General features: G+C 40.9%; 6 protein-coding genes and 2 non-coding genes across 8 annotated transcripts in view; 4 read left to right on the top strand and 4 right to left on the bottom strand.

The window, feature by feature from the left end:
- The first annotated feature begins 25,939 nt into the window (after positions 1-25,939).
- On the top strand, positions 25,940-30,146 carry SFR1 (SWI5 dependent homologous recombination repair protein 1). Its single transcript, XM_049790423.1, has 2 exons — positions 25,940-26,380; positions 29,910-30,146. The coding sequence occupies exons 1-2, from the start codon at positions 25,940-25,942 to the stop codon at positions 30,099-30,101; spliced, it is 633 nt and encodes a 210-aa protein (XP_049646380.1). The 3' UTR covers positions 30,102-30,146.
- A 2,715-nt stretch (positions 30,147-32,861) lies between these two features.
- Positions 32,862-152,099, bottom strand: CFAP43 (cilia and flagella associated protein 43). Its single transcript, XM_049790424.1, has 39 exons — positions 151,968-152,099; positions 149,560-149,813; positions 146,831-146,927; positions 140,154-140,321; positions 137,257-137,407; positions 128,356-128,501; positions 125,508-125,524; positions 123,390-123,454; positions 121,055-121,186; positions 116,299-116,415; positions 115,107-115,187; positions 112,726-112,874; positions 106,845-106,948; positions 103,417-103,554; positions 98,892-99,064; positions 97,437-97,586; positions 94,410-94,540; positions 87,763-87,898; positions 82,824-82,925; positions 82,600-82,677; positions 81,938-82,063; positions 71,464-71,568; positions 69,985-70,101; positions 68,414-68,644; positions 66,208-66,414; positions 64,855-64,944; positions 64,520-64,591; positions 63,698-63,823; positions 54,489-54,608; positions 51,291-51,398; positions 49,632-49,718; positions 48,773-48,861; positions 46,058-46,271; positions 44,463-44,575; positions 43,332-43,491; positions 41,906-42,070; positions 37,482-37,562; positions 35,552-35,705; positions 32,862-33,028 (listed from the first exon to the last, which is right to left on the bottom strand). The coding sequence occupies exons 1-39, from the start codon at positions 152,030-152,032 to the stop codon at positions 32,862-32,864; spliced, it is 4,986 nt and encodes a 1,661-aa protein (XP_049646381.1). The 5' UTR covers positions 152,033-152,099.
- A 9,198-nt stretch (positions 152,100-161,297) lies between these two features.
- GSTO1 (glutathione S-transferase omega 1) lies at positions 161,298-174,834 on the top strand. Its single transcript, XM_049764342.1, has 6 exons — positions 161,298-161,490; positions 161,619-161,727; positions 166,578-166,800; positions 169,464-169,562; positions 172,985-173,091; positions 174,338-174,834. Exons 1-6 carry the CDS (start codon positions 161,457-161,459, stop codon positions 174,489-174,491), a joined length of 726 nt encoding a protein of 241 aa, XP_049620299.1. The 5' UTR covers positions 161,298-161,456; the 3' UTR covers positions 174,492-174,834.
- LOC125995309 (U6 spliceosomal RNA) lies at positions 172,587-172,693 on the bottom strand. The gene has a single exon (XR_007490854.1). It is a non-coding gene; the product is annotated as a U6 spliceosomal RNA (small nuclear RNA).
- A 15,034-nt stretch (positions 174,835-189,868) lies between the features above and the next one.
- On the top strand, positions 189,869-210,015 carry LOC126033443 (glutathione S-transferase omega-2-like). The gene is made up of 5 exons (XM_049790425.1): positions 189,869-190,056; positions 192,103-192,325; positions 193,416-193,517; positions 209,364-209,470; positions 209,856-210,015. The coding sequence occupies exons 1-5, from the start codon at positions 189,998-190,000 to the stop codon at positions 210,013-210,015; spliced, it is 651 nt and encodes a 216-aa protein (XP_049646382.1). The 5' UTR covers positions 189,869-189,997.
- Positions 210,016-220,480: 10,465 nt separating this feature from the next.
- On the bottom strand, positions 220,481-244,412 carry ITPRIP (inositol 1,4,5-trisphosphate receptor interacting protein). Its single transcript, XM_049790871.1, has 2 exons — positions 244,390-244,412; positions 220,481-222,263 (listed from the first exon to the last, which is right to left on the bottom strand). Exon 2 carries the CDS (start codon positions 222,248-222,250, stop codon positions 220,592-220,594), a length of 1,659 nt encoding a protein of 552 aa, XP_049646828.1. The 5' UTR covers positions 222,251-222,263; positions 244,390-244,412; the 3' UTR covers positions 220,481-220,591.
- Positions 244,413-272,838: 28,426 nt separating this feature from the next.
- Positions 272,839-288,358, top strand: part of CFAP58 (cilia and flagella associated protein 58) — a 131,633-nt gene continuing 116,113 nt past the window's right edge. The window contains exons 1-5 of the mRNA XM_049790426.1: positions 272,839-272,991; positions 278,626-278,907; positions 281,413-281,561; positions 284,718-284,874; positions 285,683-285,877. Coding sequence (XP_049646383.1) covers positions 272,839-272,991; positions 278,626-278,907; positions 281,413-281,561; positions 284,718-284,874; positions 285,683-285,877 — 936 coding nt within the window. The remainder of the gene's footprint in view (positions 272,992-278,625; positions 278,908-281,412; positions 281,562-284,717; positions 284,875-285,682; positions 285,878-288,358) is intronic.
- On the bottom strand, positions 279,996-280,100 carry LOC125995391 (U6 spliceosomal RNA). Its single transcript, XR_007490927.1, has one exon. It is a non-coding gene; the product is annotated as a U6 spliceosomal RNA (small nuclear RNA).

Here is a 288,358-nt window from a genome sequence, read left to right on the forward strand (position 1 = left end):
GTGAATATTTGTGCAATCTCTTCATCGTGTCCACTTTCTTCCACCAATTTCCTCATTTATCTCTCTCTGTCTCTACATGGAGCACTTTTTAATATGCATATTTTTTGCTCTATGGTTTCAGTACTGCTGCTGATGGGGTTTTCTACATAAAACTTTCCCAGCCTTCAGCACCACCTCCTCTGCTGGGTTGAGCACTTCCTTCTCCATAGGTGTCCCTAAGTGCCTTGCAGCATTATCCACAATAGCCAAAATCTGAAAACAACCCAAGTGTCCAAGAATAGATTACTAGATAAAGAAACAATGGAATATTATTCAGCTGCACAGATATTTTTTTCCTTTAAGGGGATAAAAAGGCGGCAAATTTGTAACTTTCCGGTTTCCATTTTTGGTTTGTCTGGATTAACAGGAGCATTGGAGAAGAAACTGAAAAAGCTAAACCTGAACACAATCAGCTGATGAGATTTGTTTAGGGTTAGGAGAGAGAGAGAGACACAAATGAGCAATTAGTGAAAGACAGGAAAGTTCTATGTAATGCACAAACAAATGGGACTGAAAGTAGGGTAGGGTGGGAAAGAATTTCTATAGTAGCAAGAACTGACAAGTTGACAGTTCAAAGATATATATATATTTTTTTTTTTTTGGTTTTTGGGCCATACCCGGCGGTGCTCAGGGGTTACTCCTGGCTGTCTGCTCAGAAATAGCTCCTGGCAGGCACGGGGGACCATATGGGACACCGGGATTCGAACCAACCACCTTTGGTCCTGGATCGGCTGCTTGCAAGGCAAACACCGCTGTGCTATCTCTCCGGGCCCAGTTCAAAGATATTTGATCCCAAAAGCTGGGGAGTAATTTTAAAGTAGAAGCAGATATTATCAGCCCTCATGAGGCAGAACTCCCCAGCCATAATGCCCTGGTGCTCCAGGGGTATTTCATTGCTCATCCGACCCCCAGTTTATTAGCTTTATTAATGTTGTCAATCAACCTGAAACACCTTTGACTTTGTTCTGGGACTGAGAAAAGCATGTGTGAAAAATTCCAATACATTATTTGCTATTTTGTAAAATTAGCATAGTAATCAATCTGATTTTTAAATAAGATTAAAAATGTCAATTTTCGGGGCCAGGCGGTGGCGCTAGAGGTAAGGTGCCTGCCTTACCTGCGCTATCCTTGGACGGACCGAGGTTCGATCCCCCGGCATCCCATATGGTCCCCCAAGCCAGGAGCGACTTCTGAGCACATAGCCAGGAGTAACCCCTGAGCATCACCGGGTGTGGCCCCCCAAAAAAAACCAAAAAAAAAAATGTTGATTTTCTTGAACCTGAGCTTGAAAGGGAAGTCTTACATGTAGTAACAGAAATGTCTTCTTTATAAGAGATGGAGACTGTTCTTCCCCAGGGAGAGAAGTGTCCAGTTACAGAAAGAGGACACAGATTAGAAAAGCAAACCTACCATGGACAAAACAGTCTGGAACTATCTGACATCAGCAAATCTTCAAAGAACAACCCCCAATTCAATGTCTAGGGGACCCTGCTAAGTGGTCCCCTATATGAGATTGAACACCTGCCAGAGAGATTGGATAAAGGGAACTCTGCGTGTGCATGCGTGTGTGTGTGTGCGCGCGCGCGCGTGCATGCACGTGCACGTGTGTAGGAACTACAGACAGCAAGGCTGCCAGGCTGGTGCTCAGTGCTTATGGGACACCAGAGATTTTATCTTATGATCATAATTTTTTTTTTTGTTTTTTGGGCCACACCCGGTGATGCTCAGGGGTTATTCCTGGCTCTGCACTCAGAAATTGCTCCTGGCAGGCTCGGGGGACCATATGGGATGCTGGGAATTGAACCTGGGTCCATCCTGGGTCAGCCATGTGCAAGGCAAACACCCTACCACTGTACTATCTCTCTGGCTCATTAAGATCAGATTCTGCATGATTGTAAGACTGGCACTCTAAGTCACTGCAGCTGCTGCTCTATTCCTCAGGTTCCAAATGAGAACTTGGGAATATAGAGACTATACCAAGTGGTTTGCTGAGGGAAGGGTTTGGCCCGCTCCTGATGATACTTGATGCTCATCTGAAGGACAAGTGGTTAGGGATATATGGTACTGGGGATTACACTTACGGCCTTGCATATGCTGTCCAGAACCCCCAAAATGAGAATTGTATCCTTTTGCTGACTAGTAAACACAAGGCCTTGAGTGTAGCCGGTGTTCAGTAAAGGTCCCTCTTTTCAAGTTTCTGATTCTTGCTCCCAACTTCTGCTCCTTCTTAGAAGGTGATGTAGCCACTGCAGCCTCAGCACATTTAAAGCCGAGCCTATTAACTCTTTCTGCTCCCATCCCTCTATTTATTACAGACCTCATCTGTATCAGCCTCCCTGTTAATATTCAGGAAATATTTTTCCAAAGTGGAAGGAAAAGAACAGAAATGAAATATAAGGGATAAAAAGAGTAAAAAAAGGAAGGCAGACTGTGATTGATCACTAAACCACAGGACTTGTCATCAAGTATGTATGAAGTCCTGAATTTGGTCCGTGGAACTGAAAAAAAAAAAAAGAGCAAAGAAATGGGGCTGAAGCCATAGCACAGTGGTAGGACGTTTCCCTTGCATGCGCAGCAGACCCAGGATGGACCTAGGTTTGATCCCCGGCATCCCATATGGTCCCCTAAGCTAGGAGGGATTTCTGAACACATAGCCAGGAGTAACCCCTGAGCATCACCAGGTGTGCTCCCCCCCCCCAAAAAAAAGGAGAGAAGCAAGCATGAAGGTGCCAAAGAAGAGAAGAGATCTATGTGTGGATCAGAGGGTAGCAGCCATCACAGAGACCAGATTCTCCAAATTAGTGGTGGTCTCTTGCCTCCAGAGTCTTCACTGAAAGTAGCTGGAACATGTTTCCAAATTCTCCACTTCCCTTGCAATATTTCTTAATTGTTTCCAATTTGGGTTAGAAACACAGCATTTAGTGCATGTGATGAGAGAAGCGACTTAGGGCTAAGTTTCCACCTTTCTAGCTATCCCTGCACAGCTGGACTGTTTTTTAGTTGTTCTGGGAAATCAGACAAAATTTAAAAATGATGCTGTCTTTTTTCCTAGCCCCAAAGTTCTTGAGCTGAGGTTCTGAAGTAAAAGCTAGTGCAGGGGTGGGGTGGGGTGGGATGGGTGGAGGGGAAATGTCTTTGCTTTGCTAATGGGGAATGGTTCCCTCTTTTGCCTTTGGTAGGTAAAGAGACAAGATCTTTCTTGTTTTTCTTTTGGTCCTGAAGTTTTACAGTCTTGTAACTCTTTGTATGTTTTCTTTTGGGATTCTGTTGCCAGCTTATTTGGTCAGATGCTCTAATCTCTATGAGTGGTGACATGTCATAACTGTAACCCCAAGACATTTTCAGGTCAAGACAAGATGCAGGCACTCCTTGATTGTATTTGTGGGAGGTACTTGAGCCTACAGGGAAATATATGTAAGCAAGATTCCATCTCTGGAAGGCTTGGGGCAATCATGCTGACATCTGGGAGTTTTGAAGGGTGCTTAGATTTATAAAGAGAGCATTTTCCAGAAAAGGTAGTTTTTTTCAATACTTGTTCCAAAAAGATACTTCAAGGACCCCTGTGATTTTTTTTAAACCACCTGCTATTTCTAAAGCAGCTGCCTTCACATGCCAAGTATTTGGCTATATATCCCAGATTCCTGGTATCCTGTGGGAGCTTATTGTAACCCAAGGAAGCATTTTACTGAAATATGATACTCTGCTACTGTGCACACAAAGTGGACTGTGAAATCTAACACCAGAAGGGCCCTTCCAACAGAAACTCTAGGTCCAGAACTTGAAAAAGATTCTTTTTTCTTTTTTTGCAATTTTATTTATTTATTTATTTATTTATTTATTTATTTATTTATTTATTTATTTATTTATTTATTTATTCTTTTTTTTTAACACCCCCCCCCCTTCACCAGTGCAAATTCCCACTACCCTTGTCTCCATCTTCCTCTTTCCCCACCCCCTGCCTGTATTTGAGACAGGCAACATTGTTATCAACATTGTCATGGGAGTACTTAGTGTAGTCATTTCTCTAACTGCATTCACCACTCTTTGTGGCAAGCTTCAATTCATCAGCTGGTCCTTCCAGCCCTCATCTCTATTGTCTCTGGGCATTATTACAATGTCTTTTCTTTTCTTTTTTACACCCCCCCCCCCCATTTATTCCAGAATCTCATGTTTCATGGCATAGAGTTTCTCCAAGTAGTCTCTGATTACCCTTTGGATCTCTTTATTATCTGTAGTGATCTCCCCTTTTCATTTCTAATTTGGTTTATTAAGTTTTTTGTTCCCACTTTGTGAGTTTTTCTGGTGGTTTATCAACCTTGTTTATTTTTTTTAAAGAACCAACTTTTGCTTTGGTTGATTTTTGGGGTTGTTTTTTGGGTTTCCACTTCATTTTTCTGCTCTAAGCCTTGTTATTTTCTTCTGCCTACTTATTTTGGGTTCATTTTGTTGATTGTTTTCTAATTTTATAAGCTGTGTCATTGAGCTGTTTTGTAGGCCTCTTCTTCCTGATGTGTGTTTGCAACTTTGATTTTGAGTCTGTTTGTTCTGACTATTCAGATTTGTTTCTTGTAAGCAGCAGAATGTTGGATTCAGCTTTTTGATCCATTTTGCTACTCTGTGTCTCTTAACTGGTGAATTTGGCCCATTAACGTTGAGAAAGATAACTATCATGGGATTTAGAGCCAGCTTTGTATATAGAAGTTTGGTGTGTTGTTAGGCCCATCTTGTCTTAAAACAGACCCTTCAGTTTATCTTGTAAGACTGGTTTTGAGTCAGTAAAGTTTCTGAGCTGCTGTTTATCCATAAAGCTATATATAGTTCCTTCAAACATGAAAGTGAGTCTGGCTGGGTACAGTATTCTAGGCAAAGCATTCATTTTGTTGAGTTTTGTCACTATATCCCACCATTGCCTTCTGGCTTTGAGGGTTTCTTGTGACAGGTCTGCTATAAATCTTAAGGATGCTCCTTTGAATGTAATTTCCCTTGTTGATCTTGCTGCTTTCAGTATTCTATCCCTATATGTGGTATTTCATCATTGTGACTAGGATGTTTCTTGGGGTGCTTTTCTTTGGTTCTCTTTTAGCTGGTATTCTTTGGGTATGCAGGATTTGGTTGCATGCAGTCTTTAGCTCTGGGAGTTTCTATGTAATGATGTCCTTAACTGTTGATTCTTCCTGGGAATTTTCTTCCTGGGACTCCAATGATTCCTATGTTGTTTCTGTTGAGTTTATCAAAGACTTCTATTTTTGTTTGTTCACATTCTTTAAGAATTTTTTCCACATTTTCCATCCTCCATATTTCTACTCTAAACTGCTTATCTGAGGGGCTAACTAGGTGGTTGGTATTTTTCAGGTAATCAGAGCTGCCATCTTCATTCTCTATACATGACATTGTCTTGTTTTGTTTCCCCATTGCCACTCTTGTAGTGTGGTTTTTACTACATGTGGTGGTGGGGTTCATGGGCTAGAAGATGCACTTATTGGGTGAACACAACTTATGAGGTGTTGGGCCTGAAGAGATTATGTTTACTGTTGTCTTCTTGGCTGCCTCATGCAGGAAAAACCTTTTTCTATGATTTTAAAAGCAGTACTTGCACTGATAGAACCAAATAGTTTATACAATGCAGACTTTCTTCTAAGTTTCTAATGAAAATAGTTGTTGAAAACACAAGTCAGGATGTAGCTTCTTCCTGTCAAGCAGCTAGGAAACAGTAGGAATTAGGGTGTAGGATATCCCAGTACAATTCAAAGGCTGTTCTGAACAAACAACGGAGGTTATTTACCATATGCAAAATATGTAGCTGAAATCCTCCCACATCTTTACACAAAGCAATTGAGTTCAGAGGCAAGAATCATTTTCATGTCAAAGGAAGAACATATTCAATGTTTACTTGCTATTTTGTTTTGCTCATTTGCTCATCCCCTCCCTATATAAAGTGGCTTGTGACCTTGGCAGAAGTCATCTCCTCTGGGAGCTGGCCCTAACAGGTCAATAAAGGCTTATGGCTGGTGGAATAAAGTTTAGTTTTGCTTTACTTCAATTGTGTGGTCTCATCTTTCGACTCCAGACCCTAACATTTCTATAATCTCATTGTTTTAATAGTCACCATGAAGAAAAAAATTGATCAAATCCAGGTACCAGTCTAATTCTTTCTAAATTATTGATTTAATAAACTTGGCATTAGAATGAGTGTCATATTAGTGGTCATTTCTATGCAATTTGGCTTAAAGTGTTGGTTGACCCAGCCTAATTCGTGGCATTTTAGAGCTGCCTGTGATGTTATTCTGGACTTTGGATTTCATCAATTTTACTTAGGACTTGTGTTTATATGACAAGTTTTTGGGTTCTTTTTTTTTTTTTTTAACACACTGTATTGTCCCTACTTTTTCTTCTTCCAATATTTGTCCCCACTTCCCAGTTTGCGGTTCTTCCCTCATGACTAAGTAGATGCATTTTAATCCAATGCTCATAATTTAATTAAAGATCCAATGGAGTTCACTCTTTGAACAAAACACAGTCATCAAGTTTCCTTTTAGTGCTGAATCCAGCTTAGAAGCTGCCACTACCTGCTTTTGGTGAAGTCTGGCAGGTGAGACAGTGGCCTACCATCCTGTCATACTCTTAATCATTTCCGAGTAGCTTCCCTTGAAAAATGAAGAGGGAGGAGTAGAGAAGAAATCTTCAGGGCAGACCCTCAGGTGGGGTATCATTCATATTCACATAGTCAGTTGCTTTGATGATGACTCTGCAGGAGAAAGAACTTACCATCCTGTTCAAGGTCTCATGTTGATTCAGGATGTGACTCAACCATCCAGTGTGGAGGCTGAGGCAGAACGGTCCATGGCAAGTCCTCCCTGGAAAATTATAATAGAATCTTTCAGTAGATTGTTTACACAGCTTTATTCCTACAAAAGACAGATGAAAGGAAAGCTATCCCTGACTGAGGCCTGAGAAGTAAATGATCATGTCAAGAATTTGGACTTAAAGTCACAAAGTTTATTTGTGCAGTAGGGCAAGAAATGGGATATCACCAGTACTTCAGAAAATTCATCTTTTAGGAACTTTTGATTCACTGAGTTTATTGTGTCAGTTTATGAAATAGAATCTTATATATGGTACCCTATTTTCCAGCGTATAAGATGACTTTTGAAACAAACAAAAAAAGTCAACCGAAAATCGGGGATCGTCTTATAAGCCGAGTATATCCCGAAAAATGTTTCAATATGCCGCTAAACGAAAATTGTCTGAATATTGCCACAAAACGAATTTTCCAACTCGATCCTGCACCAATCACTGCAAGGCTGCTCGGACCACCTCTCTAACTCAGCCAATCCAAGCAGGCTTTTTATGCATGCAAATTAGACAATGTTCTGGACCCGAATCTACACTGTCAAAAGCCTGTTCAGATCGGCCAGAGTCAGAGAGGAAGTCTATTACAGTATAACCTTTGAACCTTTGCTTGATGTGATTGGCTCACTGTGGTACAAACAGTTGCAGCACAGGAACGTTCTGTCTGATACAGCGAATATAGACCTAAACCTATGTTTTAACTGCAAATTAGGGGGTCGTCTTATACGCCCAGTCGTCTTATATGCTGGAAAATACGGTAATTTTTTGGATTTGACTGCTTTTGTTCAATATTACATTTAAGAAATTAATTTATGGGGCTGGAATGATAGCGTAGAGGTAGGGCATTTTGCTTTGCACGCACTGACTAAGGACAGACTACGATTGGATCCCTTGGCATTCCATACGGTCCCCCAAGCCAGGAGCGGTTTCTGAGTGCATAACCAGGAGTAACCCCTGAGCATCACAGGGTGTGGCCCAAAATTAAAAATATATATATTTTTTGACAATAATTAGCCTTTATTGCTAAAGAGTTTACAGTTGTATAAATGTAGCCATTTACATATTATCTCTTGATATCACTTGAACTGTTTTTAATTTTTACTACTATTCTACATTCGTATACATGTCTTTTGGCAAATACGTACACATATTTCTTGCTTGAGCTATACTAGGGTTGCATTTTCTGGACAGTGGGGTATCTATAGCCCATTGTGACTTTAATTGAAATATCTCTATTTAGGGCTTCACACACACACACACACACACACACACACACACACACACACACACACACACACAGCAAATGTTTCACTACTGAATTATGTCCCCAGTGCAGGATAGATCATTTTCATGTATTTATTAACTATTTTGATACTGTCTTTTGAGAAGTGCCAGTTCAGCTTTCATGAAATTGTCTTTACCTTATTTCCTTTATCAAATATATATGTACATTATACAAATGTATTATGAATACTTTCTCCAAGTCTGGCATCCATCCATTTCAACTTTTAAATGCTTTTAATAAATGAACTCAGGTTTTCCTTTAAAAGGTATCTTAATTTTTATATTGTAATAAACTTTCATTTTCTTGGGGTTTTTTTTTTTTTTTTGGTTTTCCGGACCACACCCTTTTGATGCTCAGGGGTTACTCCTGGCTAAGTGCTCAGAAATTGCCCCTGTCTTGGGAGGACCATATGGGACGCCGGGGGATGGAACCACGGTCCTTCCTTGGCTAGCGCTTGCAAGGCAGACACCTTACCTCTAGTGCCACCTCGCCGGCCCCTAAACTTTCATTTTCTAAGATCATGAAAATGATCTATCCTGCACTGTGGACATAATTCAGTAGTGAAACATTTGCTCTGTGTGTGTGTGTGTGTGTGTGTGAAGCCCTAAATTTGATAATCAAAATCCCACACAAGCACTCTACCCTATAAATCTCCTAATATTTTTTTAAAATTTTTTTAGGGCCAGACTCAGCAGTGCTTTAGAGGCACTAACATGGTGCTCAAAGGTGACTTCCACATGCAAAGCATAAGCCCAGTTGTTTGTGCCATTTCCCTTGCCCTTATATTATTTGTTTGTTTTTAGTCTTTTACATTTGAATCTAAATCCTCAAAAACTTATTTTTAAAAATGATTTGAGGTAAAGGTATATCTACTTAATAGATCTACTACTTAATAATAATGCCATCTTAATAATAATGCCATCTACTTAATAGCTCCATTTTTTCATTTTATTTAAACACTTGTGATTACAGTTGCTCATGCTTGAGTTTCAGTCTTATACCACCCTTTATGCATGAACATTTTCTGTCATCAATATCTCCAATTTTCCTCCCACCTTCCCTACTGCCTGTCTCTTAGAAGGAACCCTCATCTCTCTCCTCCATTTTTTTTTTTTTTTTGTGGTTTTTGGGTCACACCCAGCAGTGCTCAGGGGTTACTCCTGGCTCCATGCTCAGAAATTGCTCCTGGCAGGCACAGGGGACCATATGGGACACTGGGATTCGAACCGATGACCTCTTGCATGAAAGGCAAACGCTTTACCTCCATGCTATCTCTCCAGCCCCTCTCCTCCATTTTTTTCTTTTAGAAACTGGTTTGTACTGTTGATGAAGGGTACTATGCATATAATTTATATCTTCTCAACAGTCATTGTTATTGTCCAACAATTACTGTCCAGAATAATTGCACCATTTATTAAATAGAAAATTCTGTCTCCCATTTCTTCATAGCACCATCTTTATTATAAAGCAAGGCTGCATTGCACCATGGACATGCGTTTGCACTCTGTTCCACTGGTATTCATCTGTTGTTGCACCAATTTCACACTACATAGATTTCAATACAGCTACTAGATTAAGTCATTTCTCTCTGTTATTCTTTTTCAACATATTTTGTCAGTTCATTTGCCTTTGTATTTCCAAGTAAACTTTAGAATTTATCCAACACACACCTGCCAATTAATTGAATTAGTATTAACTTTATTAATTACCTTTCTATCAAACAGTATCATCTTATTATTATTGTGAATTAAGTTGATTATAAAATACTAAGTCAATCTTGCACTCTTGTAATAAAATTCAGTTTGGTCATTTTTCTTAGACATTTCATGATTTGAAATTTGGTTTATTTTAAAATAAAAACATTAGATTCTAATGCTTTATAGTTAAAGTTAATAGAGATAGAAAATATTTATGGAACTAAGGATTTATGTGTTTTACTTAGCAATATCAGGGCTCAACATGAAAGAGTTTTCCAGGAAATTTTTCCAAATAATTCTGAATTCTACTAACTTAAAATAAAGCTAATCAACAAGTTTTTCTTATAAATCTAATTGTGGTCTAAATGTAGAAACTTTAGAAAAAAGAGCTGCTTTTCCTAATTTTTGTAGCACTTCAGATTTACCTCACAGCAATAAAACTAATTCCTGATTAGGCATTATAAGAAGGCAAATAATTGGATTTGGAGAAATAATAGGTCCTAAGTTGAAGCATTACTCACATAAAAACATTCATGTAGGCCTTAATCAGTCTGAGGTCACACCTGAAAAAGTATAGACTCAAGTCTCAAAAGTCCATGCCATGTTTTCTGGGCCATTATATTTGTGTCTGAACAGTGAGATTTCCAAATGTTTTTCTCTAGTGCCTCAGGATAAGCACAGAAGATTTACTGAGTAAATGTGGAAGAAGTAATAGATAGCTATCTCATAAACTGAGGGTTGTTCAAGGCTACTCAATAGATTTGCTTCCTGCAGTTTTCAGAAATCACCCATGCCAGTCAACGGCTAGATATGTGCTAGACTTGCCTATTTATCCTGAACAACGTAGACGGTTTACTCAGAGCCTCAGGATTTCTGAGAGGAAGATGAGTCAAGATGTAATCATTTGTGCTTTCCAAAGTTTGAATAACAACCTTATTCAATCATATATTGTGAATAACTCTTCTTTCTCTTCTCGAGGATGATGGGTATTGAACATAGTCTGATGCAGAAAAATATTCCCCTATACTTTCTAATTCTTTTTACTCTTATATCTCTTCACATACAGTGATTCTAGAAATAAAGATGTCATCATTTATTCAAAATATATACCATAAATAACAAAAATGTTTAGCAAACACATTTTTAAATTGTGGTAGTTCTTTATGGTTATACTTATTGGCATTTACACCCCTACAAAAGCAAATAATTAATTTGAAAAGATATTTGCACACATATGCTCATTGCCATGCTTAGTACAATTCAATGAGAAATGAATGGATGAAGAAGTTGTGGTACTCAGTGGCATACGATACTGCTGTAAAGAATAATGAAATCATAAAATTTGGAATATCTTGGATAGAACTATAGGACATTATGCTAGTGCAATAAACCAATGGTAAAAAAAATAAATACTGGATCATCTTACTCAGTTGTGGAATACAAAGGCCAAAGAAGAGGTGAGAGGCAATAGACAATACCATACAATGAACAAAACTTTGCTTTGGATTATAATTCATGTAACAAGAAGTAGGTAGAGAGAGAAAAATGAAGATCAGTCCAGAACAGTAGTAGAGATTACCAGTCTCACAGCTAAAAACTGGGCACTCTAAGGAGGAGATGTAGGTCAAGTCCTCAGTCCTGCTCACAAACCCCACAACTACCACCATGCCAATTGACCCAGTTTCACTGCTTTACCACTGATTTCTCCAGAGACATCTAACTAACTAAAACACCACGTCTGCTGGTATTTGGGCTGAGAACACTAGGGTCTTCTCAGAGTGAGTATGGGAAGCCCCTTTCTCCTCACCACCTGCCCTTCTGTACTTTCAGAAGCCCTGGCAGCCATAGACATGCCCCTCTGCCACCTCCAGGTCAGTCACAGAACCCGAAATGTCTGGACCTCAACACCTCTACATTTTTTAATGCTAATACCACAGTAAGAACACACTAAATTGAATGTCAAAAGATAGAAGAAACCTAAGGTGTAAAAACAAAACCAATAATACAGTATTATCAACCAGCAACAAACAGCTTAGTATTAGCTTCAGAAAATAACTTGATGACCCCATAATGAGATATAACAATTTTCAAAATTTTATTTTTGCTCAAGTTTTATTAAAATAATCCATTTAGTTGTAAATAATCAATATAAAGTAAATTGTTTTGTGTATGCCAAGTGGACAGACTGGGGGTGGGTGGGAATCTAGGCACAGTAGTGGAAAGAAGGTTACACGAGTGGTGGAATTGGTATTAAAGCATGGAATCCCTGAAAGAAATGTATTACAAGTAACCATGTAAACCACAGTGTTTAAATAAAGTAATAAAATGTAAACAAACAAAAGAACAGTGATGAAAGGTTCTTGGCACTTTGGTGATGGTAGTATACAGTAGTTTTATATATCAGTACTATAAACATTACCATAACCGTACTACCTTAACTATAATTTTAAAAATTTGGAAAAAGGAAACATTTTTAAAAGACAGCATAAGAAAAATTTTAGTCTTTATTGTAAACTATAGTTTAAATAACACATTTTTTACATGAAGCCTTTTCTTGATCTAAACTTCTTGAAATTTCTTCACTTTCTCAGAATCCTGACCACTTACTTTACTGTCAGAACTCCCCTAAATATGGACTATATGGGAATATGGATTTCAAGGATCCAGATGCCATTTGAGATTGGGATGACAATCTCATAACATTTTCGGTAAAAAAGTGTCTCATATTTTGAACAGCATGCTTTGGGGGACATAAGGCTGTGTGCTTCTTGGCAGAAGAAGCAAGCAAGATATTAAGAAGAACATGGAACCTGCTAATTCATGGGGCAGGAAGACTTGTACACAGGGTGTGTTCTGAAAAATGACCTGAAAGCAAGCTGGGAAAAAATGTCACAGCAATGTAGGGTGGAGTCTTCTGGACTTTGTCCAGACAAGGGTTGGGAATCCCTGAAAGATCTATAAATCTTGGGAAAGATGGTGCTGGCAGCAATGTAGAGAACAGGATGGGCATGAGAAATGGGATGGATCCAAGGTTAATATCAGAAGCAGTCAGAGTGGGGTGGGACCTGTGGGGCATCTGACCTGGGCTTTGGAAGATAATATGATGTTTATAAAATACGAGGTGAGACATTTGTTGGGCTGTGAAAGAGACTGGGGCATCATCTGTGCCTTGCTTTGTATTTTTACATCTCACGTATGAGTGAGCTCATTGTATGCCTTTTTTTTTTTAATTTTTATTTGCCTTAGTCTGGACCCCTCCAGTTCCATCCATGGTAAAAATAATAAGCATTTTTTCAGCATTTTAAATAAAATTTAGTTTTTTTCCTATATTACCCCATGAAGAATCACATTTCTTGAACTTTTCTACAGACTGTATAGGCATTGCTATTCTTTCCTAATATGTATTTATTTCTGGCTACACTATCCATTTGTCATCCTGAGGCTGAAGTTATGCGTTGATGTCCATGAACCTGACCGCCTTTCTTCTCTAGTTACACAGACTGCAAATTATACTACCTCTCACCAAGGATTGTGTAAGGGGCAGAAAGGATAGACCTGTTAAGCTCAGCTCTCTATGGAAAAAAAGCAACTCCAAAGGCCCCTTGAAATAGCTCGTTAGCATCAATCAGAAAGGTAACACAGGGGGCTGGAGAGATAGCACAGTGGTAGGGCTTTTGCCTTGCATGCAACTGACCCTGGAAGGACCCGGTTCGATTCCTGGCATTCCATATGGTCCCCCAGCCTGCCAGGGGTGATTTCTGAGTACAGAGCCAGGAGCATCCCCAGGCACTGCAGGGTGTGGTCCAAAAATAAAAAATAAATAAATAAATAAAGTTTTTTAAAAAAAGAAAGAGAACACAGCTGTCACACTTATTTTAACGAGGGGGAATATGGTTTCACCCCACTCAATGACAGAATAGCAATTGAGAAATAATAACATGTACAGCAGGAAGTTTTTAGATGAGGTCTGAGGCTGTATTTTCCCTCCAAGTAGCATTTAATATTTTTTTCATGCCAAAGAAAAGTCTTCCTTGATTTTTTTTCTGAGATGGCAGTAAAAGATGCAAAAATGCTATCATCTTAGCCATTTTTAAGTTAAGTGTAATGTCCCATAGCATTAAGTTTACTTTGTGCTGTGCTATTCATCTATTCACTGCAATGTTATCCTTTCCCAGAACTTTTTATTGCTCCAAACTGAAACTGTACTCATTTTAAAAATTCTCTCTCTTGCCCCTTTCGCCCAACTATTACCACTATTCCAATCCAATCGTTACTTCTATGAGCTTGACTTCTCTATGTACATTGAGAAGTAGTGAATTCATGTAATGTTTGTCGTTTTGTGCCTGATTTATTTCACTTAGCATGGTGTGTTAAGGTTTACTCTTAGCTCACCCTGATTGGCTATAGATTATATAATGCTCCTCTGTAGGATATACCACTTGTTTATTCATTTATATGTTGATAAACAGTTGGTTTTCTACCTTTTGATCATTGTGAATATATTGGTATAAACACAAGTGTACAAAATCCATGCAAATTTCTGCTTCAATTCTTTGGTGGGGAGGAATACCAGAAAGTACAATTACTGGATTTAGAAAGAGTGTGTGTGTGTGTGTGTGTGTGTGTGTGTGTGTGTGTGTGTGTGTGTGTGTGAGAGAGAGAGAGAGAGAGAGAGAGAGAGAGAGAGAGAAAGAGAGAGAGAGAGAAAGAGAGAGAGAGAGAGAGAGAGAGAGAGAGAGAGAGAGAGAGAGAGAGAGAGAGTGTAGGGGGAAAATCCCATCTCCTATTCTCTTTGTCTTTCACATTATGAACACACTCGTAACCCTTCTGAGATTTTTGGTCTTTTAATGTGTGGGCATTTCCCCATGCCATGATATTTTGTCATACTAGCTGCAAACCCTGAAGTTTGACTCAAATGTGATAACATTCACCTTGAGATAAGCATCCCAATCCATAGATTAAGACCTTGATTCCATGAAACTGCTCACTGATTCATGGCAGTCACTAGTAGTAGGTTCCCAAATTACCTCCAGGTTGTTCAATTTGGTTACAAACAAGAAGTTTCTATCATTTTTCCTCTTGGATTCAATTATTTGCTAGAACAATTACAAGAGTTCATCAAAATATTTATGCCTACCATTTATTAAAGATTATTTGAAACAGATAAATGAAGAGATACTAAGGGGAAATCTGGAAGGGTCCAGAGTTTGGAGGGATTTTATCCCAAGGGGGATGGGGTGTATCACCCTCTTAATTTGAAATGTGTTCACTAACCTGAGATTTCTCCAAATTCCTATGAGAGGCCTGATTAATTATTACTACAGATTTTCTTCCTTCTCTAGAGATGTGGAGGGTGGGGATAAGAGGTGTGAAGCTAAAAATTCCAAGTTTCTAATCATGGGTTGGCTTTGCAAGTGACTAACCTTTATCTCTGAGTCATGGAACCAACCCCTTAGAAAAGCTCAGTAGAAAAGAAGACAGATAATATCATGGCCTGAGTGCAAGGTAAGCACTCTGTCCACCATATTATCATTCTGACCCTACCACAATTTCTTTAAAATACACTCATCTGTAGTTGGGCATTTGAGTTGTTAGTAGAACTGTAAGCCAGGAATTTCAATAAATTTTTTAATAAAAAATAGGATTTTGCCTAAGGAGCTTGTAACTGCTTTCTCCAAAACTCACTCTTCTTTCTTTATGTTCAAAAAGTCATTTTGCTTGTATTCACCGTGCTTACTTATATTTTGATCTTTGTTTAAGGGATGAATCAGTGCATTGGCAGTATCACAAATTGGTAGTAGTGAAAATGCTCCTATGGGGAACAAGCCTTCTTCCCCTTCTTTAGACTGCTACCCTAGCATCCTTTTGCTCTCACTTTGTTTATGGCTTCACGTTGTGTTTGGGATTAAGTAACTGAATTTGAAAAAGTCAGAAAGAATGTCAGTTGTTTGTGGCAGGTCAGTAAACAACTTGGTAAAACAACCAGCAGGTACACAGGTGCCATAACCAAAGAGTGCAACTCCCTAAAGCACTGCAACCAGTGTGTGTACACAACCAGAGGTGTGAGTGATCCCAGTTCATTACAATAAAACAATAAAAAAGGAAGAAAAGGGGTAGATGTTGAAAAGAATTTTAAAAATATATTTATCTATTTGTTTGTTTTTGGTCCATACCTCGGGTTACTCATGGCACTGCATTCAGAAATCACTCCTGTCAGGCTCAGGGGACCATATGAGATACCAGGGATCAAACCTATGTCAGCTGTGTGAAAAGCAAACACCCTACCAGCTATACTACTGCTCTGCCCCTCCCCCCAGATTCACTCTTATCCTCACTATGTTCTTATATCGTCCGAATGAATAAAGGGGAGAGGGTTGTAAGCATCAACGTGTCACTTGTAATCACCAAAACTTGTATTTTAAGCAAAAAAAAAATCCAAATGATTTCCCCTAATTTAAACTTACAACCCATGATTATCTTGCTTAGTACAGATTTAAACAACCTCACCTTCATGATTTGTGACCACAGTCCATTTCATTCGCCATTTATCTTATTCAGCAACAAAAATCCACAAAGAAAGGGTTTAGGAACACAAAAAACTCAAACCAGGAAGGACTGTGGCTTTCCACCTCTACTAATTTAAAATTTCAGTTACAAGGGTTATAGTGGTAGCACAGCGGTAGGTCGTTTGCCTTACATGCAATCGACCTGGGACGGACCTAGGTTCGATTCCCAGCATCCCATATGGTCCCCTGTGCCTGCCAGGAGCGATTTCTGAGCACAGATCCAGGAGTAACTCCTGAGCTCCTCTGGGTGTGACCAAAAAAATTTTTTTTCAGCTACTGTGAAGTATGACTTATTACTTTATAAGACGTAAACCTGGCTGTTATGATATTCTATCAGCTCAAAGATACCGCATAATGTTAAGTTTGCATTTTTATTAATCCTACATTCTTTAATTTCCACAATAAGTATATTCAATTGTATCAAAAGGTCTTAAAACATGCAAAGTATGCCTTTTACATAATGGAAGAAATTATGACTTTTTCATAATTTAATTTAAATAAAATGTAGCTAGGAATCATGGTGTTTGATATGGTATTTGACTTTAAATTTCAAATTTTAAGTAAATGTTAAACTATGTATGATAATGTCAGTTATTTCCAGGAGTGATCCTTACATGCAAAATAAGGAGCAAACCAAGAGCACCATGAGATGTGACCCTAAAACAATTAAACAAAAAGACTTCATGATCTGATATCCTTGAGCAAATCCCTGTCTAATTTTGATGAAGTACATAATAGGTAGTATGCTTGCCTTGTACATTGCTGACCCAGTTTCCATCCCAAGCACCATGTATTGTCTCCTGAGCACAGAGCCAGGAGTAAGTTGGAGTATGAATGTATGGAGTAAGTATGGAAAAAAAAATCCAACTATGTACACTGATATAAAAAAAAAAGTACTTAGAACTAGGCCAATGGAAACTTAAAATGGAATATAAAAATGGTAGTAGCTGTGGGAGTGGTTTCAGGTGCATTAGTAGTATTAAACAAAAGGACAGAACTAAATATACATACTAAAGACAATAACAATGAAATCAAGAGAACCAAATTTTAACAATCTAAACTTAAAATTGTCCTGTTATACTGGCATGCTGAAAAAGCAGGGGAGTGGTATGGGATGCACTTGGGGAACAATGGTGGAGAAAAGATGACACTGGTGATGGGATTGGCCCTGATATATTGTATGTCTGACACCCAACTGTGAAGGACTTTGAAGTCACAATGATTTTAATAAAATTAAAATTAAAAAAGAGATAACTTCAGTTATGAATGTATTGGTTTAGGAAACCTTCTCATAATGCTATCCCAAGCAATTACTCTAGTAACAGCTGTTTCCAGTCACCTTCTAGGTGATGAGTTTGTAAGGGTTATCTTGAAAGATGCTAATTAGTATGCAAATGTTTAATTTTAGCTTTGTAAGTATGCTCCTTGGGCCACATAATTCTTACCTGTAGTCTTCCAAATCTGTAATGTAATTTTCACTTCTCAAAATCATGTCATTTCAAGTCTGGTTCACTGCAGTTACTATTTGCTTTCATTACATTGATTTTCCTGAAGTAAAATTTCTTCCTGAGATAATTTGGGGGGGCTTTATCTCATTCTATTCTCTATTATCTTGGTTGAGGAGAACTATAAGTCTTCATCTTTCCTTTTCTTTCCTCCTTCTCCCCCACACTCTCTTGTTCTTTTTCCTTGTTCTCCCTCCTAGAGATTGAACCCAGGAACTCACACATGCAAGGCAAATGTTTCACTACTAAACCACATCCAGCCCTTCAGTTTTTCAAATCACAGAAATGGAAAACCTAACAAACAAGACTATATTGGTGGTAAAACTGGCTAATTGCCTCATCAGGAAAAATAATGAAAATCGTCAATATTGCTGTAGAAAATGATTAGAGTGAAACAAAGTCAGCTCTACATATATTCTAAAACTAAGGAAAACAGTTTGTAATAAAAATAATATGTACTAGTGAAACTTCTGAAAAAAGAGGAAAATCTTGCCAAAGATTCTAACTCATTCCTTTCAGTGCAGCTTAATTGCACAAGCTTTATGCTAATTATTGTTATATTAAAGATTTGGCAGCTTTACAAAAATCTTAAACGTGTATATGCAGGTTCAAAATAACCTATTTCAATGGTCCAGAATCAGTCTAGGAAGGTGTTTTGGATAATGCCAAACTGTAGTAAAGCTTTAAAAACAACTATGGCCAACTTATCATTTATAATTTTATAGGATTTTGCTTAACAAATGTGGCTATGATTATTTGACTTCCTCCAAATCCAAAACATGTGCTCTTTGGTATTGTGGGATACGATGTAATGAATGACAAATTTTGAAAAAATCTAAGAAAACCATCCTTGCTGGCGAGTTCTATTCCTGTATTTGTTATGCATTCTACTCATAGAAGCTCTTCAGCAACAGAGGTTGGTTTTTCAATATCTAGCATGACTAGGCATAGATTCACAAGTTAAAACAGAACATAAGAGAGATAGTAAACAGTGCAATGGAAAGAAACTAACCCATTACTTCCACAAATTAGGTATTGGGAAATAAGTAAACATCTTTTGATTAAAAAAATTAAGTGCTTTATAGTCCCTGTAAGAAAAGGACCATTTGACTCAATATGTCACTTACATTAAGTGAACAATAATTGAAATAAATGATTCAGGAACTTGATAGTTTTTATTACAATAGAATAGTATTGGGGCCGGTGAGGTGGCGCTAGAGGTAAGGTGTCTGCCTTGTAAGAGTTAGCCAAGGAAGGACCGTGGTTAGATCCCCCAGCGTCCCATATGTTCCCGCCAAGCCAGAGGCAATTTCTGAGCACTTAGCCAGGAGTAACCCCTGAGCATCAAATGGGTGTGCCCCCCCCCCAAAACAAAACAAAACAAAACAAAAAGAATAGTATTAAAGTAAAATTTGGGATGGTGGAATTGCTGTGAAGTCTGAGTTAAAGATGTATATTAGTCAAAGGAATGTATTATCTGTCTTAATCTTTTGTTAAAACATTTAAAGTAGCAGGATGAAATTTTGAAGGCTACTGATAAGGTAGACTGTAGCTGGATTCTTTGCTAGTTTTCCAAGGGGAAGATATTTTCACTATTAAAATATCTTGCCTATTGAGAGACACTTGGATCATCATTAAGATTCATGCATTATTTTTTTGATCTAAAATTTAGACAGAGTGCAAAGGACATGGGCACAAGGCACAATCTTGTAGTAGGGAGGAGAGGATCAGGAAGAGATACCTTCTCTTCTGCCATTTTTTGATCATGCTTCTCTAATGGGTCTTTCATGAATATTCAGACTATTCAATGAATAATCAGAGTCAAGAGCTCAGCATTTAATGGGTTTGAAAATATAAGGCTTGTTTTCGCTTTCCTTGGGGGGGTGGCAAACTCAGTTGTGCTCAGGGTTTATTGCTGGTTCTGAGTCCAGGGATCATTTGTGGTGGAAACTGTGGATCGATCATAAGTGTTGCTGGGCATTGAACCAGCTCCATGCTTACACACTTTACTATCTCTCTGGCCCTACATCTACACTGTCTCTGAGAGTGATGGAGAAGGAATTACATATAAATCTAGTTCTTAGATTCTGAACTGGGATATAAACCTGCTTATTAATTCATAGATTTTCCCTAATTCACAGATTTGCTCAAGGATTGGACAACAGAATTAATTCATAGATTTGCTGAAGAATGAGAGAGTAGAAGGAATAACTATGTCCTAGAACATGGTAGGATGGTATTCAACTCTATTGGCGCCATTTGACTTCCTATCTAAAACAATCACCAAGAAACATTTTATCAACTGGGATGGGCAGTATCCAGAATGCCTGTGGTCCCCTCCTGCAATTCTTGGCCACTGGGCTGACATGACAGTTCATGACAGGCTGAGAATGTCTTGCTGCTCAATCTCCACTGCTGGGGATTATCCAGGCCACTCAGGGGTGCTCAGGGGCTTCAGGGTTGTTCCTCGTAAATCTTGGGAACCAAGTTGCTGCTAGGGATTCAACCTGAGTCAGGCATATATGCTACTTCCCAGTCCCAAGAAAGAACATTTTATACTTCTGAGACTGAAATAATAATGAGAGGAAAAAGTAGAACACTGAGTTCACTTATTTGCTAACACTTCAAATAGATTTCTATACTGTAAATTATCCTGGGGGTTGTTATCTTCAGGTGGTTAAAGATGATTATAAGATATTATGTTGCTTAAGGATTTGCTGACATCTAATGTCTTTTATTTGTCTTTTTTGAGTTAATAAAAGATGAGAAGGGTGTGATCTTGAATAACACCTTTTTTTCCATTACCTTTCCATAATAAACTCTTCCACAATCCCTCCCCCATCAAAAACATATGCTTCCCTCCTTCACCGTTATTAATCTAACTTGAATCATTCTATTCTTCTCTAAAGAAACACACCCAGTAAAAACAGTGAATCATAAACTTGCTTCTCTAGTCTCTACTGGACTTGACAAAATGCCAGATCTGATATAACAGAAGAGCAGGAGTTTATGACAGAATAAGCTCTTTAGGATCCTTTGCAGTCTGTTACCCTTAATATTAGTTATCAGATTACTTTTCTAGTTATCTAGTGGTAGATAGGGTTTTTATCATGACACAGACCTTTCTCATATCTCTGTGCTCCAAGTCAGTGCTTCTCAACTTTTTTCTGACTATAGTCCTCTTCTGACCTGTTACCTTTCAGTGGCCCACCATCCTACCAGTTGGCTCCCCTGGTAGTGTGCCATGACACCCCACACATACATTTATATGATAATCAGGAGTCATATGGTCCACAGTTGAGAAATATTACTTTAAGTAATCATCCTATGTAGCTAATAGTTAAGTCAAGGACTCTCTTATCTCTATATTAAAAACATTTTCTTCCTTAAATTGGTTTAAAGGTATTAAACAATTTATGCATAACGATTACCCTTTGATAAAGTCTTTTATACCTCTATAACTGAATTAACTATACATTTTAGAATACTATAAAAGATGTTTAAGTAATAATGCCATTCATTTGCCAAGGGAAATTTGAGATGACAGCACCAAAACACATTCTTAACCATGATGAGACTTAACAAGATGAAACTTGAATTTATGGTAACTTGAAACAAGTTTTAACTTATATACAGATGTCTTAAGATACTGAAAGTCAGCTAAGAGAATTTAGTAATTTTTTGATGTTATAAATCTATACTAAATTTTATTGTACTTATCCTAATAGATGCTATACATTTAATAATGTTTTGTATAATTCCTCACCCACACAGTTTTTATGGGAACTTCTCATAGGTGCTCATACCAGGGTCCATTCTCAATGATACTTAGCCAACTGATCCAGTTTTTCAGTGCTAAGAGCAGAACATATGGTACTGCTCAGGCTCTGTGATGCCCAGGAGTATCATGTCCACTCAGGCAGTGCCCCAGGGCATCCCCAGGTCCATACTATATGTAGAGGGGAATTAAAACCAGGTAGGAAGCAAGGCAAGTGCCCTAACTCCTCTACTATTTCTCAGCACCTGAGTGTTTAATCTGGCTTTAAAAAATGTATATTTTAATTGTTTAAAAGAATTCCCAAGGGTTTTAGATATTTCTACATAATAAAATGATTTTGTTAACTCAAAAATGTAAACAGAATAGAGAGATATCACAGTGGGTAGGGTGTTTGCCTTGCACGTGGCCAACCCAAGTTCAGTCCCAGAGCCTGTAAGGCAGGATTTCTGAGCCATAGCCAGGAGTAACCCTGAGTGCTACCAGGTGTAGGCCAAAAACAAACAAAAACAGAATTTAATAATCCTGAAATGATTTTTAAGAGTCTAAACATAAAAGCTGGAAAAATACTTTTAAGTTTGGCATTCAGGGAGTACAGAATAGTGCTGGCAAATCATATTCTTCCCATTCTAGTACCACGGTAGCTATACCTGAGCACCATCTCTGGAGTAGCTCCTGAATTTTGGTGTAGTTCCCCCAACATTCTAAAAATGTTGAAGCCAAGATTAAAAATAATAAATCTACTAAAATGAAATGTTAAAGTGTAACTTTAAGTATGTAAAAATATTCACTATCTTTAAAAAATTTTATTATCTCATAAAACATTTTAGCTCTATGCCATCATCCTACCAACAATAAACACAGACAAGAACAAAGAGCATTTTGCCACACCCAGATGATAATAAAGAGGCAAACAACAGCAACTGGATGCTGAAGAAATTTAATGACAAAAGAAAACGCCTGCCTTAGGCTGCTATTAATGACTATTTTCATTAAATTCCATTGCTCAAATTATTACCTATGCATGGCAGACTTTTGGCTCTCTCAGACAGTATTTTTCTCTGTATTTCATTTTTCACATAAAACAAACAAGTCCTCTGTGAGATATACCACTCCATATAGGTTAATAAACAGAGTTAAGGTGCCTCAACAGGTAAAAATTTTCTAGGTTTTATTTAAAAATAACATCTATAGAGGATATAGCTCAGATTTCTTACTCTAGTGTGTGGAAGGTATGTTTTCCACTTTGATATTTGACAAAAATAAAACACAAACATATATATGTGACAATCACTGAATTCTATTAACACATGAAAGTTAGATGCTGGTGAGCCAATAAAAGGTCAGGACCCAAAATCCACTCAGTGGTAGAGCACTTTTCTTGGTACCTGAGACTCTGGGTTCTCCACAACACCTAGTCCACAGTCCCACCCCAATATCAAGACCCTGAGCACCTACTGGGTATGGTGGCTTCCTAAATCAAAACCCCCAAGAGCAAAACACAAGGTTTTTGTTTTTTTTTTTTAAAAAAAAAACTATTTAGAAAAACGAGTTTTTCTGAATATTCTGTAGTTCACTGAAAATCTGGCACAATCTCCCATTTTAATATACCAGTTTACATAATAAGCAAGTCAGAACACTTTCAAGACAAGATGGTGTTTTCCTTTAGGCGGCCAACAAAATCACAGCTCTAAGCTTAGCGTGTAATGATAAAAGGATTTTGGAGCAGCTGATTTCAGAGAATTTTAAAAGCAACCCAACCTTTACGCCCCAAGGTAGGAAGGATCTGCAGCCACTTAATATGCAAGGACAAATCATCCTTCCCTTTTCAGGGTGAGTAACCAGATCCAGCAGGAGTAAAGGAAGAAATCAATGTACTGATGTCGATCTGTACATGGTTAACATCCCTATCACAAAAATCATGGGGCTCTGTAATTTTACAAATTCCCTATGCTTTATGTATTTGTATGTGTGAGGACAGATTGGAGTGAAATACATAGTATAGGTAGAGATCCTCTATTTACTGCTACATTTGGTTCAAACGGTATCTCAGATCTTTATAGAGAAAAAAATCTCTTCTTTTGGAGGTGGGTAAGTGAATGAAAGAAATGAATTCCTTTGAACCCCATAATGTTGAGGATAGTCCCAAAGAGGAATAAACCAATCAACTGTTTCCAGGAAGTTTTAGTATTGTTCTCTCCATCGTTCCATTGAGTTCTTCAATGCTCAGATGCTTAGGAAGAAATTATCATCCCCATTTTACAGACAAGGAAACACCACCCCGAGAAGATGTCAAAGGAAGGCAATAACGGGCAGGATTATTAATAAAGGACGTCGGTGATGAGACCCTATCCCTTATATCCCGAGTCGCAGCATTAAGCGGGCCTCGAGTCTCCATTTCACCCGACGGCTCCTTCGGGCTCTTCCGGGCCCCGACAATCCCGCTGGCAGGTGACTCAAACATGACTCAAACTGTCCGAGCCTCCATTAGGGTTGCCACCCAAGGCCCCTCCACGGTTGCCTGGCAACAGCACTTCTCGGCACAGGGCACAGAGGCTCCTTTGAGAGGACGGTCGGCAGCGCTTTCGGGACGGACGACACAGCTTTGGCGTGACTGAGGCCCATTTCCAGCAACAGTAAACTGAAGCAAATTCTGAAGATGAGGTGTGTCCAGCCTGACGACGAGGCTAGGGCTTGAGAGGGAAAAGCTCCCTAGTACATAAAACCAGCAGCATCTCAGAAGCGGCCTAAAGAACACGCCCCCCGCACCACAAGTTACAGTGACTCAGTCACGACCACACCCACCGGCCTGCAAACGGGCAGCCTGAGACTCCGACGCAGGCGCTCTGTGCACTGGAACCTGGCGCGTCCTCCCATTGGCCAATCGCGCTCCCATTGGCCAATCCCATTGGCCGTCGTCAAGCTTTTGGCCCCACCTCCTTGCGTCCTCTCTGCCAGTCTTCCGGGAGCAGCCGCTCGCGCCTGCGCAGTACGGCCGAGTTTATTCCAACCAATCACGCGCCGGGCTTGGGAGGCGGGGCCTCGTTGCGCGCGCTTTCTGCCTTTCGGGCCTAGCGGAGCCTGTTGTTGTTCGCGCGGCTCGCGTCTACCCGGGTCTCCCGAGGGCGTCTGGTCGCGTTCTATTTCTCTGGTCAGGGACCCTTTCAGGCCTTCTTCTGGGGCGTCATGTGGGCTTTCGGCCTTGGAGGGAGGATGGGCGAACTCCCTGTTTCCTCCCGCGAAAGTGGGTCCCTTTGTGGGCCGACTCACTCCTCTCCTTTTCTGGGAGGGACTCTTAGCTCTTTGCCACCGAATGGCCTGGCCGCCCTCCGTGTTTCTAATTCCTGAGGCAATAACAGCTTCTAGGGATTTTGTTTTCTTTGGACGAGTCTGATGATACCTGATAAATTTATCTAACATACTGCTTTTTATTATTAGGAATTTTTTTTTATTATTCGAATCCGATGGATTCGAATTCCCACCTCGTCACTGCCCCAATTTTAAGGGGGTTCTGATTGGTTCAAGTCAAATGGGGAGTCTTGTTTCAGTGAAAAAGAAACAGCAGGAAATGCAGGCTGATTCCCGGGACGGAGCTGGCCGTGGGGTTTTTTGGTTTTGTTTTGCCCTAACTTTTCTCCTCAGTTTGAGGTGTAACTCTGTGTGGGCCAAGTTGTTTCTCATGCGATGGTTTTTGTATTTTAGAGCTAAGCTTGGGGTTCCTGTTGGAGATGGAAAACCCGCCCGCCTCTACTGGGGTTTTCCCCTGCACACCGCCGTCCTCCACCAGTTGCCAAGTATGAGAACTCAGTTCCTTCAATGTGTCTTGAATGTTAGGCAGCCGCCATGCGAGGCCTGAAAGTTGCCCCTTGCTCATGTGTGGCAGGAATAACTAAATATATTAAGTTTCACTCATATGTCTCCACACCCCATCCTCAATTCTCATCTTGGATCAGTGCTTTTCCTTTGATTTTTTTGATGATCAGATGCAAAAGAAGGGAACAGTGGTCTTAATGTCTTTGGTGGCTGGTTCTTAAGTCGGACCTGTGAGCCTCAGAGAAAAGGGGTTTGCTATTACTGGGACTAATTTCTCAGCCCTCTTCTTGGCAGGATGTATTTTGCTATAAGTAATAAAGGAAGGGAGCAGGATTGCTAGAGATATGAGGAGATGGCCACCTAGTGGTGTCTGCCAGTGAAACGTTGGGTTTTATTCAGTATTTATTAACATGATGCTTCCTCTATCAGTAAAGTGCGTTTTCCTATTCTCTGCCATTTTCCAGCGTGTGCCTGAAACATTGAGAGAACGGTTACAAAAAACAAGGTCTTCCTTCAGTTCCTCTTACAGCGTGGTTAAACGTCTTCGAGTGGATGCTGAGGAGGAGCCAAACTTTACTGAAAAACCGGCAGAGGAGAGCCTTTCAGAATGTGAACACATAGACGGTGAATTGGCAAAAGGGCCTTGTTTGAAAGATAGTTCTGAGTGTATCACTGTATGTGACTCTAAATCACTTTACAGTGGACAGTGTAGAGATCTCCAGAACGACGATGTGATCGACCATCTCTCTAAACAAGGATTAAATGAAGAAAAAGCAAATTTGGTGAAACAGATTCAGGAGAAAGAAGAACTTCTTCGGAGACTAAAATTAGTCAAAATGTATAGATCAAAGGTGAGAAGAATTTCATGAGCATTACAACTTTGAATGTTTAGGAAAATAGGAAAGTAATTTTAAATATAGTTTATTTTAGTGTAATAATCAGTAAACCAAGCATCCTAAAACTTAATTTTCAGCAGCTTCAGCTCAGTTTATATATGTCATAGAATTATTAGAGTAGAAGCGTCCTCTAAACCAGTATGTTTTTTTTTTTTTTTTTTTTTTTTACCACACTAAACAGTGCTTAGGATTTATTCCTAGCTTTGCACTGTGAAGTGCTGGCAGATGAAACCTAAACCAGGCAATTGATCTGCCCACAGCACTTGTCCCACATACCAGCCCATAGACTGGCAGTGAGAACCAAAGCAAGAGATCAGAGGTTTTCAACCTTTCTACGAATGAATTGACAGTGGTTCAAAACCACTACTTTAAAACCAGATATTTTTAAAAATAAATTTTCTCATTAAATTACTGTAAGATACAGTTACAAAGTTGTTCATGATAGCATTTTAGATGTACAGTGTCCAGCACCCATTCCTTCATCAGTGCACATTTCTCACCACCAATGTCTTCAGTTTCCTTCCTGCGCTCCCCACCCGTCTCTATGGCAGACATTTTTTCTTCTCTCTCTTTTTTCTTTTAGGTACTGAGGTTTGCAATATTGTTACTGAAGGGGCATCATGCATATCACTTTACTTTCTTTTTTTTTTTTTTTTTTTTTTTTTTTGGTTTTTGGGTCACACCTGGCAGTGCTCAGGGGTTATTCCTGGCTCCAGGCTCAGAAATTGCTCCTGGCAGGCACAGGGGACCATATGGGGCGCCGGGATTCGAACCGATGACCTCCTGCATGAAAGGCAAACGCCTTACCTCCATGCTATCTCTCCGGCCCTCACTTTACTTTCTTTCAACAACCAGTTCTTGTCCAGCAATCTCTTCCAACTGTCATTGTAATAGTGGTTCCTCCTCTGCCCTAACAGCACTCCTTCATACAAATTCGCTCTTTGTCAGTTTGTAGCAAGCTTCCTCTCTTCAAGCTTACTACCACTGCCAGTCCTGGTTCTCATTTCTATTGTTCTTGGGCATTGCTATATATATTTTAATATTCCACAAATGTTCCACAAATGAGTGTGGTCATTCTATGCTTTTCCTCTTCCTCTGACTCATTTCAATCAACGTAATACTTCCCATATCAATTCATGTATAAGCAAATTTCATTACTTCATTTTTTTCTAACAGCTGCACAGTATTTCATTGAGTAAATGCACCATAGTTTCTTTATCCATTCATCTGTTCTCAGACACTTGGGTTGTTTCAATTTTCTGACTATTGTGAATACTGCTGCAAAGAACATAGGAGTGCAGATGCCTTTTCACATTGTTTTTGGTACCCTAGGGTAAATTCAGATATTGTATTGCTGGGAAATATTGTGTGAAATGGTGGGTTTGTGTTCCACAATTCCCAGAGAGGGAGAGGATCCCCATACCCCCAATCTGGGTAGGACAAGAGACCAGGTCCAGCAGCAATTCCGACACAGAAAATAATCTACACATGGTTGGGAAGGAATGGTAGGCCAGAAACTCACACCACAAGCTTTTCACCCACAAGCCAATCACTCCACCACATGGAACAATGGAACAATGAGCCAAGATGGCAGCTTCCCCTCCAGACCTCCAAAGCAGCCTTTGCTGGGAAAAACAAAACCCACCCTCAAAGGGGAAGGGAAAAAGCCAGATGAGGCTAATGGGAAACATTTTTAACATGTAAAGGAACCAATTGAGAGACATCTAATTATAAGGCAATATGAGAACTAATCCAAAGGCCTCTACCAACAATACCAAAGAGCTCTGTTTCTAGTTTTTTGAGGAATGTGCATATTGTTTTCCAAAAAGGTTGGACCAGTTGGTATTTCCACCAGCAGTGAATAAGAGTCCCTTTCCCCATGCATCTGCAACAGTACTGGTGGTTCTTTTTGAACTGTGCCATCTCTGAAAAACAGCAAATATTATTTGTAAAATTCCTAGTTCTCATTTAATATTGGAACTTTTCCCTCGTTTCTAGCCTGTATCAGTATTAGAAGTATGAAATACATTAGATGATAAGTATAATGAGAATGGAAGTGACAATGGATGAATAAAAGAAATAAAGGTGCACAGTGAATATAGTAAAAGCTTTTTTTTTTTAGTAATGATCTTGTGTAGCTTCATCTTACTCAACATTTCTAGGCATTTTTTTGAGAAAACATTTCAGATTTAATATATATTATATATTTATATATATTTAATATATATCATAATATATATTAAATATTTTATATATATACTGTGGAAGTAAGCACAAATTTCAAGCAAGATGGGTTGAATGAACTAAACTTGGGCACTAGGAAGAAGATAGACATTACTTAAGTAGATTGTCCATATATATTTACTTTCTTTTCCCTAGCAATACGGAATAGTGTATCTTATTTGCTCTTTTGAATTCTTAGGATTTTCTGAACTATAACTAGTTTTATGAGTTAGTGAATGTGAAAAATATTTTAATTGAAATGCTGTCTTTAAAATACAGCTGTATTGGGGCCAGAGAGATAGCATGGAGGTAAGGTGTTTGCCTTTCATGCAGGAGGTCATTGGTTCGAATCCCGGCGCCCCCTATGGTCCCCCGTGCCTGCCAGGAGCAATTTCTGAGCCTGGAGCCAGGAATAACCCCTGAGCACTGCCGGGTGTGACCCAAAAACCAAAAAAAAAAAAAAAAAACAGCTGTATTACAGATAACTAGATTTTATTTTTAACTACCCTCTTCATTTCTGTTGTGGTCACACCCATTGATGATTAGGGGCTACCATGCTGGATGCTTGGGGTTGTTTCTGATGGTGTGTGTGGTGCTGGGAATTGAACTGGGATTCATGCAAAATATGCATGTCACTTTTTTTTTTTTTTTTTTTGGTTTTTGGGTCACACCCGGCGGTGCTCAGGGGCCACTCCTGGCTGTCTGCTCAGAAATAGCTCCTGGCAGGCACGGGGGACCATATGGGACACCGGGATTCGAACCAACCACCTTTGGTCCTAGATTGGCTGCTTGCAGGGCAAACGCCGCTGTGCTATCTCTCCGGGCCCGCATGTCACTTCTTTGGGTCATTTCCTGGCTCCCCAAATAGATTTTCTTAATTTTCTTTTTTTTTTTCTCTTTGTTTTGATGGTGATGAGGAATAGTCCCAACAGGAACCTACTGGCATTCCCTGGCCATGCTCACCCAACTGTGCAGGGTGGCTCATGCTATGGCCTGAGGATGTAGTTTTGCTCTGGCATTCGTCCAGACCACTAGTCTATCTACTTGGCCTCTGAAAAGTGAATTTTTTAAAACCAGTATTGTTTCTCCACAAAATTTTTAACATTCTACTTTTTTATAGCTAAAGTATCATTCATGCCTATACTCTTTAAACTTAAGCATTGGCTGAATAAACAACATTTAATGCATATGTTAAAATAGGAGGATGTTTGCTAGTTACTGACATATATTTCTGTTTTTTTTTTTTTTGTTGTTGTTTCAGAATGACCTGTCTCAGTTACAATTGTTAATAAAGAAGTGGAGAGGCTGTAGCCAGCGCTTGCTTTATGAGTTGCAGTCAGCTATGTCTGAGGAGAACAAGAAACTAAGTCTTACTCAGTTGATAGACCACTATGGGCTAGATGATAAGTTGTTACACTATAATAGAAGTGAAGAAGAATTTATTGATGTTTAATTTATTTTCTCTCCAGAATATCTTTGCTAATGACACCTTAGTTAAAAGTTTTTTTTTTTTAATTTTTTTCTTCGGTTTTTGGGCCACACCTGATGACACTCAGGGGCTACTCCTGGCTATGTGCTCAGAAATCACTCCTGGCTTGGGGGACCATATGGGACACTGGGGATTGAACTGCGGTCAGTTCTAGGTTAGCACTAGCGTGTGCAAGGCATACGCTCTACCGCTTGTGCTGCTCCAGCCCCTAGTTAAAAGATTTACATATTTTAAACGACATCTTGGTAAACCTGCATTATACAGGTACTTATATGTATACAAATATTTGTATATCCATATATATATAATACACAAAGATCTAAAATTAAGATTTAGTATTGAATACATTTGCAGAATAAAACTAGACAGTAAAGTGAAAAAATATAAATCACGTTTAGAAATAATTTGGATGATTCTAAAACTAAGTTTTAGTCTTTTGTTGTGAAAAGTTTTGTTTTAAATGTTAAAAAGTCTGGTGATTGGGCCCAGAGAGATAGCACAGCGGTGTTTGCCTTGCAAGCAGCAGATCCAGGACCAAAGGTAGTTGGTTCGAATCCCGGTGTCCCATATGGTCCCCCATGCCTGCCAGGAGCTATTTCTGAACAGACAGCCAGGAGTAACCCCTGAGCACTGCCGGGTGTGGCCCAAAAACCAAAAAAAAAAAGTTTGGTGATTGTATGTCTAAACCTAACCGATCTAAAATGCCCATCTCTCAAATTTATGATTCATTTCCATGTAGTACCATCAGTTTCCATCTTACTGACCTAGCAGGTAATTAAATTCATGTTCAAATGGTATTTGCTCCTGTTTCTTCATATGTGTTATTTGTTTTTATTTATTAAGATGACTATTATGAGGGAGTGTTTGGCCCGCACTTGCACACTTTCACACATGCTCAGGAACTGCTCTGCTAGCTCTACACACTCAAGGGCCACTTCTGGTGGTGCTCCAACAATCACATGTCGTTCTAGGGATTGATCCAGGGTTGGCTTGTGCAAAACATGTTTCTTAGCCTCTGCATTTTCTCCAGTTCTGAAATGGACAGCTTTTGGGGTAGGGGGTCCACACCTGGTAGTGCTCAGGGATTACTCCTGGCTCTGTGCTCAGAACTATTCCTGGCAGGCTCGGGGGACCATATGGGATACCAGAGTAAAGAACCCAGGTCAGATGTGTGCAAGGCAAATGCCCTACCCACTATGCTACTGTTCTGTTTCCTGAAATGGCCATTTCTTATAAACCACATCCTTGTCTTGTACTTCAAGACATCGTGAAATTCAAAGTCTTTTACATTCATCTGCCTTTCTAGATTTATCTGTAAAATATGGGGTTTTTTTTTGGGGGGGGGGGTTGGGTCACACCCGGCAGCACTTGGGTTACTTCTGGCTCTACGCTCAGAACTCACTCCTGGCAGGCTCGGGGGACCATATGGGATGCCAGGATTCGAACCACCATCCTTTTGCATGCAAGGCAAATGCCCTATCTCCATGCTATCTCTCCGGCCCCTGAAAACATATTTTACTGGAGTTGGAGAGATAGTATGCAGGTAAAGCATTTGACTTGCATGCAAAAGGACCATATGGTCCCCCGAGCCTGCCAGGAGCGATTTCTGAGCGTAGAGACAGGAGTAATCCCTGAACGCTGCCAGGTGTGACCCAAAAACAACAACAACAAAATATGTTTTTATATTAAGAAAACATGTTTTTATATATACATATATATGTTGTAAATAAAGTTAAAATTTTTTTTTTACTGCAGTCACAATTACTCTGCTGCCAGAATCCTACTCTTACTGCACTGGGATTTTGACTATCATGTATATCATCCTGGTTATAGATAGTGACCCAAGCTGGCCCAGTTCCTGAAAATAAGAAATTAGGTTCAGGAAAAAGTTTATTCCTCCTCTTCCCCCATCTTCCCCTCTTCTTTCCCACTTTCTTGCAAATGTGGAAGCAGAATAACTGTTACTAAAGATGGCTTATAATGAAAGATGTTGAATGAAATATATATATTTACTACTATAAGTCACAACACGAAATAAAACTGTTTGCCAAATTCTATTCGTAGGGAAAAATATTAGGTTCTATTACAAAATTGAAAATATAGACTATAATATACTTAGGTTAAATAAAATGTGTTGTAATAAAAAATGAGTTAATGCTTGGTAAAAATTATTTACTTTGTGGTCATTGTTAGAATTGGGAATAATCGTAAAACATTCTGACAACTCGGAGCCGGAGCGATAGCATAGGAGTAGGGTGTTTGCGTTGCATGTGGCTGACCCAGGACAGACCTTGGTTCGATCCCTGGGGTCCCATATGGTCCCCCAAGCCAGGAGCGACTTCTGAGCACAGAGCCAGAAGTGTCAGCAGGTGTGGCACCAAAACCAAAACCAAACAAAACATGACAACTTTTATGATAATAAAATCAGAAATGTCTGTAATATATGTTTTTTGCCTTTAAGACTTCTGTAGAAATTAAGACTGAATAAAATTTGTCTTTTAAGATATTCTGATTATAATCTTCATTCTTGAATATAAATTCATAATATGCATTTATTCATGTAGGGCATTATGACAAAATAAAATAATTTGCTAATAGAATATGCAACTAAGAGGAGACTAAATTTCATAAAAGAAAGTCACAAATTTTATGAAAGAAAAATTATTTTAATCAAGTGAAATTATTCTTTAAATGATTAATTCAGACTTGTGTTTCCCATCAGCATTACATTTGCAAAAGTGCAGGAAATGTTCTCAGTCTTAATCTTTCAACTTCAGCTTGTAGTACTGAAATCTGTTCAGCCTGTTCTTTTGAAATATGTGTTAACTTTTGTTGTAGAATCATGTTTTCATACCGCTCTTTTGCAATCTTTTCAAATGTCAGAGTAGCCCCTGTTCCAAAATAAAGATGAAAGTAATCAGTGGATTATTGTTTATACTTTGAAATGCAGAAATAAACATCTAGAATCCATTAAACATAAGAAAAAATGCTGGTAGTTTTATAACAACTGTAAAAAATTTTAGGAATATTGGGGCCAGAGAGATAGCATGGAGGCAGGCAGGCCTGCAGAAGGATGGTGGTTTGAATTGCGGCATCCCATATGGTCCCCCGAACCTGCCAGGAGCGATTTCTGAGCATAGAGCCAGGAGTAATCCCTGAGCGCTGGCAGATGTGACACACACACACACACACACACACACACACACACACACACACACACACACACACACACACACACACACACAAAATTTAGGAATACTAAGTACTTGTAAAAAACCCTCCTAAGACTGATGGATTAAAAATATCTTACCCATTGCAGGTTTGGCAGGCCCACGCCATGCCGGAGGCCTGCTTGGCCAGGCCTAGGGGGGGTGCGGGACTTGGGTAACCCCAGCACCCCTCTGCCGCCTTGCTCCAGATCTCCAGGGCTTCCCCGGGCCACACGCCTGGGCAAGCCGGTGAGTTGGGTCCCTTGGTGGAGCTTGAAGGTACCCTAGGCCTTCCCCCACTATCCATGCGGCTCCTTAGGGAGGGTCTGGGTGGGGCTCTGAACTTCTGGTCTCCCAGCTTCTTAAAGGATCTCTCCTTCCTGGGAGCCGGGAGTCTAGCAGGAGGAGGTTTGGCTGGCACTGGTAATCTCTGTCCAGTCTACATTTTCAAAATCGATAGACCCCGTGCGCACAAGAAACATTAATAGTACTCTCACAAGAAACATTAATAGTACTCACTATCATTGAATTATGTTTTTATGTATGCAGAATGTCCATTTTGTACTCTGCCCTTTTGCATACCCCTTCATAAGTTCATATTTCTCTTTAACTTCTTTATCTCCTATCATCATTACTCCTTTTTTACCCTTTCTAACTTAAATACTGTTGAGTCCTAATTCACAGACCAAAGTGGTGCCCTAGAGTTAACACCCACCCAATTATTTTAAAAGGCATAAAAATGACGCATATCTTTTCAACATTTTATGGGTGTTTTCTTTGACGGCTATAACTTTTGCTAAATACTTTCTTATACAGTGATGATCCCCCCCCCCATGTTTTTTATCTTCTCTTTGTGAACTGCTCAATATGGAATTTGGTGGGAAAGAATCCCTCAGTTTAATACTTATGTTTGAACCAAGTCATGGGTCTTGTTGGAAATGTTCTTATGCCCCCATATATCTGATAGCACCACGTGGCTTTATTACTTGTTTGCGTAGGCACACTATCATGGGAAATTACTATACATACCAATAAGTTCTTATCTAATAGAAATGGGAACACACAAATCTTGTAGTGCAATGAGACCTTACACCCTGAACATTGACATAAAGACCTGGCACAGGCCTCAGAAGAATGGGCATTCTCCATTTACCCCTTGATCTACAGAAGACATTTACAAAACATCCAAGGTTGTATATAACATCACTCGGAGGCATTCCTGTACCAGGGACGACCCTACAGCTGCTCTGACATCGATCTACTCAAAAGAGACATCCCTTAACACTGAGAAGACAACAAGAACAATGACCTGCTTACTGGACAGGGCTTGCTGTATTGCCCCTTTATGGTGAGGTTTGTCTATAACATCACCTGGAAGCAATCCTCTACCACGGAAGACCCTACCACTGCTCAGACATCGTCCTGCTCAAAAGAGACTTCCCTTAACACTGAGAAGACTTAACAACAACAACCTGCTTACAGGACAGGGCTTCCTGCATTCCCCTTTCATGGTGAGGTGAAACGAGAAGGCACTCCACATCATGACTTCAATGTAGGACATGCAGATTCCAGAATCTTTAATACAGAAACATGAGACCAACAACAGAGACTGTGTGATAAGTGTGTTGGCGCTACGGACAATGTCTTGGAGCGAACGATAACTTTCCTGAGGCCTAGAGCTGGTCTTATGCCAGGAAACTTCAGGGGTAGGATCTCTTTGTATTTAGGCCAAGGCTATTCCTTTCCATGCCTCTCATATTTTGGTGGGCCTATGCAAACAACAATTGCCACTCTAACACCGTTTTTACTGTGCTCCTTTGACTCTAATCCTTAAAACACACCCACTTAAAATTTGAGGTTAACTTAAGCTAATATGCATGTACATAGAAATGTAAAAAATACTATGCCTCTAATGTTTAAGGAGTTATGTAAGTTTGATGGCTTTAGATTGCCTTGTGTGCTGTTAAGAAATATTATAATGTGCTATAATCTGGGGACTTGAGGGACAAAGTAATTGCACATGGATTGTTTTATTTATCTTAACTTTCTTTGGTGAAAGTTCAAAGTTAAGATAACAGCAAGGGGACTTCTTCTGATAATTATGTTATGGGTGATTGTCCTTCCACTGTAACTTTACCTTATCCTCTTTCTTTGCATCTTTTGTTCTCATAATTCATAATAAAAATTATAAAAAAAATATCTTACCCATTGCATTACAGATGTCTTTTCTCTCTGAAACAGCCACCAACTCTTCTCGTAAATTGCAGCTTAGTTGATAATTTGCTATGTCTTTTTGATTGCTGAAATTTCCCAGTTTCTTAAGAATTTTTTTGCAATTCTCCACATTCTTTTTGTGGGTCTAAAATGTTTGTTTCCATGATACCCCACAAAAACAGTTAAAATGGTTTTAGATATTATTTTTTAAAATTATACTTACTATTATTAAGATAATTGTATTGCTAGTGCCTATCATAATACTGACACTTTAACTGAGACTTAAATTATTTGTTGAAGGATAAAATGGTATAATAATTACTCCTTATCTCAGAGGAGATGAATTCCAGAACTCCCAATAGATGTCTAAAATAATAGATAGCACTGAACCATATATCCACATATGTATATGTATACTATATTGACCCTACATACACACCTGTGATTAAAATTTAAGTTTTATGAGGCATAGAAATAACAAAGTAGAACAGATATTACAGTGTATTCTAATAAAAGTCATGAATGTGATCTCAAAATAATATAAACGTTTTTGGACTGCGATTGACTAACAAATTGTGGAGTACAAGGCAAGCTAGTGTATATTTATGCCACATTTTAGGGGGAAAATTTTGAATATTCTTAGAAATTAAAGAAGATGCTGGAATAGCTCAAAGGGCTAGGGTAGATTCATAGTATGGCATATTTTCTAGAGTACTGCTGGGGGTAGCCCTAGACCAATGTTGGACATGGCTCAAACTGCATTCTTCAAAAGAATAAATGTTAGAAAATTTTGAGGTGGGTGAGCTACACCCAGCAGTGCATAAGGCTTCTGACTCTACACCAGGGGTCTCAAACTTGCGGTCCGCGGGCCGTTTGCGGCCCTCTGTACAACATTTTGTGGCCTGCGGCCGGCCTTCAAATATCGCAGTATTCGCGATTATTCGCTTACCGAATAATCGCAATAAAAATTGCATTAGTAAGAAAAAATCGCATTAAACATTCGCATACCCCGAGCAGTTCCGTTCGGGGTATGCAAATGTTTAATGAGATTTTTTGCAATTTTTTTCTTACTAATGCGATTTTTATTGCGAATAATCGGTATGCGAAATCCCTTATGCGGCCCTGCCTCACCCCGACTTTGCCTCCTGCTGCCCCCAGGTAAATTGAGTTTGAGACCCCTGCTCTTCACTAAGGGATCATTTCTGGCAGTATTTAGGGATGTGAGTAGCCACAGCCTGAACTAGGATTAGACATATGCAAGACAAATGTCCTACCAGCTTATATTATTGCTCTGGCTCCAAATAAAATTTTTATTTCCAAAACTCGCAAAGCCTGGGAATACTTTTAATTCCATTTTATGTGTAATATGCAATAAAAATTGAGCATCAAACAAATATGAGAAAAAGGCTTTCAAATGAAAAGGAAACTAACAATTTGATTACATAAATCATAACCTGAAGTGAAATAGAAAATTAACACTTATATATTCTAAGATAATTGAAGTAATTGATCATTAAAAGAAACATTTGATGGTGGGAGTGATAACACAGCGGTAGTGCATTTGCCTAGCATGCAGCCGACCTGGGACGAACCCAGGATTGATCCCTGGCATCTAATATGGTTCCTGAGCCTGCCAGGAATGATTTCTAAATGCAGAGCCAGGAGTAACCCCTGAGCACCGCCAGTTGTTGCCCCCAAACCAAAACAAACAGAAAAAAAACAAAACAAGCAAAACCGCACAAATAAACATTTGAGTCTGTCTGTGACTACAAATACACTCAGGGACCTCAAATCACATTTTGTGAATCAATAAGGAATAAAGATTTTGTTAGGTATCTGACTTCATGATTTGAAATGCTAGTGTCTGTTCAAATGATTCACAATTGGTGGAATTACAATGATCAATATCTGCTGAACCTACCTTATCTAAGGCATTAATGGTTTGCTCCATTATTCCAATCTGATAGGCAATCAGTGACTCATAGTTTGGTTCATTTAGGTACTTTGAGAGAACAAAATACATGCTAGGTTAGCTTTCTCTTTCAATATGTAACTATTAAATTTATCATTTTTTAAAAAATCAAAAGTACATTTTATTTAATTTTGTGTCAGAATGTTTACTTATCGTTATCCATTGGATACATTCATGCAAACTAATAATTTCATATATCTGAGTTTATTTTCTCATTCATTCAACTCACCAAATATTTACTTAAATATTAAAAATATTTTAACGCTTGAATTAAGCATCCTTGTTAAAAATCGAGGGAGATACTATGACAAAGGATAACCTAACTTTCAAGAGAAGAGAACGTGTAGATATGATTAGTAGCCTAAAAAATTTGAGGGAGATACTAAGATAAAGGAAAACCTAACTTTCAAGAGAAGAGTATGTGTGGCCATGATTAGTAGCCTACAGCTGAGACTTAAAAAAAAAAGATTTGCATGAAAAATGCAATGGTTTTAAGTGGGAGTTGTCTCAAACACTCTTTGCCCCAAAGTATAGAAATTGAGTGGAGGAGGAGAAACAAATATGAAATAATGGAGGCCAGGGGCCAAGAGGTCTCAGGTGCATTGGTGGTGTTAAGAAAGGACAGAAGTAAATTAAATATTCAAGCCAAAGTTGTCAACAATAAATCATGAGACCCAAACTTTGAAATCAAAACTTAAAATGGGCCTGCTTTGCTGGAAGACTGGGGGCAGGGTGGTGACATAGGATGCACTCTGGGAACATTGGTGGAGGGAGGTTGACACGGGTGGTGGAACTGGTCCTGATACATTGTATGTCTGAAACACAACTATGAAGAATGTTTAAATATTTAAAAAATATCTTTTTGGAATGGTTTAATAATTTTTTTTAAAAGAAGAACAGGCAAGAGTCAATTTTAACAGAGGCACCAAGGTAGAATCCAAGCACATAGTAATCAGTTATGTTTGAGAGTACTAATGTCTGAACTAGAATACTGGAAATGAGATGAACGTGGTTGACAGTAAGAAGGGGCAGTTTAAAAAAAAAAAAAAAAAAGAAGGGGCAGTTTAAAATGTATGGGCATTTTAAATAGTAAATAGTCCAGATTCACAGCTTCACAGCTTCACAACTAATCTTGAAAGAAAAACCAAGCTGATGAAATTCCCGGGTCTTTGGACTGAAAACTCTGGTCTTCTTGGAAAGGAGATGGACATCCCCTCAGCAGCTATACCAAACATCCCAAAGCTCTATCATGTAAATGACACAGCTTCACAGGAATCTTAGAAGAGACATCAAACTGATGAAAGTGTCTGTACACTGACTGGTCTTTGGGCTGAGAATTCTAGGGCCTACTTGGGTGTGGGGAGGACTGAGAATCATCCTGGTTCTACAAATCTGGAACTCCTGGAGTGCACAGCCACATATTTGAGTGCACAATATTTCAGATTCCACAATACTGAGAGCCCAGTAGCAACACAGCAAATTAGATGAGAAAATAGCTCAGAAGTCAATTAAGCTCAATAAGCAAAAACAACAATATTGAAGATTCACAATTTGAAGCTCACCACAAAGAATGGTGAAAGCTGTTAGGGAAATAACTACACTAACAACTAGCATGACAATATTAACGAATGAGAGAAGTAGAATGCCTGTCTCCAATACAGGGGTGAAGGGGGCATTGGTGGTGGGAATGTTTCACTGGTAAAGGAGGTATTCTGTTTATGACTGAAAACCAATTACAATCGTGCTTGTAGTCATGGTGCTTAAAAAAGATTTAAAAAAAAAAGAAGAGAAGAAAAAAGAAGAGTGAGAAAAAAGACGATGAGAAGGAGGAGGAGGCTAGGGATCTGGTTCAATTTATAGAGCAGATGACGTATAAGTGTCAATGCCTACATTTTATCCCAGATGATCATGTATTCATGCCCTAATATTCTCATAACATGTATGAATTTGTGTATATCTATATGTATAATAGTATGTGATATACTTATTCATGCTCACATCTAATAAAGCAACTGTAAAAAAATAAAAGAAAAGAAGGTAAAATATTTCCTGGAAATAAAGGACATGATAATTGGGAAAGGTTTTGAAAATCACTTTTCTGGAGGATAAAACTATACTATTGAGTGGACCATGAAGAACTGAACACTACAAATGCAAACTGTTGGATGAATAAGAATGTATATAGACATGATTAGATATCACTAGCTTGAAATATGTTTAAAATCATAAAGACTTCTGGGGGGGTGGAGATATAGCATGGAGGTAAGGCATTTGCCTTGCATGCAGAAGGTTGGTGGTTCAAATCCCAGCATCCCAAATGGTCCCTTGAGCCTGCCAGGAGCGATTTCTGAGCATAGAGCCAGGAGTAACCCCTGATCGCTGCTGGGTATGACCCAAAAAACAAAAACAAATCATAAAGACTTCTAATTATGAACGAATGAAGTTAAAGGTCTGTAGGCATAAGGGTGAGATTATGAGACCATCAACAGGGCAAGGCTTTCCTGTGATAACACCCGGATTAACTTTTATGTTGCAAAACTCCAGAAAAACTCCACTTGGAAACACTATGTAAAAATTCCTCTTGAAAGCTATCCTAGGCTTACTCTTTCCCAAGAAACTCTCATCACCACTGGTGGTGTCTAGTCCAGCCTTTCTGGAAGACAATATGGAGATTCCTCAAAAATCTGGAAATTGAGCTCTCATATGATACAGCTATACCACTCCTAGAGATATACCCCAGGAACACAAAAACACAATACAAAAATGCCCTCTACACACCTATGTTCATTGCAGCTCTATTTACAATAGTCAGAATCTGGAAACAATCCAGATGCCCAACAACAGATGAGCGGCTAAAGAAACTGTGGTACATATACCCAAAGGAATACTATGTAGCTGTCAGGAAAAATGAAGTTATGAAATTTTCCTAGACATGAATGGACATGGAAACTATTATGCTGAATGAAATAAGTCAGACAGACACAAAATAGTTTCACTCATCTGTGGGATTTAAGAAAAATATATGATAGTATGGTAATAATACCCAGCAACAATAGAGATGAGGTTTGAAAGGGCCAACCCATGATATGGAGCTTAGCACAAAGATTGGTGAGCACAGAAAAATAACTACAGCAACAACTATCATGATAATGGTAATGAGTGAGAGAAATAGAACGTCTATCTCAAAGACAGGTGGCGGGGAGGAGGGAAATAGAGGGCATTGGTGGTGGGAAGGTTGCACTGGTGAAGCGGGGTTTACTTTTTTATGACTGAAACCCAACTACAAAATGTTTGTAATCATGTTTTTAAATAAATATATTAATTTTTATAAAAGAAAGTAAAGAAAGAAAGAATAGACAGAGGGAAGAAGGAAATGAATATATTAATTTTTATAAAAGAAAGTAAAGAAAGAATAGACAGAGGGAAGAAGGAAATGAAGCAAAGGAAGTGTGGGAGGGAGGGAAGAGGGAAAGAGGGAAGAATGAAAGAAAGGAAGAAAGAAGAAAGAAAGAAAGAAAGAAAGAAAGAAAGAAAGAAAGAAAGAAAGAAAGAAAGAAAGAGAAAGAAAGAAAAGAAAGGAGGGAAGGAAAGAAGAAAAGGATGGAAAGAAGAAAGGGATGGAAAAGGAAAGAAGGAAGACATGAAAGAAGGAAGGAAAAATGAGAGGAAGGGAGGGATGGAAGGAGGAAAGTAATGAAGGGTTGAAGAAAGGGAGAAAAGAAAGGGAGGGAGGGAGGGAGAGAGGGAAGGACAAAGAAGAGAGAGGGAGGGAGAAAGAAAGGGGGAAGGACAGAGAGAGAGATGGAAGGAAGAAAGAAAAATTGGAGGAAGGGAGTGAGAAAGGATTGAAAGAAAGAGGGAAAGAAGGACAGAATAGGAAGAAATAAAGGGAGAGAGGGAGGAAGGAAGAAAGAAAAAGGGAGAAAGATATGGAAAAAATACAAGCCCACATCTCCCTTGAGCATGAATCTCACTTGCTTACTCTATGTTTCTCTGCTCCCTTATTTCCACTCTGGAGAATCCTGTGCTCTCTCTTAAACATATATTTCCCCCTCTTTTTCTCCTCTCACATATTTCTAAGCAAGTTTCATTTAATAAAAAAAACAATTGGGCCCGGAGAGATAGCCTTGCAAGCAGCCAATCCAGGACAAAAGGTGGTTGGTTCGAATCCCGGTGTCCCATATGGTCCCCGTGCCTGCCAGGAGCTATTTCTGAGCAGACAGCCAGGAGTAATCCCTGAGCAACGCCAGGTGTGGCCCAAAAACCAATAAATAAATAAATAAATAAATAAATAAATAAATAAATAAATAAAATTAAAAAACAACCTTGCTTCACTGGAAGAAAAATAAAAAGTATGTGTCAGAAGAACTTACTCTTTGACGCTCTCTTGAAAAAAATAGCATCTGAATATCCCAAGCCTTCTGATTTAGATCTTTTATTTCCATCTCCATTTTCTTGTGTTCCCACTCAATCTGAAATATTCCTTTGTGAAAGTCTTTACTTTCCATCATGCTAGCAACTTTCTTCTGTCCTTGTGTCTATAAAAAGATATTTTACAATACTAGCATAGTATAACTTCATTCAGAATATGAAATATTTGAAGCAGAATGATATTCTAAGAAGCCACTAGAAAAACAGTCGTATTTAGGGATGTAGTGAAAAGGGAATTCATTACATTAGTAGTATTATCACCTGGTTTAGCCTATGGAAAATAGAATGAAAACTTCTCGAAATGTTAAAATAGAATCTCCTTATGACCCAGCAGTACTATTCCTTGTGGCTAGTTCAAGACCACAAATTTTTTTTTGAAAAATATATGCACACCTAGATTAGAGATGTCATATCAAGATCTTTTGCACTTCACTTAAATTGCCTATGTGAAGTCCAGAAATATTTGCATGTACCTAGTTGCTAATAGTAAAAGCTACTATGTCTCTAAAATAAATGCATGAAATAGACTTACATTAGATCACAGTATGTTATAAAATCAAGATGTAAACCCAAGAGTAAACTCATCAAAAAGTAAAATCTCTTAGCAATGAAAATAAGTATCTAAATGTGTTGAATGCAGCTAAACTAGCACCTAAAGGGAAATTCACAACAATACATGTTTATACTAGAAAAGAAACAAGGTATGAAAATCACTTATCTAAACATTTAAGATTACCATCAGGTAAGTAGTAAACTGAAAGTACAAAATTATGGCAAAATAATTAGCATGAGCATCTAATCTCACAATGCTAAACTTCGTGCTTTGGGTATTTTATCTAATTTTAAAAATACCCAAATCTGGAGCCAGAGCAATAGCACAGCAGTAGGGCCTTTGCCTTGCAAGTAGCTGACACAGGACAGATTCCCTGCATCCCAGATGGCTCCCCAAGCCAGGAGCTATTTCTGAGCTCATAGCCAGGAGTAATTCCTGAGTGTCACCAGGTGTGCCCCCTCCCCCCCAAAAAAGAACACCCAAATCTTAGGATGGACACATTTGGAAAGTTCTTTGTGTGATTTTTAATCTGTTTGTTTCTTAGCCACACTCGGAAGTGCTCAGGCATACTCCTGACTCTGCTCAGAAATTACTCCTGCCAGTTCTGGGGACCATATGGAATGTGGAGATTGAACCCTGGTGAGCCATGTGCAAGAAAAACATGCCCTACCCATTGTACTATTTCTCTGGCCCCTCTTTGTGTGATTTTAATGTGTGGTCAGTTAGGAACCACTGATTGAACCAAATGTGAATTATTATGGATATAGAATTGTGAAAATATTGGCAGATGTTTATTTTTCCTTAGAAACAATTACCCGAATCACAGAATTCAAGTCTTCAATTATATGCTTGTTGATGAGAATTGCATCAGAATATTCCATAAGAAATTGAAAATTCTCCAGTTCTACTTGCCCTTGCTTAAGGAGAATTTGGATCGTCAAATTCAACTGGTGTTTTACCTTTTCTTCTTGCAATCTAAATTGAAAATACTTCAGAGTGAGTAGTAGCAATGTATTTACATTTCCAATTTTACCTATTATTTTAGACTATAATAACCAAGCTTAATATTCATTAAGTGTAATAAAAGCATGCTAGAAATTAATGCAAAAAATAGTGTTGCAATGATGAGCTTTCATAAGTTCCCTTAGAGCTACTTTTAATTATCATACAATTGGAATTGCAATTGAGCTGTGAAAAAAATAGCAGGCATATAAATAAATATACTAATATGTTTTTACTTTTTGATTAAGAAAAATGTTAATAATTTTATTATAAAAAAGAAAAATAAAGAAAATAGAGATACAACTAAATAACTGTTCATGCTCTGAACTTATTAGTTTCTGGTAACATAAAAAATGTTTTAATATGTATATTACTTATCAGATTTTTTTTAGGTAATTCAATTTCTTCTATCAACCCAGATTACAAGGTGATATTTTGGGGGAAAATTGATCATGGTGGCAGTAAATATGCCCCAATGTAGAATAATAATTTAAAATGACAGCACCCCAATCACTCAGGAAAAAATATGAGCTTCTCTAAAGAAATAAAAGGCCATTAACTTCTTAAGTATCTATATGTCTTAGATATCTGCTTAATTTTCCATGAGTTTTCTTATATGTAGTCTGAGTCCCAATGTCAAACTCTTGGTATTTTTATATGGAAGGAGAGAGAAATAAATCACTAAGATTTCCCTCAACCATGTCCTCAACAATATTAGGAACAGTAGATCATGTGAGAAGTTCCACTCTAAAATACAGCCAGAAGTTTAAAAATGCACTTTTTCAAAGGGAAGGTACAAAATCCAAGGAGACAGTTAAGTCTATGCAAAAATGTGAAACTGAAAATGGGGGGCTCTGCACTCCCTCCAATCCATGAGAGCAAGACAGAAAGAACCTGTGGCTAAGAATTGAACTAAAAGCAAAGGAATGAAAAGTTCATATTACAGGATGAGTTCATGGTAGACTTTTTCAATTTCCTGTTGCACCTTCTCATCTTCTTCAGTTCTCTTCCGGAGGAAAGCTGTTATTTCCACTAAGCCAGCTGCTTTTTGCTTTACCTGAATTAAGCAACCAACAAACATCTCAGAGCACTGGAATCTTTAGAAATAAAAACAAACTAAGTTTAGAAACATACATCTTTTAATTGTGGAGAAATCCATAACAAGTGCTCTTTCTAAAAGCATAATAAGAAAACCCAATCTTTGCCATCATGTAATGTGAGATTCTAAAATTTGCACAGTATATACCATACATAATTTGAAAAAGTCAGATTTGCATCTTGCTGAACAATCCAATATGCAATCCTGTAGAATTTTCTAATATCTTATTTTAAAATAGATTCTTTAAATTTTGTTATCGAAGATTCAAGGATTAAATTAGGACTAGTGAGATGATATAATGGCTGATTTATGTGCTTTGGATGGGAGAGGCCTACCTTTGTCCCCCCAGAGTTTCATGATCCTCTGACCACTCTGAATGACTCCAAGCATCAAGCAAGGAGTAACCCCAGGAAACTGCTGTATATGACCAGAGAGTATTATTGGCCATACAATCATAAATACTCAATTTTAGTGAAAAGAAGCTAGCTAGATTCACATAGCACAAAATTTAGGAAGTCTGGAGGAGAGGAAACAGGGATAGACAAGATGTAATAGGAAGGATTCCAATTAAATGCATGGACAATTTCTTGCCACATTAAAATAATTGTAGCAAAACAAAATTGCATCTGATAAAACAATTTTTATCTTAAAAAAAGAAATAAAAAGAAGCAGTTATACATAGCAGACCTGTCCAAAAAAAAATAAAATGTAAACCACAAATGTTCTTAAATTTAAAAACTTTAATAGTTACATTATGAAATGAAATATGAAATAAAATAGATAAAATTAATTTATAAGTAAATTTTAATACAATATAAAACATCATAGTCCAAAGTGAGAAAAATATTGAGACTTTTTCAACTCACATCACATAATTTCTTCTAAATGTGTTGTCTTTTATCCTTGCAGTGTTCTCAGTCAGAAACAGACACATTTAAGTAAATAAGTGCACAAATGGTCACTATATTGAACACGAGACTTTAAACTTAAGTTTATCCATTTACTCTTATACTTATCTCCCAATAGCACCAAGGTTAATATTTTATTTCAGCATCACAAATATTAATATTTCTTACTTCTATCCTAGCAGGAAAATCTGAAAAATTAGTTTTGAAAACAGTGACCAGTGACCCCTGAGCGCTGCTGGGTGTGACTCAAAAACCAAAAAATTAGGGGGGGCTGGAGAGATAGCATGGAGGTAAGGCGTTTGCCTTACATGCAGAAAGACGGTGGTTCAAATCCCAGCATCTCATATGGTCCCCGAACCTGCCAGGAGTGATTTCTGAGTGTAGACCAGGAGTAACCCCTGAGCGCTGCCGGGTGTGACCCAAAAACAAAAGAAAAAAAAAAAAGAAAAGAAAGAAAAAGAAAAAGAAAACAGTGACCATTGTAAAGTCTACTTGGTACTAATACACTAAATGAAGTAAAATAAATGTTTACTTTCTGTTCATTTTCCACTTTTGCTCGTCTGATGACACAGAAATGTGACCAGACCATGGGTTCCAAACCTTCTGGCATATTATTAAAATTGTCCAACTCATCCATAGCTTTCATTAATAAAGCAAAGGTATCCTGAGTCGATTTTCCAGTTCCTGATCGATCGTCAAAAGGATTATTAGTAATTATTTCTTGCTGTGGTTTCAGTTTGTGAATCCTGTATTAAAAAACAAAAACAAAAACAAATCCAACCAACCTGTCAACTTCTCATATTCTCTCACGCACAATCAATAATAATAATAATAATAATAATAATAAAACCTAGATTTTTTACAGTTAGGACAGAAAATGGATGACCATGACAATGAGAGTTGGGAAATTATCAATCTGGACAAGAACTGGGTGCTGAAAGGAGGTAGAGTGATATGCATGTTGCACTTCCAGTAACAGTATTGCAAACCATGAGGCCTAAAAGCAAATAAGGAGAAGCAGCAGCAGAGTGTTTGCCATAGAAGCAGGTTAGGGGTGGGGAGTAAAAGGAAGGAAACTGGAGAAATTGGTGGTGGGAAATAAACATTGGTGAAGGGAGGGGTATTGGAACATTGCATCATTGAAACTCAATGATCAACTTTTTAAATCCATCTCACAGTGGTTCAATTAAAAACAAACAAACAAACAAACAAAGGTCCTTTGACATTGGATGACATTTCCTTTAATACAAAGGAACTGGAAGATAGATTATTCCAATTTTGATATTTTCCCATATTCTCTAGCTTCCTAGACTTAAAATGGCTGGACTATAGTCATCTCTAATTGCTGGCACTGGTAGTATTAGCTCTACTTAAAATATATGTCTCACATATTTTAAGCAGGGAAGTTAATAAAAGCTCAAGAAAAGTGAAACTCTTCCTTGGTTCTGTACCACACCTGCAATGCTGGTATCACCTTTGAAGGAAAGTAGCTGGGATGTATGTGTTCAGATACATTTTTAATGAGAGAAGTCCCTGTGTCTACTTGCATAAATGGACTAGTTTTGTTACTGGGAAGGGAAGAGGAGGGGAAAAATTTGGGCCAGGCACTGGTTAGCAAATGTTTTGCAACCAACTTAAAGCTACTCCTGCTATTCTTTTTCTCTATATAAAGAACGTTAAATTTGGAGGGTAATCTTAGTTGGAGATTCTACGTCTGAGAGATGGTAGAGTAAGGATTAAAATGAATTTGGTTTGCCAAGAAACCATGTGACTTTCTCACTGTTCTTCCTTAGTAGGCGGAAGTCTTTCATGCTGTTTTTAGTCTGCAAGGGAAAAGCATGCACTTGGTTTATTAGAATTTGTTCTTTTAAAGCAGTGGAAACCAAGATATGCAGCATATTCTATGTTGAACTGCTCCCCCAATGTTGGTGCAAACCGTGAAAGGTGAGAGAACAAGTGTGTATCTCAGACATCAACAAGCCTATGAACTTATGACAGAAAACTGTGGCAATTGCTAACTATTTGGAAATCAGCAAAATGTAATTTCAATGCTTTCAATCTTTTTTTAAGTGTATATTATATAACTCTTGGCAACGGAGATTTTTTTTTTAAATCTATAATATAATCACATCAGATGTTCTGAGGAAATCTGTGATTAAATATGTTTTGAAAACATGTCTCACATTTGAAGATATAAAGATAAGACAAATTCGAGAGATTTTAATTTTTCTTCCATAAAGCAAACTTTAAGGATCTAGAGGGACAGTAGAACAGGTAAGGCACTTGACCCAGTTCAATCCCCAGCATCCCATAGGGTCCCCAGAGCCATCTAAAAGTAATCCTTGGGTGCAGAGCCAGGAGTAAGCTCTGAAATCAGCTGGGTGTAACCCAAAAATAACAACAAGGCCCTCAAAAAAAAAAAAACCAACAACAACAAAGTAAACTTTAACTTATTTTAGCCCAGTATTGGCCCAACTGTTTTTTCCTGAAAGCCTTTCCAGTTAATTCCAAAATAGTGCAAGGGACTCATATTTGCCATAGCACATCTTGAGAAAAAGGTGTGTGGAACTAGGTGGGCCTTCCATCACACAAGAGAAACCTGTCATCACACAAGAGAAACCTGTCATAAATAGCAAAATTTTTTTAAAATAGGATCTTTTTAGCTCTTTTTGTTTGACTTTTGTTTTTAGGGGGGTGTCACACCAGCTATGCTCAGGGGTTATATCTGGTTCTGCATTCAAAAATTACTCCTGGTGCTGTCCCGGGGACCATATGGGATGCTTTCAAGACAAGTACTATACCTACTTTACCCAATGATAATTTATTTTTAAAGAATGAAATTCTTTTTTTTTTCATAGCTTATATTAAGCAATGTGAAATCACTATGAAAAATACTGAGTTAGAATTAAGACACTTAAACACTTTTACCTAAAAGATGTTGCTCTATTCCCACTCTAATTGGAATAAAAAGCTAAAATCTAATACCACTACTCTTTATTTACAATCAGAAGGGCTGGAACAATAGTATAGAAAGTAGGGCATTTGCCTTGCACACAGTCAACCTGGGTTCAATCTCCAGTATCTTATATGGCCTGTTCCCACTCACTCCACCCATCTCAAAGCACCACATGGAGTAATTCCTGAGTGCAGAGACAAGAGTTAATCCCTGAGCATCCTGGGTCATGGCCACAAACTAAACAAAAATATCAGAAACATGATAACAAAATAGAGACAAAACAAAACAAACCTTGGTCTTCGTTTAAAAAGTTTGTAGAGTATTTCCACATGATGACTGGAAACGTCAGAAAATTCCTTTTTAAAGCTGCGGTCCAGAACCTAAAGACAAATATGGCATTGTTGGGTTTATAATTTTGTTCATAAACTTCTTGTATGTTGTCCTGTTCTTCAAAATATGGCATATGTTTGTAACACTTTGAGTTTGCAAATCAACAAAAACTTGATTTATAAAGTAAACTTGTTAAGGGGGACCATTTCTGTGCAAGCATTTCTTGAAGATTTAAGGTTGAATCAGAAGCATCTCAGTGGATTAAAAGTGTTATCTCATTTAAGAGGGGTTCACAATGGGGGCTGGAGAGATAGTACAGAAGGTAAGGTATAGTCTGTACATGGCAGACCTAGGTGTAATCTCTGGGACCCCATGGTAACTGAATCATATCAGGAGTAAATCTGAGTGTAGAGCCAAGAGTAAGCCCTAAGCACTCACAAGTGTGAGTGTGGCTCACAAGTGAAAACAACAAAAATGTAAACCATTTAAAATAAAATATTCTCAAAACAAAATTGACCTAGAACATAGTTAGGGTGCTGAAATCTATTCCATTTAATTCTGCCCCATTGCTTTATGTTTTCTCTAAACTATTCTTGGTGATAGTTTTCTAAATTTTTATGACTAAGTTAAATTTCAAAATGTTTCTTGATTTGAAATTTTTATTAGCAAAAATTTATTTCACAGTGATTTAATCAATTTAATCAATAACAGAGTTATAAAGAGTATAAAAACTCTGAGGAAATTAAAATATGTATCTCCCCTGAATCCGAGTAGCAGTAACTCTATGACTTTAGTGAGTGGGTAAATTAATGACTCTCACTTTGTCTTCTGCCACTAAGTTGTCATATTGCTCCTTGTACACATCAAGTTCTTCTTTAGCTTTCAGGACAGCCTCTGAAGTCTGGCTCTAGAACAACAGCAAGAATAGTCAATTGAAGTTGAAGAATGTTCAGGCTAAAAAAAATAAATATTGGGGATGCTAAAAATAAAAAAGAACAAGGCATTTCCTAGTACAAAATTATCAGTGATATATCAAGCTACAGATAATAGCACTTATATAAGGAAGTTAACCATTTGTACCCTTTGAAAGACCAAGCTTTCATTCAGTCACCTCTTGCTAAGCTCTGTCTTGTTGTGTAAGAGGCTATGATTCATGCAGGGCGGTGATTTCCATATAACATGACTTTCTTGCAGGATAGTGTGTATGATAAAATTATGCAGGCTTGAGAGATACTTGGACCTGGGTTCTGAGATACTGAATATATAAAGATAATGGCCAGACCTATAAAAATCACTTCTGTCACATCCATTCCAGGACCCAGCCAGAAAGTTCAACCACTTTCTCTAGCAATTCACCCAAATTGTCAGGATTTGGTCTCTAAGTTTTCAATAGGACTAACCAGGAAAAGGAAGTATGTTCCACAAGCCAATCCTCTAGATTGCTCAGTTTCTGATTAGCTTGTCTTCAGCTTCTCTGTGCCAGTAGCTTCCAGTCAGGGTATACCTAAAGAATCCTTTAATCTCACTGTGAAAACTTTAAACCAATACTTCCTATCCCACCAGCCTCCTGGGGCCCAACAATCATCAGCAATGGCCCAGAGTTCCTTACTACATTATTCTCTGAGTAGTGTGTTTTGTTTGTTTTCACTGATGGCCTTAATTTATTTCTACAACCCAATTCCTGCAGTCTTATATGCTGCTGGGTGACTTTGGTATGTTATCAGTATCTCTGAGGGGGTCTCATCTGAATGAGATCCAGTTCCCCACAGTAGGGCTAATAAGAGAAGGATTATATTTTGAAGGTGCTTTGTACATGTTATTTAACAAACTTTGTCCCCAAAGATAAAAAGTCTGTGCCATATATAATACTTTAAATCAATCATGCATAAATTTTATTAATATTACCAAGATAGTATCCTTTGACATTTATTATTATGGTCTCTTTGATGAAACAAGTCTATTCAAGCTCCCAATTATTAGATTCTTCTCCTAATGACATATAAGTTACAGCTTTTTTATTTTCCTATAATAAAACCCAATACTTACATGTTTAGTGAAATTTAGAGTGCCAAATGGTCCAGAAAGAGCAACATTTGAGGAGGGGCTTGAAAACAGCCTTAAAGGTTGTATATTTTTTTTAAGGTCTGGCAGCTAGTTAAAGGTTAGGTAAAGCAGGTTCTTTTAACTACAAAGTTTATATGGCTTTAATTTATAAACTGTCATATAAATGTTTCATGGTTCTTTTGAAAAAATGGGTTCAGAGGCAGAATCACAGTTAGCTTTAGTAACAAATTGAAGTGGGTGCTTTCACCCGACTCTGGAGCAAAGTCCCAGAGAAGGCACAAGAGGTACACAGAATTGATCGGGGATGTGCGAGGATGCGTCAGAATGGGGTATGTAAGTGAGTTTCTGTTGTACAAGGAGCATGTCTGTCAGATAGTCAGACACACTTATACTCACTCTCATGTACTATACCTACTTTCTCCTCTTGCTTCCTTAAAAGATAATTATTTAAATATTCTTCTCTGGAGTACATTTCTTCATTCAGCATTAAGGAAAAAAGTAGGTTATTTATTTTCAATTCCTCCTGTAGAAATATTTTTAAAAAGGTGAAATCAATAGAAGAAAGAATTTTCTGTTGCGGATTATAAACTTGGAAAGTATATGAAACTCATCAGGCAAATTTATGACATGCAAGTGAAATTTCTTTGAAGAAAAATAAAATATAAACTTTCTTAATAACTACTTAATTTACCTTTTTATCTTTTCGTTTTAAGATATATAGTAAAACAAACAGATGTACAGTTTAATGAATTATGATAAAGGTAAACATCCTTGTCATTGCCACCCAATTCAAGAAATAAAACTTCCTTTCTGCTGGAACCCCTTTGTCAACATTTTGATCTCCTCCAAATAATCATTGTCGTGACTTCTATGGTGGTCACTTCTGTTTCTTTATAGTTTTATTATCTAAATTTTTAAAATTCAAGTTACACTATAGTGCCTAGAAACATTATATTTAGTGTGTTCCTAGATACGATAATCTACCTTGTATAAAAATTACTTAATTTTAAAAGTCTTTCATAATCCACAAGTCCCCTTTTAGTTTTATTTTTTACAAATACATGTAATATATGTAGTTTCATCAAATCTGGGCTTTACTAGCTACATACTTATGGTATTGTTTACTGGGGCCATTCATACTATAAATTTACTGAAAATTTAGTAAAAGAAGGATCAGCAATCTAATCAAACAGATCATTATTGATTCCTTTGGCAAGACCCTAGATGATGAGACATCAGGAGACATGCATGGTTTGGTTCTCTTTCTCTTTCTGATATTAACAGCTATAGTTATTCAATGCCCAAGTTCATGAATCTACTGAGTCTTATAGAATGGTGATCTTCTATATGAATATTTTTTAGAGTGTTTTATTTTGTGTTTTTTTTTTTTTTTTGGTTTCTGGGTCACACCCAGCAGTGCTCAGGGGTTACTCCTGGCTCTATGCTCAGAAATCGCTCCTGGCAGGCAGGGAGGACCATATGGGATGCCAGGATTTGAACCACCATCTTTCTGCATGCAAGACAAATGCCTTACCTCCATGCTCTTTCTGTCCCCAAATATTTTTATTTATTAATTGGAATTATCTTGTATGGCAAGTGTCTCATCTGCCATTTGACTGTCTAGTAGTACAATTAGCATAGGAGAGCTGAATAAACTCTGATTTATCAATTTTTAGATTTTGAAATTATCATCTGTAGCTGGCTCTTGAGTTATTTTGAATATGACTACTTGTTAGTTTCTTCCTCATCTCCAAGGTATTCCAAATATGTCTTTCAAAAATAATAGCTTGATTAGGGTGTATTTCACAGTCTCTACAATTCACTCCTTTAAAGTATTTTAATCAGTCATTTTTTCTTTTACTATCTTTGTAGGGTTGTGCAACCATGAGCATAAATACTTTTCAAATATTTCATCATTGTGATCAGATAAATCACTTAGCAATCATTTTCCATTCTGTCCCACAATTCCAGAGGCCTCCCACTTCTTCCTGAGGAAGTCACTAATCAACTTCTTATTTGCCCACTCTGAACTCTTCATTTAATGGAATTATATTATGTAAGGCTTTGGGTGTCTGGCTTCTTTAACTGGGATATTTTCAAGATCCATCCAAGTTACAGCTGGTAGCAATTCTTTTTATTGCTGAACAGTATTTCATCATATGGATAAACCATACTTTTTGATCTATTTATAGTTGCTGGATATCTTAAATATTTCTACTCTGGGTCATTATGACTAATGCAGCAGTTTTATGTATTCCTTGGATAATTTACTTTTAATATTTCCCCCATCCAACTACCTTCTCTCTGTCCTTCTGTCCTCTCTCTTCCCCCCCTCTCAATCTCTCCCTCTCTCACTCTCTCTCTCTCTCTTCCTTTTCCCTCTCTTTCTCTCTTCCTCCCTCCCCACCCTCCTACCAAGCCATTAAAATTTTAAGACTTGGCGGTGACTCCCTTGGAGCAGTTGGTTCTAGAAATCCAGCTCCTGTTCTTTGTCTCTATCTCTAAAAACTGATCCTGGGTTCCCTTTGTTTCTAGTCTCTGAGTGTTTCACCATTTCTTGCTCCTTCCCCTAACCCTTCTATCGCCTCAGTGAAAAAACCCTCATTATTGGAGCCAGAGATAGCACAGTGGTAAGACATTTGCCTTGCATGAGGTGGACCCAGGTTCAATCCCAAGCATCCCCTATGGTCACCCAAGTCAGATTTCTGAGTGCAGAGAGTGCAGAGCCAGAAGTAACCCCCTGAGGGCTGCTGCACCCCTGCACAAAGAAACCCTCATTAACTTCTCTTTAGCCTGCAGTTACAGACAACTTCCTGGAGATTTTCCTTTCATCTTACTTTGGCTGACTCTTCTTGCTTTGGCCAGACACATCTGCCAATAAGTCTTTCACATACAATTTTAATACACTGTCTTTCTCAAAATAGCCTGATTATCTTTTTATACTCAAAAGAAAGTTGAGCCAACCACAGAAAACAAATAGAAATAATTTCTACACTTCGAATTGAAAGGCTTTATTCTGAAGTCTTCATATATTTTAGTTACTGTGTACTTCATTCAAGTCCTTATTATTGATTCAGATTGTGCCAGATTTTCCAAATGATCTTTCGGGAAATATGGACTATTCATTCCTTTAATACAAAGTTTGAATCAAACCCCTTACTAGTTGTTGGAGATATAGGAATGAACCAGATCAATTCAGTCCCTATTTTCTTGGAATTGGTAGTCCTATAATGTCAAATAGTAAACTCACATAAATTCAAATTCATTTGCAGAAAGTAATAGATAGTCAAAGAGCAAAGGACATACTTGGAAGAGTAAAGTTAATTCTAGAGCCCAGGGAGATGAGAGTGAAGGACAGCAGGTATCAGTGTTGAAGGAGAACACAGGTGAGTTCCAGGCAGTGAAGAAAGGAGAGTTGCAAGTGAGGGGGCAGAGTGAAAGATGAGACTGAACAAGAACCCTGGGTTGGGGTTTACGGAACTGATGTCAGTAAGGTGAGGAAGTCAGGTGAGGAAGATCCTCACCTGCAGAGCAATTAGAAGTCATTGGAGACCATAACAAATCATATGAATGTATTTTACCCAGTTGAAAAATGTCATAAAAATGTATTTACCTGGTTGACAACCATCTCTGCTTTCACTCTCCTATCAAAGAGCCTTTTCAAACTTTCATCAAAATTCTGTGTGCTTTCTTGAATAGAGTTCTGAAGTTTCTTCAGTTCTGCTTCTAGAGACTGAAAAAAAAATCAGCCATAAAATTGGAGAAACATCAACTTCTCTGGGTTCTATTTGCATTTTACACAAGGAAGGAGCGGGCAAGCAGGCCTTTGGAGGTTCTGGACCCTTCCTTCCTTACAGAGATACCTTTCTGGGATCTAATTAGGCGAGTTTGTGCTTAAGATTTTGTTAAAAAGGCAGTTATAAAGTCATTGACTGTGACTAATAATACATTGGCAGAATTAGATCTAGTTAAACAAACCACAGCACATTTTTCTAGAAAGCTCTGATTCTAAGACATCAATTTTTAATTAGTTTTCTTTCCTTTTCTGTTTCCTTTCTCCCCTCTCCCTTGACTCTCTTTTGTGATGTAAAGGAGGTCTCCCACTCCCAGCTGTGCTCAGGGCTTATTCCTGGCTCTGGGCTCAAAGATCATTCCTGGAAGGCTCTGAGGACCATATGCAATATTGGGGATCGAACCCAAGTCAGACATGTACAAGGCAAACACTCTACCTACTGTACTATCATGCTGGTTCTCTCTAGTCTCTTTTTCTCAATATTTGTGCATAAGTTGGACTTGAAAATATGCCAGGTGTTTTGTAGATCACTCAATTTAGTCCTATTTGATGTCTTTGAATTTCTTATACATTACTGGCATGTCAGATCATGTCATATCCTTCCAGTTTTACCACACCAGGAGACCAAATGCTGCTTTGTTCCCTTGTTATTTGTTAACCGGGAACAAAACTTGCTTGAGAGATTGTTTTCCTGTTTCTCCATTGCAGCATTAGGATTTTTCTATTTTTAACTGTGAGAATATATTCTGAGACTATATCCTTGTTTCTTATCAATCAATTCACCAATTTTAGTGCTGGTAGTGAATTCTTCCTTGAATTAGGTATTACTTAGATGGTAAAAAAAAATGTTACTTTAAATTTACTTTCTAAAACTTTTTCCATATTGGTTAATAAATTAAGTTTGACCTTGGGAAGATGATGGGAAGAGTTTAGCAAAAAGCATGCAGGTATTGACTATGAGAAGAAGCACCATGCAATTAAATGAGGAAATACATATAACAGAGCAGATCTCAGATGAGAGGACTTCCTGCAACTTTTGCTTTTGAAGTAAAATTTGGGAGCACGGCCCCTAGAATGACCCATTCTAGGAGCTGAACAGTGAGTGATAAATGAGTTGTAAGTCGTGAAGTCATGACAAGAACAGAGTCAGTAGGTCTGGGGAGATAGTATAGATGGAAGGGTGTTTGCCTGGCATGCAGAGCATTCTGTTGGTCCCCTGAGCCAACTAAAGAGATCCCTGAGGAAAAAGTCAGGATTATCTGATCACCCTGAGGTGTGGCCTAAAAACACAAAAAGTGACTAAGTCTGATCTGGTTGCATGAATGGGAATTAGGAAGCTGCAGAGAATAAAAATAAATGTGTGGAACTTGAACCAAATTATATTAATCATTGTTTATGTGAAATGAAATATGCTTTCCACCAATAAGCAATGTAGTGGTGGGAAATATGCACTGGTGAAGATATGGATGTTAGACATTGTATGGCTAAAATTCAATCATAAACAACTTTTGTAACTATCTCATGGTGATTCAATTAAAATTTATTATTAAAATTAAAATACTAACATTTTAACAAATTTTAAAATGAAGCAATGTAGAATATGTACACAAACCCTATGTGAACTGCACTTGGGTCTTGATTCATTTTGGCAATAGTCAGGCCACATCCACATTCATAAATAAATACAAAAATAATTGTGTTCTCTCTCATGTTTCCCCAGTGCTGCCTGTTTCTTGGTTTGAATTCTGTAACATTTTTTTTTGGGTCACACCCAGTGGTGCTCAGGGGTTACTCCTGGCTGTCTGCTCAGAAATAGCTCCTGGCAGGCACGGGGGACCATATGGGACACCGGGATTCGAACCAACCACCTTTGGTTCTGGATCGGCTGCCTGCAAGGCAAACGCCGCTTTGCTATCTCTCCGGGCCCTGAATTCTGTAACATTTTTAATTAAAAAATCATAATCTTGGTGGCCGGAGAGATAGCATGGAGGTAAAGCGTTTGCCTTGCATGCAGAAGGATGATGGTTCCAATCCCAGCATCCCATATGGTCCCCCAAGCCTGCCAGGGGCAATTTCTGAGTGTAGAGCCAGGAGTACCCCTCAGCGCTGCCAGGTGTGACCCAAAAAAAAAATCATAATCTATAGTAGTAGTAAAGTCTTTGTTAGAAATAGCAGTGCTATACTATCAGACCCAGCACCAGATTATCTAGATCCTTCCACCTTTTCCCCAAGGACCCTCCAAACTGGTAGTCTCAATTCATAGTTCTGTTGACTGTAGTGCACGATTTTTGAGTCCAGTTTCTTTTTTTTTCTGCATAAGAGCAAGATCATCTAACATTTATCTTTTTTTTTTTTTGATTCAGTTCACTTAGTAGGACACATTCTAATTTCATCCACATTGCAGCAAATGTCAAAACTTCAACATTTCTCTTAGCTGAGTAGTATCCGTGGAGTCCATGGAGTATAGTTTCTTTATTTACTCATTTGTTGGGCAGTTTCAAAATTTTTAATATTATAAATAATGCTTTATTCGTGGAGCAGGTACTCTAAAACTGGGATCATAGGGTCAGATGAAAGCTCTATTCTTAAATTTTTTGAGGCCTTTAAACTATTTTCTCAAGAGGCTGCAGCATACAATAGTCTCACCAGCAGTGAATGAGAGTTCCTTTATCACCACATCCCTGCCAGCACTTACCATTTTTTCAGTAATATCTTTATTTAAACACCATGATTACAAACATGATTGTAGTTAGGTTTGAGACATAAAAAGAACACCCCCCCCCCACTTCAACAGTGCAACTTCCCACCACCAACTATTTTGGATTCAGACGGTCAAAGGGTCAGCTTGCTAGGTCAGATTACCTGAATGTCTCCAACCCACCCTTATTTCATAGATTTCAGATTTCCAAGGCTTTCAAGTCTGCAAGACATTTTATTTTTCATAACTTCAGTGTTCTGTGGTAATAATAATCATGCCGGTTGTTGATTCATTGTTAGAGCTGAAGAGGCAGCACTAGGGCCACTCCACAGAGCTCAAAGACTTCAGAGTCACACTTGGAGGTTCTTGGGGGGGGTCTTAAAACCTATACCTGGCAGTGTTGGTGGATGCCAGACAGTTCCAGAGATCAACTGGACTTCTATTCATACACCCCTGCCTCTGCACTATCTCCCTGGTCCCCAAAGACACCTTTTAATTTGTTCTTCAGTTGACCCACTTTTTACTGCAGGACTATAAGACCTTCTTATTTTTTTCATTTGTCTATTCTTCCTTCTGTAACCTAATCATTCTTTCAACATAAGCTGATGCCACCTTCTGAAGGAAGTCTTCCTGGGCTCTTGTCCCATGCTTTGTGCAGAGTCTTAGAAGCAAAGCTCAGGGCAGAATTCTTCCTGTGTTGGTGGCTATGGAGGTCATGCTCTGACCACTGTCAGAGGAAGCCTAGGACTTGGCAGTCACGTGATCCCATATGATGCAGCCTTGGCTTGATTCTCAGGAGTGTGATTGTGTCTAATGACTAGAGAGTCTTTACTGAGATGTTCAGTTTTAGGCCTAGGAGATTACTGCTGGAGTCCCCAGGCAATCCCTGGCTGTCCTGGTAGAAAAAGTAGTATAATCCTGTAGGTGTCTGGACAGGACAATGAGTCCTAGTAGTGAAAAAATGTGAAAAATAAATTGTAAAAAGGATCTGGTGGGCATCCATATCCCTGATCTGAGTCAGAGCCTATGTTTCCTGTCATCTGAAACATACCCTCCTTGATTTATTACGTTTTAGCTAAACAATTGTTGTACAAACATTTTGTCACATAGACATCCTCGTACCAGACTGTGAGCACTGGGAAGGGAAGGATTATGTCAGTCTACTTCCATATTTTTGTATGGGACATGGTGCCCATACATACTGAGAAAGATATGCTACTTTCTCCTAAGAATTAAAGGAAAACTAAATTTTCCCACAAAGTGTCTTCAGTATGTGGTGAATTGAGAAGTAAGGGAGAGGAAAGGAGTGGAGACCAAGTCCAAAGCATGTATGGACTCGGTGGATTCAGAACATTAACCTGGATAACAGAAAACAAACAGTTTGCTATGGTAACAAATATTGTTTGAGTTGACCAAACTCCAAGCACGAGAGCAAGATTTTACGGTTCCATCCTTGAAGTCCTAACCCTGGGTGGAGTACCTGGCACATAGCAGGTGCCAATATATTACCCTCCCTCAACTTCCTGCCTAATCTCACCTGGATGGTGAAATCCTCCTACAGCTGGGTGGGGTCTGTGGTTGGTAATTAAGGATTGCCTGGGGAGAAGAGGAGAGGCAGATGCAGCAAGGGGAGAGAGATGAGACAGGATGGATGCAGAGGAGCAGGAAAAGAGGCTGTTTATCTTAGAGGCCATGTGAAAAAACCACATAGCGATTAGGGCCTTGTAATAAAGCTGAATGTCTTCTGAAACTTTATCTGACTGCTGTGGACCATTTCTTCACTGTAAACCTGCTTCTACAGACATGAGGGCCGAAGGGACTGCAGGTGCTGGACCAGGCTGAGAAAGGCCTCACCATCCATCCACACTACTAGGACTCATTAATAATTAATACACCAATAAATTAAGTCACTCATTTGGGAAATATTTACTGAGTGCTTACAATATGCTAACTATGATTCTCAAATTTTGGAATATTCCCTAAAATCTAGTAGAGGAGGTGGTGGGTTCTGACTGTACAAATGAAGAGGAAGTAGGCCAGAAAGAGATGATTAAAGATAGACTATATATCCCCTGGAGAGCAAAAAAGCAGGGGGAGGATCAATCAGGGTTGGGTGGAAAGGAAGTTTGCTCTACTCCACCAGTGAAATAGAGAAATAACTCTTCCATTCCTCAGTATCTACGAGCCATCAATATTTTGGCTTCTAAATATCAATTCCTAGGAAAGGGAATCAGGGATTCTTAGAAACCAACACTGATTTCAGGAGCCCAGAACATCTGGTGCTAGAGAGAAAGTGCTCAAACCCAAGGGGAACATGTTAAATGGGCGTAGACCAACAGCTCGAAGGAACTCTGAGCACTGAGTATCAAATGCATAGAACAGTAATGGATTTAAATATCAAGATTTTAAAAAAAGTGGGCTAAGTAGGAAAGAGGGAAAGCTCTTTAATGTTGATGGTGATGATGGAAGTCATGTTTTAGGGGTCATCCATACTCAGCAGTAGACTCATCTGACTTACTCTTGGTGATGTTCTGGGCACCATTTATGATGCAAGTGATTGAACATGGGTCAAAGAAGCATGCAAAGCATTCACTCATCGAGCTCAGCCTGTTGAGATATCACCCTAACCACAGCTCTTCTTTAGGGATGAATAGCAACTGATAAAATGTGGAAAGAATGAGAGAAACTAGAGACAATTTGCTCTCACCATAAAAGAAACTGTTTCAGGTTATGGGTTATAGATGGGTGTTAAAAGGCTAAAAACAGAAAGTCACATGGAGCCCAAATATCACTCCTCAGACCACAATGCAGAACCCTGAGAACATCTCCTTCACAGCAATCATCAGTTTTGGTGATAATAATTATAATCACATAGATAGAATCAACAAATATGAAGTTAGGGCCGAAGAGATAGCACAGTGATAGAGTGTTTGCCTTGCACGCAGCTGATCTGAACAGTGGTTCAAATCCCTGCATCCCATATGGTCCCCCCCAACAAGCCTGCCAGGAGCGATTTCTAAGCACAAAGCCAGGAGTAACTCCTGAGTGCTGCCTGGTGTGACCCAAAAACCAACCAACCAACCAAATAATAAAATCAATTGATATCAAGTGAGTACTGGTGTCATGTACTTAAAGACTCAGTCAGACATATGCAGCATTGTTGTCAAAAATTTTCCATTTGGGGCTGGAGCGGTGGTGCAAGTTGTAAGGTATCTGCCTTGTCCTCACTAGCCTAGCTAGAATGGACTTTGGTTCAATCCCCCAGTGTCCCATATGGTCCCCCAAGCCAGGAGTGATTTCTGAGCACCTAGCCAGAAGTAGTCCCTGAACATCACCAGGTGTACCCCCCCCCATTTTTTCTATCGGAAGCTAATTCTAAGCAAACAGATCCAAGCTGAGAGATATTCCAAAGAATAACAGCCTGGGGGAAAACTGTTGGTGGCATGTAACTTATCAAAGCCTTTGAGCTCTCATAGATTGGTGAAAACTAAGTGCAGCTGATTTGCTTTTGATTAATGGCAGGCTATTAAGTACATTACTTAGGCAACAGGGAACTCTAAATATAAACTGTGGATTAAATAGTGGCATTATGCCAACATTAAACTGTATATAAAGATTTAATTGTTTTATGTTTGTTTTTGGGCCACACCTGGAGGTTCTCAGTAGTTATTCCTGGTTTTGTACTTAGGAATTACTATTGGTGGACTCAGGAGACCATATGGAATACCAGGGATTGAACCGAGTCTGTGGCATGCTAGGTAAATGCCTATTCTTAAGGAATTTATGCTGTTGTGTTTGATGACACCACACTGCTCAATGTAGTGCAATAATTCTGGAAAAAAAAGATAAGGTGGCAACATTAAAATATTTGAGTCTATGTATATGGGTATAAGGCAATGGCATAAGATTGTAGGTATGCACTAGTCTCGTAATGTGTCTGCATGTATGAGTATTTCTAAAATAAAAACTGGTGGAAAAGGAGTCTAGCATTAGGGAAAGTTTAATCTGAAGTAAGAGTTAGAATCAAGGTATAATAAAGTTGGAGTTGCCATGAAGCTGCCAGCATTGAAGCTGGCGAAGGGCAAATGAATTCTTTTTGCTTTCAAATATGCCTGGATGTTCTATGCTACGTAGGTTTAAAATATATTAAAGTAAGCTAGATACAGTGAACTCTTTTTGAAATTTTTGAAAGTTCTTTGAAGATTTTAAACAAGATGAAGAATAAAGTGAGCTCAAAGGAATTTTGCTTTTCTTTGTATTTTGAAATAAATTTAGGTGAATCCAAATGTCCCAAGAATAGTGGAAAGAAATAAATAATCCATTCAAGGCAGTCTTTTTCTTTTCTTTTGTGTGATATGAGGAAAGTAAAACATGCATGAGATTATAGCAGATTCTGCAGATGAGGTTTTTGAGGAGAAAAAGGGGACTGTGGGTTTTGTGCAGGAAGGTGGTAGATGCAAGGCAAAGAGCCAGGGAAACTCCTTCTCTTCCAGAAAATTTATTCTCTTGGGAAAAAAAGGCAAATGCTCATTGAGTGGGGGTAGGGATATGTGGTTAAGTGTTGGGGTCTTGGGGATGAAAAGAAAATGCATGGACATGCTGCTCGCTGTCTCCTGACCATGTGAGTAGAGTCTTGTAAGAAACTAACTGGGTGTGGGTTTGTTAAAAACTTTTTAGGAGGGGCCGGTGAGGTGGCATTAGAGGTAAGGTGTCTGCCTTGCAAGCGCTAGCCAAGGAAGGACCTCGGTTAGATCCCCAGCTGTCTCATATGGTCCCCCCAAGCCAGGGGCAATTTCTGAGCGCTTAGCCAGAAGTAACCCCCGAGCATCAAACGGGTGTGGCCCAAAAAACCAAAAAAAAAAACAAAAAAATCTTTTTAGGAGACTCTCGAGTTCTTCCCTTTCTTCAAAGACAAAATCTGAACCTGCGTGTTTAATATAATTCTCCAGGGAATGGGCACTGAGCTAAGAGGAAACAAACTTGCATCTCTGAGTACCTTTAGGGACTCTTTAAGATCAAGACCCTTGTTTTTAGAACAAAACCAGTCAGGATTTCTATCTTTTGTCCACTGTATGGCACAGGTGAGGTTAAGGTAGAGTATTGGTTCTAATTAAAGGTGTGGTTTCACCAGGTGATGGAGATTAAGGACCAAGGAGGCATGGATTTAGGTTGTGGACTCTTTTACACATTTTACAGAAGAAGACCATGGAGTAAGAGCAATATTATATGTATCTAGTTTACCTTCCTTTATCACATCTTTTCTGATTTCTAGACTGTTGTTCATTTTGGCTTCTTTGACAAGCACAAAGCTAAAGAAACTGTAAGGGCCCAAGAGAGAACTCAGGGAATAAAAACAGCACAGGTCAACAATAGGTTCAAGGAGGTGTTTCATGAAATATGGCCTATAAAGCTGACAACTTCTCCTGACTAAAATGATGGTATGGTTTTACTTTCTTTGCAGAGGAATAAATAATATTTATTTGGTGGCATTCCATCATCTTTTACATCTCTTAAAATTTCAAGCAATTTGAATGTGTGAATATTTCTTTGAAATGGAAGGAATAAAAGTAGTAGAACTGTCATAGTAGAACAAAAACCTTGGATTGAAACTAGACGTCATTTTAATGCTGTATTGTCTCATCTTTTTCTCTCAGATCCTTTCCTGGATATGAGAATAAATCAAGTAAAATAGTGATGAACTCAAATGAATAAAGACAATGTAGAGCAGTATTTTGAACATACATACCTTAATGGTTATGCATTAAACACTTAAAGAACAAATCAAGGACCAACCAAATGACTTATGACAACGTGAAATATTGAAGTAAGAACTTCAAAAATTAATATGTTTTTGTTCTTGTTTTAACACCTTAGAAGCTGGAGACATAATATAGCAGGTCTGGTGCTTGATTCTGGCAGCCCATATAATCTGCTGGAGTTATCCCTGCTAGGAGTAATCCCTGAGACTACCAGGTGTGACCCAACAACCAACAACCAAAAATAAGGGAAAACATAATACATTTTATATTACCTCATTCATTTCCCTGAATTCTCATAAGAATTGAAGCTGAGAAACCGAAGTGATAGCATGTGGCCAACCTGGAATGGACCTGGGTTCAATGTCCGGCATCCATATGGTCCCCCGAGCCTGTCAGGAGTGACCTTAGAGTGAAGAACCAGGAGTAACCCCAGAACACTGCTGGGCGTGGCCCAAAAACAAACAAAACAAAAAAAAGAATTGAAGCTGAAACTATTCTATGCTACTAAGGATGCTGAAAAAATTAATTGAAAAACTGTATTAGTTAGGTTATATTCTTTTTTTCTCTTCTACCTTTCTGTACTTATCTCTTTCTTCATTTAACTCCTTGACTTTTTTCTCATAGTCTTTGAATTGTTTTCTTTCCTCTTCAGACCATAAAACATCAGGTTTCACCATAAAATCAGGTTGCGGAATCACCTGAATGATATAAAGGAAAGTACACAGATATTCTAGTCCAGACATAAATGTAGCAGTACAGTAAAAGTTCAGAGTTATCATTATGGTTTTGTTAAAACCTTTTAAATGGCAATAGCTACTGTGGGTCGGGCATGTGACTCAGAGATAGAGTACATTCCTTGCCTATGTGAGGCCTGGGTTTGATTCCTGGTACTAACACACACACACACACACACACACACACACACACACACACACACACACACACACTATTAATATAATGACTTGATACTTTGACCATATAATATATTTTTTAAAATGTTCTATGTACCTTATATGATGGTGGGTGGTTGAGGATTTCCCCAGACTCCTAGGTGCCAGGACCTTTCCAGATAGAATTAGCCTCAGCCCTGGGGCACCAGTGTTAGGACTCAAGGAGCCAGTATTGCCTGTGTAGCTGGAGAATTAGTAACAGCATTTTGAACAGGTCAAAGCAACCAGGTGGTGACTTGATGTGTACCTGAGTTTGTCCTTCATCAGATAGGAAAGCAAGCCTGGTTTTTCAGATTTCTTTGCAGTTCAGTATGGTGGGACATGTCTAAAGGACTGGAACCTATAGCTACAGAATTTATAACACTAGAGTTCACACGGACACAAAAAGGTATCAATGAAGCAGGACTCTCTCTTGCTCTTCCCTGAGGAAGCAAAAACCCTCACCATTCGCAGAATGTCCTCCTTCTTCATCTCCAGGACACCTCCCATCATGTCCATGAGTGCTTGGCGTCTGGTCTCCAGGACCTAGGGAAGAGCAAGGATCAGAGAGGCAGTGGATACTTTCTAGTGGTCCCAAGGGTTCTCTCCACCCATGTGACAATAGGCTACAACTGCATATAGGTGAAGGAGGGTCCTAGGGGTCATCTAATGGCAGCATAAGCCTTGTCTCCTTGTGTTTCCTTCATGAACTACACACACAGGGCACTTTTTCCAGAGGTGGAATATATAACTTTAAAGGCCAAGAGGTACTTGGGGACAGTTGAGGCAAACTCCCACACCGTATTCTGAAGCAGTAGCTCTGCTTCATGGACTGCAGACAATTCTGCTCTGGCTCGTTGCCATGGGCTAATGTGCTTTTGCGCTGAGATCTGCAAAGAGAGTAAATATGGTTTTCTGCTGTTATTCTCACAAAATTCTTAAGTACTTTCCCCTTCCACACACCATGAGACTATATTAAGGTGATTCGAAGTGTCTCCTGCTGTTGTTTTTTAACAGAAACCTTAGACCCTTTGCTATTACTTTCAAGCAATGCTATTTTCTTTTGCCCCCAAGTAATAAATGGGTTCAGGTGAGCATGTCCTCCAATGGGGAGAGGACACATGTGGTATCACTAGAAAGCATAAGCTACCATTGAGTCACATCCACTTAGTGGATGGTCCTCTGAGTATTTTTAAGCATTCTTGCACTTCTCAGAAATGAAATATAGTTATATATTTTTTTCTTTAAACAGTGACTTGTAACCAACTGCCTCTGTGCCAAACACCTTTCTTTTTTTTTTTTTGGTTTTTGGGCCACACCCATTTGACGTTCAGGGGTTACTCCTGGCTATGCGCTCAGAAATCTCTCCTGGCTTGAGGGGACCATATGGGACGCTGGGGGATTGAACCGAGGTCCATCCTGTGCTAGCGCTTGTAAGACACCTTACCTCTAGCACCACCTTCCTGGCCTCAAGCCAAGCACCTTTCTTAGGAGCTGGCGTCTTTTCTCTATAATCCATATTGAGACAAAATCATAATGAACTAGAATAGATCCTGGTGAGCCTCTATCAGCCTGGCTGATCTCCACAGGGAGATGGAGTGTGGCCCAGGGCTTAAAATGGGTTGAGGAATAACTCCCTGGAAAATCTGAAATTGGAACTAACAGTTCTAGTTCAGGTCAGCTGCTAGTTTAAATGTAGGAGATGCAAAGTAGAAGCTGCTAGAGGAAGAACTTCAGTAAAAAGGCAGGTAAGAGAGACCTATAGACTCCTCAAAGTCTCTGTTCTTTGGATCCTGCATCTTTCTAGGATTGATGTCCATTTTTTTCACTATGTTTCATGGTGTTTATGAAGAAAATCTTCATTATTTCTGAGACTACAAAAATGTTCCTGTCACTTAAATTGGAGAATGCTGCTACCTAATGCTTCTTCTTCCAGTAGGGTCAAAAGATGATAAGTGTTTAGAGGGTGGAGCAATCTCTAGCACCCCATAAAGTCCCCCCAAGTCTGTCAGAGTGATCCCTGAACACAGCCAGGAAATAGCCCTGAGTACAGTCGGGAGTGGCCCAAAACCAAACCAAATCTAACCAAGATGAATGATTAGACAATCAAGAGAAAATGTCTCAAGGGAAAGGATGACACAGGTAACCATTACCTCACTACTGTCCACAACAAGGATTCTCTCTGGCTTCTCAGTATCATCAAAAGTGGGTGTCCAGACTGCTTCATCCAGTTCCAGATCAAGAATAATTTCTTGAATCCTTACATTTCTTTCCTTCACTCGTATAATTTCAAGCTCCTTTTGTGTAAATGCAGCATTAAACTCTTTGTTGAAAGCAGATTTTACATTGTAAATGATATCCTGAAACAGCAAGATGTTACTGAAACCACACCATGTAGCTTTACTACATGTAGCTTTACTGTGGGTAACATGATCCCGCAGTTCCACTTGCACTACAAAACCATTTCACAAACGACCGATAATTAAATCTTTCTAAAATGTGCCTTATGAAACTTTTGATTTCAGTAATCTATGATAGCTTCCTGAACATGGCTAGGATTGAGGCAGAAACATACTAATGCTATCACTTTAAATATAACTTGTAACTCTACGTGCAGGAATATTGATAAATGCGCTTTGAAGCTGAAAATGGGTTACTTTATTATTTCAATTATTATTATTATTATTTCAATTCTTTCGTGTGTGCTTTTTAAAAGTGCATCATAAATTCTTTGAAAATATCTGTGACTTCATAACTTGAACTTTCTAGTCCCGCCTCCCAAGTGGAGGGGGCAGTAATGGAGGCACCAAGACCAAACAGCTATAAGACCACTAAGTAATAAACTAGACACAGAAGGGACCACGCATTCTAGCAGCACCTGGGGGGGGGGGGAGAGTGGAGGATATGGGAGACAGGATGGTAGCGGTTGTGGGAGGACAATTCGGAGGTGGGAATTCCCCTGATTCAATGTAGATATGTACCTCAAATATTACTGTGAACGATAGATATATAAGCCACTATAATTAAAATAAAAATTATATTAAAAAAAGAAAATATCTGTGAGTTAAGTTTGGAAATGTGTTTTCTTTTAAGCAATACGGTGAAGAATATAGTAAAAAAAAAATGACACATGCAAGTTTTTTTGAGAGTCTCCCAGAAAAATACAGACTTCTTTTGGATGGGTTGGTTATGCTGAGACAGGAAGAGGGTTCAAGCTGCCTAAGCTTATGAGGAATTACTAAGATGGCAATGGCTTCATGAGGGTTTTCCTCACCTCTACTACTGAGTAGAATAACATGTTAACTTGAAGTACCTCTTATTTTCCCACCAGAGTTCAATCTACTTATCCAATTGAACAGGAAACTATTAAAACTAGGTAGAAAACGGTTATGCTGCTAACACTAGAATTTGGTGGAGGGGGCTAATACTATATTCTCTTTAGAAAAGTGCCTTCATAAAGCAATATGAAGGAGAGACCATGAGGGCGCGAGTCAGTAGAACCTAACCAATAAAGGATGACTAAACTGTTCTGAGTGTAAATGCACAGGAGTTTCAGGGATTGAATGAGAAAAGAAAACAATTTCAACAAAGGGCAAAGGAATATGGCAGAAGGCTACAACTGCAGCTGCAGATATGGCTGAAAGGTTTGCAGGGACAAGGTGCTGGAATTTGACAAGGATCAATAGTGGGGGATGCAGAAAACGGTAACACAGCAGGAAGGGTGTTGTTTGCCTTGCACATGGCGGATCTAGATTTGATCCCCAACATCCCATATGGTCCCCTGAACACTGCTGGGTGTTGACACTGTGCCCCCCAAACAGAATGACCAACACTGAATTTCCAACCATCTGTATTGACATAATCTTAGTCATTGAACTTCCATAAAGTTCAGGAGGCATATACAGATGTGTCCTAAGACTGACTGGCTTGATGGGAAGAAAAGAGAAGCACTTTGTTCCTGAGGAATGTCACATTTTATTCCTGAAATATGGAATTTAGGGAGGAAGTTGTTTTTTCCCCAGCTTAAAGAGGTAGGTATCTTTTTCTAAATTGTTGAGAAGAAACCAAAGATTGCTTTAATCTTTGAATTTACTCAAAATTTAGATAGATGAATAGAATAAGATGACAGCTAATTTAAATGTTTTTTTGAAAATTTAGTTATCTTAAAACACAGTTTAAATAAATGATTTCTTGTTTATAAGCTGTTTTAAGAAAATGGATATTATTTCCCTATGTATTTTAAGACAGATGTTATTTAACTGGCATGAGATTTTAATTTGAGCCTTTACAAGACATTTCATGAGGAGTGGGAGGTGGATTAGGAGGTTTTTTTTTTTAGAAGATTAAAAATCTCCTCACCTTTAGTAAGATTATTTGACTAATTTTTTCCTCTCTGCCATGAAGTTCCAACTGACTTGATAGCAGAGAGACATCTACTCCAAAATCAGTACACATACTGCCAAGTAGATAATTGGGCAAGTTCTGATCTCTTTTTTTAAATTTTTCTTCATCTTCTTCTTCATCCTCCTCTTCATGATGCTTTTTTACCAAGATAACTGAACTCTGGGCTTCTATAATTTCTTTCCGTACCTAAATATAGAAAAAGATGACATTAAAGAAATTTTTTTATTTTATAATCACCTTAGGACATTAAATTGTCTTGTCAATGAGTGATTTAAAAGTGATAGATCCCAAGGAAAAAAAATACAACTTACTGAACTTAGAAACAAATTACTGTAGTAGAATGCCTGTCTCGAATACAGGTAGGGGATGGGAAGGGGGAATGGGGTAATGTTGCACTGGTGAAGGAGGGTGTTCTGGTTATGACTGTAACCCAAATATGATCATGTTACTTAAATAAAAAATATATTTAATAAAAAAAACTAAAAAAAAAAAGTGATAGATCCTGAAACTGCTACAGAAGAGAACATTGAAAACTGATCAATTGTGGCTAAATCAGAGTCCAAAATTCTTCTAGATAGTATATATTTATATTTTTATATCAGAATGACAGAATATTTAGGTGCATTAAATATTTGAGACTTTAAGAAATTAACATATTTTGAGACTTTCTTAGTACTTTAAGCATTAAAAATAAACGGTACCTTCTCTTCATAATTAAGAAAGAAGTATATTCATCATTATTGGCAGTTTAAGAAGAATTAAGTACACTTTCATTTTATGTTTCAGAAAAAAAGATATAAAATTCTGGACCAAAAAATGACCCTAAAGGGTCAGTATTTTTTTAGTAGTTTGGTAGAAATTACTATTTTAAGGGAAAAACAACTAGGTCTTTTTCAAGTTTATGTTCTCCCTCTGCATTTTGTAATTGTGGAAAACATCTTGTTTCCTCTTAAACATGTAGCTCTCTTTTTCTCTATCATCACATCTCTCTAATTTATTTCAACAAAATTATTTTGCTTCAATAAAATTTTTTGGGATCATTTTAGGAGTATAATAATTCTACCAAATGTATTCTATTTCATCCTTGATAAATAATCCTAACAACATTAAATGAAAACAAGGACAAGAACAACCCCTGCATCTCATTTTTCCAAATACACCTTCATACCAGAAGGCTGCAAGCACTGTACAGAGTATAAGTTTCTTGATTTAGTAGTTGGTAATAGGCTCCTAAATCCATTATAGTATGTTCTGCAAATTAACAAAGAATGAAAAATGACAAATATCCAAACTTAATTAAATTGTATTCCAACTCAAATCCATATGGAGGCCCTGAAATAATACATGATCTACATAAGTACACACATCCGTGTACATTTAAAAAATTTTTGGAACACATGACTCTGTGCTCAGTAGTGACCTCTGGCATTGCTTGCAGGACCAGATGTGGTGCTGGAATTTGACTACCTGCAAGACAAGTGCCCTATCTCTTGTATTATTCTAACCCAATATATTTTAAATTATACCTTAAGGCATTCATTTTCGGTCTTCTTTTGCTGTATAACTCTCTTTAATTCAGTCAGTTCTTCTTGTGTGCGTGCTTTCATTGGAAAATTCTCGACCACGCAGGGACCATGAAAACACTAGGAAAAACAAAGACGAAATAACTCCATTTGCAACACAACAGTGTGCACCTGGGGAGATATGGGAAACGATTTTCCTGCTAAAAATTCATAGGTTCACCAAGTGAGATCTCTGATGGAAGCTTTTTTAAAAATAGAATTAGGTATTTAATATGGTATAAACTATCTTTTCGTTTGTTTGTTTTTGGGCCACATCCAGTGATACTCAGGGGCTACTCCTGGCTATGCACTCAGAAATCGCTCTTGGCTTGGGGGACCATATGGGACACTGGGGATGAAACTGCAGCCCTGGGCCAGCTGCGTGGAGGGCAAACGCCCTACTGCTGCATTATCACTCCGACCCTAAGTATAAACTATCAAAATACTGTGCTGGTTGTTTAAGAATTGTTCACTAGCTGTCTTCTTATTAGTTCTCAAGAATGATTTGCCTGAGCTCTCCCCTACTTCGCCCCACCAGGCACACTAGCAGTATCTGGAGGCATTCTTGATGTTCACTAACTGATGAGAGGGAATGTACTGGTGTTGAGTACTAGAGACCAGGGATATTGCTCAGCATTCTACAATCTACAGGCCAGTTTCTTCATCAAGGAAATATCTATCTTCAAAGGTTTTTCCTTGAATAGCCCTGTTTTGCAATATTCAGTTCTAGAAATGTAAGGTGACAGCAGGCAGTGGCTCATTCTCCACACTAGAAGGAGAGGGGTATACTTGAAAGAGAAAGGCATCATCAATAGTTACTTCAGGGCCATAGCTTAATCTGGGATTTGGGTTGCTCCACACAAAGAGGATAATTTATGTAGAAAGCAGCCCCAGAGAAAATGGTCAAGCAGAAATGTGAATGGGTTGCTGTCTAGGTTGCTATCTATGTAATCTGGGAGGCAAGTGGCCTTATGGAATAAACATTCCTGGTGATCTGGATGGGGCAGTGCCAGGAGAAGAGGAGAAGCAAAGCTAAAACCAGTCTGAAAAGATGCTCCTTGGAAGCACAGAAACTCTGAGCAGAGAATGAGAAATGAAAACAAGAATAAAAGGGCACAAGATTGACCTTCAATGCTGGAAGGAGCAAGGTAGACTTTGAGTGATTTACCATGTGGAGATTTTTAGGTGCTGGAGATTTGGGGATTTGGGAATGCTCTAGGATGCTGGGCACTCCTGGGGAACCTTAGCTGACCTGGATCTAGCAGGAGGTCTCCCATAAATCAATCCAGGGGTGTTCAGGGGGTTGTGGTGCTAGGGCCAAATTTAGAACATATATCCTGACTCCTGGTCTCTGTACAGATTGTCTTTGTAAAAACTTTTTTTTTTCTGCTTTAAGACTTTCACAGAAGATTCTCATGGGCCTTGGAATTAGCACTGCTATACCTTAAGTGAGCGACCTTTCACAGCCATCGAATTCCAGCACTCCTCTTTGATAAGTCCTGCCAAATATTTCTTGGAGAGATTACGCATCTCTACATCCTTTCGTACCTTGAAGAGCACAGATTAAAAAAAAAAAGGATGAAAATGAAAATGCATTTTAAGAAGAAAAACTCAACAGTCATTTACTGATAAGAGGGTTGTACCTTTCTTGGGGCAGGGACTCATCTTCCTCTCTCCCAACATGGAGCTGCCCTGCTGTGAATAGCAGTGAGGGTCCATACATGCTGTTTGGAAGGATATTTTCTTCCATCTGATCAGAAGACTTGGGACTCCTTCCAACTAAGGTGGGATCACACCCATCATCACTGCTAAGGGCTAGAGATTCCCATTCAGAGCTAAGAGGATGTGAGGACATTTGTCCAGCTGTAGTGGGATGGACACTAATGTGTCACAAAGCAGAGAAGTGAGTCTACTGGGTTAAGCCATTCTATTTGTTAGTGTAATTTCAAGTTTGTGTTTAAATTTATGATTATTTAAATTTGGCTTAATTCCTATCAATGCACATTTAAAGAGCCAGTTCATTACCTCTGTTTTGGAGTTTTGTAGGTTTTCTTTAAAAATATAAGCTATCTATCTATCTTTACCTATTAGCTTTCTGTTTAAAGCTTTATTATTATTATTATTACATTTATGTCTTTTCTTTATTATAAAGCTAAGGTTGTCCATTATAGTCCTCCCTACCCCCAGTTTATCCTCTTGCTCCCTTAATAATTTCACATCTGTTATCAAGGTTCAAGATTTGTTTCACTAGCCATTGTCCTTTTCCTTTTCTTTGTTTATCTATTAATCACAAATTGGTAAGATTATGAACACTTCTCCCTTTGATTTATTTCATTTAATATGATGCCCTCTAATTCCACCCAAAATCACAGCAAACTGAAAGATTTAAATTTTCTTGCAACTGCATAGTATTCCATCATGTGTATGTGTGTGTTGTGTGTGTATCCAACTGTCTTCATTAATTCACCTGTCATTAGGTATTTGTGTTGATTTCATATCCTAGCTATTGTGTTAAGCACTACAGTGAACACAGCTGTGCATTACATATTTTTTATTTAAAAAACTTTATTGCATACATGATTGTGTTTGGGTTTCAGTCATGTAAAGAACACCACCCATCACCAGTGCAACATTCTCATCACCAATGTCCCAAATCTCCCTACTCCCCACCCAACCCCCGCCTGAACTCTAGACAGGCTTTCTATTTCCCTCGTACATTCTCATTATTAGGATAGTTCAAAACGTAGTTATTTCTCTAACTAAATTCATCCTTGTTTGTGGTGAACTTCATGAGGTGAGCTGTAACTACCAGCTCTTTTCTCTTTTGTGTCTGAAAGTTATTATTGCAAGAATGTCTTTCATTTTTCTTAAAACCCATAGAAGAGTGAGATCATTCTGCATTTTTCTCTCTCTGACTTATTTCACTCAGCATAATAGATTCCATGTATATCCATGTATAGGAAAATTTCATGACTTCATCTCTCCTGACAGCTACATAATATTCCATTGTGTATATGTACCACAGTTTCTTTAGCCATTCATCTGTTGAAGGATATCTTGGCTGTTTCCAGAGTCTTGCTATAGTAAATAGTGCTGCAATAAATATAGGTGTAAGGAAGGAATTTTTGTATTGTATTTTTATGTTCCTAGGGTATATTCCTAGGAGTGGTATAGCTGGGTAGTATGGGAGCTCGATTTCCAGTTTTTGGAGGAATCTCCATATTGCTTTCCATAAAGGTTGAACTAGACGGCATTCCCACCAGCAGTGGATAAGAGTTCCTTTCTCTTCACATCCCCACCAACACTGCTTGTTCTCATTCTTTGTGATGTGTGCTAATCTCTGGGGTGTGAGGTGGTTCCTCATTGCTGTTTTGATTTGCATCTCCCTGATGATTAGTGATGTGAAGTATTTTTTCATGTGTCTTTTGGTCATTTGCATTTCTTCTTTGTTAAAGTGTCTGTCCATTTCTTCTCCCGATTTTTTGATGGGATTAAATATTTTTTTCTTGTAACTTCTGTCAGTGCCTTGTATATTTTAGAGATTAGCCCATGTCTGATGGGTATTGGGTGAATAGTTTCTCCCACTCAGTGGGGGGCTCTTGTATCCTGGGCGCTATTTCTTTTGAGGTGCAGAAGCTTCTCAGTTTAATATATTCCTATCTGTTAATCTCTGCTTTCACTTGCTTGAAGAGTGCAGTTTCCTCTTTGAAGATGCCTGTAGTCTCAATGTCCTAGAGTGTTTTACCTATGTGTTGTTCTATATATCTTATGGTTTCGGGTCTGATATCAAGGTCTTTCATCCATTTGGATTTAATCTTCATACATGATGTTAGCTGGGGGTCTAAGTTCAACTTTTTGTAAGTGGCTAGCCAGTTGTGCCAACACTACTTGTTGAAGAGGCTTTCTTTGCTCCATTTAGGATTTCTTGCTCATTTATCAAAAATTAGGTGATTGTATGTCTGGGAAACATTCTCTGAGTATTCAAGCCTATTCCACTAATCTGAGGGCCTGTCCTTATTCCAATACCATGCTGTTTTGATAACTATTGCTTCTTAGTACAGTTTAAAGTTGGGGAAAGTAATTCCTCCCATATTCTTTTCCCCAATGATTGCTTTAGCTATTCTAAGGTGTTTATTATTCCAAATGAATTTCAAAAGTGCCTGATCCACTTCTTTGAAGAATGTCATGGGTATCTTTAGAGGGATCACATTAAATCTGTACAATGCTGCTTTGGGGAGTATTGCCATTTTAATGATGTTAATCCTGCCAATCCATAAGCAGGGTATGTGCTTCCATTTTCGCATGTCCTCTCTTATTTCTTGGAGCAGAGTTTTATGGTTTTCTTGGTATAGGTCCTTTACATTTTTAGTCAAGTTGATTCCAAGATATTTGAGTTTGTGTGGCACTATTATGAATGGGGTTATTTTCTTAATGTCTATTTCTTCCTTAATACTATTGGTGTATAGAAAGACCATTGATTTTTGTGTGTTAATTTTGTAGCCTGCCACCTTGATATATGAGTCTATTGTTTCTAGAAGCTTTTTGGTAGAGTCTTTAGGGTTTTCTAAGTAGAGTATCATGTCATCTGCAAACAGCGAGAGCTTGACTTCTTCCTTTCCTATCTGAATTCCCTTGATGTTTTTTTCTTGCCTAATCACTATAGCAAGTACTTCCAGTGCCATGATGAATAGGAGTGGTGAGAGAGGACAGCCTTGTCTTGTGCCAGAATTTAGAGGAGGCTTTTAGTTTTTCTTCATTGATAACAATATTTGCCTCTGACTTGTGGTAGATGGCCTTAACTATACTGAGAAAGGTTCCTTCCATTCCCATCTTGCTGAGAGTTTTGATCAAGAATGGGTGTTGGACCTTATCAAATGCTTTTTCTGCGTCTATTGATATGATTATGTGATTTCTATTTTTCTTGTTGTTGATGTTGTGTATTATGTTGATAGATTTATGGATGTTAAACCATCCTTACATTCCTGGGATGAAACCTACTTCATCATAGTGGATGATCTTCTTTCTTTTTTTTTTTTTTTTGGTTTTTTGGGCCACACCCATTTGATGCTCAGGGGTTACTTCTGGCTAAGCGCTCAGAAATTGCCCCTGGCTTGGGAGGACCATATGAGATGCCAGGGGATTGAACCTTGAACCTCGGTCCTTCCTTGGCTAGCACTTGCAAGGCAGACACCTTACCTCTAGTGCCACCTCACCGGCCCCGGCCCCGTGGATGATCTTCTTTTTTTTTTTTTTTTTTTTTTGGTTTTTGCGTCACACCCAGCGGTCCTCAGGGGTTACTCCTGACTGTCTGCTCTCAGAAATAGCTCCTGGCAGGCACGGGGGACCATATGGGACACCGGGATTCGAACCAACCACCTGTGGTTCTGGATAGGCTGCTTGCAAGGCAAACACCGGGCCCGGATGATCTTCTTAATGAGGCATTAAATCCTATTTGCCAGGATTTTGTTGAGGATCTTTGCATCTGTATTCATCAGCGATACTGGTCTGTATTTTGGTAGCATCTCTGTCTGATTTAGGTATCAAGGTGATGTTAGCTTCATAAAAGCTATTTGGAAATGTTCCTGTTTTTTCGATTTTATGTAAGAGTCTTGCCAGGATTGGTAGAAGTTCCTCTTGAAAGGTTTGAAAGAATTCATTAGTAAATCCATCTGGGCATGGACTTTTGTTTTTTGGGCAGACATTTGATTACTGTCTTAATTTCCTCAATAGTGATGGGTGTGTTTAGATATGCTACATTCTCTTCCTTCAACCGTGGAAGATTATAGGAGTCCAAAAATTTATCCATTTCTTCCAGGTTTTCATTTTTAGTGGCATAGAGTTTCTAAAAGTAGTTTCTGATTACCCTTTGGATCTCTACCATATCAGTAGTGATCTCTCCTTTTTCATTCCTAATATGAGTTATCAAGTTTCTCTCTCTCACTCTTTCTTTGTTAGTTTTGCCAGTGGTCTATCAATCTTGTTTATTTTCTCAAAGAACCAACTTCTGCTTTCGTTGAGCTTTTGGATTGTTTTTTGGGTTTCCACTTTATTGATTTCTGCTCTCAGCTTTGTTATTTCCTTCTGTCTCCCTATTTTTGGGTCCTTTTGTTGAGTACTTTCTAATTCTATGAGTTGCGTCATTAAGTTATTCAGGTATGCCCCTTCTTCTTTCCTGATGTGTGCTTACAAAGCTATAAATTTTCCTCTCAGTATCGCTTTTGCTGTGTCCCATATGTTCTGATACTTTGTGTCTCCATTGTCATTTGTTTCCAGGAACTTTTTGATTTCCTCCTTGATTTCATCTCTGACCCACTGGTTATTCAGTATGAGGCTGTTTAACTTCCTGGTGTTAAAGTTTTTCTTCTGTGTCCCTTTGGAATTCACAAATAATTTCAGAGCCTTGTGGTCAGCGAAGGTAGTCTGCAAAATTTCTATCCTCTTGATATTATGTAGGTATGTTTTATGTGCCAGCATGTAGTCTATCCTGGAGAATGACCCATGTACATTGGAGAAGAATGTGTATCCAGGTTTCTGGGAATGGAGTGTCCTATATATATCCAATAGGCCTCTTTCTTCCATTTCTCTTTTCAGGTCTATCTAGTATATTCTTGTTGGGTTTCAGTCTGGTTGACCTGTCAAGTTTTGACAATGCCGTTTTGAGGTCTCCCACAATTATTGTGTTGTTATTGATATTATTTTTCAGATTTGTCAACAATTTTATTAAATATTTTGCTGGCCACTCATTCAGTACATATATGTTTAGGAGAGTGATTTCTTCCTGCTGTATGTATCCCTTGATTAGTACAAAATGTCCATCTTTGTTCCTTACAACTTTCCTAAGTATAAAGTTTGCATCATCTAATATTAGTATGGCCACTCCAGCTTTTTTATGGGTGTTGTTTGCTTGGATGATTTTCCTCCAGCCTTTTATTTTGAGTCTATGTTTGTTCTGATTATTCAGGTGCATTTCTTGTAGGCAGCAGAAGGTTGGATTGAGTTTTTTGATCCATTTATCCACTCTGTGTCTCTTAACTGGTGCATTTAGTCCATTGACATTGAGAGAAAGAATTGTCCTGGGAGATAGTGCCATCTTTAAATCGAAGTTTGGTGTGTTTGTTGGTCAGTCTTGTCTTAAAGTAGGCCGTTCGGTTTTTCTTTTAAGAATGGTTTTGAGTCTGTAAAGTTTCTGAGCTGTTGTCTGTGAAACCATGTATTGTTCCTTCAAACCTGAAATTGAGTTTTGCTGGGTGCAGTATTCTAGACAAAACATTTATTTCATTGAGTTTTGTCACTATGTCCCACCACTGCTTTCTGGCCTTGAGTGTTTCCAGTGACAGGTCTGCAGTAAATCTCAAGGATGTTACCTTGAATGTAATTTCTCTTTTTTGATCTTGCTGCTTTCAGAATTCTGTCTCTATCTGTGGGATTCATCATTGTGACTAGGTTGTGTCTTGGGGTGTTTTTTCTGGGGTCTCTTTTAGTTGGTACTCTTTGGGTATGCAGGATTTGATCGCATGTATCCTTTAGCTCTGGTAGTTTCTCTTTAATGATATTCTTGACCGTTGATTCTTCCTGGAGATTTTCTTTCTGGGTCTCTGGGACTCCAATGATTCTTAAGTTGTTTCTGTTGATCTTATCATAGACTTCTATTTTCATCAGTTCCCATTCTTTGAGTAACTTTTCCATTGTTTGATCATTTGCATTAAGGCTCTTTTCCAATTTCTTCTGCTCTATGGAATTGTTATTCATCTCATCTTCCAGTGTACTAATTCTATCCTCAACTGCTATTAATCCATGGGAAAGCTCAACCATGTTTTTCCTCAATTCATCTACTGAGTTTTTCAGACCTGTTATTTGACCTGAAATTTCAGTTTGGAGTTTTCTGATTTCTATCTTCATATTCTCTTGATTTTATTAGTGTTTTCTTCTATACTTTCTTTGAGTTCTTTGAACATCTTCCATATTGCGACTCTAAACTCCTTATCTGAGAGACTGACTAGTTGGTTGGTCATGTTCAAGTCATCAGAGTTGCCATCGTCATTCTCTATATCTGGCGCTGGCCTGCATTGTTTCCCCATTGTCACACTTGTATTGTGGGTTTTTCTATGTGTTGTGGTTGTATTCATTGGCTAAATGATATGCACGGCGGGGAAGTGAAGTAAGCTCACCTCCAGGGAAAGCTCCAGGGAAGTCAAGCTATCTGCAGATGAGCCACACACAGGATGAAATCAGGCCGAAAATGGAGCACAGCACAGAAGACAGGCAGATAGGGGTGCTGGCATCTGAGTTCCAGCAGAGTTCAGCGGCTTCCCCTTTCTGGGCTTGTAAAGTCAGCCATTTCTTACTCACTCACTCGCTTGCTCGGTAGCTTCAGAATGCAGTTTTGTGGGGGTTCGCTTCCCAGGACTCTGAGGAGAGCATCAAGGATTCAGAAAAGACAGAGAAGCACAGGACAGGGCTCCCTTCAGGTCCTCAGTTTCCTCAGAAGAAGCACAGCAGGGCGGAGACTCCACAGGTGAAGCAATCAGCACTTCACCTGGCAGTCCCCAGTGTCAGCCATTTCTTACTCCGTATTACATCTTTTCAAACTGATGGATATGTGTTCTTGAGATAGATGTCAAGGAGTGGAATCACTGGGTGAAAAGGAAGTTCTATTTAAAAAAAAAATTGATAAGTCTCCATACTGTTTTCCATACTGGTTGAACCAGACAGTATTCCCACCAACAGTGAATGAAGATTCATTTTTAACCACAATTTTTGCCAGCACTAGTTATTTCTGAAATTTTAAAAATAGACAAGTCTCACTTGGTATGAAGTAATATCTCATTGTTTTGATTTTTATTTACCTAATTATATGTGATGATGAACACTTTTTAAAATTAATGTCTTTATTTAAGCACCATGATTACAAGCATGTTTGTAGTTGGGTTTCAGTCATAAAAAGAACACCCCCCTCCCTTCACCAGTGCAACATTCCCACAACCAATGCCCCCTCCATGCTCCTTCCCACTCCCCGCCTATTTTCAAGACAAGCATTCTATTTTGATATGAACACTTTTACCTATGCTTGTTAATCTCTAATATATCTTCTTTGAGGAAGTATCTGTTCAGTCCCCCACCATACTTTATATTATTTTTTGTCTTTGGGGGTGTTCAGCGTGCTAAATGCTCAATACTGCTTCTGTGCTCAAGTATTACTCCTGGCAGTGCTGGGGGACTATATGTCGTATCAGGGATTGAATCTCGGTAAGAGCTTTAACCCACAAACTATCTCCCCCTCCCAGTATTTGATGGAGTTATTTTTCTGTTGTTGAATTTTGTGAGTGCCTTATATAACTTGCATATTAGCTCCTGTGTCAGATACGTGGTGTGTACATGTTTTACTTTCATTCAGTCATTATTATTGTTATTATTTCTAGCTGTAATTTCTTTCATAATACAGAAATATATTAGTTTGATGTATTTCCATTTTTTAATTTTGATATTTGTTTTCTTTACCAATGAGTCAATCACAAAAATACCTCTGAAGCCAGTATCATGGAGAATTCTGACAATATCTTTTTTTTTTGGGGGGGGGTCACACCTGGCGGTGCTCAGGGGTTACTCCTGGCTGTCTGCTCAGAAATAGCTCCTGGCAGGCACGGGGGACCATATGGGACACCGGGATTCGAACCAACCACCTTTGGTCCTGGATCTGCTGTTCGCAGCCACTGTGCTATCTCTCCAGGCCCCAATATCTTTCTCAATCTATTTTATGGATTTGTATTGTGTGTGTGCTTTATTTTTAGACACTGTGATTTACAAAGATATTGATAATTTCAACATATTTCAGGCATACAGTTTCTAAATCCAATTCCACCACCAGTGACTTCTCCCAGGTTCACTCCCATCCCACTATCTGTCTTTTTATCTTTTCAAAAGACACATTTTTAAGTTTTATTATTATGTAGCTTGGATCTCATGCTTGCAGTAGTGTTGAATTCAGTGGTTTAGATATATACCTAATTTATACATAGATAGATGCCTAATTTATACATAACAGAACATTAAGATTGAAACTATATGTACTGATTCTCACAACCTACAAAAGTGCTTTGGCACATATCAGAAGGTTAATAAATATTTCAGAATGAACCAATGGATGAATGAATGATTATTCAGATGGCCCTATTACTCAATTTCCTTTTATTTTTAACATTAAATAATTTTCTAGTTTGACAAATCTGCCTTATTTTTATATCTTTACCCTCACCAACAGATAAACATATTCCTAGGACAAAGTCTTAGGCAACATCATTGCAACTTTTCCCTTGGTACATCAACTACATAATCAGCTTCCTTTAAGTTTTATTTGGAGAATACATGTTTGCTCAGGAAGTACACCAGGCTCTGTGCTCAGGAATATTCCTGGCAGTGCTCAGGAAACCATATGGTACTGGAGATCAAATAGGATCAGCTGTGTGCAAGGTAAATGCCTTCCATGTTCCATCACCAACCCATCTCCTTTTGGTATAGAATTTACTTATTTACAATGCACCTAAGTGCCCTTGAATTCAGCTCTATTTAATTCTCTTGTTCAGAGGAAACATTTTTATAGATATACCAAAAGACAAGGGCAGTGGGACTACTGAGGAAGGTATACCTTAAAAACAGCGTATGTGGAGCCGGAGCCAATGCACAGTGGTAGGGCATTTGCCTTACACGAGGCCAACACAGGATAAACTCCAGTTTGATTCCTGGGTATTCCATATGGTTCCCTGAGCCTGCCAGGAGTGGTTTCTGAGCTCAGAACCAGTAGCACCCCTGAGTGCCGCCAGGTGTGGCTCAAAAACTTTACAAAAAAAAATGCCTATGTAAAACATACTTAGAGCTTTTACCTAAAATAAAATCTGTGAATAAAGAATACCCCGGGCCTGGAGAGATAGCACAGCGGCATTTGCCTTGCAAGCAGCCGATCCAGGACCAAAGGTCGTTGGTTCGAATCCCGGTGTCCCATATGGTCCCCTGCGCCTGCCAGGAGCTATTTCTGAGCAGACAGCCAGGTGTAACCCCTGAGCACCGTTGGGTGTGGCCCAAAAACCAAAAAAAAAAAAAAGAGACACAAATTTGTGTCCAGAGACACAAATGCTAAAATAAATAATAGTACTGTGTCTATAAAAATATAGATAAAAATGTGGGTTTTCCTTTTATTTCTACCTGGGGTAGATAAGAATTGGAATTCTTTAGAGGGTGCCATATTCTAGTATAAAGAAAAGAGTAGAAAGTATATTATGATAATGGTACTGGAATGCTATCATGGAAAAGTACAGGTTGGCTAATTCATGCCAATGGACTTTGTGGTTGCTGATTTTAAGCATTTTCAGAGTGATAGTTAAAGCATAAAGGAATCTATTGAGATAAATATTTCAATTATAATTTTTAAATGTTCATGAGGGGCTTGAGCAGGTAATATAATAGGTAAGGCACTTGCATTGTATACAATTTACCTGTGTTTTAATTGTCGGCACCACAAATGGTCCCCTGAGCATTGCCAGGAGTGATCATTGAGCACAAAGCCAGGAATAATCCTTGATTACTGCCAGGTGTGGCCCAAAACCAAAGACAAAAAAAGGAGGGAGGAGTTCATAAAACCAGAATTGTTCAAGGTGACCTGAATGAATGTCTAGCAAATGATGTAATAGTAAACTGTCAGCATAAAAACCATGGAGAGGCAAGCAGGCTCCCCCCCACACCCATTCTAGCTTCAGTAATTTTCTTACTTCTCTGTATATGCACCAAGTTGGTTCTGTTTCACATTGTATAAGCCAAATATCCTGGAGATTTGAATTATCTGGAAAACTTACTCTTCTGTTTTCCTCGTACTTCTTTCATTAGAATTTTATGTTCTTACATTGGAGCTTGCATTGAAGGTTCATACCTTTAACACTTCCTCCCCACTCTGCTGGTGAAGTCTCTCAAGTTGCTCAAGATCTAAGGCAAATTCCTGTTGCTCTAATTTTGAAATACTTTCCATTGTATCATTCTCTTCCATCATATTTTGAACCTGATTTTTAAGAAGGTAGAGAAAAGCACAAAATGAAACAAGAAAGAGATGGTTTTCCTAGTCTCTTTTAACAGTCTTAATAAAACATAAATTTTAAATTTAACAATGTATGAGTTTGATTATGAGAGTATTAAGTAAAGAAGAGAAAGTATTTAAGGAAGACAGAGACAGTGTTAATAATACTGATAACCAGAAGACCAAGGCAGCCCAGAAAACAAGCCTACAGGAAGAAGAAAAAATGGGCATAGTTAGTTTCTCTACAAACAAAATAAAGGTCCAAGTGGAATTTGGGGACCTGGATATGCGGCTCAGTATTTGAGATTCCTGCTCTGTATGCAAGAGTCCAAGCTCTTTTCTCTGACACCTCCTGCTTCTCTGGCAGCATCTGGAGCCCAGTTCAGCAAGGACATGGCCCAGGCACCACTGGAGTATGACACTGAGCTCAGCACCATCAACAACAAAGACAAGGGGCAGGGAAAGAAATGAGTTTGACTCGAGGGTCAAATGTATTAGTCTAAGAAATCATGGGCACTTACGGTTTGAGCCAAAACTTTGATTCTTTTTTTGATCTCTTTTCTTTTACTAGAAAAGACTTTCACCTCCCGCTGGATGGCCTGAAATTGGACAAGTATATCATTTAAGCAAGAGAAAAGATAATGATATCTCATCTTACCTTTTAACTTCTGGATTAGTTTTCATAGGAAACTCATCTGGTATTACATAAAAAATATTTCAAATCTCTTGCATTTTTTATAAATACCTCCTGCCGTTTTTGTTCTAACCAAGGAAGTTCCTCCACTTCACGAAACTGGAGTGGCTCCTCATCTTGTGATGACTCTGTGCTTGATAGGTTCCTAGGTAACTTAGAAGACAGAAACCTCTTAAATACAATATCCATTGAGTTCTTTTTCGCCCCCAATCTGCCCCAGCTTCATAATTGCTTTGGAACCCTTTACACTTATTGCTTTGGACCTCTTGCATATTTTGCATTTCTTTTTATAATGCCACACAGTAGCCTGCCCAAACCAAATCACTCTCTGCCTTCTTCCTGCTGCCCCTCACTTGTGTTTCATACTGAAATATCAAAAATACCTTTGCTTCTACATCATCCCCTTTTCACTACCACTAAATCTTTCCTAACACAACAAATCCTTCCTAATTCATACTCGATAATCTCCTATGCCAGGAAATCTACTCTCTTCTCATCACCACAATCCCCTTTAACTACTACTATCAGAAGATGTTCCCCCACTTTTGACAAAATGTTTCCCTGGATTTCCACATGTCACACTTTCCTGGCTTCTCTATAAACACACTGTCTTTGCCTTCTTCATCTCTTTTGTCACCCAGTCTCTTCCCCAGTATCTCTACTGATTGCACTATTCTGCTACCCTCCTGTTTCTGGGCATTTGCTTACCCACATGACTCTCCATTGTTTTATTGCTTTAAATTCTTTTAAAAAATTTCATTATTTAAGCACCATGGCTACACTTTTGTAGTTGCATTTCAGTCATAAAAAGTACTCCCCCTTTCACCAGAGCAACCTTCCTGCCACCAATGTCCCCAACCCCCCACTTCCTCGGCCTCTACCTGCCTATTTTCAAGAAAGGCATTCTATTTCTCTCATTCATTACTATTGAAATGATAGTTGTTGGTATAGTTATTTCACTAATAGCACTCACCAATCTTTATAGTAAGCTTCATATCATCAGCCAGTCCTTCTAGTCCTCATCTCTCTCTATATCAATATCTATATCTATATGATATGTTTCTCTATATAACTCTGGATATTATTTCTATAATGTCTTTATTTTTCTTAAATCCCACAGATGAATGAAAATATTCTGTGTCTCTCCCTCTGACTCATTTTCCTCAGCATAATAGTTTTAATGTCCATCCATGTATAGGAAAATGTTCATGACTTCATTTTTCTTGATAGCTGCATAGTATTCCATTGTGTAGATGTACCACAATTCCTTTAACCATTCATCTATTGTCAGGCATCTTGGTTGTTTCCAGATTCTAGCTATTGTAAATAGAACTCCAATGAACATAGTCATGTAGAGGACATTTTCATATTGTATTTTTGTGTTCCTAGGGCATATACCTAGGAGTAGTATTGCTGGATTATATGGGAGTGCAATTTCCAGTTTTTTGAGGAATCTCAATATTGTTTTCCAGAAAGGCTGGACTAGACAGCATTACCACCCACAGAGAATGAGACTTCCTTTCTCATCATATCCCTGCCAGCACTGATTGTTCTAGTTTTTGTGATGTATGCTAGTCTCTATGGCATGAGATAGTACCTCATTGTTATTTTGATTTGCATCTCCCTGATTATTAGTGATGTGGGGCATTTTTTTCATGTGCCATTCATGTGTTTCTTCTTTGAGGAAGTGTCTGTTCATTTCTTCTCCCTACTTTTTGATGGGCTTAGATTTTTTTTTTCTTGTTAAGTTCTGTCAGTATCTTGTCTTAGATGGTAGCCCCTTATCCGATGAGTATTGGGTAAACCATTTCTTCCATTCTGTGAGTGGCCTTTGTATCCTAGTTACTGTTTCCTATGAGGTGCAGAATTTTCTCAGTTTAATGTAGTCCTTGTTTATCTCTGCTTCTACTTTGGAAGTTTAGACAGAGGTGTTTCCTCCTTGAAGATGCCTTTAGTCTCAATGCCATGAAATGCTTTACCTACATGTTCTTCTATATACCTGATGGTTCCAGGTCTGATATCAAAGTCTTTAATCCATCTGGATTTGACCTTTTCGCATGGTTTTGCATGGTTTTAAAAAGTTCACTTTTTAACATGTGGCTGACTAATTGTTCCAATACCACTTGTTGAAGAGGTGTTCCTTGCTCCAATTTGCATTTTTTGCCCCTTTGTCAAAGATTGATTGATTGTCTGGAGAACATTCTTTGAATACTCAAGTCTATTCCACTGGTCTGAGGGTCTGTCTTTATTCCAATACCATGTTTTAATGAATATTACTTTGTTATATAATTTAAAGTTGGATAAAGTAACACCTCCAATCTTATTTTTCCTAAGGGATATTTTAGATATTCATAGTGTTTATTGTTCCAGATGAATTTCAGGAGTGTTTGATCCACATCTTTGAAGAATGTCATGTGTATTCTTAGAAGAATTGCATTAAATCTGTACAGTGCTTTAAGGAGTATTGCCATTTTAATGATGTTAATCCTCCCAATCCATGAACTGGGTATGTGTCTCTATTTCCTGTGAAGCTATGTATGCTTCCTTCTAACCTGACTGTGAGTCTGGCTAGGTGAAGTATTCTAGGCGAAGCATTACTTTTGTTCAGTTTTATCACTCAATTCCATCACTGACTTCAGGTCCTGAGGGTTTCTTCTGGCAGGTTTGCTGTAAATAAGGATGTTCCTTTGAATATAATTTCTTTTTATTATTTTTATTGTTTTTTTGTTTTGGGGCCACACCCAGTGACACTCAGGGATTTTCCGCTGGCTATGTGCTCAGAAATCGCTCCTGGTTTGGGGGACCATATGGGATGCTGGGGATTGAAACCATGGTTTGTCCTAGGCTAGTGTGCACAAAGCCGTATGCCCTGTGCCACTGCTCCAGCCCTTATAATTTCCTTTTTGATCTTGATGTTTTCAGTATTCTATCCTTATTTTTGGAATTCATCATTGTAACTAAGATGTATCTTGGTATGCTTTTCTTTGCATCTCTTTTAGCTAGTACTCTCCGGGCATGCAGGATTTATTGCATGCAATCTTTAGCTCTGGGAGTTTCTCTGCAATGATGTTCTTGACTGTTGATTCTTTATGGAGGTTTCTTTTTCTGGGTTTCCTTGGCTCCAATGATTTTTTATGTTGTTTCTGTTGAGTTTATGAAAGACATCTCATTTTATCTGTTCACATACTTTGAGGATTTTTCCATTGTCTGATCATTTGTTTTAAGGATCTTTTTTAACCTCCTCTGCTATAAGATATTATTATGCACCTTCCATTTCATTCAGTCCTCTGCTACTATTACTCTGTTGGAGAGGCTTTCCAGTGAGGTTTTCATTTCATCCACCAAGGTTATCAAGGTTATCAGTCCAGTTATTTCAGTTTGAGCTTTTCTTATTTTTATTTTCATATCCTTGTTGCGCCCCACTCAGGAAGGGCACACATTAAAAGTGTTGCACTCCTGAAAAAGAATTATTTGCCAAAAAGGCCCGCTTAGAGCAGTCAAAATCAGTTGACCCTTTGCGTGGATTGTTTGGCCATAATTCTAATATGTGGCTGTAACTATCTCTCTCTTTATTTTTAACCAATATTAAAAATCAAGCCTTAGTAATTCTTTCTAACAAAGGAGGACAGTACAAATCCCGCCAAAAGTCTCCCACTAACCAAGCTCCTGTGATCTTTGCTACTTTGACGCCAAGATCATGTTTTTCCCAAAAAACTTAGCTCATAGTAAAACAATTTTCAGTTTTTCCCAAAAACTCTAAAACATTCCTCTCTCTTCCCACTTCCCTGAAAATTACACTGCCTGTGGTAGCCTCTATTTTTATGAATTCAGATTTTAGTTTAAATATATTTTTATTGGGTGATTCTAGTCAAACATTATATCAATGCACTATCAGTACCTGGATGTGAATGCCTAATTGTTAGAAAATTATTTTATTTTCTTTGTTCCTGTTTATCTTTCTTTGATCTTCTCCAAGTCCTAATCATAATGTACTCTCAGAAAGGGCATAAAAAGTGCCTACTGGGGGCCCTAGTGGTGATGCAAGCAGTATGGCGTTTGCCCTGCACGTGCTAACCTAGTAAAAACTGTGGTTCAATCTCCTGGCATCCCATATGGTCCCCCAAGCCAGGAGCAATTTCTGAACTCCTGAATGTCACCAGGTGTGACCCAAAAAGCAAAAACAAAACAAAACAAAACAAACAAACAAAAAAAAACAGTGCCTTCTGTTTATGTCTGTATCATCTACACTTTCTAGGCTTTTGATACAGTAAAAACAATTTTTTATTGGGTGTTGTTGAGCCACATCTAGTGGTATTCAGGATTTACTTTTGGCTCAATGCTTAAGGGCTACTTCTGGAAGTGGTCAGGTAACCAGATGTGGTGCTAAGGATTAAATGCTCTGTACAATCTTTTTGTCCTTTTGATAATTATTTTTGTCTTTTATACCACACTCAGCAGTGCTCAGGGGTTACTTCCTGGATTTGTGCTAGGAATGACTCTTGTAAGGCTCCAGAGACCTATATGAGATGCCAGGGATTGAACCCAGGTTGGTCACATGCAAGGCAAGGGCCATACCCCTGCTGTTTTATTGCTCCAGTCCCAATAAATATTTTTAAACAATTGGATGAATGAATATTATGCTTCAACTACATATTCCTAAAAAATGCATGTAATTTAATAGTCTAAAGAAAATGGATTTAAAGCACCAGTATTGGTAATGAAATTTGTTGTATACAGGTAAGCCCAAATCTTGCATTATAGTTAAACTAAGATTTGAGGAGTAATATTTTTTGACTACTTGGAAGAAATCTAGCTTTTTTCTGTATTTCATGCTTGTTTTGAAAACTGTGGGAAATCCAGATAAAGAGGAAAATTATTATGTCCTAAAAGAAAACCCACAAACTGGTATCTGAGTTGAAAAAGGAAAAGAGAACAAAAATGAAAGAGAGAATTAAAATATATAAACGGCCAGAGAAATTTTGAAACTCACTGCTTCCAGGGAATCAGACCTCTCTTCTTGTGACATATCTAAACAATCATTCTCTTCTTCCATGCTCGTCTCCAGAAATTTTAAATGACGTCCATAATAGTCCATAACGTCACTGCTTAAGCTTCCTCCTAATCGCCTATATTAATTTAAAATAATAAAATAAGATATTACAACATCTCAATTAAACATTTTTATCTACTTTGAATAAGAGCACATAGGGGACAGAGAGATAGTACAGGGGTTATAGCACTTGCCTTGCATGCATTCAGCCTTGGAACTATACCCAGCACTACATATGATCTTCCAAAGATAGTCAGATGCAGATGCAGCCCTTGAAGCTCTAAATTTGTCTGTTACTGGGTAATCTCTTTCACCATAGCAAAATAACATACTCAGGCCTTCTCATTAAACCACAAAGGAGTGGGGTGAAAAGAATCACTGGGAGGAATCTCTATGTGGAATACTCTTCCCTCCCAAACAAGAGAGCTTTAAGAATTTTTATCTTGTTATAGATGGCAATACTATTTTAAGGAAGGTTACTTCCTATTCTATTAATTAAAGGTTTTCTAAAATCATAAATGGGTATTGGATCTTGTTAAAAAGATTTCTTTGCATTGAGTGGTATGGTAATAAGATTTTATCTTTTCTTTTTTTGATGACGTTTATGTTAATTTATTTGCATATTAAATACTTACAACCTTGGTATGAATCTCACTGGATCTTTTTGTTTGTATTTGGTTCATTAAGATTATTTAGGGAAAAAAATTATTTCGAGAAATTTTGTGTCTATGTCCATTGGGAAATTAGTCTGAAAAATTCTTTTTCAGTAGTATCACTGTCTGCTTTGGGTAACCTCTTGTGGCATATTGAATTTCTGAGGGGGTGTTTTCCTATCCAATTCTTAATTAAACTTACTTGGACATTTAAAATTTTTTTTTCTGGGGCTGGAGAGATAGCTCAGTGGTAGGGTGTTTGCCTTCCAAGCAGCCTATCCAGGACAGATGGTGGTTTGAATCCTGGCATCCCATATGAAACCCCATGTCTGCCAGGAGCGATTTCTGAGCACAGAGCCAGAGGTTCACAGAACCTCTGAACACTGCTAGTTGTAACCCAAAAACAAAAACAAAAAAATTATTTTTTTTACCATGAGTCTAGTCAGAGTTTTCTCTATTCTTTTAAAGAATCACTTCCTGGTTTCAGGTGTTTAAGACATATTTTTGATTGCTGATTTAAGCTTTTTCCACAGTATCATTCTCAATGATGAAAAACTGAAAGTATTCTCTCAGAGATCAGGAAGGAAACTAGGATGATCACTGTTTCTATTTTTATTCAATATCTTCTTTTTTTTTTTTTTTTGGCTTTTAGTTTTTGGGTCACACCTGGCACCGCTCAGGGGTCACTCCTGGCTCTATGCTCAGAAATCGCCCCTGGCAGGCACAGGGGACCATATGGGATGCCGGGATTCGAACCACCGTCCTTCTGCATGAAAGGCAAACGCCTTACTTCCATGCTATCTCTCCAGCCCTCATTTTTATTCAATATCATCCTAGCAATCAGTTAAGGAAAAGAAATTTAAGGGATAGAAATTATAAAAGAAGTGAAATTATCACTATTTGCAGTTGAAATGATGTATTTGATTTGAGTCTCTTTTAGCTTTTACCCTTCAGGCCTTCAAGGTGTAGGTGCTTGTGTTCTTCAATTGAAAACTTCATAGGAATGATGCCTTTGATTGTAGCTTCTTCACTGGGATTTTCTGGCTGGCTTGCTGGGACCCCAAAGATTTTTTTTTCTCCTTTATGTTTTTCTAATTTCCTTTGAGGTAAAGACGCTTCTTAGTTTTATGTAGTCCCATTTTGTTTATCTATGCTTCCACTTGTTTGCTCAGTGGTTTTTCATTCTTGAAGATGTTTTTAACTTCAATGTCATGCTTCATGCTTTATGTTTTTAGGTCTAATATCAAGGGTTTTAATTCATTTTCATTTGGCTTTTGTGCATGGCATTAAAGAGAGATCTGAGTTCACTTTTCAGAAGCAGCTGATCAATTGTCCTAACACCACTGGTTGAAGAGGCTTTTCTTGCTCCATTTCATATTTCTTGACACTTTATCAGACTAATTGCTTATAAATCTGAGTGTCTCAGAATATTCAAATCTATTTTATCACCATTCCAATAAATAGTTTTTATGACCGCCACATTATAGTACAATAAAGTACAATAAATAACAATAAAGTAGTCAAAAGTACAATAAAAAGTACAACTTCCTTTTCCCAAGTATATTGCTTTAGCTGTTCAGAGACTTATCATTCTATATGAATTTTAGAAATGTTTAATCTATTTATTTGAAAAATGTCATAGGTATTCTTATAGGGATTGCATTAAATCTATACAATGCTTTGCCATTTTAATTATGTTAATCCTCCCAATTTATGAGCAGGGATGTGTTGCCATTTCCCTGTGTCTTATTTTTTGAAATAGTGTTTTGCAGTTTTCTTTGGTCTTTTACCTCTTTAGTTGACTCCATTGTACTTGATTTTGAGGCACAATCATGAGTGAAAATTTTAATATCTTTCGCTTTTCTTACACTATTTGTATAATAAAAAGATATGGATTTTTGCATATTAATTTTGTAGCCTGCTACTTTAACTATACCAAGTATTGCTTCTAGATGCTTTTTAGTAGAGTCATTAGGCTTTTCTTTTAGCTGGTACTTTTTCGGCATGCAGGATTTGGTTGCATGAAGTCTTTAGCTCTGGTAGTTTCTTCGTGATGATGTGCTTGACTGTTGATTCTTCCTGGGGATTTTCTTCCTAGGTCTCTAGGACTCCAATGATTCTTATGCTGTTTCTGTTGAGCTTATCAAAAACTTCTATTTTCATCTGTTCACATTCTTTGAGTAATTTTTCCATTGTCTAATCATTTTCTCTAAGCCTTTTCTCCAATCTCTTCTGATGTATGGAGTTGTTATGCGTCTCATCTTCCAGCTCACTGATTCTATCCTCAGCTGCTATTACCCTGTTGGAGAGGTTTTCCATTGAGATTTTTAATTCATCTACTGAGTTTTTCAGATCTGTTATTTAAGTTTGGAGTTTTCTGATTTCTATCTTCATATCCTCTTGATTCTTATTTGTGTTCTGTTCTACTTGATCTGTTTTCTTTGAGTTCTATGAACATCCCCGTATTTCTTCTCTAAACTCTATATCTGAGACACTAACTAGGTGGTTGGCTGTTTTCAGATCATCAGAGTTGCCATCTTCATTCTCTATGCCTGGTCTTGGCCTGTGTTGTTTCCCCATTGTCATGCTTGTATTGTGGATTTTTCTACATGTTGTGGTGGTAGTCATTGGCTAGATGATGTGTTCAGCTGCTCCTCTGGCTCCACCCCTTGTCAGGGGGGATGGGTCACCTCTGAAGAAGACAAGCCCTCAGGGAAGAATGGCAGAGAAGATCAAAATCCCAGGCTGCAGGACAGCAGAGAGAAGGCCCAAGATGTCTGCCGTGCTACTGGTGACACAGCAGAAAATCATCATTAACCTTTTCTAAATATGGTATGTCATCTGCAAATAGCGAGAGCTTTACTCACTTTTCTATCTGGATGCCCTTGATCTTTTTCTTGCCTAACTGTTATGGCAAGTACTTCCAGTACTATATTGTATAGAAGAGCTGATAGTGGGCAACCTTGTCTTGTGCCAGATCTTAGAGGAAAGGCTTTTCGTTTTTCCCCATTGAATATAATGTATGTCATGAGCTTGTGGTAAATGGCTTTGACTATATTAAAGAAAGTTCCTTTAATTCCCACCTTGTTGAGAGTTTTTATCATAAATGGGTACTAGACCTTGCCAAATGCTTTCTCTGCATCTATTAATATGATCATATGATTTTTACTTTTATTAACATGGTGTATTATATTGATTTACTTTAAAATGTTAAACCATCCATTCATCTCTGGGACGAATCCTTTGTCATGGCTTGTGATCTATTTGATGAATTGTTGGATTATATTTACTAGTATTTTGTTGAGGATCTTTGCATCTGTTTTCAGCAAAGATATCAACCAGTAATTCTCTGCTTTGGTGGTGTCTCTGTTTTTTTTTGTTTGTTTGTTTGTTTGTTTGTTTTTAATTTTCTGTCACTTCATTATCAGCTGAGCACATATCCTATGTGAAGGTAAGTGGAGATAGATGCCCTGCCCAAGGCTTCTTTTTTAAAATTATAATATCTTTATTTAAGCACCATGATTACAAACATGTATGTAGTTGGGTTTCGGTAATAAAAAGCACACACACACCCCTTCTGCTTTTGGTATCAAGGTGATGTTAGTTTCATAGAAACTGCTTGGAAGTATTATTTTCCTTCAATTTCCTGGAAGAACCTGTAAAGGATTGGCAGTAGGTTGTATCTAAAAGTTTGAAAGAGATCGCCTGGCTAGCTAAGTCGGTAGAGCATGAGACTCTTAAAAGTTTGAAAGAGGGCCAGAGAGATAGCACAGCAGCAGGGTATTTTCCTTGCAAGTGGCTGACCTAAGTTCAGTTCCCAGCATGTGGTCCCGTGAGCCTACCAGGAGTGATTTCTGAACGCAGCCAGGAGTAACCCCTGAGCACTGCTGGGTGTGGCCCAAAAACCAAAGTTTGAAAAGAATTCATTAGTCAATCCATCTGGGCTTGGGCTTTTGATTTGGGGAAGTTTTGATTACCATTTCAATTTCTTCAATAGTGACAGATCTCTTCGGGTATTTCATATCATCTTGGGTCAATCTTGGGAGGTTATAGGAGTACAGAAAATCTTGTTTTGTGGCATACAGATTCTCAAAGAAATCTCTGATTACCCTTTGAATTTCTGTAGTATCTGCTGTGACATCCCTCCCCCCCCACCCATTCTTTTTTGTTTGTTGTTTGTTTTTGGTGACGCTCAAAGGTTAATCCTGGCTTTGTGCTCAGACATGGTCTGTCCTAGGTTAGCTGCTTGCAAGGCACTTACCACTTGTGCCACCACTCTGCCTCCCTTCATTTCTGATTTGGTTTATTAAGTTTCTTTCTTTGTTAGTCTTACTAATGATTTATTGATATTTTTATTTTTTCAAAAAAGCAACATTAACCTTTTGGATCATTTCTTGGGTGTCCAGTTCTTTAATTTCTGCTATCTGTTTTATTATTCCCTTCTGCCTGCCTGCTTGTAGCTCATTTTGTTGGTCATTTTCCAATTTCTTAAACTGTTCCAGTTATTATGTAGACCCTTTATTTCTTTCTCATAAATGCTTGCAAAGCTATAAAATATCCTCTTCATACCACTTTTGTTATGTCCCACAAATTCTCATAATTTATGTCTTCATTTCAATTTTATCATTTCTGTATTTTTCTCATTTTTGCTTTCATATCCTATTATATTTTATTGGCAGTACATCCCATTGTTTCTTTGAGCTTGTTGAATATCCTAAGCATTTTCACTCAGAAGTCCACTTTAGAGAGCTTGCAGAGGGGATTACTACTGATTGGGTCTTCAGATTACAATCGTCACCCACTGGTTGCTTTTGTAGTTTCATGTGCTTCTTTCCTATGTCATTGTGAGAGTCTTCCCCATTGCCAGGGAGGTCTTCTGGAGCTTCATATGGGTGGGAGTTTATCTTGTGTCCACACTGAGCTTGTCATCCTGAGCCATGACTCGAGTGTGGCCTCTGACCTGTCAGGGTTGGCCAAGAGTCTGTTAACTTGGGAAGGTCAAGTCCTGCTATGCTCTTTTAGGGGTAAGGGGAAATGGTTGGGCCACACTCAACTGTGCTATTGGCTTAGATAACAGATCACTCCTGGTGTACTCAGGCATCACTCCTGGCTATCACTTTACTCTTCATTAGTAGAAGAGTAAGGTGAGTAAGTACCTGAGTTGGTATAATGCTATGCACATTCTTTTTTCCCCATTTTATTTCTTCTCCCCATTTTCACTCCTTTTACCTTCAACCCATTCCTACTCCCATCCACCCACCCCCCATCCCAGCAACCATTAATCTATCTTGTGCTTTGACCTCTTTTTCTGGAGGAAAAGTATCCACAGGACTGGCAATTCTTAGAGAACAAGTAACCAATTTGCCCAACTTTCAGGTACAAACCAATCCTACCTGGAGCCCTCAGCCTCAGTCCTCATTAGACTTTCATACTAAGGCCATTGGTTTCTTCATTAGTCATCCTAAGTACAAAAAGGAACAGCCTCTATGCTCATTATCCAATAAACTGATTGTTGAAACTAGCCTGTTGAAGCCTACCTGTTCCTACTAAAATGTCATAAAAGAGGCTTTTATCCTTTTCCTGATCTATTTGTCTTCTCATTCACACTGGTGCCTTCTCCATGCACATTCTCCCTCAGAGCATATCAAAATTCTTCTATTGGGATCTCTCTTCTTTTGTCATCTTTGGGCCACATCCAGCAGTGCTTAAGAGTTACTCCTGACTCTGCACTCAGAAATCACTCCTGGCAGGTTCAGGGAACCATATGGGATTCAAACCCAGGTCAGCTGTGTGCAAGGCAAAAGCCTTACACAACAAATTCTTTTCAATGGCAGCTGTCTACTGTTATGTTGGCCTTGTGGTGCCCAAGTTATAGCAGAACTTCTGTTTTTAAACACCATCCCAGAGGAGTTGCTTGCTGTATGCTGTACATACCTCCATCTTAGGCAAACCAGAGTGCCATCATTCATCCCATTAACCAGAATATACTGTCCATCTAAAGACATTTTCACTGATTGAATTCCACGAGACTGGTGAGAATGACTCCGATACCGAGCAAATGTTTCCTTCATAGTATTAGAAGAAAAAATACACAGAAAATTACAAATGCAATTCTAGCCTGTGGTGTTCCTACCTGGGTTATTCAGATTTTATTCCTTTATGGGAATGGTTTTCTATTGTCTTAGTACATTTTAGTTGGCATGGAAGTTGCCTCCTTAAAACATAGCATTGACAGTTTCTAGTTCAAGACATTTATACCAGTATTGATGTGCACTTTCCCATTTGTAGTGTATAGTAAAAAGAGGACTGTCACCATCAATTTATAGTTGAAAATCATACAGAGTAGTGAATGGATTTTCTACAGGTCTCAGTGTAAAGGAATGGCCTTTCTCAAGTATAGTGGAGTGAGTGTGAATGCCTTCAAGAATCAAAGAGTATTGTGAGGAGACTGAGAATGATGAGAGAGTGATGAGTATATGAGGAGAATGGAGATGAATGTGTTCCAGATGGAAGATGTGATTAAACTTCTCAGAGCTCAAACAAAGCACATCACTCATCCTCATTTTGACTGTCTAAGCTCCTTAATTAGCTGTGGTTTTTTTGGGTGGTATTGGGTCTCAGTCATAAGGTTTAAAAAGCTCTTGAAATAGACAGTTTACCATATTAAAAAAAAAAAGAAATAGTTTTATTCAATGGCAAGTAAAATGTTTCCTGTCTCTATTCCTCAACCTTTTCCCCAAAGAAATAAATGTAGTAGTGCCTTTAATATCCTCCCCTACTTCTTTATGCATAGAAACAAATTTATGTAAGTATAATCACATATAAATTATAGAATAATTTTGTGTGCAATTATTTTTTACTTTGTATATACATATATTTTGTACTTTGCTTTTTCTCTGTAACAACCTGTCTTTGGTCCCCTCCTGCCCATCACATTGTTTTTTTAAGTGTCCTCATTCTGCATCATAGCTACATAGCACACATTTTATTCATGTACTATTTGTAGGTGATTATATATTCTTTCTTTTTTGTTGTTGTTTTGTTTTTTTGGGGGGGCACACACTGTGATGCTCAGGGATTACTCCTGGCTTTGCACTCAGAAATCGTTCCTGGCTAATAAAAAAAAAAAAGAAATTGTTCCTGGCTTGGGGAGACAACAGGGCATTGAACCGCTGTTCATCCTAAATTAGCACGTGCAAGGCAAACACCCTACCGTACCACCACTCCGGCCCCTGTATATTCTCTTCTCTTTTGAAGGGTACTTGGCTGCTATATTCTATAGCACTATAACCTCATTGTTTGGAAGAATAGCCAAACCAACTCTGCTGTCTTGCCATGTCAAGCTCCTATCAGTTGTAGCATAGACCACAGATCCTTTGGACAAGAGATGATGCACTAGGCTCTGCAAATCAGTTTAAAAGTCACTTGAAATTCATCTCCAGGTAATGTCCCTTTTGCCCACCCACCTGTGCAAAGAAACGCTTCTTGCTTAGGTGAGCAGGGAACACTGTGCTCAAGGCCAGGGCCTGGGTAGTAGTGTCAGGTGGAGCTGGTCCTTAGGTTATAATCACCAATTATATTATCTTGGTGATGATTACCACAACTTTGTCTCAGACCCCACAATAGAACCTTCCATCACTTGGTGAAAGAAAATAAGTTTCACTTTCTCCAGTCTGGGAGCCAGGGGACTCAGGGTGATCAGAGCCCTGGTGGAATGAAATCTGCAAGTGATAGGCAGGTCTTGAGATGGGCAACATTCCATCACCTATGAAGAGTAGTTGGAAAGAGGGTCATAGCATGCCTGAGGCCTTCCAGGTTGACTACAATCAACTAATCCCTAGAAATTTTCATAAAAACAACCCACCAAAATACTATTTCCAATATCATTTACCAAACACTCTTCTCACTGACTCTCCCAGAATCCTCTAGGGTGAGAACAAAAGAGGTGACCTGATTCCAGGATTAGTGAAATTTCAAGACACATAATGAAGAGAGGCTGGAGTCAGGTTGCTACCCACCTATGGGTACCATGGCTGAGATGACTGCCTGCCCTTTACTGTAGTGTAGATCTTACTTCACTGATTGACATTACCTCCCTTAGAGAACTAAAGGTCTCAAATGGCAGTACATAAAAATATCCCTCGGGGCTGGCAAGGTGGCGCTAGAGGTAAGGTGTCTGCCTTGCAAGCGCTAGCCAAGGAAGGACCGTGGTTCGATCCCCCCGGCGTCCCATATGGTCCCCCCAAGCCAGGGGCAATTTCTGAGTGCTTAGCCAGGAGTAACCCCTGAGCATCAAATGGGTGTGGCCGAAAAACCCAATATATATATATCCCTAAAATACTGAAGTCAGTAATGCTCTCAGTGCTATTAGTCTAATAGCATGTCAGTTATGAGTCAATTTACTGAAGAATTCCAATCCATTTTCTAGGGTATTTTGTTTCTTAGATTAAGATATGTATCCCATGTTTTGTTTTGGGGCCATACCTGGCAGTACCCAGAACATATTCTTGGCTCTGCACTCAGGAATTACTCCTGGAAGTGTTCAAGGGATTCCAGATTTTGAACCCAGGTCAGTCACACGCAAGGCAAATGACCTACTCCTGTACTATCTCTTCAGCCTTGTTCCCAAGGGTGGGGGAAAGGATGATGGGATTGTTTAGGAAGGCTGTGGGGATTTTGGTAGTGGTGGGGTATAATAATTTAGTATATTTGGGTCCGGAGAGATAGCATGGAGGTAAGGTGTTTGCCTTTTATGCAGAAGATTGGTGGTTCGAATCCCGGCATCCCATTTGGTCCCCTGTGCCTGCCGGGGCAATTTTTGAGCACAGAACCAGGAGTAACTCCTGAGCGCTGCTTGTGTGACCCAAAAACTAAAAAAAAATTAGTATATCAATCCTATATACTTTTGTACTACAATAATAATCTTATAGAGACTATAATCCAATTTTAAGAGACGTTTACCAAAGTCTGAATATCTCGGATACACAGAACTCCACATTTAGCGACTGATAAGAGCCACAATCCATGTGGAGACAGAGACAGTACGCCAGATCCATAATGTTGGCTTGGTTTTTTTTGGTATGGCTTCAGGATAAGAATGCCAGTGTGCTCCTGCCAATCAAAGAAATGGCATTATAGAAAAGAGTAGGGGTCAGAAACTTCAGGTTTTCAATTGTACAGATTGTCAGGTTCAAGTCCATAAATGCAAGTCATGGGAAATAAATTAATGATTAGGTAGGATCTTAGTCATACTTCATTTTCCCCTTTGCATGCAAATAAAAGTTTGAGTCAACTAGGACATGCCTTCTCTTGCATTACAAACAGATATCCTAGCTGATACTAATTATCAATTTTTTAGTGATCATTTTCATCTATCTCCATGCTCAGGTCAAAAACAAATGAGTCACTATTCCCAGGTCCTGTTCCTGTATTCCCAGGTCTCACCTCCTCGCTACTTCTGTATATACTGTGACTTTTGTCCTCAAGATCTTTTTTTACCCCATCACCAATTTTGTGCCCCCTCTCACTACCACTGCAGCAGTCCTAAAACCAAATTGTAAACATTATTTCTCTTTATCTAAATCTGATTTACTCTCCAAAGTCCAGTTCAAATATTATTTCCTTATTGAAGCTTCTCTTGATATGTCCCCCATTTTTGCTATAAGATACTTTCCTTTTCTAAATTTCTATGTATTCTACTTTACTTATACCATCATTCTTGGAGAAAAATGGTTTGAATGAAGAGTCAGAAAAAAATTAGTTTGATAATTTGAACTACATAGCATAAGGTGACATATTATGGGAGAAATTGGAAGACACTATGATAAAAGAATCCTGTTTGTTTTATCTTGATTTGGTTTTTGGTTTTGGAGTCACACTCAGAAATTCTCAGGGCTTACTTCTGGCTCTGCACTTAGGAATGACTCTTAGCAGTCTCAGGGAACCACATATTCTGCTGGGCATTGAATCAGGTTGATTTGCATGCAAGGTAAAAGCCCTATTTACTGTGCTCTGTACCATCTCTCTGGCCCCATAGTCTGTTATGCCCAACTTTGCTTAGAGTTTCATAGCAAAGTTCATCTAAAACCATTAACCCTGCAAGTTTTGCAAGTCCCTGATCCTTATGGAATAGATTTTCTAACTCTAGATTTTTAAGCCAGTCACCTATTATGCCATCTGCATTTTATCTAACAGTTCTGATGTATGGATATGAGTGTGAGGTGGTTTAAAAGTGGCTTTGATGGATTAAACACATTGTATTAACATTTATCCCTTTCAAGAAAATTATGTTACTGTGGGAAAAAAAGCCATTTGTTAACTGGATAGTAATGTTAAAAGATGGGTCACATGTGATTAATGCAGTGTATCACACTGACTAATAGAATAAAATGACAGCATATTTAAGATTTGGCCTACTATTTCTGGAAGCTCATAGCTGCAGATATATGGCACGTCTGCGCAGAAGCCATAGAGTCGGTGACTTTTGAAGTCCAACACTGCAGAGCACAGGACGTGGTCAATCTCATATAGGAAGGGATGAATTAGCTCTTTGCTCATCTTCCCTCTTTCATCAACAAGGCCTGCAGAAACTATCAGATTTGGGGAAGAGAAATAATTTGTATCATAGGTTGCTTTTCACTTTGTTTTGTTTTGCTTTGGGGTAACACCTAGCAGTGTTCAGGGCTTACTTCTAGCTTTGCATTCAGGAATTACTTCTGGTAGATTCCAGGGACCATATGGGATGCCAGGGATGGAACCTGGGTCAGTTGTAAATTCCCTACCTATTGTACAATCACTTAGGCCTCTATTTTCATTTTGTTTGTCTATTCGTTTGTTGGGGGCCACACCTAGAGGCATTCAGGGGTTACTCCTGGCTTTGTGCTCAGAAATCACTCCTGACAGGCTTTGGAGACCATCTGGGATGTCAGGATCAAACTTGGGTTGGCAGCATACAAGGCAAATGCCCTACCCACTCTTCTATTACTCCAACCCTCTATTTTCATTTTTAATCCATAATTAACAAATATAAAAAGCAAAATAAAAATAAACATTTAATGGAATGTATTCAGAGATTCAAAAAGTACTTTAAAACTTGGCTTCATTCTGAACTCATATAACCTTCCACGGTTGAATAAAGAAGAGGTAGCATATCTAAACACCCCCATCACTATTGAGGAAATTAAAACTGTAATCAAAAATTTACCCAAAAACAAAAGCCCAGGCCCTGATGGATTCACGAATGAATTCTTTCAAACCTTTCAAGAGGAACTACTACCAATTCTGGCCAGGCTCTTTTATGAAATCGAAAAAACAGGAATACTTCCAAATAGCTTTTATGAAGCCAACATCACCTTAATACCAAAACCTGATAGAGATGCTGCCAAAAAAGAAAATTACAGACCAATATCCCTGATGAACACAGATGCAAAGATCCTCAACAAAATCCTGGCGAACAGGATCCAGTGCCTCATCAAGAAGATCATTCACTTTGATCAAGTAGGTTTCATCCCAGGAAAGCAAGGATGGTTTAACATCCGTAAATCTATTAATATAATACACAACATAAACAACAACAAAAATAAAAATCACATGGTCATATCAATAGATGCAGAAAAAGCATTTGATAAGGTTCAACACCCATTCTTGATTAAAACTCTCAGCAAGATAGGAATAAAAGGAACCTTTCTCAATATAGTCAAAGCCATCTACCAGAAGCCAGTGGCAAATATTATCCTCAATGGAGAAAAACTAAAATCCTTTCCTCTAAATTCTGGTACAAGACAAGGCTGTCCTCTCTCACCACTCCTATTCAACATAGCACTGGAAGCACTTGCTATAGCGATTAGGCAAGAAAAAGATATCAAGGGAATTCAGATAGGAAAGGAAGAAGTCAAGCTCTCACTGTTTGCAGATGACATGATACTCTACTTAGAAAACCCTAAAGACTCTACCAAAAAGCTTCTAGAAATAATAGATTTGTATAGCAAAGTGGCAGGATACAAAATTAACACACAAAAATCAATGGCCTTTTTATACACGAATAATGATAGGGAAGAAATGGACATTAAGAGAACAATCCCATTCACATTAGTTCCACACAAACTCAAATATCTTGGAGTCAACCTGACTAAAGATGTGAAGGATCTATACAAAGAAAACTACAAAACACTGCTCCAAGAAATAAGAGAGGACACGCGGAAATGGAAACACATACCATGCTCATGGATTGGCAGGATCAACATCATTAAAATGGCAATACTTCCAAAAGCATTGTACAGATTTAACGCGATTCCTCTAAAGATACCCATGACATTTTTCAAAGAAGTGGATCAAATACTTCTGAAATTCATCTGGAACAACAAACAACCTCGAATAGCTAAAGCACTCCTTGGGAAAAGGAATATGGGAGGCATTACTTTCCCCAATTTTAAGTTGTATTACAAAGCAACAGTTATAAAAACAGCATGGTATTGGAATAAAAACAGACCCTCAGATCAGTGGAATAGGCTTGAGTACTCAGAGAAGGTTCCTCAGACATATAACCACCTTGTTTTTGATAAAGGAGCAAAAAATCCTAAATGGAGCAGGGAAAGCCTATTCAACAAGTGGTGTTGGCACAACTGGTTAACCACTTGCAAAAAAGCGAACTCAGACCCCCAGCTAACACCATATACAAAGGTAAAATCCAAATGGATTAAAGACCTTGATATCAGAACTGAAACTATAAGGTATATAGAACAACATGTAGGTGAAACACTCCAGGACATTGAGACTAAAGGCATCTTTAAGGAGGAGACAGCACTTTCCAAGCAAGTGGAAGCAGAGATAAACAGATGGGACTATATTAAGCTGAAAAGCTTCTGCATCTCAAAGGAAATAGCGCCCAGAATACAAAGGCCACCCACTGAGTGGGAGAAATTATTCACCCAATACACATCAGATAAAGGGCTAATATCCAAAATTTACAAGGTACTGACAGAACTATACAAGAAAAAAACAACTAACCCCATCAAAAAATGGGGAGAAGAAATGAACAGACACTTTGAAAAAGAAGAAAGGCAAATGGCCAAAAGGCACATGAAAAGATGTTCAACATCACTAATCGTGAGGGAGATGCAAATCAAAACTACTATGAGGTACCACCTCACGCCACTGAGATTGGCACACATCACAAGAAAGGAAAACAAGCAGTGCTGGCGGGGATGTGGAGAGAAAGGAACTCTTTTTCACTGCTGGTGGGAATGCCGTCTAGTACAACCTTTATGGAAAGCGATATGGAGATTCCTTCACAAACTGGAAATTGAGCTTCCATACGATCCAGCTATACCACTCCTAGGAATATACCCAAGAAACACAAAAATACAATACAAAAAACCCTTCCTTACTCCTATATTCATTGCAGCGCTATTTATAATAGCCAGACTCTGGAAACAACCAAGATGCCCTTCAACAGATGAGTGGCTGAAGAAACTGTGGTACATATACACAATGGAATACTATGCAGCCATCAGGAGAGATGAAGTCATGAAATTTTCCAATACATGGATGTACATGGAATCTATTATGCTGAGTGAAGTAAGTCAGAGGGAGAGAGAAAGACGCAGAATGGTTTCACTCATCTATGGGCTTTAAGAAAAATGAAGGACATTTTTAACAATATCTCAGAGACAAGAGAGATGAGGGCTGGTAGGTGCAGCTCAGGACATGCAGCTCATCACATAGAGTGATGAGTGCAGTTGCAGAGATGACTACACTGAAAACTATCATAAAATGTGAATGAATGAGGGAAGTAGAAAGCCTGTCTCGAGTACAGGTGTAGGGGGGTGGGGAGGAGGGAGATCTGGGAAATTGGTGGTGGGAATGTTACACCGGTGAAGGGGGGGTGCTCTTTACATGACTGTAATCATACAACTATAATCATGTTTGTAATCACGGTGTTTAAATAAAGATAAAAAATAAAAAAAAAAAAAAAAAAAAAAAAAAAAAACTTGGCTTCATAAGAAACACTTGAGGGGCCTTTGTGATAGCACAACAATAGGGTGTATGCCTTGCACGGGGCTGCCCAGGACAGACCTGGGTTCGATCCATATGTTCCTCCAAGCCAGGATCAATTTCTGAGTGTGTAGCAGGAGTAACCCCTGAGCGTCACCAGGTGTGGCCCAAAAACAAACAAATTGAGGGGGAAAAAAGGAAACACTTGAATATTAAATGCAAGTAAAATGTCTTTTGTAAGGCCGTGGTTCATTTCATCAGTTGAAGGACATAGCATTAAAATGACGATTATTTTTTTATCAATTCTTAACTAAAACATAAAAGTACTTATCCTTTGCAATTATATAGTTGCAAAACAGTGACCTAAATAATTCATTATCTAAGACAAAAGGTATCTATTTTACCAGATCGCTTTACCCATAACAGTATCTCATTTACTCTTTATAATTTTATTAATGAAGATAATTATCTGATTTAACTATATATACATAAAGCTACAAATCTAAAGATATCATAAAATGACAAATAAATTTGTAAAAGTGCTAGTTTCTTTTCATTTCATTTTGTATTTAAGGGGCATACTCAGCAATGTTCAAGGATTACTCCTGGTTCTATACTCAGAAATAACTCCTGGTGCTCAGGGGAGCAAATGGGATGGATGCCTGGAATTGAGCCTGGGTTGGCCATTTGCAAGGCAAATGTCCTACCTGCTTTACAATCCTCCAATTTCTTTTCTGTATTTATGATCCTGTTTTTCTTCTTTTCCAGCCCCTATTTCCTTATCTAGCAATAATATTGAAGAGTGATAATAAATAAAGTCCATATTTCATGCTATTTTGCACTTAGGTTCTTTTACCTCTTCGGAGGTTAAGAGGAAAAAATACTATCAGCAAGGTGGGGAAAAGCTTAGTCTGGGCCAGGATAGAATTGGTTGCTTGTTTTCCTGTACCTTGTGGTAATATTCTGGGCAAAATAAATGTTTCCACCCTGGTTCTTTTGTTTGGAAGCAAGGACATGACCATCACTTCTACTATGTCTGTTTCCAAGAGAGCCACTGTGGATATTTGTAAAATGTTTTCCGTCACCTCTGAAAGCAAATAAAAATCAACAGAGATTATTGACACAATGAAAGAAAGGTTTAGCTTCTCAACTACACACCACATTTTCATTGCCTTCACTGACACTTTTGGTCCAAAATCATTTAGTGCATGTTGAAAGTTACCTTTTAAACCGACATGATGGGGACTTTTTTGTTTTTGTGCTACACCTGGTGGTGCTCAGGGATTACTCCTGGTCTGTACTCAGCGGTCATTCCTGGTGGTGCTTGGGGAATCCTATGGGGTGCCAAGGATACAACCTGGGTCAGCCATATGCAAGACAAATGCCCTACCCACTGTGTTGTTGCTTTGGCCCCTGAGAGGGACATTTTTAATGAGCAGATGGCAGAGTTTCCTAATAATGATTCTGGAAAGGTAGGGTTAGCCTAGCACACCTTTATTTCCAGCCAGAGAGACTTCAGAGCTGCCATACACACTCTATTCAGCAGCATTACATGCTTTGTCTCCTTGAAAGTCACTGTAGCTTGTTTTTCCACTTTCAGTCCAGGATAAATTTCGGCATTAGAAAACCAGGTATTGGTCATGGGGTATATGAGTTCTTCTAGGCCCAGGGTATCTGAACACTGTGTTGGCTTCTTCCTGCTTTCTTATTTTCACTCTCATGGTGAAGGGGATGTGGGAGTCTGCCTGAATACACCTCTCAGAACTTCAATGTCAGACCCTCTCCCTCATTTGTTCAATGACTGTCTAGCCTCTTACTATGAAAGATGGATAGCATCAGACACAAATTAACTCATATTTCTCATCCCAAATTTTCTCTCTTTGTTACCAAAGCCCTGGTGTTTTTGTAGGAACAAAATGATGTGATCTTGGCCTGTGTCTTCAATTTCCTATTGGACTTGTGCTATCAATGACCTCATTTTATTTTCTCGTGTCTTTTATGCTTTCTTTTCTTTAGCCCTCCAGACTCCCCATTTTTTAATAAATTGCATTCTTAATTCTACTTTCTCTTGCAATCAATCACCCACAATTTTTATCTCCTCTGCAAACTCCCAACAGGAGTAACTGCTTACTGACTCCAACCTCAGACATACTTCCCTCTGCTTCTTTTTAGTCTCTCTTCTCTAAAGAGGGAGTGCTGTCAGGGACCACCTGCCTACTGGTAAATCTAGGAGAATCTTATCCTAGCTCCATACCACTCACAACTGGGCCATACACTCTATCCTACTGACATTCCCTTTGGAATGGGAGAACTTCTGGTTTGTAATTCCTCTTGTCCAGATTCAGCTTTGTTCACTTTATCTTCTTTATCTGTCCATATGTTCAGGTAAGTGTGTGCCAGGCATCTGTTTGAAGTTTTTCCTATTTCATCTTCGACTCATCCAAAAGGTTTTAAAAATGGGAGTTTTAGGTTGGGCTTGTAAGCCACTTTTTTTGTTTGTTTGTTTGTTTCATTTTGAGGGACATAACTGGTGATGTTCAGCAGTTACTGCTGGCTCTGCCCTCAAGAATCACTCTCAGATATCTCCAGGGATCAGATGGGATGCCAAGGATTTGGGTGGCCACATGCAAGATAAATGCCCTACATGCTGTGATATTGCTCCGGCTCTCTTGTACTCACTTTGATGTCCCAGTGGGTGGAGCACACTTGCTGTCATCTGAGTACACATTTAGGCAATCTATTTGGCCTCACTAAGACATTGGCTTTAGATCTACTCTTTGTTTGTTTTTAGGTAACACCTGGCAGCACTCAGGGATTACTCCTGGCTCTACGCTCAGAAATCGCTCCTGGCAGGTTTGCTGCACCATACGGGATGCCGGGATTTGAACCACCGACCCTCTGCATGTGAGGCAAATGCCTTACCTCCATGCTATCTCTCCGGCCCATGTCTTTTTTAAAACATTCTCTTGCTATTCTGTTCCATCTTTCTCATTCATCATGTCAAAGATATCCTTGGAAAACCAAGTCAAATCATGCAGTCCATATTCCTAAGAACTTCAGACAATTTCTCATTAGCTTCAGAACAAAGTCAAAATTTCTTGATGTTATAGTTAAGACTTTGTCTTCAGATTTCATTGTTGTGATTGCCATCTATCTCTTATTGACCCATCCTATACAGATATCTAACCATTTCAAATACCTTTGTGCAAACATTTCTCTCAAATATTTCCAATTTTTGGCTACTTTAAACCCTTGCACAATACTCTTCCCTAATCTCCTGAACCTCTTATTCATGGTCCCCCTCATTTTCTTCCTCTGTTCATAATTGGAAAATTACCTCTTTCTCTGAAACTATACAACTCTCTACTATTGCTCCTTCACTAAATTGTCTCCTTGATCTTTCTTGGTCTCCAAAAAACCTCACTTCAGTATTTTTTACTCAGTGAAATTGAAAAGTCAATTAATATATTTAAATACATGTTTTAGATGAATTTATATTTAATTCTTATGGCTAGAAAGAAAAATATTAGTGGTCGCTTTTTATTATATAAGTGCAAGTTTATCTATAAATCTGTAGTGAGTTGAACACCAGATCTCCCTGGATAGTTGGATGCATATTACTGAAAAAGGCAAGATAACATCTTGTTTAAAGAGAAAGCCTTAAAGATGTAGGCACAGGAACCAGAAATAGTACAGTGGGTAAATGGGTGCAATCCCCAGCATCCCAAATGGTCCCCTAAGCACCATCAGGAGTGATTCCTGAATAAAGTGAAGAGTAACCCAGAGCACCCCTGAGCACCCCTGCATGTGCCCCAAAGCAACAGCAACAAAATTTATGCAGGCAATAAATCTCCTTTAGATACCATTCATTATTAGTAGATTAAATATCTGCTTAACTATTTCAGTGATAAACCAACTCGAATCCCTAAAAATTAGAAATTGATAGCTTTTTCATAAATTAATACAAGAAAAGCTATTTGGCTTAAACTATGTATCCAAGAACATCAGCATATGCTCTGGGTATTCCTTTTAAGTAATTTTAAAAATATAATTGTGATTCACATTTTACACTATTTTTAAGAAAATATGCTGCAAATATTTGCATTAATTTGGTTTCATGCTTTTTTTGTTTTGTTTTTGGGCCACACCCAGAACACTAGGGGTTATTCCTGGCTATGTGCTCAGAAATTGCCCCTAGTTTGGGACCATATGGGATGCTGGAGGATTGAACCGTGGTTCTCGTCCTAGGTTAGTGCATGCAAAGCAGATGTTCTACTGCTTGTCCCACCGCTCTGGCCCCTGGTTTCATTCTTATAACTTTAAATTCTTTGAAGCAAAATAACCAATGATTAAAGTTAATAAACATTCTATGCAGACCTATAAATCCAAGGACCTTAAAGAAGCTGGAAGGTTTTGCATTGATAACAAAGATGTGGCCTTCTGATGTTCCAGCTAATAGGTATGTTCCTTGTTGATCATAACTAGAAAAGAAAAAAACCCCAATAAACAGATTTACAGGTTTTACTTAATAAAATGGTCAATACAGGCTTTTTCATGGAGCGGGAGGCTGCAGCTGGACCCAGAAAACCCCACATGCCAGGATTACTGTTCCTCTCCTACAGGTATGGCTGGGAAACTGGGCAGACAGCTGGCCAATGGCCTCCTGGGCTGACCAACTAGTCCAAAAGACAGAGATCCCCCCTGCCAAACTGGTCTTCAGGGCCAGGTTTGGCAACTGGGCTCTGGGGGGAGGGGGGAGGAGGGAAAATTCTCCCGTATTCATACTGGACCCCCTGCAGCGGTGTCTTTTCTTACTAATACTCATTTTTATAACTTTTATATTTAATAACATTTATATACTTTTTGAGCATTATCTAAAAATGTTCTTAATTCTAGATGGTTCCTAGGAAAGGAAATGGAATACCAAAGATTTGGATGATAACACTCAAATAGATCTTTAAAGTCAGTCTTTATGGACGTGACTTTCTGTACTGACTCCAAGCCGAAATCACAAACAATTCATATATATGTATTGTATATAGCCCCTGTCATGTATTGCCTCTCCCCTTCCCCTGTGTCTCTTCTATCCCCTCTTTTTTCAATCCTAATCCTTTAACTTCCCCTATGTCTCTTCTATCCCCTCTTTTTTCAATCCTAATCCTTTATCTTCCCCTAATTTAACCCTCTTTACCCTCAGTTCCTAACTCGGTAGGCACCAAGATTAACCTCCTGCCCCAACAGACCACCTTCCAGCTCCTCAGTGAAAGACACCCTCTGGGTCCCCGTTCTCATGCATCAGCAAAGAACTACAACCAGTATGCCTGCTGACTCATGCTTGATGGCCCCTCTCACCCCCACCAAATTGTGGACTGTTGCATGATACAGGAATTGGCTTCAGCAAAACTCCCAGCTAAAAGACACTATATGGTCTCGTTATGCAGCAAAGCATCTCTCAAACTCAATTCCAAGGCCTGTGAATCGAAAAGTACCTTGGCTTTTACTCTCCACAAGAATATATCAAAAGACTTAATTGGGAGTCTTATATTGCCTATTGGAAGCTCAATACCGTATAACAATACATGTTAAGATGTGTATTCCTAAATATACAAGTAGCCTCCTCCACCACTTGTTTTATTCGAATACCTTTTCTTTTAAACCCAGTTTTATTTATTTGTTCTATTTTAATATATACACTTTTTCTCTATCCATACCATTTTCGGTGCTGCTTGGTACAAAATGCCTTGACTGGGATAAAAGCTCAGAACAAAACCAGATGACAGAGACTTTGTGTGCAGCCTGTCATCCTTACCCAGAATAGCACCAGCAACACAGTATGACACCATATGTTTTTGTATGGGCACAGTAAAAAAAGGGGAAACCAAAGACACAGAAACAAGATCTTATCTTCTAGGGATAAGAACTCACTTTTTATAGCAGAAGGGTGCCATCCATCCTGAACATGTGGATGCAACCAGTCCCCAGGAGGTTGGACAGTGTTAGTTCAATCCGAAACCCCAGATCCCCGACGTAGAAATGATACAGCTTCGGGCAACACCACCAGGAACTAAGCTCCATTGGGAGATTTATAACACTACTCTGGCACCAACTTGTGCCAGTTTTGATATGACAACGAGGAAAGGAAAACTTGACCTAAGACCAGGCTGTCCTATCACATCTAACACTAAATGGAAATCAGAAGACCTATCGTCCTTTGAACTGTGAAAAATAAGAGCACCAACAACAGAAAACTGACTTTGACAACTGTGACTGAACAGAGCCTACCTTGGAACTAATACGAAAAACCCCACCCTAGGCTGTAGTCCAGGACACATAAAAAACAACAACAACAACAACAACAACAACATGTCTTATTGCAGAGGTCCAATTTGGACAACAGAGACTGAGCAGAACTTTTGGATTCATAATATCCTTGGCTTCGGCTTAGGGACTTAACAAAAGCAGGGAGCAATTATTACAGAAGACTGAACACCACAACAATGATGTATAGGAACCTCTAGAACCTAGAGACTCTATCCTAGACCTTGACCTATAACCTGCGCAAATACCAAGATCGCTAGCTACAGTGGCTCGATTTTCTCACACATAACAGAGAGGAAACTTTCCTGGCAACACAAAAAAACCTTTGGGATGGGGTAATGAGTATATATGGAGCTAGGAGTTGATCCCATGATGGTATGCTTCAAGGATGGAGAAACCCTGAATCTCTTAGGCCACGGGAATTCCCTTTCTTCCCCAATGCTTACTGTGCCTATGCAAAAAAAAAAAAAGTGGGGGGAACGCCAAACCCTACCACTCCAGCACCCATACTTTTTCTTGTTTCGTTTTGATTTTTTAGTTTTTGACTTTATTTTCCTTCTCTTTGTTCTTCCACTTTTCTCTTTCTTTTTCACACTTGTGGTTATTATTTAGAGATTTATTTTTATTTTTATTTGCTGGGTTCAATTTTTTTTTCTTTTTTCTTTTTTTCTTTTCTCCTTTCTTTTTTTTTTTTGGTAATTGTCAGCAAATTTTTTTCTCCCCTTTTTCTTATCCTTTTTATCTCCAATGACGGTGGAATGGATGCTCATTCTACAACAAACTGTAAACTGGAGACTAGTTGCATTGGCATACTGCAGGGTAGAGGGAGATATGGGATGTATGCTGGAAATAGGGGTGGAGAGAGGACAGCACTGGTGGTGGGAATGCCCCTCATTCATTGTCACTATGTACCATAAATGATGCAGTGAAAGATTTGTAATGCACTTTGGTCACAATAAAAATAAAAATAAAATGGTCAATACATTTATTGAAATATAGCACAGAATACATTCAAAGCATTCATTCACATGGCTTGTGACTTTTATTTATTTATTTTCTTAACCCATCCCACCTGGCTTGTGACTTTTAAATATAAACTGAATTTATTAAAGCCAAATGATTACAAGCAAGCATAATTTGGGGGCTAATGTGATATTTTACAAACTATAAGTACAAGCCAAGAAAATTCAGTAAAAACAAAGCAATTGCTTCACTGTAGGAAATGAAATATGGCAGGAGAACTTGGTTCATATCAAACAGGAATAGGTCATGCTGAAATAAGAGTGAAATTTTATATCACAATCTAGCAATAATGGTCCTGGTTTGGACCAGTTGAAGAGTCCAAGTGAGTCCTCAATAATGGTGAGGAAGAAAATGGCAAGAAATGGGGGCCGGGAAGGTGGCGCTAGAGGTAAGGTGTCTGCCTTACAAGCGCTAGCCAAGGAACGGACCGCGGTTCGATCCCCCGGCGTCCCATATGGTCCCCCCAAGCCAGGGGCGATTTCTGAGCACATAGCCAGGAGTAACCCCTGAGCGTCAAACGGGTGTGGCCCAAAAACCAAAAAAAAAAAAAAAAAGAAAATGGCAAGAAATGTATGAAATTAAAAAAAAAGTGGAAATTGCAAATTAGGAGCAAAGTACATGAGAAAGACATAAAATATGTCACAATATGGTAAAGTGTAAAGAAAGACCCTTTTCCATTGAACTGCAGGAAGTGGGCTTGATGGAAATAACTTCAAAATATCTGAAATCATCAAAATGCCTATCCATGTACAGTCTGTAAAAATAATCATAAACTCATAAAAATGGAATATATTTTGCAATTAGAAAAAGGGATGAAGATCTTTAAATGTGGATAGAAAATATTCTTCAATAGAAATCTTGGGGCCGGGCGGTGGCGCTGGAGGCAAGGTGCTTGCCTTGCCTGCGCTAGCCTAGGCCGGACCGTGGTTCGATCCCCTGGCATCCCATATGGTCCCCCAAGCCAGGAGCAACTTCTGAGCTCATAGCCAGGAGTAACCCCTGAGCGTCACAGGGTGTGGCCCAAAAACAAAAAAAAAAGAAAAAAAAAGAAAAAGAAATCTTATTAGGGAGAAATAAGAAATAGTAGTACAGAAATGTATTTGCTGGGGAGTGAAGTGATAGCACAGTGGGTAGGGTGTTTCCCATCCATGCTGCTGAACCAAATTGGATCCCAGGCACCCCAAAGGGTTCCCTGAGCCCTGCTGGGAATAATTTCTGAACAACAGAATCAGGAGTAAGTTGAGTGCCACTGGGTGTGGCCCAAAATATCATTTGCTTTGCTACCATTTTGGAGCAAAGTCAGAGATATTTGCTTTGCTACTCTTTTTAAACAAGGTCTGAAACCCAGGTGTCTGGGTTTGAATTATGATCTTAGCCATTTGCTATCTTTGTGATATAGACACAATTATTTAAACTCTTTATGCTTCATCTTTATCACCTGTTTAACAGAGACATGACAAGTTCATGACACTGATACAGTAGAAGTATATGACCCACTTTTAAGTGCTTGATAATCAATTGCACAAATGAAAAGGAAGGACTTTACTTTTTTTGCTTGTTTATGGATAAAGTATCTCTAGAAATAAGGCACAAGGAACTGATCTCCTTTAGGGAGAAGTGGGGAGAAGAAGTGTGAGATCAGGCACTACATGCTTCTCTGCACCATTTAGTGTAGAATGGAGGAGATGCATTTTCAAAGCATGTCATGTCAAACTAAAAGAAACAATGGTCACAATGAATACCATCTTTCACCTGTGGAAATGGCCGACATCAAAAAGACTAGAACTAATCAGTGTTGGTCAGGATGTAGTAAAAAATAAAACCTCATTCATTATTAGGAAAGTTATCTGTTTCACCTTCTATGGAAAACTGTGCAGACTTATTCAAAAAATCAAGAATGGAGTTTTCAATATGACCTAATGAACCCACTTTTTGGCCTTAGGGTAGTCTAAGAGCCCAAAAATATATAATGAAAATATATCTGTGCACACCAAGCACTAAACACAATAGCTTGAGAAACAAAACAAGGGAAGAGTATTGATAGAAGACAAAACCTTGATTTTGAGCACAAAACTAAAATTACCTAGGAGGAGGAGGGGAGAAAGAAAGAAGCAGACTAAAAGTGACATGGATAGTGAGGTAGGGTGAGGTCGGTATTTTGGTGGCCATGAAAGTGCAGTAATCATATACAAAATAAACCTTAAAAATTAGCATTACTATAACCAAGTTCCTAAAATACAGCCAAAAATATTCCAAAAGACATTTGTGCTCCTATGTGCATTGCAGCACTATTTATAATAGCAAAAATCTGGAAACAGCCTAAGTGTCCAAGAATAGGTAACCGAATAAAGAAATTAAAAGTATAGATATATAATGAATTATAATTTGGCTATAAAAAAGAAATGAATTCATAAATATGCTACTACATGGCTGAATCTGGAGAGTGGCATGCTGAGTATAGCAGTCAGGAGGAGAGGGACTACACAGAATGTCTCATATATGGTATATAAAGAAATATAATAAGGAGATAAAAATTGGCCAAAGACAACAGAACCTACAGAACTGAGCTTATCCAAATAGGGGCAGACTGAGATAATGATGAATGGAATGGACACTGTGGTGAAAGGTATAGTTTGAAACTATCACACTGTATGTGTGATCTTATCATCAATATTATTATAAATCATGATTCATCAACCAAAAACATAAATTTAAAAACGGAAAAGAAAAGAAAAATGCTTACCAGGTTAGAGAGATAAAGGGTTGGTGCACATTCTTTGTATATGGGAACCCAGATTTCTATCCATAACAAAGTACTGTTCCCCAACACTGCCAAGTGGGTCCCAAGCAACAACAAGGAAATGATGGCATTTGTGGAATTCTCAGGAGGACTGCCAACGCTGCCTTGAGTACTTACAGGAGGTGGTCCACGGATGCTCTGGAGAGAAATACCTTGTGAATGACTTGAAGGGAGTAGACTTTACGGAGGTCAAGAAACTGGACAGAGCCAGTTGCTGTCCCTACAGCCGCTGAGAGAGAGGAGGGTGAGCAAACCAGGACTTTTGTCTGTGAAGAAAATGCCCAGATGTTTCACTTCACTGCACCAAAAAGAAAAACCCGTTTTTCACAGATACTTATACAGTTTACTTGTAAAGCTTGCAGAATAGTAAGAGTGATAAATACTGCATATGTTCTTTTTTTTTTTTTTTTTTTTTTTAAAGTTTTGGGCCATACCCAAGTGACTCGTAAGGGTGACTCCAGGCTCTGGCTGCTATAGTGATGGGAACCAAACCCAAGTCTCTGACATGCAAACTGTGCACTTGGTCCACTAAGCCTCCTCTCCATCCCTGTTGTGTGTATTCTTACAAAGTAGTCACTCAAACCAAGCACTCTTCTTGGTTTTGCTTTTGATTATTTTTTTAAAAGGGCAAATTAATTTTCTTTGGATTTCTTTTAGTTATTGAAAGTGGGACTAATGTATGTTATTTTCAAAATTAAAATGACCTAATGTGGCCTTTTGAAAAGTGGGACTAGGTACCATAAGCCATTGCTTGTGCCAGTACCATATCCACCTGTACATACACAGATACCATAAGCCTCTGTCACACAGATGAGGATGCCCACTCATTTCTCAATATTTCAATAAGGATATTTACCTTCAACTTTTTTTCAACCTCTTTGTGTTTCATTTACCTCATTCAATTATGTATCTTTTTCCTGTGGTGATCCTCTTATGTGAAGTGTGATGATTGATGCCTGGTCTTATTTTACAACATATTTTAATCTTACAGAGGGGAAAGATTTTACCTTACCCACCGATTTTCCCATGGTTCAAATTTCATCTGGAATGTTGTAATACATTAGGTGATAAAATAAGGAACATTGCTATAGTTTCTTCATCCTTTCACAGTTAAATAAATATAATATTATGTAAAATGAGCTGTGAATATGACACAAATGACTATCAGGGGTCATGGGCTATTATGGTTTTTCATCTAGTAGCCATAAACCTCCCTCTGGAAAGCTAAATACCCTGTCAAAAACCATCTCTCTCTTACTCTCAGAGTTGTATAGGATGAATTTGACTCCCATTTCCAGGGCTGAGTTTTAGTTCACTCAGAATTCCTCATGCAAGAAAGTTACTAAGACATTGGAAGTGCCAGGGAACTAGTTGCCAGGACTGGAGTGTCTGGTTTGCATGAGGGATCTCTGGTTTCAATCCTCAGGATCTCATGGTCTTCCAAGCACAGCCAGAGAGAGCCCCATGAGCTCCAAGCTGGCAAGTGAGAATTCTACCACTAAACCACTGAACTCATAGTTGGCTGTAAATCTCTCCTGGCAGTGCTAAGTGTGTTCCCAAATAAACAGAAGACATTTCCTCCCCACCCCACGGTTTTTGTATCACAGTGTCAGTGCTCAGGGGTTACTCTTGGTCCTGCACTCAGGAATCACTCCTGGTGGTGTTCAGGGAATGCTAAGGATTGAACCCAGGTCAGCCATGTGCAAGGCAAACAATGTCCTACCTTCTGTACTATTGTTCCCACACCAGAAGACATATTTTAAGCTTTCTGTAAGGAAAGTTTTCTCCACTAACCCCAGGAGCTCTTATTCCCTGACATAGTGTGAAATCAAGTCAACACCACTGACATTTGGGTTACACAAAATGAGGGCAAAGAGAAAAACAATGTCTTTGGGAATAGCATTGGGCTGCTGGATTCAGCAACCTCAAGGCCAGAAAAGTCATAGTTCATAGTTCATTCAGCCAGTAAGACACATTTAAATATTTTTGACTCAAACTGCTAAGAGTGACACTTTTATTTCTAATATATCCTTACAAATTAGAGTAATGAGTAATTCAAATCATGTGATGAGTTTTAGGCCAAGTTTTATTTCTGAGTAAAAGCACTTACAGTCTAATTCAAGATCCATCAAGGGTCTCCTCCATATATGGTTCTGCAGTCCTACCAGCTGAGGAAACAATGCTATCTGTTTGTCTTCCTGAGAAGCCATGTGACCATCCATAAAGAACTCAGATCCCCAAGTAAGACATTTGGAATCATCAGGGCATCCGAAATAAGAGTGCAATACAGAAAAACGTTTCATGTCTTCTACACTAGTAAATACTTGTTGACTACCTCTGGGCTGTAGAACAGACTTTATACCAAAGAACTATTCTAAATATAGGCAAATAAAATGCAGTAATACAACCAAGTATTTCCACAGATCTGTAATATGGACGGGGGATATTAAACTTGAATTCAGGATTTAAAAAAAAATCTATTTATAAAGCACACTTACTGGGGTATTCAGGCAAATCCTACTGACATAGGAAGCATCCTCTAGATTCCAAACACAAACTTCCCCTAAAGATGAGAGGGTCTGTAAAAGAAAAACAAAACTCTGAATGGAAAACAAAATGCTATAAAAACATATTCTAACTCCCTTTCTAGCAAGTCAATCAATCACAATGATAGTTGAGTATAAAATTTTATTTTACTTGTATGGATTGTAAATGTAACCTCAATACCAATACTTTTTGTTTGTTTTGTTTTTGGGTCACATTTGGCAGTGCTCAGGGGTTACTCCTAGATCTGTGATCAGAAATTTCTCCTGGCAGGCATGGGGGACCATATGGGATGCTGGGATTTGAACCACCATCCGTACTAAATCGGCTGCATGCAAGGCAAACACCCTACCACTGTGCTATCTCTCCGGCCCCAGTACCAATACTTTTGATGTAAATATATATTAACTTTAATACAATTTAATAACTGTAATAACTAACATTAGAAAAGTTAAAGTCTTTCTGATCAACACAATAGAGATAAGTGACTTAGAAATTTAGTGCAAATATTGCCCAGTGACTAAACCTAGAAATATGGCATTATATATCATTATATTTTAAATTTCCAGACATTGTTATTTTTTTAAAAAATATTTTAGGATGATAAAAAACTTGAGTTGAAGGGCACACACACCCTCTACCCCACATATTCATAGACATGTCACAATTTTCTCTATTATTTTTCCCCTTCCCTTTGTTCTAATTTCCTTCCTTGTGGTGTTAGAAGATGTATTTATTGCAGTATCCAGGGTTATTAGTGCTTGGTTCAATTGTGCTGGTGCAGTATTTGTACACTAGGTTATAGTGTTTATAGATTTGGTTGCTGCATGTTGAAGATTGAACTTGGTGTGACACTAGGGACCTCATACAAGAGAGCACATTTAGTAACAAACTCACAGTTTTACACACACAAGACAGGTGTTCTACCATTGAGTTCATTCCTGGACCAAGTTTGCCCTACTGACAGCTTCTACTAGTTTGGTACATTTACCTTATAAGCAACCACCCTGTTTAATGGTACCTAAATACAGAGCCAGGATTAAGCCCTGTGCATAGCCAGGTATGGCCCCACGCAAACAAAAGAATAAATACACAACACAACAAAAATGAGTTTATAATTCTATAAAACAATAGTATATTTCTTACCAGAAAGAATTCATTTCCAGATGTGATAAAGTCAACTGAGTGAAATTTATCGTTGCAAGAGTCTATGATTTTATTAAGGTCTTGATTAGTACCCAAAGTGTAGGTGTAAATACATCCCTGTAAAAATATATTTCATATATATATAGATATGACACAATATATGTAGAGGAAAAAACACAATTATGCAGATAGTTCAATATTCATGAAATGCCTACTGTGAGCAAGGCTCTATGGAAAAGGTGATAGAAAGGCACTGATTCTGAATAACTCAGAACCTAATTTGTTGTTGTTTTGATTTGGGGCCACACCTGGTGGTGCTCAGGGGTTACTCCTGGCTCTGTGCTCAGAAATTGCTCCTGGCAGGCTCAGGGGACCATATGGGAAGCAGGGGGATTGAATCCAGGTCCGTCCTAGCAGCATGCAAGGCAAAAGTCCTACCACTGTGCTATAGCTCTGGCCCCACGAAGTATTTTTAATTACTTTTTTCTGAATTTCAAAAATAGTACCTATTTATGCAAAAAATTTGGAAAATGTGAAAAATCAAGCAAGTTGTTCAGATTAACCAAATCCTTTTATACACTTGAGTATGATGAACACAAATGAAAATCTTTAAAAAGTCTGTGAAAATTGTGGTGGTATGACTGAAACTGTAAACTTTCATTGTTTTTTGTTTTATTTTGAGCCACACCCAACAATGCTTAAGAGATTACTCCTGGCTCTGCATTCATGGATCAGGGACCATAGCAGATGCCAAGCATGAACTCAAGTTGACTGTATTCAAAACCAGCTCCCTACCCACTGTACTATTACTCCAACCCCTGAAACTGATTTTGACTTGCCATTTTCATCTTTAGTTTACCTCTTAGTAAAATCCTATCACCTTTACTAATACTATATGATATGGCCATTGAACTGGCAAAAATATGTATGCTTTTGACCAATCCTGAGTTCTTCAGCTCACGAGTTAAAACATGAATATTTTTAGTTATGCTTACTTAAAAATTACAACTCCTGGGCTGGAGCAACAGCACAATGAGTAGGGCATTTGTTCTGCATGTAGCTAGCTGACCTGGGACTCATCAGGGTTTGATCCTTGGCATACCATATAATCCCCTGAAACTGCCAGGAGCGATTTCTGAGCATAGAGGCAGGAGTAAACCCTGAGCACCTCCAGGTGTGACCCAAAGTCCACCCAAATATAATAAGTTAAATTAAAAAAATTACAACTTCATAGAACCCCCAAATCTATAATTTTTAATTTTTACCTTTCATTTATTATTATATCCAGGGATTGTTCTAAAATCTGAAAACAAACCCAAGTCAAATATTCCTTTTCTCTCACTTATACTTAAAAGGTATTTTTCATTGGGTCTACAATTACAAGTTATTATTATCTTATTATACTACATCAGGGTCAGTGAACTTTGCATATAAATAAACAGAAATACTAGGGTTTGCTGAGTATGTGTACTTTGTCATATCTACTTAATTCTCCATAGTAAACACATTAAAACTGAGTGTGACATTGCTTCAATAAAACTTTGTTTTCACAAACAAGAAGCTGACTGAAACTGACCCACAAAACCATAATTTCCTGATGACCATTCTATGTAAACTATCTTTCTACTATTCTTTCTTACATTACTACATCATTGAAGCCAGTTGCTAGCCTAGTTGAAAGCCCTGTAAATAATAGATTTTGCCATCTGATTGCTTTTAAGGTTTTTTTGTCTTTATTTTTTTAATTTACTTTGTTCAACCTAAAGTATGAATATATTTTATGCCCTCTCCTTGAATTAGTTAGGCTTCTTAAATATATCAATTCATGTACTTAGTTCTGGAAAAGTCCCAACTACTATTGCTTTAAATATTACCTCTGTCCTACACTCTTACCTTTCATCAATCAAATAAATGTTAGATTTTTTTTCACTATTATCTTTCATGTCTCTTACACTCCTATATTTTCTGTACTTCAGTATTTTTAAACTATATTATAGACAATATTTTCTGATTTATTCTCCAGTTTATTCTTTCTCTAGCTGTGTCCATTCTTCTGTTCAAAACATTTAATTATTACTTTGTTAATGCATTTTTCTTTTTATGAATTTATAATTGAAATGTTTTAGTATTTCCTACTTTATCATTAATCAAAGCATAGTTAGAATAGACTATCAAAAACTGAAGCTTTTCAATTCTTAAAATTCCTCTAGATAGAAAACCATTGAAAGGGCCAGAGCAGTGGCACAACTGGTAGGGCATTTGCATTTTGTACACAAACCTAGGACGGACCACTAGGACAAACCTAGGACCATTCCCATATGGTCCCCCAAACCAGGAGCAATTTCTGAGCGCAGAGCCAGGAATAACCCATGAGTGTCAATGGGTGTGGCCCATTACTAAGAGATAAAATCTAAGAGATAAAAAACCTAAGATAAAAACTAAGAGAGAAGGGTCCAGAGAGATGGCGGTGTTTGCCTTGCAAGTAGCCAATCCAGGACCTAAGGTGGTTGGTTCCAATCCCAGCGTCCCATATGGTCCCCTTGTGCCTGCTAGGAGCTATTTCTGAGCAGATAGTCAGGAGTAACCCCTGAGCACCGATGGGTGTGACCCCAAAACAAAAAACAAACAAACAAACAAAAAAACCTAAGTGATAAAACTCAGGTCAACTGTCATCCTGACATGAGGAAACGGCAACAACTTGAGCTTAGAGAGGGCTGCCCTATCTCATCACCTAAGGTATGATACAATTGGGAGAGATGTCATCCTTTGCCCTAAGCAAAACCAAAATTGCTATTTACAGAAGACTGGCTTTGACAAACATGGACTGGACAGAACCTATCAAGAGATCAAAGAGGAAGTTCCTAGACTTGGCCTTGGCTTTGGATTCATACGAAAATCAAGATCTCTAATTCTAATTTGACAACTGCAACTGAGCAGAACTTCTAGAACCATGCTGAAAGACTATAGCCTAAACACTGTCCTAGGATCTGAGCAAAACCTGAGTCCACTAATTATAGAAGATTGATTACAACAATAGTGATGGAACAGAACTCCTAGCCTTCACCCTATGATCTACACAAATAACAAGATCTCCAGCCACAGAGGCAGGATGTCATCACCCACATCTGAGTGGAAAGTTTTCTGGCACCATGAAAAGACCTTGGGGTGTGTAAATGAGTGAGTACGGAGCCTTTAGTTGTTCCCATGGCTATATGCTTCAAGGGCAGAGAAACCATGTATTTCTTAGGCCAAGGGAATTCCCGTTCTAATTCCCCCAATATTTACCATGCCTATGCAAAAAGAAAAGAGAAGAAACATAATCCTTTTTTAAGAAGATGCTGGTCTTGTTTTTGTTGTTGTTGTTGTTTTTGTTTTGTTTTGTTTTGTTTTTTTGTTTCTTCATAGCTGATGATTTTGATTTTTGGTTTATTCTTTTTTATTCTTTTTGTACTTTTGTTGTTACTCCTTTATTGTTTTTTGTTTTTGTTTTTGATTTTATTTGTCTTGTTTTGTTTTGTTACCTTTTTCTTCTTTCCCCTTTCTTCTTCCAAATGAATATTTACAACACCTAGATGGACTCCTCCCATATTTTTCTTATATCTACAACAGAGTTACATTACTGGGATCACCTTGATCAGCATCATAATTGGAGGGAGTAAAATGGATAGTACCAAGACCAGACAGTTGTATGTTCATTTGGTGAAAATAAAATTGATCAGACTTGAATACCAAATCCAAAGTCAATGACAACAAAATCGATACCCAATCTACATCAAGCTGTACAAGTGGGGGAACAGTTACAGTAGCATTACGGTGGTGGGGGGTACAGGAGGGAGAAGTGGGATGCATGCTGGGAACAGAGATGGACGGAGGACAACACTGGTGGAGGGAATGCCTCTCATTCATTATCAGTATGTGCCTTAAATATTACTGTGAAAGATTTTTAATTCACTTTGACCACAATTAAAAACAACAACAGGTCAACAGAGTATAAGACATGTGCCTTATCCACTGTAGTATCTGTCTGGCTCCAGGGCAATAGTTTTTATCCAAAATTTATCCCCACTTCCTTCTTCCTCTCTTACAGAAACTATATTTTCCTTTGAGAAGTATGTTCAATGTGGCCAATTACAGGCCATGTCTGGGTATTTTAACTCTTCCTAGAGTCTTGGGGTTAAGTATGTGACTTAGGTTTGGTCCAGAGCTTGGACCCTTCCTGACTATTAGTAACTGACCTATCAGTAGACAAGTGACCCAAGTTAATTTAATGAACATAGGCTTCAGGACTTATTTCTCAGAAGGCATTTTTATAACAAGAGTCACCAAAAAGACAGTTTGGGGAGTTTTCAGGAAACTCTCTTGACACCACATCCAAGTATGCGAACGGAAAGGAAATCAGAGGCAAAAATCACAGGAAGATTAGGTTAATGACCGTACTGTAACTTCCTTGTATATCTATACAAGTAACAAATAAAATTCCCTTGTTATTTAGCCTTTTACAATGGTTTGTGTATTTTCATTTGCAACCTAATAAGTTCTGGGTAATATAAAAACATCATTATGTAACGTTATGTAACACACTCATCTGTCATACAATCTGAGGGTATAGGATAAAACTGATGGCAGAATGAATGCCTTCCATGTAGAGGTCCTGAGTTCAATCCCTAGAAATTATATCAGTAATAATAACAAAAATATCAAAACCAGTAATAAAATAACTGAGCAGTTAATCTCAAGAAACCACTATTTACCATACCTTACTTGTTTGTAACAACAGCGTTTGGTAATTGGGAGAAAATGTCATATATTGCAAAGCCTCTTCAATCTCAAGAAAATCTTTTACAGTGCAATTAAAATCCTTAATAGTACAAGAATATATGAAGCCATCCTAGAGACAAAAAACAATGAGATTAGTACAGAAAATTAGTCTCAGCCAAAGGATAGGGTATTCTTTCCATTTTAGAAAAGCTAAGACTTACTGATTACTACCTATTTATTTTTTTTTTGTTTGTTTGTTTGTTTGTTTGTTTGTTTGTTTTTGTGGTTTTTGGGTCACACCCAGCAGTGCTCAGGGATTATTCCTGGCTCCAGGCTCAGAAATTGTTCCTGGCAGGCACAGGGGACCATATGGGACGCCGGGATTCGAACTGATGACCTCCTGCATGAAAGGCAAACGCCTTACCTCCATGCTATCTCTCCGGCCCCCCTATTTATTTGTTTTTTAAATTGTTGTCTATGTTTATAGGGTTGAGAATGCACTACACTGTTACCTTTTTGGTAACTTTTAACCATGCTCTATGGTAAAGTTTCAGTTTTATCTCTTTAGTGATATGTTCCTCAGTTACTAAAATAATTTTATTGATCTCTCCTCTCTTAGAGCTTCTTAAGCATCTTTCTTACTATCTCCTTCATAATACTGAAGTTTGGCCAAAGGGGGTAGTTTCTTATGTAGTTTATTTACAACAATCACCTTCCTTTAAGAAATACTTGTCTGTTCTTTAATTACTACTCTGTACATTTGTCTACCTAAATGACCCATAAGTAGGAAATATGCAGTTTGTTCCTCTGTTTTCTCCTTTTCTTCGGGTTCTTCAGGCAAAGCAAAAATAAGCTTAAGCAAGTATCCAATAAAGCTAATTAGTGGTTGAAAACAGATTTAAGTTAATTAAAACTACTCTCTAGAGGAAGAAAAATCACCCATTACTTAGAGATCAGACCCTATTATAAGTACAAATATTTGTGATATGGTTGGGTTGAGATGCTTAGAATTTGAGGATTAAGGATGATTAAGTGCAAGGTAGTTTCACCAAGCTCACCATCACTTTCCTTTCTTCTCTAGAGCTGATAAATATGAACACTCCTTTATAACAAATGCCAAGCATTGCCTTGCAGAGAACCAGAATCATAAAAGGCAGAAATATGATTAAATAGGGAATGGTAGTTTGTTTCAATATGGGGGGTTTGTAGGCAGCATGAGTTAGTGTTTATAATTAGAGTTAAGTATAAATGTATGAACTCCAGATTGCTTCTCTTTGAACTACAACTCTTAACTTGACCTCAATGCCTAGAATTCCTGATAGTCCTTGAAAATGTAATATTTGCATTAAAAACATTAAAGGTCTCGAGGGTTACCAGTGGACCTGAGAATGTTTTTCGCTTTTTCAGTCAACTAAAAACCTCAGTGTTTTTCAATCCACTAAACACCTCAGTGACAATGGATGACAAGACTATAAGAAAGTAATGCAGAATAGTCCCCTTTCCTGCTTGCTGAGGCCACGCTCTGACAATTTTGAGCAAAGATGTTGAAATTTGGCATTCCTCAATTCAAGCTCCAACTTCTCTACTAATTGGTTGGTAAAATTTATTCTATTCCTTCATCTGTGCAAATTCCTATGTGGTACAACCCTTAGAACCAATGAGAATACAAAAATAAAGCACCAAGCTTAATGCCTGGCACAAAGTAAGAACTAAGAAGATAAAGGCTATCAATATTAATTGTAATATGAATTCTAAAAATTCAGTACATTGAAGTTAAATGAACATATATACACAGGCTAAACTAAAGCTAGGACAAAAAAAGTCCATTTATAACTGAATCTAAAATATTAAGAGTACAATCATGCATGGAATTGGAGAACAGATATTAGATACTGGGTGTTAGTTTTTTTGTGGAGTGCAGGGGTGCACACTCAGCAGTGGTCAGGGATTAGTTCTGGATCTGTGTTCAGGGATCACTCCTAGTGGGCTGGAGGAACCATAGGGGGTGCTAGAGATTGAGTTTGGGAAAAGTTCCTACAAGATAAGTGCTCTACCTACTGTATTATCTCTCCAGACATGGGTAATTGCTTCTTAAGGGCGTGCATGCAGATTTTTAAAATTCTATATTTTATTTATAAGCAAGAAGAAAAATATGCTCATTCATTCATCATTCTCTCTTTTACATATTTTTAATTCTTCATGATGAAAAATTTTGTCATATCCTAAATTAATACATTCACAGAATTTGACATCCAAATTATGACTCATGATTGTATATGGTACAAATAAAAGTTTACATATTTTTAAATAATTTAGAATTAAAAAATACATACAAGTCCAGAAGTAAGCATGCCTCCTTTCTGATACACCATTGTCATTGGAGCCATCAGAGTTCTGTCTAGATTTGGAAAAAAAAAAGCAAGATCAAATAGGTACCATGGAATTAAAAATATAGCACAAAGTGATTAATTTCATTTTTTTCTAGAAATAGTTATTTCTGGGGGCCGGGCGGTGGCGCTGGAGGTAAGGTGCCTGCCTTGCCTGCGCTAGCCTAGGACGGACCGCGGTTCAATCCCCCGGCATCCCATATGGTCCCCTAAGAAGCCAGGAGCAACTTCTGAGCGCATAGCCAGGAGTAACCCCTGAGCGTCACAGGGTGTGGCCCAAAAACCAAAAAAAAAAAAAAAAAAAAAAAAGAAATAGTTATTTCTTTCCAAAAGTCAACTTCATTTAAGAATATATGTGGTAATGCCTCCCATATAATGAATAATAAAAACTACTTAGAAATGAATACTAGGGGCCCGGAGAGATAGCACAGTGGCGTTTGCCTTGCAAGCAGCCGATCCAGGACCAAAGGTGGTTGGTTCGAATCCTGGTGTCCCATATGGTCCCCTGTGCCTGCCAGGAGCTATTTCTGAGCAGACAGCCAGGAGTCACCCCTGAGCAATGCTGGGTGTGGCCCAAAAACCAAAAAAAAAAAAAAAAAAAAAAAAGAAATGAATACTAGTAATGCAAACCACAGGGGCTTTTTGTAGTTCTGAATATCAGATTTTTGTAACTAATATTTGTAAAATTATATATTTTTTGAAGTTCTAATATACCAGGGAAATTATTTGATACAGGAATAAAATAGTGAATCTAATAGTAAAGATTTTTAGAGTCTTAAATTAGTGTAATAAGAAACCAGAGAAGATAACACAGCAGTAGGGTGTTGACCTTGCACGCAGCCAATCCAGGACAGATGGTGGTTCGAATCTCAGCATCCCATATAATCCCCTGTGCCTACCAGGAGCAATTTCTGAGCGCAGAACCAGGAGTAAACCCTGAGTGCTGCCAGGTGTGACACCCCCACACACACACACACAATATATATATTTATATATATATATATAAAGTAAATTAGTGTGATAAAAATTTGGAAATGAGAAAAGTATCTGATCATTCATTTTATAGAGGTGCCTTGATTCCATAGTCACTCAGGAATTGAATGTCAGAACCAAAGACACAGCTCCTGATTTCACAGAGGTTATAGCTGATGAGGAGAGAAGAGATGTGCTGTTGCAAGAACATAGGAGGAACTTCTAACACAGGAGTCCATCTCATGAACCCTCAGACTGGGGCACTCATTTTGCCTGATGGTTGGGGTAAAGACAGCAAAGCCTCCAAGGAAGAATCATCTACCACTCTTCTAAACAGTAACAAGTACCAGCAGGTAGAATTTGAAGAGAGCATGGGAATGATGAGGACTTGTAAAAGCTTCACAGGAAAGGAGCTAACACTGGAAAGGAGGGCACTTTTCAGAGAGCTATGGTATGGCATGTAGTTGCAAGAGGATAGTAGACCAGTCAGCTATACGAAAAGCATAAAGGGAAGAGAGAGAGAGAGAGAGAGAGAGAGAGAGAGAGAGAGAGAGAGAGAGAGAGAGAGAGAGAGAGAGAGAGAGTGGGCGGGAAATTCAAATCCAATGGCTTCATTTTTTTTTCATTGAGGTATTAGTCAGGAACCAGGAAGGGATTAGATGAGGGACAATGCAGTTGAAAGAATGGCTGGAAAGGAGGCATTTGACCTGGGCACTGGAGGACTTAAAGAGCAGAGTGACTAAGGAATGAGTGAGGTGGCACATTTGTAAAGTGAAATGATTAGTTAGCTCAAAATAAAAAGCCTATTTGGGAAAATAAAATGATACAAAAAACAACAAAACAAATAAACAAACAAAAAACCAAGCAGGATCAGATTAGAGATGGCTCAAATCAAGGCAGAGCAGTTCTTAAGTCACATGTTAAACAGTCTTCAAAAAGGGCAGTTTCGCAGGGATAAATTGTCTAGTTTGGGTAGCCTGAGATCGAAGTCAATAACATCAATACTAAGGTCACTGCAGTGGAAAGTGCACTAGAGAGGCTTGTGGAGCTTGCCCTGTAAAATCTTTCATTGCAGGGTATCTACACCTAGACCCTCCAAGGGACACTGACTTCTATGCTCCAGGCCTAAACCTGGTCCGGGGACCAGAAATGGTGATCAAGCCTAAGCAAAATACATTAGACTCTCTTGGAATTCTAACCAAACAACAAAGACTCAAAAGTTTCATTGCCCCTTTGAGAAGGCATCAGTTGCACAATTTATTTGGTTAGGTGAAATTGGGTATGTTTTTAACTTTTCACTGCCTCCCTTTTCTCAACAGTATCATGGAGATAAAAGCTTGAATTCCCGATACTCTGCTCACTGCTTCATCATCCCAGGTGAGACTTGCTTTTGGCTGACATTCTGGGTCTAATTATGGGATGCGAGGCAGAGTTCTTCCCTAGCAGGTGGGTTGCAGTAGTCTCCTCCCTCAAACTGCACTATGTGAAGGGCACACAATATTGCTCCTAAAATTCATGGCCACATAAATGACTGTACAACAGATACATGCAACAAATTACACAATGCTCAGTTATGTTCATCATAGAGGATGGGCAGAAAAGTAAAAGAGCAACCTTCAGCCTAATCCTTCAGCATTTCCCAGGGGGTTATCTAAAAAGACTTTCTTGCAGCACAGCAAGAAAACCAATGGGGGGAAAATGTAGAGCCCACCAAGTTCAGTGAGTAAAAAACAGTATCACCAAAGACAAGTAACACCAGTAAAGCTTCAGTGTCTTTAGTGACACTGTGATGAGGATGTTCAATGAGTTTAAAGAAACAATAGTGCAAATAGTCAATAAGCACACGAGGGGGCCGGGCGGTGGCGCTGGAGGTAAGGTGCCTGCCTTGCCTGCGCTAGCCTAGGACGGACTGCGGTTCGATCCCCCGGCATCCCATATGGTCCCCCAAGAAGCCAGGAGCAACTTCTGAGCGCATAGCCAGGAGTAACCCCTGAGCGTCACAGGGTGTGGCCCAAAAACCAAAAAAAAAAAAAAAAAGAATAAAAAAGAATAAGCACACGAAAGTATGAGAACTAAAACAAAACAACAACAACAACAAAAAAAAACAAGAATCAGAAAAAGACAGAAATACAGAACGTGGTAGATGATTAAAAAAATAAAAAGACTGGATTCATAGCACATTGGGTAGAGCATTTGCCTTGCACATGGCTGATCCAAGTTCAATCCCTGGCATTCCATATGGTCCCCAGAGCCTTCCAGGAGTAATTTCTGAGTATAGAACCAGAGTTACCCTTGAGCAACACTGAGTGTGGCTAAAAACAAACAAACAAACAAATAAGACAAAACAAAACAAAAAACCCAGCAGAATAACATAAACTGAAGGTTAAGGTGCTCCAAGATGAGAAGAAAAAAAAAACTTCTAGGGAAGAGCAGAAGGTGGGAAATAGTCTGAAAAGAAATGAACAGCAAACCAAAGTCTATGGATTAGTTCAATGATTCTAATGAAAGAAACAGTAGAGTCCCTGAAAAACAAAGGCAAATGTGATGAAGAAACAATAGTCAAAGAAATCATCAATAAAAACTTCCCAGAGTTGAGAATTACAGGCACCAGAATCAAGAGACTCAAAGAGTCTGAGAGAAAATACACTGAATTAGAAAAACTCCAAGACAGATTATATTCAAAATGACAAAATCCAAAAATAGAGAGAGGATATTGAAAGCAGTGCAATCAAAGTAGGATCTCACATACAAAAGAAATGTATAGCAGATCTGACCAATGAGATACTCTACGGGCCAGAATAGAAAATATTCTAAAAGAAATATTCAAAAGAAAATATTATAAATACTTAATAAAATAAACACCTCATTAAGAAGACTATATCCGGGGCCAGAGAGATAGCATGGAGGTAGGGCGCTTGCCTCTCATACAGAATGTCATTGGTTCGGATCCCGGCATCCCATATGTTCCCCAGAGCCTGCCAGGAGCGATTTCTGAGCCGAGCCAGAAGTAACCCCTGAGTGCTGCCAGGTGTGACCCAAACAAAACAAAACAAAACAAAACAAAAAAAGAAGACTATATCCAGCTAGATTATCATTAAGATTTGAAGAAACTATATAGAACTGCATTGGTTGGCAAGAGCTTAGGGAACTCAAAGCCTTGGAACCAGTTTTGAAAGAAATGTTACTAAGAAAGGTTAAAAGTCTGTAGCAATTATCACAAATAAACTTTCATTTATTGACTTCCTATTTTCCATTTCTTTATGTTTCATTGGAGCAAATAATATGAAATAAATTCCATATTTGTCTGCCAAGGTGGCAGGTTGGGGATGGGAAGGAACAAGGGGACACTGATGGAGGAAAGGGGACACTGGTGGTGGGATAGATGTTGGAACATTGTATGTCTAAAATAATTCTATTATGAACAATTTTGTAAATCAGTGTCAGTAAAAATTAGTTTAAAAATTAAATTAAAAACAAAGCTGGTTGGGGCCGGCGAGGTGGCGCTAGAGGTAAGTTGTCTGCCTTGCAACTGCTAGCCAAGGAAGGACCGTGGTTCGATCCTCCGGGGTCCTATATGGTCCCCCCAAGCCAGGGGCAATTTCTGAGCGCTTAGCCAGGAGTAGCCCCTGAGCATCAAACGGGTGTGGCCAAAAAAAACAAAAAAACAACAAGAACAAAGCTGGTCAGTCAGAAACAAAAAAATCCTTTAATACCTTATAAAATTATTTTGGTGATTACATAATGCATGCAATATTAAGTAGCTTTAAGAAATAGTCACCGGAGATGGTAACTAATTAGAGAATAAAACTAGAGGAAGAAAAATAATGTTATTAAGAGAAAAATATAGACAAAGCAACCATCTTCAAGTGTATGTAGAACCAATACTGAGAACTAGACTTCTAGAGAAATGAAGCAAAGCAGTTTCTTACTCTTTAGAGACTCTTCTATTATGTTAAGTTTTGTCACTTGTGAACTTTCTCCATTGAACATTAAAATAAGACCCTCTTCACAGCCAATATAGAGGTCATTTGTTGGAGTCCAGCAATGTACAGTAGGGTGAATAACAGCAGACAAATCATCTCTAGGCTTCAGGGAAGGATAAAATTTTTGTGTTATGAGCATGGCATATGAACCAGAGAAATAACTATCCAAACAAGTTCTAAAAGGACATACATTAAGTCTTGACCTGTATACATTCAAGGGTCTTTCTGTCTCTCCCAAACTAAAGGAGCATCTTCCTTGATCCATTTCCCTCTTTTAAACTCCATTTTAATTCACTAGAAAAAATAAGTTATTCTGGACAACAAATAAAGTTCTATTGTCATAAACTCTTGTGAAAGTTATGAGTAATAATATTTACACTTTCTTGATGGTCTTTATGAACTTCAATCTAAGGAAGTCCTTGCTTGGCCAAAATCATCCATTTGGAGGAAAACTTGTCAACATTTCTCTTCTCAGTGGAGATGAATGTGGTTTTTGATATATTGCTATAGAAATCTTGACCTCCCTCACCTGCTGGAGTAGTTTCCATAGAGGACTTCTTGTTCAAATCTTGCAATCTCTTAAATTGGACTCAGGAAACATCTGACTAAATTTTGTTCTTGTTTGAAGAGCCACATCCAGCTGCGCTCAGAGCTTGCTCTGGCTTTTCTCTGGCCCTATGTTCTGGGATCACTCCAAGCAATGCTTTGGGAGACATGCAGTTCAGGGTTCAAACTAGGATCAGACATGCAAGACAAGAGTCTAAAACTCTGACGCTAACCTGATTTTGATTCTATAAAATATTCAGAGAAATGTACAAAATATATTTGTTGTATTACCTTCATTTATTATTGTTATTATTATTTTTGATTTACCAATCTATTTTGGTCGATTTCTCTGTTTGGGTGTGATTATTGAAAGTGTAGTCCCCAATTATACTTTTTTTTTCTCTTCCTTTCTTCTCTTTCGTTATGTGCTATGCCATGTTTCTCAATTCAAGACCATGGCGTGATTTTTGTTTGTCTGTTTTTGTTTTTGTTTTTTTTCTATTTGTTTGTTTGTTTGTTTTGTCTGCTCTGTGTGGTGCTTATCGATATAGCTGGAGCCCTCACTGGATATTTGACACTTCTTTTGGTACTAGTGGAGTGTTTCACCTTCTTTTTCTCCATCTCCCAAATTGATGATGAGAGCCTTTAGAAGGACTCTGCCCAATTTCGGGGTATTAGACTCTTATCCCAGTTTATTACTTTTCTCTCCTTCAAACAAAACCACGCAACTTGAACTAGCTAGTCCTGACTCCAGTTAGAGGGGGAAATAAGGGAGGCATCAAGACCAAACAGGTGCAAGACTACTAAGTAGTGGGTTAGATACAGAGGGGACCACATATTCTAGCCACCCTGGGGTGAGGGAAAAGGAAAAGGGGGGTAGGACAGAAATGGAGGTGTAGGGAGGACAATTTGGCGATGGGAATCCCCCCTGATTTTATGTAAATATGTACCTAAAATATTGTTGTCAACAATATGTAAGCCACTATGATCAAAATAAAAATTTATATTAAAAAAAAGATAATTACTGGCATATATATTTTGTATTGTTCCATATGAATGGCTGTATATAGATATTGTAGAAACATATCGTGGCAATTCTCTCTGTTTTCAATAGATTTGCAATGTACAAAAAAGAAATTAGATCTTTAAAAGATATAACAATAAATTCTAAAATAGCATGAAAAAAAATCTATTTGTTGTACTTAAAAATAAAAGCTGGCACTGACAGTGAAAGAATATTGACCAAATATCTAAGTCCTCTATCATATAGTCTGTCTCTGTCTCTCTGTCTCTCCAGCACGTAAAAACTGAAGGAGGAAAAGGTGAGAGGTGAAGAAAGAAAGAAAGAAAAACAGGAAAAAGAAAAAAGAAATAGAAGGAGGAATAAGGGAAGGCAGCTAAAATGAAGAAAAAGGGGGAAAAGCAGCTACAGTAAAAATAACAATCTCTGCCTTCTATGGTGATACCTTAGTGTAATGTCCCTGGAGTTTGTGTCCAGCAAGGCAGAGGCTGCTTTATCTGTCTGTGAGCAGAGATCATGCCTCTGTGGCCATGTAGAACCAACTTGCTCTCATTTCTGAAGGTGTAGGAAGCTATAGCAGCTATTTTTGATATGTGTCCCTAATAAAATTAATATTATATTTTTGATTTGGGGGTCACAATTGGTGATACGGAGGGCTTACTCCTGGCTTTGTGATCACATATGGGGTGTTAAGGATTGAACCCAGATTCTCTGTACAAGAGCCCTAACTGCTGTACTATCTCTCTAGACCTTACTGACACTTAGAAATCAGGATTCCAAAATTATAGTATCCATTTCTTTCTACAGAAGTCAAACACACTGCTATACTGTTTCTCTATCTCCCTCTCTCAACTATAACATTTAGAGTTACTAATTATGCTATATTATAATTTATAATTTAATTAGTTATGTATCTTTTTCTCTTATTCAGCCTTTGCCCATCGGAATAGAAAACATTTTAATCATCCCTAATTACTTTTACAAAATTATAGCATTTTAAGGGTACATATACATTTTTTTGCAGGGTTCCCCACTTGGTGGTGCTCAGGAGCGACTCCTGGTAGTGCTCAGGGGACCATATCCATTGTGAGGGGTCAAACTGGTGTTAGGCCATATGCAAGGCAATGCCTCAATCCCTGTACTGTCATCTCTCCAGCCCCCAGAAAGGATTTTAAATAAGTTATTGGTCAAATTAAGAAAACTCTTAAGGGCCCGGAGAGATAGCACAGCGGCGTTTGCCTTGCAAGCAGCCGATCCAGGACCAAAGGTGGTTGGTTCGAATCCCGGTGTCCCATATGGTCCCCCGTGCCTGCCAGGAGCTATTTCTGAGCAGACAGCCAGGAGTAACCCCTGAGCAACGCCGGGTGTGGCCCAAAAACCAAAAAAAAAAAAAAAAAAAAAGAAAACTCTTAAATTCTTGAGATTTTCTTTTTTATTGCATTCCATCTGTTATTAATTTATTTAGCAATATTAGTCACAATAACATTTAGGCATGTTCTAGGCACAGAAAATCAGCAGTGAAGGAAATTAACAATAGAAAGGAATTTCAAGGATCTTACCTCCTGGTGATAAGAAAAACAGGGTAGAAACAATATAAAAAGTTAAATACATAAAATGCAGTGTTGAAAAATGCTATGGAGAAAAATTAAGATAATTTGGAATTGGTTCTAGAGTTGGAGAACAGTAGGGCTAAAGTGATAGTACTGTAAGTAGGTAGGGTATTTGCCTTACATGTGGCTGACCAGGGTTCAATCCTCAGTATTCTATATGGTCTAGTGAACACTACCAGGAATGACACCTGAGTGCAAAGCCAAGAGTAATCCCTGAGTATCACCAGGTGTAGCCCCCCAAAACAAACAAACAATAGAGTAGTAATGTCTTATTATAAATTAGTTAGTCCTAGTGTTGGTGTGGAGACGGTGTTGCCTTTTTGGGCTCAACCCGGCTCCCACAGTCCCTATGGTCTGGCGGGTCTGAAGATTGCAGAATGAGAGCGTAGAGATTCACAAAGCAGTTAGATGAAGTTTCAGGAGTCAGCCAATTTCATTTCATAGTCCCTTCTGCCATGCACACCTCCTCATGGCCTCTATACTAAGCGTTTTCCTAGCAGCTACTTCTCTACTCCTACTGGGCTCTCTCGGCCTCTGTTTCCCTTTCAGCTGCTTTTTCAAGGCTTCCTAACTGGCTTCCAGGCTGACTACCTCCCTTTGGTGATGCTACTGCTGCTGCTTCTTTGATGATGCTCAATTGCTAATGCTGAATCTGGTGATACTGAATCTGATGCTGAATCTCTGATGATGATGCCTCTCCTGATGATGCCTCTTCTATTTTTTGTAATTGAGTTTTTAAGGTTCTGTGAGTCCTTTGGGACTGTGAAATAAAAATGGCTGACTCCTGGAACTTCATCTCACTGCTTTGTGAATATCTCTGCCCTCACCCTGCAACCTTCAGACCTGTCAGACTATAGGGGCTGCGGGAGCCGGGTCAAGCCCAGAAAGACCTCACCATTCCCACATCAACTCTAGGACTCTTTAATTTATATTAAGACAACAAATGGCACCCGAACAGGACTTACTTTGAACCCTGGACCCAAGAAGAAGACCTCAGAGATGGTGAGTGCTAATTGTGACTTGACCCTTTGGTGGATTATCACCATGACTGCCCCCTCAAGCTGGACTGAATTTGTTCTGCCTTTCACTACAACATGGATGAACATGGCTCCTGTTCTGAATGGCTTCATGCTGCTCTGGTCTATCTTCTTGCATTTCTTACTCTGGACTGTACATGCCAGGCTCCCTAGAGATTCTCCTGCCCACATTCCACAAGAAGGAGAAATTGTTGAAGACTCTGGGCAGCATCCCAAATGCCACTGTCTACCATCTTTCCTCTATGAGGTGCCTTTTGTGAGGACCTCGAACCCATAACCTGTGGCAGATTATCTAATAGATGATAGAGAAGATGGAGGATCCAAGACCAGCTGAAGAAGGAGTAGAGAAGTAGCTGCTAGGAAAAGGCTTAGTATAGAGGCCATGAGGAGGTGTGCATGGCAGAAGGGACTGTGAAATAAAACTGGCTGACTCCTGGAACTTCATCTGACTGCTTTGTCAATCTCTCTGCCCTCACCCTGCAACCTTCAGACCTGCCATACTATAGGGGCTCTGGGAGCTGGGTCGAGCCCAAAAAGGCCTCACCATCCCCACACCAATACTAGGACTCTTTAAATTATACTAAGACAACATAGGAGAATTATACAAACCTATAATGTTTCATTCAAAACTCCTCAGAGTACACAAGCCAACTTCTTTTTTTTGGGGGGGGGGGGTTACACCCAGCAACGCTCAGGCGTTACTTCTGGCTCTGTGCTCAGAGATCGCTTCTGGCAGGCTTAGGGGACCATATGGGATGCCGGGATTCGAACCACCGTCCTTCTGCATGCAAGCAGCACCCTACCTCCATGCTATCTCTCCAGCCCCTCAAGCCAACTTCTAATAAATACAAATTTATTTGAATATATATATATATACATATACTATTTTAAAATGTCAGAAAAATTTAAACTCAAGATAAAGCAGAGGGTAATATAGGTAAAGTAATTATTTCTAGTAGTTGGGTTCTCAATTATATAAATGTATTGTGTAATTTAACAATTATTAATTGTTGGTTATACACTAGGCAATGTGTCAAGATTGAATGGTGTCTCTTCTCAGTGAGATAATTACCTACTGAAAGAAAAAATATAATCAACAGAATTAGAAAATATGGGAGGCTATTGAAGAGTGTTTAATTGTGGACCATCAATGAGAAAGTAACTGGTTCTTAGGAAAGGAAGCATCATCTATATTATGTGGCCAGAAATAGTAATCGTCAATTCTGAAAATTCTGAGAATCATAAAAAAAAAAACAACCAACCCAGTTGTAAAATATTTACTAAAAAGCCAGGATAAAAGCTCGTCTGGTAGAGCACATGACTAATATACTCCAGACTCTGAGTTTGATCCCTGACATCACATGGGCCCCTAAACACTTCTGCTGGTTCATACTACTAAGCTTACCTCACTAGTCTAAGCCCTAACCAAAAAAAAAAAAAGGTGAATAGAATATCGTTGATAGTACTAACCCTTTGGTCAGTTACCTGAAATCATAAATCATAAATCAAACATTGAAATTCAAACATAATCTACTGTTTTTAAAAAGCTTTGGCATCTGAATATGTATTGAAAGCAGGAGTTCATGAAAGATATTCCTATTCAGTAACTTGTTTTAAAAAATGTTGGAAAGGAGCTGGAGTAATAGTATAGCAGGTAAAGCACTTGCCTTGCATGTAAAAAACCCGGGTTTAATTCCTGACACTCCATATGGTTCCCAAACACACCAGAAGTGACCTCTGAGCACAGTCAGAGAAAACTCTGAATGCTATGGGTATGGCCAAAACTTGAAAAGCAATTGGGGACTGGAGAGATAACATGAGCGTAGGGCATTGCCTTGCATGCAGAAGGACTGTTGTTTGAATCCCAGCATCCCATATGGTCCCCTGGACCCTGCCAGGAGCGATTTCTGAGTGTAGAGCCAGGAGTCACCCCTGAGCGAAACTGGGTGTGACCCAAAAACAAAAAACCAAAAAAAGAAAAGCAGTTGGGATTGGGGAAAGCAGAGATGAAATAGAAACTTGAACACACTAGAGATTCATTATCTAGAATCCAATTTTTCCCCAGTATCATTTTTGATTTCCCTTCTGAAGGCTGTTTCTCCTGCCCTAAATAAATTGTGTCCTGTGACAGAGGTTTATTTATTTATTTTTTGTTTTTGGACACACCAAATGTGCTCAGGACTTACCCCTGGCTGCATTCAGGAATCATTCCTGGTAGTGCCCATGGGAACCATACAGGATGCCAAGGATCAAACCCATGTTAGTGATGTGCAAAGCAAACTTTCCATGCTGCAGCATTTCTCTGGCCCCAAAAGTAAGGCCAATGTAAATACTATGTAAATGTAAATGCTCTTCTAGTGTTAGCTTCTAGTGGTTATGAGAACATTAATGTTTACAGTTTTGTAAAACTCATAGTTTGTCCATTTTTTTAGACAAATATAATTCAAGTCATTACTGATTTCCTTGCCCATGTAAAAGAAATGCCAAAGGAAAGAAACAACAACAAGAAATATGAACCATTTTCCTTGGCTTATTTATCCATATGGTGAAAAAATACTAATAAAATGAATTTCCAACTTAAATGCCAAATATATGAATTTATATTTGTGGCCAGTCCCTGTATGACTTAGCGTGTTAAACTTTAACACTAAATTTTTTTCCAAAAAAGGTGAAAATACATTGAGTATATACATTCAAGAAATGCGTTTATGGGGCCAGAGAGTTAGCATGGAGGTAAGGCGTTTGCCTTGCTTGGAGAAGGATAGTGGTTCGAATCCTGGCATCCCATATGGTCCCCCGAGCCTGCAGGAGCAATTTCTGAGCATAGAGCCATGAGTAACCCCTGAGCACTGCTGGGTGGTGACCCAAAAACCAAAAAAAAAAAAAAAAAAAAAAAAAAAGAAAAGAAAAGAAAGAAGTGCATTTATGGGGCCAGATAGATAAGGTATTTGCCTTGCAAGCAGCTGATCCAGGATGGACAGTGGTTCAAATTCTGGCATCCCTTATGGTCCCATGAGTCTGCTGGGAGCGATTTCTGAGCACAGAGCCAGGAGTAACCCCTGAGCACCACTTGGTGTGACCCAAAAACAAAACAGAACAAAAATAAATAAAACTAAACAAAAAACAAGAAATGCACTTATGTAGGGCTGAATAAATAGCACAGAAGTAGGGTGTTTGCCTTGTATGCAGCCAACCCAGGACAGGCAGATGGTGGTTTGAATCCTGGCATCCCCCAACCCTGCCAGGAGCGATTTCTGGGCACAGAGCCAGGAGTAACCCTTGAGCGCCATCAGGAGTGACAAAAAAATAAATAAATAAACCAACCAAACAAACAAACAAATGCATTTATGTGAAAGATGGGGGCTCTGAGGAAATATACTGGAAAAACAAAAGAGAGATGTTTGAGATAGTGAAAAATATGAGGTCTTAAACATCAAATATTAAACACAGAGACATTTTTTCAAACTGAAGTTTTAAAACCTGGTGTTTGTTTGACTCTGCTGCCCCAGTGTGGCTGAGAGTGGCTAAAATCTATGCTATCAAAATGAACTAGTTATTTTCTGTAATTAAACAACTGAATAATTGTCATCCTTTAAAGTATTCTTCAATCTTCTTACACCAAAGGCCAATGCCTGTCCTGCATACCAGTCTATGGTCCAATAGCTATAAATAACCAGAGATGTAGACAAATGGTTTTCGACCTTTGTTCACGGAGTCCTGGCACAGCCCAAATGACTGGTGATTGAAAATCACTGCTTCCATGATCCATCTTTGCAGTGGTCAGCAGACTCCAGCATTGTTATACCTAATAATGCTCAGGAGACCATGGTACCAGGAATCAATCCCAGATTGGGTACTTGCTTCTGAACTATTTTCCTTAGATGCCTTTCTTGTGCAGTAGAGGTTATTCTCCTCTGCTACCATCCCAACCTCCCTATAATGTTACTATAATCTCACTTGGTTTTGAGCTAATTATTTGAGCTCTTTTCATTTGTTGAGGCTGTTGCTATTGCTGTTCCTGTTCTTGCTCAGAGTCCCTGGCAAAAGGTAAACTCCAGGAGGCAGAATATGGCTGCATTGTTGCATGCAACAGTACCTGCCTCCTAGGGGGAGCCTAGTAAATTCTGGCTGAGTGAATGAGTGAGTGTGCCTGTCAGCAAGTTCTCCTTGAGTCTTCCTTCCACTCTCTCCCATGGTCTTGCTCTCTTCTGGATTTGCTTTTCCTTCTGTGACTCTTCCTTCTCTTGGCATTTACTTGACACTTGTGGCTGTTCATTTCCTCTCTGACATACAGACACACTCATTCCATCACCCTTGCCCCAGCATGCCTAACATCCTCTCTGGGGAATGACTCTGACAGTGTGTCTCCATCCCACCTTCCTCTTGCCAAGCACCATGTTGCTTCATTATTGTTCATCCAGCATTTTATTGACTGCCATGCCCATACCCCAAATTTTGCTTCTCAGAATTAAATTTACATTTGGACACCCAATATTTCAGCAATACCATCCTTTCCATATCATGTGGGCTGGTAGTTCCACTCAGCCACTTATAACCAGGATGATGCTCTCAAGCCAGTCAGTCTCATGGGATAGTTCGTTATGAGGTACCAAAGAGCAGGCAGGATGAGGGGCAGGTTATTACCTTGAATTTTTCTGCTTCTTTGTCCACAAGCCCAGCAATAGCTGAGAGCGGGAGGACTGGCCCATAGATTGGGTCCTTGGGCAATGACTGTGGAAAAACATTGTCTAATTCATTGACATATGTCCCATCTTCCAAAGGCAGTTTTACTAGCCTGCAGAGTAGAAAGGGAATAGCAGATTAACAGAATAGTGTGAGTGATTAGCAAACTAATCTAGTCAACTAAACTAGCCAACCAAACATGGCTAAGAGCAGACTTTAAAATATAGATTATGGGGTTAGGGAGATAACTCCCTGGTTAGGGGTCTATGGGACCCAACCAACTCTGCATCCTTAGAAGGGAGCAATGAGTTGCCCAGACTACTTGGTCAAGTATCTCCAGTGGTGACCCCTAGTCTCTGAGAACTGCATGGAAGGATCCTCCAAAAGAAATGATAAACTATTAAAGGTCAAGTAACATGTAAACTAAACCCATGAGGAGTTTTTGTTTGTTTGCTTTGGGGCACACCCAGAGACGTTAAGGTTCACTCCTGGCTCTATGCTCAGGGATCTTTCCTGGTGGAGCTTGGGAGACCATGCCTCGATGGCGAACCTACGGCACATGTTCCAACAGTGGCATGCGAAGGCCTTGCAGCTGGCACGCGGGAAGGCCCACAATTAAGATATGCTACGTGGCGGAAGGCGAGTGTGCCCGTGTCTACTTTGCAGCTCACCTGGCAACAGGGCCGGACTGGCCACTGGGAGGACCGGGCATTGTGCGGCAGTTTGGGCACTCGGGCTCAAATAGGTTAGCCATCACTAAAGGGTAGGATTGCATTCAGGTCAGCCAGGTGCAAAACAAGTACCCTACTAGCTATGCTATTTCTCCAGATCCTTAATCCCATAGGAAATTGTTTTATGTTCAAATTTACTATCTAATGCAGAAATTAGACTTTTAAACACTCACAGGGGCCAGGCAGCTGATCTATGGTCAGCTAGGGACTGTGACCAATAGGAAAGCATCTTCCTTCAGCAGTAAACACAGATCCAGGCAAAAGCATTTGTTGACAGGTGAGATTTGGATTGGAAAAGTCAGAGACCATCACAATATGTATATTTAGAGAAATCTCGATATTTAAATGTTGGCGACTAATGCAATTAGAAAACACTGTGGGTCAAAATAAGTCTGTGTGGAGGCTGTTCTTCTGCTACCTCTGGTCTCAGTAATTCATTTTCAAGAGTACTACCAATCTAATCATAGATTGTGATGGGGCAATAGAAATAACTTTGGAAATTTCATGGCTCTTTGCATTAAATTCAAAACTTCCTTGGTTATGTCTTATGAATATAGTATACTTTGGAAAAAAGTGATCACATAGAAACATTACCTGCTACCCAAATTCAGACTCAAGTATTTTTCAAGCCTGCTTTGCTTTCTAAACTACAGCAATCCACTCATTTTATCTCCCACTTTATTTCTCATGGAAAAATTCTGCTGCAACATTCAGAATGGAATATCCCAAGAAGCAAGAGAAGGAAAAGTGAGCTAGATGACTTGCTCTCCCAGCAGGGACTTCTCTCTCAGCAGAAAGTCATCACTCAGCTTAGGAATATAATGTGCTGTCAACTCCGCCTAAAGACAAATTACGCTGTTCAAGGACTCTTATAAAAAGGAAGTGGAGATATAAAAACTATTGGCCAAAAATAGGTGTCTTTGTTAAGAGTCTCCATTTAGAAAACTTTATTGACCAATTTTACTGTTCTCTTAAAAAGTTAGTTTTTCAAAAATTGCTGTTTTAAGCAAGCACATGTCTAATGTTATTCCTTTAGCCTGGTAGTTCTTAGAGTACACCAAGAGCATTAAGCCATGGAAATCTTTTTTAAAATGTACCCAATATCACCAGCTATCACCAGACCCTTTCATAGCACAATTTCTCTTTGTCCTGATTCTGTTTAAGTGAGTAACTCCCATAACTCCATTATCCAGAATTAACCTTTTTGATTGTAGATAAAAAGACCAAAGAGATGATATTTAAATATTTTTATATATCTGAAATTTTCTTCTTTTTTGAGTGGAGCATCAAAGTTATAGCAAAAATTCATACAGGTCCTTTAGTAAGTATATTTTAAAGTAGTAAGCACACATTAAAGTTTGTAAGATTGAACATGTTGAAAAAAGCTATAGGAGGACTTAATATTTATAAGAAATTCATGGGGAAATCAAGTCATAATCTTTACAAAAAGCAGACAGAATCAACATAACTATTATGTATGTAGAAATATATTATGAATTAAGACATATGTATGGATTCAGAGTAAACAATCCCCATTGCAAACAGAGACGTGATCAATAGAATTGGGATTGAAAACAGGGTGAGGGGACCTAGGGAGGAAAAACACTTGAAACATTGATGGGAGGGTTAGTACAGTGGCTCTGCAACGATAAATGACTTCAATACTATTGTATATCCATGTATATCCTGATAAAAATACGTAAGATTGAATAAAATAGTCACAGGGGTGAGGGCTTCTTTTCACGGTCTAGCAAAAGGAAAAAAAATTGAATGACCAAAAACCAAAACATAAATCACAAACATAAGAGGAAAATATTAAGATATCTTTTCTTGTTTGTTTGTTTTTGTTTTTGGGGGGGCCACACCCAGTAACACTCAGGGATTACTCCTGGCTATGAGTTCAGAAATCGCTCCTCGCTTGGGGGGAACCATATGGGACTCTGGAGGATCGAACCTGTCCTGGGTCAGTTGCGTGCAAGGCAAACACCCTACCACTGCGCCACTGCTCCAGCCCTATAATAAGATATCTTTTTAAGAGAAGTACAGAGACACTTAGTCCATCAAATTTACTTAATTATGTAAAGAGCACTAAAGACCACCAGTTTGTGTAGAAACAAATGCTCTTACTTTGATTTTAAAAAGTGTTCTTGATTACAGCGTTCAATGGTCCACAAAGTCACTGCACTGGTGCTTGACAAGCATAGTTGGCGAGAGTTCATGGGGTTGAATGTTATCTGGTTTACATCTGTGCCAGGCTGTGTCTTCTTGCACAGAATGACACCCGTTTTCCAGTCCCTGAAAAGAAAAAAAAGAAATGATTAAAAAACAAACAAACAAAAAAATCACCTCACTTGGATTTCATTCTTTTTGGGAGGGGCCACAGAGATGGCACACTTAACAGTGCAGTGACCCTGGAAGTGACTCCTGGTAGTGCTTGGGAGAAGTTATGTGGTGCTGGGTATTGAACTAGGACTGGTTGTATGGAAGGTAAACACCTTAACCCCTATACTATACAGCCTCTTGGATTTCATATCTTAAGAAAATGTATTTGTACCTTACACCCTGAATATTGATATAATGACCTGGCATAGGCCTCAGTTGAATGGGCATTCTCCATTCACGCTGGAACCAGGCAAGCTATCTACGAAACATCCAAGGTCTTTTATAGCAACAGTTGGAAGCAGTCCTCTACCAGGAAAGACACTACCAAGGGTGTGACATCGACCTCCTAATAAGACACTTCCGTTTACACTGAGAAGACGTGACAACAACAATGACCTGCGAGAAGACATGACAACAACGATGACCTGCTCTACAGGACATGGTTCTCTCTATTGCCCCTTAAGTGTGAGGTGAAACGAGAGGATGCTCTGCACCATCATGACTGCAATATGGGATATGCAGACTCCAGGATCTTTAATACAGAAGAATGATACCAACAACAGAGACTATGTGAGGAATGGAGGTGTATTGCCACTACAGACTATGACTTGAATTGGACAAACTAGTTTGCCTGGAGCCTAGAGTCAGTCCTGTGCCAGGAAACTTCAGGGGTAGGGTCTCCATGTATTTAGACCATAATTTGTCTTTCCATGTCCCTTATGTTTTGGTGGGCCTATGCAAACAAATGCCACTTTAATATCGTTTTTTACTATGTTCTCTTGACTCCAATCCTTAAGAAAAACAACCCATTAAAACTTTTGAGGTTAACTTAAACTAGTAAGCATGTGCATGGAACTAGATAAATGTACTTTGCCCTCAATGTTTAAAGAGTTACATAAGTCTAATATCTTTAGATTATATGGTGTGCTGCTAAGAAACAATATGTACTACAACTGGGGATTTGAGGGACAAAGTAATTGTATTGTACATGGGTTCAGTTTTGTTTTTCTGAATGTTCTTTGGCTGAAAGTTCAAGGCTGGGATATCATCGATGGAACTACTGAGAATCCTGTTTATGGGTGATTGGGCTTCCACTGTAACTTTACCCTGTCCTCTTTCTTTGCATCTTTGTTGTCATAATTAAAATAATAAAAAAATAATTAATAAAAAAAAAAAGAAAATGTATTTAATTATTTGAAAAAATATTTCTATAAATTGCAATATATCATAGGGCTAGAGCAAGAGTATGGCAAGTTAGATGCTTGACTTGCATGTAGTCAACCTAGGTTTGATAACTGGCATCCCATGTGGTCCTCTGAGCATACCAGGAGTGATCCTTGAGCACAGAGTCAGGAGAACAACACCCAGTGTGACCCCAGAAGTAAGCCTTGAGCATTGTCCTGTATGGCCCCAAAACAAAAACAAATAAACAAAAATTGTATAATATAATCTCAAACATAAATTTTATAATTTCCACAATCATTATTCTGTACCCATCTAAGAAAGCAAAATGTCATTCAGCATTAATGGTGACTAAGTCTATTTTATATTTCTTGTTGGTTTTGGTTTCACTCATTCAAACCTGGAAAAATAAATAATATGCCATTACTGCTGAAAACAAGTGACTGCCTAAGTCTCTAAGTATGTGTACTGTACGGAGTCTCTGAAGGGTAAACATTTTATACCAGGGGTGGCAAACAAGTTCCACACAAAGAGCCAAAATTTTAAACTGTGAGAGTCAGAGAGCCACACCACACAGTGACCTGCCAAAGCAGAAAAATACTCACACAAAAGCATATAATTTTAACAATAATATAGTAAACACATATTGCAAAATCCTGTTCACCACTCCTGTTCTATACACAGTGGTGTCCATTGAGGGCAAAGATAGACAGTAAAGGGTTAAGGTAACTCCCATGAACACAGTCTACCCAGATTCATTCAGTTCCCAGCTCTACATAAGTACACTAAGGGGTTCCTTAAGGTTTCAGGAGGGCTTCCTGAGCACAGAGCACAGAGAGCAGGAATAAGTCCTGAGCAATACAAGCTGTGACCTTCAAATCCAAAACCAAACAAAACCACAATGGTACTCCCTGATCCTTTAAAATCTCTTAGTACTACACTTGAGAACAAAGTCATCCACCCACCCATTAGGGAGAAAGCCCTCAGTGCTTCTTTTGAGAGGGTCTACATGAGAGGGGAGGGAAGAATTTGCTGTGGCTCTCACACATCAGATAGTACTCTTTTCTCTCTGTGATAGGGAAACTGGAAGACAAGTACCATGTCCCTTGGCTTCTTTTCCTGTCACTCCCAATACAATGTCATTCCACCACATAAGCTCTTTTACTGAGATTTCCTGTTCACTAAATATTTTTTTTCTTGTGAAGTAAGTTAATTTTTGTTGAATAAAATTTATTTGGAAAAATGTAAGGGATAAAAAAGGAAGTACATGTTCAAGAAAAAACAGGTTTCTTCAGAGCAGAAAAGGCAAGCAAACAGGCAATAGGGAGAAGCAAGATCGAAGGGCCTAGATCTTTTGATTTTTCTGTCTCAGATGCTTGGCAAAACTTGTCAAGCATTCAATTTTTTTCAATATTGCCAGATTCAATAGCTCAGTATGAGGCCTTCTCTGGAAACAGGGATTTTACCAGGTTGAATGAGATCATTTAGTATGGTCCTACTCAATATAATAAATATCCTCCTAAAGGATTCATAGCCAGAGAGAGAGAGAGAGAGGCCTAGAAAAAAGACTCCATCACAGCATTCATCTCCTTATAGATAAAATTCTAGAAAAGGCAAACAAATATACAGCAACAGAAAAACCCTCATTGGATGCAAGGGGTGCAAATGGAGTACGTGCATAGGGAGCAGGACCAACAGGGAAGTATCTGAGGGGATCTGAGGAAGTTGGGCATGTGATAGGTACATTTGTTATCTTGATTATGGTAATAATATGGACATACAATATAAGTCAAAACTTAACTATGTGGGGGCTAGAGCGATAGTACAGTGGTAGGATGTTTGCCTTGATGCAGCTGATCCAGGACTGACCTTGGTTCGATCCCTGGTGTCCCATATGGTCCCCCAAGCCAGGAGCAATTTCTTTTTTTTTAATTTTTTATTTTTAATTATGAGAACAATGATGCAAAGAAAGAGGACAAGGTAAAGTCACAGTGGAAGGAAAATCACCCATAAACAGAGTTCTCAGAAGAAATCCCCTTGCTGACGCCTAAATTTTGAACTTACAGTCAAAGAACATTAAGAAAAATAAAACAGAACCCATGTACAATTACTTTGTCCACAAGTCCCCAGATTGTAGTACATTATAACTTTTCTTAGCAGTACACAAAGCAATATAAGGCCATGAAATTTATGTGACTCCTGAAACATTGAAGGCATAGTATTTTTTTTTACATTTTCATGCACATGCATATTAGTTTAAGTTAACATCAAAAGTTTAAGTGTTTTTTTTTAAGGTTTAGAGTCAAAGGAGCACAGTAAAAATGGTGGTAGAGTGGCAAATATTGTTTGCATAGGCCCACCAAAATATGGGGGACATGGAAAGGAAATGGCCTAAATATAAGGAGACCCTACTCCTGAAGTTTCCTGGCATAAGACCAACGCTAGGCTCCAGGAAAACTAGTTTGTTCAATCCAAGTCATTGTCTGTAGTGTCAATACAGTTTTATTTTTTACGCAGTCTCTACTGTTGGCATCAGATTTCTGTATTAATGATCCTGGAATCTGCATATCCTACATTAAAGTCAGGCTGGTGTGGAGCATCCTCTTGTTTCACCTCACAATTAAAGGGCAATGCAGAAAGCCCTGTCCAATAAGCAAGTCGTTGTTGTTGTTAAGTCTTCTCAGTGTTAAGGGAAGTCTCTTTTGAGTAGGTCGATGTCAGAGCAGTGGTAGGGTCTTCCCTGGTAGAGGATTGCTTCCAGGTGATGTTATAGACATTCTTGGATGTTTCGTAAATGGCTTCCCTAGATCAGGGGTGAATGGAGAATGCCCATTCTTCTGAGGCTTGTGCCAGGTCATTATGTTAATGTTCAGGGACTAAGGTCCTGTTGCACTACAAGATTTGTGTGTTCCCATATCTATTAGATAAAAACTTATTTGTATGTATAGTATTTTCCCATTTTAATGTGCCTATGCAAACAAGAAATAAAGCCATGTGGCGTTATCAGTGTATATGGGGGCATAAGAACACGTCCAAACGGGGCCGGGCGGTGGCGCAAGAGGTAAGGTGCCTGCCTTGCCTGCGCTAGCCTTGGACGGACCGCGGTTCGATCCCCTGGTGTCCCATATGGTACCCCAAGCCAGGAGCGACTTCTGAGCGCATAACCAGGAGTAACCCCTGAGCGTCACCGGATGTGGCCTAAAAACCAAAAAAAAAAAAAAAAAAAAAGAACACGTCCAAAAATACCTGCGACTTGGTTCAAACATAAGAATTAAGCTAAGGGACTCTTTCACCAAATTTCCTATTGAACAGTTCACAAAGAGAAGAAAAGTTAAAATATGGGGAAAATCGTCACTGAATAAGAAAATATTCAGCAAGAGCTATAGCTGTCAAAGAAAACACACATAAATGTTGAAAAGACATACGTGTCCATTTTATGCCTTTTGAAATAGTTGGGGGGGTGTTAACTCCAGTGCACCACTTTGGTCTGTGACTTAGAATTCTGCAGTACTGAAGTTAAAAAGGGTAAATGTGGAGTAATGATGGTAGGGGGTGAGAGAGTTAAAGAGAAAAATGAGCTTTTGTGGGGGTGTGCAAAAGGGCAGAGTACAAAATGGACATTTTGTATACACAAAACATAATTCAAGGATAGGGAATACTATTAATGTATCTTGAGCATATTTTGAACATATAGACTGGTAAGAAATTACCAGTGACTGCTTTAGTGCAACCTAGCAACTCTCAGCACCCACAAATTCAAGCTCCTCCAAGGGACCCACCTCGCTGGCTTGCCCAGGCATATGGCCCAGGGGAAGCCCTGGAGATCCGGAGCAAGGCAGTAGAGGGGTGCTGGGGTCACCCAAGTCCCGCACCCCCCCAGGCCCCCCCCAGGCCTGGTTAAGAAGGCCTTTGGCATGCCGAACCCCATGCTGGTAGAAACTCCCAGCTCCCAGGAAGGAAAGAGACCTTCAAGAGCTGGGAGCCTGGAAGTTCAAAGTCCCTACCCCAACCCTCCCTAAAGAGCTGGGTGGGGAATGGGGGAAAGCCTAGGGTAACCTTCAAGCTCCTCCAGGTGACCCACCTCGCTGGCTTGCCCAGGCATGTGGCCAAGGGGAAGCCCTGGAGATCTGGAACAAGGCAGTAGAGGGGTACTGAGGTCACCCAAGTCCTGCACCCTCCCCCCCCCCCCACGTTATGAAGGCCTTTGGCATGGCGGAGGGCCAGGAGCTTCTAAGTGCATAAACAGGAGTAAACCCTGAACATCACAGAATGTGGTCCAAAAAGCAAAAAACAAAACAAAACAAAACAAAAAACAACAAAAAAAACCTTAACTGTGAATTATATATGTGAATTACAGAATTCACATGAGAAATTTATAAGATGTCAATTACACCTCAGTAAAGCTTTTTTTTTTTAATAAAAAACAATTTTTAAAATCTAACATGATTCTGAATGAGATTATTATCCTTATATATAGGAATTTCTGGTATAAATGGTATATTGTAGCTTATTCCTCGAACATTTTGTACTTCCCCTAAATTTCCCTCTGTGGGGTTTTTATTATTATTATTATTATTATTATTATTTCTATTAAGGATAGCAGAGAACACATGAAAGATCCTGTAGAGATCAGAGCTGTGCCTTATCCACAGGTATTTCCTGTGCAGCTGGCAACCCTGGTGTGATGTTCCTCTCTTTGAACAAGGACTTGTTCTAATATTGGTAAACATAATCAGGGGCTCCTGGACAAGTCTCAGCAACCATTCCAGGTAGGAAGCCAAGGGTTCAATCCCTGAGCTTCCCCATGACTCTAATCATTACACACATACAAAAGGGAATAAAAAACTTACTTAGTTCAAATTTAACTCTAAGAGCATCATATTTTCAACACTAGTGAACACACAACTCCGTAAAGTACCATTTACTTTACAGAAAGATGAACGTGTACTTGCAGATGTGTTTTACCAGCAAAATAAATACCCTAATAAAATATTAAAATGTGATTAAAATAAAAACAAAAAGATAAGAATGATAATTTAACCCTCATGTAGATTCCATCATCCCAAATTTTATGCTTAGAAGTAACAATCATAGTAAACATTATGATTAGGACTTCTTTTTATTTCTAGTCTTTCTTGTTTCCAATTTTTCATGGATATATCCTCTGATAAAACCTATAAGGACATAGTTAAGTTGTAACCCAATGGGAAAATATCTGTGCAAAATAGGCTCCAACTTACCAGATGGCCAATTCAAATTCTGGGAGAGAGGAATAACTTGCCAGGTAGTTGCCACAGTAACTGAATGAAAGTATTGTGTAGTCCAGAAGAACATTTCCTATAACAAAAAGTACATCCCAAGGATTTAATAATCATGATTAGAGAATCTGACATTTATTCTCCTAAAGATTTTTACATGATGCAAAAACATTTTGCTCTGGGACTATTACATCTAACTGGTTTCTGACTATGGACAGAAAGCCTGGGGCAAAGTGAAGGTCTGTGTGAACCAAAGTGAACAAAGGTTGAAGTCATTCTCTCTGGACTTGAATGCAGAAATGATCACTCTGCCTTGTGCCTGTCCTGGTGGGATCTGAAAGAACACCATAACTATAAGCGAGTCTATAAATATATTAAGCAGTGTAATTAGAAAAGTTATTAGGACAACTTAAATACCTTGGGGAGCTGTAATAATTTACTTGTCTATGCCTTGGGACACAAACACACACAAATATACAACCCTTTGCCTAATTTTTTTTAAATACCTTGGAGAGCTGTAATAATTTCCTTCTCTGTGCCTTAGGCAACACACACACACACACACACACACACACACACACACACAAACACACACAGAGATGATGCTAATGTAAGGAAAGTTTCTGCTTCCTGAATCCCAGTGCTAGTTCTCCTCCTGCTCTGCAAGGCAACACCCCTCATGCACACTTGCTCTTAAATTTGTCCTCTTTGCCTTCATAACTTCACTAATTTGGTACATTTAGTGGCTCTAGTTTCTTTTTTTTTTTTTTACCATTTTCATTTCAATCAAAATATAACACTAAAGGCTTATCATCTGTGGAATTTATTTAGCTTTGCCTAAGAAAGAAGACAACTTATATTTAATGACAATCTGGTGCAAAAATGCCATTTCTGTAGTATAGCAGCCTTAGGAGCATGATTTTTTTCTTTCACTTTAGAATTTCTTCCTAACTAGTTTATTAATTTCTTTACATTTTATTTGAATTTTGAAAATACATGCTTTTTGAAGAAAATATTCCAAAAGACATAAGAAAAAATATCTTCTGTAATTCTATCAAATTCAGTCTATTTCTTAACTGTTTTTGTGTGTTTACTTGCAAAAATGGATATATTTTTCTTCTAATATAACTTTGTTAATTTGTAGCAGTATTAATGAATGTTTACATAATTCATTTTTTTTGGTTTTATGCTCAGGGATTACTCCTGAGTAAGCACTCAGAAATCACCCATGGCTTGGGGGGACCATATGGGACGCCGGGGAATCGAACCACGGTCCTTCCTTGGCTAGTGCTTGCAAGGCAGGCACCTTACCTCTAGCGCCACCTCACCGGCCCCACATAATTCATTTTTTAAGTAAACTTGTATAATTTAACATTATTCCTATTGAGTTTTTGACATTCTTTTTTTTTTTTTTTTTTTTTTTTTTTTGGTTTTTGGGCCACACCCAGTGACGCTCAGGGGTTACTCCTGGCTATGCGCTCAGAAGTCGCTCCTGGCTTGGGGGACCATATGGGACGCCGGGGGATCGAACCGCGGTCCGTCTCCTAGGCTAGCGCAGGTAAGGCAGGCACCTTACCTCGAGCGCCACTGCCCGGCCCCAAGTTTTTGACATTCTAATGAAATTTTTCAAAATGTTGGTTTTCATGTTCAATTAATACCCCTACCCATTGAATGATTTACTCAACTATATTCATATTATAGCAATATATGCTGATTCCAATCTTTTGATCATATTTCTAATTACATCCTAAAAATTGACCTCTGGTTCCTGAAATGATTTTAAATTGGTTAATTAAAGAGTCACCTCCCACAAGGATTATATTCTTTTTTTAGTTTCACCATCTGCAAAAACAGTAATATCAGATCTCAACACAAACTATTCTAAGTTACATGATCAAATACTTTTTTTTACCTATAAGGTTACTGAACTAAGAGCTGCCTCAATATTTTCTGAGATTTCTGTCCATGATATGTCCAATCTAATCATGAGATAGGGGGCCTAGTGCAAGCCCAATCTAGATCAGCTCCATGAGTCAATAATAATTCACCACCCTAGTTGCAATAAGTTACTACCACCATCCTCATTTCACAGATAGAAAATTATCTTTAGGGCTGGAGAGATAGCATGGAGGTAAGGCATTTGCCTTGCTTGCATAAGGACGGTGGTTCGAATCCCAGCATCCCATATGGTCCCCCGTACCTGCCAGGAGTGATCTCTGAGCATAGAGCCAGGAGTAACCCCTGAGCGCTGCCAGATGCAACCCAAAGACCAAACACACACACACACACACACACACACACACACACACACACACACACACACACACAAATTATCTTTAAAGATTAAAACATCAGTTCACTTAGAATTCAACCAATTATCAGGAAAGGGGAACATTTTGTTTGAAAGTTTCTTTTTAAACAACATTTAGTACTGCAGTAGATTCTTCTCACTCACTGTTTCTCAGCCAACTTGCAAATAGATCATCTGGGGAAATCATGCTAAAATGCAGATTCTGATTTAGTGGGAGCAGTTTCAGCCAGTGTCCAGGTGATGCAGGAGTTGACTTAGAAGGACAGAGCTCTGGCCCCATTTCATTAAATCAATTTACCAAAAAGAGAAATACAAGAAACCCTCCCACAACCCTTTATTTCTAAGAGCTATATTTGGTCACATCTTAAACAAAATCCTCCAGGTAGATCTTGTACGATACCTTTTAATTTCACCTGTCTGGCCAATTCTGGAAAGCTGTATATGTAGATGAGGGGCCTGAGCTTCCGGTCAGAAAAAGCCACAACACGATAAGGAATGTTCGTTGCCATGACTCCCACAACTCCATTCATACATTGGAGTATAATCTTTTTCTTGGACTCAATATTAAGAAACACTATGAAGTCTCCACAAGGATAGCAAATGGTTTTGTCGTTCATAAACTGGACTTTCTGCTTAGGGAATCCTAGTACCCATCTTTAGGAAGAGATAGGGAACGATCAATACAGTACACTTCAAATACTTTCATAAACACACAAAAGATCATCAAAATCTTTGAAATGCTTCTATTTTACCTGACTCCCACTTGGTCCAAAACAATCTGTAAAATAAAAGAACACACACCGACTGCTAGGAGAAGTTTTGCACTACAGAGTTGTAAATGTATACTGAAGTTCACATGGGTCTTAAAGGCCTTCTTCAGAGAATTTTTTCAGGGTTGAAAATCATCTGGTAAAATGTGAGATAAGTCTCTGGAGGATTTTTGTGATGTAGGTTTGGAAGAAAAAGTGAAAATGCTGACACAAAGAAAAGAATTGGTTCCTAACAAAACGCAGCCTTGGGCTACTTCTTGTAATGAGTTTTTGTTTTAAATATTAACTTTTAAAAAATAAATTTGAGCAGGACAGCAGTGCTCGGTAATTTGAGCTGAGTGGGAAAATTGATTCTGTCCAAAGACAGAGATCACAGCAATATTTTTTTAATCTAAAAAATACAGATAGCCAGCAGAAATGAAGAAGAATCAAGTCAACGGGAATGAAAAGAAGAGGAATATACTATCAAGTAAGAAGTGTGTAGTGGCTGTATACTACAAGGTTGGACAGTTTGAGCTTTTAGAAACACAGAAAGAGCGTGGAGTGGTGTAGAAGGGAAGGAAGGACACTGCCCATAACCTTAAGAGCCTGCAGATCTCAGGACCATAATGCACCATGCAGTGTGGAAGAGAATGCGGGGAGCAGTCTAGAATGTGAACGGGAAGAAACACCGCCTGTCCAATATCTGCGTTGTACTTCACTTTCCAAAAGCCAATATAAATGCTAATAAATCCAGTTAGTTGGTAGTTTAGAAGTAATTGGGTGCAAACCTAACCTCAGCTTAGGGGGAAGTCGTCAAACACGGGTGAGGGGTGCTGGCATGGGGCCTGGAGGGGATTAGGGGGTTCGAGGTTGGGGTGGAGGCTGGGGTTTAAGAAAGTCAGGAAATGAATTACTGGCTGAAAAGGAAAAAAACGATGCAGAGATGAAGGATGTAAGAAAGCAGTACTGAAGGACGAGACTGGAGGCCCTAGAAATAGCAGGGGACGAACAAGGCCATCATCAGGACTTGAGGTCACAACAAGGTGGTGAAGGGGGTGAAGCGAAGACTCGGAAGGATGGGGTCTGGGACCCAGAGAGATGACAGGGAGGTAGGGCATTTGCCTTGCATGCAGAAGGACGGTGGTTTGAATCCTGGCATCCCATAGGGTCCCCAGAGCCAGCCAGGAGTTATTTCTGATGCATAGCCAGGAGTAACCCCTGAGCATTGTAGGGTGTGGCAGGGTGTGGCAGGAAGGAAAGGGAAAAAAGGAAAGGGAAGGGAAAGGGAAGAAGGGGAAGGGGAAAAAGGAAAGGAAAGGAAAGGAAAGGAAAGGAAAGGAAAGGAAAGGAAAGGAAAGGAAAAAGGAAAGGAAAGGAAAGGAAAGGAAAGGAAAGGAAAGGAAAGGAAAGGAAAGGAAAAAGGAAAGGAAAGGAAAAAGGAAAGAAAAGGAAAGGAAAGGAAAAAGGAAAGGAAAGGAAAAGAAAAGAAAGGAAAGGAAAGGAAAAAGGAAAGGAAAGGAAAAGAAAGGAAAGGAAAGGAAAGGAAAGGAAAGGAAAGGAAAGGAAAGGAAAGGAAAAAGGAAAAAGGAAAGGAAAGGAAAGGAAAAAGGAAAGGAAAGGAAAGGAAAAAGGAAAAAGGAAAGGAAAGGAAAGGAAAAAGGAAAGGAAAGGAAAGGAAAGGAAAGGAAAGGAAAGGAAAGGAAAGGAAAGGAAGGAAAGGAAAGGAAAGGAAAGGAAAGGAAAGGAAAGGAAAGGAAAGGAAAGGAAAGGAAAGGAAAGGAAAGGAAAGGAAAGGAAAGGAAAGGAAAGGAAAGGAAAGGAAAGGAAAGGAAAGGAAAGGAAAGGAAAGGAAAGGAAAGGAAAGGAAAGGAAAGGAAAGGAAAGGAAAGGAAAGGAAAGGAAAGGAAAAAGGAGGAAGAAAAAAGGAGTTTGAGGGCTGGGGAAAATGGAAACAAAGTCAGAGTTTCTGGGGAGCTGCTCCAAAGAATGGGAGGAAGGAGGGCGAAAGTCAGAAGGAAGCCCCCCACCACTAGTCCTGGGGCCTAGGACTCCGCACCTCACAAACAGGGTAGGCCCGGACGAGCTTTGCGGGACCTCGTCTTGCTCCTTTCCGAGAGACATGGGGGGCTTTTCTCTCCGCGGGGCTGCGGGCAGCAGGGCGTCCCGACCCCAGGGTGGCTCTGCAAAGGCAACTGCCGGCGGGGCTGCGGGGCCCCAAGAAGTTTGCGTCCGTCTCCAGGAGACCGTAGCCCTCGCGCTCACTGGCTCAGCCTTCCGTGGGCACAGCGGATCGGTGGAAAGCGCTGCTGACTGGCCAATGGGCGGCCCCGAGGGGGAGGACCCAGATTTGTCCCGCTGGGGCAAATAATTCCTAGGAATACACAAGAAGAGTCGCGAAAGGCGACCGGAGAGATAGCACAGTGTAGGGCGTTTGCCTTGCAAGCAGCCATCCGGGATGGGCGGTGGTTTGATTCCAGGTATCCCATATGGTCTCCTGTGCCTGCCAGGAGTAACTCCTGAGTGTGCCCAATGTGACCCAAAAGCCGCCATCATCATCATCATCATCATCATCATCATCATCATCATCATCATGAGAGGAATATTGAATGTTAGCCTCACCAGATGTTGTTTTAAACATCAAGCAAGAGTGGTTTGATCTTTTTTTCTTTTCTTTCTTTTTTCCTTTTTTTTCTTTTTCTTTTTTTCTTTTTTTTTGGGGGGGGGGCACACCCGGCGTTGCTCAGAGGTTACTCCTGGCTGTCTGCTCAGAAATAGCTCCTGGCAGGCAGGGGGACCATATGGGACACCAGGATTCAAACCAAGCACCTTATTAGGTCCTGGATCAGCTGATTGCAAGGCAAACACCGCTGTGCTATCTCTCCGGGCCCTTTTCTTTTATATCTTTAAAATCCCGCTTTGCCCCCTTTCACTGATGAGGAAAGAGGTTAAGAGAACTTCTCCCAGGCTCCAAAATTGAGTGGGTCTTAAGTCCAGTATAATCTAAATCCACGGTTCCAAACCTTTAATTCCTACATTCAACGTTCAAATGTAAATTTGGGACTCGGAGGAAGCAGAATCTTCTGGAAGTAATCTTGACTCCAGCATATGCAGTAGAAACTCACTGTTTGGAAAGGTTTGTAAGTGACGGCAGATTCTGCCTGTCTTCTCACGTTGTCTTGGATTCATTCCACTATTCAGAAGAAATGAAGTCTATGAACAATCTTAGAGGACTTGGCATACCTACTACCCCACTCTTCCTTTACATTCTCTTATTCGCTCTAGAGTATGTTTATGTTGACAGCTCTAGCCTGCATTTTCACTTCTTTAGTTTCTTATTACATGAATACACCACAATTTACATATCCATTCTATGTCAATGCACTTTTAATATCCATCCTTCCCTTCTTTCTTCCCTCCCTCTCTCCCTTCCTTCCGTCCTTCCTCCTCCCTCCCTTCTTCCTCCCTCCCTTCCTTCCGTCCTTCCTCCTCCCTCCCTTCTTCCTTCCTCCCTCCCTTCTTCCTTCCTTCCTCCCTCCCTCCCTCCCTCCCTCCCTCCCTCCCTCCCTCCCTCCCTCCCTCCCTCCCTCCCTTCCTTCCTTCCTTCCTTCCTTCCTTCCTTCCTTCCTTCCTTCCTTCCTTCTTTCCTCTCTCCCTTCCTTCCTTCTGTCCTTCCTCCTCCCTCCCTCTCTTACTTCTTCCTCCTCCCTTCCTTCTTTTTTTCTGCACTCGTGACCAGCTTGGGGGACATATGAAATGTCAGAAATCACATCCAGGTCAGAACTGTGCAAGACAAGTACTAGACCCACTCAATCTACTCTATCACTCTAGCCACTTATGCTTCTTTCTTTATGGACCATTTATTCCTGTATGATTTCTTATTATGAAGATTACAATGTTGTTGTTTTAATCTCACTTTGGTCCTACTGTTCTTTCACTTAATCATTATGGTCAGTATTTTGTTTCTTCCTGCCTTGAGACATCATAGGATGTTAACTTTTGAAGAAATATTCTTGGGGACAGAGAGAGCACTGTGGTTTATGGCCCAACCCCTCTTCCCCAAAAGAAACATTCCCTCATTTTTTTTTTTTTTTGGCAACACTCGGTGACGCTCAGCTGTTACTCCTGGCTATGTGCTCAGAAATTGCTTCTGGCTTAGGGGGACCATATGGGACGTCGGGATTTGAACCACCGTCCGTCCTGGATCAGCTGCGTGCAAGGCAAATGCCTTACCACTGTGCTATTGCTCTGGCCCCTGGCCCCTCATTTTAAATGATTTTTAAAAATAGCAATAGTGAAAAAGTTTGTAACTTTTAACATGACTTTTGAAAAATACCTTTTTATATAATTTATTATACAGTACAAAGTATGAAAGTATTCATATTACATTCCTGAAGTCAAAGAATGGTGATTAACTTGGTGTAAATAATCAGTGAAGATAGCTGGTGCATTGACTATAGATAGTATTTCTTTGTTTTGGGTCATACCTACCAGTACTCAGGACTTGTTCCTGGTTCTGTGCTCAGGGATCACTCCTAGCAGGGTTCCAGGAAACCATATGGGATTCGAAAATGGATGCAGTTAGACTGCATGCAAAGCATGCCTACTATATTATGCAAACCTACCTACTACATTATCACTCTAGCCCCAGAAACTATTTCTTGTCCATAGAACCTTTAACTCTTTTTCTGTATCATATTTTTAATTTGGGGGTCATACCCCAAGTACTCAGGACTATTCCTGGATGTTCTCAGGGGACCAGATATGGTACTGGGACTTCTACATACAAAGTTGAGTCCATTGAACTATCTTTATCTTTTGGGGGGCATGGGTGTTGGGACCACAATGGTGGTGCTCAGGGTTTATTACTGGCTCTTCCCTCGGGGATCACTAAATCAGTTTGAGTTAGCTCCCTCTAAGGTTAATTACTGACACAACTACAAACATTTGAATTTCTGTGCCTTTCTACCTATAGCAAAATCATTGGGTGTCCAGATGTTCACATACTAGACATACAACAACAAGGCACATGCAGTTGTTCCCCCAGAATGCACAGCCATTCTACAGTATGATAGTTACTGGGAAAATCTATTTTATTTCCAACTTATTAAGTAGAGGAATCCAGGGCCAGAGTGATAGCACAATAGTAGAGCAATTGCCTTATGTGTGCCTGACCCTGGACAGACCTAGGTTCATCTCTAGCATCCCATCTGAGCCTGCCAGGAGTGATTTATGAGCTCAGAGCCAGGAGTAAACCTAAGTGCTGCAGGTTGAGCCCCCCCCAAAAAAAAAACAACAACAAGCAAACACAAAAAGGAATCCACTTTTTACATTATTGATGAATTTGATCCTCCAATTAACTTCAACAGAATGTTATTTTTTTTCATACTAATTGAAAGACAAGCAATTCCAAACAAAAGGTGGCCAGTCAGTTAGAAGTTTTACCTTAGAAAGTTAATATAGGGGTTTAGGCTCATATATTACATGTGGTGAGTCCTGGATGTAGCCCTGAGCCCCTTCCCTGTCCAATCAGCACCACCAGGGTCATCTAGGTAATCCTAGGCACAGGCTGTACAGGGCTCAAGCAGCTGAGTTCTCAGACTCTTGTATTGACCCATTGGCATGGATGGTCTAAAATTGCTGAGGGTTCCAGGTCTCTTAAGAACCAGTTGGAGGACTCAAAAAACCACCACCACCAACAAAATAAATTCTTTTTTTTGGGGGGGGGGGGTTAAAATTCATGTGCTAAACCATGATGCCTAAAGTAAAAAAAAGGGACTGAAGGCAAGGGGAAGGAAGTGAGGGAGAGGGGAGAGAGGGAGAAGGGAGGAAGGGAGGAAGGGAGAGTGATAGGAGGGTGGGAAGGAGGAGAGAGTAAAGAGGGGAGAGAGAGAGAGAGAGAGAGAGAGAGAGAGAGAGAGAGAGAGAGAGAGAGAGAGAGAGAGAGAGAACTATCAACAACTGTTTATCTCATGGTGATTTAAAATACATAAATAATTTTTTTTAAAGATTCATGTGATAAAAACTTTTTTCGGGGCCAGAGAGATAACATAGCGGTGTTTGTCTTGCAAGCAGCTGATCCAGGACCTAAGGTAGTTGTTTCAAATCCCAGTGTCCCATTTGATCCCCCGTGCCTGCCAAGAGCTATTTCTGAGCAGATAGCCAGGAGTAACCCCTGAGCACCGCTGGGTGTGGGCCAAAAACCAAAACCAAAACAAACAAACAAACAAAACTTTTCCCCTAGGAGCTCCAGAGATAGCACTAAGCTGACCCAGGTTTGATTCTGGACACTGCATATATTTCTCTGCTAGAGACTGCTGAACACAGAGCCAGAATTAAGTCCTGAACACCACCGGTGTGGTCCCAACTCACCCTGCCTGTCAAAGAAAAGAAATAGCACACACTTGAGACTCAGTTCAGGCAAACTCAAAGAATCAACAGTGTAATTTCTTTCTGAATTTACTAAGAGAAATAGGGCATACTCTTTGAGTCCTTGTGGACATACTCCCGAGAAACAGGACATACTCTTATGCATATGAGTAGGTTATAAGAGATGTAGAAATGGGCATATTAATAGGCAATGGAATATTCACGATATTTTAGATAAGAGAAAAACTTTTGGGATAGTGATTTCCTGGAGTCAAGATGCCATCCAGATTCTAACCCTATTTGGACACTTCCTGAAATTGCTGTGGCAATTGTGCACTGTCATGGCATGGGTGTGATTTTTTTTTTAACAATGCAACAGCATTATAAAAAGTATATAAGGAAATCAGAAGTTATCCATCAATGTTCTGTCCTTCATTTTGGATTTTTCTCAGCTCTAGCTGGTCTTAAGAGTACAACAGTCTTCAGAGCTCATTGTTCTTACCTTTTTTTTTTTTTATTGTGACTGAAGTTCATTTACACAGAATTATTTACGATACATAGTGACAATGAATGAAGGGCATTCCCACCACCAATGTTATCCTCCCTCCACTCTTGTTCCCAGCATGTCTCCCACATCTCCCTTTTACCCCCCAGAATCCTACTGTTCTTACCTTTTGAAGCCTTTGTTATCTGTAACATTCAATCCTTGGGGATTTAAAAACATATTAAATTCTCCAGCATTGTATGTCAGATTCTTGGCACTTTGCCAGAGAGACAGGAAAAGATGGGGACTGAAAAAAGATGAAAGGGGATCTGATGTGAGCAAATTAAAGGGCACTATAGTGACGGTCCTTGTGTAATCACAAAAGATATTACTTAAGGGAATAGCAGAATGCTGCTGTGAAGTGTTCCAATGGGAGACACTGCACACCAAAAGCCAAGTTTTCTGATTCTTTTTCCCCATCCAGGTCTATTGCAACCTTGTCTTGGTTTCATGGCAGCTGAATTAGGTTTATTAAGGGTAGGGTCCCACTGCACTAGGGTGGGCCCCTGACACACCCTGGCTGTTCTTTCCGAAAAGGAGAAATGGGGACTGGAGATAGAGTGGTGCAGAGAAGGTGCTAGTTTTGCATGCTGCTGACCCAGGTTCAATCTCCAGCATCCCAAATGGTCCATTGAGCAGCAACAAGTGTGATCTTGAGTGCAGAGTAAGAGTAAACCCTGAAAACTGCTGGGTTTTTGTAGGGTTCCAGAGTAGAAGGATGAGATCACACAACTGGAATAAAGTTTAATACTTTAATCGGTCTGCCAACAAGGACCTCCAGCCTGGCCAGCCAGGGCCATCCCCTCCCCTCCCCCAAGGAGATGAGCCCCGCCCAAGGTCATGATGAAGATTCTATAGGGAAGGGATATAGGGAGGTTAAAATGATTGGCTTTTGTCTAGCTCCCTTGTCCTTCCCTGATAGGTTACCTGGTATGCCAGGTAGCTTGGGGCGGGGTCTATGGAAATAAACTTGTAAAGACTTAAACATGTGGCTTACACCATGTGGTCCTTACAAAATGGCGTCTCTCCCCCATCAGAACCTGAGAGGAAGCCAGCCGTGAGGCCTTACAAAATGGCGTCCCTCCTTGTTCAGATTTTGGGTCCCAACAGATTTGCCCACAGCCCCTCCCCTAATAAATAATAAATAAAAGAGCAAAATCTGGATCAAACATGCACACCAGGAGGATGTTGTGTGGAGATGATGACAGATTGGAGTGATGATTTTACTTCCAAGAGGGTCCAGAAATGGTCGGAAAATCACCACACCAGGATTTAGGAATAAAATCTGTCTGCAGCTTCTTCAATTTGAGACAATGCTACCAGAAGAATAAACGTGTGTGGTCGAAACCTAGCATAAATTCAGTGCTAGGTTTTGACCGTAGTCTTGTCACTGAGATGGGTTAGGGTTAGGGTTAACACCCTCCTATGCTTTGGTTCTTTGTGTTTGGTTAAAGAATTAAAGAACAAGATAGTACAGATCATTGTAGGGAGCTTTATTAAAGAGACAGTGCACATCTAAGGCTTGGTAAGGGGGCTTTCCAGGAAGAGAATCATACTAGGCATCTAATTATACAACTAGAGAGCATGTGAATTAGTGTGTATTTGGGGCTGAATGAGGAGAAAGGTGAAATATGGTCAGGGTTCTACTTGCTGAGCATTTGCCATCAACTGGCTGGAACTTGTTTTTCAAAGTTCTCTCTTTATCCTGAAGTTGGTAAACACAGGCTGTCTGAGTTAGAGCTTTTAGGCTACTTTATCTCAAGGTCCCTCTGTTGGTCTTTCGATATATGGCATTGTCTAACTTGCTTTCAACAGCATTTATTTTTCCATACTATGGTTCCTTTCCCCTTTCCCTTCTCTACAGCAACTACCTATCTTACTCAGATTTAGCCCTTGAAGGAGTGGAGCAAGAGCAAGGCAGGCCTAGAGGCATGGGATCTCGGTGCTTATCATCTCAGTTCCACTCCATTACAGAGCTAAACCTTTTCCAATCTTGGCAAAGCTTTCTCTTATTTGAAACTATGGGGCCCGAAAATAAATAAACTTCTCTTTCCTAATTCCCTAGCCAACTTGAGCAAACCCTCTGGCTTTTCATTAATCCACTAATAAAATTCTCCATCTCCCTGAATGATTGAGTTGAGGTGGCACCATCATTCTCAGGTTACTAATACCCAGATTTGTGGTTTCCTTTGGGTTACAATAAAAAGGATGTATCCTGGGTGGGTGACACAATGGCCCACCAACATAGTCATTACACCAGTATTGCAGATAAAAGAGAGAAGCTGAAGTTGCATAAAGTCTGCCTTGTGGACAGTGGACAGGGGTCCTGAATTTGCCCAGTTCATCAAAAATTGGCTATAGGACTGGAGATTCAGTTTCAAAGGTGAGAAAGCTCATGAGAGTAAAGATAGTGAAAGATAAGGCCCAATTCTCCCCAGCAATTTCACCTGTTCCTATTGACCTAATAATACACATTTCATCCCCAAGAGCTGGGTGCATATCCTTCCCAGTTCTGGAATTCTGCCCCATCAGGGAGGTTAAGATAATGGGTCATTACGAAAACAGGAAGCAAGTGTTACAGAAGACTGAACACAACAACGATGGATAGCAACCTCTAGAACCTAGAGACTTTATTCTAGACCCTGACCTATATATAACCCGCGCAAATATCAAGATCGCTAGCTACATTGGCTTGATTTTCTCACACACAACCAAGAGGAAATTTTCCTGGCATCACAAAAAAAGCCTTTTGGGATGGGGTAATGAGTATATATGGAGCCAGGGGTTGATCCCATGATGGTATGCTTCAAGGATAGAGAAACCCTGAATCTCTTAGGCCACAGGAATTCCCTTTCTTCCCCAATGCTTACTGTGCCTATGCAAAAAAAAAAAAAAAAAAAAAAAAAGTGGGGGGAATGCCAACCCTGCCACTCCAGCACCCATACTTTTTCTTGTTTTGTTTTGATTTTAGTTTTTGACTTTATTTTCCTTCTCTTTTTTCTTCCACTTTTCTCTTTCTTTTTCACTCTTGTGGTTATTATTTAGAGATTTGTTTTTATTTTTATTTGCCGGGTTCATTTTTTTCTTCCATTTTTCTTTTCTTTCTTTTTTTCTCTCTCTTCTTTCTTTTTTTGGTAGTTGTCACCAAATTTTTTCCTCCCTTTTTTCTTATCCTTTTTATCTCCAATGTCGGTGGAATGGATATTCAATCTACAACAAGCTGTAAAGTGGAGACCAGTTGCACTAGCATTCTGGGGGTAAAGGAGGGAGATATGGGGTGCATACTGGGAACAGGGGTGGAGGGAGGACAGCACTGGTGGTGAGAATGCCCCTCATTCATTGTCACTATGTACCATAAATGATGCAGTGAAAGTTTTGTAATGCACTTTGCTCACAATAAAAATTAAAAAAAAAAAAAGATAATGGGTCATTTATTCCTAAGGCAAATGGCCAAACCCAAAGAACTCAGACCTGCCAGTCCACTCAGTAGGATCCTTGTATTCTTTGTAAAGAAATGCAAAGAACCTTTTAAAGCTATACAAAGACTCGGATTTCCTATCCCCCCCCCCCCCCAACGAAATAAGCCATAGAAACTTAGTCCTATGCGGGGAGTTCCTTTTCCTTTCCTTTTATTTTCCAATAAACTTTTCTACAGTTTAACTGAGTCTGATCATCGTTACCACTCAATATTTTCTTGAAAATATCGGAGAACCTGGGAACCTCACAGTAGCTTCCATCATTGCTCTATGACCCCTGACGCTTTCTTTTTCTTAGCTGCCCATCGGCTATCTTGACAGCTCTAGATCGAATTTTGAAAGAAGTGCCTGACTTTTCATTGATCTTTGAAGGGCCCTGGATTTATTTTATATTAGTTAAGCCTTGTCGAAGGTGTGCTCTGCTAGAGACCTCAGATGTTATTAATACTGTCTTTGCCCCACAGGTGGTTTACTATTTCTGGTGAAGACTGTTGCCAAAAACTGCCTTGGCCTGGAAAAAATGTTCAACAACGTCTCTTGTATCTGACTGGGGAGTAATTTGCAGCTTGCACTAGATTTTCAAGCTGTGAAAATGGAGATGATAAGGTAGTTTTAAGATGGAGCATCTTGTGACAAATGACCAAGGAAACTGAGGGGTCCTCTTGAACCAGAACAGACCAATAAGAGAGAAAGGTGGCCAGAAGATGGGAAGACACCCCCAAGAAGCGCCTCGAGTCTAAGCATAGGTTGTCAGGGTCAGCGTGGACGCGCATCTGGGGAGGCCCGAAAATCACATCCGAGGGACCTTATCTGGCTCCAAGGGTTTCCAGCTGTGTTGGGGTGACTCGGGTGACGGGCTGAGCGCATCCCTTCGCCAGCGCAAATCAGGACAGCATCTCCGCTTTGGGGCGCATTTGGTGGCAGCCGGGTAGCAGCTAATCTAAGCAGCTTTTGGCCTGCAGGCGCCGCGCACTTTTTCGGGTTCAGCGTGAGAATCGGAGAGGTGTGGCCGGGTTTGGGGGACGAGCTGGTGCAGCCCCGGGCCCGTCTTTCCCGGAGAAGAAGGGAGGGAGGAAGGCTTCAAGGATCCACCTACTTCCTGCTCGCCCGGAGCTCGGCCTGCGCCGCACCGTACCGCACCGCACCGCACCGCACCGCAATGTCGGGAGGGTCAGCCCGGAGCTTGGCCAAGGGTGAGCCTGAGCCAGGCCTGCCGGGCGCGGGGCGAGGGCGATCTCGGGGATCCCTGCCCCCGCGGGTCGGGCTGCAGGTGCTGTGCCCCACCACCGCTCTGGGACTCACCCCGTTTCTCCTCCCGCAGGTAGCGCGGCCCCGGGGCCGGTCCCCCAAGGCCTAATTCGCGTCTACAGCATGAGGTTCTGCCCGTTCGCCAAGAGGACGCTCCTGGTCCTGAAGGCCAAGGGGATCGAGTAAGAGCCCAGGGGGGCTGGGGCCGGGGTTCTGGGGGCGCCGGAGGAGGACGCTGCGGGGAGGGCATGAGGGGAGATAGTTCGGGTCGGGCCTGCTGAGATTCCCGTACAGCAAAGCCAAACGTTCTCACCCCTTTTTGTGGTTGGGGGAACATCTCAAATGTGGCCCCCCTTTTCACCAGAAAACTACGGATTTCATCTGTCCTGGACTCCCTTTTCCCCTTGTTGATGAGCCATTTAACGAAAGAAACCTCCCCCCCCTTCTCCATACATGATTGGTTTCTCCAGTCTTTGCGTGTTTTCAGATTTATTTATTTATTATTATTATTATTACTATTATTATTAGTTTTGCACTCGGCAGTGCTCAGGACTTATTTTCCTGACTCTGCTCTCAGGGGTCACTCCTGATGAAGCTCCAGGGGACCATATGGGGTGTCAGGATTTGAACCCTGGTTAGGCCACATACCAGGCAAACTCTCTTATGTTTCCAATATTTTCCAGATTTAATGTTCTATTTAGTTATTTGCGGAGCCACTTCTGCCAGTGTGGCTCTTCCTTCTCCAGGGGTCACTCCAGAAGGTGCTCAAGGCATTGGTGCGGGGTGGTTCCCCGGGTGAAGTAGAGAGGAGGGAGCTCATAACTTCGAGAAGGAAAGGAAATCTAAGGCTTTCTCTCTCTCTACCACCCTGGAATGGCTGGGGAGATTGATAGGAGTGTGTTGTGAGCTCTTTGCACCAAGAGTCAGTCCAGTCCTAGTAGATCTTATGCAGGCAGGCCTTTGGGGTTGTTGCCTTTCCTTCACAAAAAAGAATTCAGGAAGAGAGGAGCAGTGAAATTAAAACAGGTTTTATTTGAAAGTTTGGGGGAGAGAAAGATAGAGAATGTGGAGAGAGAGAGAGAGAGAGAGAGAGAGAGAGAGAGAGAGAGAGAGAGAGAGAGAGAGAGAGAGAGAGAGAGAGAGAGAGAGAGAGAGAGAGAGACAGAGACAGACAGACCGAGACAGACCGAGACAGACAGAGACAGAGACAGAGACAGAGAGAGACAGAAAGAGAGACAGAGAGACAGAGAAAGAGAGAGAGAGACAGAGAGAAATACAGGGAGAGACAGTCATTTTCTGACCTTTGTTCCTTTTCTGGCCCTGGTTCCTCCTGGAGTGGTTGCCACCGGCGAGTAATTGGTCTTTTTTGACCTTCCTCTTCCTGGAGTTTCTCTTGGAGGGGGCAGGGTGCAATGGGGTGGGAAGGGATATGGTTAGTACAGCCTTCTCTTGGTCTGTCTGGCGCCACTTAAAGACCTTATCAGGCCTTAGTTCTTGTATCCACAAGATGGGTCCTGGCAGCCTTAGGGCTAGTGACAGAGTAACTTCTTGAAATTCCATCTCTTGATTTTTTATGTACCCCAAAATCAATCTTTGCTATGGGGGGGCCCTTTCCCTATCTACCTACTTCCCTGCTTTATATTCTGTGTGGGCTGCATGATAGGCAATCTCCTTACTATATATCTGCAAATACTTGGAATTCCCCCTGAGGTAGTAGCCAGACCATGCTAAGTTTCTGCTACACAGATTCATTCCTGTAGTATGGATTTTTTTTCTATTTTTTGTCAAAGGTCTAAAAAATTTCAGTCTTTTATGAAGCTTCATTGAAACAAGCCTAGTAGGTTTTCCCCCAGAAAAAATACAGGGGTCATTCATGGCTGAACTGTGGGATCTATTGCACTGACTTTAGGTACTTGAGGTGTAAAAGGTTTTGTGAAAGGTTAGGACATCCCCATTCTTTTGGGAGTAGAGGGCACATCCAGCAGTGCCTGCCCATCCAGGTAGTACTCAGGGGACTTTGTACTGGGAAAAGGGCTTAAGTGCCTTAACTACTGTAATGTCTGTCACCATAGCCTTTATTCTGATGGAATTTTTCTTTAGTGTTTTAGGGTTCATAAATGAATTTGTAAGGCCTGGAAAGATAGTTCAGAGGGTAGGGCACCAGGTTGGCCCTGGTGCCATTTCCAGCATCCCACTTGGTCCCTGAGCACCACCAAGAGTTATTCCTAAGTGCAGAGCCAGGAATAACTCCTGAACATCACTGGGTGTGGCCCCCAAACAAACAAGCAAAAAATAGAATCAATTTAATTGATTAAAAATAAACTAGGGGCCGGGAAGGTGGCGCTAGAGGTAAGGTGTCTGTCTTGCAAGCGCTAGCATAGGACGGACAATGGTTCGATCCCCCGGCGTCCCATATGGTCCCCGCAAGCCAGGGGCAATTTCTGAGCACATAGCCACGAGTAACCCCTGAGCGTCAAATGGGTGTGGCCCAAAAACCAAAAAAAAAATAATAATAAAAAATAAAATAAAAATAAACTAGTTTGTCTTCTAGAGGAGAGAATTGGGCAGCTCTTATTTTTGAGAGAAATATTATATGCATTTTTAAAAAAAGCCCTATTTTGGGGTAGGCTGTTGCTTCAATAAGATTTGCATTTCATCAGGGTCTCAAACTCAATTTACCTGGGGGCTGCAGGAGGCAAAGTTGGGGTGATCCTTGCGTGCAAAGTCAGTAGTAAGCCCTGAACATTGGGGGGTGTGACCCAAACAACTAAAACAAAACAAAACAAAAAAAGATTCCTCTAGGGCAGGGCCACAAAATGTTGTGCAGAGGGCCGTTTGCCGCGGGTAGTGAGTTTGAGACCCCTGCGTTAGATGAAATTTATGATTATCAATTTATGCAAAAGAAAGCATTTTATCCAAAATACTTTAATATTTATAAATGGTCATAAATAATTCTTTTATTTTAAGAGAAATATAACTCAAATTGGATTGTTGAAAGACACTACTTTGTTTTTGGACCACATGTGGTGCTGGGATTGAATCCCGGTCAGCTTCATGCAAGGCAAGCCCCTGATCTACTGTACAAGCTCTCGAACCTCTGTTGAAAGACATTTTGTGCCTACATAATGAAACTACTTAGATGCAGAACATAGTTGAATGAAGGGGTACAACATTCTGATGATGTGCCTTCTGGAACTCTATAAATAGTTCTTATTAGGTTACTTTTCCAAAGGAATAGTGAAAAGGTTTTAATATAATGGTATGGGCTGAGGGTGGGGTAGATGGGTCCACTGCCAGATGGCTCAAACAATAGGGGTTTTCTACATTGTTTTCTCTGGTTGTGCATATTCCAGCGAGTGTATTCCTAGATACAACTCGTAGTATGTTGATTTGCTGCTTACAAAGCATGATTAACAAAAAGCATGCTATAAGAACCATATAAAAGTCAGCCTCCTTTTGTTTTTTCAGTGTAGAATTTCAGAAATGTTGAAGCTCCTTGGCAGGAGCAGCAGCTTATATCTGCGTGTCCCTTTCATGTCAATACATGAAACTTATGATACACACAGGCATATAGACATGCGCCCCCTGTCCAAACCGATGTTCCTTTGTGTATTTGAGGGTTTACATAATTAAATCCTTAAAAGCATTTCTAGCCTTGAATGAGGAAATAGTAAACCAAACCTGTGGCTGGATTTTATTCTTGAATAATCTGTTCTGTTGAAAAAGTATCTAGCATATAATGGTTAGATGAAATCTTTCTGTGTCCTCTATAATCCAGACAGGATACAAGTCAGATCTAATTACAGTGTGGCTAAGGGACAAATGTCACCTATTTTCTTCTATTTGGGATTACGTTATATGATTTATCCATACAGCTTTTTTTTTTAAAAAATTTTTATTTTGAATTATGAAAACAAAAGACGCAAAGAAAGAGGACAAGGTAAAGTTACAGTGGAAGGATAATCACCCATATCCATACAGCTTTTTAAAAAATGATCATTACAGAGATATTTAATCTGGAAGTTTATCTCATTCATGAACTTTTTTTTTTTTTTGTTTTTTGGGCCACACTCGTTTGATACTCAGGGGTTACTCCTGGCTAAGCGCTCAGAAATTGCCCCTGGCTTGGGGGGACCCTATGGGATACTGGGGGATTGAACTGTAGTCCTTCCTTGGCTAGCGCTTGCAAGGCAGACACCTTACCTCTAGTGCCACCTCACCAGCCCCATGAACTTTTTATTCTTTTCTAACCTTATAAAATGGGAGAACTATTTTATTCAAGTTAATAATAAAAATTGAATTTCAATATGGGTAGTGGCATAATTGAAGTAGTTATATCTGATATAATTTACAATTGCCTTCACCCAACAAAATGGAATATTATATTTCAGCCTTTTTTTCTCTTTCTTTCTTTTCTTTTTTTTTTTTTGGTGGGAGAGCACACCCAAATGTGCTCAACACTTATTTCTGCCTTTGTGCTGGGGAGAGGGGGTCACTTCTGGCTTTGCTGCACTCTCTCTCTCTTGCTCCATGTTGGCAGACTTGAAGCATTTCCAATTTATTTATTCACAAATATTTGCTGAGTACCTGTTTCAGTACTTTTTTGTTTGTTTGTTTGTTTTTGATCTTTTTGGTCACATCCACCCAGCAGTACTTAGGCTGGGGATCAAACTGCTATCTGCCTCATGCAAGGTAAGTATTTTAACCTTGCAACTATCTCCAAGGAAATTGCTTGAATAGCATTTAAATTTATTTAAAATTTGGCTGTTGTATGTTTAGTGATATTAGCAACACAAGAACCCTACTTTCATGGGGTTCACATTCCCAGGAGGTTACATTAAAAAGCATGTAAGTGTTTTTTCTCTGTGAACAAAAGGAAGCTCAAACAAATTATCCATTCAATGATTGAGTGTGAGAAGAAAGCTGAAAGAATCTGAGCTTAGCTGACTCCCAAATTTGTGGTTGATCCAGCTAACTGAATGGTAAGGCATGAGTGGATTCAGACAGAGATCTAAAGCTGTTTGTCTTTTAGGCATGAAATCATCAACATTAACCTGAGAAATAAGCCTGAGTGGTTCTTTGAGAAGAACCCCTTCGGTATGGTACCAGTTCTGGAAAACAGTCAGGGACAACTCATCTGTGAATCTGCCATCACGTGTGAATACCTGGATGAGGCCTACCCTGAGAAGAAGCTGTTTCCAGCAGATCCCTATGAGAAGGCACGCCAAAAAATGACCTTCGAACTATTTTCTAAGGTGTGTCTGTATGTGTCAAGAAATTGCAGTTTTTTGGTTTGGGGGCCATACCTAGCACAACTCAGTGTGGTGCTCAGGGGTTTCTCCAGGTGGTACTAAGGCCTCAAATGTGCAAATCGAGCTTGAATTCCAGCCCTTCGAATCGTCTCCCTGCCCCCCCCCTCACTTCCAGATGCCTACCCAAAGCTATTTTTTTTTAACCAATCAGTATTGTTATCTATGGTTCAATGTTTAGGGAAAGGAAAGAAAATGGGGCTGTGGCTCTTTAGCATCTCCATCTAGCCTACAGGTGTTTGTCACTGGTTCTAGTTTTCCTCTCTAAGTCACCTGCCTCCTGACACTTTTTCTTCCATGCTCACCACTTTCTCTCAACTCTTGCTAGGAGACTCTTTCCCTTTTCTCACTTTGTCATTGACATCTTCAGCCACAGCTTTCCCTGACATCTTATGAAAATGTTTATGAATCATGAGAGAGATTTCGTCTTCCCTAAATAATCAGATGTTATCAAATAATAAACCAAACCTGCAATAACACATATAGTCAAATAGGAATGGCATGTAAATCTGTTTAGCTCGTGGTTCTTTTATCTTTTTTTATTTTGTTTTTTTTTTTTTTGGGTCACACCTGGCAGCACTCAGGTTCTATGCTCAGAAATCGCTCCTGGCAGGCTCGGGGTGGGGGGTGGGGGACGATAGGGGATGCCGGGATTTGAACCACCATCCTTCTGCATGTAAGGCAAACGCCTTACCTCCATGCTATCTCTCCAGCCCCTCGTGGTTCTTTTAGAAGCTTGGGAGACTGGTTGGTGTCCAACTTTGTTCCCTGCTCTGACTACTTCGGCCCTGTGCTACATTGGGACTGAGAGCCCCTGAAGACAGGTCTTGTTTCTGACTGACCACTGTGTAGTTTTTCAGCCAGCTCTGAGCATGTTACATTTTACTTGATCTCTCTGTGTCTCAGCCCATCATTTGTACCAAGAGGGTAACACTTTTTCCTCCCACACAGGTAAAATATAAGTTCATGCAAAACCTAGAGCAGGTGAGACACAGGACACATTAGCTCTTGTTCTTGTCAAAGCCTGGCCCGAGCACCTACCCTATGTTGGCAACAGCTCTTAGCTGATTGAATTATATGGCATTTCTATAGAACTGCTTGTATCTTAATTAGCATCAGTGTTGTAGGACAATTAAAATGATTACTGCTAACAAAGAATAGACACCAAGAATGGTAATGTCAGGTTATGATAGAATATAAAGAAGAGTGAGGCCATGGGGGTTTAAATGCACCACATTTGAACCACCATCCTTCTGCATGCAAGGCAAACGCCTTACCTCCACACAAGAAGAAAAGTAACGAAAATGTATATTGTTTCTAGAAAATAAATGGTTAAGGAAATATTAAAAAATAAAGAAAACATATTGTTTAATCAGAGTTAGCTTATGAGGTCAGATTGGACTGACATATGAAATTTTAGAAGCTTCCTATGTTTTTACAAGTGTCTTGATTTAAGCTGAGGGCTGAGGTTAGTGGATATCTATCTCCTGAAATTGGGTACCAAAAGACTGGCATATTAAAATCTGGACCCAGGGATATTTTGATGATAAAGCACCTGCTTTATGAGCATGAGGCCAAGAGTTTGATTCCTGTCACAGCTCTCATATCAAGTGTCATTTCCCCACTGTACTGTTGTTGGGATCCCTCCATGCCACAGAATATATGATCTCAGCACACCACAACCAAATGTGTGTGATCTTCACATCAATCAGGGCAAAGGTCGAGAAGCTGTGTCATGACACTCTACTTGTCAAGTCTTCAGGTGGTTAATCTACATCATCTTCTTGAGTCCTCGTCAAGGTAGAAGAGCAGGAAAATTATCTCCCAACTAGCTTTGCAGCTGGGTCTATCAGTTAATTCTATCAGCTACTTACTAGGTAGAATTCAGTTCAGAAAACAAGCCTACAAGAAAATGGGCTTGGTTTTAACTGCTGATTTTACTGCTGAGCTCCACTTTCAGGAGCAATGGTTTCAAGATTAAAGTCATGAGTTGGTGAGACAGTACAGCAAGTACTTGCTTAGCACATTGCTGACCCTTTTTTAATCTCTGGCACCAGATAATGGTCCTGAGTACCACCCGGAGTGATCTTTGAGCACAGGCAAGAATAAGTCTAAGTACAGCCATGTGTGACACGCCCCCCCCACCCCCCGGCCAAACTAGTCAAACATAACAAAACAATAATTTTCAGAATTTCACTGCTCATGGCATCATTACCTCTGAGTTTAATTCTGAGTAGTGGCACAAATGGGAGAGTGAAATGCGCAGCTCACTGGCAGTGATGTGTGCTTCCATTTCAAGCCAGTTCTGAGCATGATTTTGGAATGTTCTAGATTAATGTTACCTGTTCAGCTTTCCTCTGTCCTTTTGGGTGATGTGTTTTACTACTTTCAGTTTATAAAACTGTGAATAATAAATACATCGCCTCAGATCACATGGCTGTTTCTAAGTGGCAAAGATGGGAGCACTGTTTCTGAGATCAGTATAAATCTGAACACACAAACTGGGACTCCTTTGAAGTTTGTAGACCATTTTGACTCTGGTTCTGTCATGTGTTTGTGAGCTGGTGCAATGTAATTATCCCCAGATTAAGAAATACTTTTCTGTCTAGGTACCATCTTTGATAGGAAGCATTGTTCGAAGTAAGACTAAGGAAGATCGCATCAGCCCGAAAGAACAATTATGCAAAGAATTTGGCAATCTAGAAGAGGTAATCATTTGCTTCTTTTATCAGAAGGAATGAGCTAGCATACCCAGCCTTTCTTCCTTATGCATACTTCCATTTCAGATCATAGCAAAACAATTAGTAGTGATATATCAAGTAAGAACTTTTAAGTTTACTTCAACTTGCCCTAAGCTGTTTGATAGAAATGAAATACCTTTTAAAAATGATCATGAACCTGCTTTAAAAAATTTTTTGTGGGACCGGAGAGAGGGCCTGGATGTAAGGCATCTGCCTTCCATGCAGAAGGAAGGTGGTTCGAATCCCGGCATCCCATATGGTCCCCTAAGCCTGCCAGAGGCGATTTCTGAGTGTAGAGCCAGGAGTAACCCCTGAGCACTGCTGGGTGTGACCCAAAAACCAAAAAAAAATTTTTTTGTTACACTGGTATTATTAAAATAATAAGGAAAAAGAAAAATCCACATTTTGCCATTAATACCGATTTTTCTGGACTTGTTTCAAGTCCTTGTCCATAATTTTAAAAATATACCGGGCCGGGTAGGTGGCGCTGGAGGTAAGGTGTCTGCCTTGCAAGCACTAGCCAAGGAAGGACCGCGGTTCGATCCCCCGGCGTCCCATATGGTCCCCCCAAGCCAGGGGCGATTTCTGAGCACATAGCCAGGAGTAACCCCTGAGCGTCAAACGGGTGTGGCCCAAAAACCAAAAAAAAAAAAAAATATATACCATGACTGTAATCAGAACCTAGATACCATTCATTCATTCTTTCTCCCCACTTTATTTCATAAACATCTCCTACCACAAAGAATTTGTGAGAACATTTGGGGAAGCCTCACTCATCATCACCTCAGGGGTGACGACTGCATCTGAGTCTGTGACATTCCAGCCCCCACTGTCTTAGCTTTCTCTGTCTTATTACTGAAGGAGATTTTCCATTTTGGGGGAGTCCATTCTAAGATTTTATTAGTGATATTGGAAATTTTTTCGCAACTTTTTAAAGAAAAGTCTATAACTAGTTTGCCATGTTTTAAAAGTCACAAATGAGAGCTAGAGCAATAGCATAGTGGAAAGGGTGTTTGTCTTGCATTTGGCAAACCCAGATTTGATCCCCTGCATCAAATGAGCCTGCCAGGAATGCCACTGGTTGTAGCCCAAAAACCAAAAACCAAATAATCATCATCATCATCATGAATGAGCATTGAGTTTTTTTGAATGACTTTTCTGCATTTATACATTAGAATATTCATAGAATTTTGTCTTTGAATATGGAATAATTGACATATTTGTCAATGTTGAATTACTCTGTAGCATTACTGAATATACTTATTCAGTGTGGATTTATATATATCCTTTTTAAATTTTTTTAAATTTTTGGGCCATGCTCAGCGGCGCTCAAGGGTTACTCCTGGCAGGCTCAGGGGACCATTTGGAATGCTGGGGATTGAACCTGGGTTTGTCCCAGGTCGGCTGCTTGCAAGGCAAATGGCCCACTGCTCTGGCCCCTATGTCCATATATTTTTATGTAAATATATGTGTAATCAGTTTTTAGTTTATTTTTGTATGTGTTCATGAGATTTTACTTTTTTCCTTATGGCCTTTTTATAGTGTATTACAGTATATTTGGTTTTGATATCAAAGATATATTGGTCTTGCAGAGGGCTCTGTGCCCAAGGATCACTTCTGGTGTTATTGGGGGATCATGTAGGGTACCAGAGATTGAATTTGGATTGGTGCAAGGCAAGTACAGCTTTATCTGCTGTACTGTTGCTCTGGTCCTACAGTGAATGAACATTTTTACATGTATCTTTTGGTGAATATATGTTCACTTTTGAATTTATTGGGTAGAGAATATATATGTATTCAGTTTTAGTGTCTTTAGCATTAAAGCTGGTCCCATTCCCTTGCTATCTTTCCTGTTACTTTTAGCCATTTTGATGGATGTATGAGTGTATTTTGGTTCTAACGTGCATTTTTCTAATTAGCAATGTTGGCAAACATTTTGTGAAATTCACATCTTGCCTGTTTTCTTTAAATTTTTTAAATGAAAACATTTTTTATCATAACACCATGATTACCAAGTTGTTCATAATACAGAAGTTTCAGACACTAAATGTTCAAACACAGTCCCACAACCAGTGCAACCTCTTCACCAGTGTCCCCTAAATCTACTTTACATTATTTACTACAACACAAAAGAAATGTCACAGCTTAGATCAACACAGGTTAATTTGAAATAATTATTATTACTTCCTGTTGTTATTAAAGTCAGTGTGTAAGCATTTACTGGGCTGTGGTTGATATTAGTTGTTTTCTGTATTACTGTTTAGGTTCACTGAGCTTGGTAGATTAATATGTGACTTTCCCCATCAGATTTTCTGTGATACTACTGGGCTGACCCTACTATGAAATGTTGAGGTGTCAAAGCATCCACAAGTGGTCCAGGATCTATAGATCTGAAAGAATGTGGTAGCTTGGTAGTTTTATAGGGTTAAGTTGTGGAGTTGGACTATTTCTGTTGGGGAGGACGGGTGTAGACAGTGGTGCTAGGCTGTTGTGGTTCAAACAGAAGGGTATCTGAGAATGCCACAGATGCATCAGCCTGTTTTACTGTAGAAAAGATGTGTGGGCGATGCTGCTGGACTTTCCAGTTGTGGGGGAAGAGGGGCCATGACCTATTTTTTAATGGCTTGTTTTCCTTTTTTCTGATTGACTCCCAAGACTTCTTTCTATATTTGAAATAAAGGCCCTTTGTTGAGTAGATAGATTACAAAGATCTTAAAAAGTTGCCTTACTCCCGCCACTTTTTTGTTTTTTGCTTTATCCCACATTAACATTTTTTATTTTTAAATTTTTTATTTAATTTTTTAGTTTTTGGATCACACCTGGCAGCACTCAGGATTACTCCCGGCTCTGTGCTCAGAAATCACACCTGGCAGGCCTGGGGGACCATATGAGATGCTGGTATTTGAACCATCATCTTTCCTGGATCGGCTGCATGCAAGGCAAATGCCCTACAGTTGTGCTATTTCTCCAGACCCACATTAACATTTTTTTTAAAATATGGAATGCTTCACGAATTTGCATGTCATCCTTGCGCAGGGACCATGCTAATCTTCTCTGTATCGTTCCAGTTTTAGTATATGTGCTGCCAAAGCGAACACCACATTAACATTTTTTAATCTTAAATCCATCAGACAAAAAGCCATATTGGATATGTCTAAGGTGTACAATGCTGTTCTCATTTTCTCTACTTACCACTTTTTCACCATTTTTTGTTTTTGTTATTGTTGTTTTGGAGCCACACCCTGGGGTGCTCAGGGATAACTCCAGGGACCATAAGGGGTACCAGGGATTGAACCTGAGTGGGCCATTTGCAAAGCATATCCCCTATGCATCATTCTTATGAAGTCTTACTAGGTATACAAATTAGTGTTGTTCTGTCTAATGATCAGGTTCTGGCCAATAAGAAGACGACCTTCTTTGGGGGCAGTTCTCTTTCTATGATTGATTACCTCATGTGGCCCTGGTTTGAACGGCTGGACGTACTGGAGCTAAATGAGTAAGACATTTCAACATTCTGGGCATGTTTTAGTACATATGAAATATTTCTTAGAACCAAAATTAAGTTTATTATAAAAGTTGTATGCTATGTACAAAATAAAATTATATGAAGTGTCATACATTTTGTATGGCAAGAGGAAAAGTGGAAGCAAGCAGAGAGGAAAACCTGGACTTCACAAGGTATGTCAGCTACTTCCACTTGCCAATCTTCCCCATCTTGGTGTGCTAAATTGGGGCAGAGTTCTAGCACTGTAATAATCATGTAGTAAAATGACTTATTTTTTAAGGAAACATTCATGGGATGGTGCTTAGGGGCCACACCTGGCAGTGCTGAGGGAACACTGCTGAGGCAGTGTTGAGCCAGGGATTGAACATGGGAGTTTCCACATGCAAAGCATTTGCTGTATCCCTTATGTTCTCTCTCTCCCCAACTTTTTTCAAAAAGTAGTTTCCTCTTTCCCTCCTGGCTAAACAACTATAGGTTATACATTTTTATGACTGTCATAAAGCAGTGACTGACCACTGTACATCCCATTTGCCTGCAATATTTCACACTATTTTCCAAGCTGTATAATTGGAACTTTGGATTTTTGGTTTATCTCCACTTCTTGGGAACTTTGAACTATTCATTTCTGCTAGCTACAGGACAGTAAGTATGTTCTTGGTTGGCTTTCATTTTCTCTTTAAATAAGTCTGCAGTCTTGGGCAGGAATGAGCTCAAAGGGCTGAAACATATGCTTTGCTTTTTTTAGACCTCAGCTTATACCCCCCTGTATCACTATGCTAGGTGTAGTCCTGATGGCTTCCAGCAATAATAATAATAATACCAGGCCTGAGCAATGAATTGGTCAGGCTCCATGCAGCCTAGCTAATTTTCATTCCAAGAGCACAAATTGAGGAGCACATTGGAGCATCACCCCCCCCCCCCAAAATATACTAACCTCCCCCAAAAGTTATTAATCTTTTAGTCTGGACAAGTTCTCATGCTAAGCAAATCACTTCCCTCTAGACTTAAAGTGAAACAATGATTTTTCTAAACAAAAATTTCAACTATCTTTCAAGTCCCATTTTCTGTGACGATGTGCATTTGAAAGAAATTATTTTAAAACATTTAAATATTTATTTTTAGATAAATATATTTATTTATATATATTCATGATATATAGGCAACTTTGTGATAATGTCTGGATAATGCCTTCCTGGCAAACCTAGCTCATACCTTTGTTTTTTCCTATCTCCCACAGGTGTTTAGACCATGCTCCAAAACTCAAGGTTTGGATGGCGGCTATGAGGGAGGACCCTGCAGTATCAGCACTCCTCATTGATCCACAGATCATGCGTGGGTACCTCAGTCTCTATGTGCAGAATGATCCCCAAGCCTTTGACTACGGGCTCTAATGGAGGCAGGAGTCAGCAAAGAAGACATGTCTTACATTTCCATTATTGGTATTAAAAAAAAAGTTAGTTTATATCTTGCCGAATTTGCTCACATTTCACTGAACCACCTTGTCAGGTTTGACTCAGACCAGTTGTGGGGTTTTCTCCAGGCCCTCCTACAGGAATGTAAACTCTTCCTGTCTAAGGGTGCTCTCTGGGTTCTAGCATGTCTACACCCTCAAGTAAGAACTGGGTGTCTAGATTTCTAATTCATTTGAGGATAGTTTCACTTGCATAACTGGATCTATGCCCAAGTTTAGTCTGGGTTCAGGATTAATAAACTTGCTTTCTTTCCAATTATCAACTTCATTTCATTCCTTCTTTTGGTTTTTTGGGTCACATCCAGCAGCGCTCAGGGGTTAGTCCTGGCTCTATGCTCTGAAATAGCTCCTGGAGGCTCGGGGGACCATATGGGATGCCGGGATTCAAACCACCATCCTGCATACTATCTCTCCGGCCCCTCATTTCATTCTTATTCTCACCTTCACCATTGAAGAACTGACCCGCCTCACTCACTTAAAGTCAATGGTGGTCTTTTTGATTTCCCTAGCTTTCATTATCTTTGTTTTTCCCCTACCAGATCCCATGGTGCTGACATGCACCAGGCTTCATATATGTCATTAAATACAGTGGCACCTGATCTCCAGCTAGGTACATACAACCAGATGAGTAATAGATAATAGCCCTCAAAAGAAAGATTCATGCCATCTTCTGCACTCTCCAAAATTCATATCATCGGTTTCTAATTTCTATCCCATCTCCATGAGATGTAAGTCCATGAATATTTTTATTTTCATTCGACAGACGATTCAACCAAGGCCTAAAGATTGAATGAAGTGCAAGATTATGGTAGAGGATCTGGAAAACACAGAGCACTTGTTCTTTCTAAAGCTGACCCAGGGAGCTATAAGCCGTACCCTGATTCTTTTCGGGTTTCCTCTACCAATATATTGTAAAGATTACCAGCGAGGAAAAAACGTCCAGGGGTTAGTTCCTAAACCCAAGGGCGCCCTAACAATTTCGGATTTGCTAGGCCCAGACCGTGATGCAGGGTCTGTGCGGGCCGCGCCCCCCAGAGGCAGCTGGAACCTTTGACTTCACAAACGGGCCTCCAGCCGCCCACGACGGGGCAGCGAGCGCAACCACCCATGCTAGCGTCTGCCCGCCCCACCGTCCAAGCCCCCGAGCGCCTAAGAGCCCCGGCCCGCCCTTAGCTAACACCCACTTCCTCCTTCCGCCAGGCACACATTGGCGAAGACCCGCCTCTCCTGTATCCTGGAGTCTGTAGCGCGCCCTTCCATTGGCTCAACGTAGTTCCCCTTAGGCCACGTGATTACAAGGGCCTTGAGAATTGGTCGGATTGGCGCCGAGGCCTGGCAGCGGGTAGGCTCGCGTTCCAAGGGGGCGGGCTTAGGCGGGGCCCCGCCTTCGCGTCTGCCGCCCAGGTCCCACTTCCGGTTCTGTCAGTCGAGCAGCTTCTATGGGGCGGCCTCTGGCTCTACCTCTGGACCAACTTCTCTGGGGGGCTGCTCCACCTCTGGCACCCATGGGTCAGTCCCGCCCGCATTGTATTTGAAAGGCAAAGGGGTTTGAGGTCAATTCTGAATCTGTGCGTCTTGGCTCAGACTAGGATAGGATTACCAGTGTTTGTTTTGCCAACCGATAGAAGACCCTTGTTTTGGCATCACAGCCCGCCGGAGAGCACTGCTGACTCAGTGTCCTGGGGTCCAAATGGTGCAGAATTCAATCCCATACCTTCAGCCTACCTGGCATGAGCCCCACACCCCACTGAGTTATGCCCCTATCTGAAAGAACCAGTCTTCACTCTTTAAACAGAATACCAGGTATAGTCTAAGAATCAAGAACAGGGCTTTACGGTAATTATTTTTAACTTAGAGAACAAAACAAAAATCCCTCCTTAGATCGTTAGTATTTTTCTAATTTTTGGAAGAAATTTAGAGAGTACCCAGAATTCTTAACTCTGGGCCTACACAACATCACTAATTGAGCTATATTTTAGGGCCCTTGTGGATGGAAGGGATGCATCTCCTGAGACTGCTCTGTTTCTGAGAACTCTGGGTATTCCATATTAGATGCAAATACTAATATGAATCTTTAGTGCTTACTAGGTAACAGACGAATAGAGAGTATTGAGTGCTTCTCATCCAGTACCCGAATTACGTCCTCTCCAAACCACATGCTGTATTTTGTACTGTTACCTGGATCTGGGAGAACACCAGCTCCTAGAGAGAGATGTGATTTTGCCCAGTCATCAAAAATGCTGGAGAGACTGAAATCCAGTCTTGACTCAGTTATTCAACCCACTTTTTTCTTCCTTTGTTTTTGTTTTTGTTTTTGGGGTCACACCCGGTGCCACTCAGGGGTTACTCCTGGCTCTACGCTCAGAATCGCTCCTGGCAGGCTCCGGGACCATAGGAGATGCCGGGATTTGAACCACCGTCCTTCTGCATGCAAGGCAAACGCCTTGCCTCCATGCAATCTCTCCGGCCCCATATTCAACCCACTTTTAAGAGAACCCGCTGCTTACACTCACACATGCCCCACTGTCCTTTCATTTTTCAGCTCTTCACATTTGGATGTTGAGCCAGGAGATGATAATACCCACCTTTTGGACAATCTGCTATTTCTGGAACTTAACAGGAAGCAGTGCTGTTCTTTTCCCAAATTTCGTGTTTCGTTTAATTTTTACAAACGTTGATTAAGATTCTGAATCTTTTGCTTGTTCAAAACGTTATATCAAGCTGTTCGGAAAATTTTCTTCTATCTTTCAAACTATAAAGAGAAATAAGGATAAGAAAAAATAATCAAATTCTTACCAAAAATATGTCGTGAATCTAGGACTATCTGAGTCTTTTTTGGCACATACTCTGAACATTGTGATCAATATCAGAAAGGCAAGAAAACAGTATTTCATGTAAACTGTGCTTCCATAATATTAAGAGAATTTTCCTCCAGTTTCTGCCACTGATCCTCACTCACCTGGCAATTTTATTTAGGCACTGAAATTTACAATACTGTTGAGTTTCAAGCACATAATGCTCCAACTCTACATCTGCCACCAGAGGCAGTGTCAGTCTGCATTTGTCTCAAGATCCCCTCCCACTACACTGATTCAATTGGTCTTTCTCCTTCCTTCCTTCCTTCCTTCCTTCCTTCCTTCCTTCCTTCCTTCCTTCCTTCCTTCCTTCCTTCCTTCCTTCCTTCCCTTCATTCCTCTCTCCTTCCCTCCCTCCCTCCTTCCTTTTTTTCTTTCTTTCTTCAAAATCTTCTCTTCTTCCCCAAATAGAAACTTGTGTAACTAAAGACATTTCTTTCATGCCATTCTTTTCCTTGAAAGCTTAATTCATAATCACCCATGACTGAAGTTTACCATATTTTCAAAACAGATGATTGTATTTCAGGTAGCAAGAGATTTGGAGTAAGTTTAATAGGGCCTTACTGTTTCTTGCTTGAGTTGGTCAGCATAATAGGGTTGTAAACATAATATCATATGGAAGGAAATTTTGAAGAGGATTAAAAAACAAGCAGGGAAAAGTTTAAAGACTATAATTAAAATCTTTCTAGGGAAACTATAATGCACAGATGTAAGATTAAAAACCACATTACTGAAATGTAGCCTGCAGCTACATTGAACCCATTCAATTGGCATTAAGGTGCTAACTGGTTAAGTAAGTATTCTGAGTTGAATTTTAAGTCTAATGTGCTTGGCAGAGCTGAATTACAGAGTAGTTCTTCTTTATGGGTATAGAATTGGAATGCACTATTCTATTAAAAATGTCTCTTTATTCACTGGTATCAGTCATTAACTTTGAAGTACACTGAGCTCTGTACTGAGGATGATCACCACAGTTTCATTCAGTTCTCACAAATACATTGTGTTCTCGCTTTACAGGTGAGGGATATGAAGCTCAAAGAGGATAGCTTGCCTAAGTGCCAAAACCAGTGTTTGAATAAGCTGTTCAGGGAAAACCTTGATTCTGTCTTGCCTGTTCTTTGAGGAGAAACTGTCTTTATTCCTGTCTAGTTCTAACTATACCATTCAGAGTTGCTTTTCAGAATATGACTTCCCATAAAGGTAAATTTTCAACTCCTTGTTGTCTGTCTTTAAAAGGTGTCTGCCTTTAAAAAGAGAAAAATGTGGAAATACATTCTTTTCTGGCATAGTAAAAATTGGCTTCAGAATCCTTTTCCTTTATTCATGGAAGTTTAGGTTGCCACAGTATATTCGGTTATTTGTGCTAGATAGTCTAGCTCAAACAAGGAAACAGCAAACTAAGGCCAGCAGGTTGTACCCACATACTGTTGGGTTTTGTACAATCTAAGAGCTAATGGTTTTTGATATTTAAATGATTGGAAGAATTCAAAAGATAAACTGTAATTTGTGATCATTGAACATTTTATGAAATTTGCCAAAGTAAGATCTAAGGTAGCTATGAACTTTGGGTGACAAGGATGTGCCAAAGTAGATTCATAGAAATATACCACTGGGGCAAAGATCTTGAGGGTGTGGGAAGCTGTGCATGAGTGTGGATAGGGATATAGGGGATCATCTCTATCTTCCAATATGCTTTATGAACCTCCTTATAAAGTGAAATCTAGGAGCCAGAGCAGTCCTTAGTGGTAAGGTGTTTGCCTTGCATGCAGCCTAACCAGGATGCACCAGGGGTTGAACCCTGTCATCCCAAATGGTCCCCCAAACCTATCAGGAATGATTTCTGAGCCAGGAGTTACCCCTGAGCGCTGCCTGATGTGTCCAAACACCCCCAAAGTGAAATTTACCATAAATTCATAAATATAATAATTTAAATTCAGTAGCAATAAATAAGACAATCCCACTCATTATTTACATGTTTATGACTCTTTTCACCCTACAGAATAGAATGAATTTTGATTTTAAAAAGATTAGAATAGGGGCCAAAGCAGTGGTGCAAGTGGTAGGGTGTTTGCCTTGCACGCACAGACCTAGGATGTACTGCAGTTTGATCCCTCGGCATCCAATATGGTCCCCCAAGTCAGGATCGATTTCTGAGTGCATAGCCAGGAGTAACTCCTGAGTGTCAACGGGTGTGGCCCCAAACCAAACAAACAAACAAAAGATTAGAATAGGATATTTACCACCCAGCCCAATTTACTTACAACATAAATTTTCCCATTATAGTATAGACTGAGATTTTTATTTGATTATTGTTCCTGAAATCAAGTTTCTTGGATCCTGTGTCTACCTCTTGCTAGTAGTGAGGTTTCTTTCTGGAGGTGGGAAGGTCACACCTGGTGATATCAGTGCTTATTTCTAGCACTGTGTTCAGGGATCACTCCTGAAGGGTCTTGGGGGATCATATGAAGAGGGGAACAGAGATTGAACTTATCATCTACAAGCTGCATGCAAAGCAAATGTCTTTCCAGCCTAATGGTGAGATTTTTGAAAAGTTTCTTAACCTTAGATTCAGTTTGCTCTTAGAAAATTGTATTGTAATTTTTGGAGGCCACAGCTGGCAGTATTCAGGGTTTATTCCTGTCACTATGCTCAGAGATCACTCCTGGAGAGTGCTGCGTGCTGCGGGTAATATGCGGTGCTGGGGATCAAATCCCAGTCTGCAAAACAAACACCCTCCATGCTCTCTGGCTCCAAGTTTATTCTTCTTTCACATGTAATAGTAAAAGAACTCTTATAGAACATTTTAAGGATTAAGTGAGTCAGTACACATAAAATACCAAATGATCGTTATGATTTTGAGAATTTCATATGTCTCTTATGACCTTCTGCTTTAGAACCTGGATTTATTTTCTCTCAACTATTTAAAATTTGCCCTCTGGGTGAGGATAACATTTGTATCCCCAGAAGTCTTTGACTATCAGAAGCTCTCATTGACTATGGTTATATTCTTTTCTTATATTTTACCTTTTGATTTGTCTTTCTTGATCAAAATCAGCTGCAGAAGAGTAGTTATCCTATTCTTTTATCTCCCAAAATGCAAAAATGACAGTAGAGCTAGTCAAAAATCAATTTATCTTTTCCAACACCTGATTTCTTTCTGCACTTTCCTTTCAGAGAACATTTATTCAAACATTTTTGCCATTCCACAATTCGTATAAAGTAACAACTTGCCATATTTCACATGATCTCACTCTGAATAATTTAGCAAAATTGTCATTTGTCATTCTTCTGAAGGTTTTAAAGATTCCTATTTAGTAGGAAAACGCTAACATTTTAACTCAAAATTTCTAGATACAAAGGTCAAAGTGCTCATTCATAAGCAATATAATTTGGTACTGTAACTTTATATTTTTATTGCTTTATTTAAGCACCATGGTTATAAAATTGTTCATTGTTGGGTTTCAGTCATAAAATATACACCATCCTTCACCAGTGCACTCTTCCTGTCATCTATATCTCCCATTTCCTTCCCCCACCCTAACCCCTGCCTTGCTCTAGGGCAGGCAAATTGCTTGTCTGTCTGTCTGCCTCTCTCTCTCTTTCATACACACACACACACACACACACACACACACACACACACACACTTTCTCTTCTTTTAGACACTGTGGTTTCCACTATTGTAAATGCTGTTAATGTTTCTTCACTTTTAGCACCTAGTTCTTTTCTAGAGTGATCAGTTCCAACTATCATTACCCTGGTAAACCTTTCTCTAATCTAGCTACACTCACTGCTCTTTATAGCAAGCTAGCTAGCTTTTTTGTTTTTAATGTAATCACCATCTTTACAAAAATTTTCATACTGGGGGTTCGGTCATAGAATGTACACCACACTTCACTAGTGTGATCTTCCCACCACCAATGTCCCACAATTTTCCTTCCCACACCAACCTCCTGTCTCTCTCTTTGATGGGCATTCTACCTCGACCCTTCACTATGACTGTTATGGTAGTTGTCCTTGTGGTTAATGCTCTAGCTGTAATCACTGCTCTTTGTGGCAAGCTTCATGTCATGAGCTGGTCCTCCTGGTGTTTAGCTCTATTGTCTCTGGATATTATTGCTATACTGTCTTATTTTCTTATATCCTGCAGATGGGTGAGACGTTCTATGTCTATCCCTCTCCCTCTGGCTTACTTCACTCAGCATAATAGTCTCCATATCCATCCATGTGTAGGCAAATATTATTACTTCATTTTTACTAGCAGCTGTATAATATTCCATTGTGTAAATGTACCACAGTTTCTTTAGCCACTCATCTGTTGTTGGGCACCTGGGTTGTTTCCAGATTCTAGCTATTGTAAATAGTGCTGCGATAAACATAGTGGTGCAGTGGGCATTTTTGTATTGCATATTCGTTGTCCTAGGGTATATTTCTAGAAGTGGTATTACTGGATCATATGGGAGCTCAATTTCCAGCTTTTGAGGAATATCCATATTGTTTTCCAGAAAGGCTGAACTAGACGGCATTCTCACCAGCAGTGAATTAGAGTTCCTTTCTTCCTGTATCCTCACCAGCACTGGTCATTTTGTTCTTGGGTGATGTGTACCAGTCTCTGTGGCATAAGATGGTACTTCATTGTTGTTTTGATTTGCATCTACCCAATGATTAGTGATATGGAGCATTTTTTCATGTGCCTTTTTTCCATCTGTATTTATTTTTGAAGAAATGTCTGTTCATTTCTTTTGTCAATTTTTGGATGGAGGCTAAATGTCTTTTTCTTGTTTAAATCTGTTAATACCATGTATATCTTGAGTATTAGCCCCTTATTAGATGGGTTTTGGGTCAATAGTTTCTCCCATTTCATAGGTGCCTTTTGTATCTTAGTCAGTTTCTTTTGAGGTGCAGAAGCTTCTCAATTTAATGTAGTCCCATTTGTTTATCTCTGCTCCATTTGTTTGAACAGTGGTATTTCCTCCTTGAGGATGCCTTTAGTCTTGATGTCATAGAGTGTTTTGTCTATGTTTTCTTCTATATACCTTATAGTTTTAGGTTTGATATAAAGGTCTTTAATCCATTTTTTTTTTTTTTTTGGTTTTTGGGTCACACCCGGCAGCGCACAGGGGTTACTCCTGGCTGTCTGCTCAGAAATAGCTCCTGGCAGGCATGGGGGACCATATGGGACACCGGGATTCGAACCAACCACCTTTGGTCCTGGATTGGCTGCTTGCAAGGCAAATGCCGCTGTGCTATCTCTCCGGGCCCTCTTTAATCCATTTTAATATGAACTTGGTGCATGGTGTTAGATAGAAGTCTGAGTTCATTTTTTTCGTATGAGGTTAACCAGTTTTCCTAACAGCACTTGTTGAAGAGGCAAGCTTTCCTTACTCCATTTTGGATTTTTTGCCCCTTTATCAAAGATTAATTGATTGTATGTCTGGGGTTCTCTTTTTGAATACTCAAGTTTATTCCATTGATCCGAGGGTCTGTCTTTATTCCAATACAATGCTGTTTTGATGACTATTGCTTTCAACACAATTTAAGTTGGGAAAAGTGATGCCTCCAATCTTCTTTTTTCTAAGGGTTACTTTAGCAATTTGTGGTTATTTGTTCTTCCAGTTTCAGGAGTGTTTGATCCATTTCTTTGAATACTGTCATGGATATACATAGAGGGATTGCATTAAACTTGTACAATGCTTTGGGGGAGAATTGCCATTTTAATGATGTTGATCCTTGTAGCATGAAATAATTAGCGATGGGGCTGGATGGCGATGGATGGAGGCCTTTGTGCTTAGGCCCCAGCCACGTGGCTTCATCCCCATCCAGCTGGCGGATTCCAGGCCCAGGTAATCGGCGTAATCAAGACTCACTCACACGCAGGCTTCAGGAAGCATTAACTTTATTCATACCCTATTCACCACATGTGTGTGGCCTATCTCATAACCTTTTAAGCACTAGTTATTCTTGGCCCTGCATCTAAACTCCTTTCAACCATCTTCCCTTTGGGCTCCATGCTGGTCAAAGACCAGAACACAGAAACCCAAAAGCCAGAGCGCCCAGCAGCGCAGAACGGGCAAAGAGCCAAAAGGCAAAAAGCCAAAAAGCAAAAAGGGCCGAATTCCCTTGGTCCAAGCCTTATATAACATTTCCCAGACCCCTCCCAGGTGTGGGAGGGTCTAGCAGGTAAGGTTACACCTATTATCCGGTTCCCAAGACCCCTCCCAGAAAAGGGTGGGTCTAGGGTCTTAAATAGGTACACCCACAGATCCTTTCAATTTATGAGCAAGGTATATGCCTCCATTTTCTTGTGTCCTCTTTTATTTCTTGAAACAGTGTTTTGCAGTTTTCTTTGTATAGGTCCTACATCTCTTTAGTTGACTCCAAGATATTTGAGTTTCTTTGGTACTATTGTGAACAAGATATTTTTTAATGTCTATTTCTTCTCTATTAGTATTTGTATATAAGAAGGCCATTGATTTTTGTGTGTTAATTGTGTAGAATGCCACTTGACAAAGCGATGGTTTCTAGAAGCTTTTTGGTAGAGTCTTTAGTTCTTCTTTTACATATAGTATCATATCATATTCAAATAGTGAGAGCATGACTTTTTCCTTTCCTATCTGGATGCCTTTGATATATTTTTCTTGCCTAGTTGCTATGGCAAGTACTTTCAGTACCATGTTGAATAGTAGTGGCAAGAGGAGTCAGCTTTGTCTTGTGTCAGATCTTAGAGGAAAGATGTTCAGTTTTTTCCCACTGAGTATAATACTTGCCATGGGCTTGTACTCAAAATAAATAGTTTTTTTCCATTCCCATCTTGTTGAGAGTTTTATTATGAACAGATTTTGGGCCCAATTAAATGCTTTCTCTGCATCTATTGATATGATATATAGCTTTTATTTTCCTTTTTTGATATGGTATATTACGAGAATTGACTTACATATGTTAAACCATCCTTGCATCTCTGAGATAATCCTACTTGGTCATAGTGTATGACCTTCTTGATGAGATGTTGGATTAATTTGCTAGGGTTTTTCTTTTCTTTTCTTTTTCTTTTTCTTTTTCTTTTTTTTTTTTTTTTTTGGTGTTTGGGTCACACCCGGCAGTGCTCAGGGGTTACTCCTGGCTTCACGCTCAGAAATCACTCCTGGCAGGCTCAGGGGGACCATATGGGATGCCAGGATTCAAACCAATGATCTTCTGCATGAAAGGCAAACACCTTACCTCCATGCTATCTCTCCGGCCCCAATTTGCTAGGTTTTTTATTGAGGATCTTTGTATCTGTGTTCATCAAAGATATTGGTCTGTAGTTCTCTATTTTGTGTCATCTCTGTCTGTTTTTGGTATCAAAGTGATGTTAGCTTCATAAAAATATTTGGGAGTATTTCTGTTTCTTCAGTTTCCCAGAAAAGCCTGAAAAGGATTGGCAGTAGGTCCTCTTGAAAGGTTTGAAAGAATTCTCTGATGAATCCATCTGGGCCTGGGCTTTTGTTTTTGGGAAGACTTTTGATTACCATTTTGATTTCCTCAAAAGTGATAGGTCTGTTTAGATATGCCAGATGATCATGGTTTAACCTTGCTGGTTATAGGAGTCCAAGATTCATCAATTTCTTCCAGTTTCTCATGCTTTGTGGCATAGTTTTCAAAGTAATCTCTGATTACCCTTTGAATTTCTGTAGTATCAGTAATAATCTTCCCCTTTTTATTTCTAATTCAGTTTATTAAGTTTTTCTCCATTTCTTTGTGTGTTTGGGTAATGGTTGTCAATCTTGTTTATTTTTTTTTTCAAAGAACCAACTCTTGCTTTTATTGATCTTTCAGAATTTTTTTTATTTTCAGTTCATTAATTTTTGTTCTAAGCTTTATTATTTCCTTCTGTCTGTCAATTTTTGGTTCATTTTTTAAAGCTGTACCACTAAATCATTTCTGGAGTTTAAAGTAAAAATCCTCTAGGCCCCTTCTTCATACCCAATAAATACTTGTAAAGCTGAATTTTACCACTTTTGCTCTGTCCCACAAATTCTGATAATTCGTGTCTTCATTCTTGTTTGTTCCCAGGAATCTTCTGATTTCCTCTTTGATTTCATCTCTGACACACTAGTTGTTCAGTAGTGAGTTGTCTAATTTCTAGGTGTTAAATTTTTTTCTTTGTGTCTATTTGTGTTTTACTTCTATTATCACTGCATGATGATCTGAGATTTTAGTTCTTACAATTTCTATCATCTTGAGTTTATGGAGATATGTTTTATGGCCCAGCATGTGGTCTATCTTGGAGAAAGACACATGCACATTGGAGAAGAACATACATCCAGTATTCAGGGTTGGAGAGGCCTATATATATGTAATAAGCCATTCTCTTCCATTTCTTCCTTCAGAGCTAGTAAATTCTCGTTGGGTTTTAGCCTGGTTGTTCTATCAAGGTGAGACAACATTGTTGAGGTCTTCAACTATTATGTTTCTATTGATGTTTTCTTCAAATCTGTCAGTTATTGTTTTAAATATTTTGCTGGTCTAGCTGATCTCTCATTGAGTGCATATTTATTTATGAGTGTGATTTCTTCCTGGTGCACATATCCCTTGCTTACCAAGAAGTGCCCATCTCTGTTCCTTATCAACTTTTTTTTTTTTTTTAAGTTTTTGGGCCAAACCTGGTGATGCTCAGGGGTTACTCCTGGCTCTGTGCTCAGAAATCACTCCTGGCTCAGGGGACTATATGGGATATTGGGATTACTTTTCATCCTGGATTTGCTGTGTGCAAGGCAAACACCCTACCTATCTCTCTGGCTTCCCTTATCATCTTTTTAAGTCTAAAATCTGTGTCATCTGATATAAGTATGGGCACTTGTTTTGTTTTGTTTTATTTTGTTTGTTTTTTTGTTTTGTTTTGTTTTTGGGCCACACCCAGAGGTGCTCAGGGTTTACTCCTGGCTCTCTGCTCAGCAATCGCTCCGGCAGGCATTGGGGACCATATGGGATGCCAGGATTTGAACCACAGTCCTTCCTTAGTCGGCCGCTTGCAAGGCAAATGCCCTACTTGCAAGGCAAATGGCCCTCACTCCAACCTTTTTAAGGGAGTTGTTCACTTGAATGATAGTTCTCCAGTCTTTGACTTTGAGTCTATGTTTGCTCTGACTATTCAAATGTGTTTCTTGGAGGCAGAAAAATGTTGGATTCAACAGTTTGATCCATTTGTCATTTTGTGTTTCTTAACTGGTGCAATTTGTAATCCATTGACATTGAGAGAGATGATTGTCATGGGATTTAGTGTCATCAATTTGTAATAGTTTGATGTGTTTGTTGGGTCTGCCTTGCCTTAAAGTAAATCTTTAAGTTCTTCTAAGGTTGTTTTTGAATCTGTAAAGTTCCTCGGCTGTTGTTTATATGTGAAGCTGTGCTTCTTTCCTTCAAACTTGAATGTAAGTCTGACTGGGTGAAGTACTCTGGTGAAGCATTCATTTCATTTAGTTTTGTCACTATATTCCACCACTGCCTTTGGATGTTGAGGATTGCTTGTGACAAATCTGCTATAAACCATAAGGATGCTCCTTTTTATATAATGTCCCTTTTTTTATAATTACCCCCCCTTTTTTGGGGGGGGGTCACACCTGGCAGCGCTCAGGGGTTACTCCTGGCTCTATGCTCAGAAACCACTCCTGGCAGGCTCTGGGGACCATATGGGATGCTGGGATTCGAACCACCAACCTTCTGCGTGAAAGGCAAATGCCTTACCTCCATGCTATCTCTCCAGCCCCTATAATTTCCCTTTTTGATCTTGCTACCTTCAGTATTTTATCCCTATCTGTGGGATTCATCATTGTGACTAAGATGTGCCTTTGGGTATTTTTCTTTGGATCTCTTTTAGCCAGTACTCTTTGGGCATACAATACTGGTTGCATGCATGCTTCTGCTCTGGGAGTTTTTCTGCAGTGATTTCCTTGATTGCTAATATTTTATGGAGATTTTTTCATGTAGAGGTCTTTGGAACTTCATGATTATTATGTTGTTTCTATTCAGTTTATTGCAGATCTTTACTTTTATCTGTTCACATTCTTTGAGGATTTTTTTCCATTGTCTGATGGTTTGTTTTAAGGCTCTTTTGCAGCCTCTTGTATGGAGTTTTTATGCATCTCATCTTCCAGCTCACTGATTATGTCTTCAGATGTTGTTAGTCTGTTGGCAAGGTTTTCCAGCAAGGTTTTCATTTTGGCTACCAAGATTCTTAGCCTTGACATTTTGGTTTGGAATTTTCTTATTTCTATTTTCATGTCCTCTTGATTCTTATTTGTGGTTCATTTCGTTTGTTTCCTGGATTCTTTGAATTCCTTGATCATCTTCCAAATTTCCTCTTTAAAGTCTTTCTCAGAGAGGCTATGTAGGTGGCTGATACTTGTTCGGTTTTCAGATCCACCATCTTCATTCTCTAAGTATGATAGTGTTCTGTGGTGCTTTCCCATAGTGTCCTTTGCAATGGTTTTTTTTTTCTTCCTATGTGTTGTGCTGGGGTACATTGATCAGGGGATAAGCAATCGGAACTGCTGCACCTCTGCTTTTGTGTCTCTGGTCAGGTGACACCTGTGTTCCCTCAGCTGAGAAGGGTCTTGTACCTTTCAGCTTAACTTTATCCTTTGGAAGAGGGATACTCACCTCTCTGTTTCTCAGGGTTTCTGCCATCCTTGGCCCGAGTTGGGGTTTCTTATGCTTTTGTGTCTCTGGGCAGGCAATGCTTGTGTTCCAGGTACCGTCACTTTAATAGTTAAACACAAATAACATTATTTTAGCAGCTATTATGTGCTAGAGCTGTCCTGAGTCTTCAATTTTTTTTACCCTGCTAATACCTTTAAAGGCTAAAATAGTGAATCAGACCCTGGACTTCTCAGCCCTTTTGTCTGATAATTAAAATTTTTTTCCTTTTATTATACATCTGTTTTTTGTTTTCTAAAAAAGGAGTAGTCCAAGTTTCCTGAGTAGTAGTGAAAATAAATAGGATAATCCTTGGATCCTATTTGATCAGTATGAATGATACCCAAAACCCCTCTCTTTGTTGGTATCAATCCCATACAATGTGTTCTCGTGCAATCCCCATATCACCTGCTAACTGGGTCTCTGTTCTTCAGGCCAAGACAACTGTGAGTTAGCTCCTCTGTTGTACAGAGAGGGAAGAGTTGGTCAAGTGATACTTGTATTGATGGCCTATGGCAAGTGGCCTCAAAACTAAAAGGGTTCCTCAGAAATTTACACTAAGAAGCCAGCACACTTCTTTTTTGTAGGTATTTTGTTTTCGGACATACCAAATTTTTATAACTTAGGTGAAATTTCACCATTAAGGCTGTGTTAAATGAAAGAAGTGAAGTGTCTAAGATAGTAAATTTCAGGGCCTTTCAAGATTCCAACACTAACACTTTCTTTTAAAAATGTAGGTTTATAATACCAGTTTCAAGGGCACAGACATGTACCAATATATTTATATACTATATTATGCTTATCACTAAAAACCTAGTTACTATCCTTCACTGTACAACAGACTCCTTTTACCCAGTCCATCCACATAACTTTCCCTTCTGGTCACCCATATTTTGTTCTTGTAGTCTGAGTTGTTTTTATTTTCTTTATTCTTTTTTTTAACCTACTGCATATGAGTAAAATTATATGGTATTTATTTCTTCCATTTATTTCATTTAGCAAATCCCCCCATGTCTATCCCAGGAGTTCCTCTTTGTAATAAGCTCTGATTCCATTATGTATATAGTTATGTGTCAGGGCTATGCTCTAAGAAATGTAACTTCGTTATTTTTCTATGCATGAATTCCTTGAAACATAATGCAATTCACCTGCACAGTCAGGCAACTCTATGCCTGGACGATATGGTCTATTGGCTCCTCCTGGGTATTTCCCTTTAGTGGCTGAGCAACATGTGATTATAGATGGTACCTTCTGGGTCTTCTTATCCATAGTTACACAATTAGTTTCTTTCCAAGTGGGGTACAGTGAATAATGCTGGGGTGCGTGCAGGGGTCCATATTTAAAATCTTTCATGTAGTCAACACTAAAGATTTTTCTTCCTTATCTGCTAAATAAGGTTTAGCATTATTTAAGACAACCACAAAGACGCACTTATGTGAGGATATGGCCAACAGCAGGATTGAGCTCAAAACGAGAAAGAAAGCCTCAATCTGGTGTTTGCCCACTGCATTACCCTGAGACAAGCGGATCTAGGGCAACGTCTCCTTTGATTAAGTCATCTTGGCATCTCTCCAGATCTCTTCCGCACTGCCTTACTAGAGCTGTAGCAGGATTAGCATGAGGAGGTCTTGGTACAGAACAGAGAGAACTACATGTGTGGGAGAGTCTAAGGCTTTGGAGAAAGGTGAGTTTCCTCGGCCACAGCTTATGGGTTGGGGGCCTTGTGTCCAGTCCAGGGCGGTGGGCAAAATGAAAGGTCTACTCTAAAGTCACTTGCAAAAGTGTCCTCAGCTGGGACTCTTTGCTCCCCACCCACCAACTTGCCTCTGCATCCTGCCTGCCCGCAGGAAGCCCTGCCCCGCAGCCGGTCCAAGAAGGCTTGATCCGCCTCTACAGCATGAGATTCTGCCCCTATGCGCAACGGACTCGCCTGGTGCTCCGGGCCAAAGGCATCAGGTGAGAAATTAGCTTGTAGCCTTTCTGGAGATGGCGAGTGGGCTCAGAGCACGGTGAGGGAATGCAGGATTTGCTCCAGGGAGTCCAGGTTCCACTCCTGGTACCACAAGATCCCCTCACAGGATGCACAGCAAAGTCAGGGGTTGGAGAGATAACATAGCGGTAGGGCATTTGCATTGCACGTAGCCGACCCAGGATGGATGGTGATTCGAATCCCGGCATCCGATATGGTTCCCTGAGCCTGCCAGGCGTGATTTCTGAGCATAGAGTCAGGAGTAACCCCTGAGCACACCGGGTGTGAACCCAAAACAAACAAAAAAAGATGTTCCGGATATTTAAGCAGTCTGCTCACTCATGTGAAAGGAACCCTTCATAGGAACACCCAGCAAATTTGCTAATCTTTTAATTTATATCAGAATTGATATGGACCCAGGATCTCTGGCCTGGGAGTAAAAAACCTTGAGATGATAAAATTTGCTCTTTTGATCCCAGAGAAGGCTCTGCATGAACTCCCTCTATCTTTTAATTGGAGCCTATCATTCAGAAAGTTTGTAACCCACACTAAAGACCTCTGAATTGTCTATTGTGAAGAAACTTAGAGACCAAACAGTATGAACTGATACACTTTTCTACTAACAAGTACAGTTTGTTTTTTTTTTTAACCTTGCAAGAAAGCAGATGCAGGCGGTCTCTCACACATAAAATTCATGTTTAGGGGCTGGAGAGATTGCACGGTGGTAGGGCTTTTGTTTGCCTTGCTTGTGGCTGACCCGGAATAGACTGGATTCAATTCCTGGCACCCTAAATGGTCCCCCGAGTCTGCCAGGAGCGATTTCTGAGTGCAGAACCAGGAGCGCAGAACCTGAGTGCCACCAGGTGTGGCCCAAAAAACAAAAACCACAAAATTCATGTTTAAATACATCACTGTAGCATTCAGTAAACAACACATACTTCAGATTCACCCGCACAATAAAATTTGGCTTTGTCTTTCGCCAAAGCCTACATTCACTTTCTTGGGAACCCCAAGAACTCCCTGAAGTGTTTGGACCAAGATGTTAGTAACACATACACACACCCCCCCTCCACAAATCTCCAGTCAAAATACCCGGTACACCAAAATCTGAGCTCTTGAGGGTAGGGATTTTGTTCTTCTTAGTCATGCTCTGAGAAGCCCTGGGCTTTCAGATTCTTCATTCTTCTACTGTAGTGGGCCCAAAAGGGACACCTTTTTGGAAAATAATGTCCATATGTAGGGGGGAATCAACGCATGTTTTCTTTTTTTTTTGGTTTTTGGTCACACCCGGCAACACTCAGGGGTTACTCCTGGCTCTACGCTCAGAAATCGCTCCTGGCAGGCTCCGGGGACCATATGGGATGCTGGGATTCGAACCACTCACCTTCTGCACGCAAGGCAAATGCCTTACCTCCATGCTATCTCTCCGGCCCCCAGCGCATGTTTTCTTAGGCCAGAGCTATCCTGCAGCTGCCAGTCAGAACCAGAATGTGTGTGTATGTGTGTGTGTGTGTGTGTGTGTTAGCAGCATCCTGTCTGTTAATATTAGATCCCTCTTTCCCCCTAGGGATGACAACTCTCCAAAGTCTTCAGATATCAGATTTGTAGTTTAACATTTGAAAATGCTTTATACCCTACAGTGAGAGGCAGATGTTGGTGAAGCATCTGAACTCAGCCCTCATGCTTGGACCCCAGACCTGGCCTTATCTTATTTGCTGGGTGAGAATCTGGGATGAAATTCAATATCCTAGACCCTATTCCTGGTGGGCAAAGTGTTGAACAGTTTTTCTATCTCCACCAACCATTCATTAGCTTCCCACTTTCTTTCTTAAGTTATGAGAAAAAGCAAAAAACTTATTTCACAGACCTCTCCCCAAGTAAAAAAAGATAATGATGCTGTGGTGTAATATTTTTCTTGGAAGAAAACAGACTTTTAAAAGAGCTGCAGATTTTAATTTTATAAGTTGCTGTCATATCTGTCTGAGCTAGGGCTTTTATTTATGTCTCGTTTTGTTTTCCTTTTGCTTCTGAAGACATGAAATTATCAACATTAACTTGAAAAATAAACCCGATTGGTTCTATACGAAGCACCCTTTTGGCCAAGTCCCTGTCCTGGAAACCAGCCAATGCCAGCTGGTCTATGAATCTGTGATCGCCTGTGAGTACCTAGATGATGCATATCCTGGGAGGAAGCTGTATCCATATGACCCTTATGAGAGAGCACGCCAAAAGATGTTATTGGACCTCTTCAATAAGGTATGGACACTTTCATTTTTCCACTTATCCTTTGTCTTCATTTGCGTATCTTTCCCAAAACTCAATCTTTTTTCAAAATTACATCAGTAGTGAAATCGCCTGATAGTCACTTTTTGTCACCTTAGGCAGACGATTTGTCTGGACTGATAGTATATCTCATTCTATTCTGTAACACTCATCTGATGCTAGTCTACAGAATTGGTGGCATGGCCTCTGAAATAAAATATTCCAATCTTAACTGATAATCGGTCATTTCAACTAAGAGACTCTCGAGGGTAGTTATTGCATGGTGACAATGGTGTGGTTTTAGATAGAAATTCTATCTAAAGAGGTGAAACCATGGGATACTTAAGGAAAAGGTTTCTTAGGTTTGCATAAAATAAATATTGGGATTGTGAAGAGCATCTTGTATGGAAGGGGATGGAACACAAGTTTGCTTTCTGTCTGGGGAGTACAAAGAAAAGAAAAAGGGACTCTCTGGAGGTAGAGGAAGAAGTGATTGAGTAATGTAAAGATAAGTGTCATGGAAAGAAAACCAAAAATAGTGATGCCAACAGCAGGGATTTTTATTAGTACTCAGGTGGGCCATGCACAATCCTGCCCTGTTTACAAAGGTTAATTTGTGGAACTGTCACAACCACTCTTTCTGGTGGGTCCTACTAGCCACCCATTTTCCAGATGAGAGAACTAGGACTTAAAGAGGGCCACTCCTAAGCCACTACAGTCTAGAAGTAGCTGATCAAGTAAGGAGGGCTGGAGATTCCCTTTAAAGCAGTGGTTTTCAATAGCCAGTTCACAATTGGAGAAACATTGGAAACCACTAGTCTATGCCTTGGTTATAATGGCCAGACTATGGACTGTCATGAAGGACAGGTGCTATCCACAGGTATAGCAGTGGAAGACCACTGCTTTAAAGCCTCATTCAATGTGAGAATTCATGTAGCCGCACAGATGCCATCTGAGGGAGCCGGGGAACATGAATACATGCATCAATCTGTGCAGTAACAAAGCTCTGGCTGCATTTTTTGGCAGAGCAATAACAGAAAGTTGCCCAGCACTTCCCAACTGAGAACCTGTGTCCTCTGATTAGATCCCACCGTTGACCAAGGAGTGTCTAGTATCGATGAGATGTGGGAGAGAAATCACGGATCTGAAGCTAGCTCTGCGCCAGGAATTCTGCAACCTGGAAGAGGTACCGCAGGGGTCCTCCTGGTCATACCAGGAGGATGAAAGCCCAGTGAAAGGCAGCTTGGGTGGCCCTTGGCTTCCACAGACTTATCCTCTCTCCTGGCTTGGATAATTTCAGTTTCAAGACATCTGACTTTGACTCGAGGATGCCAGTCCCCTCACCCCCACTTATCTGCTCTATAATTAGTCTTGAGAATTCGGCATGGAGCAGGAAAAGACTCCATGGAGTGAGTGAGGAATGCCTTCCTTTCTCACTCACCACATCCTGCAGGAGAAAAGGCTTGGCTTCTGTCTGTGAGACCCAGGTGTCTAGGCTAAGGGGTTTGGCTGCTAGAAAAAAAGCAAAAAACCTACTACTCAAAATTTACCATGTAAGGATGTATTTTCTCTCTTATTAACAACAACAAAACAACAAAAACAGAGGCAGGGCAGTCCAGGGTTACTTCTGATTTTTTTGTGTGTGTGAAGTTGTAGAGGACTGAGGGTCTTTCTGCTCTGTCCTCTTTAGTGCAAGGCTATCATCCTCAAAATGACAAGATAGCTGCTGGACTGCAGCCATCACATCCAACTTCCAGATTTTGGAAAAAAGAACATAAAAGGGGCAGGGGAGGTACTAAGCTGTGCTTTTTAAAAGGCTTTTTGTAGAAGTTCTATCCATTGGGTCCTTAAATCTCATTGATTAGAATTCGTTGTAGCATCCTAACTCTGTTACGAGACAGGAAATTGGAAAAAATAATTTCAGCTGGGACAGCCTGAATTTAAAGGAAGATTCTAACATTAAGAGAGGAGAAAGTGGTTATAGGTGGTCATAGAATAATCTGTGAGTTAACCTGGATAATCTGAAAGAAATAGTTTTGGCCTCTGGGTACAAGTTCCCACACTTAAAAAGATATTTTAATTTGAAGCACTATGACTGACACTATGACACTGTTAATAAGTGTTTCACGCATACAATTTCAAATACCACACTCTCCACCCGAGTGTCTGTGTCCCTCCCCCATTGTTTTATAGTCTTCTCTGATCCCCAGAACTCCCAAATTTATTTGGTTTACTGCTCCCTTGTCAGGAAAACATTTCTCAGGCCCCTGCCCTAAAATCTATTTGTAAGTAAGCAAACAGAAGGCATCCACAGGCCCCTGAATTGGTGCAGCACCTCCTACCTCTGTGGGATGTTATCATCACTGTTGGAAGCACTACTCTAGTCGAATCTGGAAGATGGTTCTTTGACTTCTCTTATCTTGTTTCAGATATATGTACATTTTCTTCCTGGTCATGTTGTAACTGTAGGCAGTCAGAGAATGCTATTTTTGTCCTCTTATGAGAGGCTTGGTTATTAATACTCTTCCAATTGACCTTTGCCAAGTGGAAGCAGATTATATTTATTTATGCTTCCCATTGCCTGCCTTAGATGTGTACAGTTGCAGTATTTGTGACTGATGACTCTGCAAGAAATGTCATATTTTAGTCCTGACATCACAGATTAGGGTCTGTCAGAGGCAGCATGCTGTGGTTGATAGTCTTGGCTTCTAGACTTTACTGCATCCCAGAAATGGGCATTATTCTGGACCCATATGGACCTTGGCTTGCACACTTATAGAACAAGGTAGTAATCTCTGAGCCTCTGGGTTCTGCAGAATGACTACTTAGTAAAGGAAAAAACCTAGAGATGCTTCTGGATTCTTCTTCACCCAGAGCAGACCAACTTTTTTTTTTTTTTTGCATTTTTTTGGGCCACACCCATTTGGTGCTCAGGGGTTACTCCTGGCTGTGCGCTCACTCCTGGCTTGGGGGGACTATATGGGACACCAGGGGATTGAACTGCAGTCCGTCCTAGGCTAGTGCTTGCAAGGCAGACGCCTTACCTCTAGCACCACCTCTCTGGCCCCAAGAGCAGACCAAATTTTAACTCTATACCTAACAACTCATCTAATACACTAGCATCTGGAAGGAAAGAGGAGACAAATTGCTTTCCAAAGAACTTTGAGAGCTCTTGCAAATAGATAATAAAAATTTGGGGGGGGGGTTCACATCTGGTGGTACTCAGGGCCCTCCTGAATCAGTGCTCAGATAGTGCTCCTGGCAGTACTTAGGGGACCACTTGGCACCAGAGGTTAAAAACCCAGTCCTTCTGCATACAGTCTGTGCTCTCAGACTACTGAGCTATCTTTGTGGCCCACACAGAAATGTTATGGTATTTTATTTTGGTTTTAGTTTCTTGTGCACATCTGTTGATGATCAGGCCTTACTCCTGGCTCTATGCTTAGAGATCACTTCTGGAGGTGCTGGATGTTAACCCATGTTGGCCACATGTAAGGCAAGCATCCTGCCTTACTATCTCTCTGGCCCATGGTATTTATTTTAAATATAGTTTATTTTAAATATAATAGATCAGTGCTGAGCAAGGGAAAAGACTAGGAAACAACCCCCTTTGAATTCAAATTATTGAAATCACCTTTTGTTCTGTCTCCCTCTTACTCTCTATTCCAATGATGGATCAACTTTGTAAATTACAGACTACTAATAATGTCTAATATGATGATGAAAGCACAGTTCTTTAGTTAGGACTCTCTGAAGAGAAGGGACACTGGACTTCTGGGCCCCATATTGATATTCTAGATGCTTTGCATGCATCATCTCATTGGCTCTTTCCAACAACACTCCTACATCAAACTATCCCCACATTGCAGGATCTAAGGGATTTGTGTGCAGGCTCTGAATTAGGTGCAAGAAATAAGAAGGTGGTAAAAAAAAAATCAATAGTTTTGGGAGCTTTAAGCCAGGAGAGAAGTGTTTAGACGGTGTTTAACCATTAAGAAACCTAGGAGTGTTGGGAAGAGATGTGGGTAACGGGCTGATGTTGGCTCATCTCTGACTTTACTTGTCCACTGTATCATCATGGAGTACAGAAGCCACTGCTGTCTAGCCCTGGGTCAGGCAGCTTTCATTGATGCTTTTTCAGGTCCATTTAGTGAGAACAGCTCTAACAGTTTTGAGTGTGAATTTTGTCCCCTCAAATATTAAAATGGTATTTTAACATAGTAAGTATGATGCATGTAGACCAGAATCTTGTGTAGGCAAGATCAGAATCTTGCCTCATAATCTGAACCACTTGATCTGTTCCTCTAAATATCAGTATTCTGACTCCAAGAGTAGCTGCTGAAATCAAAATTGCAGGACAACTCTAATGGTGATGGTGACTTGACTTAGGTAATTATTTCACATGTTTTGGTACAATCAGGATTTTGCATGTGCTGAAAATAGATGAAATATCCATAGACTTTCCTGTGGTGATAGGCTGTGGTGTCTAATTTGGCATGTTTACAGGTGCAAGTCTCTAGCCACCTACTAGTATTTAAATATGACACTTTTTTTTTAAATAACTACTTCAACTCATCTTTTTACTAAATCCAGCTTCATCAAAATTAGACTTATTTGCTTGTGATATAATCTCACCCTTTTTGTTGTTGTTATTTTGTTTGGAATCACCGGCGATGCTCAGGGGGCACTGTTTCGGAGGATACTGTGCATGCCAGGCAGGAGTGCCATCTCCCTGGCCCTGGGTAACCTCACTTTTCTTTACTACTTTTACAATTCCCTAAGATACATTACTACTGCTTTTATTATCCAAGCAAACAGCCTCCCTGCTGGTTTTTCATTCTAAACATCTTGATGAGTTTTAAAACTACAGGGATGCCTTTTCTCACCACATTTTGTTTTCAAACTGTTTTTTCTAGCCTTTACTGAATCCTTAATCTGAGCAGCTCTGGTTTTTAACTTTCATTTTTTAAAAATATTTGTTATTGGCTTTTCCATTTTAAAATATCTCTAGAGCCAGTTTCTATCTTTATCTTTGTGAATAATGTGGAAGAATCTTCCAGGACTCTTTGAGGCCAGTGGCTTATTCTTAATATTTCATTGTCTAGTCAAATCCAAGTACAGCAAAGGAAGGGTGATTTTTTTGATGCTCACATATTTGTTCTGATTTTGTGTCCCAGTTCATAACTGGGCTGGTTCTGCATTTGGGCTGTATTGCCTAAGATTTTTGGGTCCTCATCAGAATGTAAGGAGAGTAAGAGGATGATGCCATGCCTGACTCTGGACTAACCAAATGGCTGAGAACTTACTTGGTAGGTTATCTGCTCTACCAGCTCTTCTCATTCTTGGCACTCACCATATTGCCTGCCTGCAGACCTTGACATTTCCAGGCCATTTTCCATGTGGAAATGTGGAGTGGGATGTGGAATGGTCAAATCTGTGGGAGATAAAGTGGTTTGCAAGAGGACAAATATGCCTAATATTTACAGATGTATAGAAGTGAATATATAAATGGGTATAGCCTCCATCCAGGAACAACTATTGAGTATATTTTTTCGATTTAGAATCGTTTGTTTTTGAACCATAACCCGGCAGCATTCAGGCTCTCCTGGCTCTGCATTCAGAAATTACTCCTGGCAGGGGACCATATGGATGCCGAGGCAAATGCTCTACTCACTGTATCCAGTTCTAACTTGCTTAGTCACCTCTCTAAAGAAGAATATTTTCACCCAATTATTATCTCATTAATTTAGCTATTTTCTGGGGCCAAGGAGATAGTACAATGGGCAGTGGGCAAGGCTTTGCATATATCTGACCTGAGTTTCATCCCCAGAACCCTATATAATCCCCAAACTCTATCAGGAATGCTCCCTATGCAGTCAGAAGTAAGCCATGTGCACTGCTAAACATAATAAAAAATGAAAACACACATACACACACACAGATACACACGAATCAAACAGGCTTTGTCTTTTGTAAACTTATTTACCTTAGCATTATTTGTTCAGCATTTATCTTTTATTCCCTTTTATGGCCAAATAGCATTTCCTATATATTCAAATAGCTTTTGTGTGTCCATTTGTTGGTGGCCACTTGGGTTGTTTCTCCTTTTTGTCTATTTAGATAATGCTGCTGTGAACATTCATTTGTCAGATATGTGGTCAGTTTTCTTGGTTTTACAGTCCATATAGCTGGTCTGCAACATGCTGCATGAGTTATAACTTATACACCAGTGTCCTTTTCCTCTTTAGAGCTAGCCATCCTCTAGTCACAAAGACCAAAATGCTATTGCTTGCATGGTAACTTAATTTGTTTTATAATTTTGACAGTCTCCAGGTAAATTAATATTTTCTCTTTCTTTGGGGGAGGGGAGGCAACATCTGGTAGTGCTCAGGAGCTATTCTTGGCTCTGTACTTAAGGATCACTTTTAATGTGCTCTCAGGGGATCATATATGGTGCAGAGGATTCTTTTTCTTTTTTTTGCTGCCCCCTCCCAAACCTTCCATCTGAGGCTTAACAGATTGGACAGAGGAAAGCCTAAGCTTTTTAACAAACTGTGGGTGTGGGCTCATGAGGGGACAGTTGGCTAGGCAAGAGTGAAAGGTTAAGCTGAAGTACATTGTTGACTAGTTATTTATTGATTTGGGAGTTATGCCCAGCAGTTATTGGGGGACTGCTCCAAGTTCTATGCTTGGGAGTTGCTTCCCTTTGTATTCTGAGACTCTATGGTGGCAGATAAAGAACCCCAGTATAATAGATTCCATGTACATCCACTTATAGGAAAATTTCATGACTTCCTGACAGCTGCAGAATATTCCATTGTGTATATGTACCACAATTTCTTTAGCCTTTCATCTGTGAAGGGCATCTTGGTTGTTTCTAGAGTCTGGCTATTGTACATAGTGCTGCAATGAATATAGGATTGAGGAAGGGGTTTTGTATTGCATTTTTGTGTTCCTAGGGCCTATCCCTAGAAGTGGTATAGCTGGATCAAATGGGAGCTCAATTTCCAGTTTTTGGAGAAATCTCCATATTGTTTTCTATAAGGGCTGGACTAGATGGCATTCCCACCAGCAGTGAATGAGAGTTTCTTTCTCCCCACATCTGGTGCTGGGGATTCTAACTGGGGTTTGCTGCATGTAAGGCAAGAGCCTTAAGCCCTGAAAAACATCTATGGCTTCATATTATCTCCTTCTTGCCTCTACCACCATATAACTAATAATGGTAATTATTTTTCTGACCAAGAAATTATTCTTCCTCAATTAGAAAGCCATATTCATTAGAGAAATGAACCTAGTTCGAGAAGCTACTGTAAAAGCACTCTTTCATATTGGTGCCTGAAAAAGGACATGAAAATTTCAAAAGTGGAGTAACAAATTTCTCGGGGTACTGAATAATGAAACTGGTATCACCATGGCAGCCCCCTCTTGCTGCATTGAATGTACTCTACTGAAGTAGTAGCTTACATAATCCCCCTCCTGAGTTATCTCACGCTGCTCTGTATTATTTACCAACATTTTTTAAGATAAATTGAATGTGGTATATCTATTAAAAATTCTCCCATACACATACCCCTAGAAGGGAAGAGTGCTTTTACAGTACTGAAGAGTCCTTACTCAAAAGTCTTTCCTAAGGCCGGTACTGAACCTGGCAGGATATGTGAATTACATTAAAGATGCCTGACAAATGTATTCAAGATACAAAAGTAAAGAGTTCTCACTCAAAAGACTCCCAGGGTCAGTACAGGACCTGGCAGAATGAGTGATGCAGAGATGAATAAGCCAGTGCTGGCAGTCCAAGTCTTAAGTATTGTTAAAAGGTTCAGTGTTCGAAATGGCTATGGATTCAATACAGAAATGACACTAAGCAGGATGCCTTTGTTCACTAGACAACTATTAATGTTAATATGAATATAGAAACTAAATGGAGAAAATTCATTATCTTTTTTTTTGTGTGTGTGTGGTTTTTGGGTCACACCTGGCAGTGCTCAGGGGTTATTCCTGGCTCCAGGCTCAGAAATTGCTCCTGGCAGGCACGGGGGACCATATGGGACGCCGGGATTCGAACTGATGACCTCCTGGATGAAAGGCAAACACCTTACCTCCATGCTATCTCTCCGGCCCCGAAAATTCATTATCTTAATACCCAGACACAACCACTATTATTACTTTAAACATTTTTGGTCCTCTCCTCTTTTCTGCTATGTATATTATATGTAGTTTAAAGTTAGAGTATATGAAATTTTCTTATCATTATGATGAAGGATTTCTTTCATGTTTTATAAGCTAATATTTATATGTATAAGAGTGTTTATTAGAATAGCATTAGTTGGAGTGACAAAAATTATAAACCTTAATGTAAATCACATAGGAATGATTTAATGATTATATTCATAGTGTAGAATTCTGTAGAGCAATTAAAAAGGAATGTAGTTGGTCTATGTGTATTGACATGAAAGATTGCCTAGAAATATTTAAGTGATTATACTGTCAACAGATGGTATGATTTCTTTTTGTAGAAGAAAACAAAGTTTTGTATGTGTATATTCACATGAATAAAGCCCAGAAAAATGTATAATTATATACACATCAAACTCCTAATGTCTTCTGGGAATGGGTTGAGCTTTGGAGTAGGAAAGAAAATACTTAAGGGCAAGGACAGGGGAGGAAGGGTTTTGTCTTTCATATTGTTTTCTGTTTGAAGTTTTTAAATTATGAGAATATATGTTTTAATTATGGGAATAGTTTTTAAACATGGAATAATGACTTTAAGGCTGCATAATTTGTATGTGGATAAGCCATAATTACTTATCCAGCATCATGATTAAGGTGTTTCCATCACTTTTAGTTATTTATGGCTATAAATTATGGGATGGAAACAGCCACTTCTCTGCATAAGACACGTTCTCTGTTTCGAACAGGTGCTTAGGCTGGACTTCTAGGAGGGAACTACCAGCTCAAAGTTTCCTGTTAGTGTGTTCTTTATCTAGAAAAATTACTTTCCTGTTATAAAAAGACTCTGTGGAGTGGAGAGATAGTACAGTGGGCAAGGCACTGCCTTGCCTTGCTCTTAAAGACTCGAACTGAGCCTCTGAATGATCTCCAAAGATTTTTGCTATTGACTCCTCTCTGTAAATGGTCTGCAGACTCCCTTCTCTCTGTTGGAGATTTTATTTCAAAAGACATTTGGGTTCTTGGCAGATGGCTGGAGGGGCGGAGTGCTTGCCTGGCATGCACAGATCCTGAGGTTTGCCCTCCCAAGCATGGCCAGTGGGTGGTTTTGGTGGTCCCCTCCTCAATTGCTGAGGAACCCCTTGAATAAAAGAAAAGATATTTGTTGGGTTTTGTAGAGTAACTAGTTTCCCACTTTTGATTTGAGGTGCATTTCTTTCATTGCTATTTAAGAAAATCATTTTATTAGGTTAATTTTGTCCCTTTGTTTTGTCTGGTGAAAATTGTTGGGGTGCTTTGCCCATCTTTCTACCAATCTTGCTGATTGTTCTTATTGGTAGTAAAAATTTCCTGTTAGTGGTTCTTACTCTAGAAAGGATAATTGCTTTTTTAAAAAGACTCTGTCGGGGCCGGAGAGATAGCATGGAGGTAAGGCGTTTGCCTTTCATGCAGGAGGTCATCGGTGTAATCCCAGCGTCCCATATGGTCCCCCGTGCCTGCCAGGAGCAATTTCTGAGCCTGGAGCCAGGAATAACCCCTGAGCACTGCCAGGTGTGACCCAAAAACCACAAAAAAAAAAAAAAAAAAAAAAAGACTCTGTGGAGAGATAGGAGATAGTACAGTGGGCAAAGCACTGCCTTGCTTTGCATATGACTGGCCTGGGTCCTGACCCCTGCACAACATATAATGCCCTGACACCCATCAAGAGTGATCCCTGAGCACGGAGCCAGGAGTAACACCTGAGCACTGCAGGATATTGTTCCAAACAAACAAACAAACAAACAAACAAACTGAAGGCTTTTGTTTTGTCTTTGAATCCGGCTCATCTTCTGTGCATATTACACAAATATTACACAAACATGTTTGTGCTGAGGTCTTGTGATTCCTTCCACTGCTTTTACACATAGATTCTCTCTGCCATCAGATTTTTACTTACTTACATTTTCCTCCCTGTCACGTTAGAGATACTGGATTTGACAAGCACTGACTGCTTCCCCTGCTTTCACACCAACATATTTGCACGACCTAGATCGCTAAGAGAATTGTTGCCAGAATTTCCCTCTTTTGCTCTGTGAAAGGGCATCCTGGCCCTTTCAGGAGGGGCACCTGGTGAAAACAGAGGAGCTGCGGGAGAGTGGTGGGTACTTTCCAGAGGAGAAACGGTTTTCTGTATTTTTTTTTTTTCATAAGAAATCAGTGTATCGCCGTGAACTCAGCCTCAGCAACCAGGGACCTCAAGTTTGAAATGTTGAGAACCTGAGCTGGAGTGATAGCACATTGGTAGTGAGTTTGCCTTGCATGCGGCCAACACAGGACGGATCCTGGTTGGATTCCTGGCATTCCATATGGTCCGGAGCCTGCCAGGAGCTATTTCTGAGCACAGAACCAGGAGTAACCCGTGAACGTTGCCAGATGTGACCAAACAAAACAAAATAACCAACCAAACAAACAAAAACCAAACCTGAAATGTTGAGAACTTCCTCTTGTATGAACTCAACAGATATTTCCTGGGGTTGAGTACTTTCCTACAGGTTCTGAATAAGGGATTTCATGATGGGCAGGCGCCCAAGGTGTTTCTTAAATTGAACCCTAGAGTCAAAAACTGACTGAAGCATTTTCCCATACTTGGTTTGAGAAGTCTTGATCAATGTGTCTTCCCACTAAGGACCACAAGAGGGCGCGCCGCGAGCTTCTTCCTTCCAACCCTGCCTGCCCACAAACCCAGACAGGCTCTGGCACTTTCCCTTCCAGGCTTCTCAGGCTCAGGGCTGGGACTGTGATTTGGCTTCCAGTCGCATCTTCTTTATTTGCATCTTTTCTCTTTCTTCATTCTCAGACCCCAAAGCTAGGGAAGGTGCTAAGGCCATTTTTAGCTCACTGGAGAATAGAAAATAAATTCCTCTTAATATTTCAGAACATCTGATGATTTTTCTGGAAATAACTCAAGGCTAAAGCATTGGCTGCCTACTCTAAGTTTTAGAGCCAGCTCTGAGTGTGAGTTCCTCAGTCTCTATCCCTGGTTGTGTGTGTGTGTGTGTGTGTGTGTGTGTTGGGGGGGATGTAGTGGTATGCTTCTTCTAAGCTGGCAATTTTGTCTTGTCTTCCTTAGCCAAGGAAAACCCTTCTGAAAGTGAGGAAATCCACTGAGAGAGCACAATAACAATTAAACATGGTAGGAAGATGACAGAAAGACCTGAATCAGAGTTTTTAGGTTTTGGGGTTTGGGTGTGTATGTGAAAGATCCTGCTTTTCTTTTTCATAAAAATAAAACTTTTTAGGCACCCCACTAGGTAACTTCTGGTGAAGTTCTGTGTGTGTGTGTGTGTGTGTGTGTGTGTGTGTGTGTGTGTGTGTGGTTAGTGGGCCACACCTAGTGATGCTCATCAACTATTCCTGGCCTGTACTAGGTGTCATTCCTGGCATGCTGGGGTGGAGGCAATGGAGTGCCAGGTGTTGAACCCAAGCTTCCTCAGCAAAGCATTGCTCAGCACAGTGAACTATATTTCCTGTTATTTGATGGAGAAAGTCAGTTCACCCTGAAGGCAGTCTGTTTGAGGATCTTTCAGATTTCAGTGAAGCTCCAAGGAAACTGACCAGGAAGCTCTTTTCTGTCATTGTGTCTATAAGTCAGCTTTGTGGGCTAGTTCATAGGAAGGCAGCTTTCCTCTTGGGGTTGTTTTTCTCATTTTGACTTATAAAAATTTAATTCACAATGCTATTTAACATTATATATTAGGTTTTAGATATGCATCATTAAAAACAAATATATAGGGTTGGAGAGATTGCTTAATAGTGTGGAGTGCATGCTTTGAATGCAGGAAGTCTGGGCTCAGTCCATGGTACCACTTTGGTTCCTTTGAGTACTATCAGGAGTGACCCAAAGTTCTGAGCTGAGAGTAGCTCCTGAGTACGATTGGGTATGGCCCCCAAACAAAACCCAACAATATCTATAAGCACATATACTCCATAAGGATCATTTTTAAAGTCTACTAGGATTTTATAGGTATATCTGGTGATAAATCTGCTGGAGAAAGATTTTCTGAGTTTGGATAATGTCTAGCTTTGTCATGAATTCCAAGCAATATGCCTGCCACTTATATATTTAAGAAAGTGTGAGGGAATGTGTGTATGTATGTATGTATGTATATATGTATGTATGAGTGTATTAAGAATAAAAGAGAGGCTAGCTGAAGAGACTTGTTTCATACACTTTATGTTGTACCAAGTACCTTAATGAAGATTAAATTACTTCACTATTTATAGAAAGATTAACTCAAAGATTAATATATTTAAAGGTGTACTTTTGCTTTGAGTTAATGAAAAGCTTTCAGGAATATTTGCTAAATAAGCATCAACTCTTAAATGGTGACTCATTTTCAGATGTTCTTTAAACATTACTTTACCAAAGGGCCCATTGTGGTTCCATCCATGTCTTCCAGTGATTTGATCTGACCAGAACTGCCTCAGAAGTCCCTCTGCTTTGTTACCAGTATGCAATCAGATGTCCTATAGTCTGGCAGGTTAGCTCTGACTGTGTTATATACTACCAAGGCTAGTGTTAAGTGGTTCCAATCCAGCTCATTTTGGATCATTGTGAAATCCCTACAAACAGAACAATTTGTCTTTCTGTAAGTCATGTCTTTTAATACATGACTGAAAAAAGCCTGCTTTGAGTTTTCATAAGCAGATCTGTCTGTTTTATCACCATCCTCTAGTTTTCTTATTTTTTGTTTTTAGAGCAATTTTTCTCATAATGGCCACATCTGGTGGAATGGGGAGTGTGTGTCCATGTGGTTCCAGAGCTTGGCCTCTAAAACACTGTTGTATGTTCTGCCACTTGAGCCACTGGCTCTTACTCCTAATTTCTTTTATTCAAATGCTACAACCAAAGGCTCCCAGGACACTAGTCAGGAAACTCCTACACACCCTACACAAATACTTGGAAGTTAAAACAATATTTACCTCTTCTGCTTTGAGTCGGGGTAGTTTTGCTTTCTGAAGCTGCAATCCTCCTTACAAGTACACAGGTCTATTTGTGCATGATTCTGTCACTCCTGACCAAAACTCTGATCAAACTGCCAACACCATAATCCATCTGACAGAGAAGAACATTGAGGCTTGACAGAGGAGATAGGCAAGTTGCCCTGTGTCCATAACAGAGCTCAGTATGGAGTCAGGTTTGCATGCTTGGAGCTCACTTTCTCTCTTTGGTCTTTTCTTCATCCCTTTGTTGTTGCTATGACCAGGGATCACAACTTTTGTTGTGGTGCCAGGAATTAAATTATCAGCCTTATGCATGGAAGTCAGTCACTACCACTGAGCTTAATCCACCCCAGGGCTTGAGAGCACACCTTCTTTTCATTGCCATTTTATTACTATGATATTTTGGCTTCTAGCAGTAAAGTTCAGAGCATCAATATGCAAAGTTACTGCATCCCACCAGCACCAATGTCCTTGGACCCTCCACCAGAGTCCGTATGTCATCTCTCGTATGATCTCATCCCTCCATCACACATCTTCCTTCTTCCTTTCATTTATTAGAAAAATTTATAATCCAAAGCCTGAAGGTTTGAAGGTTTATCATTGCTTGATACTTTCTGTTCCCTTGTTTTGAATTTCTACATTCCACAGATGTGTGAGGTCATCTTGGATTTATTATTCTTCCTCTGGTTTATTTTGCTTCATATATATCATCTATGCTACTGTGAACCAAATGATTTCTTGTTTGTTTATTTATTTTAGGGCCACATGCAGTGCTTAGGGCTTTCTCTTGGATCTGTGCTCACAGATCATTCCTGGTGGGTCTTTGCGGACCATATGCATAGGATACCAGGGATTAAACTTGGGTCAGCCATATGTAAGGCAAGTGCCCTTCCCACTGTACTATTTTTCTGGACTCAGTGAAATTCATGATTTCATCCCAAACTATAAGCTTCAACATACCATAAGTTCTTCATTTATTAATCTGTTTTAGGCATTTGGCCACTTCCTATGGCTATTGTACTAAGCGCTGCAGTGAACATATGAATTTGAAATCTTTTCAAATGCTGAACCAGACAACATTTGCACCAACAGTGAAAGGGATAGAAGTTTGTCACCACAATCTGCTAACATTAATTGTTTGATATATGCCATTCTCACTGGTGTGAGATGATTTCTCACTTGTTTTGATTATATTTCCCTGAAAACTCTTTTTCATATTGGAGCACACTTTCTTCAACCCAACATCTCATAGCCAAAACCGAAGGCTGGTATGAGTAGGAAGAGTCAAACCTGGTGTGGGGACTAGAATCTGGGAATATAGATATGGGAAAACTGATGTCTTTACGTAACGATATGCTTGGTGGGAATTACGTGGGTCAGATGTCAGTTAGCTTGACTTAAATAGGTCATAACCACCTACTTTTCTCTTTGGGAAGACCTGGCCTAATTATAGCCTCTGCTAAACACTTTTGCTTTTTAAATTTTTTATATACTTTTTTGTTTTGTCTTACAGTTTTGTGTAAAATAAATCCACATGCCATATTTCCAACAGTGGGTGAACTGGTCTGAAGCAGGGTCATGTGCAAATTAATAAACCAAGCCAGTCAAGAAGGATTCATGGAGTCCGGTGGTTTCTTGCCTCAAGATCTCTCTCAGTCAGCCAAAACTGAAATCTTTCTTTATTCTACCAGTACAAATTCAACTGGGAAGGGGAAAGTTGAGTGATATCCAGGTGGACTTTTACAAATCAAAGGGCTTGTGTTGTGTATGTAAACATTTTAATGGGATTATTATATTACTGATCGGTGATTGTGCCCTACCCTAGGGTGTGACCTGGCATTCTGCTCCCAACCTAGGGTAGTACCTGATTCTGCTCCCACCATTGGTTGGTACTGATCAGTGCCCTGATCAGTGCCCTGATCAGTGATTGTGCCCTACCCTAGGGTGTGACCTGGCATTCTGCTCCCAACCTAGGGTAGTACCTGATTCTGCTCCCACCATTGGTTGGTACCTGATCCCACCATTGGGTGGTACCTGGTTCGGGGGCATAAAAGCAAGGGTCTGTGGAAGGCGAGAGGCTTTTTTCCTGTGGCCTATTTAGGCCTTTAGGCTTTGGCCTCTTCACGAAATAAAGAGCTGTTTTCTTCAGAAGCCTGACTGCCTGTTGGCTTTCTTCCCACTGCATTCACCTCAGAACCGCCGACTGAACAGGGTAACAGATGCATGGTCTGAGCTGGAGGAGAAAGGCCTCATCCTCCATCCCTCCATCAGTCAACCTCTTCAGGGCTGACTTGCAACAGGCTTGGTGAAAAGAAAGAGGAAGTTGGGGAATACCATTACCCTGGGCAAAAGCATATAGCTTTTGCCTTTTGTCAAGAGTTTATGTTTTCTTTTTCTTTTTTTTTTTCTTTTGGTTTTTGGGCCACACCCGGTGACTCTCAGAAGTCACTCCTGGCTTGGGGGACCATATGGGACGCCGGGGGATCGAACCGCGGTCCGTCCTAGGCTAGCGCAGGCAAGGCAGGCACCTTACCTCTAGCGCCACTGCCCAGCCCCAAGAGTTTATGTTTTCTTTACAATCCGTCATCTATCTGGTTGACTGGTCTAATTAGGGAATGAGAGCCTTTATCTTCTTCTTCTTATTCATTATTTATTTATTTATTTATTTTTGGTTATACCCCTGGTAATGATCAGGGTTACTCCTGGCAGACTCAGGAATTACTCCTGGTGGTGCTTGAGAAATCATAGAGGATGCCAGAGATTGAATCCAGTGTGCCCATGTGCAAGGTAAATGTCTTGCTAGCTGGGCCCGGAGAGATAGCACAGCGGCGTTTGCCTTGCAAGCAGCCGATCCAGGACCAAAGGTGGTTGGTTCGAATCCTGGTGTCCCATATGGTCCCCCGTGCCTGCCAGGAGCTGTTTCTGAGCAGATAGCCAGGAGTAACCCTTGAGCACTGCTGGGTGTGACCCAAAAACCAAAAAAAAAAAAAAAAAAAAAAAAAAAGTCTTGCTAGCTGCACTATCACCCAAAGTTCATGAAAGTCTTTTTTTAAGTCAAAATTTTATCATGCTATGTGGTCAATAAGTGTGAACTTCGAATAGCTCAACTGAAAGAATAAAAGAGGTTATAGAGGGACCATGTTGGGGTTCGAGGAGCCTCATTAAATAACTCTCTTCTTTCCTGCCTTAGTTTTGCATCTATTAGGAAAGAAGGCTTCCAGGTAATGTTCTGAAGGTCAGGATTGCCTCTCATTGCTGATAAAGTAGAACCTGATGAATGGGGGTAGGGGCAATGGAACATGCTGGGATCAGCACTTATCCCCAGAAAGCTGATCCCAGAAAGAAGGGAAATGAGGGAAACTGGAAACTGAAAGAAAGGGGCGAGTCTCTGAATCCTTCCATCAGAGGAGTTTAGCCTCAGCTCTAGAGTTGAAAGGAGGTGGAGACTGACAGAGAGAGGGAGGTAGGACCCCACCAGCAGGAAGGGAAGTCTTAGGACCAGAGCATTGTGTTGACACAAGTGAATCCCAGCCTTAGCTCTTCCCTGTTGGGAATTAATTTGATATTTTAAAAATTGCTTTTTGGCTCATACCCAGCAATATTTAGGACTTACTCTTGGTTCTCTGCTTAAGGGTCACTCTTAGTGGGCTTGGGGGATCAAATCAGGGTTGGCTCCATGCAAAGCACTTGTCTTAGCTTACCTTATAATAGCTCTTCGGTCACATTGACTCTATGTATTAGTATATGGACCTCCTGATCAGTTGCATACAATTCCAGTACCTTCCCCTTCTGTACTCTCTCCTGTGATATTGTCTTTAGAGTATATGAATATGTCAACCAGTATGTTAATTAATTTGTTTTGTTCTGCTTAAACTTGTAGATTCTTGACTATCAAAACACCGTTTACTTTGGTGGAGACTGTATATCCATGATCGATTACCTCTTTTGGCCCTGGTTTGAGCGACTGGACGTATATGGAATATCAGAGTAAGCCATTGCACCCCATAGCTGTGAACTCCTGGGCATTCTGGGTAATAGCGGCAGAAGGCCCTGAGGCCGTTGATCCTGCTGTGGACAGATCTCTTGACAACAGATAATCTATCTTCACACTGTGTCCTTGCTAAAGATACCCTTGTGTTCTCCACCCCTCACTGTGGTTTCCCCTGGTATTTGCTATTGCTAAGACCCTGTATCTAGAATCCCTTCCCTCCAAGGACTGCAGAATATCTATCTTCACAGTGGCAGCTGTAGGTTGGGGACAACAAACACAGGCACAGTCACAGGGCTTTGGGGGCATCTTGGCCTATCTCGGGAGAGGTGTGCTGCCTCTTCGATGATGATGGACTCAGGGATCTCTCCTGTCCCTCCACAGCTGTGTGGACCACACCCCGGCACTTCAGGTCTGGATCTCGGCAATGAGGCAGGATCCTACAGTGTGCGCACTCCTCGTGGATAAGAACATTTTCCTGGGCTTCTTGAATCTCTATTTTCAGAACGACCCTGATGCCTTTGACTACGGACTAAGCTTCTGATCCAAATAATCCAGCTGTCCCCTTCTAGAATGCCCAAGTATATTAGGATTATTCACTGAGAAATGTTTGCGTGGGTTTATTAATCTCTATTCATTTCATTTAAAGGCCCAAATGCACAGAGACATAAATGGCTTCTGTCCCATTATTCTGTTTTGTTGGTTGTTTTTGTAGACCAATTCAGTTGTACTCAGGGCCTTCTCCTGGCTCTGTGTTCAAGGGTTAGTCCTTGTGGTGCTGGGGATGGAATCTGGACTTGGCCTTGTGCATGACAGCAGCTTTCCTGCTCTACTATATATCTCTCACCTGTCATTCTTTGCATAACTCCTCAGAGGTTGAACTCTCAATATCCATGACTGATGTCCAAGTCTCCTGGGCCTGGCTCTGTTTCACTGTTAGGCTGTTGGTTCTAATGCTAAAAACGTGGAGGTTCAGGCTCCACACATTCCTGATATGTAACTAACACACACAAATATAAACAAACACACACACTCCCTCCCTTCCTCCCTGGCTAGAGGAAGGCTGGAGACACAAGAGCCCCTCTGAAAGCTGCACTGTAGGGTCTGCTTGTAGATTATGCTCGTCTCTGCATTGGCTACAGGCCTGGAGACCCCACAGGGCTGGGCCTGTGACCACAGAATTCCAAAGCAGGAAGTGACACACCATGATCACACTGGACTGGCCCCACCAGGCTTTACTGGGGGCGATTCACAGATCACAGAGTGTCCTAGAGCCCACATCCTGCTTTCAGACATGCCCTAGGACTGGAGGGCAATCTGGCAGCAATGACTGTCATTCCACCACAGCCAGACCAGGGTTGTTGTTGACCTGCAACCTTCCTTCCTCCCTCCTGAGACCAGTGGAAGAGGGTGGCCTTCCCCGAGAAATACACGTATTTCCTGTTGCCAGGCACATGTGATTGCTCCCTGCTCGAACCTCTGAACAGAACAAGCTCTCAAGAGGCTGAGTTAGATAATGGGGTGAGGAGGGTATTTATCTTCATGTGGCCAACTCAGGTTTGATCCCAAGCACCATGATGGTCCTCCGAGCCTCACCAAGATTGAAACCCTGGGTGCAGATCCCTCAGCATAGCTAGGTGTGGCCCCCAAATAATACACTCAAAATCCCCCCAGTTCTGAATTTGGGGGGTCCTTCTGTGGGATCTAAGCTACACACTGAGTGCATTTTGTGGTTTTGGGGGGTTGGCAGAGTTTGGACCACACCTCTCTATGCTTAGGACTTGCTCCTGGCTCTGCACTCAGTGATCACTCCTAGTAGGGCTTGGAGAACTACTTTCCATGCCAGACAGTGAACCTGGGTGAGCTGTCAATCCCCCTATTCAGTGCATCTGCACAATGTCTCTGTGATTATCCTGTGGGAGACAGAGAGAAACAGCAGCCCTAAAGCCACCAATCAATATGGGGCTTCAGCCATCAGGCTTTGAGGCTATTGAGCAGGAAGGAGACTAGTTTAGCCATGGTGATGCCTCTGATGTCCATGGCTGTAGCCCATGGTAGAGCCAGTGGTCTGGCTGTGGGCATTTGTCCCCTTAGCCTGGTCAGACCTGTCCCCAGCTATGCTTCCCAGGGACTCAACTTACTTCACACAGACTCCTCAGGGTTCTAGCTGAACTAAGATCAGTAGCAGTGGCAATGATGGTGTGACTTACTGAGGCCCACAGAGGAACTGCCCATAATCTCCCTCATCTCCCAACCAGCATCCCACCACCCCCAGCTGCACCTACCCACCCTTGCTCCTCATGGCTCAGTCCAGTCTAGCCAGCCATCTGTCACTGTTGGTGGGTTTTAAGTCATGTAAATAGTTCCTGGTGCCAGCTGGACAGAAGCGTGGCTGTGGGGTGGGGGCTGGGCCTGGCAAGGCAGGGATGGCGTGATGGGCTGGGCCTGTCTGCTGTGCCATCTGCTCAGGACAGGGTGCCTGTTGCCATAGTGTCTAAATCAATGCAGAGGAACGTGTGAGTCACATTTCTCTGGAGCTCTGCTTGGCTCCAGAAGCCTCTCCCGGGCCTGGGGGACAAATTCCTTTCTGTAGGTATATGGCCGGTGAGCCATTAAGCTGCTGGCAGAGGTCTGAGACTGCTGTTGACTCCACAGACAGTGGCACAGGAGGCCCATCTGGGGCACACAGAGTCAGAAGCTCAGAAAAGCAGGAGTCAGAGGAAGGAGAGATGTTCATGGAGAAGTTGGCCCAGCCTTTTCTTCTGTCTGTCCTTGATTTTCTTGTTCAGTGTCACTGGCACTGTCTTTGCAGTCTTCCTTCTCTCATCTTATACCACTCTGACCCACAGAGTTATCAACTGCTAGATGGGACTAGAAGAATCTGTCTCAGGCAGTTAAACAATGAGCCTCGCAGAGCTTTTAGAATATGATTTCTTGGGGCCAGAGAGATAGCACAGTGGGTAGGTCATTTGCCTAGTATGCTGTCAACCCCAGTTTGATGCCAGCAGCCCATATAGATTCCCTGAACCTGTAAGGAATAATTCTTGAGCACAGAGTCTGGAGTAGCCTCAGAGAGTCACCTGGTGTGGCTCAAAAACAAACATAAGCAAAAGAAAATAATTTCTTGGAGCCAGAGTTGTGACTCAAGTAATAGTGTGTCTTGAATATGGGGTCCTGGGTTCGAGCCCCAACTCCACTTAGTTCTCCAAGTACAGCTTGGTGAGACCAGAACACAGCAAGGTCCCTCAGCACCACAGAGTGACCACTGCACAACAGCAACAACAATAATTGACAGGACAGTAAAAAGTGATCTCTTAGGGCTGGTGATATGGATCAATTGAGAAAGTACCACACATGTGTAAGACCCTGGGTTTGATCCCAGACCACTACAAATGCCACTTCTTTAATTTGTATGTGTTTGTGCACATGTGCACAGGCAGATATATCAGGATTAAAGTAATGACAGTAGCAAAAATACTCCAAAATCCTCTAAGGTCCCAGAGGTTCAGGCATTTATGTGTGTCTCAAGAGGGTCACATGAGAGGGATTTGGGTAAGAGCCACCCTCTGTCCTACAGACGGAAAAAGAGACATTTGAAACAGAGCGTGGGAAAGAAACTATGGACCTGGTAACACTAGAAATGTGCATCTAGAGGGTCCATCCCCTGGTTCACTCTTTTGAGTTCACTGAGTTGGCTCCCTTGGGAGCTGCAGGAGACAGTGGCCAAATGTTACCTGGAATTCCTTCTAGATCATGTGTCCCTGGCTGCAGACAGCAGATGTTTGGGAGGTCCAGGGACAGAAAATTGAAATGATGGGATTTTCAAAGCTCCTGCTTTTTGGCACTTTGGTGGCTAGATGAGTGGGCAGTGTCTGTCTGTAGTTTCCTTTGTTAAAGGCATGACTTCTTTTTTTTTGGGGGGGGGTGTTTTTGGGCCATACTTAGTGATACTCAGGTGTTACTCCGAGCTCTAAGCTCAGAAATTGCTCCTGGCAGGCTCGGGGGACCATATAAGATGTCGGGGATCGAACCTGGGTCTGTCCTGGGTTGGTAGTGTGCAAGGCAAAAGCCCTACTGCTTTGCTATCACTCCATTCCCAAAAAGGCATGACATCTTGAGGAAGGAAGTGCTTATATGTAGTCTGTGTATTATTCTGGTCTGTTTCTGTTTGCTAAGTCCCTCTCCAAACATTGACACCAAACACAGTGCTCACAAGTAGACCCATTTTTTGGGGGGACAAAACTGGCAGTGCTTAGGAGTTACTCCTGGGTGAGTGCTCAGTGTCACTGCTGGAAGTGTTCAGAAAACTCTGCCTTGTTGCAGATTGAATCCAGCTTCACAAAGGCTTTAAGCTTTCTCCCAGGCCTTCATCTTCACTGGTGAGACACTGAGAGGCTGGATGTTTGGTCTCTTCAAACACTTTGAGGGTAGAGAGTATGACTGGGATAAATCACCTTGGCCCTAGAACTAGGATGCACGTGTGTTTTGCACATGTAATAGTTTTAAAGCCAGGCCTGTTCCTGAAACTTCTCTAATGCTGTAAACCAAATCAATAGCATTTATAAAAAGCTACATTTTGCTCACATCTGGTTTGCCCAGGGCTCTTGTGCCTTTGCCAGTGCTCTTTTCTCTGTTTCATTTTCAGAGTAGCCTGCCGGTCTGTTAGTTAGGAAACTAACTCAGTTTTGCAATGTTCAGATGAAATTTCTTGGTGCAAAGAAGTGGTGTACCTTAGTGGTTAAGTGGTTAAATATAGCACTCACAATAGAATATGATGCAGCCATAAGAAAAGGTGAAATCTTGTGGCTTGCTGCAACTGAGATGGCACTGGATCACATCATGTTAAGTGAATATGTCAGAGAGGACAAATTCCAGATAATCTCAGCTGTGAAAAAACAAGGAGATAGAATAGTTAATAGAATGATAGCAAACCCTTGGTCTTGGATTACAAAACTCTGAGTACCAAGTGGTAGGGAGACAGACAGAAGATTAGATTAAAGATAGTATAGGAACAGTGGTATGCTGCTGCGGCCATAGGCAATTCAAAGCTGGTGAAGGTGTAGTAATTATGTACTATAAATGTACGGACCATAAATTGGTACCATAAATGTCACCATGATTGTAACTATGTTATCTAGGTTAACAAAGATAAGCACAGAGTTCTGAGCTCCTATCTGCAGCCTCATTGGGCTTTGCAATCTCATGTTTGGTGGACAGGCAGTCTCACGTTTAAGGTCAGTCTGCCTTGCTGCCTTGTTTCTCTGGCTCAGGAACACTATCGTTGATCTTCCCTGCACAGGAAAAGCTTCAGAAATGTCCAGACTTGTTTTTTTGCTGTTTTTGAACCACACCCAGCGGCTCTCAGTGGGTTACTCCTGGTTCTACCTTCAGAAATTACTTTTGGAAGGCTCGGGGGATCATATAGGATGCTGGGGATCAAACCCCTGGCTGGCTGTGTACCAGGCAAATGACCTACTCACTGTGCTATTGCTCCAGCCCCAGAAGTGTCCAGACTTATAAGGATGAAAAATGCCAAGTCACAAGAGGAAATGTGTAAAGTGGACTGCTGCCCGATCTCCTGAGGGCAAAATTGTGGAATCCCTGCACAGTTAGGAATCTTCTTTGTAGCCTTGAGTCAGTGCAGGCTGACCCATCATCCTTGGCTGGAAGGTTTTTGGACTGATCTGAAAATCCAGTGCCTGGGGAGCTAGAGATGGTCTGAGCATACCTCCTTATGAGACACTACGTCCACTGTGGTCCAGCCACTGTCTCAAGAACACTCTGAATCTAGTATCTCAGTTCATTTTCTGGAAGAAATGAGCAAGGAGGCCATGAAGGCTATGCGAGTCATCTCAACCAGCCCTCGTGGCCTCCTTGCTCATTTCTTCCAGAAAATGAACTGAGATAGGCCTGTGAAGTGGTAGGATGTAGGTCTATTTCTAGTTTAGATACCCTAAGGAAAAAATCTATGAAATCTGTGGGCTTTTGTTTTGGGGATACACCCAGTAGTGCTTTGAGCTTCCTCCTGATTCTATGCCTGGTTTATCTTCTGGCAGTGCTTTGGGGGAACATATGTGGTACCAGGGGTTTCAACCTGAGTCAGCTGCATGCAAAGCCAGTGCCTTAACCCCAGTACTAAGTCTCTGGTTTCAGATCTCTGGGTTTGAAAGAAACAGATGAAACCAACTTTTCCACCTCCTGCACCTTGTACTTGGAATAGGAACCACTCCTAGTGGGGTTGGGGTGCTGAAAAGATGCTCAGCCACTAGGTTGGTACTTGGGCTCCAGGGCCGTAACAGTGATGCTCAGGTCACATGTCATTGAAGACTGAGCTCAGGTGAGGCAAGATCTGTGCTTTAGGCACTTGGACCATCCTTTTGGCCTTACTTTGCACCTTTAAGACTAAGCTTCTCCCACACAAAAAAAGGAAGTCTTTGAACATTTTTGGTTCTATTTTACAGAGAGATGATTTATTGGCAGTGATTTTATTTTGATTTAAAAAAATTGGAGGGGAGGGATCTTTATAGGAATATTAAGGGGAAAAGGGAAGCACATATGTTTGTGGTGAAATTTTTTTTTTATCATGATTATATCATTTATACTTAAAAAGCAGTTAGAAAAACAAGCTATCTTTGGATGGCAATGAGAAAAGTGAACTCTGAAAGATGCCTGATCAGGAGTGTGGGGGTAGGGGACAAGGTTGAGGAGGGACAAGTGGGAGGGAGGATAGGCACAAAAGACACACATATTTTCTTCTTTGTGTGTCTTGGCTCTGCTTGGGGACAGTTGGCCAAGTCAAACAGTCTTCCAGCTCTGTCCCATGAGGCATAGGATTTGAGCCTGAGAATATTTTGAATCCCAACCTTTGGAGGGCCTGAAGTTAGGACATCCTGGACATCACAGGCCACTGATACTGATGTCACCAACCCCACTCTGCACACTGGGTATTACCCCTACTGCTCCCAACACAACTCCCATCAGTCAAGACTTCAGAGTGTGGGGGGGTCAATCAAGACTTGTCCCCAAATTGCCAATGCTCATCCTTGGCTTAAGGAATCCAAGGTGACCTTAGAGTTGAAGGTTTGGAGTCTTGTCTGGTTAGTTCCACTCAATATTTCCAACCATATGTTACAATTTCTCAATATATATATATATATATATATTCATTGCAAAATAAGATATATGCAGTGTGCATAAGAATTCATTCATACGTTTTGTTTTTACTATAGTCAGACCCTCCAATGGTCTGAGGGACAGTGAACTGGCCCCGTTTAAAAAGTTTGAGGACCCCTGACATAGTCCAGCCTTGCCTGGGTTTGAATCCTGACTTTGCTATTCCCCACATCTGACTTCGGATGAGTCACTTGACCACTCCTTCCTCCTCTGGTTGAGGGAGGAGATAACAGCACATCCTCAGATCCACATGGGAACTGAATGAATACGTACAAAAGGTACAGGAAGGTGCCCACACATATGCTACCCACACCCATTGCATTCTCCTACCCTCTCCAGGGCTTAGACTGGGCCACCTACTCTGGACAATTCTCCCATCTTTCAGAAGATCTGAGCACCCAGTTTTTGAGTGGAACCTGCTGTGGGAATCTTTATGCAGATTCCAGTGCACTCTTGGAGAATTTGCTGAAGCCTGTGCTCAGGCCCAGAAACCAGTACTCAGGTGGTGCCCAGATGAACAGTGCCAGCCACACTTGAAGAAGAGGCCCTGACAGTCTGGTTGAACCACCCACAGCACATTTTACATCTTTCATGTTCATTTCACACAGGTGAACACTGGGAGCTATAGGAGGCTCCTGCAGTTACAGACCTACAAGAAAGGATGTTTATTTGGCCAGAGAGCTAGTAGAGGGGGTAATAATTGCCTTGTATGCACCAGACCACACTCCAAACCTTACTATATATTGTCTACCCGGCATACCAGCAGGACTTCTAGCAGAGCCAGGAATAGTAAAAGTTCCTGAGCATGGCCATGTAGAAAGAAAAGAGAAAGAATGAAAGAAGGGGAGAAAGGAAGAGAAAGTAAAGAAAGCAAGAAAAAAAGGGGGTGTTGATAGCATAGTGGTAAGGTGTTTGCATTTCATGGAGCCAACACAGGAGGGATGCTGGTTCGAACCCTGGCATCCCATATGGTCCCCCGTGCCTGCCAGGAGTGACTTCTGAGCACAGAGCCAAGAGTAAGCAGAGTGCTGCTGGGTGTGACCCAAAACCAAAAAAAAGAGGGGGGGGGAGAAAAGGAAACAAAGCAATAGAGAAGGAAAGGAAAAGAAGAAAGGGAAAAAGGAAAGAAAAATAAAGAGAAGGAAAAAGAAGGAAAAGCAAAAATGGAGAAAGCAAGTAAGCAAGAAAATGATAAAAAAAAAAAAAAAGGAAGAGAAAAGGATAGCAAAGAAAAAAAGCAAGCAAGATCTGACTCCTGACACCCTGTAGTGAGAGGTGTCAACAGTCACTGGTCACTGGGGAAGCTTAAAAAACTTTACCAGGCATCAAGTAGGTTCAAGGTAGGGTTAAACTGACTGGTGAGGAGGTGCTGAGATTGGAGTTGGAACCCCAGTTCATGCATGCAGGGTGGGAGACCTACCCTAAGCCACATGCCTGAGCTCTGGATGTTTATTAAAGACAACAAAAAAACGAAGCCCTAATGAATTAGGCACATTTGAACTGTTTGTGTATTTTAATCTGTTGCTTTGGTTGATATTCAGGGATTGAAATTCCAGCTCTACTGCATTCCTGTTAGTTTTGAACAAATCTAGCTGATCTCATGGGTAGAAAAAAAAAAGGTGGTTGTGGGCATTTGTCCAAGTTCTACAGGTGATTCTGATGGTCCAAAGTGTCTTTATTAGGAGCCAATGCAGTGTTCCAGGTTCAGCAGTAGAAGACTGGCTTATGAAGATGTCAGATGTTTCCCAATCTAACCCAGCCTTGGCCTTGAGGTGGTTCCAGAGAACAAGGAAGCAGATACTTGGGGGGGAAATCAAGTATTAGGAAGTTTCTAGAAGAAAAGCAGGGCTGACTAGTGGCAAGGCTTGGGGTCCTAAGGAACAGAACCCTTTCTCTCTTCTATAAACTGAAAGCTCCTGCATTTCTTGACTTGTTAAAACTCAGAAGACTTCCAACTGGCTTCCAATGGCACTTTCTGGAACCCTGCAGTCTGCCTCATTGATGGGCTAAAAATTTTATCTTTACTTTTCCTAAAAGCATCAGAACAAAAAGGGAGTGAAAGCTTCCGTCTGTCAATAGGAATCCCTGCCCACCACCCACACCCCGACCATCCACATACACTGTGCTTTGGGAACCTTCCAGATTTCCTGAAGGAAAAAAAAATACCACAACCAGGTTCTCACAAGACTTTATTCCTTCCTTTCATATAAATAAAGCAGCATGAAATCCCAGGGGCTTGGGTTTCTGCTTGGAAGCAGCTCTGGGTATAGGAACAAACCCCCTGTCCCAGTCTCAGCTGAGCCACTGGTGTCTCTGGAGAAATAAGGGGTCAGAAGGCATGTTCCTCCCTGATCTTCTGGACACTCTGGGAGCTTCAGGAAATTCAGGTTTGGTCTTAGATTTGAGGGCTGGTGGTTCTTGGCTTCTTGGGGTATCCTCAAAGCGCAGTAAGAGTGGGATGAAGACAGGCCATGGAAACACAGGTAGTAATAAATAAGGAAATTCACTCTATAGTTGAGGGGGATGTGACAGGAGGGGGGGTGTTCTGCTAGTACAGGTAGCTGTGGTGGGGCTCAGAGGGCAAATCCCAGGCTACTTCCCCAGACCCCAGCTTACACAGGAAGCCTTGGGATCCTGTCTTGAACCCTGTCAGGAAAAGTGTTCTCAGATTTTCTGATGTGAAGGGAGAACACTGCTGGGGGAGACACAGACATGGCCAGCCATACTATGAGAATTCTGGCTATATTCAGGCCCCTTTGCAAGAGGATACTGAGGCAAGGCCAAGAGGGGTACCTCACAAGGGCCAGTGAAGATATAATTAGAGCAGTTTCCAACCAACCTGGAGAAAGGGCCAGCTCTAATGAAGTCTCCAGCATCTCTGCTGCCTCCCACCCTCTGCCCTGTGGTCACAACCCCCAACAGTGTTGAGGTGATCCTGGGGTGAGGCAAGGGCCCTGTCTGCTGTCCCTGGAATTTTTCAGCCTCCTCCAGGCTCTTTGGCCATGTGTGGCCAGCAGAAAGCAGGGTTCTTCACTGCCTGGGCTAGTGCTGGGCTCCCAGCAGCCCCACTGTTCCTAGGTTCCGCCCTGCTCTGGGGTGGGGTTGGGGAGGGGAACACTGGCATGACTTCTCACTCTACAACTCTGAACTGGGTTTCAGAAGCCAGACTCAGGCCCAGGGCCCCAGGTTCTGTCCTTTGTCCTAGACCCGTGTTATCTTGTTTCCCGGGTGGGCTCTTGCACCCAAAACTGGCCCTCCACGTACCACACAGATGGTCAGTGAGACCCCTTAGACTTGTACCCAGCATGGTCTGGAGCATCTTTGGTGCACAGGACACAGCTTGGGGAGGGGCAGAGAGAAGGGGTGCACCCTGAGTGAATGATATAGAGGCAAAGGTAGCCACGGACCTTTCCCTGCCATTGGCACCCTCTGTGCATGGCAGATAGGCAACCCCTATGCCGACTCCTGGGCCTCACACTTCCACCACAGCCTTTTGTTCACCATGTAAAAGCAGCAGCCACTGGGGTTCCTGGCATGTGGGTGTGGGAAGACAGTAGCCATGGTCCACAGTGCTTTGGAGATTGAGGTCTACTGAAAAGGGGCCGCAGGGCTGCTCCTAGTCTGCTGGCTTCCAGCCCATTCTGTTCAATTGAAGCTGCTCTATGGAGTTGAGGGCACACACCAGCACTGGGCTGTCTAGAGCTCGGTGTCCCTGGCGCCGACTGTCCTCATCTTTAACTCACAGAACATCTGTGTCGTCCTTGGGGCAACTGCTTTACCAGCAGGGCCCAAAGCAGGAAACCTTTTTCTGGCTTGGTATTCTGCCTCTTCCTGCTCCCAGCCTGGCTTTCCCAGCAGGCAGAACCACAGTGACCCACAGAGCCTGTTGCAGAGCCCACCAAAACGTGGGACCAGGGGATGCATCCTGGCCCCTGGATGTTGGATGCTCACAAGACACCTGCTTTGGGGGGAGGGGTGGCAGGGTCTGCAGAGATGTGGAGGGAGTACTCGCTGATGAGAGCCGGGGCATTCCTGAGCATCTCATAGAAGGAGTCCATGGTCTTTCGGTAGAGGCTGCGCTGCAGGACGAAGGGCCAGAAGAGGTTGAGGGGCTCAGCCAGGCGCACGGTCTCTGGGAGGCCCAGGGCCGCTGGCACCTTGCGGTTGCCCATGAAGAAGTGAAGGAGCTTCTTCTCCAGCAGGCTTTTCTCCAGGAAGCAGAGCAGTTCATGCAGGCGCGCATCCAGCTGCTGAGCCTTCCAGTCTGCAGGCCGGCGCGCAAGCAGAAGGTGCAGAAGTGCTGTCTTCAGGTGGAAGCTGCTGAGAGCGCTGGGGCCGGTGAGGCGACGCTGTTTGGACAGCAGGAAGGAGGCGATTTGCAGGCAGCTGAGGTGGCAGGACCCCTCGGGCAGTGCCTTGGATGTCATCCTGAGGAACTGACGCTCATACACGGCAAAGGACAGGAGCCAGTCGGTGCTGGACACCGGGACATCTCCAGCCATCTCCCTGGCAAGGTGGGAGACAAAGTACAGGTCGGAGTACTCACACTGGATGGCCGGGATCAGGTTGAAGGGCATGGATTTTCCTGAGCGGAACTTGATCTTGAGGGACCCCGGTGTGTCCAGCTGCCCAAAGGCCAGGTCAAAATCATACTTGTGGGCGATGCGGTGCCAGGCCCTGGTGAGGGCTGTCTGGAACCACTTCATGACCTGCAGCGCATCCAAGTAGGGCGAGTTGGGGGCACAGAGCAGCTCGCCAGCCTCGCTGCCCGGCCGCAGCCCGTTGCTCTTGCTGTGGAGGAGACACAGCATGTCCTCCCCCAGCTTGGTCTTGCCGCACACACAGCCCAGTGCATCCTCATCGGTCCGCACCACCTTGATTTGCCCGTAGCCCTGGCGGTCCAGGGGTGCTGACTGGTGGGAGCACCAGAGGTTCGGGTGGAAGAGGTAAGGCTCTGGGGGCGTGAAGGGTACCAGGAGGTGGCACAGCAGTGGCTTGTCCACCTGCCAGTTCTCATACATGCTGTCCACACCGATGAAGTCCTCCACCTCCATGTCTGTGTCCCGGTTGCACCGGCTTCTCAGTGCTTCCAACAAGTCATCCACAAAGCCTTCTACAAACTCCCGGGTGCGGGCAGCATCAGCTGTGGCACCCCGGATGCAGTGCTCGTAAAAGTGGCCCAGAGTGTTCTTGTTGGGGAGTGTGAGACCTCGGAGAGGGGTGCCCTCTTGGCCGGGCAGCTCATCTTCATCCCCAGCTAGGCATTCGGGGGAGGGTGTGTCCTGGTGGTCCTGACGCCACACCTCGATCATCAGGAAGAGGATCATGCAGAGGGTGCTCCAGAGGTCCCAGGCCGTGCGGGTGTTGTTCTGCTGCTGGCTCTCCTCCGCCACCCGCTCTAGCGCCTCCTTCTCAGCCACTAGCTGGGCCATCTCCTCCTCCAGGCGCAGCTGCTCCAACTGCAGCTTCTCCTGGTGCTCCTGCATCTTGCGGATGATCTCCTCCTCGTTCTCGGGCACTGTGGTGTTTTCCCGTGGGAACAGCAGCGGGTGGTTGATGACGGCAGTCACCACCACCAGGCAGACCCGGAAGAGTCCCAGTGCCATGGCTGGAGCTTTCCTGGGAGCAGAGATAAAGAGAGAGCAGGTCGGTCACTGACCTTCTTCCATGTCTCCTCTTGCCCATTCCCTGCCTAAACCCCACCTCAGTCCTGTCATGTAAGTGAATATTAGGCAGTTCTTTCTCCTACCCCCTCTCCAGCCTGCAATTCTCATCAGGCTTCATTGCCACTAGAAGTCCCAAGGCCCATAATCTTGGTGCACAACCATGTGTCAGACAAAGGTTTTTGTCTGCTCAGAATCCCTCTTCTCATAGTAGCACTCCACTTTTCCAGGGCATCCATCCTTCCCTACTCAGTTCTGATGGCCTGGGTGGGGATCAGGGGGTCCTAGCGTCTTATACCCTGACACAAGACAATCAGACAAGGCCATGATCTGCACTGTGATTGCTCACAGATGAGCAATTAACTCTGCTAGGCCAGCTGGAAAGAGGGAGACAGGAGAGAATGTTGGCTTGCTTACATGTCTTGGGAACAGAATTACACCTGCACAGGTGACTGTCTAGCTACCTCAAAGTCTGAAGTAGTAGAGTCTGGGTTATGGGGAGAGGCCAGCATTGAAGAAGGTAGATCCACTGGTTCCAATTATGCTTAAAGCCATTACCTCTGGATTGTTTTAGTCATTCAAGTCAATAAATTTTCCTTTTTGATGAGGTCAAGTTGAGTTTTTTTTTTTTTTTTTCTTTTTAACTACACCTGGCGATGCTCAGGGGCTATTCCTAGCTTTGCTCAGGATGCCTTCCTGGCATGCTCAGGGAGCCATGTGGGATGCTAGTGACTGAACTCAGATCGAGCATGTGCAAGGCAAGCGCCCTACCTGCTGTTCTATCGCTCTGGCCACTGAGTTGTTTTCTTATCTCAGAAGCAGAACAATCCTGAATAAGACATACCTTGGTTCTACACCTAAGCCCTCGTGAATGCTTTCTGATGAATTCATCTTTTCTCAGTGCATCAGTCTAAAGATTAGACTAAAGGTTAAAGATATGAGGAATGGCCTCAAAGCCATGTCTGCCTGGAGTCGCTGTGTGTCTATTGGCCAGTTAATCACCTTTCTGAGTCCTGAGCTCCCACTTTCTTTTTCTTTTTTCTTTCTCTCTCTCTCTCTCTCTCTCTCTCTCTCTCTCTCTCTCTCTCTCTCTCTTTTTGGTTTTTGGGCCACACTCGGCACTGCTCAGGGGTTACTCCTGGCTATCTGCTTAGAAATAGTTCCTGGCAGGCACAGGGGACCATATGGGATGCCGGGATTTGAACCAACCACCTTAGGTCCTGGGTCGGCCTGCTTGCAAGGCAAACACTGCTATGCTATCTCTCCGGCCCCCTGAGCTCCCACTTTCTAATCACACAAGAGAAACTTCATGGCAGGCACAGGGACATGGTGCTGACTCCACTGTGAGTAAGGAATACCTTTGTACGGGAGATTTGAGTTCCTATAAACCCTCTTCTAATAGGGGAAGGGGGACCTCCGCATCAAACCCTGACTTTCATCTTTTCTCCCCAAAGACCATTTGGTCTCTCCCCAAAGACATTAATGGAAGCAATCAGAATAACTATGTGACTGCTTTTCCTTTCAAGGCAACTAACTGGATTTATTTTATTTTGACTTTGGGGGCCACATTCCTAAGTGCTCAGATTATTTTCATATCATTGCTAGAGAGGGTCATAGCAATGCAGCACTAGAGACAATTCTGTATACAAAGCAAGTACTCCAGCCTACTGAGCCTTTTCCTCGTAGGCCTGTGAGCTTTAAGCCAGCCTCTTGGCTGGGAAAGGAGTCACTGGGCTCCTCTAGGACAAATGAATGTTCAGGCCTCAAGAAACTTTAAGGGAAAGACAAGTCACACACAATCCTTGCTACTCAAACTATACAGACTCTCTCAGGAGGGTGGAAAAGCAGGTCTTGGCTCAGTCCCTATCGATGGTCTCCCCAAACTGTACTGCAATGCTCCACAAATAAGAGACTGGGAGTTTTTAGAATATAAGGCAAATGTGACATTCCACCACCTCATGTCCTTCCAGGAGCTCTGGGAATGATTACTAATTGCACCACTTGTTTGATCCCCTTGCCAGCAGGGCTCCAGTTAGCAGGACAAACAGGCTAACAAAAAAGATATAGGGGCCCACCCTCACCTCACAGGGCAAGTCTCACCCTGAGGAGAGCTTCCAGGCTGGGGTTACAGACCCATACCAGGTGCCAACCTGGATTTACATCCTAAAAAAAAAAAAAAAAAAAAAAAAAAATCACTTTTTTTTTTGGCCACATTGGTGGTGCTCACTCCTGGCTCTGCACTCAGGAATTAATTGTAGTGCTCTGAGGACCATATGGATGCCAGAAATTGAACCCAGGTAAGCTGCATGCAAGGCAAGCACCCTCCCTACTGTGCTGTCTCTCCAGTCCCACCTGTTCTGGCTCTTTCAGCAGCACTGCCATGAAGGGCTGGGTGTCTGTCACCAGGGAAGGGCTCCTCTGCAAGGTCAGCCTGCCACCCCAGCAGGGAGATCCACCTGCAGGGTCACTCCAGGTTACAGTTACAGGCTGTGTCTATCCAATAGAGGGAACCCAGGGCCTGGCCAGCCAGGTGCCATGGCAGCAGTGGAACCAATTGTGCTGAAGAAACATGCCCAGGCTACAGAGGTAACCTCTGAGCACTTTCACTAGAAGAGGAACCGAGGCCAGGAGAAAGTGGCGGAAGTTAGGCTGGGCTGTTTGTTGTGGAAAATGTCTGGGAGAAGCTGGCTGGCTAATGGCAGAAACAGGTCAGTCCTGGTTTCTACATTAGAGGCATCCATCGAAAGCTTGGTCAGGGTGCTCGATGGCAATGTCTATGACTGGGAGTTTCAAGATAAAGACATTGTAATCACTCACTAGGAAGCATCCAGTGTGGAGAGTACTTGGGATTCTCAGGCCCTTCTGGGTCCCCTATCTGTGGGCTGGTCCACACAAGTCAGTTGGCAGCTCCCAACCCCAAGGTTCAGGGCATTTGGGATAGGTTGCCTGCCTTGTGGGGAAGATGACAGGCCCTAAGCCCTGTGGCCAGGAAATCCTCCTTCCTGGTCCCTGATGTGAGGTCTGTGAGGGGCTAGGGCTGGATGACTGCCTTGTTCAGTCATAAGAACAGTCCCAACCACCCAGCCTTGGCACCATTACCTCTAAGGATATGGAGTGGAGCTAGAAAGAGTTGATGGGCCAGGATGTGCAACTATAGGGATGCAAGCATGAGCCTCACTGAGCCTCAGTGTCTGTAAAATGGGAAGAGCTGTGCCTACACCTGTTAAGCTGAAAGCAGACTGTGCCTCTAACTACTTGGCAAACAGCTTGTGCCCTGGGCAAGGTTTTTTTTTTTTTTAATGGAGATGGGAAGGGCAGAGGAGCCTGCCTGTGTGGCGATTGGGACCAAGATAACCCCCAGCCTAGGTGCTGGCAGAGGGTAGGCACCCTCGGTGGCAGCACCCAGGAGGAATTACACCTGGATGGGGAAGGAGTGTGAGGAAGCCAGTGCCAGAAAACAGAGCGACATGATGCCTCTGTGTACCTGGAAGACCCGCAACCCAGAGAGGAACCATCTCAAGTGCCCACCCAGAAAGGAACGGGCATCCCACAGTCCTGCCACCTTCCTGTTTTTCCATGAACCTGTTTTCTCCCCTGCCAACAACCCTGCCCATGGCCCCAGGCTGTGGAGGAACACAGGCTCCAAAGTGCTTCGCAAGCACAAAATGCTCCTGCGTTCTGAGAACTGTCGCACTTACAACACCCTGCACCACACCCCACAGGTGGGGCTGGAGTTCTGCGGGGTCACGCTGCACCTCCCCACACCTGAGCCCCGAGCTATCACTGTACTGCTGTCACCCTCAGCACAGGTTTGGGGGTTCAGCATCCACTTAGAGGGTTCAAGCTCAAGGTATCTGCTACTCCTTCTGGGGTGGTGGGGAGCATGGAGAGAAGGATGAAGGAAGGGGACCCAGGTGCAGTGACTTTTGGGTCAATGGGACCAGACAGGACAGTGCCATGCACCCCTCTCCAATGGGAATTTGAGGCCTCTACTGCAGCTCTGCCAATGTTTTACAAGGCAGCTGCACACATGACCTGGGCTCTCCAGCTGGTGGGTCTAGCTTTGAGAATAAGCCTGGGTGAGGCATGCAGGCAGATGCTCTAAGGGCTGCAGCACACACCTTCAGACAGGAGGCCCGAGTTCGAACCCTGGCCTCTCATGGACGCTCTAGCACCTCTGACACGTCACAGTACCTGAATCCATAGCCATCAGGTCTTTCGACTTCGGAGCACCACTGGGGATCCTCCACCCCAAAAACACCTCACACAAAGAAAACAAACGGGTCACATGGAGGGCTTTGTCCCTGTGCGTCCAGGAAGTCGGCAGGAAGCCTGCTGAGTTCCTCTTCTCCGCCTACCAGTAGTGTAGCAGACCACACAGGTCCCAGCTAAATTTAGCCTGGCAAAAGGCCAGGGCCATGGGGCAGCACAAGGTGGCTGTGTGCCCTGGGTAGGGTGATGAGGATAGGCGCAGGCCCTTACTCTGTGCCTGGTCAGGGCCCCAGACCCCGGCCCCCCTGCAGTGGCCTCTCCCTCCTTCCCCAAGGTTCTCACTGTGTCCCCAGAGCCCTCAGCCTGGCCCCTCAGCACTGCCTCCTCAGGGTAGGTCAGAGCTCTTAACAGGTCAGTTGGAGGACTGGGTGTGGGGCCCCTGGGCCCTCGAGCAGTGGGATATGATCCTGTTTCACTGACACTCAACCACAGCACAAGACTTGGATTCTTCCTGCCACATAAGCTGAGACTCAGGCCCACTCCGTGGCCTCCCCCTACTCACTGTCCTTCCAAAGAGGCTTGCTGGGTGCACAGGGGAGTCTGCATCCCATATCAACACCCTCATCAGCTCCCCTTCTGCTCACCTCCCACCACCCCTGCCCAGGATTGGTTCGCTTGGTCTTAGGGATGCCCTGGACTCCCTTTCTCAGCAGCCAGTGGTTTCCAAACCTCCAAAGTGCCCGGGGACTCATTCTAAATCCCAGGTCATAAGCAGTCCGCATCTGGCAGACCAGAAATTCCAGGCCCCATGTTGCGCAAAACTTCCAGAGGGTTCTAATGTTCCCTTAAGTCTGAGAGCCAGAGTTTGTCCCTCAGAGCAGGCAGCCTTCAGTAGGGAGGAGGGTGTGGAGAGGAGGGTAGGTTTCAGTAGCCAACCAGGGGTTTGATTGTCTGGGGTGTGCCCCACACACAGCCTGTCAGATACAATTAGCCCTGCTAATTACAGCAGCAAAAGCAGCCCAGCCCTGGCCCTGGCATCACCTCAGAGTCAAAAGGAGGGGCTGACAAGTTCCTGTGGAACAAGATAAAGGAGCAGGTGATGGTAGGATGGTTCCTGGTACCTTGGCTTCCTCCCCCAGTGGCTTAGCTTCTGGGCCCTCTGAGAAAGACATGATCAACAGAGACTTAGGCAGTTTAAAAGTTTGGACCCAGTACTTTCTTTGGGCTGGCCAAGGAGCCACAGTCATTTGAGAGAAATAAAGCCACACATTCAAGACATCATGAATTCAGATTTGTCCTACTTTCCTCTCTCCATCCATTTGACAGATGAGAAAACCGAGGACCACAGCAGAGGCACCATGGACTGGGGGTAAGGGGTGGAGTGGGGTGGACATCAGCTGTGGGCGGCCCTCGCTGGGAGCCCAGGCCTAAACAGTGGTAGTGGAGGGAGTGTTACTGTGGCTGATGTTCAGAGTTGTGTGTCCTCCAACTGTCCCGCCCTTCTTAGAACATTAGTTCAGCACCTGCAGCATCTGGTATTCAGGGCTCCTGGCTCTAGCCTGTCCCCTGCTCCTTCCCCGGCCCTGGCCAACCTAAGTCACCTAGGTTGGTCCCCACACAAGCCTGCAGCTGCAAGAAGTCTTGGACAGATCCCTCTGGAGTGGCCCCTGGAACACCTCCCTGGTTCCAGGCCCTTCAGCTAGGATCCCTCCCTGCCACACTGTGACGGTCCCCATCCCTTTCCCTATGGAGGATCTTAGAGCTGGTGGGCAACCAAAGGCCAGGCTATGGACCATAGGGAGGCATCTACCATGGGGTCTCGTTTCACCTGCCTCCCCACATGGGCAGGAGAGAGGACCATGGGCTGAAGAGCTGCACCACTGGCTCAGGAAGGAGAAGAGTGTCAAGAAAGGAAGTGAGGAAAGAGGAAGGAAGAGGTAATTGAGAAAGTAGGTAGAAAGGGCAGGTTCTGGGCCCCCAGGCCCCACCCTAGGGCCCACATGGCTGGACCACTGTGCAACCTCCAGCCTCCTGGCTCCCACCACCACATTCTCCAATCTGTTTCCTCCATGTCACCTTCCTGACATGGGGCTGGCAGCTTTGGGAATGGGGTAAACTCTGAGCCTGCTGCTGGCACTGGGGAGCTGACTGGCTGAGATGAGTTCACACAGACTCTCCCCAAAGAGGCGCCGCCACCCTGACCATCCTGTGTATTCAGAATGGCACAATCTTCCACCAGAAATCTGGTTCATCACCTTCCCCACCTCAATGCTACAGTGCCAATTGCTCTTTCAAACCATAGGGGCCAAATCAAATGTCAGTGAGCTACTCCAGAGCTGGGGCTGCCACATAGCCCCTTAAAGTCTCTCTCCTCCCTACCTTCTTCAGCTCTCTGGGGCCTCCTCACTCTTCCCTCTCCACTAGGCAAGCACAGCTCCCCCCTTTGCTCGAGATTTTGAAGCTGTCCAGGCCCAGTCCAGACACTCCTGCATCACTGGGCTGCGGGGCCAGAATCATCCTGGGCTAGTAGCACCTCCCAAAGTTGTGCAGGAGTGGCACCAGGGAGGCAGGGGATTGGGCTGGGGGTGAGGGAGGCTGCCACAAATGGGACTTTACCCTGTAAGTGAAGAAGGGGTCTCAGGTAAACCCAGGAGGACCTGGTGGACCTGAGTCTGGACTAGAGAACTGGTGTCCCCAGATGGTGTGAGCAGGCCTCAGCTGGACCTGAGGCACAAGGTGGAGGAAAGAGGCAAAGGGCGCCTGCAGAAAGCTGCCTTGGGGGACTAACCATCTATGCTTGCGCCTACCCTGCCAGTCACTGTGTCTTCAAAGCACGGCTAAAGAAACTGTGGAACATATACACAATGGAGTATTATGCAGCCATCAGGAGAGATGAAGTCATGAAATTTTCCTATACATGGATGTACATGGAATCTATTATGCTGAGTGAAATAAGTCAGAGAGAAAGAGAGAGAGAGAAAGAGCGAGAGCGAGAGAGAGAGAGAGAGAGAGAGAGAGAGAGAGAGAGATGGTCTCACTCATCTATGGGTTTTAAGAAAAATGAAAGACATTCTTGCAATAATTTTCAGAGACAAAAGAGAGAAGGGCTGGAAGTTACGGCCCACTTCATGAACCTCACTACAAAGAGTGATGAGTTTAGTTAGAGAAATAACTACATCGTGAACTATCCTAACAATGAGAATGTATGAGAGAAATAGAAAGCCTGTCTAGAGTACAGGTGGGGGCAAGGTGGAGAGGAGGGATATTTGGGACATTGGTGGTGGGAATGTTGCACTGGTGATGGGGGGTGTCCTCTTATATGACTGAAACCCAAGCACAATCATGTTTGTAACCAAGATATTTAAATAAAATATTATTTAAAAAAAAAAAAGCACTCTCTGGAGGCTGAGGTGGGGCTTCCAGCAGGCTGCCAGGACGTCTAGTCATGGGAGACAGCCCAGCACCTTCCTGCCCACTCATTCACAGAAGCTGGGCCTGGTCTTGGGGCAGCGGGGCAGGGCGGACAGGGAAGCCATCAATCTCCCAGGAAGGACAGGAAGGACAGGGCGTCCTTCCGCCACAGGCAGAGGTCCTGACCCCCAGGACGTCAGGGAAAAACACAGCATCTGGGGATCTTCAGGTTCCAGGCCGGAGACATAGAGGGGGCTGGGTTGCAGAGGTTGCCACAGTGACCAGCCTGAGGGGCTAGAGACTGGGGTGGTGTTCCCAAGACAGCCCAGTAAGGGTCCACAACCACTCTGTCTCCCTCCCCTCAGTGCACCTGGATTTATTCCTCACACAAGGCCCCTGTGCATGGGCTGCTCTTGCATTTTAGATTTTGCAGTTCCGGCTCTAGAGTGGAGTCATCCCAAGACACACAGGTGCCTTTAAATCCCAGCAAGGTTCCTTCGAGGAGCAGAAAAGGGAAAGAGGTGGAAGGAGAGTTGAGGGCAGCTGGGATGAGTGGGTGATGCTGCCAAGGTGGGAGCCGGATGGGAATCAGCCAGGAAGGAGCAGGGGCTTGAGCTGGTGCTTCTGAGCACTCTGGGCCAGCGCCTGGGTCTCTCTCCCCACTCCATAGGGTTCCTATCTCCATGGATTCCCATGGGCTGATTCCAACCCAGACTCAGGAGACCCTTAGGTGCCCTCCTGCCCATACAGACAATGCAGAGGTCCTCATCCTAACCCCTTAATCCCTGCACAGCAACTATACCCCTCCTCAGTGGTACACAACGCTCCCCATCTCAGACACCACTTCCACAGGCCTCCCTTTTTCCTAAGAGGGGTCCCTCTTTCTTGAGGGAGACAGAGCACTGGGGAGGGTGAGCTGTGAAGTCACCCCTGAGGCTCACAGAGCTGTTTGCCTCACAGAGAGGCCAGGAGAGCAGCCACATAGGAGCAGGAAAAAACCAGACCAGAAGGTGCCTGAAAGACTGGGGTCCAGCAGCCTCCTGTGAAGTCACATTCTGGGGCTCATTGAACCTTCACTGCCTGCAGGGCCGGGAGTCCTATCCATTGTCCTGTTTCTGGGCCCTGAACCCAGCACTGCACGTTCCCAGGGCAGAGGGCACCTACCCATTCGGTCATAACCCACAGAAAACTGCTTTCAAAAAACTTCCACAAACCCCCACCACAAGCCCTGGATTCCTCAGAGGGAACTCGAGCAAGCACAGGGTGGGACATCAGGCCAATCTCCAAACCACAGGCCCCAGTTAACAACAGAAAGGCCCCAGGGAGCTGGTCCCTGAGGGAGGCGCCTCAACTGGGCTTCTCAAATTTCCCGAAGCCTGTGGGGTGCTGGGAACAGGAGCCCCCCTTGGGACACTTTTTTTCTCCCTCCAGCCCCCATCACCCTGCTTAGAGCTCTGGTCCCAAAGGAGGGCAGAGACCCTGCAGGGGAGGGAAGAGGCTGCAAACAGCAGTCCAGGGGGCAGGACTACTTATAAAGCAGTCAACAAAGCACAACAAAGAGACAGCAAGACCAGGCCCCTTTTCATGAGGGACTGGGATCACCCCAGGCCCAGTGGTGAGGTTCTCAGTGGCCTGGATGGCTGCAGAGAGGATTTTTCCAGGGACACACAGGCTGGTTCCTCTCCCACCTCAAGCCAACTGCTGCCTACTCACATCCTCATTGGGTCACTGCCCCACACCGGAAATCCCAGGCCCTTTTCCACCCTGGTCCCTGAAACTGCCTGGGGTGGGGTGGGGAGTCACCTGTTACAGTGCTGGGGAAGAGAAGTGGGGGGAGGAAAGGAAGGGCCCTGGGGCTTCTGCATGCATGCAAGTCACACACATTCTCACATATTTCACACACACAATCACACTCACATATTCACATTAGTGCACACATATTCATACACATACACTCACACATAGATGTACACTCGCATATACTCACATACACTCAAACATAGAGTCAGACACTCACAAATTCAAACATCCAATCATTCAGTCTCAAAAACTAGACACACAGAGGCACACATATACATCATTCTCTCTCTCTGTCTGTCACACACACACACACACACACACACACACACACACACACACACACACACACACACACACACACACTCCCTCAGGCTCTGGGCTTGTAAAGATCTAAAACCCCTTTTATCTTCATAAAGAGGAACAGCAAGAGACACAAAGGCAAGGGGGAGGCCCAGCCAGTTGTAAAAAAAGAATTAAGGGCTTGTGGTGTGGGCTTACTGGCTTGTGCTCAAGTGCAGCAGAGATCTGGTTTGTGTGGCCTGAAGTCTGCTTGAGCACCTCCGCACAGGGCTGGGGGTTCATCACCAAGCAGGCAGAAGCCTGAACCAGAAGGGGAGCAAAATGGCCCCGAATGACCCAAGGCTGCACAGTCATGCTCGTTGAGTTACACTGCACAAAGCAAAACAATATGTGACAGCCTGTGTCATTTTGCAGACAGGGATGGAGTGACAAAGTCATGGCTGCTTTCTGCCCAGAGCGGAGCTGGTATAAAAGTGTCCCTATGTTCAGGTACATAGGTCAGGTAGCCAAGCTCTTGGACTCAGCAGTGTCACAAACTTGTGACGACTTAGAGAATAGTAGGGGCCAAAGCAGGAACCGAAAGGCCTGTGACTGTGTCCAGGCGTATCATCTGCTACAACAGTTTCTGCTTGTGGCCCCTGTAGGGGGCCAAGGATATGATGACTGGCACTGCTGGTGTTGGTGAGAAGGCTGCAGCTCCCTTTGGGTGGGTGGGTGGGGGGAGCACACCTGGCCCTGTTCAGGGCTTGCTCCTGACTCTATGCTCAGGGCTCATGCCTTGTGGAACTCGGGGGACCATATACAATTCCAGGAATCAAATGGGGGTGGCCGTGCTCAAGATGGCCTTATCTGCTAGACTATTTCTCTAGCTCTAGGATTCCTTTTAAACTAGTTAAATCCTCCTTAGTGCATCTTAGGGACATCTCTGAGAAAAAGGAGTAGACTCTATCTCTAAAGAAAGGGGGTATGTGATCAATATCCCTTAAGCAAGTCCAGAAGTCAGAAACATGGCTAAGTTATCTCTTCCCTGTCCTAATTTTCTTTAAAAGGATAGAGAAGGGGGCACAGAGGTAAGAACTAGTGAGCTTAGGCACCCTGTTGATTAATACACCTCTATTCCTAAGCACTAAGCGAAGCAGAGTTGGTCTTGTCCAGAGGTATACTAGAAATACCGGCAAAAAAATGAATGGAGGGATAGGTAAATGGGTGGCTGAGTAAATGGGTGGGTAAATGGAGGGGTGGGGATTTGGAAAGATGGGTAGGTAGGTGATGGCTAGGTGAATGGAGACTAGGTAAATGGGTGGGTGGGTGGGTGGGTGGATGGATGGATGGGTGGGTGAATAAATGGGTAGTTGTGTGGATAGACGGAAGGGGGTTAGGTGGATGGGTTGATGGGTGCGTGGATAAATAGGAGGGGTCAGGACTGGCAAGAAACACACTGCTTTCCCTCCCTGCAACAGAATTGGAGCAGAGTCCTGGATAAAATAACTTGTAAGTTTTTCTTGCTGGAAGGCAACCCTGCAGTCAAAGAGCCAAAAGCTAGTGGCAGCAAGTGCTTGGGAAATGTGAGCAAAGCCCTTCCAGATATAGCCCTGGAGACAGACCACAGTTTAGGTCTGCACAGGCCTCACTGCTTTGTGCCCTGACTCACCATCAAGAAAATGCTCCCAGCACTGAGCCCCACCATCCATTTATCTCATCTCTAGATGCCGGGCCCCTTGGCCCCTGCCTTCTTGCCAGAAAATCTTGTAGAAACAGGAGATAAATGGAGGGTTCTGGGGTTCAACACAGATTAAGGAAGAGAAGGAGCAGAGAAGCTATGAAGAGACCTCCCTTTCGTGAGAATTCAGACAAGAAACGGCATGGCCCAACAGTCCTTGGGCAGGGTTGGTAAACAGCAACCAGGGCACCACGTTTCTTGAGGCCAAAGCATTGCACAACACATTTTCCATATTTCCACCTCACCAGGTACCAGAGGCAGACATTCCAAGGAAACAAAGGCACTGAGCAATTGGGCCACTTAACACTGAAACTTGGATTCAAACCTGGGACCTACCCTTCAAACCAACACATTTCCCATGGTGCTGTCTTCTGAGCAACCTGGTATCCAGGAAGCACAAAGCAATCCCTGCACTATTTCAGGAAAGGCAGGAGGTCCTTGCGGTTAAATTGAGGCACGGAGCAAAGTCAATCATCATGATCTTAGGGAACTCCTGTCATCCAGCCAGTGAGTGTGATCTGGGTTCTCTGAGATGCTCTTCAGGCCAAAAGAAGGGGCTGTGTTCTCTGGGGAGGACAGAATGGGAAAGCAAGTACTCTTCTGCCACTTGGAGGTGTGAGCTTTCTAGGAGCAACACCCCTAGATATGGGAGATTCTGGGCAGCACCCAGGGCAGGGCTTCAGCTTGCCCCTTCCCCTCCAGCCCAGGCATGCTGCCTCAACAGACATTCCAGACAAAGTCTCTTCAAACAAAGGACCTTTTCATGAGCTTCAGGCGGGTCCCCTGTCTGCTCTTAAGAAGGCTATTGAAACAGGCTCCCATGAGAACCATTTGTCATGAGCTCCTGGTTTTGCACCAACAAACAGGGCTAGAACACAGACAACGCCTGCCCTTTTGGTTGGAGTTGGGATGGCGGGAGACTTGCTTATATCCTCTACAGCAGGGGTCTCAAACTCAATTTACCTGGGGGCCGCAGGAGCAAAGTCGGGGTGAGGCAGGGCCACATAAGGGATTTCACAAAAAAAGTCCTCAAATGTTATTATTAACAGTTTTAATTATTTCTTCTGAACATGAATAGAACATTGAGTGAAGATCATGAACAGTTCTTCTGAACATGGCATCTTTTGCCTATTCCTTGCTGCCAGAGACTTGACAGCACTTCTTCTCACAAATCTGAACCACATTTGGCTTTAGAGAGGAAGCAGTTGAGACACCCAGTATGGCTTGAAGATGATCATCCTTAAGTCTAGACCTGTACTTTGACTTATTGAAGTTCAATGTGGAGAATAACTTTTCACACAAATATGTGCTTCCAAAAAGGCACATGGTGCGCTTGAACATTCGGGAAAGCTCAGGGAAGCTGGGGGGCAATTCTCTCAAAAATTGCCCATGTGTGTCTGCTTTTCCACTAATTTCCCTGAACTTGGCTTTGAGATCAGAGTTGCATTGCAGGTCAATGAGCTCCATTTGAAGCACAGGAGAGGCATCTTGCCCATCAAAGGAAAAGGGGTCTACAAAAATTTGCAAAGTGGCTCTGTGCTTTTTGAAGTCTGCAAATCTGTGATCAAATTCCTTCTCTAGCTTAAAAATAACATCAGCGTATTTCTCACCACTGAATGGTATGCCTGATTCCACAAGTTCCTTGCATGCTGGGAAATGGCAAAGGTTTGTCTGAGAGAGCTGGGATTTCCATAAGTTTTGTGAAGAATGCTCTCACGTTGTCACTGATAAGCTGCCCCGGGCCTTGTAACATCTTGTTTAGTACATTCAGCTTATGTGTGATGCCAACAAGAAAAGCTAAGTCCATGAGCCATTTGTGATCACTCAACTCAGAAACAGCATTCTCATCCTTCTCCATGAAGGCTTTCACTTCTCTCAACTCAAAAAATCTTTTCAGGACATTTCCCCTACTGAGCCAACGTACCTCGGTGAAACAGAACACATCTCCATATTATGACTCCATTTCCTCTAAAAAAGCACGGAACCTCCTGTACTTTAAGCCCCTGGATCTGATTTGGTTGATGCATTTGGATGATGACAACAGACATCACATTGTCACACAGCAGGCAGTTACTGCAAAGGGCCTGCTGATGGATAATGCAGTGAAGAGCAATGGCCTTCTCTACACCCTCCTCTTCAAGTTTTTTTTGAACAAGTGCCACCAGTCCATTTTTTCTCCCTGTCATCAATGGTGCTCCATCGATTATTCCAATAAACCTCTTCCATGGTAAACCTGCATTCTCAATGGCATCACACAGATGCCGAAATATCTCATTAGTGGTGGTCTGGCCATGCATTGGAATTATTGTGAGCAGCTCCTCTGTCAATTCAAAATTGCAATCAACACCACAGACATAAATTGTGAGCTGCGCAGTATCTGTTATATCTGTGCCCTCGTCAAGAGCGACTGAGTATGCATCAAAACATTTGGCTTTCTCACACAGTTGATGATAAATGTCACTTGAAATGTCAGAAACGTGCTCTGCCACAGTGTTGGAAGAAAGGCTGATTTTGCTAAACTGACCTTTCTTTTCCGGACAGACTATACTTGCAGCCTGTAACATGCATTTTTTTTTTTTAACAAACTCTCCTTCTGTGAATGGTTTCCCTGCCTTAGCAATCATCTCACTAACCATGTAACTAGCTTCGACTGGTGCAACATTGGTTGCTTTCTTGAAGAAATCTTGTTGCCTCATTAGACATGCTTTAAGATTGGCAACCCGCTTGGCTCTCTCATTTCCTTGATATTTTGCACATTCCTCAGCATGTTTGGTTGAATAATGGTATTTCAAGTTGTATTCCTTGTGCACTGCAACTTTCTATGAGCAAATAAGACATGTGGGATGCCCCTGTGCTCAACAAAGAAATACTGCGTCTCCCACTTTTCCTGAAATTGTCTGTGCTCATCATCAATCTTTCTCTTCACTGCAGGCTTTGATGAAGTCATGATGAAGGTATGACAAAATCAAATTCTGTAATAAACTTCTCTCCCTTCTCTACCTTAGGCCTCCGATAATGCAAGGGACAGCGGGCAGGAGCAGTGGAAATGACGTCTGCGCTAGGCGCAAAGTATTCACTATTATTTGCTTACCGAATATTCGCAATAAAAAATTGCATTAGTAAGAAAAAAATCGCAAAAAATCGCATTAAACATTTGCATACCCCGAATGGAACTGCTCAGGGTATGCAAATGTTTAATGCGATTTTTTTCTTACTAATGCGATTTTTATTGCGATTATTTGGTAAGCAAATAATCGCGAATACTGGGATTTTTGAAGGCCGGCCGTGGGCCACAAAATGTTGTATGGAGGGCCGCAAGTTTGAGAGCCCTGCTCTACAGGGAAATGGCTCAGAAGACCTGAGGGTAGTTGTTGATGGGTCTTCAAATCTGAGACCCACCAAGGGTGAGATGTGGGGTTCAGAAATTCCACCTCAGGTTCACACAGTGTTTCTGATGCTGCCCTTATTGATTCTTACTGTTCCCATTAAACAGACAGGGAAGCAGAAACCCTACCTGCCAATAACACAGAGCAAGTCAGCAAGAAAGATAGGCCTTCTTGATGGCCGGCCTCATGTCCTTTCACCTGTCACAGATCTCATGGGATATATTATTCACTGGGCAGAGTGTCTTGCAAAGGTCTGGGGTAGCAGAGAGAGTCTATGGCTCAGGAAGGCACAGGAAAGGGACTTTTGGACCCTACTTCTGCTGCTTCTAGGTCTGTGACTCCGGGCAAGTTGCTCAGCCTCTGACCTTTCATCCACCTGCAAAACCAGACTAATATTTATCCTGAAGTGCTGTTATGAGAAAGAGAAATAATTCACGCAGAGTTTCTAAGATGGGGCTTTACCCAGAGGTGTCAATGATTCATGACTGGCTCAAGAATCACTCTTAATGGTGCTCTGGGGACCACATAGGGTGCTGGGGAGTGAACCCAGGTTGGCCAGGTGCAAGACAACCAACAGCCTTACTCACTGTACTATTTGAGAACCTCTACAATTGACATTTAAAGACTATTCTTTTTATTGTTTGTTTGTTTTGTTTTGGGGCCACACCCAGCTGTGCTCAGGGGTTCATTCCTTGCTAGGCACTCAGGAATCACTCCTGGTTGTATTGGAGGTGAGGACGACTCTATGGAATGCCAAAGATTGAACCTGGGCTAGCAGCGTGCAAGGCAAACACCCTACCAGAGTTACTATCTCTCCAGCACCAGCCCCATAAAAAAAGAATTTACTATTATAAACAAAAGGTGATGTTTGTTTTGGAAACCAGATTGGGAAAGAGAAGCACAGTGTGAATCACTATCTCTGCTAACAATACTAAGCTTTTCAGTCACATTCTGTGTCCTAGTAGTTCTTCAAGAGGGAAGCTCTTTCTGTTTACATACCCTAGATGGCAGGAGCATTGTGCAAGCACCTGAGGTTCTGCTGATTGTGCAGGCCACAGCTTTAACCAGACTCCTTCCAGCTCAAAGGCAAGGTGCTCCCTATTCTCAAACCAGCTGCCCAATTACCCCCTTTCCTTAGGTGAGGAGCATCCTTTCCTGAGCCTCCTCTCTCAGGGAGCTGATCAACCCTGCTCAGGGATTCACACCCTGACAAAAGCTGCCTTAAGGGAAGGAGCTAAAGCATCTTTCACATCACAATTGTCCAGTGGGTTGAACTAATCTGTGAACATCACTGTCCTGAGCTTTCCTTTGAAGCGGACATCACAGATACCCCTGGGCCAACACCCCTCTCTGTTATCATTCCCCAGATCCCAGGCATATCTCAAGCACCTCCAAACTCTTGTGTGAACCAGGAGAGAGAAAGGTGATGCCACAAAGAGTGGGCGAGGTCAGACTAAAGGTCTGGCTTCTAATCTCAGCAGTGGATTCGGACACTGTGCCTCTCTCTCTGTCTGAAAGCTATACCCTGCATCTTAGGGTACACTCCAGATTGAGCTCACCCTCAAATGAGGAAGGTCTCTTTCCTAGGGCCTGTGGGGTACCCTGGTTCTCCTGTCCTGTCAACTTCCCCTCCCCTAGATGCAGGTTTTTTGTTTTTTTTTTTTTGGTTTTTGGGTCACACTGGCAGCACTCAGGGGTCACTCCTGGCTCTATGCTCAGAAATCGCTCCTGGCAGGCTTGGGGGACCATATGGGATGCCGGGATTTGAACCACTGTCCTTCTGTGTGCAAGGCAAACCTCCTGTACTATCTCTCCAGCTCTAGATGCAGGTTCTTGAGGGCAGCTGGGTTCATAGAAGCTGCCTGGGCAGGAAGGAGCCAAACTCTCTGTTCCTGGCTTCCATCTGAGAACTAAGCCAGACTGTGTTCTTTCCCCTTTGAGAGAACCCCCAGCCCAGCCCCTAGACGAGCAGTGCCCTCAGAGCCCACCTGGGCATGTGCGGCTGGGCTCCTCCCCTCCAACATGTGTCTGACAGTTGAGGTCGCTCTTGCTCCTTCCAGTTTATCTGGGGGCGGCGTTGCTGGGACAACGGTGATGTCACCTCCAAGGGGCTTTCATTTGCTGAGGTCACAGGGTGGGCCACGTGAATATGGGGCCATGGTTTTTATAGGAAACACTCCAGGGCCCAAGGAGGTTGAGGAGGGACTTGGTTGACCTCAGGTCACTCCCAAATGGTCCTCTCCTTTCCTCTCCTCTCTGGGAAAGCATTTTCCACTTCTCTGCCCCCAGATGTTTGTACCAGGCCAGGTCTCCAGCTAGACCATCCCTTTCTGAGTTGGACTTTCAGCCTTAACCTCTGAACAGACATTCATGAGCCATGGAAAAATTCTGGGTTGCCATTTGGACTTGCGGGGAGACTGGGGTGAGGTGGCGGCTTGTAAGGGACCTTGTGGCCTTCTCTATTACCCAGAAGAGGGCATTGAGGGACCATGGGGACCCAGTGAGGAAGAGAAAAGAAAATATGGTGCCATCCCAGCTAGAGTTCATACTGGCTAGCCTAGTGATCGATTCCTCTGAGGAATGCCCTAGGTGGGGGGTCACCCCATTCAGCCCAAGATGAAACTCAGGTGTGGAAGAAGGCCTTGACCTTCACATGTACCCAAAGGACACCCCACTATGCAGCACCAGAGCTGGTAATCAAGTCTTAACTGCTTCAAAGCCCACACAGGCCACACTGCTTGGCTCTGGGCACCCTGGGCTCATGGGGTACTGAAAATAAGCCATTGGAGACTGTAGAGAGAGTCCTTGAAAACCAAAGAAGCAAACTGGACAAGCTAGGAGAGCTTAGGCAGCTCAGGAAACACTGCTCTTCGGTGGCAGCACCCCAGGCCTATATAGGGTTACAGAAGCCAAGCCGTTCACCCACTTTCCAGGCCTTCCTGATAACACCCATGCCTCTGCTCTGTTGGCCTAGTGGGCTGTTTGGCCACTCTCCTGATGGGCCCCTGTGGCCCGACCCTTCAAGCCTATAATTTATAGAATCTATTTAACTACACAAATGCACTTCCCTGGAGCTTTGAGTTAATGCTAATAGAGCATTAAGCATAATGATTAAATGATTAAATAAAATAAAAAATTGCTTAAGTATAAAGAAGAAAAGAGAGCAACTCCACCAAGGCTATGCTATTTCTGAGGCACTAACCAAAAGAATGAACACCGAGGGCCATGTGCATTGGAGTGCCGGTCTGTCTGTAGGTGCGGCTCCATGGCTGGGCAGACCCCGGATATGAAAAGAGCCCATTCAACTGGACCTGCTCTGACTCCAGTTGTGCCCAGCCCAGATCACCTCCTTATCTGTTTTCCCTTCTGGCTTATCCAGGACCCACCCAGGGAAGATACTATCATCCAGTCTGTGTCGACCATAAAGACTTGTGACATATTCATAAATCAGCATTTGGATTTAGAGTCCCACTTCACAAAGATTTTTGTGGTCACCCAGTAGCCCAAGTCCAAGGCCTTCTTAAAAATAGTGACCAGAGGCTTTCTGAATGGGCACAGCTGTGATCCAAACTCTAAGACAGGTGATCCCTGAAAGTAAACAGGTCACCACCTACCATCCCCAACTACTACTCCTGGAAAAATGCCACCTTCCCTGGAGACAGCCTTACTCAGTGGCAGGGAAGTGTCTTCTGTTTAAAATACTGTTAGCAGCAGTATGTGTTGAGTTTTCCGCTCTGCCTTAAGAAGTGTTGAATGTCTAGCATGGAAAAGAGCCCATCAGGCATTTGCAGCTGAAGAACTGGGCTGTGTGAAAGGCTTCCCACAGAAGCTCAGGAAGGGCTGGTTGGCAGTGGTCAGGACCTGTGCAGGGCTGGGACTAGCCAGGCTGGGAAGCCTGTTTGGACACTCTCACCCTTGTTCCAGACCTGGGGGTGTTCTCTGCCTCTGCCAGGGGCAGCACAGAGCATAGGCCCTTTTCTTCTGCACCACACCCACTTAGTCATCACCACCTTACCAGGCCTCAAACTGGATTTGCCACCTTACAACCATCTAGTCAAGCTAGTGAGTGAATAAGAATGAAAGCAGTTCACTGCTTAGATCCAGCTCCCCATCAGCTATCCTAGCTGCCTTGCTTCTTTCTCTCCCTGCCTTTCTGCCATCAGATGATATTTCCCAACTCTTCTGTCTTAAGCTGCAAGCCGCTACCTTTTTCTTGAACAGAAAAAGACAAAGGCATCTACTCTTGCCTCTTTCCCACAAGGTCCCCCCAAAAGGAGCTTTAAGAGTTAACCTGCTGGGCCTGGAAATATAGCACAGCAAACGCCTTGCAAGCAGCCAATCCAGGACCAAAGGTGGTTGGTTCGAATCCCATATGGTCCCCCGTGCCTGCCAGGAGCTATTTCTGAGCAGACAGCCAGGAGTCTGAGCAATCCCTGAGCAATGTCGGGTATGGCCCCAAACAAACAAAAAACAAACAAAACAAACAAACAAAAAACAAACAAAAAAAAGTTAACCTGCTTCTGTTTCTCAGAGGGCTCAATGATGGGGACTCCACCTCCAGGCTCCTGAATGTGTAAGATGTGGATAATAATAACCTTATGGATTATTGGGAAGATTAAACAGAGTTAATGCTGGCAACATGGTGTTAGAGAGAAATGTCTGACAAAGGTGAAACCTTCAATAAAAGCTGGTGGTCTGGGCTGCTGTGGACAAGTGGGCACTCACTGCTCAAAGGCACCTGGCTGGGAGGTAGGGAGAATAAGGATGTCCACCTGCCATTTGCTCGGTTATGTGCCTTGACAGTACACCCAGATAAGGCTTCTTTTTTCCAGGGCACCACACTGCCATACTGCTGTTGAGTGATCATGTCATCCAAATTCAGCACCTTATTCTAATTCATGCAAGGGGGGAACAAGCACTCAGCAGCCCTGGGGACTATTATTAGCAGCTGTCCACATTCTCAAAGCTCTAGTCTCCTCAGCAAGACCTTTTAGAGAGCCTCAGCCCAGTTACTGACTGATTTTTTGTTTTGGAATCTCCTCAGGGGCTACTCCCAGCTCTCTCATCAGGGGTTGCTCTGGGAACGAATGGTAATTGGGTTAGAACCTAGGTCTTCTACCAGTCTTGTCTCAATGATAAATACAAGCCTGGTTCTCAGATCCTCAGGACTCTGGAGAATTTGTTTCAGGCCATTTCTCTAAAATACCACTCCTCTTCAAGTCCTTCAGATGCTTCCACAAGAAGCCACCATGCCTGGGACTCTGAGGAAACCTCTGTCAGGGTGGAACAGTGGGCTTGCCCCTGACTGAACCTGAGTAGATGGTTTCCAACCTTTATGGCCCAGGGAGGCCTTACAGGAGCCTTAACAACATTCCTTTTCTAGTGACAGTGCTAGAGGTTCCTGATGGTATCCTGGAGGTGACCTGTCCGCCCCAAGGCAATGGTGTGTCCCCTGGCTGCCTCCCTCACTGCTGAGATACTTTGCATCCTTCCCCTCTCTTTGGAGGTCCTCATTCTCTTCGCTCAGCCAAGAAAAATAAAGGGGTGGGGGACTGAGACTCAACTCACTTGTGTATTCCCTCTTCACCACATACAACCCCCTAGCCAATTATTCCTTTTTGCTGAATTCAGGAGTGTCCAAGAAGTGAAACTACAAACCTAAATAATACTTTCTCAGGTGCAATTCTGCTGGGAGAATCGCTAAAGCAGGTAATACTCCAAATGGGTATCATTCCTCTACCATGTTGGGCCCATCCAGGAGACAGTAGTAGCCTTAGGTGTCATTGGGGACACTTTCAATTAGTTTACATTAAGAAGGCAGAGTTCCAGGAGGAAAGCAGGAATTTTTTCTCCCTAAAAGGGGGCAGTAGGTCAGTTCCGGAACCTCAGCAATCTACAGACATTCCTCCTTCTCCACATACTCCAACCCTTTTGTTTCTTCAAGGGTTCTGCTGGAACAGGGAGCCACTACTAGTAAGAAAACAACTTCTGGTACCAGAGCATCAGGCTAAAAGTTCAGATGTTTTATTTCCCTGAAAGCCAGAGCTTTGAAACTGCATCATCTTTGAACATGAATGAGCTGGAGGCTGGTCCTTGAACACAAAGGCTTCCCATCTACCCTGGCAGCAGGCAGTTCAGCCGCTTCATGGTTACCCACAAGTGGAAACTATGAGGACTGAGCAGCAGCAGGCAGACAAGCATCTACAGCTCTCAGAATCTGCAAACCTGGAGAGCCACTTAGGCACGCAGCTATTGTGTTCAGAACAAGGAGGTGATGGACCAGTTTCACTGCAAACCTTCAGAGAAAGGTATTTTTTTTTTTATCTGGCAGCCTCTCCTGAGGTCGAACTGGTTTGTAAAAAGGAAGGGCCGGACCTCAAATCCAAAAGGGGAACAAAAACTAGAACATGCTTCTGAAACTAGACTGAGACATCAAAAAGCCAGGGTTGAGAATCGTGTGCTCCACTAGGATTTGGTATAGCTGTATTGGGGAGGAGGTGGAGAGGTAGAAGATGGTCTTTTCACTTTTAGCACCCTACCACACACAGGAGGCAAAAGACAAAGTGTGATCCTGCTGGGTAGTTCAGTAAAATATTTCCTTCCTTGATTGGCTGCCAGCACTTCTGCTTTGAAGGTGCAGAAGGGATGAGAAGCCGGACCAGGCCTTTAGAGAGAGTCCACTGGGGCATCAGAAAACTGGGTACCCAGGACCATTGTTATTGGGGGGACAGGCATAGGAGTCAAAGAAGGGCCAGCTGCAGTCTCAAGAGAAAGTTCTACACGAATCACAAATGCCCAAAGAACAAATGCCCAAACCCCAGCAACTTCCGAGCTCACTATCTTACAGCGAGGCAAAAACCATGCCTCACTCCTTCTACCAAGAGGGCAAAGAAGGCGGGAAGGGAGCTGGCCAAGAGTGGGGCGAACCGGCCAATCCTTGCCCCCCAACCCCCGGCCTTGTGCTCCAACCGTCTAAATAACGGACCATCGGGGCACCCCCACAAAATGGGACCACCGCGGGCGCCCAGGCTCTTCAGGCCCAGGCCTCATGCGCCCCTAAGCGGATCTGCCGGCCACGCGGGGACCCCGGGGACAATGCACCCAAACACGGCGCGGGCGTGGGGAGCGGGTGGAACCCGAGCAGCACCCCCTCGGGCGTCGAACCCCACGGCCCTCCCGACCCCATTGCGCCCCCCATTTTCCTTGCAACATGTAAGGGGGCGTGGGGAGGACCAGCGGGGCGCACGACTCACGTTTGCCAGCGGCGGTCCCCGGATCGCTGGAACCGTCTGGACGAACAATGAATTAGGGAGACGCGAGGGGAGAGTCGGGGTTGCACTCCCGCCTCCTGGGCTCCATCTGGGCGCTCCAGGCCCGGGACTTGCTCATTTCCTGGATGTCACCGAAACTTTTTTCCTCCAAATAAGAACAAAACACCCGCCTCTCCGCCCGCTGGCGGAAGCTCCTTAAGGAGGACCGGGAGAGTTAGTGGGACCAGCCCGGAGTCAGCCGCAGAGGTCTGCCCTTGGGCCCAAAAAAAGTCCAAGGTGGGGGGACAACAGAATTGCAGGGGGGGCCGGAGAGACAAGATCTGGGCCGTAGAGAAGGTAAAGTGGAGGAAAGGGACACAGACCCCAAATGGACGTCCTTAAAAAGCGGTCCAGGAGAGTGTTAGTTAACTAAGCGCTTCTGCCTTTAGGGGGCGCTTTGATGCCCAAAGTCTATTGACTTCTTGAAGTGTCATCTCTAGGATGGAGTGAGCCACTGAAGCAGCAGGGATAGCAGCAGGACCAAGGCCAAATTTCATAGCCAGGAGAGGTGGTGGAGGGGACCTTGGATAAACTCCACACTAGGGGAGCCAGCGAGGTGGGTGGGAGGTTAGGGTACACTGTCCCCAAATGGCTGTCATTATTTCTGCTGCTGTTGGGGCTTCGATTACCTTCTCTGCCTTTCCTCTTGAAGGCAGCCAAATGGCTTTACCAATGGCTTGGCAGACGTGAGGCAGAGTCGGAAAGATAAACAGGCAACAGAAAGTGTTCTAAAAATAGACCACTACTGGCCCTATACTCTCTCACCCCCATCTTGGCCCTAGTATTTTCCTTTTTGAAGTTTCTGCCACTACTCATAGGTCTTTTCTTTGCATTGGCGACAGTTATGACAACGTTTTGGGTTTGGCGGGGAGTGTTGGTGGGAAATGAGGTGCTTTGGAGAAACTGTAATAGAAGGGCTATATGGGTCTCCAAAATGTCTGAGGCTGATGGGCTGGGCGACGGAGGATACTACTCAGTAACCCAATCTCCCCAAAGCATTTGGGGGACATTCCTGGGAGCCTAGGAGGGACAAACCAGCAGTCCTGGACCTTGTAGTCTCAGGGGAAAGGGTTCCAGGTAAGGCCTGCTGGATGCCGAGGACTGTGCTCAGTATCCGGGTTGTCATCCTGAGGGTCATGTATTTTAAGCAGGTTCCAACTTGCTGGGATAATTAGATAAGGGACATGGAATAGATTTGCTTTTCTTTCAAACTTGATCATTTTATTCTCTGTGGCCTGCTGATCACCTTCATTGGCATGCCTTGGCCCTCAGCACAAGTCTAACATAGTACCCAATTATCTCTCCAGCCTCGTTATCTTTCTCTACAGTATTTGGAATTTGATCTTCTCAGAGTGTGTTCTGCCAACTCTCATCTCTCTGGACATCCACATGTGCTCTGGCTTCTGCCTATAGCCTTCACCCCACCAATTTCTCCAACTTGTCATCCTCAACGCATGCATGCCTTTTTATCTGGCTAATCTGTGATTATCAATCTTTAAACCTCAGAGTAGGTCGTTTCTTGCCCATCTATTTCTTGAGATTAACAAAGTGAAAAACAGGCAAGTTATAAAAGGCTTCAACTACTAGGAATAGGAGAACAAAAACAATCAGGAAGTTTGTCTTGAAATATGGAAATGGGATGTCTACAGCTCCATAGACTCACTATTCTCGAAAGAGTTGTATACCAAGCTGTGAAAAGCATGGGCACACCAGCCATGTAGCTGAAAATAGCAATCCCTACCTTGCTTCAGCCTCACCAGCTGAACCCTGCCCACAACTGCCACTGCAACAATGACCCAACTTTACCACTCATCTAGGGCTCTTTGCAGAGACAACAGTCTGACCAGAATTCCAGGTATGCTGGTATTTGGGCTGACATCACTAGGACTTTTTATTTTTAACTTTACTTATTTTTGACTCTTTGATTGGCTTTTGGCCCACACCCTGCAGCATTCAGGGGTCACTCCTGGCTCGTCTACATTCAGAAATCGCCCTTGGCAGGCTGGGGGGCCATATGGATGCCGGGAATCAAACCTGGTCCTTCCTGGGTTGGCTGCAGGCAAGGCAAAAAGGCAAACGCCCTACTGCTGTGCTATGTCTCTGCCCCCCCCCCCCCATTTTTAAACCTTATTGTTTGATTGATCGATACTAGGACTTTTTTGGAGTGAGTGTGGTTATCTTTCTTGCACCCTCTCGTACTTCCAGAACCTCTAGAAGCTGAAAACAGGCCTCACAAAGGCCGCAGTATCAGCAATAGCACTTGAAATTCTTTTTTTTTTTTCTTTTCGCACTTAAAATTCTTGAACGTGGGGCCGGGCGGTGGCGCTAAAGTTAAGGTGCCTGCCTTGTCTGCGCTAGCCTTGGACGGACCGCGGTTCAATCCCCCGGTGTCCCATATGGTCCCCCAAGCCAGGAGCAACTTCTGAGCACATAGCCAGGAGTAACCCCTGAGCGTTACCGGGTGTGACCCAAAAAAAAAAATTCTTGAACGATAAGGTTTCTGATGTGGCTGTGTGACAACTACAAAATGTTTTGTTTTGTTTTGGGTCACATCTAGCAGTGCTCAGGGGTTACTCCTGGCTTTGCTCTCAGAAATTACTTCTGGACTATATGGGATACATATAATCAAACCTGGATTAGCTGTGTGCAAAGAAAATACTCTACCTGCTGTGCTATTATTCCAACCCTAGATAGCTTCATTTTTTTTTTAATTTTGTCATTCCCATAGGACAACACCAATTTTGTGTTCTAGAAAGCCAGAGGCGCCAAGTCCCTGAAGCTGGGCCCCTGGAAATTCTCTAATGACAAAAGGGTGAAAGAAGAAAATTCCAACTGTGATCCATTGTCCAACAAATATATTATGGATTGTTTTTTGAATTGTGGGTGTGATTGTGGGCGAATAAAAGAAAAATCTGCAGAAATCAGCACCCTAGCCTGCATGGACCGGCACATGTGCAACAGCCCAGTTCACACCATCAGTGACGGCTTTCTGAAGCCAAGGCTATAAAGAAAGCTGTTTTCAGAATGGAAAATATCTATGGTTCCATCAGAAGAAGATACAAAACCCATTGTTCAGCCTTCTCCCCACCTCAACTGAAGATAAGCTTATAATGAAAAATTATAAGATGAGCTAAGAATAAATTACCCAAGGGGTTGGATGGGTAGTTATAATAAATGGGTAAATCTGTCCCTTAAGAACTTGAGACAATAGAGCAACTTGCAAAACACCATTAATTATATTCAAAATAAATACAGAAGACAAAATGATAGAACATGGCATGAGAATAAAACAAGTCAATATAAAAAATCTACAAACAGTAGAAATAAATTTAATCATTTACATGAGGGAAAATAAAGCCCTCATTGAGTTGGAATTCTTTTTTTGGAAAATATCAATCAAAAATTTAACAACAACAACAACAAAAATAAAACAAAATCCTCACTAGAGAAAGGATGATAAAGAAAAGTAACATACAAATCAAATTTATAAATTGGTTTCAGAAATCCTAAAACAGAATTCAACAGTCGGGCGGGTAGATCCTGGCTTCCGGTTCTCTACCGAATCCTTTCTTGACCTGGAGGCTAGCTCTAGCCAGCATGGGGTCTGGGGAGATCCCAATGTCGAAGGCTTTCTCCCTAGCTTGGGCGTGCTGGGAACCTTGGTAGGCCCCCAGCCGTCCCCTCTCCTGCCCCCCCCACCTCCAGGCCTTCCCTGGGACCCAGCCCAGGCGGCCAGAAATGGTGGGTCCCAATTTGGGGGTGCTGAGAGCTGCTCATATTTACTAAGGCAGTCTCTGGCAATTTCTTACCAGTCTACATGTTCAATTATATTAATAATATATCCTATTCTTAAGTTATGTTTTGTGTATGTAGAATGTCCATCTGGTACTCTGCTTTTTCACACACCCCTGTAAAGCTCATTTTCACTTTTTAACTCTATCACCCTCAACCATAAATACCCCCCATTTACCCTTTTTAACTTCAGTACTGCACAGTCCTAATCAGACACCAATGTGGTGCACTTGATTTAACAACCCCCAACTATTTCAAAAGACATAAAATGGACACGTATGGCTTTGAATATTTTACATCTATTTTCTTTGACAGCTAACTCTTACTAAATATTCTCTTATACAGTGAAGATTTTCCCCACTTTTATCTTTTCTTCTCTCTGTGAGCTGTTCAATAAGAAATATTAGGTGAAAGAGTTATGTTTAACCATGTCATGGGGAGTTTTGGACTTGTTCTTGCAGCCCCCATATGGGCCTATAATGCCATGTGGCGTTGTTCCTTGTTTGCATAGGCACATTAAAATGGAAAATACTATACATACAAATTTGGTTTCTAATCTAATAGAGATGGGAACACACAAATCTTGTAGTGCAATGGGACTTTACACCCTGAGCATTGACATAATGACCTGGCACAGGCCTCAGAAGAATGGGCATTCTCCATTCACCCCTGATCTAGAGAAGCCATCTACAAAACATCCCAGGTTGTCTATAACATCACCTGAAAGCAATTCTCTACCAGGGAAGACCCTACTGCTGCTCTGACTTCTATCTACTCAAAAGAGACTTCCCTTAACACTGAGAAGACTTAAGAACATCAATGACCTACGTACTGGACAGGGCTTTCTGCATTGCCCTTTAATTGTGAGGTGAAACTAGAGGACGCTCCACATCCTGACTTCAATGTAGGATATGCAGATTCCAGGATCTTTAATACAGAAACATGATACCAACAACAGAGACTGTGTGAAAAATAAAAGTGTGTTGGCACTACAGACAATGACTTGGATTGGGCAAACTAGTTTGCCTGGAGCTTAGAATTGGTCTTATGCCAGGAAACTTCAGGGTAGGGTCACCTTGTATTTAGGCCAAGACTTTTTCTTTCCATGTCCCCCATATTTTGGTAGGCCTATGCAAACAACTATTGCCACTCTAACACCGTTTTTACTGTGCTCCTTTGACTCTTATCCTTAAAAAGAAAAACCCACTTTTGAGGTTAACTTAAACTAATAATGCATGTGCATGGAAATGTAAAAAAATACTATGCCTTCAATGTTTAGGGAGTTACATAAGTTTTATGGCTTTAGATTGCTTGATGTGCTAAGAAATATTATGTATTACAATCTGGGGACTTGAGGGACAAAGTAATTGTACATGGGTTCTGTTTTATTTTTCTTAATGTTCTTTGTCTGAAAGTTCAAAGTTAAAGCATCAGCAAGGAGACTTCTGAGAATTCTGTTTATGGGTGATTGTCCTTCCACTGTAACTTTACCTTGTCCTCTTCGCATCTTTGTTCTCATAATTACAATAAAAAATTAAAAAAAAAGAATTCAACAGTCAAGTAAAAATAAACACTGTCACATGATGAAAATGAAACAAAATCCAGTCTCAAAGCCAGAATCTTTTGAAATGGGGAAAGATCAGAAACGCTTGTGTTGAGGTCTGTTTGAGAAAAAGACATCTTCTTTCATCTCTTGTTTATTGAGAACTGTCTACTAGGAAGGTGTGTGGTTGTCAGTTATAGAATTTCAGACAATAATTTCTATGTGGTTGAGATTCCACGAGGCCTGAACAGCGTCTGCTTTGGTAGCTTGGGGACTGGCCAAAGGAGAGGTTTTGCTGCAAAATTGTTATCTAAAGATACTTACCCCATTTAGCCTCTCAGCAAGAAAGGATGAAAATCTGTCTCCCTATATTCTTTGTGGTGTCTTAATGTCCTGCACTTTAATTAGGAGGAAAAACTTTATGGGGCAGCATTACTGACACATTTGACTCAATACATGTAAAGAGTAATTTCTTCCCAGTGCTCTGTTGACTTGTTCTTTCCCTCTCCCTTTTCCCTCTTCTCTCTCTCCCCCTTTCTCTTCCCTCTTCTCTCTCTCTCTCTCTCTCTCTCTCTCTCTCTCTCACACACACACACACACACACACACACACTCTCTCTCTCTCTCTCTCCCACCATGTGTGTGTGTGTGCTTATGTGTGTGTGTGTATAAATGGAGTTTTATTTTTTATTTTTATTTTTTTGCTCTTTGGGCCATACCCTGTGACCCTCAGGGGTTACTCCTGGCTATGCACTCAGAAATCACTCCTGACTCGGGTGACCATATGGGATGCTGGGGGATCGAACCAAGGTGTGTCCCACATCGCATGTAAGGCAAAAGCCCTACTACTGTGCTATCTCGATCCAGCCCTGAAATGGAAGTTTTTGTTTAGTGACTGTGGTGGGTGGTGTAGTATACAGTTTAACAATGATAGGTGACTTATGATTCACAGTGGCTTCACTGTACAGGAAGGTTTTAAAAAAAACATAAAAATATAGGCATAGATTTTCATCCTCGTGGTGGTTATCCTGGTGTCTGAAACAAAATACTCTACAATTCCAAAGACAGGAAGTCAATGCTAGTCATTAAGGGTCTGACAGATAGGGGAAAAACAGAGCATTTTCTTTGATTTGGCTAATTTGTCACCCTTCTGAAGCCACCCTTGTGTGCAGTTTCCAGTTTAATTTGTTGACTTGCAGGTCCCTCAAGTGGCACAGGTTGCTTTGCTGATTTGGGACTGCAAAGGTAGCAGTTGATTGGTTTTTGGCTATTTCTTTCATCAAGGTCTGTGCTAGGAAATCTCCTCTTCTGGAATGTAAAGGGCAGCAGGGTCTGTAGATAATATTTACCAACAAAAAGGAAGTCCTGAGGGGGCTGTAGTGGTGGTGGTGCAAGCGGTAGGATATTTGCCTTGGGTTCGATCCCCATATGGTCCCCCAAGCCAGGAGTGATTTTTGAGTGCATAGCCAGGAGTAACTCCTGAGTGTCCCCGGGTGTGGACCAAAAACCAAAAACCAAATTAGATCACACAGTCAAGTTCATACTATTGATTGATAATAGTGTAACAATAGGTACTAGGCATTGTCTGAGCACTTTATATATATATTCTCATAATACAGTCTCATAATAATTCTATCCAGTAGAGATCACAAACTTGCCCATTTAACAGAAGAAGAAATTGAGATTCAGAAACTAAATAACTGATTTGGGACTACCCAGCAAGTAAGTAGACTCAAAATTTGAAACAAAAACAACATTGATTTTGGAACACTGACTATAACTTCAGGGGACTATATTGGGTGCTGAGAAATGAACCCAGGCTGGCCACATGCAAGATAAGCATCCTACCTGCTATACCATTACTCTAGTCCTTTTTTTCTTTCTTCTTTTTTTTTTAAGTCAAAATAAATCCCCTTCAGATATATAATCATGTTGACTTTCCTCAGGAATGAGATTTTTAATAGTTGAGTGTTTTCAAAACTTAAAAAAAGAACATTTTCTTTAAAATATTTTTCTTAAAATTTAAAAAATTTAACCAACATATACACACATGCCAGTGCACTCTCGTGAAGAGAATTTCCCTGAAACCCATCCTTATGCTGACCGTGTGTGTGTGTGTGTGTGTGTGTGTGTGTGTGTGAATGTGTGTGCACAGATGCCAGATATGTTCTAGCACTTTCCTCTTCATTTTTCTTTCACTCTTTCTTTCTTTTGTGTTGCAATGGCTGGGAGACCTCATGCTTTTAGTTGTGATGGTTGTAATACTTGCAATGCTGACACTTGTGCGCACTGGGGACACTCTTGGCATATGTGCACAGATTTCACCTCTGTTGTGGGGCTGTGGATCGCTGGGAGAACACTTGGTGCACATGGAAGACTCAGGGATCAAACTTGTGGCTTTGTGCTTAAAACACAAGTGAATTTGTCACTGAGTTAACCTCTGGGGCCCTCTTTTTCCATTTCTTTCTCTTCTCTTAGTTTATCCTTTGGTTAAAAAAATTAGACTACAACTTACTTATATATCATGGCCCATAATTAGGAAAAAAATTTTTTTGTGGTGCCTGCAATCAATGTCTTGGCCTCATTTGTAGATGCAAAGCATTTGCTGTACTGCTAGTCAATGCACCTATCTTTAAATTTGTTCTAGGGGTCAGAGAGATGGTAAAGCAGATAGCGTGCTTTTTTAGCTTGCAGAGACCTGGGTTCAATCTCTAGCATCCCATAAGGTCCTCCAAGTACCATCAGAAGTAATGAGCCCTAAGCTCAGAGCCAAAAGTAAATTCTGAGCACTGTTGGAAGTCACTTGACCCCCAAAGCCAAACTAAAACCCAAACAGATAAAAATCACACTCTTCTACCACACACTTCTGTCAAGAAAGATGTCAGTGGTTTATATGTTAAATTTCTATCAGCTTCTCTTAGGAGTGGAAAAAGCAGTCAGTTATAAAGATGGTGCACTGGGGCTTTAAAACAAACCACCAGGCTATAATCAAAGGAAACCCTTTATTAACCCATTCGTTCATCTCTCCACCCATTCACTCCTTCATTGAGCATTTGAGCACCTACTCCTTCTTTCACTAAGCTAAGAGCTGGCAGCCTATGGCCAACTGCAGAGCACCATCTGCTTGAGTAAAAAAAGGATTTACTGAATTGCAGCCCTGCCTGTTCATTTATATATTATCTATGGCTGCTTTTGTGCTACACAGTTGAGTAGCTGCTACAGAGACTGTAATCTGGATGCTAACTAGTTTCTTTAGAATGTCTTTGTGTGCATGTTTGTTTGTTTCTGCAATACTGACAATAAATTCTAGGATCTCGCACATGTATGAGAAACATTCAACTTCTGATTGCTGGTCCTCAGATTATTTCTTAAGTTGGTCTGTAACAGAAAAGGTTTGGTATAAGATTCTAGAACACAAAGGTATTTTAGACTGGGTTCTACAATTCTGGAGGTTTGCTTTGTGCTGCTTCTCCTCTACTGGCTTCCAAGCTGCTTTCGAGAAAGAGGAGAGGTTTTACAGCAATGGCCTCCCTTGCATTGTCTTGGAGAACACCTGCTCTCATGGCGATCAGCAGGCATTTTCTGCCACTGAAATTATTCAGTAGATCTGGCAGCAGATACTGGGAAGAAAGCAACCTCTCTACAGGGTGCAAAGAGAATTACTCCTTTATGAAGAAAAGAGTTTCTCTCTATAGATGTATATTTGCTGCTATGAGATGCAAACTGTCAATTTACATTGAGTACCTACTGTGCATCTGATCCTAGGGGTAAAAAAGGCATGTTTCTTTGACACTTGAATCAAGAATAGGAAAAAAAGGAAGATAAATACATTGTGCTGTATTCTGTTTGTAGAACTTCTGTGGATGGAAATGGTTTCATTTAACTACCTTAGATTCTTAAATGTATGTGTTCCAATACAGTTTAGAACACAAACATGTCTTTTTTGAGTCATGACTTTTGAGTCATAAAAATAATAATAGTAATTGCTGTGTGCCTGAATGCATAAGCTAATTGTCTTTCTCATTTCACTCATACTTTTCCTTCCTTCCTTCCTTCCTTCCTTCCTTCCTTCCTTCCTTCCTTCCTTCCTTCCTTCCTTCCTTCCTTCCTTCCTTCACCTTTGAATTTTCACCATCTCTCATGTGTCAACACCAAATATGTATATAAAAAAGCCTTATCCTGGGATATATGCTTGGGAACAGGGATGAAGGGAGGACAACACTGGTGGTGGAAAGGCCCTCATCTATTGTCACTGTGTACCTTAAATATCACTGTGTAAGATTTGTGAAGAAAAAAAATAAATTAAAAATGCCTCTAATAATATAAGCCATTACGATAAAAATTTTGTTTTAATCAGAAATGTTCTTTGACTTACATGTATTATTATATTATATTATATTAATTATATTATATGTTATGTTATGTTACTATATAATGCTATGTTAGTTCACCTCAATATGTTAATCAATTTTGTCTCTTGAATAAATTCTTACAATAAAAAAATTAAAAAAGCCTTATCTTTCTGATTTAGTGTGTAAGACAAAAATAAACACAACTGTAGTACAGTATGACAGAAGGACAATCAAGTATTCTGATATTAATACAGAGGAAGCTCATCTAAAAGGAAGACTTTCTAAAGGAGATGACTGAAAAAATTGAATTGAAGAAAGCACTAGACTTAGAATATTACAGACAAGGAATCTATATATGTAAAGTCAAGTAAGTGTGCTTGAAAAGATGTTGCTTTATGGGCCTACTAGAAATAAGAACCTTGATGCAGTCTCAAAATTTTTGTGCTTTGACTTTTAAAAAAATGTATTAATTTACTTACACATTTATCTATTGTATCTATTCACTTACTGATTCTGGGAATGGATAGTCACTCAAGCTTTTTACCAGTCTGGTATGCTGGCTGGTACATCTAAATCCAGACTGGGTCTAGGTTGGATACCAAACTGCAAATCTTAGTCTCCTGGGGAAGAAGCATGGGCCAAGCCAGCTAGTCCAACCAGTCAAGCCCCAAAGTCAGTTGCATGTGAGGCTTGTGCAGTTGCTGCTAATTCAAGACAGGGAAGAGACCTGGGGCATGCTGACACTGTAATTTCCTTTCCTTAGTAAAAATGATTCCCTGCAGTGACTGGTCATCCCCTTCTTCCACCTCATCTTGACCTTATAATCTTCATAATAAATCTGCCAGAGCAGATGCCAGCTTTGGTATTAGAGTGGGAGAGATTGTATGGGCTCTTTTGGGAGCTGCTATAAAATGTTCAACTAATGTTCTGTTAAGTTTGGTCTGCAGCTAGCTGACTAGGAAAGGAGCAGATTAAAGAAGGTTTGGGAGAGCCCCAGCCAGCTGGGTCCCTGCTCTATCACGGAAAGTGAGCATAGGGTCAACTGATAAATGGTCACAATTTCCTGTAACACATGGGCTTTTAATCTTCCCAGCATCCTGGAGAAATAAGGCTGGACACTGAAGACCAGAGCAATTCCATCATTTGTGGCCCCAAATGTTTAGATTTAGAGTTTAGGTTTTATCGCTGTGAAATGCAGTGAAGCAGGATGCCTTCAGAAACAGGATCTGTGTTGCTGGAGATGATTTTTTGGGGTAGTGGTGGAAAAATAATAGGGAATCACTTCATATAGCTTTAACAAATAAGTGGCTTTGATAGGAGATGGTAAGGGATCTGGGAGAAGCCAGAGAGTAGAAGTTTCTGCACCTCCTTGTCTCCCCACACTTGATAACTAGGGACTGTAATTCCAGATGCCTAGAGGCTAATAAATCAGGGAAGACTCTGCTCCCCCATTCTTCTGGCTCAAGGCCTGCTTTCCTCTTCTCACTTACTTTATTCTTTAATCTTTACAGTGTTTCTTTATTGACATCTCCTAGAAGGCACCTACCTATTAAGTTCCAGAACCCAGCAATGAGTGGCTTTCAGTGAGTAGTACCATAAAGCTCCAGGATGAAGAATGGAATTAACTCCTTAGGGGTCAGGTCTCCACCCCTGAGCATGGCTTTTGTGAGGAACACATTGAATATGTGGGCTTTGGAGAAGAATATTCTTCTGGGGAAGAGTTACTAATCTCAAATAAGGGGCTATATTTTTGTGTTTCCAGAATTGCTTCAAGAAATTTTTTTTTCCTTTTTGGACCATACCTGGTGATGCTCAGGGGTTATTTCTGGCTATGTGCTCAGAAATCATTCTTGGTTTGGGAGATCACTGGGGGATCAAACCGCAGTTCATCCAAGGTTAGTGAGTGCAAGGCAAATGCCCTACTGCTTGTACCACTGCTCCAGCCAAAGGATGAACTTTCTTTCTTTTTTTTTTGTTTTGTTTTGTTTTGTTTTTGATCACACCGGGTGGTGCTCAGGGGTCACTCCTGGCTCTAGGCTCAGAAGTTGCTCCTGGCAGGCTGGGGGGACCATATGGGATGCCAGGATTCGGGATTCGAACTGGGGTCCATCCTGTGTTGGCCGCATGCAAGGCAAATGCCTTACTGCTGTGCTATCACTCTGGGCCCAAGAAATCTTTTGTTTCAATAGAGGGGCAGGTTTTATTTGAGCTATTGCTTTGCTGGTTGAAAATTTACATGTAGGGGTGCATGTTTGTGTTTCTTTTTTTCTTTTCTGGATTTTTCCTTTATCTTCTTACTGGATGCTGTTGAAGGGGTGAGCATTTAGGAGAGCCATAGCACAGCCTGTAATACCCAGGAATGTGCTGTTGGAGATACTCATATCTAGGTTTAATCAAGAAACTTTGCAGGAATAATATAACATTTTATCTTACGATGATATAGTTGAGTTCTCTGGCCAGCTGCTGAGTTTGCCCTTGACTGTCCCTATTCTATGAAATTGCAGCCACTTCTCTTCTTCCAAGGCTCCATCATTCACCTAAGCACTCCTGTCAAAATTAGTGTCTACTGGCCCACCCTCTCTATTACACCCCTATTACATTCTTGCCTTGGTTTCTGCCCCATGCCATTTGCTATACTTGGGATCCCATCTTTATTCTTCTGTGCTCATGTATATCATTTAAGACCAAGTCCAAGAGCAATGTCTGTCATGCTTTCTCTAATAAACTATCCTTCATCGCTCTTCCTTATTTTAGAACTCATTTAATAGTCATTTGCTTAGCAGTTTCATTTTGAGAAGAGTGATAGATATTTATATTCATTTGGGGCCACCATCACAGAGTACAGTGGACTAAACAACATACATTTATTTGCTTATAATTCTGGAAGCTAGAAGTTAAGTACAGCATGTCAGTAGGATTGGTTTCTCCTGTGGCCTTTGTTGGCTTGTAGATGATCTCCTTCTCTCTAGTTTGTGTGGTGTGCAGGCATCCCTGGTGAGTGTTTGAATGTGCAAATTTCCTCTTCTAAGGACATGAGTCAGTTTGGGTTAGGGCCCATCTGAATGGTCTCTTTCTCTCTCTTTTTTAAAGCTTAACAATGCCTTTAAAGGCTCTGTCTCTAAATACAATAAATTTTGAAGGGATATGATAGGTGGATTAAGGTTTCAACAATGAAATTTTAGAGTGAGACAATTCATCCCATAACACTGATGGAGACAGAGTTGAAGAAGACAAATGTGAACCATGTCTTCTTTGTTAGCTGGTAAGAAAGACAGGCAGTAAACGACTTATTCAAGGAAGCATAATTCACCCTCACAGCAGGGCTCAAGAAGTAGAATATATACTGCTTTAAAGTCCACTTTAAAGAATGTTTTTTAGTGTAGAGGTTGGAGGAGATGGTAAGGAAAATTTTCTTAAGAGAGATCTGTGACCCAAATCACAGTACGGCTGTATGGTGTTTTCCTTGCAAGTGGCTGACACAAGACAGACCCAGTATCTGGGTATCCCATATGGTTCCCTGAGCCTACCAGGATCAATTTCTGAACACAGAGCCAGGAGTAACCCCTGAGTGCTGCCGGGTGTGGTCCAACTCCCCCCAAAAAATTAAAAAAGAGATATTCGAGGGAAGGATAAACAGAAACAGCCAGGTAAGAGTAAGGCTTAAGCATGAAATATAGAGGTAACAGTTTGTAAATTCCCAGTAATGGGAAAGCACTTGATACATACAAGGACTTGAAAGAGGCCATTTGTGTACTTATTTCTTTTCATAAGGAGCTGACACTCCTGTATATATAGAAGATACCAGAACATCAAAGAGCCATATTACACAGGATATTGTGTATTGGCATCCTCATGCTTACTACATTCTTCTGGCTTTGGTCTGTTTTGAAATATTCTGTATGGGGAAGACTGACACGCATGTTTTACTTCACCTTATGGTTTTTTAGAGAAGTGATGCTTCTTGGGTCACACCCGGCAGCACTACTGGCTCTATGCTCAGAAATCGCTCCTGGTAGGCTCAGGGGACCATATGGGATGCCGGGATTCAAACCACCGACCTTCTGCATGCAAGGCAAATGCCTTATCTTCATGCTATCTCTCTGGCCCCTGAAGAAGTGATGCTTTTTTGTTCGATTCCAGTATAGTTGCTACAAGTTGCAGTATAAGACTATGTACACATTAGGTGCTTCAAAATGAACCTAGTGGTTTCATGAGGAATGAGGTTGAGAGAGCTCTTGTTACCCAACTCTTAAAGGTTGACCCAGTCTTGATAGGTTTTTCTACTAGAGGCCTTTAAGAGTGAGAACTTTGGTAGCATGATGCCATCTAGTGCTCTTTCTTATTACAACAACTAAGGGGAGAACTGGTGGTAAGTTCATTGTCTTGTAACCTGGAAGGTTGGAAGGAAGCATTTCCTTCATGTGCATACGTTAACTTGACCACCATCCTTCCTCTCTGACATTCAGCCATTTATGTTGATGTCCATCTGCATCTTTTTCCTGTTAGTTGAACATAGTAAGTTCCGTTACATCTCTTTGGCTTCCTGGATTTTCATGTTTATATCTTTCATGTCTTCCCATTACACCACATAAGTAATGCTCTCAGTCATTTAGGTTTTTGAGTCCCCAAAGTGCTTTCAGTCAATAAAGTATGTTCATTCTTGTTGACCTCAAATAAAATAAGAATTAATTGTGGATTTTTATCTTTCTCTTTCTCCTGATGATAAATTGTGAAGGTATATAGTTACCTCTAGGCTCCTGTGGCCAACCTGGTGCCTGCCTGTAGATGGTTCTACTAAAATTCCTGTTATCACAAGACTAATTACCTTTGAAGTGGCCTTTAGGAGATTCCTGGGAAATGAAAAGATACACAGTCTATACCTGACACACGGGGGACTACTGCCTTCTAGATTTTTCTCTGCTGTGTACCATCAAGAGGGCTAGAATCTTACTAGCATCATGGTGGTCCTTAAAACAGATAATTTCCAATGCAAAGTTAGGTGTCCTGTTTGAGTGATGTACCGCATCTCCTTCCCATTTCTATTGACACCACTTAAATTGGGTGCAACCCGCTTCTTTAGCCTTGAGTGCCACCTCCCACACACTGCATGCATAGTGCACCTCAGTCATATTTTGTCCTGTTTATCTACTATGTTGGTTTAGGCATGACTGACATCAAGGCATGACTGAGATATCAGAGAAATGTTAATTTTCTCCAAATTAACTCATATGATGATGACTAGAGTTCCAGTAGAAAATTCTCCCTGGTAACTTGAGACATTAAAATTTCTACAGAATGACAAAAAACTTATAAATAGTACAATTTTGAGAAACATACAGGGATAGCGGACTTGCCATTCAAGAAGGATGACTAACTACCAAATCTTTTTATTTTTTTATTTTTTATTTTTTATTTTTTTGGTTTTTGGGCCACACCCAGAGGTGCTCAGGGATTACTCCTGGCTGTCTGCTCAGAAATTGCTCCTGGCAGGCACGGGGACCATATGGGACACTGGGATTCGAACCAACCACCTTTGGTCCTGGATCGGCTGCTTGCAAGGCAAACACCACTGTGCTATCTCTCCGGGCCCTAGATACTAAATCTTAACAACAAAACTTGTGGTTTTGACCAAGAACAAACCATATCACTTAGAATAGATTCACATAGATTTGGAGACTTCAACCCATCTGGGAAAAAATGGGTCAATAAAAGATGTTGAAAAATTGTCTCACTCCATCAAGAAAAATAAAAGCAGATTTGTATTTTATACCATGTGTAGAATTGGACTCTAGATTAATTAGAGAATTAAATGTAAATTAATCTACAGAAGATAATTATGTATTTTTGATGACTTTGGGATTGAGAAGGATTTCTTACATCATGTTTATTGGGGATGCAAATTAGTGCAACCATGTTAGAAAATAGGATAAAATTTCCTTAAGAAGCTAAAAATAGGGTGAACATATAATCCAGAAATCCTAGTATGTAGGATATGTATATATGTGAATAATATGAAAATAACTTTTTTTTTTTTGATTTTGGGTCACACCCGCAGTGCTCAGGGGTTACTCTTGGTTGTCTGCTCAGAAATAGCTCCTGGCAGGCACGGGGGACCATATGGGACACCGGGATTCGAACCAACCACCTTTGGTCCTGGATCAGCTGCTTGCAAGGCAAACGCCACTGTGTTATCTCTCTGGGCCCATATGAAAATAACTTAAAAGTTATTTCCACCCCAATGTTTATGCAGTGTTATAATTTACAATATCTAAGATATGGAAAAAAGTTTCTATCATGGATAATTAAGATGTCACACATATGGAAATATTACTCAGATATAAAGTAAATGAAATTTCACCCTATAAACATATTGAATAAACTTGAGGGATTTATGTGAAGTAAATCAAGTTAGAAGAAATTATAAGTGTTACATGATTTCACCCATGTGTGAAAAGTAAGCTATAAAGATTGACGAATGAACAAAAACAAATAAAACCAAACAATGGACATTAGCAAAAACCTAAAGGCAAGCAGTGGAAAGTGAGCAAAAGGATGGTTATAAGAGGGTCATAGTGGGGGGCCGGAGAGATAGCATGGAGGTAAGGCATTTGCCTTTCATGCAGGAGGTCATGGGTTCGAATCCCAGCACCCCATATGGTCCCCTGTGCCTGCCAGGAGCAATTTCTGAGCCTGGAGCCAGGAATAACCCCTGAGCACTGCTGGGTGTGACCCCCCCCCCATAAAAAACCACACACACACATAAAAAGAGGGTGATAGGCCTATTTTATTCTGAAAGAAAAGCACACAAATAAACAAAAACATATAAATCTATATAAAAATTAAAATATATAAAAGTAAAAAAATAAAAAGATAAAGAACTACAAAATTAAAGATTATGATTTTTAGAAAGGGCACCATACAGAAATTTTCAGCCTTTGGAAACAGATTAATGTTCAGACTGTACAAAAATATTTTGTAAATTAGCAAAAGAAAAAATAAAAATTAGCAGATGATTATAAATAGACAACTCACAGAAGAGGATCCCAAGTGGCCCAGAGGTGTAGGAAGAAATGCTCGATTTCATCAGTAGCCAAATTAGAACAAAAATGTGTTGACTCTTTCCCCTCTGATATTAGCAGATATTAGAACACAGGCTAATTACATGAGTGGTTTCTGTAAGGCACTGAGAATGGTAGCTGGTACTGAAAACACTCTGAGTATTTGTGAATAAATATGCAGCACATGGCAGCTAAGATGGGGTAAGTGACAGAAACCCTGACAAAAGGCACAATTATGGCAAAAGCTGGCTCCCTGTGTGTGACACCAGGCGGGGAAAATCCGCGAAAGTACACCGGCCCAGTGGGGCTCAGCTGTGAAAGACTGTGAGTGTGACCTGTCTATGTCTGTCTACTGTCCTCTTGCGTGAAACTCTTGCGAGTGGGGCAAAAAGAGCCTCCAGAAACCTCGCTCGCCCAGACGCCATTTTCAGGGAGGGACTTCAGAGCATAAAAGCCGGCTATCCTTTGCAAAAGCTGGCTCCCTGTGTGTGACACCAGGCGGGGAAAATCCGCGAAAGTACACCGGCCCAGTGGGGCTCAGCTGTGAAAGACTGTGAGTGTGACCTGTCTATGTCTGTCTACTGTCCTCTTGCGTGAAACTCTTGCGAGTGGGGCAAAAAGAGCCTCCAGAAACCTCGCTCGCCCAGACTCCATTTTCAGGGAGGGACTTCAGAGCATAAAAACCGGCTATCCTTTGCAAAAGCTGGCTCCCTGTGTGTGACACCAGGCGGGGAAAATCCGCGAAAGTACACCGGCCCAGTGGGGCTCAGCTGTGAAAGACTGTGAGTGTGACCTGTCTATGTCTGTCTACTGTCCTCTTGCGTGAAACTCTTGCGAGTGGGGCAAAAAGAGGCTCAGAGGAGCACGGCCGCTCCGCTTCGCTACGCGGCCGTGCACTCTTTCTAAGGAAAGAACTCCATTGCAACAAGAAGGAAAAATCACACTAAGAACGGCGCTATATCACAGAAGCAAACATTTCTCTCTGGACTGTCTTCTCTGTTACATGCTCGGGCCTAAGATTTGACCCAGTGTGAGGCTTCATCCACGGAGGACTCCCCTCCCTTAGAGGCAAGTCAGCCCATCCAGAAAGGGAGGAGCCAGAGGAGTGTGCTGCCTACATCATATAGACAATGAATACCACTACAACACGTAGAAAAACCCACAATACAAATGTGACAATGGGGAAACAGCGCAGGCCAGCATCAGACATAGAGAATGAAGATGACAATTCTGAGGACCAGATAATGACTGAACAACTAATCAACCTCTCAGATAAGGACTTTAGACTAGCAATATGGAAGGTGCTCAACAGACTCCAAGAAACCATGGATCGAGTTGAACAGAACACTAATAAGAACCAAGAAAATATGAAGGCAGAAATGACAAAACTCCAAACTGAAATAACATGTCAACTAACAGGCCTGAAAAACTCAGTAAACGAAGTGAATGACAAAATGGATAAGCTCTGGGACAGGGTATCAGAAGCTGAGAATAGACTTGGTGCTGTGGAAGATGAGATACATAACAATTCCATACAGCAGGAGAGATTGGACAAAAAACTTAAAGCAAATGAGCAGACAATGGAAAAATTAGTCAAAGAATGGGAACAGACGAAAATAGAAGTCTATGATAAGATCAACAGAAACAACTTAAGAATCATTGGAGTCCCAGAGACCCAGGAAGAAAATTTCCAGGAAGAATCAATGGTCAAGAACATCATTAAAGAGAAACTTCCAGAGCTAAAGAATATATGTGATCAAATCCTGCATGCCCGAAGAGTACCAATCAAAAGAGACCCCAGAAAAACCACCCCAAGACACATCCTAGTCACAATGACAAATCCCACAGATAGAGACAGAATTCTGAAAACAGCAAGATCAAAAGGGGAAATCATGTTCAAGCAAGCTTCCCTGAGATTTACAGCAGACCTGTCACCAGAAACGCTCAATGCCAGAAAGCAGTGGTGGGATATTGTGACAAGACTGAATGAAATGAATGCTTCACCCAGAATACTATACCCAGCAAAACTCACTTTCCGGTTTGATGGAAGAATACATGGTTTCACAGACAAAAAACAGCTCAGAAACTTCACAGACACAAAACCAGTCTTAAGAGAAAAACTGAAAGACCTAATCTAAGACAAGACTACCCAAAAGACACACCAAATTTTGAAATAAAGATGGCGTTAAATCCCAGGACAATTCTTTCTCTCAACGTCAATGGACTAACTGCACCAGTTAAGAGACACAGAGTGGCTAAATGGATCAAAAAACTCAATCCAACCTTCTGCTGCCTACAAGAAACGCACCTGAATAGTCAGAACAAACATAGACTCAAAATAAAAGGCTGGAGAAAAGTTATCCAAGCAAACAACACCCATAAAAAAGCTGGAGTGGCCATACTAATATCAGATAATGCAAACTTTATACTCAGGAAGGTTGTAAGGGACAAAGACGGACATTTTATATTAATCAAGGGGTACGTAGAGCAGGAAGAATTCACTCTCCTAAACATATATGCACCGAATGAGGGGCCAGCAAAATATTTAATACAACTGCTGACAAATCTGAAAAATAATATCAACAACAACACAATAATTGTGGGGGACCTAAACACGGCTTTGTCAACACTGGACAGGTCAACCAGACTGAAACCCAACAAGAATATACTAGACCTGAGGAGAGAAATGGAAGAAAGAGGCCTAGTGGATATATATAGGACACTCCATCCCCAGAAACCTGGATACACATTCTTCTCCAATGTACATGGGACATTCTCCAGGATAGACTACATGCTGGCACATAAAACATACCTCCATAAGATCAAGAGGATAGAAATTTTGCAGACTACCTTCGCTGACCACAAGGCTCTGAAATTATTTGTGAACTCCAAAGGGACTCAGAAGAAACACTTTAACACCTGGAAGTTAAACAGCCTCATGCTCAATAACCAGTGGGTCCGAGATGAAATCAAGGAGGAAATAAAAAGGTTCCTGGAAACAAATGACAATAAAGACACAAACTCTCAGAACTTATGGGACACAGCAAAAGCAGTACTGAGAGGAAAATTTATAGCTTTGCAAGCACACATCAGGAAGGAAGAAGGAGCTTACCTGAGTAGCTTAATGACACAGCTAATAGAACTAGAAAATGCTCAACAAAAGGACCCAAGAACAGGAAGACAGAAGGAAATAACAAAGCTGAGAGCAGAAATCAACGAAGTGGAAACTCAAAAAACAATCCGAAAGATCAACGAAAGCAGAAGTTGGTTCTTTGAAAAAATAAACAAGATTGATAGACCACTGGCAAACCTAACAAAGAAAGAGAGAGAGAGAAACTTGATAACTCGTATCAGGAATGAAAAAGGAGAGATCACTACTGATATGACAGAGATTCAAAGGGTAATCAGAAACTACTTTGAAAAACTCTACGCCACTAAAAATGAGAACCTGGAAGAAATGGATAAATTCTTGGACTCTTATAATCTTCCACGGTTGAAGGAAGAGGATGTAGCATATCTAAACACCCCCATCACCATTGATGAAATTAAAACAGTAATCAAATGTCTGCCGAAAAACAAAAGCCCAGGTCCAGATGGATTCACTAATGAATTCTATCAAACTTTCCAAGAGGAACTACTGCCAATCTTGGCAAGACTCTTTCATGAAATTGAACAAACAGAAACACTTCCAAATAGCTTTTATGAAGCCAACATCACCTTGATACCTAAACCAGACAGAGACGCTACCAAAAAAGAAAATTACAGACCAATATCACTGATGAATGCAGATGCAAAGATCCTCAACAAAATCCTGGCAAATAGGATTCAATGCCTCGTTAAGAAGATCATCCACTACGATCAAGTAGGTTTCATCCCAGGAATGCAAGGCTGGTTTAACATCCGTAAATCTATCAACATAATACACAACATCAATAACAAGAAAAATAAAAACCACATGATCATATCAATAGATGCAGAGAAAGCATTTGATAAGGTCCAACACCCATTCTTGATCAAAACTCTCAGCAAGATGGGAATGGAGGGAACCTTTCTCAATATAGTGAAGGCCATCTACCACAAGCCAGTGGCAAATATTATCCTCAATGGAGAAAAACTGAAAGCCTTCCCTCTAAATTCTGGCACAAGACAAGGCTGTCCTCTCTCACCACTCCTATTCAACATAGCACTGGAAGTACTTGCTATAGCGATTAGGCAAGAAAAGGATATCAAGGGAATCCAGATAGGAAAGGAAGAAGTCAAGCTCTCACTGTTTGCAGATGACATGATACTCTACTTAGAAAACCCTAAAGACTCTATCAAAAAGCTTCTAGAAACAATAGACTCATATAGCAAGGTGGCAGGCTACAAAATTAACACACAAAAATCAATGGCCTTTCTATACACCAACAGTAATAAAGAAGAAATGGACATTAAGAAAACAACCCCATTCACAATAGTACCACACAAACTCAAATATCTTGGAATCAACTTGACTAAATATGTGAAGGACCTATACAAAGAAAACTATAAAACTCTGCTCCAAGAAATAAGAGAGGACACACGGAAATGGAAACACATACCCTGCTCATGGATTGGCAGGATTAACATCATCAAAATGTCAATACTCCCCAAGGCATTATACAGATTTAATGCCATCCCTCTAAAGATACCCATGACATTCTTCAAAGAAGTGGATCAGACACTTTTGAAATTCATTTGGAACAATAAACACCCTCGAATAGCTAAAGCAATCATTGGGAAAAAGAATATGGGAGGAATTACTTTTCCCAACTTTAAACTGTACTACAAAGCAACAGTTATCAAAACAGCATGGTATTGGAATAAGGATAGGTCCTCAGATCAGTGGAATAGGCTTGAATACTCAGAAAATGTTCCCCAGAGATACAACCATCTAATTTTTGATAAAGGAGCAGGAAATCCTAAATGGAGCAGGGAAAGCCTCTTCAACAAGTGGTGTTGGCACAATTGGATAGCCACTTGCAAAAAATTAAACTTAGACCCCCAGCTAACATCATGTACAAAGGTAAAATCCAAATGGATTAAAGACCTCGATATCAGCCCCAAAACCATAAGATATATAGAACAGCACATAGGCAAAACACTCCAGGACATTACAGGCATCTTCAAGGAGGAAACTGCACTCTCCAAGCAAGTGAAAGCAGAGATTAACAGATGGGAATATATTAAGCTGAGAAGCTTCTGCACCTCAAAGGAAATAGTGCCCAGGATACAAGAGCCACCCACTGAGTGGGAGAAACTATTCACCCAATACCCATCAGATAAGGGGCTAATCTCCAAAATATACAAGGCACTGACAGAACTTTACAAGAAAAAAACATCTAACCCCATCAAAAAATGGGGAGAAGAAATGAACAGACACTTTGACAAAGAAGAAATACGCATGGCCAAAAGACACATGAAAAAATGTTCCACATCACTAATCATCAGGGAGATGCAAATCAAAACAACGATGAGATACCACCTCACACCCCAGAGAATGGCACACATCACAAAGAATGAGAATAAACAGTGTTGGCGGGGATGTGGAGAGAAAGGAACTCTTATCCACTGCTGGTGGGAATGCTGTCTAGTTCAACCTTTATGGAAAGCGATATGGAGATTCCTCCAAAAACTGGAAATCGAGCTCCCATACGATCCAGCTATACCACTCCTAGGAATATACCCTAGGAACACAAAAATACAATACAAAAACCCCTTCCTTACACCTATATTCATTGCAGCTCTATTTACCATAGCAAGACTCTGGAAACAACCAAGATGCCCTTCAACAGATGAATGGCTAAAGAAACTGTGGTACATATACACAATGGAATATTATGCAGCTGTCAGGAGAGATGAAGTCATGAAATTTTCCTATACATGGATGTACATGGAATCTATTATGCTGAGTGAAATAAGTCAGAGAGAGAGAGAAAAACGCAGAATGGTCTCACTCATCTATGGGTTTTAAGAAAAATGAAAGACACCCTTGTAATAATAATTTTCAGACACAAAAGAGAAAAGAGCTGGAAGTTCCAGCTCACCTCAGGAAGCTCACCACAAAGAGTGATGAGTTTAGTTAGAGAAATAACTACATTTTGAACTGTCCTAATATTGAGAATGTATGAGGGAAATGTAGAGCCTGTTTAGGGTACAGGCGGGGGTTGGGTGGGGAGGAGGGTGATTTGGGACTTGGGTGATGGGAATGTTGCACTGGTGATGGGTGGTGTTCCTTTTATGACTGAAACCCAAACACAATCATGTATGTAATCAAGGTGTTTAAATAAAAAAAAAAATTAAAAAAAAAAAAAAAAGAAAAAAAAAAATCAAAAAAAAAAAAAAAAACAATAGTGCAAACCACAGTGCCCAGAGGCAGATGGGAGAATGGGTAAGTGGGAATAAAAGTGGGGACATTGGTGGCAGGAAATGTCTGCTGGTGAAGGGAGGTATAAATTCTATGATTGAAACTCAACCATTAACAATTTTTAACCAGTTTTTAATTAAAATAATTATTAAAAAATTGTAGTAACCTATTAATGCAAGTAAGAAAGAAAATAAACAGACTTAATGAATAGAGTAAATATGGACTTGTAAAAACAAAAATACAAAGCATACATAACTTATGATACATTAAATACATATGATACATTTAAATACATTTAAAATGTATTTCTGTAATGTGTCAGGTATATTTATAACAAAAATCAACTAAGAGAAAAAGTAAGATGATTCATACAATGTCTTGAGAGAAGAGCTCCAACTGTTTGTTTTTATTTATAATTTTATACTGTACCTACTATTTTTTCATTTTTATTTTGAGATGTATTGGCATACTATTATGCAAATTTAAGTTATATAAAGTGATGATTTAACTCATATTAATTGCAAATTTATATCACAATAGTATTAATTAACATATAAAAGTACTTGCTTGTATATGTGTTTGAAGCTTTATTATATGTATACACATCAACATATTTTTACATTAAAATCTTGCTAAATATATTACCACATTTTGTACACAATTTTGTACACAAAATTTAATTTACTCAACCCCACTTCAAGTTCCTGATTTCCTTTCCTTTCAATACATGCCCACTGTGGGACTTCTGTATACCAATGGTAGTTCAATTTAATTTTTTAAACAAAAAAATCTAACATACTGTTTTCATTAAAAATTTATTATTTAATATTCCTCTTCTGGAATATAATCTAAAGAAATCATTCTTGTTGAGGTTGGATAAATATATAGAAAAGAGACATTCTCTTTTGAATAATAGTCCCTGGGAGTTCATGATGTAGAACAAATTTGGTCCCACCAAATAGCTGCAATTTTTTTTCTTGATCATGGAATATATAAGAATTAATATCTCATCAATTTGTTGGGTCTCATGAAACTCTACCCAGTAAGAACAGCAAAGCAAGCCTGCATGCTAGAGGTAAGAAGTTACAATCATTTTTAAAAAGTAAATCTGGGGTGTATCACTTATATGTGGTATTTAGAATAATTGCACGAATGAATGCAATGGTTTGAATGGGGTTGCCAAGAACACTCTTGGCAGAGAGAAATAATGTATAATGAGAAAAAAAGAAATTGAATAAAGGAGGGAAAAGATAGATGTGAAGTAATAGAGAACAGGGGTCAAGGGTCTCAGGTGCATTGGTGGTATTAAGGAAAGAACAGAACTAAATATTCAAACCACAGAGTCAACAAAAATGAAATCATGAGACCTAAACTTTAACAACTAAACTTAAAAATGTATCTGTTGTAATGACAGGCTGGAGTGTGGGAGAGGTATAGGATGGATTCTGGGAACATTAGTAAAGGGAGGTTGGTACTGGTGGTGGGATTGGTGCTGAAATATTCTGTCTAAAACGTAATTATGAATAATTTTGTAAATTATAATGCTTTAAATTAAAAATTATTTGACTTTTAAAAAAGTAATTCTAGGGCCTAAAGTGATAGTAAGAGCGATAGGTCACTTGCCTTGCAATATGACCAACCCAAGATAGAGTTTTGGCAACATATATAATCCCAAGAGTCCCATTAGCAGTGATCCCTGAGCAGAAAATCAGAAGTAAGTCCTCAGCACTGCTGGTTGTGATCCAAAAAACACACAAAGAGGGGGAAAATGGATGGAACCAACACCAAACCATAGTATGTTCATTTGGTGGAAATAAAAACTGATCAGACATGAATATCAAATCCAAAGTCAATGACAATGGAATCGATACCCAACCTACAGCAAGCTATACAAAGGGGGAACAGTTGCACGAGCATTACGGGAGTAAAGGAGGGAGATGTGGGATGCAGTCTGGAAACAGGGGTGGAGGGAGGACAACACTGATGGTGGAATGCCCCTCATTCATTGTCACTCTGTGCCTCAAATATTACTGTGAAAGAATTGTAATTCACTTTGATCACAATAAAAATAAAAATAAGAGTAATTCTAAAAAAAAAAAAAAAAAAAAAAAAAAAAAAAAAAAAAAAAAAAAAGGCACAATTATGGGGGAGTGATCTAACAGTACTTGGCTAAGTACCCAGGTTCCAATCAGATTACTAGTCACGGTGCTATTGTGCCCACCATTGGGTAGATGAATTTGATAGATTGGGTAGATTCAGTTTGGACAGTCAGTTTTGTAGGCTTCTGGCTTGATTAAAGGACCGAGCTCTGTGGGGGAGAAAGGACACATTTCCTCTAGTAGCTCACAGGACATGGGAAAGGGGCTCTTAATTGTTTTTCAGGCCCCACTGGCCCCTAGGGACAGGACATTTACATAACTGAATGTGATGGTTCCATGCACTTCTGTAGCTTTAACAATTTCACTTTTCTAAGGAGGAATAAACTATATACACATATGCATATATATTTTTTTCCAAAGAAACTTGTATACAGACTCATATGGGAGCATCAACAATGGTGACCATTGCTGCATTGCTAGTGGCACGGGAGAGATTAGGCAATTTTGATAGCCATCACTTGGGAATGGGAGCCGAATCAGGCAGATGTGGCTACAGAATGCTATGAACCGCAGTCAGAAGCAATGAATGGATAACGATCCCATGTTAAATAGGGATCAATTCTTAAAAGCATGTTGAGCGAAAACAGTGAAGAAAATGTGATGATTCCAAGTCCAGTATCAGTATTAAATTAAACAACTTTTCACTAATGAAAATGCAATCCTTTATTCAATGCTCTCTACCAACAGTGGAGCCCAGATGCCTATGTGGAAGAGTAAGGGAAGACAGGGACAAGGGAGAAAATAAAATAGGAGAGGCGTCCTGAACATTTCATGAACCAAGGCATTTAGTTAGTGCTATTCCCTGAAGTTTAAAGGGGGTGGCAGGAAGATGGAGAAGGAAGAAACATGAGTGAGGAGTTTTGATACTGTACCTGTACTCTCTCCCTCTCCTTCCCCTTCCTCTCTCTCTCTTTCTCTCCCTCTCCTCCCCTCTTACCCTCTCTCTCTTCTTTCTCCCCTCCTCCTCTCTCCCTCTTGCCCTCTCCTCTTCTCCCCTCCCCTCTACTCCCCTCCCCTCCCCTCTCTTCCCTCCCCTCCCCTCCTCTCCCCTCCCCTCCCCTCCCCTCCTCTCCTCTCCCCTCCCCTCCTCTCCTCTCCCCTCCCCTCCCCTCCTCCCCTCCCCTCCCCTCCCCTCTCTCCTCTCCTCTCCTCTCCTCTCCTCTCCTCTCCTCTCCTCTCCTCTCCTCTCCTCTCTTCTCTTCTCTTCTCTTCTCTTCTCTTCTCTTCTCTTCTCTTCTCTTCTCTTCTCTTCTCTTCTCTTCTCTTCTCTTCTCTTCTCTTCTCTTCTCTTCTTCTCTTCTCCTCCTGTCTATGTCTGTCTCTATCACTCTCTCTGTCTCTGTCTCTGTCCGTCTCTCTCTCCTCCCCTCTCCCCCTCTCTCCCTTCTCTCTCCCTTCTCTCTCCCTCCTCCTCTCTCCCACTCTCGCCCTCTCCTCTCCTCCCCTCTGCTCCCCTTCCCTCCTTTCCTTTCCTTTTCTCTTCTCTCCTCTCCTCTTCCTTTTCCTCCCCTCCCTTCCCCTCTCCTCCTCTCTTCTTTCCTCCCTCCTTCTCCTTCTCCCCCCCTCTAGTTTTCTCATCCTTAGAGGAGGACCCACTTTCTTTTCCTTCTTTGGCCTCCGAATCTTCCCTCATTCAGAGCCTTGTAAAAGTTACTCCTCGCCTGTTTCTTTGCCACCCCTCCTGAAGTCCCGTTCAGCCTCAGGACTGCCTGCCTAGTCCCTCTTTGCCTCCCTTTGCCTGCGGCTAAATTCCTAACCTCAGGGCACTCACTGCGCAGGTGCTTAGCCCAGCCTCCCAGAAGCACCGCCCCCTCATGAATAAACACACGCCCACCACTCATTTGCATATCACTGGAGGAACCCGCCTCAGAGGCTCCGCCCCTTTGGAACTCCCGCCCTCCTTCTGCGGGCCTGGCTGTTGCTAGGCGACCGGAAGACGCGCCGAGTGCCGGGTTTCAGACACCAGCGGGACCAAAAAATAATAAAACCCTCCCCAAATCTAGAAAACAAACGTGGCGCCGTTTTAGACGCCGGGGGATATTATACAGCCCCTTCCTCAGACTCCGGCCCACTTTCTGAGATCTCCACAGCAGCCTCTGAGGCCGCCCCCCAGAGCGCGTCAAGATGACTGAGGTCAGGAGCCCGCGCCTTTCCCTTTACCCCGAACCCCCTTGATCGCCTCTGGTGCCCAATCCCGGGTCACATTCAGTGTTTCTTCCCATCCCTCTTTACCTCCTCCCTGCTCGCCTCCGAGCTAAGTGTTGAAGGAAAGCTGGATCCCCCTGAGCCCCTCAGTTCGGAGTCTCTTATGAGGTGGTCTGACCAGAAAGGTCGGTGTAGGAACCTTGAAGCCTCACTGATGGTGCAGAGCAAGAAGGTGGCATCCCTGAGTTCTCTTCAGGCGGGCTCATCAGCTCAGCTGGTTCCTTGTCATTTATTTGATCATCAGCTTTACCTTCATCAGGTTAAAGGATTCACCTTCATCAGGCCCTGGAGCTCATCGCCCTGGCCTATTGATAGGTAGCACTGACACATCACACTCATGGTCCAGGTCTAGCCTCCAGTCTGTCCTGCATAGTCTAGTTCAGTGTTTTTCAACTGTAACAAGATTTACAAGATTTTCATTTCTCAGGAGGCCTTGAAAAGAACAGAGCTGGTCCTACCTGGAATAAAGAGATAATTGACATTGGTGGATGGATCTGATCCATGAAATCTTTAGAGTCAACATGCTAACATACAAAACAAGACATGATAAACATATAAATATATATATATATGTGCAAAGGCACCCTTTTTTCAGGGAAAAAAATCACGAGGCACACCACCATTAGAAAATGTTAAAAAAAATTTAACTCTGTGCCTATATAATGTATACACACATATATAGAAAGTAATTCTTTTGAATAGGAATCAAAGAAACACAAAGAAATTATGATTACTTTATTATGAAATAAATCATTAGAGTCGAAGGATTGGTCTATTTGTGAACTGAAGCTACATGTTATGAATGAAATTGGAATTCTTTTCCACGGCACCACCAGGCAATAGTTCATGGCACACTAGTGTTGCCACGGCACAGTGGTTGAAAAACTCTGGTCTAGTTCATGGCCGTCTTCCGCCTCATGTCTGTGACCAAGTTCAATGACCATTGTCTGTCCAGTAGTATCCTCATAACTTCGACAGTCTCAGGTCTCTGGCATGACCTTCATGGACCCACTTCTAAAGATTTCATGGATCAGATCCATCCACCAATGTCAGTTATCTCTTTATTCCCAGCAGGACCAGCTCTGCTCTTTTCAAGGCCTCCTGAGAAATGAAAATCTTGTAAATCTTGTTACAGAACTGACAGTAGAACTTTAAACCTAGAGGGAGGTCCCTCACTGATTCCTCACGCTTGGGGCCTTTGGACAGTTGCATATATTAAATTATATGAAGCCAGCACTGGTTCCCCTAATAACCATCATTCCTTCGTCTCTACTTCTAGTTTCTTGCCTGCTCCACACCAGTGGTTTCCACCCTTTTTATTTCTGTAGGTTGGGTTTCAACCTGTTCACATTTGTGACTTGCTGAATTTGAAAACTGTTCTAGTACATCTGCAACCCTTAATCTTTTCATTTTTTCTGTCTCTAATCTCCATTATATGTGTTAGAGTGTAGATAACAAATGTAATTGGTCAAAGCTAAAAGATCATCTTTTCCTTTGCATTTAGTAGTAATACATTTTAATTTATTTTATTATTTTCAGTGACTACTCTTGGCTACATACAGTGAATAAACCAGGCATTCCTCATGCAAAGCATATGCTTGGTGTGTTGAATTCTCTCTTTGGACCTTGGCTTTACTTATAAATAAAGCTCTTCGCTCCAGATACAGCAGTATATTTGTAAATGACATGAAAACTCCGCCTTATTCAAAGTTTATTCAAAGTTTTTTTGAAACTTTTTTTTCTTTGATAGTTTCCTATTCCTGTGCTAATGCCAAGTATACAGGGAAAACTTGGCCTGCAAACAAATCAGTAGGCTGGTGATCAAGTGCTGATGTTAATACCTTTTACAGGGATAGAGGTGAGAACATTGCTGTGATAAATTTTTGTGTGTGCTCATGTTTAGCATCGACAAGGGGAAAGCACAGAGCAGTAGCAGCATCATATTTCCTTAATATGATTTTCTCTCCTTTGTGGAATTTCTATATTGTGATCTTGGCAATAATCTGCTTTTAGTCAGAAAGGAAAACTCTGTTGAGTTTAACATCAGAACAAATGTTGTTATACAAAAGTGTTTTAGTTTTTGTTTGTGACTCCACATCTATTTTAAGATGTGAACTCTGTTTTGCTTGCATGTCATCTTTAGGAATTTAATCAGTAGTTGAGACGTTTTGGAAAACTAAAAATATGAAGAGATAATACAGTGGGAAGGGTGCCTTTTTATTTGACATGCCTCCCCCCCCAAACAAATGAAAACTTGGACAAAATGGGCTTGTCTAAATATGACTAACATACTTACTTAAATATCTTTGAGATCAACTTGAGTTTTACTCTATTGGGGTTAGAGATGTCCTCAGTGATTTTTTTTTTGGGGGGAGGTAGCACCTGGTAGCACTCAGGGGCTATTCCTGGCTCTATGTTCAAAAATTGCTCCTGGAATGCTCAGGGGACCATATGGGATGCCGGAATTTGAACCATCAACTTTCTTTTCTTTTTTTTTTTTTTTTTTGTGGTTTTTGGGTCACACCCGGCAGTGCTCAGGGGTTACTCCTGGCTCCATGCTCAGAAATTGCTCCTGGCAGGCACGGGGGACCATATGGGACGCTGGGATTCGAACCGATGACCTCTTGCATGAAAGGCAAACGCCTTACCTCCATGCTATCTCTCCAGCCCGAACCATCAACTTTCTACATGCAAGGAAAATGCTTTACCTCCATGCTATCTCTCCGGCCTTCAGTGATTTTTCAGCTTAGCAATTGTGTTTTGAAGCCATGGTCCACTATAGAATATAAATGCCTATCTTGCAAATATCAGAGAATTCTTTTGTTTCATTGCAGTTCTTTACTCATAAGTCTTGAGTGATTCCTTATGGTCTATAGAATTAACTCCATGTTCCTTAAATCCCATTCAGGGTCTTCATTGTCTGTCATTTACTCCCTCTCTAGTTTTCTTTTTCTCCTTTCCATACTTGTGTTTCAGCTAACTTGAGCTTTTCCCCTCCACCCCAACCCTTCCTATCCCATAACTTGAACATCTTTTTTTTTTCTTTTATTTTTAATTATGTGAACAATGATGCAAAGAAAGAGGACAAGGTAAAGTTATAGTGGAAGGACAATCACCCAAAAATAGAGTTCTCAGAAGAAATCCCCCTGCTGACACCTTAATTTTAAACTTACAATCAAAGAAAGTTAAAACAGAACCCATGTACAATTACTTTGTCCCTCAAAACCCCAGATTGTAGTACATTATAAATTTTCTTAGCGGAACACAAAGCAATCTACAGCCATAAAATGTATGTAACTCCTTACATTTCCATGCACATGCATATTAGTTTAAGTTAACCCCAAAAGTTTAAGTGGTTTTTTTTTTAAGGTTTAGAGTCAAAAGAGCACAGTAAAAACGGTGTTAGAGTGGCTATTATCATTTGCATAGACCCACCAAAGTATGGGGGACATGGAAAAGAAAAGCCTTGGCCTAAATACAAGGAGACCCTACCCCTGAAGTTTCCTGACATAAGACCAATTCTAGGCTCCAGGCAAACTAGTTTGTCCAATCCAGGTCATTGTCTGTAGTGCCAATACAGTTCTATTTTTCACACAGTCTCTGTTGTTGGTATCATGTATCTGTACTGAAGATCCTGGAATCTGTATATCCTACATTGAAGTCAGGATGGTGTGGAGCATCCTCTAATTTCAACTCACAATTAAAGGGCAATGCAGAAAGCCCTGTCCAGTACACAGGTCGAACATCTTATTTTTTAGTGAAAGTACATGTTTAGGTAATTCATTCTGAAAACAAACTTACATTTTTATAATATTAAAAATGTATCTTTGTATAATATAGAACACATAAAAATTATCCTCAACAAGGGGCAAATTGACCATTTTTTAAATTCCTCATTTCAAGATCTGGGGAAATAGCCATAAGATACACTTACTGAAATAGTATTGAGGTAAAATAACTTTGAAAGAAAGTCATGAAATATTTATATAAAATTTAAATTACAAAAGAAAATAGCTTTAATTAAAATAAACAGAGTATGGTGATACTTTTTAAACACACGTTTTTGATGGTAGCAAGCTCCCATGAGTTTTTTTTTCATATATAAAATCTTTAGTTAAGCACCATGATTACAAGCATGATTTAATTGGGCTTTAGTCAGTGCAACATTTCTACCATGAATACCTTCCTCCCTTTCCAACCCTAGGAATATGAAGATACAATTCAAAAATCCCTTCCTCACACCTATATTCATAGCAGCACTATTTACAATAGCCAGACTCTGGAAACTACCAAGATGCCCTTCAACAGATGAATGGCTAAAGAAACTGTGGTACAAATACACAATGGAATATTATGCAGCCATCAAAAGATGAAGTCATGAAATTTTCCTATACGTGGATGTACATGGGATCTATTATGTTGAGTGAAATAAGTCAGAGGGAGAGAGATAGACACAAAATAGTCTCACTGATCTATGGGCTTTAAGAAAAATTAAGGACATTATTGTAATAATCTCCAGAGACAATAGAGTTGAAGGCAGGAAGGACTGGCTCACAATATGAAGCTCACCACAGAGTAGTGATGCAGTTAGAGAAATAACTACACTAACAACTATCATGACAATCTTTTTTTTTTTGTGTGTGGTTTTTGGGTTAAACCCGCCAGTGCTCAGGGCTTACTCCTGGCTCCATGCTCAGAAATTGCCCCTGTCAGGCATGGGGGACCATATGGGATGCCAGGATTCGAACCGATGACCTTCTGCATGAAAGGCAAATGCCTTACCTCCATGCTATCTCTCTGGCCCCTATCATGACAATCTTAATAAGTGAGAGAAGTAGAATGCTTGTCTCAAATAACTTGAACATCCTAACATCTCAAAAGTTGGATATCTTTTTTTTTTATTAAATGACCATGAGAGAGGCCAGAAAGATAGCATGGAAGGCAGGGTAATTTGCCTTGCATGGAGAAGGACGGTGGTTCGAATCCCTGCATCCCATATGGTCCTCCAGCCTGCCAGGAACAATTTCTGAGCGTAGAGCCAGGAGTAACCAAAAAAAAAATGACCATGAGATAGAGTTAAAAAGTTGCTGATTGTTGAGTTTCAGTCTTATAATGTTTCAACACTAATCCCTTCTTCAGTTTCCACCATCAATGTCCTCCCATTCTCCCTACCCCTATTGGTATCAATGGCAGACATCTTACTTCTCTTTCCCTCTTTCTCTTTCTTTTACTCTTTCTCTCTCTGTCCTTCTCTCTTTTTTTCCTTTTAGACACTGTGGCTTGCAATACTTTTACTAAGGGGGTATCATGCGTATCACACATATCTTTTGTCCTATATTTTTGTCCTTTTAGTAAAAAGGATTGTTCTTGTCCAGATAATTTGTTCTCATACTATTTTTGTATCTCATAGTTGAGTGTGATCATTCTAAGTCTGTCCCCCTGCCTTTGGCTCATTTCTCTCAGTATAATACTCACCATGTCTACCCATGTATAAGTAAATTTCATAATGTCATTGCAGTGTTATTCACAATAGCCAGAATCTGGAAACAACCCAAGTGCCTTAGTATAGATGAGTTAATAAACTATGGTACATCTATAGAATGAAATACTGTGCAGGTGTTTAGATATCTGCTTTGCCTAAAATTTTGTTATACATTTCTCCATATCATTTGGACCTGAACAGACATTACTTTCTTCTTGAAATATGCTCTAACTTGCTGCTGAGCACAATTCCTTTTTACTGTAGGACCTCATAGAATTTTGAATCTACTATGTCAACTATCAAGTTAGAAAATTTTGTAATCTTGGTACTTATCCCCATTGGCCATTAATATTTGGGTTTTATGAGGAAGATCTGTTTATTGATACTGTTTGGTAAAGAAATGCTATCCCATTGATAATACAGTATTGCCACAGGCTTCAATGTTCCAAATTACATATAGCAGACAGTATTTGATAAATACTTATCTTAACCATTAAAAATACTAAAATAATTGTACTATATTTATCAAGAAGTAGGTGTATTTGTTTGCTAGAAAAGTCAAGGCATCACAAATTGGGTGATTTAAAGCAAGTATTGTCGCACTGGTTAGGGGTCTTGAAGCATAAAATCAAGGTGTTGTGGGGGTCCGTACTCCCAGAGACTTTCTCCTTGACTCTTCCTAGATTCTGGTTGTAGCTCACAGTCCTTAGATTTCCTTGGCTTGTTTTTGCCTTCATCTTCACATGTTTTTTTCCTGGCTATGCTTCTATGTCCAAATCCTACCTCCCTTTCAATTGAAATATAATGGTCCTGTATATCATATAATTTTAGGTTAGGATCACCTAACCTAACTTAATGGATAAAAATGATAAAGGTGATCTCTTAGGAGTATGTTTCATTTTTCAGATAGGTTTTATCCAGAGTACCATCATTTAATGGTACTTATCAGTATAACCTTTGTGACTTTAACATGCCATGCTTTTCCTAGCAGTCCTGGTAGCAAATAGAAGTGAAATGGAATGAAGAGATCAAGGTTTAGAAGAATCATTAGAGCTACCAAAACTTAGCAAGTGCCTACTGTTTGCAAGCTTAAATTATCTCATGTAATCTAATCCTTGACAACTCCACGTGGTCAGTAGTAACCTGTGATTAATTATGGTGCAAATGCTGCAATGCTCATTCACATTCTTGCTCTTATGTACAGGAAAAGAGTGAGAAGGCAGTGGTGGAAGAAATGGCATTTGAAGAAATCGAGAGAGATTTTCAGGAGGTTCTCAGTGAACTTTCAGGAGACAAAAGCTTGGAAAAATTCAGGATTGAATATGAAAAACTGCATACAGTCTTGAAAAAGTCTTATGATAATGAGAAGCGTCTGATGGCCAAATGCAGAGAGCTCAATGCTGAGATTGTGGTGAATTCTGCAAAGGTCGCCACTGCCCTGAAGCTCTCTCAGGATGATCAGACCACCATCGCATCCCTGAAGAAGGTCAGGAATCTTGGAGAAACTAAACCAGAAGGGAGTTATCATAAATGTATCCTATATTTAATGCCCCATCCTTTCATTATATTGGCAGCTCTAGGCTTGCAGCAAAAGAATTATTAAGTAAAAAATGACTTGACTTATATATCCATTATACCCCGGGAATAATGTTTCCAGGAAATATTGAGTTAGCAAAAATAATTGGAAATGACATTTAATTATAAATTCCAAATTAATATTTAGAAATTAAGATATATCATGCTTTAACTTTTATTTTAGTATGTCTTGTTTGAGGCAAGATGAGTAATTCAATATCCCATGGTGATAGCCAGTTAAAGACATTAGCATATTTATTATTTATGTACTGTTTAGGAGAGATTACCTTGAAAATGCCCAGGTGCTAATTTTCATTATTATTTTTTCTGTTGCCTTTTCTTTTATCTTAATCTTTCAATTCCTCATAATAGGAGATTGAGGATTCAGTCTGGGGAGGAAGTATTGTTTTGATTTACAGTTTAATTTTTTGTTGGAGGGGGTCATACCAGCTGGATTTTGTTACTTTCTGCTGTTTACGGGTGACTTCCAGCAGTTTTGGGGGAACTTGTAGAGTAGGGGATGAACCCAGGCCTTCAGAGTATAATGCTTATGCTCCAGCCCTGTGAGCCATCTCTGTAGTTCAATATTTTAAATTTGTTTTTTGTTTTTGGGTCACACCTGGTGTGTGATATAAGATTAAGATATTCTACCTTGTAATGAAAACTCTAGTCATAAACAACTTGCAACATTTTAAGATAATTCCTTTGATATAATGCAATTAAACATGCCTTTTTGGGCCACACCTAGTTGGGCCTTTTGGACTTTTTGGGCCACACCTCATTGTCCTCGGGGCTTACTACAAACTGTCCAGGGATTACTTCTGGTGCAGTTTAGGAAACCACATAGGGTGCCAGGGATTGAATGCAAGTTAGCTGCATGCAAGACAAACGTCCTTACCCACTGTACTAATTCTCCAGCAACAAATTTAAAATGTAATTTTCTTCTTCTTGATGAAATACCTACATAAAATTTTATTATATAAAACACTTATTTTTTTTTTAAATATGGAATGCTTCATGAATGCATGTCATTCTTGTGCAGAGGCCATGCTGATCTTCTCTGTATCATTCCAATTTTAGTATATGTGCTGCCGAAGTAAGCACTATAAAAACCACTTATAAATAAGAACTGGAAATAAAAGTAATGAAATATTTAAAATCTAGCTGGGGAAGTTGATTTGGACAAAATTTATATATATTTCATTAAATATCATTAATTTCCTCTGAAAATAGTATATGTGGTTGCTACATAAAGACATATCACTAAACTGATATTTGTTTTGAAATTCTGCATTACGGGATATCACTGCTCCAGAATCATTCAACTTGGTAATGTGATAGTTGGCATGAATTTCTTGCACTCTCTTCCACTCATTTTATTCTTTGTTAACATAAAAATAGAACTTATTTTTTTTTTTACTTATGCTTTATAGTGTCTTACCTATAAAAGATTCACATTCTACTTGACAGAATTTTGCAAGAAATGTTATGGCAGGGTAAAACTCAGGGCCATTGCAACTTTTACTGTGCACTGTTCACAAACTTTCTCTTTTCAATATTTATTTAATATTGCACACATTGAATTTCATAGTAGTATAGAAGATAAAGCTGGCTGAGTCATTGTTATTATTCCTTGCTATTCTTTTTAAATATACATACATTGGAGAACCGAAGAGATAATACAGTGATTATGGTGCTTGCCAACTGGGTTTAATTCCCAAAAGCACATATTTTCTGGAGCCCCATTGAAATGATCCCTGAGTGGAGACACACACACACACACACACACACACACACACACGCACGCACGCACGCACGCACGCACGCACGCACGCAAGCACGCACACACATTTGATAAGAGTTTTCAGAATTTTATCAAGACAATTGTATATAATTAAATAATAGTAAAGATTGTCTTCTGACAGATTATTCTAAAGTTTATCTAGGAGCTCACTTGAAACACAAGGAAAATTTTTTTATTTGGAATCTAACAAGAACTTCAGATTTAGGGTGTTGGGTCCAAGACTTAGCTGTTCTTTATGTGATAAAACTCCCCTCCCCCACACCTCTATAAAGTATCTGGACTTGGAAAGTACCTAAGCTTACATTTTTCATTTTTGCAATCCTCTTTTAACGTCTTTATTAGACATAATCCCCCTAGCTTCAGTATGTAAGCCCATGGCTACATACACACACACAAAAAAATACTGCCAGTATCCCTCTTTAAAACTGCTATTCAGGATTGAGTAGCTCACAGTGAAAATTCAACAAGTCAATGTATATTTTCTGCATAATAGGCTATACATCTTCTTGCTTCCTCTAAATGGCTAATCTACAATAATTTTTATTACCCTTGCTTATTTTGCATCTGCATCCTTATGTGGTGGTTCTTACTCATATCCCATGGCCCATCTAGGAAATTGAAAAGGCCTGGAAGATGGTGGACATAGCCTATGATAAAGAACAGAAGGCGAAGGACACAATTCTTGCCCTGAGAGAAGAAATAGTGAGCTTGACCAAACTGGTGGAGCAAGGGTCTGGACTGTCGCTGGACCAGGATAGCAAGTAGGACACACCTTCTTGATACTAAACTTACTCTTACAGAAGCCTTCTTCAACAGACAGTCTGGAGCTTGCTATTATGTTTAGAACAGCCTTTCTCCTATATGACCCTTGGTGGATCCCTAGGATATTCCAAGATGGCCACAGATGAAAACTCCAAATGAAGATTATAGTACAAGACTAAGGGGCCACCTGCTAGGAAGGTGGGAGGTTCACAGTAAAGATATCAAATCCTGAACATTTTTTTGTAATACTGTACTCTCCTTTCTTGTGTCTCTAAAGACTGCTTTCTCTTTCTGTTTTCCTTTGTATTACTTCATACTCAAAAATGTCTAATTTGTGGTTATATTAAACTTGTCATTTTCTCTTTTAAAGAATAAAAACTGCAGTTTCCAGATGATCTAAGATTTATTTCACTTGAAACTGTTTGGATTAGAGCAGTTGCCTTTATGACCATATTCTCAGCCTCCCCAATTAATGGGATTTTATCCTGTGTACTCCTTTAAGAGTTTCAGGAATAGAAGTGGAGTTTCCTCTTTTTTATTTTTCTTCTTTTAAGTTTTGGCTTATTGGTTTAGTCTTCTCAGTATCATTTGTTTTTCTCCTGATGGCAGAGGTGGCTAAGCTAGGTTTAGTAACAGATTCCTAAGTGCTGTTCCAATCTTTATCAGGAAGACTCTTCTCTTTCTTTTTCACCATGTATTGCATTCCAGATTTATGCTTCTTAAATGTGTACTTGCATGCTCTACTTGCATGCACCTGCCCGTGCTTAAAAACAAAGAATTGAACATAGCTTTCAGAGCTCTTCATAGGTCTGTCCCAGTCAGTCTTGCTAGTTTCATGTCACAGCTCATATGTTTGAACAGACTTTTTTGTATACCAGTAACACCTTCCCCCCTCCCCAATTTTTTGTCTTGAACATTATACATCCTTCAAAATTAATTGTAAACACAATCTTCACTTCATCAACAGCAAAATTTCTGTTCCAATTCCTCCCCATCCCAACACAGGCTAAAGAGTGACCAGGGGACCCAACATCCATTTCCCATATGGCACTGATCATTTTGTATTTGCTATGTACTTCTCTATATGGACACTGTTAGCTTCTAGAAGGAAGAGTGTGTGTAGGGCATGCAGCGCCTTGCATTAGCTAAGAAGTCATAAGTGAGGAGAGCTCCTTTTGGAATCCTTGACTGAATCTTGTTGTTGCCTTGTTTTTTTCTATGCTTTCTAGATGCATATATGCATACTTATTGGGAATTCTAAGTTTAGGGATTGGGATGGTGAAGAGAATAGGATAAACAATTAAAGAATATATATATATATATTTGGTTTTTGGGCCACACCCGGCAGTGCTCAGGGGTTACTCCTGGCTGTCTGCTCAGAAATAGCTCCTGGCAGGCACGGGGACCATATGGGACACCGGGATTTGAACCAACCACCTTTGGTCCTGGATCAGCTGCTTGCAAGGCAAATGCCGCTGTGCTATCTCTCCAGGCCCGAGAATATATTCTTAATATGGGTTCTACTTGCTAGAGCACAATCAGAATCACTTCTAAAGAGCAAGGTGAGGGCACTGATTCAGTCAGCTGGATGTTCAAGTGAGAATGGGAACCTGGTGAGGGGAATGGAAGACATTTGGTGTGCTACCTCTTAAGTGTACTACCTCTTCATAGTGAACTTAGAATTTGAGGTTTTGTTTCTGGAGAAGAGTTTGAGTGCAACTTAAAATTTTTTTTAAAATTGATTGAGATTCTATAACTTATAATACTTCTGCACACAGTTCAACATAACACCTATCACTAGTGTACTCACCTCCCCTTTCCCAAGGACCCCAACATTTCTTCCTTTGAGCTTCTTCCCAACTCTAATGGTGTGATTCAATTCTCCATTATGTTGCTTTTGGCCTTTTGTTGTAACCTTGCCTTTATCTTTTTTTTTGGGGGGGGGAGCACCCAGTGGTGCTCCAGTTACTCCTAGATCTGCGCTAAAAAAAAAATCACTCCTGGAAAGCTGGGAGGACCACATGAGATGCTGAGGATAGAACCCAGGTCAGCGTTGTACAAGCCAAATGCCCTGCCCACTGTGGTATTGTGCTGGCCCCTCTTGCCTTGTATCTTTAAGTCCTACATATGAGAGAGATCATTCCTTCTGACTGACTTCTTGAGTGCAGTTTTGAAGGCTCCTTATTAAATATTTATGCTATAGCCAAGCTGTTGATAAGTAAATATTGTCAAGTTGACTTTCGTAGCTATTTGATGACTGTCAGCTGCCACGTCTCTTATGCTTTCCCAGCTTTCAAAATGCTGCCGTGTTCTAGAATAGCTCAGCTGTACAAGGCACATTCGACAGGGCTTCCACCTCCGCGATGCTACTTCTGCAGAAAGTGAAGCCAAATCATACGTAATGGTTTTTGGAATCTACAGGTAGCTCTTGGCTTACAATTCAACTCAATGAATTGTCTCAAGCCCTCTATCACTCCCCCTCCTCACAAAGAAAAAGGCAGTATGAATGATTTTCCAAATTTAGTTCTTGGGAACATTTAATCTAGATTGTATTCCATTGAGAGAAACTTGTCTGGGTAAATGGATTGGAAACCATTAGTAATGTGTATGATACTTATGTTTATGTTTCATTTTAGACTTTGTAGCTGTGATGATAACCCTCCAGTAGATATATTAAGAAAATCATTTACTAAATTGGCATCTCCTCAAGGTTAATTACAACCATTGTTGACAAAAATATAGTTTCATGGTAGCAGAGTAAAATAATTAAGTGGAGTAGAGAGTAAAATTCATCTACTTCCACCTTCCAACTCTTCTACGAACTTAAATTCTGTTCCTCAAAAATAATCAGTTATCATCGTGTGTTATATTTTTTGAATTTACATAAAATACCTGCACAAAACATATACATGTAGAGATCCAGCGATTCCTCAAAATTAAGAAAAGTGGTCATGTTATTTATATTACTGCAGAACTTATACATCCAGTTAATAACCCACAAACAGCTTTTGAGGCAGGCCAGAGATATCTTTCTCTTTCTCACTTGTGTTGTGTTCATGCTTGACCTTGAATGAACCTTTCCCATGGGCTCAGAGGCTGCTATAATAGAGCCCTGAGCAGGAGTGTGGTCTGATTCTTGCGTCATTCTGTTTTAGTATCCGGGATTTACTCAAGTTCAAAGAAGAAGTAACCAAGGAGAGAGACCAACTTTTGTCAGAAGTGGTAAAATTACGAGAGGCCTTAGCTCAAAGTACTGAACAGCAGCAAGAAACTGAGCGAAACCGAGAAGATGCAGAGCAGACCATCACGCAGGTGAGCTTACCTCTATCGAGGGAACCATGAACGAACAGTGCTGGAGGATGTCCTTCCCCAGGTTCTCTTCCCTTTTCCTTCCTCTTTGATGTTTATCTGCTGGGCCCTAAAGAAAGCATACACCGTTCTGCTCATTTTTATTTTTATTTTTTCTTACTGGAGCAATTTTTGTTGTCACATCTTTCAGTGCTCTTTGTTGGAAGTCAGTAAAGCAGGGCAATACTTATAATTTTGCTGTAAGAAAGTATTCTGGAGGAAGGCCACGGTGTCCTGCATCTGGAAATGGTAGATATAGCTTCTTTGGTCCTTTTTGAGGAAACCCTATAGCAAACTCTTTTGAGCCTTTTTTTATTGGCTAGAAGTCCAACAAATAACACATACTTGCAGGAAAAGAACATGATATTTTCTTTGAGCAGTCATAAGACTTTTCAGAACTGTTCCTGATGAAACTATAGTGAATTATTTAGTGATGTCCAAGATTATTGTAAAATATCATTTCATAAATAGGGTTATGGGATGTATTTTATTTAGTTCCAACTGATGAGACATTGGATGAATCCTTTATTTAACTAGTCTAGTGTTCTGGGTTTTCCTGCTAGAGTTTATACCTTTCTTGGTGGGTTTATTTCTACCATCAGAGGCTCTGAAAACAATGCAATACATTCCTGAAAAGCTTGAACATTCAGTGTGTATATGATAGGGAATACTATTAGGTAGTGGTAACCTTGAAAAAGAAAGATCTGAGAGAGAAACTTTGGTTGGTGGAGTATGATTTGTTCCTCTCCTTCCTGTTCTTTTCTGTCCATAGTTCCAACAAGAGATTCAGCAACGTCAGAATGAAGCTTCTAGGGAGTCTCGGAAGAAGGAAAAACTAGAGAAAGAGCTGAAACAGATTCAAATGGACATGGATAGCAGGCAGACGGAAATCAAGGCCTTGCAACAGTATATGCAGAAGAGCAAGGAGGAGCTGCTGAAACTGGAACAGCAACTGAAGGAACAGAAGGTACGCTTGGTATGATTGCACTGTGGGTCCTCACACAAATAATAACCTATTTGTTCAGAATCTGTTGGAACCTTTAGAATTTTTTTTTTTGGAAAGTAGTAAACACCTTGCACTGTGGATGTTGGTAATACAACACAGCTGTGCATTTGATTTTTGAAAAGCAGTTTTTGTTCATATGAGGGAATACCTGGCAGTGCTTAGGGATTACTCCTGATTCTGTACTCAGGGATCCGATCTTGTGGGGCTCAAGGGACCTCATGTTTCCAGATATCAAACCCAGCTTGGCTGCATGCAAGACAAGTACCCTATCTGAAGTACTATTACAGTGGTCCCTGAGCAGCTCTAATAGGTAGATATGCTTTCTCTTTTCCCCTTCTACCTCCCATAGGCCAATTTCTTTTAATCTTAGAATCATATAGAAGAGTATATGTGTCACAAAAATGTCACTCAATGAATTTTCTTCACTGTATCTCAGCTTACCTGGAATTGGCCTAAGAGCAGCACTCCAAAAGCCCTCATGGGCCTCATTCTCCTTTCTCTTTTTCCCAGTGATCTAGTATGAATTTCAACAGCAATTAGGACTTTACAGATTGTGAAACTTTATAGAATACAGACATTTGTGCCTAACCTCTGACACTTAGTATTCAGTTCATGAGATTCATTCATGTTCGTGCCCCATAGTTATAGAACTGTATTTCTGAATATGGTAGCCAGGTGGGCTATGCAATTTGGGTTATTTAAATGAAATAAATTTAGTTCTTTGGTTGCACTAGCAACACTTTAAGTATTCAATAGCCAGGCTAATAGGGATAAAATAAAACTGTAGAGTGAAGATAAATAATATTTATATCATTACAGAAAGTTGTATTGGATAGGGTTCAATATACCATTCACTATTGTTGTTGTATTGTAATATTCCTTTTTTGCTAGTTAATCTTTTATTTTAAATAAATTTTTTAATTTAGGTACTGTGGTTACAGACATGTTTGTAATTGAGTTTCAGCCATAAAATGCCCATTCCCTTCACCAGTGCAACTTTCCCTCCACCAATGTCCCTCTTTTCCCTCCTCCCTATCCCTTGCCTATCTTTGAGAAGGCATTGTATTTATCTATCATTGCCATGATAGTTGTTAGTGTAGTTATTTCTCTAACTACACTTGCCACTCTTTGTGGTAAGCTTCATATCATGGGTTGGTCCTTCCAGCTCTCATCTCTATTGTCTCTGGGTATTTACTATACTGTCTTTATTTTTCTTAAATCCCACAGATGAGTGAAACTATTTTGTGTTTAGCTCTCTCTTTCTGACTTATTTCACTCAACATAATAGTACCCATATCTATCCATGTATAGGCAAATTTCGTGACTTTATTTTTTTATAACAGCTGCATAGTATTCCATTGTGTATCTACATGCACCAACATGAATGAATCTCATGAACTGAATACTAAGTGTCAGAGGTTAGGCTCAAATGTCTATATTCTATAAAGTTTCACAATCTGTAAAGTCCTAATCTTTGTTGAAATTCATACTAGATCACTGGGAAAAAGAGAAAGGAGAATGAGGCCCATGAGGGCTTTTGGAGTGCTGCTCTTAGGCCAATTCCAGGTAAGCTGAGATACAGTGAAGAAAATTCTTTAGCCAATCATCTGTTATTACACATATGGATTATTTCCAGATTCTAGCTATTGTAAAAAGTGATGCTATGAAATAGAAGTACAGAGAGTATTATTGTATTGTATTTTTGTAGCTCTAGAGTATATCCCTAGTAATGGTATTGATGGATCAAATGGAAGCTCAATGTCTAATTTATTTTAGGACTATCCATATTGTTTTCCAGAAAGGTTAGACTAGATGGCATTCTAACCAGCAGTAAATGAGAGTTCCTTTCTCCCCACATCCATGCCAGTAGTGGTGTCTCTTGTTCTTTGTCATGTGTGTCAGTCTCAGTGGCATGAGATGATATCTCATTGTTGTTTTGATTTGCATCTCCCTAGTGATGAATGATGTGGAACATTTCTTTATGTGCTTTTTGGCCTTCTGTATTTCTTCTTTGAGGGAATGTCTGTTAATTTCTTCTCCCCATTTTTTGATGGTGTTAGGTTTTTTTTTTCTTGTTAAGTTCTGTCAGTACCTTATATGTCATAGACATTAGCCCCTTATCTGATGGGTATTAGGTGAATAGTTTCTCCCATCATATGGGTGACCTTTTTACCCTAGTCACTGTTTCCTTTGAAGTGTAATAGCTTCTCAGTTTGATATAATCACATTTGTTTATCTCTGCTTTCACTGGTTTGGACAGGGTGTTTCCTCCTTGAAGATGTCTCTAGTCTCAATATCATGAAGTGTTTTGCCTACATTTTCCTTTATATACCCTATAGTTGGGCCACACTTGGTGATACTCAGGGGTTACTCCTGGCTATACACTCAAAAATCGCTCCTGGCTTGAGGGACCATTTGGGATGCCAGGGATCAAACCCAGGT

The sequence above is a fragment of the Suncus etruscus genome, chromosome 17, assembly GCF_024139225.1.
Source record: "Suncus etruscus isolate mSunEtr1 chromosome 17, mSunEtr1.pri.cur, whole genome shotgun sequence".
NCBI classification, from domain to species: Eukaryota; Metazoa; Chordata; class Mammalia; order Eulipotyphla; family Soricidae; genus Suncus; species Suncus etruscus.

Coding starts and splice junctions, on each gene's coding strand:
- SFR1 (XM_049790423.1), top strand. CDS start 25,940: ATGATGCTTCCTCTATCAGTAAAGTGCGTTTTCCTATTCTCTGCCATT. Junction 26,381..29,909: donor TCAAAATGTATAGATCAAAG/GTGAGAAGAATT, acceptor TTGTTGTTTCAG/AATGACCTGTCTCAGTTACA.
- LOC126033443 (XM_049790425.1), top strand. CDS start 189,998: ATGAGATTCTGCCCCTATGCGCAACGGACTCGCCTGGTGCTCCGGGCC. Junction 190,057..192,102: donor CTCCGGGCCAAAGGCATCAG/GTGAGAAATTAG, acceptor TTGCTTCTGAAG/ACATGAAATTATCAACATTA. Junction 192,326..193,415: donor TATTGGACCTCTTCAATAAG/GTATGGACACTT, acceptor TCCTCTGATTAG/ATCCCACCGTTGACCAAGGA.
- CFAP43 (XM_049790424.1), bottom strand. CDS start 152,032: ATGTCTCTCGGAAAGGAGCAAGACGAGGTCCCGCAAAGCTCGTCCGGG. Junction 82,678..82,823: donor TAGAACAAAAACGGCAGGAG/GTATTTATAAAA, acceptor GTCCAATTTCAG/GCCATCCAGCGGGAGGTGAA. Junction 48,862..49,631: donor ACTTAGTGGCAGAAGACAAA/GTGAGAGTCATT, acceptor ATTTGTCTTTAG/GTTCTGGACCGCAGCTTTAA.
- GSTO1 (XM_049764342.1), top strand. CDS start 161,457: ATGTCGGGAGGGTCAGCCCGGAGCTTGGCCAAGG. Junction 166,801..169,463: donor CCTTCGAACTATTTTCTAAG/GTGTGTCTGTAT, acceptor TTTTCTGTCTAG/GTACCATCTTTGATAGGAAG. Junction 173,092..174,337: donor GACGTACTGGAGCTAAATGA/GTAAGACATTTC, acceptor TATCTCCCACAG/GTGTTTAGACCATGCTCCAA.
- ITPRIP (XM_049790871.1), bottom strand. CDS start 222,250: ATGGCACTGGGACTCTTCCGGGTCTGCCTGGTGGTGGTGACTGCCGTC.